Source organism: Pseudonaja textilis, chromosome 5, assembly GCF_049901715.1.
Source record: "Pseudonaja textilis isolate UNSWEBS1 chromosome 5, rPseTex1.2, whole genome shotgun sequence".
Taxonomy (NCBI): Eukaryota; Metazoa; Chordata; class Lepidosauria; order Squamata; family Elapidae; genus Pseudonaja; species Pseudonaja textilis.
The window spans coordinates 18,795,334-19,077,593 of record NC_141994.1 but is presented as its reverse complement, the minus strand read 5'-3'; the positions used below and the strand labels follow the sequence as shown (position 1 = coordinate 19,077,593).

General features: G+C 42.8%; 3 protein-coding genes across 4 annotated transcripts; 1 reads left to right on the top strand and 2 right to left on the bottom strand.

Annotated features, from left to right (window-relative positions):
* Positions 1–6,822: 6,822 nt before the first annotated feature.
* On the top strand, positions 6,823–79,602 carry LRP6 (LDL receptor related protein 6). The gene is made up of 23 exons (XM_026702188.2): positions 6,823–7,336; positions 15,915–16,308; positions 20,483–20,680; positions 32,102–32,298; positions 33,802–33,933; positions 37,620–38,016; positions 39,291–39,462; positions 51,528–51,744; positions 52,463–52,752; positions 53,534–53,760; positions 54,236–54,420; positions 57,388–57,714; positions 58,311–58,513; positions 60,322–60,533; positions 62,400–62,593; positions 65,728–65,937; positions 67,473–67,598; positions 68,508–68,744; positions 69,686–69,796; positions 71,263–71,493; positions 72,989–73,125; positions 74,265–74,362; positions 75,005–79,602. The coding sequence occupies exons 1-23, from the start codon at positions 7,282–7,284 to the stop codon at positions 75,294–75,296; spliced, it is 4,842 nt and encodes a 1,613-aa protein (XP_026557973.1). The 5' UTR covers positions 6,823–7,281; the 3' UTR covers positions 75,297–79,602.
* Positions 79,603–88,238: 8,636 nt separating this feature from the next.
* Positions 88,239–105,261, bottom strand: BCL2L14 (BCL2 like 14). The gene is made up of 6 exons (XM_026702270.2): positions 105,085–105,261; positions 96,918–97,396; positions 95,448–95,615; positions 93,285–93,355; positions 90,889–91,164; positions 88,239–89,099 (listed from the first exon to the last, which is right to left on the bottom strand). Exons 2-6 carry the CDS (start codon positions 97,366–97,368, stop codon positions 89,058–89,060), a joined length of 1,008 nt encoding a protein of 335 aa, XP_026558055.2. The 5' UTR covers positions 97,369–97,396; positions 105,085–105,261; the 3' UTR covers positions 88,239–89,057.
* Positions 105,262–134,084: 28,823 nt separating this feature from the next.
* Positions 134,085–259,818, bottom strand: ETV6 (ETS variant transcription factor 6). 2 transcript variants are annotated; one of them, XM_087934226.1, is made up of 9 exons: positions 259,163–259,818; positions 213,864–214,106; positions 213,610–213,739; positions 165,837–166,001; positions 163,207–163,341; positions 157,334–157,879; positions 144,390–144,532; positions 139,062–139,162; positions 134,085–137,789 (listed from the first exon to the last, which is right to left on the bottom strand). In XM_087934226.1, exons 3-9 carry the CDS (start codon positions 213,644–213,646, stop codon positions 137,684–137,686), a joined length of 1,233 nt encoding a protein of 410 aa, XP_087790352.1. In that variant the 5' UTR covers positions 213,647–213,739; positions 213,864–214,106; positions 259,163–259,818; the 3' UTR covers positions 134,085–137,683. The 2 variants fall into 2 exon arrangements, with proteins under 2 accessions (XP_087790352.1, XP_026558081.1); XM_026702296.2 differs by lacking the exon at positions 213,864–214,106.
* Between the last annotated feature and the right edge of the window lie 22,442 nt (positions 259,819–282,260).

The following is a 282,260-nucleotide window of genomic DNA, read 5'->3' as shown; positions in this document are numbered from 1 at the left end:
CTATACCATTTCAGACAAACGATTGTCCAGTCTCTTTTTAAAAACTTCCAGTTGGAGCATTTACAGTTAATTGTTCTCACTGCTAGGAGGTTTCTCCTTAATTCTAGGTTGGTTCTCTCCTTGATTAGTTTCCATCTGTGGTTTCTTGTCCTGCCTTCTAGTGCTATGGAAATGAAGATGACCCCTCCTTCTTTGTGGCAACCCCTCAAATATGGGAGCACTGCTATCATGTCACCCACCAGTCCTTCTTTTCATTAAATGTTTCATTAAAGTAATTTTTCAACCCAATTCCTGCAACCATTCATATTTTTTAGCCTTTGTTGACCTTCTCTGCACTCTTTCCAAAACCAAGTCCAAACCTATAACTTAAAATAATCTCTTTGTGCAGAGATTCTTGTTTTAAATAAAAGCCTTTATGAAAGGTGTTTTTCCCCTCCTTTCCTTCTGTTCCACCGTGTCCATTTCTCGGAGGCTGCCTGGACACGTCCCAGTAGTTTTCTCGGCAGGGTTTTTCAGAAGTGGTTTGCCATTGCCTCCTTCCTAGGGCTGAGATAAAGTGGCTAGCCCAAGATCACCCAGCAAGCTTTCGTGCCTAAAGCAGAACTAGAATTCAATTTATAAGACTGGTGCCTTAACCAAAACACCAGACTGGCTCTCACTTGTGAAAGTTAAAAGAGTTGGCAATCAGGATTCCCTTTAATTGTGAAATAGGTTTCCATTATTTTTGTTCCCCCTCATAAAAAGAAAATTAGCAGTTTTGATCTTCCAACCTGCTGTACTTCAGATTTTCAATCCCCTAAAAATGCAGTTACAAAATTGCTCGGGAAACTGGGAAAATGAGATAGAGACAGCAAGATAGCTGCCAAGATTCAGCCAGCATTTTCCTTGAATGAAAGGCTTGTGGACTTCAACTCCCAGAATTCCCCAGCCAGCATGGGAGTTGAAGTCCACAATCTTAGTTGTCAAGGTTTGATACTGCCACAGAGGGCTGCCACAGAGAGGAAAAGGAACAATGGATGGAAACTGAACAAGGAGATTCAACCTGGAAATAAGGAGAAATTTTCTGACAGTGAGAACAATCAACCAATGGAACAGAAGTTGCCCTCGGAAGTTGTGGGAGCACCATCACTTGAGACTTTCAAGAAGAGATTGGACTGCCATCTGTCAGAAATGGTGTAGGTCTCCCGCTTGGACGAAGGGTTGGACTAGATGACCTACAAGGTCCCTTCCAACTCTGATTATCTGTTATCTGATATGCTGGACATAGAACTCATTGGGTTTTTTTTTGTTTTTTGCTTTGCAGATTGGACCAGAACGTAAAAACAGAGAACAGTTTCCAGAATATCCAATATATCTTTTGACCTTTTCTGACCTTTTCAAAATAGTACATTTTTCTTCATTCCTGGGTACCAAATATTGAACTTCTGACCACGATGGGGGCCAGAATTTCCATCACTAAACAAGGCTAGTCGTTAAGCGAGTCGTGCCCATTTTACAACTTTTTGTTTCACCACAGTTGTTAAGTGAATAATTGCAGTTGTTAAATGAATCAGGTGGTCATTGAGAGAATCCAGTTTTGCCCATTGACTTTGCGAGGAACGTCTCCAACTGTAACTGAACAGTCACTAAATGAATGGCTGTAAGATGAGGACTACCTACAGTAAAAATACAGGTAAGTCCTCAACTTACAACAGTTTATTTAATGACCGTTCAAAGTTACAAAGGCACTGAAAAAAGTGATGTGTGAACCATTTTCACTGCTACAACCTTTACAGCACCCTTGTGACCATGTGATCAAAATTCAAATGCTTGGCCACTGGTTCATATTTATGACAATTAGAGTCCCAGGGTCATGTGATCCCCTTTTGCGACCTTCTGACAAGCAAAGTCAATGGGAAAGCACAGATTCACTTAACAACCAAGTTCCTAACTTAACAACTGCAGTGATTCACTTATGTGGGAAAAAATATCCATCTGGTTCAGTTCCAAGCAGGTAGAAAAACACTGGAAACATGGAGGCTGATTGGAAAGATGGTTTATTGATGAAGCAGAACCACGTGGGTTTGTGGTTCTGGGCAGCTGACCACATGGAGTTGGGAGTGGGTGGCTTTTATACCTTCTTTTGGGCTTTGCACTTGAGCTTCCTGTTCCTGTGCAAGAACATGTATTCTATTGGCTGTTGTCAGGTTTCTATGGGGTCAGGTAGGGGTCATAGCTGGCTCTATAGGCTAAAGAGGAAATGCAAATCCTAGATGCTTGTCTGAGCTAAGCCTGGTTGAAGTTTCCACTGCTCTGGAGGTAGTGCAATGTCCGAAATACCTTTAGGAGATTGCACAATGAAGAGAGCTCTGTGTCTTCTGCTAAGTGGGTTAATCCTATTATGATCTGAAGGGTCATATCCCGTTCTTAATCCCATCACCCTGAAGCTGAAGGTCTTTTATTTTGTAGATAGGCTGGCCCAGTCTTTCTTAATGGGCACAGGATATCTGCTGGGGCTCTTAAGAAAGACTGAGTCTGTTTTCTGCCTCTAAAAAAGACATGTTTCTCCATTTCTCATTTAGGGAAATATAACATTCTGTCTTTTTAATATTCTTCAAAATATTTCATTCTTCCAGGAGGGTTGGTGTTGACTTTCTACATTTAGCAACTGTGGCAAGAAAGGTTGTAAAATAGGGCAAAAATCATTTAACAAATGTCTTGCTTAGCAACATAAAACTTTGGGCTCAATTGGGGTTGCTAAGTCGAGGACTACCTGTATTCTGAAATGTTACTTATTTTTACTTTCATTCCAGTAGAAATAGACTTTTAATACATGACAAATTCCATTTGATTCTTCCGTTTTCAAAGGCACAATGTAATATTTTGGAACCTGCCCTGCAAAATCCCGGATTCCACTAGAGATTTTTGAGCAGAAAGACATTTATAACTGCTATGGTTTGAAAGACTCAGAGGGCACGCTAATGGGGTCCATCTGTGGAGTATTTTGCAAACTGAAAGAAAATAATGTTTCAGGGTATGGTGGTTAAAACCCGATCCCCTTACAACAACAAAAGCATGTTTTGTCAAGTAAGACTCAAGTACTCCCAAAAGGTAAAAAAGAAAGAAAAAGAAACGTTAAGTTTTCCAGATGTCTTGACATTTTAAATAAATAATTGAGCTGTTGAAGAACACTGGTCTGCTTTACAGATAACTCAGCATAAGCTTCTAGCCAAAATTTATCTTGTTTTTTCCAAGCTAATCTATCTTGGAGGGTCAGTTCTGCTACCCTTACATGATATCATACATAATGGAAATCGTTCAGATGGGAACAATTTGGAGGAGGAGAAAGGGGGAGGGGGAGATGATTAACTCTTCATCAGCCTGCACTTACTCCATCAAACTCTCACCTTTATCAGTTGTGAACTAAATTGTGGACTTGGCTCTAAAATCACATCATGAACTAGCCCCATTTTAGTCTAGCGGCATGGAAGAATCCAGCAAAAACAAACAAACCTGGAACTAATTGGAGGAAACCAGTCTTCATTGCAGTCATTAACCAGCATACCAAATTTACCGAATAAGCTGATTTGACTAGCCATGAGCTTGGCATGTGCAAAGCTTGTGTTAAGTAATTGAGAATCATCCCAATAAAGATGTTTCTTTAGCTTGTCCCACACCACGTAATGTTGGGTGAATGAAAAAAAATTACTTAATTGGTCCCCTTTTATGGGGTCCCCTGCCTGAACCATACATAATATCACTTGAATCTGCACAGCACTCTTGGTTAAAATGAGATTGGCTTGCTTAGGATTGTGCAAACATGCCCTGAGTGTACTACCCCAAAATCCAGAGGCCAACCTGCATTCATGGCTTATGCAGCCAGGGTCTCCTTAACCACTAGACCCATAATGGTGAAGCTATGGCACGTGTGCCAGAGGTGGCAAGAAGACCCCCTTTTGTGGGCTCGCCAGCTATTGCCCCAGCTCAGCTCAGCTCTGCATGTCTGCGCATCACCTGCCAGCCAGCTGGTCTTTGGGTCTCTGCTGCGCATGCGTGGGGGGTGCATGCATGCACACACACACATTGCATTTTTGGGGTGCGCATGCATGCACGCGCTTTGAGCGCTCACTGCCGAAAAAGTTAGCCATCATATACTAAACCAAACTGGCTCTCTTGATGTCCTTACACAACTGTATTAAGTCAAGTCACCGTCAAAGTGCCAAAGGCCGCCCCCTTCATGGTCATGTGACTACAATTCTGGCCCTGGGGGAACTGAGTCATATATACTGCCTTTTGCAATGTCCCATGGTCACTTGATCACGTTTTGCAGTGGTTTTGATAATTGGCATTTACTTCTGGTTTTCAGTCAAACTGCGCTCATAGCAAAACCATAGGTTCACCTAATGACCCTGGTGATTCACTTAACAGCCACAATAAAGGTCGTAACATTGGGTTGTCATATTATCAACTGCATTACAACCACATGACAATAGTGAAGGGCAGTCTCCATTATGGTAGTAACTCAAGACAAGTTTATAACTACTGACATCACCTGTACTGTTGTCTTATCATTGAGAGCCAGTTTGATGTAGTGATGAAGGTATCAAGCTAAAAACTGTTCTAATCCAATCTTAAGCACAAAGCCAGCTTAATAATTAATAATTTTGGGCCAGTTACTTTCTCTTAGCCCTAAGCAGGAAGCAATGGCAAATCGCTCCTGAAAACCTTGCCAAGCCAGTCTCTGAAAATTGGACACAATTGAACAAAAGGAGGGGAAAAAATCCTTAAAAATATGATTGGCATTCATAAAGGTTCAATTTTCCTGCAATTTGGTTTACAAATGCAAGATTGTTTTAGCTTTTGGGTGAGCAGACTCAACAGAAAGTGACTTGCTACTGAGAAAAAGTATGTTTTTAAATTTCATAAATACAACCAAGTTGTGTGTTCTGTGATAATACATTTTATCATAATACATAAAAAGTGCAAAATAATTTTAGGTTTATTGAAAGGTATTGTAGTCCCATGTTTATTACAAACTCTACATTGTACGGTAACTTCCTTTCTTTAAAATTCTCTTATGGGATAAAATGTTTCTTGGGAGATTTTTGTCAAGTCAGAGGACCCAACCTAGAAATATTATTTCCTTTGCTAAGATTCTCTACCTTCCTATCTCTAGCCCTCCGAGTATATTTTTTTTTCAGATTCTTTATCAGCTATGAAGGATTAAGAGCTTACAGATTGAAGATGAAATCCTAAATGCTTTTCTCCTGTAGATCCAGCCAAATTCAGCAACTCCCTGTCCAATTAAATTAGATTTAATCCTCCACTCAATAGTTCCGAGTGATGAAGAGATTCCCTCCCTGGGCAAGTACAGATAATCCTTGATTTACGACCACAATTGGGCCCCAAATTTATGTGCTCAGCAAGACATTTGTAAAATGAGTTTTGCCACGTTTTACGACTTTTCTTGCCAGAGTTGCTAACTGGAATCACTGCAGCTGTTAAGTTAGTACTAGATACCCATTTGTTAAGTGAATCTGGATTCCCCACTGACTTTGCTTGTGAGAAGGGTTGCAAAGGGTGATCATATGACCCAGCAACCGTGGTAAATATGAACCAGTTACCAAGCATCCCAATTTTGATCTGCTGCAACAGTCCCAAGTGTGAAAAAGTAACTTTTTTTCAGTGTCGTTGTAATTTCGAACAGTCACCAAAGGAACTGTTGTAAGTCAAGGACTACCTGTATTAGGGATCATCAGAGTTTTACACAAGGCGAGAAAAAATTGGTTGATTCTTAACGCTGCGCTACCACAGCCAGAAGCCCAGATTGGTTATAACTTGAACCAGCCGGGCTCGGCTCTTCTTTTCCTGGCCGAGTTCCCTCTTAAAGGTCCCTCGACTCCCGTTTTCTAGGTTCACACGACACACGAATCCCACTACCCGGATCTCAGCCTAGGTTCAATCGAGGGGCAGGTTAAGGAAGAATGGGGATCCACAGCGGCGCGGGAACACCCGCCCAGCACGCACCCTCCTTCGCACCCTCGCTTAGCCTAGCGCCCCGCGCGAAACCCGTGTAGTGGGGACGTGGGGACGCGCAAGCCGCGGGAGAATGAGCGGGCCCGAGTTTCCTGCGGGCGCGAACTCCTTCCAGGCACGGCGGCGTCCCTTGGAAAAGCAGGTCTGCCGAAAAGACAAAGGGAACAAAGCGCTCTGCGGCAGCCGATCCACATTCCTCGGGAAGAAAGGAGGCGTCTGGCTGGCTGGCGGGCGGGAGGGCAAGGCAGCTTCCCTCGGCCGCTGATCCCGCCTCGCTTCTCCTGCTTTTCCTTCCTTCGCCCGGCCGCCTTCGCCGAGCCCTCGCCGGCCCCGGCTCAAGAGAGCCAAACACGGGCTCTCCCCTCGGCGGCAGCCCCCACGCCCTCCAGGCCGGACCTTCCCCTCCTTCTTTCCCTCAGAGAGGGACGCTTCACCTGGCGCGAGCAGGGCCGCCTTTGTGCCTGCGCGCCCTACTCTCGGCCCGAAAGTAGTTCCGACCAGGCCGGTCCAAGAGACCACATCCCCGCTTTCCGTGTGTTTGTGTGTGTGTCTGTGTGTAAAAGTGGAAGGGGGGAGTAAAGGAGTCCCTCCGGAATGCGGCAGGGGCGGCTCCTGGCGCGTCCTCGGGAGGGGCGGCGTGAAGGGGCCGAGTTCTGCCGCGCCGTCGGAGCCTCTCTCGGCTGGCTGGCCGGGAGGGAGGAGGGAGGGAGAGACGCGTCTCCGCGCGCCTGTGGATGCGGCTGAGGGAAGGAGGAGGAGAAGGAGGAGGGGAAGAAGGCGGCGGCAGAAGGAAGGAAGGAGGAGGAAGAGGAGGAGGAGGAGGGCGCCTGCCTGAGCGAGCCCGGGAGCGGAGCCAGGGCGGAGACGGAATGCGCCCCTGCGCCGCCCCGGGTTCCCAGCCGGCTGAGGGGGGAGCGGCTCCCTGAGGAGGAAGGACCGAAGGGAGGAAGCCAGGAGGCGAGCCGGCGGGGCAGCCCTTCACTCCCCCCGCCCTCATCCCCGCCTTGGCTGCAGGAGGAGGAGGAGGAGGTGATGGAGGGCCGGGGCCGCGTCCCCTGCCCTCGCCGGGCTCCCTCGGCCAAGTAGCCGCCTGGCCCGCAGCGCAGTGCCCGCCTTCCGCGGCCCCCTTCGGAAGCATGAGCGGGCAGCCGAGGAGCCGCCGCCGCCGCCGCCGCCATCCTCGGCCGCCGCCGCCGCCGGCTCCCGAGTCTCCTCCGCCGCTGCCGCGCCGCCGCCGCCGGTGAGAGCCGGCCGAGCCGAGGGAAGATGGGCGCCGTCGTGCGGAGCCTCCTGGTCTTCGGCTTGTGCGCGCTGGCGAGAGGTGAGGCGGGAGGGGAAAGCGGGAAGAAAGAGGGAGCGAGGCCGGCCGAGCCGGGCTGTGGGACCTGCGGAGCGGAGACACAAAAGACGCGGCCGCCGAGCCGGGGTCGGTGGTTCCCCCACCCACCCACCGACCCACACCTGCGTGTCGGGTTCGCTTCCGTGGGCTTTTTCTTCCACCCACCCACCGACCCACGCCGCGGGGTCCCCCTCCCCGCCTTATCTTTACCTCACGAAGTTGGCCGCCTTCTTGGACAGGTTTCTCCGGAGCCAGAAGATGATGGGTTTGGGGAGGCTCGGGGTTCCTGGCAGCCGAAGAGGCTTCTCCGTGGGCGGCTTCGCGCGTGGGACCAGGGAGCGTGGCCGAGTTGGATCCCTGGCAGAAAAAAACAGCAAACAACCCCACGCAGGATTCCTCCGTGGAATTGGGGGGGGGTTGCTCTCGACTCTCTCTCTCTCTCTCTCCAGATTTAATCAAAAAAGGGCCTCGAAATCGAGGCAGCCCGGAAAACAACATGGACAGGGCACTAATTGCTTTTGCCAAGCACAAGAAGTGGGGGATCTTTTTTGCATACAGGTGGTCCTCGTCTTACAGCGGTTCGTTTAGTGACCCTTCAAAGTTAAGGCCTGTCCAGGGGGCGGGAAAAGTGACTTTAACAACCATTTTTCATGCTCTTGGGGAACACTGCTGTGTCTGGATCCAAATCCAGACACTTGGCGACTGACTCGTATTTGTGACGGTTGAGGTGTTTCTCGGTTGAGGTGTTTCCGGGGAATGGGGTGTCCCCGGGTCCCCTTCCTGACAGGCAAATTCAATGGGGAAGCCGGATTCGCTGAACCACGGTTTTGACTGATTTAACAACTGCAGTGGTTCGCTGCAAATTCACTGAACAAATGTTTCACTTAGCAGTGGAAGTTTTGGGCTCGATTGTGACCATAAGTCGAGGACTTACCTCTACGTTTCAAATCATTGAGTTTGGACAAGGGGAAAAAAGGGGCTCCTGTGACACCAAGAGAAAAACATGTTTAGTTTTTAGGGGCCTGCCTGGTTGGTTGGTTGGTTCTCCCCACTGATCCAAACTAACGAAGTAGTTTGCATGTTGCTTGATCAAAATGTAATAAAATGATTACTGTTATCAGTATCACCCAGTGTTTTGCATTAGTTCTCAGTGGCAAGCATCAGGTGTGTAAAGTAGTTCTAACTTCCTTACGCTATAATGGGAGGAAAATAACACAGCTGCTTTTTCTGTAAGGACCTGTATCAGTCTTGAAAAATTCTCCTTCCAGGGATGTTTTCTGCTCTTTTTTTCAGATGAACTTTCAGAGGTTGAACTAGGTTGGAGGGAGTCCCAGAAAATCAGTAATAATGGGGAAAATATGTTCCTATTCCAGGAATATTTGCCAGATAAGCTGTTTTCCTACAGAAATCATGTGTGTGATTAAATTCATGGGGGAGTATCACATTTTCCACTTGAAGAGTTAATCTGAGAGAGAGAGAAAATATGTTTGCATGAACATTTTCCTGCATAAAATCTACTTGTGCTGTGTTTTCTATAAATAATCAGATTAAGGAGCACCCAGAGCAGATATGGAAGATTCAACTGCGACGTTCTTTTTTTTAAAAAAACGAAAGTCCCGCTATGTATTTCCATATTTCTGTTAAGCTTTGTAAACCTTTGCCATTTATGAGGGGGGAAAGGTAGTGTGTAGTCCATGCTGCATTTTATTTTCCTTATCTTGATGCCAGAAATAGAATTTGGAACAATCATCAATAACTTTACATTTGAGATTTCATTGGAATTAATGGATATGGCGTAAAAGAAGGTGTTCCTTCTTGGAAAAGGAAACAGAATTGGGTTCTTGTTCAGAACTTATTGCAAAGAACACAGCTGTCCAAAAGCAAGGTGGTATCTTGTCTGTAGACCCAATTAAAAATTAATAGCAAGTCGCGGCAACAAATGGGAGAAGTGGATGATCGTCTTTATGGACGATTACTTAAATATGAGCTAACATTGTGTGGCAGCAGCCAAAAGAAGGTAATACAATCCTTGGTTGTATAAACAGAGGCATGCAATCAAAATCACATGAAGTATTAGTACCTCTCTATAAAACGTTAGTAAGTCCACACCTGGAATGCTGCATCCAGTTTTGTTAACTACATTACAAAAAAGATGTTGAGACTTTGGAAAAAGTGTAGAGAAGAGCAACTAAGATGATTAAGGGTCTGGAGACTAAAACATACGAAGAACGGTTGCAGGAATTGGGTTTGGCTAGTCTAGTGAAAAGGACTAAAGGTGACATGATAGCAGTAATCAAGTATTTGAGGGGCTGCCACAAAGAAGAGTGGCGGTCAATTTAGTCTCCAAAGCACCAGAAGGCAAGACAAGAAACAATGGATGGAAATTAATCAAGGAGAGAAGCAACCTGGAATGAAGGAGAAACTTTCTAACAGTGAGGACAATTAATCAGTGGAACAGCTTGGCCTTCAGAAGTTGTGGCTTCTCCATCACTGGAGCTCTTTAAGAAGAGACTGGCCAGCCACTTGTCTGAAATGGTATAGGGTTTCCTGCCTGAGCAGTGAGTTGGACTACAAGACTGCTGTTCCAGCTCTATTCTGATTGATTGATTGATTGAGGCCTAGAACTTATTAAATGAAGGAATGAAAAAATTCAGGTAGTAGCGTAACATTGTTTTGACCCCTTGCCTGTATTTTAAAAAATGCCAGCACATCCAAGATATGTGAACTATGTCCTCTGTTCTGCTGGATTCAGATGTAACACTCCACCCCTTAAAACGAATGGGACCAAAACAGCAAAAAATTATGCTAGTGAAGGTTGTACAGAAGAAATTGGTTTGAGATGCAGAAGGAATTAATGTCAGTATTTCTTCAGAGATCGTTTAGGGCAATGGCCCCCAACCTGTTGAACTCCAGGGATACTGGTTCTGTGGAGAGAGGTTTTTCCACAGACCAGTTGGGGACCCCTTATTTTAGGGTACAACCAAATGGCCACATTAAAATATCCATGAACTGGCAGGAAAGTGCTCGAATCCTGTCATATTTTACTGATGAAAAAGGGTGCTGACCTTCCTGTTTCAATGTAGAAAAAGGTCAAGAAAATGGCCCATGGTTTTCTTGGGCATCGCATTTCCTCTTATTACATGTTTCCCGCATCCAGCATCCCACCTAGCAACTCCTGGTTCAGAACTGCTACGTACCTGTGACCCTGCAGCCAAGCTATTTCTCAGCAGGGCTCTAGTGCTTTTCTAAAAGAGTGTTAAACCTATGCTAAATCTTCTCCCATTTGTTGTCATTAAGTCTAACTTTCTTGGTGTTATTTTCCCAACGTCTCTTGCATTCTTTTTGGCAGAAGGCGTGGAAACCCTGTATGTGTATGAGGATGACAGGACCACCCATGGACAGCTGGCAGAACCATAATTTCGACAGTTTAAATCAACTTTCTGTGCAACACAAAATAATTAATACTCTGTCAAGACCCATTTCTTTACAAATAGGCTTAGCCTCTTTCCAAGGAGTGTTCAATTTGTGTTCACAAGGAAACCATGGAGGTCTATAAGCATCATGGAAAGCATCAGTCAGGCTTTACACAGACAATGCCCACTTTAAGCTCTGTGCCCACAGCTTAAAGTGGGCAAGAGAAACTGGGCAGACCTCCTCCCTGACTGTGTTATCACTGATGAAGCACATTAAGTCATGTCCATAGCAAAATAAAAACAACTTTGTTCACAGAGAAAACATTGTCTGGGACACCTAATTATGACTTTAAGTTGCCTCAGCTGTTGGTCAGAGTTGAGATGAAGATAAGGTCATGAGGATATCAAATCTGGAAAAAAAGGGGTGATGTGTTTGCTGTTTGGCTTTGTGCCTGCAGAGTTGTGTTTTGTCCTCTTTGGTTGGAACTGGCTGTGGGCTAATGAAGAAGAGAAGTTGGATTGTGAAATGTTCCATTTTGTATGCCTTTGAAAGAATAATGACAAAGCTTGGCCCTGTAGATCAATGAAAATGTTTTCTAACAGGCAGCTCCTCTGATGTGGTTTAGAGCATAGAAGTCAAATAAATACTATATATATTTGGTTCCCAAGGATGGGGAGCCATTACCCCTCCCCCCAATAGGATACACATGAAGTGTCTTCCTTCTCTGAGCAATTTTTTTGCCAGCTCTCTCTCTCTGTTTGTGTGTGTGTGTGTGTGTGTGTGTGTGTGAGAGAGAGAGAGAGAAGCTGCACAGATATTTGGCTTCTTCATTGGTCTGGAGTTAAAGGGAAAAGATTGCTGTGATGCTCCTTGAAGCAGCAAGGGAAAAGGTTGAGTGCTCTGCATGCATTCATACATGCTCTGAAGCACCTTTCCCCTTTCAGTCCAAAATGCTGCACAGGAGTTATTTTTATTGCCTGGTTGGTAGTTGGTGTATTAATTCACAATAGTATAGCAGAGGGGCTACAGTACTATATTTTTGTTAGAGTGGAGAGACCTGGTTTCAATTTTTCACTAGATAAATACAAACCAGCTATTAGTGTTCCATCTGTATGGAGTATGTTCAGTCTAGCTAGGAAAGGATTCCTGATTCAATGATTCAGTTCCATATCTGGAGGGATTTACTTAACAGAATAACAGTTGGAAGGGTCCTTGGAGGTCTTCTAGTCCAACTCCCAGCTCAAGTGTACCCTTTCAGACAAATGGTTGAGCAATCTCTTCTTAAAAATTTCCAGTGTTGGAGCATCCACAACTTCTTGAGTCAAATTGTTCCACAGATTAATTGTCCTCACTCTCAGGAAATTTCTCCTTGGTTCTAGGTTGCTTCTCTCCTTGATTAGTTTCCACCCATTGCTTCTTGTCCTGCCCTCAGGTGCTTTGGAGAATAGCTTGACTCTCTCTTCTTTGTGGCAGCCCCTGAGATATTGGAACACTGTTATCATGCCACCCCTAATCCTTCTTTTCATTAAACTAGACAGACCCAGTTCCAGCAAAAGTAAATCTGATGCACTTACTTGAAAGTAAGTGCATCAAATTTCAGTGTGTCTTACTCAAAGCTTCATTCTTTAGTATTTCTTGTAGATTTTGGAAGACTTAATTTGTTTGGGTGTGGTAGCAAAAACAGTTGGCTGAGAGACTAACAATTCTATTGTTGAGACATCTGATGACATGGGCTTTGTTTGGGGAAAATGCTGTTAGCCTTTCTGAGTTCTCAAGAAAAGTTGCTTGTTATCCTTTGCATAAATATTAGCACTTAATGGGGTTATTTATATGAGAGCAGGCAAACTTTATTATTACTTGCTGGGTAATACATAAATGAAGTAATGTTGCCCAACCTTGATTGGTTGAAGTTGTATGGACTTCAACTCCAAGAATTTCCCAGCAAGCATTTTTCATGGTGGTTGTTAAATGAATCATGCAGTTGTTAAGCAAACTAATAAATGAACCCATTCTTCCAAATAGATATTTTTTTGCTGGAAACTGGCAGAAAATACTATAAACCAACAAAAAAATCACAAATTATAGTCACGTGACTATGGGACAATGCAACTGGCCATAGCCGTGGTCATAAATTTCCCCAGCCATTGTTGTTTAAAAAAATGAGTTATGATTTGGTGATGTATGTAAATCCAGCAAAGTTTGCTTGTACATCCAATCATGGCTAACAAAATCGTGGTTTGGTTCAGTGTTTTAATGTAATTGTCCTGCATTTTATGGAGAATTTTTTAAAAATAAACTTAAGATGCTCAAGTATTTCTTCCTAATAGCTCACAGCTAATATGATCAGAACCTTAATTTTTTTATGTGTTTGTTAAAACAAGTTACACTTTTCTTTTCCATTCCCCCAACTGCTGTCTCTTCCATAAGTCAAGGGTTGTACGTGCTTTTAATGCATAAAATTGAATTTCCTCAGACATCCCTTATTTTCATGGTGGTATCGCCTTCCATTTTGTTGATTTCTTCATATTAGAAATTTAGATATAAACCGTTTGGGACAAAAGCCTCTTTAATTTTGATCACTTTTGGAGTACACTTCAGTTTGTAGACTTGACTGAATAAATTACATTCAGAAGGGGAAAATAAGAGCAACCTGCAGCTAGAATACATAAATAAATCTTAGTTTTCCAGTTTTCCTTTGGAGAGCGATATAAACAGAAATTGAAATAGGGCAAACTATAGATGTTTTGCTGAAAATTTAGGCTAACAATTGTGTAACTTAAAGTTTTTCAGTGCTGTAGTCTTGCTTATATTCAGTAGAATTGCTGTAAGCAGATACTCTCAAGCTATTCTTCTGTATATATATTGTTGAATTTTTTTTTTTAAAAAAGGACTGATATTGAGGACCTGGCCTTGGCAATATTGATCTGCTGCTGTAAAGATCTCAGAGAGATTGAATCTGACTTGTCCATAACTTGAATGCTAAAGGGAAGAATTGTGGTTCTTTGGAATATTTTGCCAGTGGCTTTTTAAATTACAAAGAAATGTCTCCTAGAAATCTACCAGAGAAAACTAAAAGAGTTAACTGAATAAGTAATTAGTGAGGGAGATCGGATAAGTTGGTTTTGTATGTAGAACAAATGAATTGAAATGTTTTGGAAAGTTCTAAAACCTCCCCAAAATGTTCTGCTTCCATATTGGTTTGGTTTGTATTTGGTAGTAGTATATTGACATATGCTGCGTAAACTAAAATGTTCTTCAGGTATGGAGTTCTTGATGGTATCTGAGATTGGTTGTTTACTTGCAGATGTTTCATTACCCAATTTGGTAACAGCACCATTTGAGAGTGAGTGGGGGGGGTTGCTGCTTGTTTTCATATACCATAGTCATTTGTCCTTCCATACCTTGGTGGAGGTATAGTTATCTCCTGGTGTTTCCTTGATTAGTTATTATCTGTCTGATTGTTTGGCGTTGATCCCTGCTTATCTGAGTATTGGTAGCTGGAAGGCATGCTTTGAGTCTTTTTGTTCCCTTCCAAGGTTTTTTAATTGACTCTTTTGACTTGTAGTTGTGTATATATAGTTTATCTCTATCTATATTGATGGCTGATTTGCCTGAATGCTGAGCTTCCAGGAATTCCTTAACTGTTCTTTTATCTGGGATGCTGGCAGTTTTCCACTTGAAATAATGGCTGAGTCTGACTGTGTATTGTGAAATTGAGGAGTTTTCTTTGGGTTTTCTGACTTCTAGTTGGTATTCATGGATGTCCTCTCTGCTTCTCTATTTTACATAAGTAGACCTGGATATCTATGAGACAGCCTGCTCCCATTGGCTCTCTGGCCACCCACTTAAGGAAGAGCAAGATTATTCAAGATTCTCTCTCTTAAAATATATATAATTTACCAGATTCTGGGAGATGGGCTTTCTTGATTGCTGGAGCAGCATTCCCCAAAGCACCAATCTCAGCTGTTTTCACAGGCCTTGGAGATGATCTTAGAGATAGTCCTTTTGTGTAAGAATGTATGTGTATATGAGGTTATGATTCCTTGGCATAGGAATAGTTTATTGTTGATTATTTTAATCTTCTTTTTGCATGGTGGTAAATTGATTGGAGGTGATTATTTGAATGGCATGTAAGCTTAATATTCTATGATTGTTATTCCCAGTGGCTCAAGGAAACTCATATCCAGGTGACTCATATCCAGGTGATTAAATAATGCAAAAGCCATGCAAAAAAAATTGTCATTTGGGCCACAGGTAAGAGATATAGGAAGCGTATGTGAGATAGAGTCGTGGATGATGTATTTAAGGAACTACCTATTGTTGACTATAATTAAAGAAGAGTTGACATGCTGAGGAGAATTGATATGGTGTTCACATTATTGTATGCTAACCCACAACAGAATCTGGTTGCGTTTGGCCTAGTGTGATGCGCAGAAGGAATCACTGAACGAACCAAAGTGTAAAACCATAATTGGCTGATGGTTAAAATTGGATTCACACATTACGTTTTTCTTTTATCCATGGAATTTTGAACAAGTCCTGGTTCACACATGACATTATGGCATTCATGAAGGTTTGTACTCTAAAATTTCTGGACTTACATACTACTCTAGGCCATAAGTAAATAAACCACTTGCTGAGAATAGCCCATATCTCTACTTGTTGTGCAAATGCAGATTTAACTATTCTGAAGTTTTTTCACCTGAATAATAACGAGCAGAAAGTCCACACACATTCAGTCTCCAGGGAATTACTTTTTTTTTATTTTTTAGAAACGCTTTCTTCTACATTTGTCTCATCCTGTTTTAAGACCTTTTTTAAAGATGGTTATATATTCTACCAGAAAACTCTGAGTACTTCTTGAGTGAGACATTCTGTGTTACAACTGGTGCTGGTACACTGTTAAATGAATTACAACTTTACACTTTGGTTGTCCTTGGTGTCAAGTCAACTAAATCATATTCAGGGGGTTATTTTCAGACTTTTTGAAGTGCAAGAGTGAAACATTTAAGTTACAGTGTTTTTAGATAAATATTCACCAGGAAAGATTAATATTAGAAGTTAAACTTACTGATAGAGGTATTTTAAATGGTTGGAAGCTTTGCATCATGCGTGACTTATATAATGTGTTTCTCTTTCTCCAAAGCATCTCCACTGTTGCTTTATGCAAATCGGCGTGATCTTCAGCTGGTGGATGCTGCGGACGTGACCGAGAATGCTACGATTGTGGTGGGTGGCTTGGAAGATGCTGCTGCGCTGGACTTTGTCTTCATCCACGGCTTGATATACTGGAGCGACGTCAGCGAAGAAGCCATTAAACGTACAGAATTCAACCAATCCGGAAATGTGCAAAACATTGTCATTTCTGGGCTCTTGTCACCTGATGGGCTAGCTTGTGATTGGCTGGGTGAAAAACTGTACTGGACAGATTCTGAAACAAACCGGATCGAAGTTTCCAATTTGGATGGATCTTTGCGAAAGGTTTTATTCTGGCAAGAGCTGGATCAACCCAGAGCGATTGCATTAGATCCTGCAAGAGGGTAGGTCCATTTCTTTATGGGGTCAGAGCAATTTTTGCCAGCTCAGTAGAGGCCTCTGAGCAAAGAGGACATGTCCAAACTGATGCTCTGCTGTGTCATTGTTTCAAAACTTTAATTAAGCCATAATATAGGCTGTCTTCCCAGGAAACCCTGCTTGTATACCATGAGGGTTGTAGGCTAGGCTGGGAAGTTGAAGGAACGTACTGAAAGGAGATGGTGGCAATCCTTTTTCATCTGGGCCCCAGACAAGCCTAACATGAGGGAGGGACTTTATTTTTGTGAAGTATGCTTTAAAAAAAGTTCTTAATTTTCCAGCATCCAAGAATAAGAAGTTAAATGATTCAAGCTCAATTGCATTAGCGCTTTTATGCATAGATTCATGAATCACAATACCTGCAGCATGAGAAGCAAAAATTAGACAAACTAAAGGGTGAGGAGACCATGCAGATGAATAGGCAGAGCTTCCATCGCAATTGCCATCTTGGCTTTCGGACTGTGCTCTGTTGACAGTCCTGGAAGGATCCAAATCACTATAAATATTAACAGTAGGAAAAATAACAGGAGTAGGGTGTGCAAAACCCTCTTGTTTGGGGGAGGATGGAATGTTTTGAGCAATTCTGGAAATTCCATCTTTGTTGCAGACTGTACCTATCCCTGTCTTTTAGGGATGCTAAGTAAGAATAACTATAGTAAATACTCACGTTTTCACAAGTCTTGTTTTGGCCACCAACGGCAGTGGCCATGTCTTGTTATCCATGGACAAGGTGCTACCTTAAGCGTTTCAAAGAAGTAAGGCATCTATAATGCTCCTTAAAACCTTTGGTACGGGGGAAATCGGCCTTTGGAAGGCTTAATACACCAATGCTAGCCCCTCTAAAACAGGTAGCATTTTGGGGCTTCTCCCACTTGGGGTGCGGGGGGGGGGGAGAGCTCTTTAAATGGCTATGAAGTGGTCCACAGGTATGTTGTAAGTTTTTGTTTATCCTTGTATGTGGAATGACCTTGAAAGTCAACCAATGTATGTCAACTACCTGTTCTCTTTATCCCGGATGTCAAATGTCCTTGTGCTTGCAGAATGTGGATTTCTTTGCCAGAATGATCAAAACGTAAGTGTTCTGTACAGTGGTGGTTGGTGTCCTCTTCATTTTTTTAAAAGACATACCAGGTATACTATGTACTCTGTGAAGAGGTGCCTCCTTTTTTGAGAGAGAGAGACAGATGAACATTTTTCATTGCAAATACATTGTTTTGCTTCACGTCAAGGTTGGCTGTTCTCCTCTTGGTTTTAATCATAAAACCTAGTGTGAGCTATAGGATTTAAAGTCTTCCTTGAAAATGGTCATTTAAGTATTGCCAACAGCTCATTAGTAACAAGATTCTCAGCTTTCCCTAATTTCTTCTTCCTACATCTTCACCTTGTCCTCACTTTGACACTGAAGGTGAAATGTCAAGCTAATTAAATTCAAATGTATTTTGTGGATTTTTAAAAAAATAAATTGTGAGTTTCAATGTTGAATCATGATAATATAATCTGCTAACTCTATATGTCAGAATTATTACCTAAATCTCTTGCTTTGAGAGCAGATTCCTTAGGTATATGTTACTCAGAGAGTAAACACAAAGAACAATGAGAAGTTCTCTCACTGAATTTCATTTCAGTTTTGCAGGAGTTGTTGCAGGCAGTGCATCTGAATTAGAATCCAAATGATCATTCTCAGAAATTTAACAATACGTGAAAGCTCAATTATTTCCTGAAGAAATGCCTAACTGGCACACTAAATTGCCACCTCACTGGATATTCATTGACAGGAAATTGTTAACAGTATCTGCTCTCCATTCCAATTGTGCATAAAATGAGAGCTGATTTTTAAGTGATAGCTCATGGAAAAAAGGCATATTAAATAGAATTCTGTTTGCCTAGCTTGAAAAGCATGTCACAAAGAAAGAAAACAAAAAGTGTGTTTTTATAAATGCATGATCAAAATGAACAAATAAAAATTGAGTAAAGGTTAAAATTACACAAAAATGTTGAAATAAATTTACCTCAGATATATTTACAGAGGCAGTAAAAATAACTCTTTGCAGCTATAGAAGCATAATCCTGTAAACTCTTTACTAATTAGAGTTAGCAGCCAAGTTAGCAGCAACCATCTCAGTTTGTTCATTCTCACTCTTAGCACCAATTCACAGTTCCTCCCATGATTAAGAAGGCCTGCTATACTTGAGGCTTTTAGTTTGGAGGAAAGAGGAGACGTGATGGAAAACATCCTAAAAACTTTGCAGTATTATATATTACAGGTCATCCCCGACGTAACTACTATCTATTTATTGACCATTCAGAGTTACTGTGGCATAAAAAGGTGACTTGACCATTTTTCACCTTAATGACTGTTGCAACATCCCCATCATCATGTGATCAAAATTCATACACTTGGCAACTAACTCGTATTTATGATGGTTGCAGTGTCCCAGGGTCATACGGATTACATTTTGCCACTTTCTGACAAGCAAAGTCAGTGGGGAAGCCAGATTCATGTAACAACTGTGTTCCTAACTTAACAGCTGCAGTGATTCACCTAACAACTGTGGCAAGGAAGGTCTTAAAATGGGGCAAAATTCACTTAACAGATGTCTCGCTTGGCAGTAGAAATTGTGGGTCCAATTGTAACCTGTTTCCCCGAAAATATGACCTACCCTGAAAGTAAGTCCTAGGTTGATTTTTACCCGTGCGCCCAATATAAGCCCTACCCTCCAAAGAAGCCCTAATTAAGATCCCACCCACTCCAGAATGGATGGGTAAAAATTAAGCTAGGGTGGGGATGAGGGAGTGAAGTTGCCCTACTACTTGCCTTTGGATTGATCCAGAGCTCAGTTATTGGCTGCAGAGGCCTTCAGGAAAGCCTTGCCAGCCGCAGAAGAAGAAGTTCTTGAAGGCCTCTGACAGCGAAAAGGAGGCCGGGGTGATGTGCGCATGTGAGGTTAGTCAGTGGATGACTTCCCCCCAAAATAAGACCTGGTGCCTTTTGTGGCAGAAAAAATAAATAAGACAAGGTCTTATTTTCGGGGAAATATGATAGTCATAAATGGAGGACTGCCTGTAAGGATTACATATAACCTGCTTGGTAAATTCAGGCAACAGATTTTGGCATGTGTTTCTCTGCAGGCTGCATCCCAACATCAGCCAAGAAATAGAACCGAGATAAGTTTTGCATGTTGAAATGCAGTCTGAAGGATTCATAATCAGGGAGGCACGATGTTGGCACGGTCCCTCTGGGAGAGAGCTTTGGTCATAATGTTTGCAAGGTGCTTTTTTACATGAAGATGATTCCAGTCTTTGGTAGAAAGAACCAGGTTCAGAATTAGTGCTGGATTTAGCAGCTTCTGTAAATGGTGCCATCAGCACAAGGGAATTGGTCTTTAGAGGTCCTTTTTGCTTCTTTTGACCATGATTGAACGTTGTGGTCCATTTGGGCTTCCTGGGTGTGGAGTTTTGTTTTTTTTTCTTTTCAGAAATGGAAGAGGAACTTCCCCCATCCCTATTTTTCTAAATATATCAGAAATAATTAAAACAAACAAACAAGCCAGCCCTACCCAAGAGAGATGCAATCCAAAATGATGCCAGAAATTTACAGGGAACCCTCAATTTATGGACAGAATTTGCATTGCCAAGCAAGTTGATTGCTAAGTGAGCTACACTCAATTTTATGACCTTTTTGTCATGGTTGTTAAGAAAATGACTGCTGTTTTTAAGCAAATCATGCCATCGTTAAGCGTATCTGGCTTCTGTTGATTTGTTTGTTGGGAGCCAGTTGGGAAGGTTTGCAAATGGCGATTACAGGACCTGGGTTGCTGCAACTGTCATAAATAGCACGCCATTTGCCAAGTCCCCAAATTTTGATCATCCAATCATGGAGATGCTGCAATGGTCATCACTGTGAAGACGGGTCATAAATCACTTTTTCCAGTGCTGTTGTAAAGGAATGATTGTAAGTACAGGACTGCCTGAACCAGGATATGCCTACTTCACAGACTAACCCCATTATCCAACTCAGATCAAGAACAGAGGTAACAAGCAACGTACTTAATTGATATTTTGCTTCTGTTTGGAAGATGCTTACAGTGTATGGCGGGGGGGAGAAATGGACTTATTTTTTTATTTTTTTTTAAATCTCAGGTTCATGTACTGGACGGACTGGGGAGAAATGCCAAAGATAGAACGGGCTGGGATGGATGGTTCAAGCCGTTCAGTTATCATCAATGCAGATATTTATTGGCCAAACGGATTAACCTTGGATTATGAAGAACAGAAGCTGTACTGGGCAGATGCCAAACTGAACTTCATTCACAGATCAAACCTGGATGGGACACATAGGTAGGAATTAAGATGGTGATTTTATAGGAAACCTGCGTTTTTAATCCTAGACAAATGGAAAAGGAAGCCCTCGTCTTACAATATTGTAATTGAGCCGTGAATTACAATCTTAAGCCAGGATGGACAACTATAACTTCTTTATTGCCTATGGACCTCAATCCCCAGAATTCTGGGAGTTGAAGTCCACAGGTAGTAAAGAGGCCGCAGTGGCCCACTCCTGGTCCTAAGTCATGGTTGTCATTAAACAGGTCGCCATGTGTCTGTGACTAATTTTTTTGCAGTGGTTATTAAATGAATCCGTTATACCCAATGGACATTTTTTTTTTGCCAGACCCCTGAAGTCTAAACTGGTGAAAAATCACCAAAAATCATGTTCACCTGGCTACAGGACACTGCAAAAGACTATAAATGCAAGCTGGTTGTGCAAAATGTGGTCTTAGGTTGTGGTCGTTGGAACTCCAGCATCAGGTTCTAAGTACCTTTTTAAAAGTTTGGTACCATTGTAAATTTGAATAGTTGCTACGCAACAGATTGTTAAGCGAGGGCAGTCTGTAATAGAAGCCCATGATTTCTCTGCTTTTGTTTTATTTTGTTAAATTTCAGATATCTTGATTTAGAATCATACTTTGTTTTTATCTACAAAAGAAAGGTAAGGACAGTTAATTTTCTATGAATTTCCAAAGGAAGTTTCTTAAATTTGTTTGATTCAAGTAAAATCAAATGAGAATGAGATTATTCTCTCAAGAGTTCTCACTATTAGAATTACTGTCAAGATGTGTATTCTTATCTTTCTGAAAAGATGGTTCTATCTTGCAAAATGTTTCTGTGTATAGATAAATGTGAAGAGAGAAATGTCATTTTATACCCACTGATTGGGTTGAATTTTAGTATTGGGATATTCCTGCTTTTGAGAATGGCTTTTAACTACAAAAGCTGGCATTTGAAAAAAAAAAAAAAAAAGTGAATGAAACAGTGTGCTTAATGCTTACATTTAATTTTTTTTTGTTTATTTTGCATGCTATGTGGAATTCTTTCAACTGGGGGTAAATTACGATAGTGAATATTAAGTGTGGGAAAATTATGCAGCTATTCAAAACTTTAAAATATTTATGAAGTCATTTGTTTAAAGTGCACTGAAATATAGAAACATTTACAAGTATGGCATATCTTTGAATGGTATAATTTTCAGTCATTAATAGTCTGAATCAATAGCAGAAAGGAAAAAGAAGTGTTTGGCTTAACAATGGTCCCTATCAATATAGGTAGTCCTCAATTTACAAGTTTGTTTAATGACCGTTCAAAGCTATAATCTTATTGAAGAAAGTGACTTATGACCATTTTTCACACTTATAACTGTTGTAGCATCCTCATGGTCACATGATTTACATTTGGATGCTTGACAGCTGACTCATATTTATGACGGTTGCAGTGTCCTGAAGCCATGTGATCCCCTTTTGTGATCTTCTGACAAGCAAAGTCAATGGAGAAGCCAGATTCATTTAACAGCCATATTACTAATTTAACAACTGCAGTGATTCACTTAACATATGTAACAAGAGCAGTTGTAAAAGGGGGGCAAAACTCACTTAACAAATTTCTCACTTAACAACATAAATGTTGGGCTCAATTGTGGCTGTAACTTGAGAACTACCTATATTGTCCCTTCCCTAACATATAGCTGAGTAAGGATTACTCACAATGTGCTCTTCTAATTGGATCTGACCACATGTAGAAGAACACACAATAATAATGTACCCCATAACAAATTGCAAGCTGGGGAAGCTTTTTCTCATAATGATGAAATTGGTTTATCTGTAATTTTGTTCAGTTGGTTTGTGTTGCTGATTTTTTTTTTTAATTGTCAGTTGGAGTCACCCCTATACTTGCTGGATTCACTGTAGTTATTTATCTTTGTTTATTTTTTTTAAGTGAGCTCCAAAGAACCACTGGATGAATGTGGCCTGTTTTTTTCAGAATAATGATTAAAAAAAAACTTTTTTGAGGTCACTCTGGGCAATAGCCCAGGGTGTTTTTGTAATGATGTTCTAATGGCTTGAGTGTCTAAATTCAGTGCCAGGAAAAGTGCTCTTTTCCTCTACACCCAGTCCTTTTTAGGACCTGACTATAAATCTCACCCAGTCCTTTTTAGGACCTGACTATATTAAAAATATGTTACAGTCTTAATGTAAAAGACCATACTTAATGTAAAGACTGAATGTAAAGAATTATCTTTGAATGTAGTTATATTAAGAGATAATTATTTATTGAAGTGACTTTTGTGCATTTTTGCAACTGTGTGAATCATTTTTGGCTGATGTCTATGCCTCCTATTATTTATCTCAATTCCCACCCCCCCATTTTGATATTATTTGCCAATGATTTTCTCAATAAGACAAACCCAAAAGGATGGCAAATGAATGTCCAGTCATTCAGCAGTTATATCCAAGTTGCTTCATTGAAAATGTGATCAAAGAAATTGATCACATTTTATTAAATTTCAATAGAAATTTAAATGTAATCAAAGATGAATGAAAATTAAAATAGTGTGTTTTTGTTTCAAAAATTACTCATTTGAAATGGAAAGAATAAGGAAAAAAAAGTATTTACGTGTCACTTTTGTGAATTATTACTGTTTGCTTCCATAGTAATTATTGACTGGCATATAAAATAAGTTGTGACAAGGTGGTATTGCCCAAAGACACCCAGGTACGCACATCAGGAGTGTTATCATGTGTGTTTTGTTCCAAAATGCTGATGTGATGGCTAGGGCCCTATTTGTTTTTGTCTTTTGTTTTCTGTACAGTGGTGGTGAGTTCAGAAGCATGTTAATCCATTTCAATCTACTGTGGTAATCAGTTAACATTGTTTGCTCTTACATTAAGTGCTTCTATATATTAAGTAATGGTTGATTATGTGCCATGAAGTCATTGTCGATGCTTAGCAACCACATAGATTTTTTCTGTGGTTACCTAAGTGGTTCTTCAGCTTTGCCAACTGCATCCCCATCCACTGAATTGAATGTCACACACCTTCGTGCTGCTTGTCCTCTTCTTCTCATTCGCTCCACTTTTCCCAGCTTTAAAGCCTTTTCCAGAGAACATAAAGTGTCCACAATAGGGTAATTTTAACCTATCATTTATGCCTCAAGTGAGAACTCCGGGCCGATTTGTTCTAGCATCCATTTGTTTCCTTGGCTGTCCGTGAAATTTTTGGGATTGTCTTCCAACATCAAAGTTCAGAGTCTTCAAGTCCTATGTTCACTCCTGTAGATCAGGGGCATCAAAGGTAAGGCCCGTGGGCTGGATCCAGCCCGCAGGGTGCTTAGGTCTGGCCCGTGGGGCTGTCCTGGAAATAGCGAAGGACTGGCCCACGGTGCCTCTGCCAGTGAAAAAGGGAGCTTGGATGGGCCACGCGCAGCCCTCCCAGGCTCCGTTTTCAGCCATGATGGCATCATGTAGCCCTCTGAAAATATAGTTCCTTTTTCTTTGGTAGAGGCCTGCAGGAGGCCGTTGTATCTGAAAATGGAGCCTGGGAGGGCCACGCGCAGCTCTTCCAGGCTCAGTTTTTGCTGGCAGATGGCTGCAAGAGGATCCCCCCAGTCCTGCCCAGGCCACCATAGGTGACCCCAACGTTGAGCCGGCCATGCTCACCCTGGCCATATGCGCCGGGGCCCCCACGGTCAAACACAACCCTGATGCAGTCCTCAGTGATACTGAGTTTGATACCTCTGCGGTAGATTGTTAGAGAGAATATCATGGCTTGCATTGCTCTGATTTTTGTAGGTAGATACAGGTAGTCCTTGACTTACGACCACAACTGAGCCCAAAGTTCTGTTGCTAAGTAAGACATTTGTTAAGTGAGTTTTGCCCCATTTCATCACCATTTTTGCCACAATTGTTAAGTGAATCATTGCAGTTGATAATTTAATGATATGGTTGTTAAGTGAACCTGGCTTCCTCATTGATTTTGCTCACCAAAAAGTTGCCAAAAGGGATTGCATGACCTTGGGACTCAGCAAGAACGGTCATAAGTATGAACCAATTGCCAAGCAACTGAATTTTGATCACATGACCATGGGGATACTGCAAAGGTTGTAAGTGTGAAAAATGGTCGTACGTCACTTTCTTCAGTGCCGTTGTGACTTTGAACGGTCACTACACGAACTGTTGTAAGTCAAGGTCTACCTGTGCACATCTCAGCAACTGAATATTTTTCCAAAGTCTTCATGGCTGCTCTACAAGTGCTAGTCTCCAGCGTATTTCTTGACTGCTTTTTACTTCACTGTTGATGGTTGATCCTAAAAGGAAGATGCTGCCCGCCATTTCAATATCATCATTGACAATTCTTAGGCTGACTTACATAGTTGAACTCTCACATTTTATTATCTCCCCACAAAAGAAGTGAAACACTGAGCATCTCAAGATTGGTCTGAAAGAAATATTCTAATGCAATCCGAGCTTTGCTGAATTAATAGCCTTATCAAAAGTACAGATTAGTTATAATTAATGATTGTAATTGCCAGGGTTATAAAGAACCAGGATGATTCATTCTATAAATGGATAGTTACACATTTAATACAAAGAAGTTCCTAGGAGTTAATGGGAGAATGCTGAAAAACAGTGGAGTAAATTCTGTTAAGTTATAGGAAAAGGAAGAATTCTGATTTTAGAATCTTATTTCATCTTTTTTTTCCAGCTAAGCCCTTGATCAGTTGACAGATACCTGTTAAAGAGTGGCTTATGCACTTCACTAAGATACTCTGGAATTATTTCTTAGATCCCAGTCCAAATCTCTTTCAAATATTGGATTTTTGCCTGGTTAATATATGAGATTAAGGGCTTTATTACAAGCCTTTCAGACAGTAAAAGACAGGAAATACTGTCTCCAGAAATAGTCCTTTTTCTCATTAGTGGAGCAAAACAGTAGTTTAAACTTTCCTGACAAGTGGAAGAATCTGTTTAAGACACTATCTCTCAAAGCAGTGGTGACCAATCAATCGACTAATGGCTTGTACACCTTCTGGACATCTCTTCCAAGTTGCATATCTGAGCAAATCAAGATGCTTGGAAGAAATACATTTCAGTATAGTCTCAAATTAAGGTCGTTGTAGGATTAAGTAAAAATTCAGTAACGTGACTCTTGAGTTATCTTGCCAAGAAGGGGTTAATCATGCCAAGCCTGCAAATTTTATGAATCTGGTGATGGCATTTGACACAACAGATAGAAGTAGGCTGTAGCAAAAGTTCTACTGTCCTTGTTGTTTATCCTGATTTTTGTCAATTGTCATTTTATATATAGATATTTTCCCTTTCATTTGACTCTGATTATTTTGTATTCACCAACCCCTATGTTAGGGACAAAGGAAAGGACCTCTTCATTGGTTTGAGACAAAATCATGTTGACACAAGATGATGTGGTTCCTAAACTGTCCCAGACACAAACCGTTTAAGCTCTGAAGTTTCACCAAACTTGGAATAAAGTCCACAAAGAACCTGTTAACCAGCGTCATCCTTTTAACATGATCCTGCCTGTGTGCAATTCCAGCTTCCTTGTTCTTGCATTTTAAGTCAGTTGCACTTTCCCAAGATTGTTTTTCAGAGTGGTTGCCTCATATATAGAATGTTAATTTGGATTTAATTGAGTCATGCCTCTGCAGCCAAGTTGGTCGATAAGTTTGAACGTCATTAGGAACAGAAAGAATTGTTGCACTAGCTTAATCTGAGCCGCCACCTGAGTCTCCAGGTGCAAAGCTGAATCCAAATCTTACTCCAGCCTGTGAACCTTATAATTTTAAAATGTTGATTTTAAAGTAATTTTTATATTTTAATGGTAATTTTATACATGTGTATATGTTGATTAGAGAAATGAAATACAAAAAGACCCAAACTTGATACCACCACATCCAAAAGAGATTGAAATCTGATTCCAGAGGATACTTGATTTCTGATCAGGATCAGTTCTATCACCCGACCGGGCAGGAGGGGAGGCCTCAAGCTCAGAATTAGCCTTGATTCCTTGCACAGCCACGAGAAATCCAGAACTGACTCTCATTAAGCTCCATAGAGCCTTATCTGTCCGTTCCCAAGCTGAAGCTCGCTGGGGAACTTTCCTATATAACAGGCAGAATATAATAAAGCAGCAAGTTTGAATTCTATATGTGTGGGTCTGGGTGTTTGTGCCTGACAATTTTTGAACCTACCCTAACACATTGCTGGCCAAACATCAACCAAAGGAAGAGAAATCTCATCTGCATTTTGATGGCATATTGGTGAACTGCCTCATAGACTTTACATTCACGTTAAATAACATGAGATATAAGATCTTGTTCTCACAATGGCATCTCCTCCATTTTTGGGTAGTAGAAAAGGACCCCTCCATCAGGCCCATGAGAATCGCTAGTGTACAGGAACTAAATACATGAGATCCTTCTTTGACATCCCCTGAAACAGCCTTTGAGGAAGGAGCAGGACCATTATAAAACCATTTACAACACTGATTAGAGCAGTGGCCCTCAGCCTTTTGAACACCAGGGACCGGTTCCGTGGAGAGAGGTTTTTCCACAAACCAGAGGGGGTGTGGTTTCCCAGGCTGCCTGCATCCTGTGGATGAGGCTTCCCTTGTTTGCACGGCCTGGTTTCTTACGTGCCACGGACCATGCTGGTCCACGAACAAGGGTTGAGGACCCCTGGATTAGGGTATTCCTAGTTTTCTAAGTCATATACCACCAGTTAGTTGCTGCTGGGTTCTTCCTAGAGCAGGGGTGTGAAACTCGATTTCATTGAGGGCTACATCAGGGTTGTGTTTGGACTTCGGGGGGCTGGGGGTGGGCATGGCCAGCTCGACGTCACTTGTGTTGGGGGTGCATGTGGTAGCCCAAGCGTTCTGACAGCAAAAACAGGGTCCTGAGCTCCGTTTTTACTGGCAGAGGCACCAAGGGCTGATCCTTCACTGTTTCCAGGGTGGCCCCATGGACCGGGCTGGGCCATGGACCTTGAGTTTGATACCCTGTCTTAGAGCAATTACATGCAATTCAGTTAACATGAATGAATTAGTGTTGTCTTCTTTCAGAATGTTGTTTTTGAGTTCCCAGTCTACCTAATAATCCTACAATCCTCAAAGGAATCCTTTCTAAGTAAACCAGACCAGGAAGTCAGCAGCACAAGAGGACCAAAACTATTTCATTTGGCTATAGTAAGAGAATTTTGCAATGCACCTTCTCCAGTTAATTTGGAAGGCATTTCCTGAGCCATTTCTGAATATTATCTTGAGTCTCTGGACTTTAAAAAATGCTCCAGCTCTTTTGGGTAACAGTTCCTGTATATTTGTGGCAATGTCTCTTCAGGTCTGGATCCAAGTTCTGAACAATGACTAAGCAGGGTGCTACTTAACTAAGGCCATCTAGATATTGCCACACACTAGAGCAGGGGTCGCCAACCTTTTGGACCTCAGGGACCACCAAACTTATAATTTTAAATCCCAGGGACCACTAACCGATGCTGTGGGCATGGCCTGAATTTGTGGGTGTGGCTTGGTGGTCATGTGACTAGCTGGGCATGGCTTTTATGTAAATATTATGAATATTTATATAAATATTGAATTTTTATTAAAAAAGAGCAACTTTTACCCAAAATCAGGCAAAGCAGGCAGGCAGATTGAGTTTCTCACAGAATCACAGATTCATTCAGAGTTCTATCTATCTGCCATCGGCTAGCTCAGTCTGTCACATAAAATTTGCTTGCCATGAGTCTGCATTGAATAATAGAACCTTCAGTCCTAAGGGAGGTTCGGCTGTGCTTAAAAACAGAGCCAAAGATCTAAAGACTAGCTAGAAAGCAAGAAAGCAAGAAACCAATCATTTCCTGTTTCCTATCTAATCTAAGGCACAACAGAACAGATGATGGTTGGAAAAAAGAAAAATTTAGCAATTTAGCAGGCAAGTTTGCCGGGTAAGGAGTGAGTGGGCGGGGAGGGTTCCCGTGGGCCATGTGGGCGGTGCAGCCTTGTGTTTCTGCGCAGCCTGGATTAATTGCTGGGGGGGGGGGTTGCTCTGGGGGTGAGATTTCTCTGCAGCCTACCAAAATTTTCTCACGGCCCACCAGTTGGCGACCGCTGCACTAGAGGCAGTGTGATAGAAACATTGATGTACAAATTGCAGAATTTTAAGGAACAGTTTGAGGAAGAAGGAAAGGAGACTTGAGAGGACTGAGAAACAAAGGAAGAAAGGACTTCTTTGTTCCTGAAATATTGTTTGCAAATAAATCCCAGATTTTTTATTAGCTTTGTAATTCCAAAATGTAGGCTGCCATATTTTACTTATAACTCAATTTCTGCATAGGATATAACTGGCTGGGCAGTTGTGACTGATTTTGTGAGGTCTTCCCTGAAATACTTGTTTGTATTTCATTGTTTCAGCGAAATAGTATTCTCTTTTAATGTTTCTTTTCATTTCCTGGCTTTATGGAAAATTGTAAAATGACTTAAAAGTTCAGGCTGTGTGCATGAATGCATGGATTTATTTAATTTAATTTACTCAACCCCAAGGCCTGGGAGAGCAGCCAGGTCTTTATGGCTTTCTAGACTGGCAGGAGGGCAGTAGGCAAATGGGGGGAATCTCATTCCAGAGGGCGGGCCAACATGACAGAGAAGACATGTTTCTGGGCTCCCATTAGGAGACATTGCTTTATTGAATGGACCTGGAGTGACCCAACTCTCTTGGATCAAACTGGCTTGGCTGAAACCACAGGCGATAGGTGGTCCCTCAAGTAACCAGGCCACAGGGCAATCTAGAACTCCATAGGTCATTGATAGCATCTTGAAAAGCATCCAGAAGCATATTAATAACCAGTTCAACTTAGGAAGCAGAGATAGTACATCAACATACCAAGGCTCACCAATTACTGCCACACGCTTCATTTTGGACCAGCGGAAATTTCTCAGTGGTCTTAAAGTTGAAGCCCCCATACAGACCACATTGCAAAAGTCAAGTCTTGAAGTGACATAGGGCCTGTTGGCTCCTGATTTAGGAAGGGACGCAACTGATACACCGGACAAAGTTTTTACAAAGGTTTTCCTGGCCCTAGTTGCAACCTGCTCATTAAGCAGGAGCTGTAAGTTCAGCAATACAGCCAGATCGAGCACCATTCTTGAACGGGGAAGTGCACCCTGATGGCTAAATCTGCCCACAGTCTGGAATTCAGTCCTGTGGTTGCCTTAGCCCTCTATCCTTCCAAGGTCGGTAAAATGAGGACCCAGATTGTTAAGTTTGGTGACATTTGTCAACTGCCCAGAGTGTGTTGTAAAGGACTGTGGAGTGGTATATAAATCTTAAGTGCTGTTACTACTGCTATTCCATCCAAGGCTAAAGATGGAACCCAGGTTCTAGATGGCTGTAAATCTATAGCCACTAGGATTGAGTCAGAGATAGTTCTTCCCTATAGATAACTTACAATATCCAGACATTAAGATGGGACCTACTTATTTATTTTTTGCAATGGTGTCATAATTCAACAGTAATGATATGCAGCAATCTAATTTCCCAGAAGAGAAGAGAAATATCAGAATACCGACTGAAAAAGAAGTCATGAACTTCTGATATGGGTTTGCTTTGCCAAGGTTTTCTTTTTCTCAGAGAGAACAAGTGCATTTTTCAAATAGTTGTTTGACAATACTGAATTCCAAAAGGACTGAAATGCAGGGCTTATGTTTGCCTTCTACAGAAGAAGAATCAATTAATTCTCATTTCACCTTGCAGGAACAGCCCTAATGAATAGAATTTTTTAATTTGATTCTTATATTTTTATCTGGTGGAAATTCCAAATTTATCTTGTTATAGTCTCAGGAGTATATATTACCACGTTCTATCTTAAATCCCGTTCTGATAAGTGTTTTTACATTCTCTGTATTGTACGTTGGAGAACAGAATAAATTTTAGGAGCTACTCACCATTTACTGGTAAACTCTTTCTGAATATTTGCACTCAACTAGTTCTGATTAGAACAATTAGTGTTTGAGAGGAGAAAAGCAACCTAGAACTGAGGAGAAATTTCCTGATAGTTAGAACAGTTAATCAGTGGAACAACTTGCCTCTAGAAGTTGTGAATTCTCTAACCGTGGAAGTTTTAAGAAGAGATTGGACAGCCATTTGTCTGAAATGCTATAGCGTTTCCTGTCCAAGCAGTGGGTTGGACTAGAAGATCTCCAAGGTCCCTTCCAACTCTCCCCTCCTCTCCTCCTCTCCCCTCCCCTTCCATTCTGTTCTAAAACACAGCTGGCTTATAAATAGAAGAATGTAATAGGTTCTTAGCATTAGAATATGCCTGAAAGGAGGTTGTTAATACCGTCATTTCAGGCACATTGTTGCACAGACTTAAATTCAGAACCCAGCAAGGTTTATTTGCAAAAAAGCATCTGTACAATTTGTGCTGTTCCTAACATGGAAGGGAGGAGAAAGTGTTTGACTGGGTGAAATCTTTAATATTTATTGAAATCTAATTAAATAATCATGATCAGAATATTATTTCTAAACGTTGTTTAGAAATTATTTTCCGTTTTAAAACGCAACATCCCACACAGCATGATTTCTTTCTAGTACAATTGAGTATGACTGTTCTTGCAAAGGGGGTAAACAGGACTTGCTTAATGACAGCCTGACTTAACAACTGCAGTTATTCATTTAACAAAAAAAGGTCATAAGAGTGAGTGCAACTCACTTAACAACCTTCTTGCTTAGCGATGGAAATTCTGGTTGTTAGTTGAGGACAGCTTTATCTAATACAAACAGTCTGTTGAACGGAACTTGCTTTTGAGCAGTCTAGAAATCTGTTTTTTAAACCCATCCTGGGAAATCCTGTGGCATACGCAAGATGCTTTTGGAAATTAATTTATATGGTGGTGGAAAAATGTTTGTTGTCCTGATTAGGTTCTGCAGCCTTGGGGCATTGAAAACCAACAGATGCCCTCTCTGGTCCCGTTGAAGAATTATGTGCCTACTTGTACACCAATCTGTTTCTCCTTCACTACTGTACAAATTACATTAAACAAAATTTTAAGACTTAAATGGTGAAATGTTCCATCAGTCTCATGAATTTACTCCTTTAAGGTCATTCAGGCACTAATATTCTGAAAATAATTTTTCACATTTAATGGGAAAATAATATTTCACATTTAATGTTCCATCAGACTCACAGATTAACTCTTTGCATTCATTCAGGGGCTAATATTCTGCTTGAAAATGAATTAAAGGGAAGACAATCAGGCTTCTCAGCTGTTTCAAGGGAGAAAAGATACAGGCTGCAAATTTCTCAGTTCCATCTTGATTTTAAGAGGATGGGCAGGGAAGGTTAGAGAAGGATGTAAAATGCTGTCCTTTTCTAGATCCAGGGTGATAATTTATGGTGCAATACACTTTTTATTTATTACTAGGCAAGCTGTGATTAAAGGATCCTTGCCACATCCATTTGCTCTGACGTTATTTGGTGACACCCTATATTGGACGGATTGGACGACTCGCTCCATCCTGGCCTGCAACAAATACACTGGACAGAACCTGCGTGAAATACATTCCAACATCTTTTCTCCCATGGATATCCACGTCTTCAGCCAACAGAGGCAGCCCAGTGGTGAGTTGTTCTTGCTTTTCCCAGAATGCCCAATGTGGAAATTCTCATTTGTTTTGTAGGTTTTTCAGGCAGTCACGCGTACAGTTTATACAGCGTAGGCACTCAGCCACTATGCTTATTTTTGTGGGGTGGATGGGAATTAGGCAATATCTTTGTGGTTGAAAAAGTTGAATAGAAAACAGACTTTAAAAGAAAAAGAACAAAGGAAATATAGCTAAATTTAATGTATGCTAAGCGTAGTTCATTTTGTTTGTCAGACAGAAAGATCAAATGCCTTGGTCTTTAGTATATTGATTTTTAAATTTGCCAGTTTTATCTTTAAATTACAGAAAAAAATGCCCAAATTCACTGCTGTATATCAGTCATTTTGCTATCATATTTCAATTAGAGTTTGTCAGAGCCACAGATAGGTCTGTGGATGTCTTTTTCTCTATTATTGGATAAGGATAGATGTACAGGAAAAATTAAAATTCAGAAGTGCTGCATATATCTTCCCAGTCTCTGTTGAGCAAGAGCTTAGTTAGAACACTTTTTACCCTTCCTGTAAAACCTTGTAGTGAGGGAATGCAGGAAGATGAGTTGGGTATAATCACTTTTAAAATGATGCATGGAAAGACTTAAATATTGTGTACAGTCAGTACTCGATTTACAATCGTTCTTTTAGTGACAGTTCTAACTTACAACATAACTGAATAAAGTGACTTGCAATGGATCCTTGCAATTATGACTGTTGCAGCAATGCCACAGTCATGCAATCAAAATTCAGGTGCTTGGCAACTGGCATGTATTTATGATGGCTGTAGTGTCCTGGGGTCACGTAATTACTATTTGCCACTTTATTTGTTTGTTTAATTTGTTTGCTGCCCGTCTCCTAGTGAACGACTGGGCGGATTCTGATAAGTCATGGGGCAAAGCCAGATTAGCTTAATGGTGTTATTCACCCAGCAGCTGCAATGATTTGCTTAATGACTGTGGCAAAAAAAGATGATCAAATTAAGCATGATTTCTTTAACCATCTTGCTTAGCGACATACGTCCTGGTTCCAGTTGTGGTCATAAGTCAAGGATTATCTGAAAAATGGGTTTAGACAAAGCCTATAAAGAAATATGACCTTATAAGTTCTCCCTATTTATTTGAAAACTAAGAAGAACTTAAAAGTTTACCTCTGGCCTGTCTACAAATGGACAAGACACTCTTTCCAAGTGTGTCACTACTGACTGTTGAGTCCTTTCTGAAGGAACCCTTTCTGTTCTTTCTAAAGGCATCTTCTCTCTTAGTTGGTCTCCAAGAGTAGAAATGGCTGTGATCCGGTCTATATTTATAGGGAGCCATGTAGAGATCCACTGTACATAAATACCCACCCCTGCAGTTCAGAAACTGCAGGTAATGTGGTTTGGAGGGTGTTCAACACCCATATTCATTTTATCGTTCACACTTTCCCCTCTTGATATGGCAGGCTTGCTACTAACAGGGAGACCGTTCTGTGCTTTCTGTTTTTGACAGCTACGAACCCCTGCAGGAATAATAACGGTGGCTGTTCCCATCTGTGTTTGATGTCTCCCATCAAGCCCTTTTATCGGTGTGCCTGTCCCACAGGTGTGAAACTCCTTGAGAATAAGAAGACTTGCAAAGATGGTAAGTTGGGCATAAGCACTAAGCAGGGATGTCAAAACAATCAGGTTGTGACCACATGATGGAAGCCCCACCCCCTTTTTATATTCATCACAGTACACCTGCCACCAAAGTAATCCAACTGGAAGATTTAATATTTATTTAATTTATATTCCACCTTTATGTTCTATTGTAAGAAAACTCAAGGTGGCAAACGTACGTAATTGTGTTGAGCCACTCACTCATACATGCACATAACTGTGGTTTAGTGGGTTTATTAATACGCCCCAGCAGTTCCCTTCAGCAAAAAAAACAGAAATATCCCAATTAAGTCCGGCCACCAATAGATCGATGCTAGTCCACAGAGCAATGGCCAATGAGTCCACAAGTCACTTGAAAGTTTCCCAGTCAAAATAAACCCACCAGTCAAAATTAAATCCACAATACGAGAGGGTTCGTGAGGCACAAACCAAGTCACAGTGTCAGTCCAAATCACAACAACCAGAAAGCACACAGCTAGGAAATGAACACATTATTCCCAGCATCATCACCCGCCTTCTGTCTGCTATGCTAAATAGCTTCTGATGCAGAAGCTAAGAATTAAAAAACAAACAAACAAGAGACTTACAAAAAGGTTTGTCTCTGCTATAATTGAGAGGACTCCCTGCCTCCCTGAAAAATTAAGAAGGACGGGGCTGCCTCTTCGCAAGTAATCTGGCTGACCTTCTCTCCTCAGGCCTTTTCTCTGCCTCTATGTTCTTGGATCAGTGCAGAAGGCAGTTTCTCTTCCTCATCATGCCTCACCGGCTGCAGCTGCGTGCTTACCCCACCTGACACCTCAGGGCTGTCCTGCTGTAGCCAGAGTTGGTTACTTAGGGCCATTGACCAACTCCCCTCCTAGTGTGCCAGGAACTGGTTCATCATCCCTCCCCCCCACCCCACAAACACACACAGCTGACATCTGAAGAGGTATCTGAGGAAACATCCTGGGGAGCCATCACACTAATACTCCTGTCTCTTCCCATTTTCCCCACAACAACAACCTTGTGGGATGGGATGGGCTTGAGAGAGAATGACTAGCCCAAGGTCACCCAGTTGGCTTTCATGACAAAGGCAGGACTAGAACTCACACCCTTTTGATTTCTAGCTTGATGTTTTAAGCAGTAAACCAGATTGGTTCCTAATAGGTGTATGAATGCCCATGGTAATTTTCCCTGACTAGAAATGGCCATTGGTGTTGAATTGACCAAAATTAGTAAAAATAATAAATAAATCCTCTCTTAGTTTGATGGAGCAGGATTTGGAAAAGGCGTTTTCTCTGCATGGCATCTCCCATGTTATTCAGTTGCCCAAAGAACACAACTTTGAGAACTAAAACTGTGGTTCATTCAACTTTTCCCCTTTATACTACTTCCCAATCAAGTCAACAAACCTAATTTTTAAGTTGTTTAAAACAAAAAGAGGAAATGGAAGAAAGTAAGCCCAGCTGTGCAGTGCTGAATTTTAACTTTTTCCTCAGGGGGAAAAAAATACATGTCTGCTATCTATCAACCCCTTCGTTCCTGTCATTTTACCAACAAAATTTTTCTTTCCCAAACTGAATAAAAATAAAGGAAAAGATGTATTAGTGATAAATTACTTGGAACAAATATTAATTTTCTGCAAGGAATCGAACATGCCCATTTTAACATGGTAATTCAAACCATGCAGGCTCTCAGATAGTCAAACTTTTTTCTGCAACGTGTGTGGAATACTGTGTGGAATGTATAACATTTATACTACTTGGCCCTGATGGAGAATCGGCACAGCAAAGGTGAAATCTGGCTGACCTCACTAGCGTAGTTTCCATGACGACTAATTTTTCAGGGAGGCAGGGAGTCCTCTCAATTATAGCAGAGACAAACCTTTTTGTAAGTCTCTTGTTTTTTTTAATTCATTCCTTGAAGGCCCAGTTGCCTTTTGCTTCCTGTTTTCCAGCAATTCCAAAAATCTTTAGGGGAAAAAACCTTTTTTAGGAACTCGCATAAAATTAAATCTGTGGTTAAGTGATTTTTATGGCTGATAGCACCGTCAGGCCACTTAAGTTCAGTTGCTGCCTGCTTTCAAAACAAGCCTTAAGCATAAATATGGACCAGAAGTTCCGTTTGCTACTACTTAGAGCCAAAATAATCCTAGAGAACAAGAGCCAGCCAAGGTAAGAGACAGAAGGGGGGAAAAGGGCTGCTGCTAAGATGATCTTATGGTGGCTTACAGAGTTGTTTTAGAGGTGTTTGTGGTGTGTAAAACACTCCCTGATATTGGTCATGCCATTCATTTGGGGGGGGGGGGTCTTTTTTTTTGATACAAACTTAAGTGAAGAATCAGTCGGTTTCGCTTTTGAAGGAACAGCCGGAATGTTATGCACATCCTTGGCATAATCTGTATATGATTTCTTCCACTGCTAAACAAAAATACAGATAGGTAGTCCTCGGCTTACGACCACAATTGAGCCCCAAATATATATTACTAAGCAAGACAGTTGTTCAGTGAGTTTTGCCCAATTTTACAACCTTTCTTGCCGCTGGTTGTTAAGTGAATCGCTGCGATTGTTAAATCAATCAATCAGGGATGATCAGCATTTTCAGTTGAAAGCTGATGCGATCAGAAGGTCTGGGGGGGCCCACATCTGTGAATTCCCCGTGTTGCTGTTCACACAGATTTATTGCCTGCCTTGATCAGGGTCGCTGCACAGCAGAGCAAGCACAAACTCTGATGATATATCTGGGAGGAAGCAGAGGGAAAGCTCCCCCCTCCCAAGCGACTTGCAGTTTCAAATTGCTGATATTCCATCACAGAAAAAGTAGTTGTTCTGAGGGGGCCTGCAGGATGGGAGAGGGAGAAATGGCTCGCCGCCCCTTTCCTCCTAGGAATGTTTGCTTCACATTGTTGGCACCCCAGTGCCCTCAGCCTTGGGACCCCAGGCATCTGCTTCTACCAGCCAGTTGATCAGTTTGAGAAATGGCTGTGCCGGAACATCTGCCAGGCATTTCTTCCCATTTCTCAGCTGATCAAAGTGATGAGTTCAGAAGGCTGTTCTTAAGCGGTTAATGGCAAGGGGAGTCCAGAGTCTTGAGGTGGCCGCAAGGAGGAAATAGTGAGGAACCAGGCTAGGTCAGTCACCGGGACTAGAGGTTTAGTTTTCCGAGCTTTTGGACTCATGCTGGAGCCCATCGTCAGGGAACTTCTCTGTACTGAAATGTGTGCTGTGAGCTATTCTGTATGTTGTATTTATGTGGTTGGGCGGGGCTTCCTATTGATAGTTTGGTGTACTGATGGTTGGCTGTTGGCTGTCGTTTCCTAGGGCTGCCAGTCCTGGGCTCCTAAGTACTTGAGAAGCTTGTGATAAATCAGCACTCCTGTTAACTAACAAGAGGGCCATTTCCCAGGCTTCCATCACTTCCCTGGCTACCTTCAACAATTCAATTTGCCTTCATTCGTAGGAAATGTTGAGCTTTTTCTTCCACCACTTTGCAAAGGTTAATGGCTTCATTTCTTCCTTTGCTAACATTTCCCCACTGCTGGACTCATGGACTGACATTGGATCATCCATTGGCTACCCGTGATGTCACTGAGATCTGCATAACCATGACATTCCTGTACGTTTTCAACAAAGAGGTAGGCGGCTGCAGAAGTGACTTTTAATTCTAATTTGTTGGGATTTATCTATACAGGAGCCATGGAGTTGCTACTGCTGGCCCGAAGGACGGATTTGAGGCGGATCTCCTTGGACACTCCAGATTTCACGGATATTGTGCTGCAGTTGGAAGACATTCGTCACGCCATTGCCATTGACTATGACCCTGTGGAAGGGTACATTTATTGGACAGATGATGAAGTGAGAGCCATCAGACGTTCGTTCCTCGATGGGTCGGCTAGCCAGTTTGTTGTACAGGCACAAATTGCACACCCGGATGGCATTGCTGTGGATTGGGTGGCCCGAAATCTTTACTGGACGGATACGGGGACAGACCGCATCGAAATCACAAGGCTTAATGGGACTATGAGGAAGATCTTGATCTCAGAAAACCTAGAAGAGCCGAGAGCTATAGTTTTGGATCCTATGATTGGGTAAGGGCCCCCCCTTTTTATATTATGCGGGTTTTAAAAAATTAAGAATTACCATACTCTTCAAGTCAAATCTAATGTTCATTTCAAGATGCTTTCCCTGATTCAGAAATACGAATCTTCCTTTATTTCCTTACCATAAATAATTTCTGTTGACCGTTCTCAGTTTTAGAGTACCTAAGTTAAGATTATTTGGGACCAATAAAAGCTTTCTAGCTTGTTTTAGAGTCGCCATAATTCCAATGAACCTGTCCAGTTTATCTGCTCTCTTCCTCCAAAATGAGATTTGATTTACAGTGTGAAACTGATGAGAAATGTAGATGTTGAACTGAAGATCAGCCTGGAATATAAGGCCCCCTTTAAAAGCGCCTGAAATTTCGACGTGGATCTCCTAGGGTATTGACCAGGCTGCAGTAGATTGGTTGAAACCATAACAAAATCAAAAAAGGGCAGCCCACCTGCTTCATCTTCTGCATTGTTGCCCAAGGGATCCCCACAGTGCGTCATGACACATTTTCTGAGTTGCCTTTTGTAAGCTATTGTGAACCTGTTTGAACACTGATCTTTTCCCCCTTTCTTATAATAGTGAACTGAGGCAGTTTTAGGTTGCTTTCCATTTGCGTTAGCCTTTTTTTTTTTTTTTTTTAGCCCATGAAACATTTTAGCTCTGTCACAGATGTGCAACTTGAATGTAGTGTGGATTCACGTATTTAAAACATTAGCTTTTATGATGTCTTTGTAATCACCCCCTTACACTTTTAAGAAAAGGGGAGAAAAAAAATGATGGTCCTTAGGGAATTTTTTTTTCTAGCAAATCGAGATGCTGATCTAATGTTGGACAAGACCCAGCTTGGTGTAGTGGCTAGGAACCAGGAGACTGTAAGTTCTAGTCCCACCTTGGGCATGAGACCAGCTGGCTGACCTTGGGCCAGTCAGTCTCTCTCAGGCCTAGGAAGGAGGCAATGGCAAACCACTTCTGAACAACCTCGCCAAGAAAACTGCAGAGACTTGTCCAGGCAGTTTCTCAGAATCGTTCAGAATTGAACAAAAGCGGGGGGAAACGGCATATATTCCATGTACATTTATGAGAATTATACCGCAGATTGTCACGGGAATTCAACCAGACAGTTTTGCAGATATGTTTAAGACAAAATAATTTCAACTGCAGAAAGTACAGGCCACGTGCCAAAGTAAGCACAGTTTAGTCTCTCGTGAATACTACTACTGCACGGTTTTTCCAGCCCCTGTTTTATTCCATCTTACCCTTTTCCTTTTAGCTACATGTACTGGACCGACTGGGGAGAGATTCCAAAGATTGAGAGGGCTGCCTTAGATGGATCTGACCGAGTTGTACTGGTAAATACCTCACTTGGTTGGCCTAATGGATTGGCACTGGATTACATTGAAAACATGATATACTGGGGAGATGCCAAAACAGACAAAATTGAGGTTTGTTGTTTCCATTTCTCTTCCTTAGTCCAATATTCAAAGTACTTCCTTGAGATGTTGTATTTGTGTCAGTGGCTCAGCTTATGTTCCTGATGAGAAACGAATGGCTAGGATCAGTTACAAGAAAACAGATTTTAGAATCAGAATCAATAATTGTTGGATTTACATATTACCTGTGTTTCCCTGAAAATAAGACCCCATGTTATATATTTTTTTCCACCAAAAAAGGCACCAGGTCTTATTTTCGGGGGAGGGTTGGTGGTCCACTGACTCACCTCACTTGCATGCATTGCCCCCAGCCTCTTTTTCGCTATCAGGGACCTTCAGGGACTTCTTCATTTGGCAAGGCGAACAAGGCTTTCCTGAAGGCCTCTGCAGCCAATAACAGAGCTCCGGACTGATACAGAGCTCTGTTATCAGCTACAGAGGCTCCGGGAAAGCTTTTCCAGCTTCAGCAAAAGAAACGGAGATGTGCGGGGCCTGGCTGCAATTATCCAAAGGTAAGTCGTAGGGCGGTTCCACCACCCCCATCCCCACCCTAGCTTAATTTTTACCTGTTCATCCTGGAGTGGGTGGAATCTTAATTAGGATTCATTTGGGGGATAGGCCTAACTATAGGGATAGGGCTTATATTGGGCTCATGTGTAAAAATCAAGCTAGGACATACTTTCTGAGTAGGTCGTATTTTTGGAGAAACACAGTAATATGAGCTGCTGATGTTCTCCAGTCATGATCTAACTTTCCTGTTGCTGCCTGTTGAATCACCTGTGAAAGGCTGAATCATCTGAATGGTTTATGGACAGTACTGAGGAAACTGCCGTATGATGCCACCAATGTTGGAAGTCCTTAGTTTTCAGCTGCCGCCACAGCTGCACAGTATTTTAATAGGTTAGATTTCCAAGTTCTCAACTCAGCAGCTTCATAGTTGGTATTCCAGTCTTCCAAAACCAGCAGCCGAATCCCATATTGACTTGCCGATCTTTCCGGCAGATTTGGACAAGCTTCCCTGAAATAAATTGTATTATACATACAAACACATTTCTTCAGAAGGCTAAGAAAGAAAAAAAAAAGATCTCAAGAACATTGTTCCTGTCACTATATCAATGGATAATGCCATTCTTCTAGGGTAGGGATCTCAGACCTTGACAACTTTAAGACTTGTAGAGTTCAACTCCCAAAATTCTGGAAACTGAAGTCCATAAGTCTTAAAAGTTGTCAAGGTTGGAGATTCCTGTTATAGGGCAAAGAAAGTATGATAGTTTTCAAATCTAGAGTAGACCTTTAAGAATCCCTGAAACTTTTATCTGTCAGCTTCAGGAGTAGGAATTCTGAAGTCCACATTGCTTAAAGTTGCCAAGGTTGACAAACACTGCTCAGGAGATTTCCTCAAGGTCTGGTTCTTTCTTTCAGTAATTTGGAGAGTAGCTTTCTACAGATAATAAATAATCCTTAAATTGCAGCCATAGTTGGGAAGTAGAATTTCAGTTGTTAAGCAAGGCAATTAATTGTTAGGCAAATTGTGTCCACGTTTAAATCTTAGTTTCCATGGTTAAGTGAATCAGGTCACTAACCACATCCTGCTTGCCCCATTGACTTTGCTTATCAGAAACTGGCCAGAAAGATCGCAAATGGAGATTAGATCACCCTGGGGTGTAATCTCATATTGTAAACTGTAAAGTTGTAAATTCTGATTAAAAACTCGCTGGCTATCAAGTGCCCAAATGTTGATAATGTGTCCGTGGGGATGTTGTGATTATGAGATCACCATTTGCAAATTGATTTGGCAGCTTCTCCAGAAAGACAGTGAGAAAACTGGCAGGGAAGACTGTCAGGCTGCTGCCTACCAAAGGATTTTCCTTCCAGTCTGGGCACTGGTGGGGGGAGGGTAGAAATCCAGCTCAGACCTTTGTGATTGTGGTTCATTTCTCCAGCCCATCACAGAAGGGGAGAGAAACTCATGTGCTTCGCTGCAAAAAGGAAGCTTGGATCCTGAAGGCCCAAACTCTATTTCTGCAAACTGCCATGGGAGTTAGCAATAGCATTAGCACTTAGACTTGTATACCAGTTCCCAAGTGCTTGACAGCCCTCTCTATGCAGTTTATAGAGTGAGCATATTGACCCCAACAATCTAGATCCTCATTTTACCGACCTCAGAAGGATGGAAGGCTGAGTCAACCTTGAGCCAGTCAGGATCAAACTCTTGGCTGTGGGACAGAGTTAGCCTGCAACACTGCATCCTAACCACTGCACCACCACGGCTCTAAAAGTTCCCTTTCTTTTTCCCTTCCCACTTAACTATCAGCACTGTTGCTTAACATCCATAACTAGGATAGCCGTCATTGCGTGAAGCAGTCTTGTAGGCATCTTGCTTAGGGACTGCTTCACTCAAAGACTAAGATTGCAATCCCAATCGAGGTCATAAGACGAGGGCTACCTTTGTAAATTTCTTACTTTACTCTCTTTGGCTGATGTCATAATTCGTGAGCTATACCCCAATGGGGAAGGAAGCAATAGAAAATAAATAGGAATATTTAAAGTTCATTTTGCATTGTTTGTTTTTTAAAGATATGCATTCTAAACAATGGTGAGTGATCCCCATTGTCATGCCCCTGGTGGAGACTGACTCTGAGGGAGAGGAGGAATAGTTGACAGGGAGCGGAAGTGTGGCTCCAGAGGTTGTGGAGGAGGCTGGGGAAGGGCAGAGGCCGGCTGAGCAGTCAGGGGAGGGCCCAGGCCCATCCCCTCTCCATCCTAGGGCACGCAGGGAGGAGAGGATAAGGGGGAGATGTGGTCTACAAGGGAGGAGAGAGCCTTGATCCTCTTCATGGGCTGCAGGTGTCACAACTGAATAAGAGTTTGGACCTGCGTATTGTGGAAATATCTCTAGTTTATGGTTCCTCTCTGAGTTTGGTGTGTTTCCCAGTGTGTGTTCTGTTATCTGTGGACGTCCTCCAGCCCTTATCTTGCCTGGTTTGTGTTGCTTTTTTCCTTCTTCGTGTAACTGTGGGAGTTTTTTTGTCTTCTGTCAAAGATACTCAGAGCTTGGAAGCAAACTGAGGGAATAAAAGGGGCTTCACCTGTTTTTTGTGACTGTTTTGTATCCCACCCTGGGTCATCACACCCATTCACATAACAAATACAGGAAGTCCTCAACGTATGACCATAATTGAGCCCAAAATTTCTATTGCTAAGTGAGACATTTGTTAAGTGAGTTTTCCCCATTTTACAACCTTTAATTGCCAGCAGTTGTTAAGTTAGTAACATGGTTGTTAGGTGAATCTGGCTTCCCCGTTGTCTTCACTTGTCAAAAAGTCGCAAAAAATGTTTGCATGACTCTGGGTTACTGCAACCGTCATAAATATGAATCAGTTCCCAAGCATCTGGAAAAAATTTTTTTATCACGTGACCATGGGGATGCTGCAATGGTCATAAGTGAGAAAAAATGGCCATAAGTCACTGTTTTTCAGTGATGTGGTAACTTTGGAATGCCCACGAAACAAACTGTTTGTAAGTCAACCGCTACGTGTAGAACAAAATACACAAACATTTTGCGGTGCATAAAACGACACTCTTAAGACTTCCCATTTAAAATGTGTATGTGTGTATATTTTTTGTTTTCCTCAAGCAGCATTTCTCAGGTGACAATTTTGTAGAATAAAGGAAAGGAACTAGGGCTCTTGCAAAACCTGATCTTGAATCTTAGAATTTTTTTTTTTTTACGCCTCTTGTGTTTTCCACATGATTATGTGGTTTGGGTTTTTTTTCCAAGGTTGCTGATTCATGTTGCACTGTGACTGTTCCCCAGATAATAAAGCCTCCACAGGGACTAATGGATATTGGCAGGGGTCTCAGCAGGAACCTTTGTTCCCTATTTATCTGGCAGCCTGCAGCCTGCAGCTGAGGGGGGCGGAGAAGAAGGGGGAAGTCTGCGGTTTGGGGCTTCCTTCTTTATCTCAATCAATTTTTTCCACCTACAAAACCCGTCTGTTGAATCGGTTGGCTGTTTATGAACAGGGGCAATTCCTCACTGGCTTCCTTTTCTTTCCCTGTCATGCCATGAGGTTAAAAATGCATGATCTGCTTTGGTTGGTTGGGATTACATGTTTATTTTCTGCCTGGAGATGAAATTGGAGGAGGCGGGGCAGGCATGAAATCACCAACGCGGCCAGTCTTAAAATGAGGATTCCGTTCAAAGCATCCAGCACTGATGCATTCATTGGATCTGTCTGGCACCCCTTTTAAACAGCCTGCATCCTTGCAGCTGGGTCTCTGTGAGTTTTAATTTTGATCTTTGTGTTTTTTATTCTACGAAGGTTAAAAAACAACAACACACTCCAACAACCACCGTGATGAGCTTTGGAGCAGGCTTATCCCTCCTCCAAAACACTAACCATTATCTGATCAATTTTTCACGGTATGGAATATAATCATCTCCTCCTCCAACGTGAAGAGTCCAGAGCAGGAGAAGGTTCCAGATGTACTTTTTTGGAAAGCCCGCTTCATTCCTTTCCTGCAGAGGAATTTGGGGTGTGGGGAAACCAACCCATTATCCTAACCCTTGTGATTTGCTTTCTCTCTCCAAGGCAGCTTTATCACGGCTTTATCATGCTTTAGACTCGCTGCTCGGTTCTTACTTCCCTTTGCACCACTTTTGGTAAGAGAGAAATGAGACTGGGGAGGCTTGGAGAAATTGACCAAGTGCCAGGGTTTGTGCAATGAGGGAAGAATGCAGACGAAACAGATCTCGCCGACTTGCTGCTTTCTGTAATTCTACGCTGATCCAACCATTCCAACACAGCCTAATGAATTTTGATACGGCGTGTGTGCCTGAGGCCCTAATTACACAGCCCTTTCTAAAAACATTTTAAAGTCTGTTTCCAGGCAGAATAGAATGCTAATACCATAAATGTACATTTGCTTTATAGTCAGTCTAGTAAGATTGACTAAAAGTAGTAATGCCTATGACAATTGCTAAATATTAAAATTGTATAGGTCTTTAAAAGGTCTTCTTGGGACAGGGAAAGCAGATGCGAAAATATTTCCATCGTTTATGGAGAAAAGACAAACGTCACAATGTAGATAGTCCTCAACTTTTGACCGAATTTCTGTGGCGCTCTCCTTGAAGCCTTAAAAAATGCACAGAGGCAGAATGTCTAAGTTAAAGCGATTTCTGCGATCCATTCATGCAAAGATTTCTGAAGGAAGAAATGGAGATTGCTCTCCCTTGGAGATTGCTCTGCAGATCTTCAGTAGCTTCTGTCACCCCATTCACTAGCTGAAGTAGAACAGAGTAAAGTGTTAATCATAATACTGTTCAAAATGTTCTCTTTGGAACAGCCATACATGCAATATGAATTTGTTGCGGAACTACTTTCGTGTGGCAAATCTCAGGTCTTTTACAGAGATTCCATGTTTTTAGTGCCTCTATTTTTCAAGAATTTTCTATTCTATTGGACCTCTCTGTCACTTTTCCCTCTGCATATGGATAAGTGCAGTGGCCCTCTGGCACTTTTGTGTGCTGAGTTCAAAAATACTGACCGAATACAGCCCCAAATACCTGTATGTAGGTCTGACTTACACTACAGGTATCCAGAGGACACACAACTCTTGCAACTCTGCAAAAGTAGGTCACTTTGCAATTCAGATATCTATTCCAGAGTCAAATCTCTATTCTACTTTTCTTGGGTTGGTTTATCCTTAAAGCTAAACTTTTTTAATATTGAAGGAAGTTTGGTTTCCATTTTGTTTTGACTGTGTACTTTGCTGTTCTGGTTTGCGGTATTTTCTCTTAATAACTTGGTTGTTAGTTGTGAGCCGCCCAAAGTCATCTGGGCAGTAGGTAACTAAAATAAGTAAACCAATCAAAAAGGAAGTATAGATTGCCCCACAGGGACATCTGTAAAAGTCAAGATGGGTTTTAAAAAATCATGATGACAATCACACATAAAAAGTGCAGGGTTTTGGTCTTGGCTGCCATCGTGACTTCTTCGACCCCCTTCTGGGTCAGGTTTCCTGGTCATTGGGATTCACCATCAATCCCTGTCAATGCTTTATGGAGCTGAACCTTGCATGAGAGGCTGTGAGAAAAGAATAATTTCAGTGAAGCCATTCAGAAGCAGCCAAAAAAAAAAAAAAAAGATTGGTATTACTTGAAAATTGATTGGCAGTTTATTTATTTTTTAAAGGGACGTATGACTTCAAGAGCAATTCAACATTTCTGTACATCCCTTGCCCTGCAAATCTGAGTTGGCATATTTGCTTGCTGGTATCTTCTAGAGCAGGACATCTGTGCACCTGGAGCTTGGTCACTAGTGTGTGATATGGGAAGCCACATATGTTTTCTGTCGTTTTTATCTGTGTAGTGAAGAGCCATCTTAAATTATGAAATCCATCCACACTGTGGTTAAAAACAGCTCCAAAAGTTAAAGAGAATGGCTGAAATTTAGATGAGATTCTTGCCTGCAGACTTTCTGATTTCTTTGAGAAGAATCCTTACCATATAAAGCTATTGACTATGTAGAGTTTTGGCACCAATGTACTGAATTGCATTGAAATATTCTTCTCTGCCTTGTTTTCTCTTCTTCTCAAATACTCTTGTGAGGAGCCAGGAATTTTGCTAGACAGGACCTCTATTTAAGGAACATGAAATACAGTCTCAAGGGTCAGGAAAAGAACAAGCAGCTGTTACTTGTAGCTTGTTCTCACTTCCCTCCTTGGGAATTTATTTTATTTAAACTGTGTTTCCATCTAAAAAGGGGGGACTTTGTACTTGAGGCACTTACTGTAATAGGTATTTGGTCATCTTGAATGGGTGGAAAAGCTTGATCATCACTTCTGGTCTTACTACAAAGTTACTTCGCTGTAATAACCTGCAAACATATTACTTTCTCGGCAGCCATCTTGAAATACTGGCATTTCCTTCGCATTTTTCCTTGGGATTGATGCGTGCTAGGTGAGAAACAAATCCTTTTGCAGTAACTAAAGATGGAAGCTGGCCAAAGTAGAAGAGCTAATTGGCTTCCAAAGAACGGATCTGCTTCTGGGGTTGTTCCAGTGATGAGATTCAAAACTTTTTACTACCAGTTCTGTGGGTGTGACTTAGTGGACAGGGCTTGGCTTGGTGGGCGTGGCAAGGGAGGGATACTGTAAAATCTCCATTCCCTCCCTACCCTACTAACCTACTTTCCAGCTCTGTTCTCCTGTGCAGGGCAACCAAAGAAGACCCAGCGGATCAGCTGGAACTCAATGGGAGGCAGAGAATAGATGGGAGTGGGGCCACTCAGAGGTGGGATTTGCCAGTTGTCTGAACGACTCAAAATTTCCGCTACTGGTTCTCCAGAACTGGTCAGAACCTGCTGAATGCCACCTCTGGGTTGTTCCTAGGGGCCATCTTCCCTTCTAGGAAGGATAATAAAACTGTTATCTCCCACACACATCCTTGTATATTTAAATAAGAAAGATAGCTATAAATCCAATATATGCAAATTTTTAAAAGTGTAGTAAGTTCTGCATACGGTGAGAGAATCCAATAGAAGAGAATATCTGTGGCTCAGGGTTGAATTGTGGTAATCTCTGAGCCTGGCTGATTGCTTACAGATGCTTCATTATCCAACTAGGTTACATCATTAGTGCAAGAAAATTGGGGTTTGCTCCCTGTTATATACAGTTTGTAGCTTATATATAATAAATAACATGTGGTGTGGCTTATATACAGTAGTTACTATACATAAACAATATAGAAGCTACATATGCATGTAATCCTCAACTTACAAACATTTGTTTAACAATGGTTTGAAATTATGACAGCCTTAGAAAAAGTGGCTTCTTTCTTCTCATCCTTTGAAGTTATGATTATCCCGCCATACCCGAAATCACATGCTTGCAATTCAGGTGCTTTGGCGACCAGCCTGAATTCATGATGGTTGCAGCATCTTGTGATCAGATGATTGTGACTTGAGACAGTGTTCATTTTATTAGAGGAAATGTCCCTTGTCTGTCTGTTTACTCCATCTCTCTCTCTCTCTCTCTCTCTCTCTCTCCCCCAGCCTGTAGGCTGGGACCTGTTCACAGCTGGCCTAAGTGTGTGGTGGGCTGGCGCATGTGTGCACATACACAGCTCAATTTGCCTGCCCCTCTTTCCCTTCCTCCGGGCCGGGCCACAAACCCGCAAAGTTTGGGGAACGGTGTTTTAGCAGACAGCAGCAAAGGAAAGGATTTCCTGCTCCCTTCCCAGCCAGCCTCTATAAAACATACCAAGCCTGCACTTTCCTCCAAGAGGAAATCATAGATAATAAATGACAGAACAAGCCACTGAACTGGAGCAGGAACATCTGGCTGGAAGGTGGATCATCTCTGTCACCTCAACTTCCTTAGTTAGATGGCTCTCTGAAAGGAAGGAAGCCCAGCCACGACCTTCCTCCCTTTCTCTGCAGCAGAATCCCATCCCATCTCTCTTGGTTATAATGTTTGGTTCCACCCACTGTCTCTCCCTGACCCGTCCCAGAAGTTCAAAAGGAGGCAGCAGTTAAGCACCACAAAAAGAAACCATTCTACCACTGTGGGAGCTCAAGCCTGATTTGGGGTCACCTCTCCAGCAGCTCCTCTCCACACTTGAAGGGCAGTGGCTCTGCTACCTTGGAACAGGAAAATGGACTTGGATCAGCTCCCTAGTTTTGGTGAATTACTCATCCCACAACAAAAAAAGCTTGCTGGATGGAGAGAATTTCATTATTTTCCTTATAAAAATAAGTGAGTAAAATTGGGCAGGAGAGACTAAACTCTGCCTGGTTGCCCTCTGGAATAAGTTGTAGGAATTCTAATGTGGGCTGAAAAAGAGCTGACCTCCATTTTGGAGTTCTGTGCCTAGCATCCTTTCTCCAAAGACCCTTTTGGCCTGAGTGTTTTGCAAAAGAAGCAGTTGCTTTAAGGGGCAAGCCATAATAAAAGTGGCAAATCGTCATTTTTATGAGTTCAGTACAGTTTTAAATCCAGGTTAGTGATTGGTATCATTTTCGAAAAATAATTTGGAGTAATAGAATTTAGTGTAAACAAGTCTTCCTCGTTTTGTCATTGGGATATTTTTCTAAGTACCGTATATTGGAGTCACATTTCTCCATTTATCCTGCTTCTTTTTCTAAATATACCTGTAGTTTTTAATATTTTTTTTTTACTATTGCAACAGTAAAAACTAAACTCAGAGAAAGGGAATAGAAAAAGAAAGAATAAAAAGTGCAAGCCAAAAAAAGGAGAAAGGGATGAAAAAATAGCAGTATAAAGAAGTGACTTCCAACCTTCCTCATAAATATAAACAAACTGAATCATTCTTTACCCCCTGTATGGTTACAAACAGATCTCACCCCTTCTTTGTAAGCAAACCCCTAAAACATCAGCTTTTCGATCCTTGTATCGGCAAATAATCCATAAAGGCTTGTAGAACTTTAAAAAAAAATCTTAACCTCAATCCAACAAAACAAATTTATATTCCTCCCTTTTACTTCTAACAGTCTTAATCTTGAATTCAATCAAATATTGTCATAGTATTTGATTTTTCCCCAGTTCCCAGGAATGGAAGGCTGAGTCAACCTTGAGCCATTATTCAGGATCGAACTCCTGTCAGCAGGCAATGAGTTAACCTGCAGTGTTGCATTCTAACCATTGCGCCATCACGGTCGCCCCTCCCCCCCCCCTCTCCATGTCTAATATGAAGCCTAATAGTTTCCAATTAGGTGCCATGGAATTTGTAGCAGGAAATGTTATCAAAGAAGATTGTTTGGCAGATAAAGTTAATGCAGAAAGGCACATACCCGTGTTTCTCATAAAATAAGGCTAGGTCCTATTTTTTTTTGAGCCCCCAAAAAACGGCTAGGACATTTTTTCGGGGGTGACTTAATTTCTTCCCCCACACGCACCTCCACCTAGAGTGCCCCATGCCTGCTCACCTCTCCATGAGGCCGCCACTGGAAGCTCCCCAAAGGTAGAGTCACCAGCTGCTTTTATCGGCCGGTAGAAGCGGCCTTGGGGCAAGCACCCATGCGCACTCACCTCGCCACGAAGCTGTTTCTATCAGCCGATGGAAGCTCCCCAAAGGCAGAGTCACCAGCCGCTTTGGGGTGAGGCGTGGCTGCCCGCAGGGAACTCCTGAGAGGAACGCCCCACGCACACTCTCCTCAAGGCCGTTTCTATCGGCCGATGGAAGCTCCCAAAAGGCAGAGTCACCAGCCGCTTCCATCGGCCGATAGAAACTGCTTCATGGTGAGGGGAGTGCACGTGGGAGAGTAGCTGCAAACTTTCTTAGCAGAAGGGAAGCAAGCTGAGTGTCTCTCTCTCTCTCTCTCTCTCTCTCTCTCTCTCTCTCTCACACACACACACACACACACCACCCTTGCTAGCCCTTGTCCCTGCACCGGGCCAGCCAAGCCCTTCTGGCGAGGGAAGGTCTCAGCATCTGCGGGGTTCCCACCGCCATCCTCCCCTCCCCAGGCCAGACCTTTTCTGGGCACCCTGCCAAAGTCCCAGGGCAGCCGACCTCCCTTTACCTGCTGCCACCGCTGGTTTGGGGAGTGGGGGGGGCGCGGGCGAGGGAAGAGGAGGCAGCAGAGCTCGGTTACCCTTAGAAGGGAGATCGGGCGGGCTCCTGAAAGGAGACGCAGGAGCGGTCCTCGTGGGAATGTGGCGGGGAAGTGGGGTGAGTGTGAAAGTGTCGTCGCCACAGCACAGGAGGGCGGGAGGGAGCTGGAGCGAAGAAGGGCCGGGGAGAAGCTAAACCGTCCTTTCTATTGTTCTGGTGAAGGCCAAATATTTGCAGGGGCTGGTTGGAAAGGCCTAATTTCAGTATGAACCTTGAGTCGTGGGGCGGGGGAGTTGAATGGCAAAGGCACTCTGCACATGATCCGAGGCAACCTTGCCACAGCTCACGGGTGGCGCTGCTAACAGTTGGGGGAGTCTGAAAACTTCAGTGACGCCTCCTTCTCTCTCTCTCTCTCTCTCTCTCTCTCTCTCTCTCTCTCTCTCTCTCTCTCTCTCTCTCTCTGAGTGCCTGAAAGAGCGCCCATCATTAACTAATTAACCAACGCCAGCCTCGGAATCCCTTATTTTGGCATAATTCGGGATGAGAGAGGAGCCGTAAAACCAGGGACTTGGTGATGAGGTGCAGGTTCTTTTTTTTTCTTTTTTCTTTTTAGTTGAGTTCAATCACAAGACATTTCTGGATTTCATCGGACCTCCGAGGCATTCAGAAGAACTTTTGAAAAACTTGCGGGTCTAACTTTGAGAAGCAATGAGTTCGGTCCTCTCAAATGGCAGAGGTTAGGGATGGTCTTTGGAGACCTCCCCTCTCCTTTAGCTGAGGGAGACCTGGGCGATTTTAGGCCAAAAGCTGCCCCGGAGAGATTGATCAGAAAACGGACAGGAAAGCAAAACAAGAACACATTTGGGCTAAGGCCTTTTCTCCCATTCCCTCTGTTGCAATCTCACCATTTTTATCCAGACACAGATACGCGTGTGCTTTCTCTCCTGCCCCGCTGGTAGATTCAAAGACAACTAATGCGCGCTCCCCTCACCACGAGGCCGTTTCTATCGGCCGATGGAAGCTCCCCAAAGGCAGAGTCACCAGCCGCTTCTACTGGCCGATAGAAGCGGCTGGTGAGCCTGCCTTTGGGGGAGCTTCCATCGGCCAATGTTCTGTTGGTAGTAGATGAGAGTATTCTAGCCTAGGCTACCTGCATGGCGCTCCTAAAGGCAAGTTTTCTCCCCCCCCTCCCTTCCCCTCTTTTCTCTTCACCTCGAGTAGTTCTAACGAACGATGTGAGAAATGGCGGGGAAACGCATGGTTTAAATAGGCCTAAATTTTGGGGGGTGGGGCTTAATTTCACCTCATGCCTAGAAATCATGCTGGGCCTTCCTATTGGTGGGGGCCGTATTGTTGGAGAAACACGGCATTAATTTTCTGAGTTCCAGTTTGAGATTTATTGAACTGCATTGCCTGACGAGAACTGCATTGTTGCAAGCAGGTGAGTTAAAGCATTCAAACCCATCTTGTGTATGTATGTGTGTTTGTACTTGTGAAGGTCATGAAAACGGATGGAACCAGCAGAAGAGTCCTTGTGGAAGACAAGCTGCCCCACATCTTTGGTTTCACTCTGCTGGGGGAGTATATTTATTGGACAGACTGGCAAAGAAGAAGTATTGAGCGGGTTCATAAGCGGACAGCAGAAAGGGAGATCCTAATTGACCAGCTACCTGATCTCATGGGCCTCAAGGCTACCAACGTCCACAAGACCCTGGGTGAGTGTGTCTTAAACATCTAACTCCTCCCCTGTAAACCAAAGAAATTATTTTGTGGATACTTTTAAGTACCCTAACCACAAGAAAAAGGAATTTATGAGGCTTAGAAAATTCTCAATACAGACCCTTTCAATACCATCTAAAATTGGGAGGTTGGGGAGAGACCTTCTACTGATTGCAAAAGGTAATTACATGACCCCGGACGCTGCAATGGTCATAAGTATGAACTAGTTGCCAAGCATCTGGATTTTGATCACATGACCATGGGGATGCTGCAAAGGTCATAATTGGGACAAACTATCATAAGTCACTTTTTTCAATGCCATTGTAACTTTGAACAGTTGTTAAACGAACTGTTGTAAGTTGAGGACTACCTATATTTGTATTGGAGAAAGCAGTTTTGTCACATTTTCTGACAGGCTGTATTAGCTATTAGGATGGAATGTAGTCTGAAGTTGCAGGAGCAAGTGGCTCTTTCCCAGGAAACTAAGAGACAGCGGAGCTTGGAATGACTGGTGGGCAGAAGAGGGCAGGGATAGATCCTTCCACAAAGCGTATCTATAGTTATTGCAGATAATTGCTTTAGTCAGGCAAGATTCTATCCGTGGGCGAACAGCCATAAACAGTTCAGAAGTAACTCCATTCTTTGGACCTGACCAGCTATGGAGCAATGATAAAGATTTAGCACCGCTAAAGGCTTCGTTTCTGCTTTCTTCAGGTACAAATCCTTGTGCAGAATCCAACGGGGGCTGCAGCCACCTCTGCTTGTATAGGCCCCAAGGATTGCGCTGCGCCTGCCCCATCGGCCTGGAGCTCCTGAGTGACATGAAGACCTGCATTGTCCCAGAAGCCTTCCTGCTATTTTCCCGTAGAGCCGATATCAGGCGAATCTCTCTCGAGACAAACAACAATAATGTTGCTATTCCACTAACAGGAGTCAAGGAAGCCTCTGCCCTGGATTTTGATGTGACTGACAATCGCATATATTGGACAGACATCTCGTTGAAGGTAATGTGGTCACACCTTGACCATGGTTAGCATATCTCTAGTGTATTACTAAAATGGATTGAAGAACATTTTATCAAGCCGGACTCACCGGACCAAGTCTTTGTTCTTGTAGCAGATAAGTAAAGTCCAAATGCTGGAGATGTTAATACGTCTTCTCTTCTCTTCCCTCTTCTAAACAAGGTACAGGTAATCCTTGACTTACGATCACAATTGACACACAGCCCAAAATTACGTTGTTAAGTGAAACATTTGTTCAGTAGGTTATGCCCCATTTTACAACCTTTCTTGCCACAGTGGCTAAGTGAATCACCACAACTGATAAGTGAGTAACCCAGTTGTTAAGTGAATCTGGCTTCCCTGTTGGCTTTGCTTGCCCAACAGTCACAAAAGTGGATCACATGACCTTGGGATAAGCAATGGTCATAAGTGTGAACCAGTTGCCAAGCATCTGAATTTTGATCACAGGATCACGGGGATGCTACGAAGGTTGTAACTGAAAAACGGCCATACGTCACTTTTTTTTTCAGTGCCGTTGTAACTTTGAACAGTCACTAAATGAACCATTGTAGGTCAAGGACTATGAGTAGCCCCTTCTTTACTTTGCTCATGCTTGTTAGTAGTATCATGCCAACGAGGAGAGAGAAAAATGCACCTGCGTTCTATTAGAGATCAAGCTCTATTTGACAAATAGCTTTGTCTGCTTGGATCCTTTCTCAACTATACTGATAGGTAGCACAGGCACATAAATATTCATACCCCCCACCCTTTCTCTCCCTTGCAGACCATCAGTAGAGCGTTCATGAACGGAAGTGCTCTGGAACACGTGGTTGAGTTTGGATTGGATTATCCAGAAGGCATGGCTGTGGATTGGTTAGGGAAGAATCTTTACTGGGCAGATACGGGAACAAATCGTATCGAAGTGTCAAAATTGGACGGACAACATCGGCAAGTTCTAGTCTGGAAGGATCTTGACAGCCCCCGGGCTCTGGCTCTCGATCCTGCTGAAGGGTGAGCTGCTCAAATTCTTGGTATTTTAGCAACTAAACTGAAATTTTAATCTATTTCCTGACGTCCGAGAAATCAGCCCTAAAAAATTCCATCAGATATTGTAAGATACCCACCAGTTTAAGATAGTTTATGAAATTGGGCAGAAATACATATATAAATCAAAATAAGGATAAAAAACTGTGATACAATAATGCACTAGATTTTATAATTGGGTAATTCCATTTAGTCCCGTTTTTCTTAGCTATTTTATTATTTACATCTGCATAAAACTCTCCTGAATCGGCCAGCCAGGGCAATTGCGCCAAATTAGTTTAAAATTCAATTCAGAGTTTTACACAAATGAGCAGATACAGTGATAATCTTGTACTAAAGTTCCCTTCTGTAAACCAAAATTATATCATTCGGAATTATTTTCTACTCCTGATTGCTTGTGCATCTTTATGAAATAAACATGGAATATTTGTTATGCCTTCAGGTTTATGTACTGGACCGAATGGGGTGGGAAACCCAAGATTGACCGAGCAGCCATGGATGGTAGTGAACGCAGCACTTTAGTGCCAGACGTGGGCCGAGCAAATGGTCTGACAATCGATTACGTCAAAAGAAGATTATATTGGACTGACTTGGATACCAATTTGATTGAATCTTCAAATATGCTGGGTGAGTTTGGCTTGGCCGTAATTATCAACTAACAGTCTTCATTATGCCAGGATCGTGCAGGTTTGTGGGTGTGCTGTTTAACAAACGTGGCTCATGTAGATAGTGTGATTTCCACAGGTCAGTTGGATGATGGGGAATTCTCTCCTTCAGGTGTCTCTATTGCAAGGAGGATAGTCCCTGTATTGAAAACTCTGGTTGCCAGCTGCATAAGGGGTGGGGCACAAGGGATTCTGGGAGGGTATTTTTCCTTTGGAATTAAGATATGCAGGACAGGACTTTTTGGAGTGGAATTTCCCACTGCAAAGTCAAACGCTATCTGACATTTGGGAAGGAGCTTCCTCCTGCATCTCCCTCTCAGTCTTCTCCAAAGCCTTCTCAGGGCCTTCCATTGTTCCTCATACAATTTAATGACTTCTTGTAGTTCACGTTTTATTTAGTATTAGCCACCTCAAAATTACTAAGTTACACCTCAAAATTACTAAGAGACAGGGTGGCTCAGTGGCTAAGATGCTGAGCTTGTCAATCAGAAAGGTTGGCAGTTCGGCGGTTCGAATCCCTAGCACCACGTAACGGAGGGAGCTCCTGTTACTTGTCCCAGCTTCTGCCAACCTAGCAGTTTGAAAGCAGGTAAAAATGCAAGTAGAAAAATAGGGACCTCTTTGGTGGGAAGGTAACAGCGTTCTGTGCGCTTTCGGCATTTAGTCATGCCAGCCACATGTCCACGGAGACGCCTTCGACAGTGCTGGCTCTTCGGCTTTGTAACGGAGATGAGCACCGCCCCCTAGAGTCAGAAAAGACTAGCAAGTCGTATGTGCAGAGGGAACCTTTACCCTTTACCTCAAAATTAGTAGAAAGGCGAAAAGGTGAAAAAATATTGATACCAACTATGGAAAGTTCTAGACGTTGATTTATGACACAGTCAATTCACCAAGAACTGTCGTCTACAAGTTAAATTATATCCATTGATGTTTTAGTGCTGTTTGGATATGGAGCAAAATGTACACATTAACACCACAAAATAAAAGCAGGTTCAAATGGAACCCTTGCAAACTGTCTTCCGGAAGTGGGAAATGAAACTATTATCATCAGAAAAAATGTCCCATTTTGCGATTACGATTCCTGAAAGATAATGGAAATGTACCTTAAGCTAATCTTTTTTCAGACACGTATTGGACTCTGAACAGTGTCAAAAAATCACATTGAATTAAATTTAAAAACAGTTTGGGGCCACAGTATTCCCAAGAAGACACTCTCCATACTCCAATGTCTGAACTCTTCAGAACGAGCAAGGCCTTATGGGGCCCCATTTAAGAAATTCCTTCTCCCTGCAGGCACACCGGTTGTCAGCTTAATCTCTTTTTGGCACTAGCTAAATAAGACATTTTACAGATGATGGCCAAAAGATAGGGAAGATTAGGTCTGGGTAAGACTTGGATGGGAGCCCGCAAGGAACTCTTTAGGGCTTGGAAGTTCCAAAAGTATCTCAAAGGAAAGCAGTGCCAAACCATTTCAGTACTATTGCCAAGATGTGTCCTTCACCCTTGAATAAATTTCTTAATGACCACCTGGTGAAAGGGAAGCAGTGTTTTTCTGATACCACCAAGACTTGACAAGATGCTGCTACCTGAGCCAGACAGCCTAAGCTTTAGACTTCTTTTCTGAAGAAGAGAAACAGGCTTTTATACTTATGATTCAAAAAATAACATTTTTCCTACACCTGTATTCCAGCAGTGGAATATTATACACATAGCAATAGCACTTAGACTTAAATACCACTTCACAGTGCTTTTACAGCCCTCTCTAAGCGGTTTGCAGAGTCAGCCTGTTTCCCCCAATAATCTGGGTCCTCATTTTACCCACCTTGGAAGGATGGAAGGCTGAGTCAACCTTGAGCCAATCAGGATTGAATTTGAATTGAGCAGTGACTTAGCCTGCAGTACTGCATTCTAACCACTAGGCCACCATGGCTCTTAATATTATACACATTGTTTGTTTCTTTGATAAGTGCAATAGTTTGGGCCGTTTTGTATTTTATTTACAAGCTTCATAATATTTCAAGCGATACAGATTCTACTTTGTACATGAGGGATGAGCAATGTGTGTGAAGCAGGGCATTCATGGCAACGCACAGGTAATCCTCAACTTACGGTCTTAATAGAGCCTGCCCGCTTCAATTGTAAATTGTGATGGTGAAAAGCAGGTCATCCACACGACCGCCCCAATTTTACAGTTGCATCAGTCGAGCAAACCTATTGCTAATTATGAGTCATTTTCAGCAAAAAGTCATAAGTTGAGTCATGTGACCATGGAACGCTCTAAATTGTCATAAATTGGGGCCAGTTGCAAGTGCCCGATGTTTGATCACATGACCACGGGGAAGGAGGATGACTACTGGAATTTCAGAACCAGGGCATAAATAACATTCTGGGGAGGGTAACTGTTTGTAACTTCAAACAGTTGCTAGACAACCAGTCGTAAGTCAAGGGTAGGAAGTCCTCAACTTATGACCACAATTGAGCCCCAAATTTCTGTTGTTAAGTGAGACAATTGTTAAGTGAGTTTTCACCTTTCTTGGCCAGAGTTGTTAAGTGAATCACTGCAGTTAATAAATGAGTAACCCGGTTGTTAAGTGAATCTGATGTCCCCATTGCTTGTCAGATGGTCACAAAAGGGGATCATGTGACCTTGGGACACAGCAGTGGTCATAAACATGAACCAGTTGCCAAGTGTCTGGATTTTGATCCCATGATCATGGAGAATACTACAAAGGTTGCAAGTATGAAAAATGGTCATAAGTCGCTTTTTTCATTGCCATTGTAACTTTGAACGGTCACTAAATGAACTGTTATAAGTCAAGGACTACCTGTAGATAATTTCTTAGGGTGTTAGTGATAGGCTGCAGGGGTGATACCTCTAGTGATCTTCCACCTTTCTTTCATTTCATTTCATCCCCTTCCCCAAATCCAGGCCTTGACCGAGATGTTATAGCCGATGATTTACCGCATCCCTTTGGCCTGACTCAATACCAAGATTACATCTACTGGACAGACTGGAGCCGACGTAGCATCGAACGAGCCAACAAGACCAGCGGACAGAATCGGACCATCATCCAAAACCACCTGGATTATGTGATGGACATTCTCGTCTTCCATTCATCCCGGCAAGCTGGCTGGAATGAATGCGCTTCCAGCAATGGGCACTGCTCCCACCTCTGCCTGGCTGTGCCCGTAGGTGGCTTTGTCTGTGGATGTCCTGCTCATTACTCATTGAACCCCGACAACAGAACATGCAGTGGTAAGCCAGGAACACGGACTGGGGGTGTTAACTTGCATTCCTAAAGGTTCACTTGCCATAAACTGAGGCCAGTGTTTTTTCTGCTGATAACTCAGATAAGATTGTTGAATTAACCAAGGCTATTTTTTTATTCCTAATCACAAAGTTTTGCATCTTTTTGTCAAATCCGGAGAGGCTACAGAAGATGGAAAAATTTTGAGAGGCACACCTGTAGGATTATGGTTTTTCCCCACCACCACTTCTTAGAGGTGCATTGGTTACCCATTAATTGCTATTTTTAACAATATTGCCTGGGAACATTATTAACTAGATTTGCAAACCAGATTTGGATATTTTAACCTATGTGGCTAAAAAGTATTTTCTATTTTTAAAGATGGTGCTACAATTTCTCTACTCATCACCCCAAAGAACTTCCCTTTCTTCCTTTCTCCAATCTGTCTATTTGGGCTCAATTTTTTCTACAAAGGAAGGCCTTTCCTTTAATTGCTGCTATCTTTTCATTCAGTGGGACACTTCGGAATATTTTCAGAGTTTTGATCTTAACATCTTCAGCCTAACTTACACTTTTCCCTTCTGTGTTTGCATTTCTCTGTAAGCCCCTACAAGTTTCTTGCTCTTCAGTCAAAAGAATGCAATCAATCGTATGGTGATTGATGGGTTGAAGAGTCCAGAGATCATCCTTCCGATACACAGCCTCAGAAATGTTCGGGCAATCGACTATGATCCACTGGAGAAGCAGCTTTACTGGATTGACTCTCGCCAAAACATTATCAGGAGGTCACAAGAGGATGGCAGTCAGGTACCTAAATGAGGGCTGTTCAGTTTTCAAAGAGAGACAAGAGGCAAAACAATTCTTGTCTTACCGTATTTAATGTTTGCAACACTTTATAAATGCTGTTGCTTGTGCAATAGAATATGCTGGTTATTAAACTGTTAGATGGAAATCGACTGAAAAATAGAAATATCTTAATTTTGGGTAAAGGAGGGCAAATTCAGCATTGAGTTTAGTTAGACCTTAATTTTACAGTATGAATGTATTAAAGATACATGAATAAAGCCCATCACACCTCACCAAATACAATATTCAGAAGGTCTTTGTTTAAATGTGTCGTATATATCAATAATTCTCTATCTTCGTAGGCATGGGATTAGGCCAGTTTCTTAATTTTTAAGCCATGAGATCTGAATAGACACATTCAAATTTTTGATACTGAAAGGGCCAGAGATGAACTGAGTTAAAAAGACATGCTTTTTCAAGACAATTAACAAAAAAAAACCAGAGTTGGAAGGGGCCTTGGAGGTCTTCAACTTCCTGTTCAAGCAGGAGACTTTATACTATTTCAGAAAAATGGCTGTCTGGTCTCTTCTTAAAAGCCTCCAGTGTTGGAGCACCCACAAGTTCTATAGGCAAGCCATTCCACTGGTTAATTGTTCTGTCAGGAAATTTCTCCATAGTTCTAGGTTGGTTTTGTCTGTGATTAGCTTCTTTCCGTTGCTTCTTACTCTGCACTCAAATGCTTCAGAGAATAGGTCAATCCCTGTCTTCTTCGTGTCAACCCCTCAAATATTGGAACACTGCTATCATTCACCCCCTAGTCCAGGGGTGTCAAGCTCAAAACCCGTGGGTTGGATCTGGCCAGCGGGGTGCTTAGATCTGGCCCACAGGGCTGCCATGGAAACAGCAAAGGACCAGCCTGCGATGCCAGTGAAACACGACTTTTAAAATTTATCATCTTTTGAGTGTATCTCTCTTTCGAGTATTTGATGTTTTATCAGAATATCAAGATTCACAAATCCTCCCATTTGTGGAGGGTAGCCCAAAAAATGACACAGACCTAAAAGAATCTTCAGATGGGATTAACACATCTTCTGTTTCTCAACACATGAATTGATGTTTTTATTCTTTTGCAGTCAAAAGAATTTCCAACAAACCGTTCAACTTTTCTTGAGATTTATTTACGTATTATTTATAAGATTTATACATATGACAATCAATCTTAAATTCCATAACCTTTGGTAGCTTATAAAAACAATGATAAAAACATCAAACCAGTCTAATGTAGTGTTCACAGTTCTAGAGATATTTTTTTAATATAAAAAGTATGTATCACATACAGTATTTTTATACAGTTAATTGTAGGGTTTGTCAATATTTGCTTAACCAGGAAAGTTGAATTTGATTCTTTTTTTCACCATTTATGCTGCTATCATTCTTACAATCTCTTCTTCAGTGAAGAAGAACAAACAATAACAAACTTTATTGTCCTTTACCACTACTGATCATTGTGTATGCTAGCTGGTGGGACTGTCTAAATATAAATATAAATATAAATATATAAAATATAAATATAAATATAATATATATATATATATATATATATATATATATATATATATATATATATATATATATATATGGAGAGATACCAGGTTGGGAGAATGGCAGAGTTCTATAATATGTTTATAATTTATTATATAATTTATTATTCTATAATTTGTTTATAATTTATTATAATTTCTATAATAAACTAAGTAGGTCTGTGTCAAGTTCCAGTTTGTTTCTGATGGAGTCCTTGAAGCATCCTGTATCTTGCACCTTCATTCCAGAGTTCTACCATTGTGATGAGTCCTGTCCCCAACCAAAATCCAGATATCCAGCCATATGATCTGAGTATTGATATTTATAGCCGTTACATTTACTGGACTTGTGAAGCCACAAACGTTATCAACGTCACACGCCTGGATGGACGATTGATGGGCGTGGTGTTGAAAAACGAACAGGATCGGCCCAGAGCTATTGTTGTGAATCCAGAGAAGGGGTAAGCGGGTTGCAGGATGGGAAATGTTTATAGACATTCCAGCTCCAGATCCTTTTATCTCTTGATTTTATCTTTTCTCCTGGTCTTGTTTTCTGCTGTGCCATGTCAACCGATTTATGTTTGAATGTGTTAAAGAAAATCAATATCACAATATAAATCCTGAGGCGCTAACACTCACATTCTAAAATGTGCGTTATCTAAACGAATGAAATGCCTTTAATGGTTGTGCACATTTTAGTTCAGGTATGTAAATCATGAGGAAAAGCAAGGAACAACTCTTAGGAATTGGTACAATTTTTTTTAATTTTCACTTTTGATTTCTAGAAACTTCAAGGAGCACCAGCATTTAGGAAGCCATGAGAGAAAGAAGGGAAAATTGTGAACAAAAAAAAAAAGTTTTTTTATATCCCTTTTCAAATTTGTCAAACTTAAAAGAGTGGGAATATTTTTTTATTACTTTCCTAAATTCCTTAACAGTTCCATTCCCTCACCATGCTGTCTGGGAAATTCTGGGACTTGAAGTCCACACGTCTTAAAGTTGCTAAGTTCGAAAAACACTTGATTTAAACCAGGGTGTCAAACTGGATTTCTTTGAGGGCCAGATCAGCACTGTTGTACTCCTCTGCGGGCCAGCGGTGCATTGCTAGTTTTGGGCCTGGTTTTTGGACAGTTTTGGGCTCAGTTTACAGCCTGGTTTCGGTCGGCAGAGTGCCACAGGAGACCATGGAGGGTGAAAACGAGGCGCAGGGGGGCACATGCAGGCTGTTTTAGCCACCAGAGTCACCGCGGGCCGGTCCCTTGATATTTCCAGGCCAACCCCGTGGGACGGATTTTAGTACCCCACGGATCTGGAGTTTGACACCCCTGATTTAAACTATATTACACAAAATAAAAATAGGTCCAGGAAAACATGGAATAAACAAGTTAAAATCAGTGGTGCAATATTTGTAATAAAGAGAGCACATAATTGTAATAATAAATCAGTACAGAAATGTGAAATTGTTTTATAACATCTTAAGAATTTTAACGGTGTCTTCATCTATGAAACTAAAGGATTATATGTAGCAGAATTTTGTAAATAGTGTGTGCAATACAGATTAAAATAAATGAGTAGGAGAATCCTCCATAAATCAAGCAGCTTCCTAATCTTTATAGAAGCAGAAGGATAAAATAAAATGTTTAGGAACTATTTAGTCTCACATTTTTGTAAACTACAGAATATTTTAAAAATTTAAACATTCTTCCTGCTAGAAAGTGAAGGGGGAGAAAACCCAGAACAGTTGGTGGCGTTTTAAGCTCTAGTTAATGTACTGTATTTCGTTAATGAGAGCTTAAAATTATGTATGCAGTCATAATTAACAGATTAAGATATTAACTGCTTTTTAACATGCAGCTTTTCTGTTTATTTTTCAAATACAACAATACAATTATTTTTTAAAAAAAATATTGACATCAAAGATTATCTGCATTTCAGACTGTGAACACTAAGTAACCCTGATCCATCAAAACTTTGGAAAATTGGATGCAAACTTTCTTGGTTGTGTTTTTAATTAGTTTTAAATAACATAAAAAGTTGAATTCCATGTAACTCCAAGCAGCTTCTTTGGCAATAGTGTGGAATTGTCTTTTTCCAGAAGCTTTATTCAACCTTGAGCTTCTGATTTTCTTATAGCCTCCCACCCAATGTGCACCACATTCAATTATTTCAAAACCAGATGTTTGCTACCACCGCTTACGTCCTTTTTAGTTAATGTTCTCCTACCTGCATCCACAAGCAGTCCAACAATATCCAGTCTGCTGATTCAGTGGGGGGGACAGGAAACAAAGGCCACGCATGAAATAACTTGATTGTCTTTCGTTTTGCAGGTACATGTATTTCACCAATCTCCAAGAAAGATCTCCCCCTAAGATTGAGAGGGCAGCGTTAGACGGAACTGAACGGGAGGTCCTCTTTTCCAGCGGTCTGAGTAAACCCGTTGCCTTGGCCGTTGATAGCAACTTGGGGAAGTTATTCTGGGCAGACTCTGACCTGCGGAGAATCGAGAGCAGCGATCTTTCTGGTAAGATAAAGGTTTTTTAAATTTCAATTCATCCCTAATTAATAGCCTTCTTCATACCTTCCTTTTGAAAATCAAACCGTGTGGCAAAGATTAGCAGAGATTATACAACCTGAGGCTGCTCAGAAAACAGCAACTGAATTAAAACACTGCTGGTGACCTTCTACCGCTGCACCATAGAGAGCATTTTAACTTACTGCACCTCTGTATGGTTTGCCAATTGCACAGGGGAAAGAAAGGACAGCACTCCAGAGGGTCAAAGTCATTGCCCAGAAGATCATGGGTTGCCCTTTTCCCTCTTTGGAAGAGCTTTATAGCTCCTTCTGCCTTAAGAAAGTTCCAAACATTCTCAAAGATCCATCTCATCCTGGGCACCCTTTTTTTTTTTTAACTATTACCATCTGGCAGACAGTACAGAATAATAAAAACAAGGACAAATAGGCTGAAAAACAGCTTCTATCCCAGGACAGTAGCTCTTTTGAATTCTACTGTATGTGTTGGTGTAGTGTCGGGGGTTTCCGGTTCAATGTGTGAAGGGTGAAGGATGTGTGTTTGTGTTTATTTTCAAGGTCATGGTCATGATGTGCACTGAAGATGGTGTTTGATTTCACTGTTCAAGGTGCAATGACAATAAAGTGAAGTAAACTAAACTAAACTAAAACTGCTTGTTACAAAAGTTGTGCTCTAACCACATTCCTTTTATACTTGGGCTTGTAATGCAATGCTTTCCAGAATATGCCATGGTTTTACTGTGCTAATCTAAGAACCCAAATGCACGGCACTAGATCTAATACAGCCCAGCATTGTTCTCTCCCCTATTATGGTGTAATTGCAGCTTTTCCATGGATGATTCCTAGCTATCTTTGTAACAACTTGTGTATTCCTCTTGTGTTACCTTGGCTCAAATTTGGTGCACTGCCTATTACAGAGAAAATAGGGAAATTCACCAGTCTCATGTACAATAACCACATGCGTGTATGTATTCTGATACAGACATTAAAACAGTAACCCATGTGTTATTAAACTGACCGGAATAGTTAGTTGAGCTTTAGGCGTTACGGCATCCTTTTTCCAACTTGGGCAAGCAATTTTTAAAAAACAGCTATGGCTTGCAAAAATCCATTTTCTCCTTTTCATTATTAATTATTTCAGGTTTGGATTCTCCTATACAGGTAGTCCTCAACATACACCACAATTGAGCCCAAAATTTATGTTGTTAAATGAAACATTAGTTAAGTGAACTTTGCCTCATTTTACAACCATTCTTACCACAGATGTTAAGGGAATCACTGCAGTTGATAAGTTGGTAACATGGTTGTTAAGTGAATCTAGCTTCACCATTGTTTTGCTTGTCAAAAGGTGATGACATGACCTTGGGAAACGGTCGTAAGTCTGAATCAGTTGCCATGCATATGAATTTTGATCACGGGGACCCTACAAAGGTTGTAAGTGTGAAAAATGGTCATATGTCACTGTTTTGTAACTTTAAGCGGTCACTAAGTGAAATGTTGTAAGTCAAAGACTATCTGTATTCCCACCTCTGCTTTCCTTACAATAAACCGCAAGAGCATTTTTACTAAGGCTCTTGCTCTCTTTTTTTTCTTCTTCTCTTTCTGTATGATAGAACACACTGGCGAGTCATAATTGGGGTTTCTGGAAGGCTTATTCTGTGGTTAGAAAATTACTTCTTGTGGTTTGGTTGGATGAGATTTAGAGGGTGTTATTACTGCATTGGTGGGAGAGCTGGAACCACTGATTTTCCTTTAAAAAAAGTAAAACCTCCGCTTTCACCAATCCCTGTCAAGGACGATGAGTCAGGTTTACAAACCAGTGCAAACTTCTGAGTTAGGAGTGACCCCAGTGATTCTTCAGATGCCCCCAATTCTACCCAGAGTAGAAGATACCATAGAATAAAATCCCCGGAGTTTGGAGGGAGAATCTTTTGGGGAAGATCTTCTGAGGAAGAACAGGTATTGATTCAGTGCTTCCCCCAAAATAAGACCCTGTCTTATAAGACCCTGTCTTATTTTTATTTACACACACACACACACACACACACACACTGCCACCGAAAAAGGCACCAGGTCTTATTTTGGGGGGAAGCCATCCAGCTACAATTGTCCAAAGGTAAGTAGTAGGGCAGCTCCATTCCCCCATCCCCACCCTAGCTTAATTTTTACCTGTCCACTCTGGAGTGAGCAGGATCTTAATTAGGGCTCATTTTGAGGGTAGGGCCTATATTGATTGGGCACATGTGTAAAAATCAACCTAGGGCTTACTTTCAGGATAGGACGTATTTTGGGGGAAACGGTGTAGTAGCAAGAATTCCTTCCTCAGATTAGCAGGTGAGAGATACCTGGAGAAAGCAGACTCCCCCCCCACATATTCTTATAATGGCCTGGCTAGGACACTCTAGCATTTCATAGAGACTTTACCTGTTTCAGTTTTTTAGATTGTAATGTTAAACTTAGTTGATAACATTGTGATTTGTAATGCTCCAAAGCCGTATTTCCTGGAGGCAGGGTTTGCCTCTTCCCCTATGAGATTTGGCATCAGCCTTGCAACATCTGCTTTTGGATTCATCAGAATGACAGGCATCGCTAGGAAGATTATCCCCTCCCCCCCAGGGATGTTATCATATCTCAGAACAGGTGTGGTTCCATTCAGATCAATTTTAGATACATGTTAAATATACTTACCTTTCACTTTCTGTTGAAATGCATGCTAATCAACTTAAATCGGGAACTTTTTATTTGTTGCTGATATTGATGTTGTTGCACTAGATGTGGGTAGTCCACTTTTAAAATCATAGAAGTTATGCATTGCATCTTGTGACTGGATGCCCCATCAATTTAATATCTGTTATGCAAATTATATTGTCTTTATGTTGAAACTTCTGGCAATCAGCTTAGGAGATGTTGTATTATTAGAGTAGGAGGCAAATCTTTTGGTACCTTTCATTTCCAAACATAAACTTGAAGCGTATGAAATTTGTTTACAGCTGTTGTGCCTTTTATTGAGCTCATTCAGCATTATGGCTTAGTCATCTCACATTAAGAGACAGTCTCAGCGTATGTGAAGTTACAAAGATTTTGTTTTGGTTCAGTTTTCCCCCCCTTTTCCCCCCCATTTCAAAGGTGCAAATCGGATAGTACTAGAAGATTCCAACATACTGCAGCCTATAGGCCTGACCGTATTTGAAAAATGGCTTTACTGGATTGATCGTCATCAACAGATGATTGAGAAAATTGACATGACTCGCCAAGAGGGACGTACAAAGGTTCAGGCTCGAATTGCTCAGCTGAGCGACATCCATGCCGTAAAAGAACTCAACATGCAGGAATACCGTAAGTGTTTCACCACATTGAAGAAGAACTTACATGCTATCTCTCTCAAAACAGTTTCCCTATAATTTATTAGCTGGAGAATTCTGAGAGTGAAGATTACACATCTCCTATTTGCCAAGTTTGAGAAATACTGGTCTAAAAGCTCCTGATGTTTAATAGAAGATTTCCATTTACAGCAGATCCCATGCAAAATAATATATTTCTCAGATTAGCAGGTACCTGAGATACCTGGAGAAAGCAGCTCTTTCTTTACACCTATTCTTTTAATGGCCTGGCTAGGATACTATAGCACTTCTGCTTTTTCACAGCATAGAGACTTCACATGTTTCAGTTTTTTAGATTGTAGTTAACGTTTTTTAACGTTCTAAAACCATGGTGATTTGTTCCTTCCCGTATGAAATTTTGGCATCAGCCTAGCAACATCTGCCTTTGGCTGCATCAGAATGATAGGCATTGCTAGAAAGAATTTTTGCCCCAGGAAAATGTTAGATTTTGCAGCTTATTTCCCCCCAGGGATTTTAGATTTGCAGCTTATTTTTTATTGTTTAACTTTCTTTGGAAGGAAAGCGCATCAGTTAAGTTTGACAAGATGGCCATCTTACACATGTTGGGATACTGTACTGACTTTAGAACATCCCAGAAATGTCATCATGCAGAGATAGCTTCGCATTTACATTCCGAGATATTGAAAAGAAGTTTTGGTGCTAAAGTTTGCCTTTATGTTGGTTGCTTAAACTATTTTGTACTTTTCCAAAGAATTATTGATACCGGAGAGCTGCTCTTCGTGGAGATTTTGAGCCACTCTTGGTTTCCTAGGAGGCAGTCTGAAATCCATAATATATGTCATGCCCTCGTTGGAGTCTGACTCTGAGGAGGAGATTGAGGAGCTGACAGGGAGTGGGAGTGGGAGTGTGGCTCCGGTGGCTGTGGAAGAAACGGGGGAAGGGCACGGTCTGACTGGGCTTTCAGAGGAAGACCCAGGGCCACCCCCTCTTTATCCTAGGGGCACACAGAGAGGAACGGGGAAGGGAGCAACGTGGCTTATGGGAGAGGAAAAGGCCCTGATCCCTTTCATTAGTTTTACCTGGGAGAACAGGATATAAGTGGGGCATTTTAAATAAGCTCTTTGCTGGAAGCAAAACTTGCTTTATCTTGGTCGAGGCTTATCTGGGTTTTGTTGTCTTCCCAACTGTGGTTGCTGCGTTATCTTGTGGAAGTCTGCAATTTATTATCCTGGCTTGCTGTGTTAATGACTCCAGTGTGGTTTGTGTTGGGTTTTTTTTATTTCTAATAATTTTTACTTTTGGTTTGGACTGCATTTACTTTCTTCATAGACTGTTTGTTGGAAGAGTTTGATATCATGTCGAGGATAATTGGACATTGAGGCCCAAGTTGGAGGCATTAAAGGGAATTTATTCTACTTTTGTGACTGTTCTTTTTGTGTCACGCCCCATGTCATCACAGTATATAATAAAAAAAAGCCCAAGCAAACAGGTGGTTGAGATATAAAATACCATCTGTGAATGCTCTTTCAGGACAGCACCCCTGTTCCCAAGATAATGGTGGCTGTTCTCATATCTGCATTATAAAAAGTGATGGAACTACACGTTGCTCCTGTCCCATGCATCTAGTCCTGCTTGAAGATGAACTTTCCTGCGGAGGTAAGACTTTTTTTTTTTAAAGGTAGTCTTGATTTAGGTAGAAATAGGTGCAGTGGCTCCGTGGCTTAATGATGCTGGAGATGGTCTCAGCACCAGCGGTTCGAGCCCAAGCACTGCGTGGCAGGATGAGCTCCTGTCGACTCACCTCAGTTTCTGTCCAGCTAACAATTCGAAAACACCTTCTGTGCAAGTTGATAGATGGGTCCCACTTCAGTGGGGAGATGAGCTGGTGCTCTGTGTGGGCAGGCAAATCCCTGGCGGCTCTGAACCTTCCCACTTGCGAGGCAGCTCTGCAAAAGGTTGGAAGCCTTGGGTGATGCTGCAGGAAGAGCCACATGTCTCATCCTCCTGTGGCACCCTTTGGGAAGTGCGCAAGCGTGTCCTATAATAGGGCTGGTACCCTTAGCAAGCCCAGCTACTACTATGTAATAGCATTGTGGTCTCCTGGCTACTGTAACAATGCCATATGTTAATAGCAATAACACTGAGATTTATATACCGCTTCACAATGCCTTTTACAGCCTTCTCTAAGCGGTTTACAGAGTCAGCATATTGCTTTGACTCAGTCTTCCATCCTTCCAAGGTGGGTAAAATGAGGACTCAGATTGTTGGGGGCAATAGGCTGACAGTAACTGCTTAGAGCGGGCTGTAAAGCACCGTGAAGCGGTATATAAGTCTAAGCGCTATTGCTATTGTACGTTGATGTACAACTAGGGCTCCTAGAGTCATTGATCATGGGCAGAGAGAGTTCAATCCGTGCATGTTTCCAGCAAGTCCCAGTTTTCCAGATATGTAACTCCCGCTTGGGCAGAGATACTTTTTCACTGTATTCAGGCAGCTACTTCGCTTATTCTTTTGGTTGCATCTGAAAGTAGAGGGTTATTTCTCCCCCCCCCCTCTCCCCGCCAGAGCCTCCAACTTGCTCCCCGCAGCAGTTCACCTGTTACACAGGAGAGATTGACTGCATCCCTGTGGCCTGGCGTTGTGATGGGTTCACGGAGTGTGAAGATGCCAGTGATGAGAAGAACTGCCCCTTGTGCTCCGACTCTCAGTTCCAGTGTGAGAGCGGTCAGTGTATTGATGCCGCCCTGCTGTGCAACGGAGAACCAAATTGTCAGGATAACTCCGACGAAAAGAAATGTGAAGGTATCCCGCGTTCCTGAGCAAAGTAGGAATTGTTACAACTTTCGACCACAGTTGAGACCAAAATTCCCATGGCTAAGCAAGACAGCCATTAAGTCAGTTTTGCCCCCAACTTTGTTGCCACAGTTGTAAAGTGGATCACAGGAGTGTTAAATGAGTGACACAGTTGTTAAGTGAATCTGGCTTTCCCCTTTGATTTTGCTTGTCAGAAGGTCGCAAAAGGGGATCGCGTGACTCTGGGGTACTGCAACCATCATTAATGTGAGTCAGTTGCCAAGCATCCAAATATAAATCATGTGACCGTGGGGATGCTACAACAGTCGTAATTGGGAAAAATGGTCGTAAATCACTTTTTTCAGTGCTGTTGTAACTTGGAACGGCCACTAAGTGAACTGTTGTAAGTTGAGGACTGTCTGTAATTGCAGGGTTCAATTATGGTTGTAAGTTAAGGACTAGTTGTAGTTGGCAGTTTTGTCCACTGGGGGGAGTTGTTGTGCATTTGTGGCCAGCGACTCCGTTTTTCTTTTTATTTTTTGTTCCTTGGCAATGCAATTCCGGCATTGTTTGCAATGCTGGTGTTAGCCTAAGCCGTGTAACTTACTGTGAGGCCCAATTTCACCCTGAATAAGCCATCCGCCCCTTTTGAAATTCTTTGTTAATCTAGTTTACATGTTTAGTTTCTCCAGATCATGGCTTTGAAAGTGTACCTTTCATTATACACTTCCCTGGGAAAATTTTACCATAAAGAGCGAGCTGCAAATTTTAAAATAAGGTATATATAATAATAAAGGCGATCCAAGATAAGGAATGGTTGTTTCTGTTCAGTCTAAAACGTTCACTGATGCGGTTAGGTGTCTTATGTTTTTTTTTTTGTTGAATACCTAACTTGCCATTTTAAAGATTTTTCTTGTCCATTAATGACGGATTTGTTTTCCGTCCTCCAGCGCCTTGTTTAACTGACCAGTTCCGGTGTGCGAGTGGTCAGTGCATTGGGAAAAACAAGAAATGCGATCACAACCTAGATTGTAATGACAATTCAGATGAACAGGGCTGCTGTAAGTATACCCATATGTTTTCTTTATGTTTTTATTTTTTGTTGTGTTTCATTGTCTTTAATTTTGTTGTAATCTGCAGGGAATCAGAATTATTCAGCAGCATGCAAAAATAAGTAAATGATAAAATTTGCTGCTGTGTGCAACTAAACATGATTGTGTTTGGTTTGATTTGTACTGTTGATGTTACCTAATTTGGGTAATGACACACCTGCAAGAAAATAACCAAGGGAGAGTGAGAGCACCAAGGACCCCACAGTTTGATTTGTTCTCTGTAATTTTGCTTTAATTTGTATATCATGGGGAAGGCTGCTCATGTGTGAAGATACTCAGCTTTACAAAAATTCAGTTTTTCTGTCAAGTATCAATATAGTAAAATAGGCCAGTTATTTCATAATATTTCCCTCTTTCCATATAATTATAATTACAATCTATATTGACAGTTTCCTAGTATGATTTGATTGCTTATTGTACCCTATGACTATCATTAAGTGTTGTAACTTATGATTCTTGACTCCTGACGAATGTATCTTATCTTTTATGTACACTGAGAGGATTTGCACAAAGACAAATTGGCCAAGACAGAATTCTATTCTATTCCATTCTATTCAATTCTATTCTAATTGGGCAAATTTTAGAACACATTAGAATAGAAATAGAAATGATAGGGTAGGATAGGATAGGATAGCAATAGCACTTACATGCAGCTTCACAGTGCTTTACAAGCCCTCTCTAAGCAGTTTACAGAGTCAGCCTGTTGCCCCCAACAATTTGGATCCTTATTTTACCCACCTCGGAAGAATGGAAGGCTGAGTCAACCTTGAGCCGGTCAGGATCAAACTCCAAGCTGTGGGCAGAGTTAGCCTGCATTCTAACCACTGCGCCACCATGAATAGGACAGGACAGGACAGAATAGAATAATACTATACTAATATTAATACTAATATCATACTATACTGTACTAATGCTATACTATACTAATACTAAACTAATACTATGCTAATACTGTGCTGTGCTAAACTATACTTTATTTATTTTTTCTGGTACATAAACCGTCAGTGTACATAAAAATGACAGAATAATAACAATCATACTAATGATGCCCACTAGAGAAGATTGTAGAAAAGATGCAAAGGATAATAAGTTAAACAGCCATACTAATGGGTAAATATACATAGACATAAGACATTATGTGGCACAGTGGTTAGAGTGCAGTACTGCAGGCTACTTCTGCTGACTGACTGCAATTTGGCAGTTTGAATCTCACCAGGCGCAAGGTAGACTCAGCCTTCCTTCCGTCCGAGGTCGGTAAAATGAGGACCTAGATTGTTGAGGGGCAATTGACTCTGTAAACCACTTAGAGAGGGCTGTAAAGCAGTATAAAAGTAAGTGCTGTTGGTATTAAGGAATAGAGAAGTTTTACAGAGCTGTGATCTTGTCTTAAGTCTGATTTTTCTCCTTCCTTTTAGACACAACCGAAGAACCAGCCCCACCAGCCACCAATACAATCGGCTCCATCATAGGTGTGATCCTTACGGTTTTTGTCGTTGGTGCTATGTACTTCGTTTGTCAGAGAGTGCTGTGCCCACGCATGAAAGGAGATGGAGAAACAATGACCAATGACTACGTTGTCCACGGACCGTCTTCTGTGCCTCTGGGTTATGTGCCTCACCCAAGCTCCCTTTCCGGATCTCTTCCAGGTCAGATTTATACTTCCTCTCTTCTTCCTCGAGAGATAGGCCCGTGAACATGGGCTGACATGACTCAACCAGGTTTTTTTAACAACCTTTTTCACTGCTTGGAAAATGATTCAGAAAACAATAGTAGGCGCTTTAAAGTAGACTTGGCAACCTGGTGCACAGGTACTACACCAGGAAAGCAATGATGCGACAACTCACCCAGGAAATCGTAGAGCAAATAAATATTTCAAACATCTTGCAATGCTTGAGTTGAGCCGGACTCTTGATAACTTCATATGATGCATCCTTTTATTAATCTTTATCCTGCCTGAAGGGTTGCCTTTCTCCACTTATCTTTTTCCTGTTAAAAAAATACTAACACTCTTTTAGAGTGGTTTGACATACAAACCTCCACTTACAACAATAATAGAGCCTGGCATTTCTGTTCTATGTCATGACAGTCATTAGTTGAGACACACACATGCAACAACTCAATTTACAACATTTTTTGTGATGGTCATTAAGCAAACACATCAGCCGTTAAGCAAAGTCACTGTCCACGAAGGGCAGGGTGTGAGCTAACCATTGGAACTTCGAATCAAAATGGTCATAAGTACCTTTTGGGGGATCTGTTGTAACTTCCATTGCTAAGTGACCGGTCATAAGTTGAGGACTACCTTGTGGGTGCGCATCAAAAGATGTCCAAAATCTATCTGGGAGGAGTAGCAGTGCAAGTAGTAGCTGGTTATCTGCCAAATTTTTGCACAGATAATGTACACCTACTCCAGCCGTTTTCATTTTTGTTGAGAATTTATTATGGCCACTGATAGCATTGCAATAGCTGTAAGAGTTGATTCTAAGTTTTTCACCATCATTCTTCAAGCAATATGCAAAATTGTAAACAGTGACTAAAAGAGCTCAGGGATTATCTGTCCATCAATCTCTGGAATGGAGGGAAGGCCGATCCAACCGTGTCCACCCTGGTTTCAGGTGGAAATGAAATATTGGACCGAAGAAAAGAGGTAGGCAATCTCCTAGCGAAAGGGACCAACCACAACCATAGGCTACAGAGCCGTGATATAATCCTGATAATCATAATGCCAGGGCTGCCTTGGTTAACTGGAAAGGAAATTAAAGCAAGATCATTTTTGTGGAGAAATCCAACAGGCCTTTTGCTTGTTAAGAAAATGTCCAACGTGGCTGGGAATCTTGTAAAAAGGGTGCAGATTTGTGACTTGCATTTGGGAAGGCGAAAGTGTAATTGCATCTCTTCTTTAGTGTGTAAGATTAGAGGGGAGGGCAAACAGATTCTTCAGTCACATCTTTTTTGTGGTCTCAAGTTGTCTCCTTCCCCAGAATGCCCCCATTGGTCCTGGGAAATACATCTTCAGAATGGCCTCTGGGTCACTGTGATCATAAAGTAAACAGGACACCTGTTAAATTAGGTTGGACGTGAGGCTTAACTACGTATCTCTTCCTCTTAAGTCTTTAACTGAATTCCCTTGGTTTTCTTTAGGAATGTCCCGCGGTAAATCTGTGATCAGTTCACTTAGCATCATGGCAGGAAGCAGCGGCCCACCGTATGACCGAGCTCACGTCACTGGGGCGTCTTCCAGCAGCTCCTCCAGCATCAAAGGAACCTACTTCCCTCCAGTAAGAGGCTTTTTTAAAAATCTAAATCTGAAAGATTGATTATCAGCCCAAACTGAAGCAATTCAGTAAAGTTGATGGAACCATATAAATAACACGGGAGAAAATGTGAGCTTAAGTTTGCATGAAAAGTTGGGATTAACCATGTTGCCCTAGACCACTTCCCTTTATTGGCAGCATTTTATGATGAAGGGCACATTCTTCATTATTTATATTCTTTCTTTCCTTCCTTCTTCCTTCCTTCCTCCCTCCCTCCCTATTTCCTTCCTTCCTCCTCTCCCTTCCTTCCTTCCTTCCTATTTCCTTCTTCCCTTCCTCCTTCCTTATTTCCTTCCTCTCTCCCCTCCCTCCTCCCTTCTTCCTTCCCTATTTCTTTAGTCGCTTGCTTGCTTACTCTTCCCAGACCATTAGAATACACGGTCAAATTTTAGATTACAGAAATCCAAACCTGAACCAATTAACAATGAACAAAGGGCACCAATCAAAGATCTTAGCGGAAACTTAACAATTGTTTTTCCTGGCTTCCCAGTTCAGTCTTGCAGAAGGAAGACTGTGACCTCTTGGTCAGAAAAACCACTAAAAGGCCTTTTGGTACTTTCCACTTTGGTTTGGGTGGTTGTGCCGAGAAAGTTACCCCAAATGTGAAATCCAAAATATATCTTGTTTATATACTCTTTTCAAAAGTTCAAATCAGAGTATTTACTTAAAATTTCAGGAATAAGGGGAGAATTCTTAAGCATCCTTGTGGGAAGGACGCTGTGATACTGATTGTTATGGCATCTATTGATCATTGTGGGAACTCCAGGGTGATTGTGGAGATCCAGTGGAGTAATTGAATGGAATCCTGGCTAATCTAAAAGGTTTAATTTGTATATTGATGGAAGATTTTTGGCTGTGGTGAACAAAATACTCTACTGGTCAGTTTAAATTTTATTTATGAAGAATATGTGCTTCTCACATCTAGATTTAAATGTGATAAGCAAAAAGAAAATACCTCTCCAAAAGCAGCACTGTAGTATATATGAGTCAACTTCAGTTTGGTGTTCAGTGCGGATGCCTTCCTGGTGTGGAGAAAAATATTTCCTTGGAACAAATACGCTGCTTCTCTAGAAGCTGACACTCCTTCTATGCTCCCTTTAAAGATTTTGAACCCTCCTCCATCACCAGCAACAGAGGATTCCCGCTACACAATGGAATTTGGTTATTCGTCCAACAGTCCTTCGACGCACAGATCGTACAGGTAAGGCCGCATGTCCCCAGCCTGAATTTTGTGCTGCTTGCCCGATAGGTTCAGGACATTTTCTGCCAGCGATGTGTGTTGCATCTGGAGAAAAGAAGGAGCCAGGCTCTCTGTAGAAGGCACGAAATTCTTCTGTCTTGATTGCTGGTTCAGCAACCATGAAAATAGGAAGCAGTTTTTGGAAGCCTGCTTGATGGAGGACATACATGGAGCCACCTTCCATCTCATATAAGAGCCCCCCATTCTGTAAGAGGAAGTTGATCCAAAAATCATGTCCTCCTTGAATGTCTACAGAGATTCTCAGTCATCCGGGTCATGGTTGTCCCAAAGGTGCTTTTTTTTTTTTTTTTCAAGAGGTAGCCGGACTTTCTGGTTTTCCTCTGAAGACATTTCGCTTCTCCTCCAAGAAGCTTCTTTGGTTCCCCACCATCCAGTCAGAGCCGAAGAAGCTTCCTGGAGGAGAAGCGAAACGTCCTCAAAGAAAAACCAGAAAGTCCAGTTGCCTCTTGAGAAAAAAGCACCTTTGGGACATGTCCTACTTCCTTGGTGATGGCAACAGATGACAACGTCACATGGCTCGAGAAGACCTTTGGCTGTTTTCGGGTGTTGATGCTCACACGCCTCTTAATGTTTTCTCCCCAGTTACAGGCCGTACAGCTACCGCCATTTTGCCCCTCCCACAACCCCGTGCAGCACCGACGTCTGTGACAGCGACTACGCGCCCAGCCGTCGAGTGATGGTCATGGGGGGCAAAGGCTATGCCAGCGACCTCAACTACGATTCGGAGCCCACGCCACCACCACCAACCCCACGCAGCCAGTACTTGTCCGCCGAGGAGAACTATGAGAGCTGCCCGCCCTCCCCATACACAGAGCGGAGCTACACGCACCACCTCTACCCACCGCCACCTTCTCCTTGTACCGATTCCTCGTGAGGGAAGCCCCCCGCCCTTCAACCGCGTCCAGCTCAGCTGTGTAAATAGTGTCACTTGCCCTTGTTGAGGACATGGGGGGCAGAGTCTCTATGTACAGTTAAAATATTTGACCTGGGGAGGTTGCCTTTTGTAGAATGGGGAGAGGGAGGGAACAAAGAGGTTATTTATATATTTTTCCTAAAACAGAAATTGCTGCTTTGTGACATAAGAAAAAAATTTTTTTAAAGAAGTTTGTATACAAAGTTTTTTTTAATTATTATTTTTCCAAATGGAACCCAAGAAGATGCCTTAAATCCGTGAAGGGACTGAGCACGTAAGGAAACGGAAGGACCCAGAGACGATGATGTTCGATGAGCCAAATATCAAAAAAAAGAAAGACAAAGAAGAAGGAAGTGGGTTTTTTTTTTCAAAGAGGAAGGAAAAAAAACAAAGAAAAAAATGAAAGGACCTGCGCCACAAAGCATCATTTAAAAATATCTGCAAAGAGCTGAGTAACTTAATGTTTTTTATTCTGACAGGTGAGCAATTAAATTAAGCTTGAGGAAAGCCGTTGAGATAGCGCGGTACACCAAGAACTTGGTTTTCTACAAAAACGGAGCGGTCGGGGCACTCAATTCATGCTCACCCACGCTTCTGAGCACTACCTGGAACTCCCACCCCTGAAATTGGTCCCAGATGTTCTATGTTACCAGCTCTTTGTCCCTATTTTGAAGTTCCATCATTGTGTTGCATGTGGTTTTGTCCCCAGGCTGTAGAAACGTCTTGTAGTTGGATCCAAAGTAGACAAAGATGCTTGAGATCTGGACAGGGGGCACCTCCCCTACCTCCTAACAATTCCTTCAGGAAACGGTGCCTTTTCCTGGACTTGGGGAGCAGCCACCGAGTCCCAGAAAAACACACATTTGAGTTAAGGAGCCCTGGGAACAACCTGACTGCACCCTATTGGACTCAGCCGCGTGCTCCCCTGAGCCTGCGGGGACCCCGTTGCAAGCCCAGGAAAACGTGTGGCTTCTTATGAAGCAGCCATCCAGTGAGGAGAAAGTGCCCTAGCTAGGCCACGCACACACCCCTTCCCTGACACAAGATGCAAGATTGGGAAAGTCATCCATTTCAGTGAGGAGGGATTGGCGTGTTCTCTTCTTCTTCCAAAAATTGTGGGATTTTGCTTCTGTTGCCAATATTTTCCTTTTTGTTGCTAACAGGAGAGGGAGCAGATAATACCATTGGGGGTCTCTGCTTCTTCCTTACTTGCGTAGAATCCCAGGGTCTGAGTCCTTGGTGAACAGGCTCTTTGTGAGTGAGTGAGTGTGTGTGTGTGAGAGAGAGAGAGAGAGAAAGAGAGAAATGGGTGTATGCGAGAAATGATTTTCATTTCTTTCTGCCAGTACAATCGGATTAGTTCTCCTACCACGTCATTGGTGTTTTCAGACCAGAGACAAGGGTAATTACCTCTGAAAAACTTCCCTCCCAGCTTTTCAGTAGGCTTCAGTGCCCCAAAAGAGGAGCCCTATTTTTTTTTTATTTAAATCACACAAAGAGTAAAACACATAGGTGGCATATTTATGAAAGTGAACGTTGGCTTCTTAGTTTAATGTAAAAGAGAACATGTACTCTTGCAGTTCGTTCAGTGATTCTACATGCACTGAATCGCCACGTGCAGCTTTGTATTTTAAATCGTGCTATTATTTCCCACCATCCCCTTTAATCAAGAAACTTACAAACACTCCTTTTTTTTTGGTCGGTCTGGCTGCATCCTTGATTGGAAATGCTGCTTCTCACTTGGAGTTAGCCAGAGTTTGCAGCGTGTGACCTCAACCTGCCGCTTCCTGCTATCTGGCAGAACTTCCATCCTTAAGCCTGAACCACTGTGAATGCCCGTTTTTGAACCTCCTCTTTGTCAAAATATTTCTCAGCTCTTTTAATTTTTTTTTTTAACTTGGTAATATTAAAAAAAAAGGTTGCTCAGTTGTCTTCGTTTTACATTACTGAAAAAAATGTGAGAAACACTCCAATGTTACCGGTTTTCAGCTATTTTTGTAAAGCAGACAGGGAGCCGCTGAAACTTTTATTAAGGATGCTCTGAATTGCAAACTTTGGGACTGAAGAACATGCAGAGGTTTTAAACAGTCCCTGGAAGATAAGATTGACCTCACTTTGATAACCTTTATCAGATTTTGGGGCACAAGTCGTTTATAAATACAGAGTACTGTAACTAAGTGTTCTCATTGCTGTATTGATTAGGGATATGTGGACTTTCAAAAACCATATATATATAGAATTATATGACGTTGACTTGACTCGCATCAAGGATCTCCAAAACTTGTTTAATGGCTTTGTGACTCAGAAGTTGCCTCCGTTAGAGGCAAAGGATTCCCAAGGTTTACCTCCTGTTGGGATGGTGCCATGCAAATGTAACGAAACAGTATCTTCCTTAAAGGCTTGATTTGCCTGTAAATAGGCAAATAACTAGGTTTCCTCCTGTTCTCCGTAATTTCTTGTTTCTCGCAATAACAATTTCATCCCAGCAGGGAAACGTAAGCTGCAGAGCCCAATAACAGAACCATTCCAATACTAGAGATACAAATAGGTCAGACCTGAATTGTTGGGTTCTTGATGTTTTCCTCAGGCTGGGACATACCCTCAGCGGGCAGCCAAGCTCAGAAAACTTGGTAGATTAATCCTCAGACTTTTAAGAAAGGCAGGCATCAAGATGCACTGAAAAAGAGGCCTACTAACCCTTTGCGGCCACCATAATGAATTTGATTAGTCTGGTCATATCAAAGGCTATAAAAGTAGTATACTTTTGCAGCCACCTTTGCAGATAATGTGTCTTGGTGTGGCTGTGCGTGTGTCTCCTCATTTATTGCCACTCCTTGAAAATCTTCAATAGGCCACAATTTTAGTTGCGTATCAGATGTGTGATAGCTGCAGGTCCATAGGCAAGGAAAGTTGTGGTACCTTATTTCAACATTTTGCACCTCCTCATATTCTCTCGCATTCTAAAAAGTGATTAGTTTGCTTCGGTGAAGACATAAAGCGAGGACAACTAGTTTTAGGAAGCTTTGGTTGGTTTTAAAATGCTCTTTCTTAAAATCACACACACACACACACACACACACACACACACACACACGGGACACTTTCTGCAACAATTAACAAAAAAAACTAAATGTTTAAAAAAACACTTCGAATTATTATTTTTAATTGCTTTAAGTAAAAATGACCTGTAAAAATCCACGGAAGCATGCTTAACAACATTGCTGCATTTTACTTAAGGGGTTTAAATGTGTGAAATACTTTTAAAGTATAAAAGGAGTAATCAAAACAGCTTGACCAGTGGTTAAATCTTTATAAAGGAATGGATTTTATTTTTTTTTATAAATGGAAAATGGAATGTTTCAGCCCGTGTCCCAAACATAGGCAGGTTAGGAAGTTTAATTCATAATCAAATCTATTAAGAAATACCTCATAGGAATTATCAAGTGTGTTCTGATTCATCCAGTTTTGTGCTGAATGAGGCTACAAAGGAGGATTTGTGTTTTACATTGATAGATGAGTTAAAGGTCCTGGTTAATTTGATCCCAGGGCCCACTTTTTATATTGCAAATATTTTCAACCAAGGCTGTCCATGGAAAACGGCTGTTTAAAAAATTCCCTTTTTAACACCAAAATTAAACAAACTAAGAAAGGAAGACCAGACTCCTCCCTGTCCCCAACCCCAAATGAAAATGAAGTCTGGTCTTCCTGTTCAATTGTGCCATTTTTTAAAAAAAAAAAACAATTTGGGGGAAACGGTGAAAAAACTCTGAGCAAAGAGACTGCTGGGAGCTGAAGCAAAACTTGTCTTTAAATCAGGGTTGGGCAACTATGGCCCCTAAATAACTTGTGGACTTCAACTCCCAGAATTCTCCATGCTGGCTCAGGAATTCTGGGAGTTGAAGTCCAGAAAGGGACTACAGTTACCCACCCCTGCTCTATGTGAAGGATCCTGTGCTGCTTTTTAACCTTTGAATGTTCTTGCTTTGTTTTTGTAACTTTTAAACTTTGTCACTGTCGTCTTCTTTTTTTAAACCCAAATAATACGTTCATAAATGTCTGTATGATTGGTGCTTTGCAAGGATATATGATGACGACCAACATTTGGTCAGCCCAGTTCACTCGAATCGCTAATGTTTGTACTGTAAAATAAAAGAATGTTTTACTTGCAAGCTGTACATAACTCTTGTATAAAGATCCTCATCCTTTTTTTTCACTTATTATTACCATAAATGGAGTTGTAATAAATAAATTGATTTTTTTAATAATACATTTGGTCCGAAAATCTATTCAGTGCATCGATGGCTTAAGAGATCCAGGCTAATAAATGGAAAAAGTAAGGTATAGCAGTTAAATTAGGTCTCTGTGTAATGGCATTAAGGTAGTCCTCCTGTGATGACTGAAATTGAGTGGCAATTACGCTAATAGGTGGTGATAGCTGTAAAGCGTGACCAAATCTGATTTTACAACCTTTTACAGGTGACTCTTATTGTTGAAAAGGCCATTTTTATCCCTCTGGTTGTCTGATATAGGATATTTATTAATATGAAGCTTTATAACTTGTGTTTTTTTAAATAATTTTATTGTGTGCCACCCACTTTGGGCGAAGAGGCAACTCTATAAATTTGATAAATAAAACCAATAGCTCTAAGAAAAGCTAATATCAACCGACTTAAGTATCAGAGAAAAGGCAAACCTTTTGCTGGTTCGCTGTCCTATGTTTGTTAGAGACTTAAGATATTAAAGCCAGGTTGGTCCTAACAGGAAGTTTAACTCCCATCTATTACACAGCAGAATCCCAGAGGTCAGGATGGGCTGCTGGAGGATAGAAGTGAGTTCGGTTTGCTTGGTTCCACTAAGCAAAATCTTTGCCAAAGCTGTTTAAAGAACAGCACCTATGAATTATGACCTGGCTGTATGAGAAGATTCGAAAGCTTTCTGTTCCAAAATGTTACTCTGAATTTAGCAGCACATTTCCATGTGTGCTAAGTATGCGGAGAATTGCATCTCACATAAATTATACTTGGTGGGATCAGATTTTGTGGCAACCGGTCTTGTTCCTAGGTAATTATTGTAATCAAGTAATATTCTCTCCTCTATTACTCAGTTCATTCAGTGAAGGGGTCTGAGAGAGACAAAATCTCTTGAAATGATCAGTGGCGGAAAGACTAGAAATGTGGCGGAACAGACAAATGCATTTGAAATGCAAAACACGCACTCACTGAGCCAGTAGTTGATGTTGTAGTCTGGGTTATCTTTTAGACTCTTAAACATTTTGCTAAGTAACATCAGTGCGGGAGACAGAAAAATTAGGGTTGTGTATGACAAATTTCAAATGTATATGTCTATCATGTCAGTGATACATGGTTAATGGAAAGGACTCTGGATTGCAGTGGAAGTTGGATACATGCGAATAATCATGTGTATAATAATTATTAATTTTTATTACATTTTGTAATATAGCATAAAATGCAAATAAAAAGGAGGAAAGCAAAAAGGGTGGGTTAGGGGGGAAAAGAAGAAAAACACTGATTTCTAACTTTTTTCAGCACAATAGAATAAAAATGGCAAAGTACAAGTTTTTTTAAAACATAATTTTTTTATTTTTTTATTTTAAAAAACATCTCTTTTGGCAAACAGTGTGGTTCCAGATTTTTGTATTTCAATACAAACATGACCATAGTTACATATTCATCTTATTCAATTTCATATCACATTATTACTTACTCTATTTTCCTTTAAATATTCTCAAATATTAATTTCATTATACCTATTTTATCCAGTTCCAGTTCATATCTTCTTAACTTACTTCATTTTTCTTAACATATTCTCATGTCTTGTTTTACAATATTATCTAAGATTCTTATTTCGTTTCTATATTCATTACACATATTGCTTTTATCTGTCACGTGCAATTTTATCATGTTATTCCATCCATTATTCGATAAATTTCATCCTTATTCTAAGCAAAGTACAAGTTTTACAGTAGGTGGCAGCACCAAAGCCAACTTCAACTGATTGCCAGAATTTAAACCAGATTAATCCTGGCATGCAGCAGAGTCTGGGGAACCGGAGAGACTAGCCTGGAAAAAAGAAACAAAGCTATTCCCATCTGCTGCTAAGAAAGCTGGATGTGATCAAGGGCTGAGCTCAGCTAAACAGCCATTTGTCTCTTATTCAGAAACGAATAAGCTGACTTTGGGGTTATTTTAAGGAAGTAACAGCATGTACTAAAATAAGACAATTGAGTCCTGTTGCTTAAAACAGGAAGCTGCACATGCTCAGCGAATGCAAACTCTGCAGAAAAAAGGACGGAGTCAGATACGCTGAAAATCTTTGGCGGCCCATGATGGTTTTTTTAAAAAAAACAAGGCAGCATGGAAAAAGGAGGATGGGCTTCCACATAGGTTTTTCTGCTTGAGCAGAGGTTGGACTAGATGACCTACAAGATCCCTTCCAACTCTCTTGTTGTTTGTAGTTTAATAACCCTTGCGGGGTGGAGTCGAGGTAACGGAATGGAGCTGAGTATTTCCTGGCTGGATGCCCTTCTTGTTGCCAGTGTGGAGTTTTTGCAGTGGATATTTTCAGCCTCGGGAGAAAAGAGACACAAAGAAGAGCGGGGGGTGGGGGCAGGGGGAAGGTGTCAACCTATTTTCCAAAGGAAGGCAAGACAAGAAACAATGGATGGAAACTAATCAAGGAGAGAAGCTGATTGTGTAAACTCCTTAGAGAGGGCTGTAAAGCACTGAGTAAGCAGTGTGCAGCAGCAGCCAAAAAAGGCTAATACAATCCTGGGTTGTATATCACGTGAAGTGTTAGTGCCGCTTTACAAAAACCCTAGTAAGACAAACACCTGGGACACTGCAACCAATTTTGGTCACCACACTACAAAAAAGATGTTGAGGCTTTGGAAAAAGTTCAGAGAAGAGCAACTAAGATGCTCAAAGGCTTGGAGACTAAACCATATGAAGAACGGCTGCGGGTTTTTGGCTCTGGCTAGTCTAAAGAAAAGAAGAACTAGGGGGTGACATAATAATAGCAGTATTTGAGGGGCTGCCCCAAAGAACAGGGAGTCAAGCTATTCTCCAAGCACCTGAAGGGCAGGACAAGAAATAACAGTTGGAAACTAATCAAGGAGACAAGCAACCTGGAATTAAAGAGGAATTTTCTAACAGTGTGGACAATCAACCAGTCGAACAGCTTCCCTCCACAAGTTGTGGGGGCTCCATCACTGGCAGTTTTTAAGAAGAGACTAGATGGTCTGTTGTCTGTTGTATAGGGCAGTGGTGGCTAACCTTTTGGGGCTCCTTTGTCAAAAATTGTGCACACGGTTGCATGCTTGCACTTGCTGGCAATGCGCCAGCAAGGCAATGCGTGCCCCCCCATGTCCCCTACGCATGCACGCACAATCCCCACTCACCCAACCCCCGCCACCCTCTTAACTCACTGCGCATCACAGCTGATTTTCGGCTGGTTTGAGGCCTTTTTCGGCCTCCCAAAGGCTTGAGGAAGGCTTCTGCAGGCTTCTATAAGCTTTGTAGGCCGAAATCTAGCCCCATTTTGTCACTTCCGGTATTTTCACAAAAAACCGGAAGTGACGAAACGGGGCTAGATTTCGGCTTACAAAGCTTGTAGAAGCCTGCAGAAGCCTTCCTCAAGCCTTTGGGAGGCTGAAAAAGGCCTCAAACTGGGCGAAAATCAGCTGTGAGGCACGCACATGCACAGTGAGGTAAGTTTGCCTGCAGTTTGCGTGCCGGTACAAATGTCTCTGCATGCCATCTGTGGCACATGTGCCATAGGTTTGCCATCACGGGTATAGGGTCTCCTGCCGAAGCAGTGGGTTGGGCTAGAAGACCTCCAAGGTCCTTTCCAGCTCTGTTATTCTGTTAAGAATTCCCTGCCGTATCCCTTCCTTCATTCCTTCTCCAGTTACACCCAACATTGAGGCCCTCCTAGTTGCTCTCCATAACAACAGACTCCGTCTCCATGTCTACTTTGACATGATATGGGAACGAGAGGAAGCGTGGACCACAGGTTTGAAGGGGCAATGCCATCTAGGGAAAAAGCTGTCTGGGGAATTGTGGGGGAGAAGGGGAGAGATCGGAATGTGGGTGGTTAAAGGGGGTTGGGATTGAAACCGTGTCAGCCCTTGATTGTGAATCGCGCCAATCCAACGCAAGGTCAGCAAAAGGAACGCAGAGATGAGAAAGGCATGAATGCAGGGTCTCTCCTCAGGGGTAGGGTTCAAAAATTTTAGCAAGGGGTTCTCTGCCCGGTTGCTGGGTGGGCGTGGCCATGGTGGGTGTGGCCTAGCCAGCCTCCTGCACCACAGCGGAGGGGGGCATTTGTGCCTTCCCCGGGCTCCGGAGGCTCTCTGGAAGCCGGAAACGGGCCCATTTCCAGACTTCCCGAACTTCCGGCAGGCCTGTTTTTCACACTCTCCCTGAACCTCTACGTGTCCTGCACTTACATGCATCCAAAACAGGCTGCGTGGGGAGTCCTGGGAGGGGTGGGGGTGGGTGGGGCAGGGCCATCCAGGAATGGGGTTTGGGGGTTCTCTGAACTGCACAGAATCTTAGCTAGGGGGCTCTCCCGAACCCCCGCCAACCCCCAGCAGCCCACCCCTGGCTCTCTCCAGAACAACCTGAGAATTTTAATTGGAATTCAGTGTAGAGAAAAGTAAAGTCTTACACTTAGGCAAGAATAACCAAAAGTACACAAATAGACTGGGTGAAACCAGGCTCAATAGCAGTAACTGTGAGAGGCATCTTGGAGTCTTTGTGGACAACCAGCTAAATAGGAGCCAGCAGTGTGCAGCAGCAGCAGCCAAAAAAGCTAATGCAATCCTAAATTGTATTAACAGAGGGATACAGTCAAGATCAAGGGAAGTACTAATACCACTCTATAAAACCTTAGTAAGACCACAGCTAGAATACTGCACCCAGTTTTGGTCACCACACTATAAAAAAGATGTTGAAACTAGAAAAATACAAAGAGCAACCAGGATGATTAGGGGACTGGAGGCTAAAACATACAACGAACGGTTGCAGGAACAGGGCCTGGCTAGTCTAGTGAAGAGAAGGACCAGGGGAGACATGATAGCAGCCTTCCAATATTTGGAGGGCTGCCACAGAGAGGAAGAAGGGGTCAAGTTATTTTCTAAAACCCCTGTAAGCCAGACAAGGAATAATGGATGGAAACTGATCAAGGAGAGATTCAACCTGGAAATAAGGAGAAACTTTCTGACAGTGAGAACAATCAACCCATGGAACAGCTTTGCCTTCAGAAGTTGTGGGAGCGCCATCACTTGAGACTTTCAAGAAGAGATTGGACTGCCATCTGTCAAAAATGGTATAGGGTCTCCCGCTTGGACGGGGGGTTGGACTAGATGACCTACAAGGTCCCTTCCAACTCTGATTATCTGTTAATTGGACATTGAGTGAAAACTAGGCAATTGGCCAGGGAAAAAGGGGGAACTTATTGCATCCTTTTCATGCCATGCTAACAGATTCTGCCTTGCTCTCATCTGTAACCACTTTGTTCTCAGTAAAATATACTCTTGTAAAAAAAAAAGAAAGAAAGAAATGGACCAGGGGAGTCTGTCTTTGCTAATTAAACTAAGTGGGATGGATGACATCAAGAGCCAATGAAATACCTGGGTTTTGACCAACTCTTTCTCTTCAGCAATATTTTCCCTGAAGCTTCCCCCACCTTTTAAGTAAGGTTTAATCCACGAATTCTGTTTCTTCACAGATAAAAGGCTGCTTCCAACTAATCAGCTCCGACAAGATAGAGCCTTGCCAAGTTGTTTGTCAAGGCTGTCAAAAACCCAGAGATAAGAACTAGTTTACGAGAGTATTCAAATACTAACTATAATGTCCATGAGGCTGAGTTTCAGAACGTCTTTGCCTTCTGCAAAGAACGCTTCTTCAAACCTGGCTTTTATCCACTTGAGGGAGGGGCCATTACCTTGCAGCCTTACTCCCAGTCGCCCAGGCTGTTGTAACTGCTCTTTCCTGTGAGCAACCCTGCATGCATGCTCACTTGGCACAGGCTCCTCGGGAACCTCCTCATCACTGCTGCCAGCCCCCACAATCTCTGAAGGCAGCAGTCCACTCCCAAGTAGTCCTGGCCCCTCATCTGAGTCTTCGCTCTCCTCCACCGTCCACACCTGCTGCTGGCTAACCACAACAAAAGCTGAGTGAGCAATCCCTAAAAGCATTATAATACTTTCAGTGATGCTTCTCTTACTTTCTTAATACTACACCACTGAATTACTCTTTTTCCCCCCTGCCACTGCACACTGAATCAGCTTTTGTGGGGCTCTTCCATAATTTCATAACTGCAAGATTTACCACCTGTTCAAAAACCCCATTTTATGACGTTGAAAAAAAAATCACTTCTATCCACTCTGAGAAAACATTTCAGTCCTCAGGCGAATTAAACTGGGGCTAGGAATACAGTCTCTCCAATGCAATTACATTTTCTGTTTTTTTTTTTTTAATTTCATTTTATTTTGGTGGTTTCTGATAAAATCCCCCACAAGGGATTCCGACTTCAATGGACTCGTTTTGAAAGCTTGCATTAGTATTTTGTTTTTTTAATCTTAAAAATCTGATTGGTTTCTCATAGAAACCACACAATAATTTATCCAACTATTTACAGTCTACACTACTATTACTGTTAATCTTCTCATCCCTCATCACCCATCCCCTCCCACTTGTGACTGTAGGACTAACTTTGTCGCTTGTATCCTTACGATTTATATTGACTGTTTCAGAGGTGGTCTTCAGCAGGTTCTGACCAGTTCTGGAGAACCGATAGCAGAAATTTTGAATAGTTCAGAGAACCAGCAAATGCCACCTCTGACTGGCCCCGCTCCCATCTATTCTCTGCCTTCCAAGTCCCAGCTGATCGGCTGGGTCTTCTTTAGTTGCCCTGCACAGGAGAACTGAGCTGGAAAGCAGGTTAGTGGGGTGGGGAGGGAATGGGGATTTTGCAGTAATCTTCCTCCTGGAGTGGGGTGGGAATGGAGATATTATAGTATTCTTCCCCTGCCATGCCCACCAAGCTACACACCCATAGAACCGGTAGTAAAAAAAATTGAATCCCACCACTGGACTGTTTCCTAGTATGATTTGATTGCTTATTGTACCCTATGGCTATTATTAAATGTTGTACCTTATGATTCTTGATGAATGTATCTTTTATGTACACTGAGAGCATTTGCACCAAGACAAATTCCTTGTGTGTCCAATCACACTTGGCCAATAAAGAATTCAATTCTATTCTGTTCTGTTCTGTTCTGTTCTGTTCTGTTCTATTCTATTCTATAATGAAGGTAACTGTGAAAGCCAGCATGATGTAGTCCAGGGGTGTCAAACTCCATTTCATTGAGGGCCACATCGGGGCTGTGTTTGACCTCGGGGAGGCGGGGAGGCGGAGTAGGTGTGGCCAGGGTGGGCATGGCCAGCTCAAAGTTACTGGTGTTGGGGGCGCCTGTGGTGGCCTGCGCGCTCTGCTAGCGAAAACGGGCTTCTGAGCTCAGTTTTTGGCTGCAGTGGCTTCCTGCAACCTTCTGCCAGCAAAAACAGAACTAGGGAGGGCTGCCCATGGCCCCCGTAAGCTTTGTTTTTGGCTGTGATGGCCTCCTGCAACCCTATGCCAGCGAAAATGGAGCTCACGAGGGCTGCCCATGGCCCTCCCAAGCTCCATTTTCTCTGGCAGAGGCACAGCGGGCCAGTCCTTTGCTGTTTCCAGGGCAACCCCGTGGGGACAGATCTAAGCACCGTGTGGGCCTGATCTGCCCCCCCCCGGACCTTGAGTTTGACACCCCTGATGTAGTGATTATGGTGGTGAACTAGAACTGGATGGACATGGGTTCTAGTTCTCCCTCAGCCCCAGAGTCTTGGGGGGATTGGGGGCTGGCCCTTCCCTCTTAGTCCATGTGGTCTAGTGAAGAAGGTAAGGGCAGGAGATGCAGGTTCTAGTCCTCCCTTAGCATGACGTCAGCTGGGTGATTAGGGGTCAATGTTTTCCTCTCAGATGAGCATCAGGCCCTGGGACAACCTGGGGGAAAACAAAACATCTCAAAGTGGAGTGGGAGCGTTGTGGCCCACAGGCTTCCAGTAGAGACAGCTGCAGAATCAGACGAGAAGGAGGTTGGGGAGATTCTGGGCCGGCTTCGGAGCCTTTGGGAGGCTCTGATAAGGAAACAGCATCCAAGACAGAGGCAGAGCTGAGGCCTTCCATCCACCCCCAGGTGGAGAGGCCACTGTCTTCGGGGCCCGAGCTGAGTGAGGGGTAGGAACAGATGGGGTCCATCGCAGATGCACATATGCATAGAGAGGAGAGGAGAGGAGAGGAGGGCAACGGAAGGCAATAAGCCAGCTCTCAGAGAAAAGCAAATATAGATGCTAGTCCCTGTAGTGGGGGTTTGGGAGTGGCCGGTTATTGCAGAGAATCGTTCGCTTTTAGAATAGAGCAAGCAATTCAGATTTCTTGGCCTGGTCTGTTGGGACTAATTATGTTTGATTTGTGTTTATCCACATGAATAAAAGACTCTTCCTACCCTGTTCGAAAAGGGGTTGGTTTGTACTTGCAAGTAAGCAGCCTAGCATTATTTGCTAAGGCTGGGTCAGAACAGGTAGCTTTTGTTGGCGGTACTAGACAAGGACAAGGGGCTAGGTGCTGAGAAATACAACAGTGATAATAATTAATGTGTGACCCTTCCAAAACCTAAGACAACAATCTTAATTTAAAACCAAGAAAGCCGTCTGGGTCTCTTAAGAGAATTTGCAGAGAGGATCACCACGATTCCAGATTTGTTTGCTAGATTTTTAAGATGCCAAGGAAGGAAGAACAGAGCTCCCACCGCAGAGTAACTAAACAAGGAAATGCAGAAAAGAAGGGAAATCACTTGCTTTATTGTTCTCTTAATTATGTACATCTAAATCAATTTTTGTGACTTAAGCTAATTTTGCCTTTTAGGATTTTAATCACTTTCAGATCCAGATTCAGGTCTATCATCCCTAGTACACCTTCTTTGGCCAAAGCCATTGTGCAATTTACACTATTTACACTTGTGCCAAACCTTCCAAGGAAAGGGGGTGAGAAATCTATTCAATTAAAAAGGCAGTCATCTGGAGACTGGGACACCAAAGAGCTGGAAAGCAGGCAGCTGTTTGTGAGCAACACTGACAATGCCCCCCAGGGGAAAAGGGAGGGAGGGAAGGGAGCTCACAGAAAATCAAGTAGCAGCAGCCATTTTGTCCTTTTGCAACTCCACCCTTCAGACCCCTCGACCCCTCCAGAAAAAGGAGATCACAGCGGGCCAATGTTTTGTCTTCACATTCCTGGCTCAAGGCAGCCATCCTTCTTGCCCTAAAGCTCTCATCCAGACTGAAGAAGCAAGGGTGGGTTGCATGCTTATTTTAGACCCAGAAGCCAAATTTGCAAAATAAGTAGCTTCATTCCGCTGGAAGACTTCGGGTCCCTCCGATAATTAGGGCTCACGGCTCTTTCATCTCTTGCTCAGGTTGAGCAGGATTAAAACAGATATTGCAGACTCTGTCCTTGTCCCGTAACGTCTAGTGCTGCAGTTGTTGGCGTTCCAAAAGATCCCACGTCTTGGAGGCAATCATGAGAGTGACTAAGTTTTTCCTCTCACATCCCAATCACTTTTCTCCATATTAACCAACCAGTCTTGAAGATGATCTCCTTTCCTCATTCAACTTCTTCCTGGTCTGATAATCCTAAGGCTTTCAGCTGGATTAAAAAAAGAGGAGAAAGGGGATCAGTGGGATTTATAAGTGTTTCTGAAGATTCTCAGTCATCCAGGTCATGGAGGCAAATGGACTTTCTTGGTTTATTTTTTCTTTGAAGATGTTTCTGTCAGGATTCCAGCAGTTGCCCTAATTAAATCATGAGTCTCGAGCCAAGCTTCAAAAACTTCGAAGAATTTATTAGGAGCGACCATGTCGGCATGATCTGTATGAAACCGATTCTGAGACATGTAATTTACTCTCACCCTTGACCCTGGTTTTCCCCCCACCCCTCTGGGTATATCATATTTCATATTCTCCAACGAAACACATTCATAGCCAAGAGTCATCAATCACATTCTCCAATGAGAGAAATTCTCCAATTTCCTCGGCAGAAATTCTGGTAGCTTAATTATACTCTTTGGAAGATAAGAATGGAGTGTACTTTCGGTTCCAAACTGCTGCACTGCTTTTTCAAATTTCTCCTCCCCATTTTCTGTTCATGGCAACTCTAAGACAAGCCTAGAAATGTTTTATGAGTTGACAGTTTTGCTTCTCATCCCAGAAACGTCTTCAGCTCTGACTGGATGGTCCTTCCATTCCCCAACCATCCAGTCAGAGCGCAAGAAGATTCTTGGAGGACAAGCGAAAAGGTCTTCAAAGAAAAAAAAAACCCCAGAAAGTCCAGTTGCCTCTTGAAAAAGCACCTGTGGGATTTATAAGCGTTTCCAGATTTCTTGCAAGATGACAGCAAGTTCTGAGCCAGAAGCTTGAATACGTGCCAACCAATCAATGGTGGGTTTCCAATTTCCTATCAGTTCTATGCACATTTCTATGCACACATGCTTTGTGTGCACACAAACACTTTGCATGCATAAGGGTGGCTCAAAGACCGACCTCTGTCAACGCTGGTAAATTGAGCTGTTTTTTACCTCGGCTGAGGCATGGCAATCCACTCTGCCGTGCGATTCAGCTGAGCTAAAAAACAAGGGAATATAGGAGAGGAAAAAGTGGGGGGCAGGTGGGCGGGGCCAACCAGAGATGATATTTGCCAATTCTCCGAACTAGTCAAAATTTTCACTACCCATGCACTAGAACTGGTCCAAATCAGCTGAATACCACCTCTGCAACCAATGCTTCTCAATTGAGAAACAAATTATCATATAATGTTGAGAAGAGGGTGACTTCCCTTCAGCTAAGCCAGAGCTCCAGAAACTCTGCTGAGTAAATATGAAGCCACAAAGTGCTTACCTTTCTCCGTTTAAGTCTTGTAGCATAACTTTACTGCAGTATTGTGTTAAGATCAGTGGATTAACCAAAGTTTAATCCTTGGGATTCCCAGCGGTTGTCCTACTTATCATAGCTAAAAGTTCTTAAAATCTCCTCCTCCTTTGCTTCACGTTGCAGATCATGGAATTCTCTGAGAAGGTTTAACTTTTTCAATTCAATTACTATGTTCTTCTTGAAACAGCTTATGAAAACATATGCAGTTGCAGGAATAAGACTGATGAAAGCACCAATTTCCTTTATCATTGATACCTTTCACAGAGAACTCAAGTGTAATTATCTCTCTCAAAGTGGACAACAGACAGTAGCATCTAAGAACATGTGGCTCAAGTTCATTTAAATTTAAACCATAGGTTTTTGTTTACCCTAGCAACTTTAAGATGGGTGGTCTTCAACTCCAAGAATTCCCCAGACAGCATGTTGGCTGAGGAGTTCTGGGAGTTGAAGTCCACCCATCTTAAAGCTCCCCCAGCTGAAAAGAAAACCAGTTTTAGACTATCTCTTACCCATCCACCTTGGCTTTGGATCCAAGGGCTGAAGTTTTCCTGCAGGTATTTTGTTCCAAAGCCCAGCACAAGATTCATGGGATGGTTGTCCACTGCAGTGAGTTTGGTTGTGGCTTCCATAATCAATGCAACTTTCATGCTCTTAACTTCATCCTCTGAAACGACTGTGGAGTCTATGGGTATCTCCTCAAGGAACTGGTCTGTCACTCTCCTGAAGAAGGCATAGGAGGTCATCATATCCCAGATACACTGACAGAAGGTCTTATCCTTCTTCATCTGGAAGAGGAAAGAGGAGCTATTTTATTTTATTTTAATATTTATTTGTCTGTTTAGCCAAGTTCTTCTGTTTAGCCAAGCTCTTCACATTGTCTAGGTTGTTTTATTTTTTATTATTTTTTTCAAATTGTGTTATATGAAGATCTGCAAGAATTCCTCAAGAAATTGGTGGAATGGATTAATGGATGGAAACTTATCTAGGAGAAATCCACCAAGAACTAATCAGTGAAATCAGGGGTGGGATTTAGCAGGTTCTGGCTTGTTCTAGTGAACCGGATGTTAAATTTACATCTGGTTCACCGAACCAGTAGTTGAACTGACCGCATGGTCCCGCCCATCTCACCCCTTCCAGGAGTCTCCACATGGCCCGTTTTTGATGCAGGTAAATACAGGTTCCGTGCAGAGACTCTGGGAGGGCGAAAAATGGGCCTTCTGGAAGTCCAGAAATGGGCCTGTTTCTGGCTTCTGGAGGGCCTCCAGAACCCGGCGAAGGCCATTTTCACTATCCCATAGGCCCGAGGGAAGCCTTCGGACTCAGGAAGGTGAAAAACAGCCCTTCTGGAAGTTCTGGAAATGCAGAAATGGGCCTGTTTCTGGCTTCTGAGGGCCTCCAGAACCGGCGAAGGCCATTTCACTGTCCCATAGGCCGAGGAAGCCTCCGGACTCTGGGGAAGGTGAAAACAGCCCTTCTGGAAGTTCTGGAAGTGCAGAAATGGGCCTGTTTCTGGCTTCTGGAGGGCCTCCGGACCCCAGGGGAGGCAGGTTTTCCCTCCCAGAGGCCTGAGGGAAGCCTCCGGACTCTGAGGAAGATGAAAAATGCCCCTCCCAAAAGTTCTGATAGGCCACGCCCACCATGGCCATGCCCTCCCAGCAACTGGGCGGAGAATCGGTTGTTGGGATCTTTGAATCCCAGCCCTGAGTAAAATGGCTTGCATCGAGTGGGAGTTTTTAAAGAAGAGATTGGCAGCTATTTCTCCAGAATAGTATAGGATCTCCTGCATGAGTGAGAGTTGGACTAGAAGACCTGCAAGGTCCCTTCCATCTCTGTTATTCTGTATTGTATTCTGTATTTTCATGAGATTGTATGAGAAATTAAGGACCAAAAAAAAAACAAAAAACCCCACCAAAGATGCCCAATCACTCAAATGGTGCCTCTTGATAACGTTTATAAACCCTTGGCCTGGATGACTTTATGCCTGAGGACAATCTGAGCCTCATCATCTCAGATTCTAAGATAGTGTCAAATGTGTATCCTATTATATTTCTGTGGGAGCTCAGAATGGGTTACGTAGGACTCTCTCCATATTTTATCTCACCCTCACCCATAAACTAGCTTGTTTAATCTCACCCCTTATAATAATGGTGGGCTTTTTTGACAGTTCATTCCATTAAAGATAATGTGTCCCTATCCATGGTTTTTTCCAAAGACTTTTAATGAGATTTACTCCCAGGTAATGGCGTCTAGGATGAAAGACTCTGTGATTTTCTGAAATCACATTTCTAATGTATGTCTGTGAGAATACTTCCAGGTGCTCTAATAATTGAAAATCACAGACTTGATCTTTGGGGTGGGAGAAGTTGTGCTCAACATAGACAGGGGAACTAATAATGACATTTCAGAGTTGAGCAATTTCTGCTTTCTTGGGGGGGATTTTTCTCTTTGATAAACCAGGGTGGGGAATCTAATGTCTTCTTTTAACAACCCCATAATCCCGTGCCAGGTCGAGTCTGGGCAACTGTGTTTTAATGGCCAGATACCTTTCCTGTTGCAAATGAGGAGTTTTGTTCAGCAGATATATTCTCAGTGTGCCCAGAGAAATATCTGCCTCTACCTAGGATTGAACTCACAGCCTCCTGATTGTGAGGCGAGAGCTCTACCGCTAGGCCACTGCAACACTCCCAAGAATCAAATGAAGCTTCAAATTGCTCTGTGCTTTCTCTGAATTCAAGAGATCTTTTTTTCCTGTGCTGGAAGGAGGTTACACCTGGCTTTTAGGAGAGAGAAGACAGCACTGAAATCCATGCGCTAAATCGTAAAGGAAGAAAAACAAGGGAGTGAATGAAAGTTTCTTCAGTTAATTTGCAAATGGAGCTTTGGAGTCCATGCCACCTTAAGTTACCTTTTCCTCCAGCTCATCTCCTGACTTCCGTAACAAGGCAACTATTGCATCAACAACCTTTTCTTCATTGTCTGGTAAAAAGATAAAAAATAACTGGCTGGTTTTCTTTTCTTAACACAGCAAGTAAAATAACAAAGCTCTTGGATGCATGGTTGTGTGAGATGCTACTAGAAATGATTTATTGCTTAGGTGCCATCACGTGGTTTACAATTCCTTCTTTGACCACAATTTTTTTTTTCATTTTTGAAAAAGAATGATTATTGGATAAACAGTAAATAAGCCATTCAAATGCCTTGAGCTTCCTCTCATTTTCAAAAATTCTTGTTTGTTTCAACTACAAGCCTAACTAACCCTTATGGAAAACAAAAGTACGGTGGCTTATAGAAGCATTAGATTATTTTCCATTATGCTAAGGATTTTGTCCCTTGCAACCAGGGGTGATGTCTACTTCTGCTATCAAATGAAAAATCTGAAATGAGCTCAGATGTCTCCTCCAGAGAAAGAGATCTCTGTGTTCTGACCCAAACCCTTTTCCAATAAAACAAACACGAACCAAAGGGAACAGAAACCTTCTAATGATTCTTACGAATCCCCAGTTAAAAGGCTGCTACAAACTAATTAACTTTGATAAGCACAAGCCTTGCCAAAACTGTGCGAGGCTGCCAAGAATAACAGATAAGAAATATTTTACAACACAAGAGTCTTCAAATACCAACTTAAGATACTGCAATGTCCAGGAGGCTGGAGTTTCAAAATGTCTTTGCTTCCTGCAAAGAACGTTTGCTTCATAGCTGGCTTTTATCTTCTTGAAGGAGGGGCCATTACCTTACAGCCTTACTCCTGAGTCACCCATGCTGTTTCAGCTGCTCTTTCCTGCGAGCAATCCTGCACACACATGTACTTGGCACAGGCTCCTCGGGAACCTCCTCATCACTGCTGCCAGCCCCACAATCTCGAAAGGCAGCAGTCCACTCCCTAATAGTCCAGGCCCCTCATCTGAGTCCTCGCTCTCCTCAGCTGTCCGCACCTGCAGCCGGCTAACCACAACACTCTGTCATGATCCTGCTTCTCCAGGCTGGATCAGAGAGGCTCTATAGGGTAAGTTGACTACAGGGCCAACAGGAGGGAGAACTTGGGTTGGCTGCTCAAGGGGACCAATTCCACTGACTGAAGCAGAAAGCCAAAGTGGCTGGAAGAGGCTGTGATGCTCACAACAGCTCTCCTTGGCCAGCATGGGGCACTGAACCAGCCAGTTGCTTTGTATCGCTGGCTAGGGTTCCTGTTTTGGGGGGCAGTGGTGCTTCTTGCAAGAACTGATTTACTAAGCAGTTCCAGACTATGATACCTCTAATTATGTCACCATATAACAATGCTTCTCAACTTTGGCCGCTTGGGAGGTGTGGATTTCAACTCCTAGAATTCCCCAGCCAGCATAGTTGAAGTCCACACCTCTTCAAGTGGTTTTCAAGTGAAAACCTGTCGGAATTCATTGTTGGAATGTATTTTTATGGAACAACTACAGTAGTATTCAACCAATAGATGACAGTTTTTACACATTTGGGTCTATGGTACATACTCTATGCTCTTTTGTTCTAAGTAGAGTTTCCTATTACAGTTAAATAGATGAGCAGTAAAGCACATGGTGATTGTACCCTTTGTTTGCACTGTGGTGCTATATACAGTATAAACAAAATTTTTACTCTTTTTTACTAGAGGAGTTCAGTTCCCCTTCTTAGCTATCCCCAATGACAATGGGTGTACATTCTTGCCAACCCCTCCTTTCCAAGTCCTTTATTTTATTTGCTTTGACTAGCTAAGCAAGATGACCTCTCTGTAACAGTGCTGTTGAGTAGCCATGGTTTGGAAACAAGGATCTAGAAATCTCTCAATTACCAGTTGAACAACGGCCTGGGGAATCATTTGCCCTGTGCATGTCCTGTGAATACCTTCAAGACCCCTCAGTAAAATATTGTGGAGAATAGTTGAATTGAAATGGGTGGAACTGCTATGAGGCATACAGAAAGCAAGTTAGGATTTCATCTAGAACTTGTGCTAAAATGGAAACTTTCTTCACTGTCCGTGTGGGCAAGGGATTGCAAATATCCATGAACAGAAAATCATTAGCAAGAAATGCCCCCATGAAGAAGAAACAAAACACTTTACCAAGTCCATCAATCCCAATTGGTGGGATTGGCTTGCTGGTTGAGCCACCATCTTCTTCTAGAGTCAATGCACGTTCCACTAGCGGGCTGCTCTTCTTCCCATTGGGAAATCTGGAATGATCCACTATTTCAACAAGTTTCTCTGCCAAACGAGAGATGTCTGAGTCATCTAGGAAAGCAAGACAAAATAAGAGTGGAATTATTCCATTCAACCATCTCCCTTCAGCTAATGCATTATTCAGGAACATACAAATCTTCGCTGCATCATCCAAAGCAGAGGTGGTATTCAGCAGGTTCTGACCAGTTCTGGAGAACCAGTAGAGGAAATTTTGAGTATTTCAGAGAACCGGCAAATCCCACCTCTGACTGGACCCGCCCCCATCTCTTCTCTGCCTCCCATTGAGTCCCAGCTGGTTGGCTGGGTCTTCCTTGGTTGCCCTGCACAGGAGAATGGAGCTGAAAAGCAGGTTAGTGGGGTGGGGAGGGAATGGAGATTTTGCAGTAACCTTCCCCTGCCATGCCCATCAAGCCACACCACAACCACCAAGCCATGCCCTCAGAACCGGTAGTAAAAACTGATCCAAAGATGGGTTTAGTCATTAGGGGAGAAAAATGAACAGTGGCCATTTTGGAATCCAGTTTGGCTCCATCACCAGAGTGTTTTGGAGGGAAAGGAGAACAGCCCATGAAGATTACAAGTCATCCTTGGCTTATGACCACAATTGGGACTAAAGGTACCTTTCCTAAGCAGTTAAATGAGTCATGCCCAATTTTATGGCCTTGTTGAGTACCAAACAAATTTTCCCCATAAGGAATGATGTAGTGAGTCACAAGGCAGCCAACGCTGACAAGTTCTAGCTTGTGCGTTGAGTACCACGCACAATGAGGACCAGGACAAAATTTTCATATCAAAATGCATTGAGTACCAAATTTGATAAGTTTCAAAGCAGTTGAGTACCGAGGTATCACTGAACATAAAAGATGGACAAAGCTTCAAGCACCCATTCCAGCTGCCATCTTGACTTCTTCCATCGTGTCTTGTGGTCAACTGTTACTAGAAATAAGTTGTGGGAAGGTCACCTTGAAGAAAGGCTTCTATGCAATCAAAATTAATCCACCTGTCAGAGTATATTCATTAACTGGCAGAGACATGGTTAACAGAGTTAGCCAATTGGGGGCTGGCAGTCTGGGCATGGCTTAGCTCCCTGCTCTCAATTCTGAAAGAGAAACTATCTTGCTTGTTTGCTGAAACTGATGTCTGTTCTGAGCCCTCTGAGTTGCTGCTTATGTTACGTTGAAAGAATCTACAAATGGTATTGTAAACTTTACTCATCTTATTATGTTTATAAAGAAGTTAATAATCCTGCTGAATCAGTCATCTGTGTATTTTCTGGACTCAAATTTTTGCTGCAAACTCTATCACACCTTACTGTGTACAACCCAAGTTATAGGAAACCCACGGCATGCTCACTTGGTAAACCCTCCACTCTGGTGGTCAGCTTCATGGCATGGCCATTGATGGAGTCCTGCTTTAGGGATACTCGAAGGTTCCTGCCATCTCTTGCTTGTGGCCTTAGGCAAGAAGGAATGCAAAAGCATTTCCAGTTGGTTCTGGTCTTTGTCTTTGCTTTCTTCTTCTTCTTTGCCTTCTTCGGGTCCTTCTGCTTTGGTGGTTTATGATCTTCTGGAGAAATTTCTGGGAGAGTCACTTCTTCTTCCTTGGCTAGAGTATCCACTTGTACAGCCTCTTTCCTTTCTTCCTGGACTCTGGGTTCTCTTTCTAATAATTGCCCATATTTGCTCACAGACAGTCGCCGCTGTGCATAGACCATCAGAACTCTGAATTCTACGCTGGTTCTGTCTGTATCCTCCAAAGGGATTTCTTCCATGTTGGACAAGCTGTTCTTGTATTCGTTGTTCATCTTGCAGGTTCTATCAGGTCCCTCCACTCTGTAGCAAAAAGAAGAAAACCCATGTCACTTTTAAGTTTCTAACACTCTCCCTTCTTTTCTACCATTTTAATTCTCAACTGAGGAATGTAACAGATGTTTTGAGATGTCAAGTGTTACCTGGACAAAACTGTTTTACATCCAATACCCAAGTCCAAGGTTCAGAAACAGCTGAGATGGCATTTCCAAATGGTAAGACATTAATTAAAAAAAGAGGCGAGGCTTTGATATTTTTGACCCCTTCCCATCGACTCCCCAGACCCATCCCTGAAGAAGAACCATCTCAGATATGGTGGCCAAGAATCAGAAGGAGTTGAATAGCACCTTTTCTGATTATCAAAGCTCACAAAAGTTTCTGCCTTTTAATAAAGTGAGTTTTAAAAAGAGCCAGTGGTGGGATCAGCTTACATGGAGCTGCAACAAAGGGCCGAAAGAGCCACATATGGCTCCAGAGCTGCAGGCTGCAGACCCCTGGATTATACCGTTTGTTCTACAGCATTTTGTAACTTAAAGGCTTGCTTTGTGCATTTTGTTATTTGATTTTAATTAGTTTGTCTGGCAAAGGCCAGCAATGAGTTGGGGATTTTAATCTTGTTTTAAGAAATATAATTAATCCTAGATGCTGGGTTCCTTGGGGTTTTAATCCTGTCTTGAATGGATTACCAAATCTGCATTTCTGAAAGTTGGCCCCTTAGTTTCTACTTGGGGCAGAGAGCTGAGGCTCTGAGTTTCTGTCTTTAGAAACATGTTTTTCTTTTAGGGAAAATGTAATATTCTGCCTTTTAAATATTTCCTAGAATATTTCATTCTTTTAAGGGGGTGGGTGTTAACTTTCTTCACTAGTTTGGATAATGAAACATCTACAAGAAAACAAGCAAGCTCAGGGACTATCAAGGATGCCATAGTCTTCCTCCTCCTCCTCTTCCTCTTCTTCCTCTTCCTCCATTTCACAAACCCTACTCCCTTCCAGCACTGATGATGTTACCTAATTTGGGTAATAAAATGTCTGTAACTTGAAAACAAGATTTTTTTAAACGGTTTGAGCAGAGGAGCTAAAACTGGAGAGGGAAAAAAACCCCCAAGAAGTTATGGGGGGGGGGGGGGGGGGGGGGGGGGGGGGGGGGGGGGGGGGGGGGGGTGTCAACCCTGAGCTACAAATATTCTCCTTTATTAGAACCGTGACAGCTACTGCACATTGAGCAAGGGGGACATTTGTCTGGTTCAGCTCGCAGGGGCATTCTGGGACATCTTCAAATGACTATGGTTGAGCAACATTGGTCTTGTCTCAGCTGCCCATTCCTATGCGCTTCCCCCAAATCAAATCCCTCTGCATTTGCTAATTTGGATTTTCAAGAACTGAAACTGATGATCGCTGATATCCGAGGCATGCAAGGAGGGGAATCAAAGAAGTTAAGCAACTGAAGCTCCCATCTTGACATTTTGACTTTCTTCTCCTAGGCCACCGTGACTGAAGGACCTCCAACTGGTCAAACTGTTACTTCGATTATGATCCATTGTTTTTGGAATTATAGCAATAATTTTAAACTTTTAGTGGGAAGACGCTTCAAGAGTTGGCCTGGACAGTGGGTATAAAAACAATAGAATAAAAAGGTTTTAAAATGTACCCAAGAAGAAGCACATTTGGCCACTTATTGATGGTTCTAATAGCAAAAAGTGACAAACAGATGGTAGTAATTCCCACAATGGAACAATGGATGGTAAAAGGTGGTAGGAGTTGACAAATGGTAAAATGGTAAAAGGTGGTAGGAGTTAATTAACTATCTTAAAGAACTTATCTGGTTGTGTTTCTATTTGGAAACCACTTCTGGATTTTGTACTTGACACTGGAGGAGAAAATGAAATTGTAATGTAAGGTTTTGTTACTTAGCTTGATTTGGTGGTTATTGAAATGGCTTGAAATATTTATAAATGTAAAGCAAAAGGCTGGAACATTTAAAAAAAAATTCTACTGCAGTGAAAAAAGTCAGAACACATGATGTTTTCTTTCTTATCTCTCTTTGCTTCCTTCTTTCTCTTTTTTTCTTTTTAATTTTTGTCTGTATTTCTATTTAATTCTCCAATAAACTTTAATGACATTTTTTTTAAAAAAAGATTCAGCCTTGAAGTATAGCACGCTGCTTGTGTTACCCCTATGTCTGAATTCTCCTGTTGAGAATACCTGAGAAAAACAAGCTGGGTCATATTAAATAAGACCCTAAACACGTAGCTTTTAAATGAAACAAGTTGTTGCTATCTCCCTTGTACTCCAGGATAAACTAGATTCAATTTTGAACCTGCCAGGCATCCCTAAAGATTTGATTAGTTTGTAACTCCTGAAGTTACCGTAATCTTTTAAAATGTATTGCTCAGCAACAGAAGACACACTCTTGACAAATGATGATAAATTCTCTCCTCTCACACAGCACGGTGTTTTTCAAACTCTGATTCAGGTTTGAGCTATGCTTCCAAAACGCACCTGTGGTCAGGGGTGGGATTCAATTTTTTTAACAACTGGTTCTGTGGGTGTGGCTTAGTTGGTGGGCGTGGCTTGGTGGTCATGTTATTGGCTGGGTGTGGCCAACTCAATATCACTCACATCAAGGCATGCATCTCCTTGCCTGGCCTCTCATGACTGTGGGCATGCTGCAACAGTCCTAAGTGTGAAAAATGGTCATAAGTCACTTTTTTCAGTGCCATTGTAATTTTGAATGGTCACTCCACATGAGGAAAGTACCAGCAAAGGAGGGGAAAAAAACTCCAGAGATATTCCTGAGACAGAAAGTCTAGTCCTGCCCAAGAATGTAATAAGGGTTACCGGAGAGGCACTTTCTGTAAGCAACACCAGAATGTTTCCTTCCTCCCTTCCTTACAGGATTAGGCCAGTAATTTCTTCTAACAACCGGTTCTCCGAACTGTTTAGAACGTTAACAACCAGTTCTAGCGAACAGGTGAGAACCTGTAGAATCCCACCCCTGCCTGTGTTCCCCTAAGAAAAAAACGGGTCTTATAGGTCAATGATGGCTAACCTTTTCAGTACTGAGTGTCCAAAGCACGTGTGCATCCCCAAAATGCAATGCACACACATCCCCCGTGCTTGCACCCCTGCCCTGTGCGTGCGTGCATCCCCATGCACATGCCCCCTGTATATGCATGTGTGCATATCTCCCATGCAATGCACCCCACCCCCTGTGCATGCATGACAGAGACCCAAAGACCAGCTGGCCATTGGGAGGCGCAAGCGCATGGACGGCAGAGCTGAGCTGATGTGACGGCTCGCGTGCTCACAGAGAGGGCTCTGCATGCCACCTCTGGCACGCATGCCATAGGTTCATCATCACGGTTATAGGTGATGTCAAAACATCCAACCTCTCACTGTTGAGAGCCACGCCTTTCTTTCAAGAAGAAATTCAACGACTCCTTATATGTTCTTCTTATATTCACCCGATTCCATTAGATTCAGGATGGGAAGCTCTTTAACATTCTTCTCTTTGAAAACAGCAACAATAAGGGCCACCAGAAATCAAATGTTCAACTTCTCTAAAATTTAGTACAGGGTTTCCCCACCAGCAAGGGGTGACTAATGCTACTGATTTCAACACGTTCTGGGCCCAATCAATTAATGGCAGTTGAATGAAACCAACAAGTTAATCTTTTGTGTGTGATTTTACATGGAAATAAGGGTTTGATTTGCCCAACAGCCCACCTTAATTGAGCTCACCTGGCCTAATCCTAAACTCTTCCAGATCCTGCCGGTGTTATAAAGCAAGCCCTGGTAAATTAATTCACTGATGTAGCCAGGTCTGATATCTCCATACCTCCATTCTCAGTGATGACCTGGGCACCAAGTTAAAAAAAAACTGCTTTGTTTAGTATGCTCATTGTATGGATAAAACAGGTGCCACACCTGAAAAGTCTAGGAAATTCCAGGTTTCACACAAGTCCAAAGGTGCCTGTTTTCTTTCTTCCTTTCCTCCTTTCTTTCTTTCCTCCTTTCTCTCTCTCTCTCTTTCTTTCTTTCTTTCTTTCTTTCTTTCTTTCTTTCTTTCTTTCTTTCTTTCTTTCTTTTGGTAGTAAATAGTATTTATTTGAAATGAAAAACAAAAAAGGGTACCTGAACTATTGCATTTAATCATGTATTGTATTTGTGTTACTCTACCTTTTTGCATTGGAGACAAATATACAATAAAACATTCAGATATCACAGATTGCACACTAGATAGTAATTCTTCAGGCCTTTTACATAACCACCAAAAACAGATATTGGATTCTTCAATATAGTACAAAAATCCACCCCTCCAGTCCTAGCCAGTTATCTTCAATTTACTCCTGTTTGCTGTACAGATCAATGGCCATTTACCCCAAAGGCTTACAAATTAATAACAGGACAAAAAAATATACATTATACTGACACAAAAAGCCAGTTGTGTTAAGTCATGTAGCAAGTAACCAAACTTGCTGAAATTAAAAATATTTTCTAAAAACAGTTTTAACTGCATAAATATTTTTTTTTTTAATACACAGTTCATTTACCAAAACCAAAGGAGTCTGGAACGAAGCAAAACAAAAAAAATCCCTACTAATTTTTATACATAAGAAAGTGCAAAATAATGTCTCTGCAAAATCTTTTGCTCTTGGACTGGCAGATAATGGATGGGGCTGCCACCCTGACTTTCTTCTTAAGCACGAACTCTACAGTCACACGTTACAAACAAAGAGTGTATGGACCAAAGGTGCTTGTTTTCTATCTCCTTGCTTCCTTCATTTTACAGAAGCTAACATGAAATGGCTAGGAAACTATTCCTAGAGCAGATGGTTTCATTTAGGGATATCAGCAGGGGTGGGATTCTACTGGTTCGGACCAGTTCTATAGAACTGGTTGTTATGATTCTGCGCAGTTTGGAGAACCGGCAAATCGTGCCCCTGGCTGGCCCCACCCCTCCCCTCCCAGTCAGGCCTTATTGCGCATGTGCAACCTCGTGCGCATGCCTGACATCACTGACGGCAATCTCCCCCTCCCAGTCACTCCTTAAGATATATCTTGTTTCCCCCCCTCCTGACGATCAGCTGTTCTGACGATCAGCTGTGCTGGGATTCCCCTCACTGTCTTATTGCTTCGCCCAAGAGGCTTCCCTGAAGCCCAGGAGGCTCAAAAACGGAGTGCGGGGAGGTGCTCCATTTTTTGCCTTCCTGGGCCCCAGAGAAGCCTTCTGGGAGCAAAAATGCTGACCCGAGAGGCTTCCCTGAGGCCCAGGAGGCTCAAAAATGGAGTGCGGGGGGGGGCCTGCCAAAAAATAAGAAGAAGAAGCCACGCCCACCCGATCACATGACCATGCCCACCTAGCCATGCCCACAGAACTGGTTGTTAAAAATTTTAACTCCCACCCCTGGATATCAGCCGTTGCCCTAGCTCTGACGTGATCTTTCTTCTAGACACTGTTCAAAGTACAAAAACAATCTTGTGCCAGTTTTACGCGAGTGATGCGATCGCCTTGCTTCATTTCTCGTTTCTGAGAAATGAAAGCACTTCTTCTGCATGGAATTGCCCACTCCTTTTCTGGCAGTGCTCCACTGGCTTTAAGAAGCTCTTCTCAACAAATAAGCTTATATCGTTTCAATAACCATCAAGGAGGCATTTTGTGTTACTTATCCTTCCCGTGCAAACATACACGGAGACCAGAGGTTGGTCTTCAGCAGGTTCTGACCAGTTCTGGAAAACCGGTAGCAGAAATTTTGAGTAGTTCAGAGAACCGGCAAATACCACCTCTGACTGGGCCTGCCCATATCTATTCTCTGCCTCCCACTGAGTCCCAGTTGATTGTCTGGGTCTTCTTTGGTTGCCCTGCACAGGAGAACGGAGCTGGAAAGCAGGTTAGTGGGGTGAGGAGGGAATGGGGATTTTGCAGTATCCTTCCCCTGCCACGCCCACCAAGCCACACTCACCAAGCCACACCATGCCCACCAAGCCACGCTTACAGAACAGGTAGTTAAAAAAATTGAATCCCACCACTGATGGAGACCCTGTTTGGTATACTGGTGAAGGCATCAGGGTAGGGACCAGCGGACTATGAGTTCCAATCCCACATTAAGCACAAAGACAACTGGGTGATCTTGGGCCAGCCATTTTCTCTCAACCCTAAGAAGGAAACAGTGACATACCACTTCTGAAAAACCTTGCCAAGAAAACGGCAGGGACTTGCACAATCAGACACAATCGAACTGATTTAAAAAAAAAAAAAGATTAGTGACTCCGACAGAATTCTGAACTTCAGTATATTTCTTCCTCCTTGCCTGCATTCAGACTGGTTGTCTCAAAGATGCTTTTTCATGAGGCACCTGGACTGTCTTGTTTTTTTTTTTTTTTTGAAGACGTTTCGCTTCTCATCCCAGAAGCTTCTTCAGCTCTGACAAGATAGTGGGGAATGGAAGGATTTATATTCCTTGCAGACAGCTGGTCATTTGCATCCTTTTAGAGATGTCCTCAAGATCACCAGAGTAGTGCAAATGGTTCCTGTCGTCTGCAATTTTTCCTCTGGAAATCTCACAACATTCCAAGGGTGTCCATCCCAAATTGTGTAACTAAAAGTCTGTAGAGATTCTCAGCCATTCAGGTCATGGTTGTCCCAAAGGTGCTTTTTCATGGGGCAACTGGACTTCCTTGTCCCGCTTCCCCGGGACTTTTCCCCACAATGGGAGCTGATACTACAAAAAATTCTTCCTTAGGGGAAAAAACAGCTGCTAGGAGAAGTTTATTTTTCATGAAAATAAAAATAGTCCACTGGCTCACACTGAAACAGTGGTAATCTGTTTGTGGGGAAAGTTGCAAAGGAGGAAATCAATAAGAACATCCCCAAAGAAATTTGAACTGCCTATTAAATTGGGAGGGGGGGGGCATGTAAATTAAGAAGGCAAAAAGTATTGATATTGTGTAGCAATCTAATCATCTTCTCCCAGGTGCCTACAAGTAAGGTTCTCCTGTAAGGATGCCGACCTCCTTCTTAGAGATATTTTCCACCAGCCCAATAACCCAAGTTCTCCAGAAAGACTCCATCAAAAACATTACAAGCGCAAAAAGGATCCAAAACTTGAGTAAATGCCACAGGGAAAGGATATGCAACCCAAAGGATAAATCGATGGAGAATCAACTCAGAAACGCAGCCTCCTTTGAAGCAATCGATTTCTTCAGAAACATTTGAGAAGTCAAAGGGGTGAAGAAGCTTCCAGGAGTGCCAAAACTTTACAATGGACCTTGATGTCTTCTCTTTCTTTTGGCTTCCCAGAGAAAATGGCAAAGCGTTGGTACTTCATCCCTTTCCACTGCCAAGAACATCAACCCCGAGGGTGTGGGCAGGGGGTTGGACTAGATGACCTGCAAGGTCCCTTCCAACTCTGTTAATCTATTAAATATGTTAAACCTTTCAGCCTCATTTTAACCCATTTTGCCACTTTCTTTGAGCAAGGAAAAGTCAGAACTAAAACATGCAGCAAATGTACGTCTGGCTACAATATATATTGCAGGATCATTTTGAAACCCCGTCAAGATTCCCCACCCCACTCCTCAACAGGGCTCGAAGTTGCTTCCCTTGGTAACATCAATGTAACAAAACTCCCAAAGAGGATATCTACCATCCGGGTTTAAACAAACCCAACATTTACATTTTGCTCATTCTTATGAACAATTTGAAGCAATACCTTTGAGTGTTAGTGCCCAAACGGTCCTGAAGAAGTCTCTTTCTTGATCTTCCTTACTAGTTTTGCCTACAAAATTACTAAATAGTTGAGAAGAGTCGATAAAGTGGAATGTTTCCCCATTTCAGTCCAACAGCAAACGTGAGGAATTCAAATGAGGAGTTCAAATGAAAGAGTAGAAAAGCTTTCACTTCCTCATTAGGCGGCCGAAGGTTAAAGGGTGGAGTTACCCAAACAAGCTCAAACAGAAATTAAACATCACCCAAGATGAAGTCACTCTGACTTCATTTGAACTCAAAGGCACCCTACACGAGATACAAAAACAACTGGAAAAGATATGGGTGAGGGACATCTAGGCAATCCCCTATCTCTCAGCACAGCTTCTATTGTTTTGGAGGCAAAGCTCCTGGGATATTCCTCAGGCGTAGACATCTAGAGTAGGAGAAGAACATAAATCAAATAAACAAAGAATCAAACAAATTCTAGCAAAGCAGAACGTAGGTTTTGTTCCTCCCACAACTCCAAAGTCTCGATATTTTCTAGAGCAGGGGTCACCAACCTTTTGGATCTCAGGGACCACCAAACTCATAATTTTAAATCCCGTGGATCACAGACTCTGGGAAAATCCCCCCAAAAGTCTGCAGGAAAATTCCCCACCCCGTTTTCCTACCAATCCATCATTCTTTATTTGGGATCGCAGGATATGGTCTCCAGCTCCGTTTTCAGGGGGAGAGAGACAGAAACTTCGGGCTTCATGCAAGGAAAGCAGCAGAAGCAGCAGAAGTCTTTCTTTCTCTCCCCCCAAACTCCACCAGAAAAGAGTCTTTGTGAGACTTGTCATGCCGGCGGAGCCTCTTGGAGCAGGAGGCCTTGCGGGGTCTCAAAGACTCATTTCTAGCGGAGTTCGAGAGAGAGAAAGAAAGACTTTTGCTGCTTTCCGTGCATGCAGCCAAAAGCAGAAGAAGAAAGAAGCGGAAAGAAGCAGCCTGGTGGCCAGGCGAGATGCGTGGGGTGCGTGGGGCAGGTTTCCCCCTCCGCCCTTTTCCCCCTCCCCTCACTACCTCGTGTTATCCAAAAATGCAAACAATGCAAGTCTTGTGTTCTCGTGGGCCATGTGGGCAGTGCAGCCTTGTGTTCCCACACAGCCTGGATTAATTGCTTTGGGGGGTGCTTTGGGAGGTCTCTGCGGACCACCAAAATGTTCTTGCAGACCACCAGTGGTCCACGACCCACTGATTGGCAACCCCTGTTCTAGAGAAATAGTATCCACAGTCTCTTCTCCTTTCAATGTAGTTGCTCCTTGGTTGAGCACCTGAAATCTATACCTTCAACTGACCTTGTTAGAAGGTATTCCACTCCTTGATCTAGAACCCATTCCCTCTCTAGTGGCTGACCACTAAGTTCTCCATCTCCACTTCCAAAGTCAACCCTCAAAAGAAGAGTTGAGTCTTTTTTACATGAAAATCCTCTCTGTGGGAGGGAGAAAGGTTGCATTGAAAGACAGCTGAGACAATAAAATAAGCTATACTTGAATAAGTTAAGTTCTATACGTTAAGGAGGAAGGAGCTGCTGTTTTTAGGATCAGCTCCATTTTCTTCAAATGGGCAACAGCAGTGGGGAAGCCACTGTGGTCAGAAGGAAGCACTTTCTCAAAGAAGAGAGATTCAAATCTGATCTTTTAGGATTTGCAGCCCAGTCTCCCTGTATTCATTTCAGACTTGGGCTATCTGTTCTTCTCCCCCTAGACTACGATAATCCTTTAAGGGTGCACAAGGTTCTGAAATTAATCTGCCAAAAGAAGAGAGATCCATAAACCCTGTTCAGACCAGTTCCATTTCAGAAGGAAAAACCACTCCATTGAGTTCCTGATATTATAGCCCAAGCCCCTGTAAATGCAGACCTTGGTCAATTACAGAGGCAATAAGCCAATCTTTGACTTCTGTTTTTTCCAAAGTGTGTTGGTTCAGTGGCACAGCCCTGACTTCTAGTGGACAAAAAAATATATGAAACATGGCTTTGCGGAAAGCACTCGGTCCAGTTTAGAGGTCTGAACTGGGAATTATGGAAGTAACCAGTCTAGTTTGGGCCTATCTAGGGGGGGAATCCAGTCTGATTTGATCCCCCGATCTGGGTGAAGTTCAGAGAAACAGACTTTGTAGCATGAGAAATCAGAAATGCTTCTAGCTTTGTTGTTCTTCATCAGAACAGGGAAACATTTTCAGGAATGGTAAACCAAGAAATCTACCAAATGTTTACCATTCCTGTTGCACAGATTTTGAAGCGATCTTTCTTTTCCGTGTACCTCTTTTATGAGCTTTTTTCATTCTTGCAATAGAATGCTGTGACTTTTGCAACATCAGGGCCTGGAATAAGAAGATAACAAGAAGGTTGACTTATTATCAGTAAGTCTGAAGCTACAACAGAGCTCCCAAAGCTACTTACAGTTGCTAACGTTGCTTCTCCCCAGAGTAAAGGGATCACATTTGGGGTGCTAGGCAGTTGGCCCACATTAATGCTGTTTGCAGCACCCCATGGTCACATGGTCATGTTTTGCAATGTTTTTGCTGGAAATCAGTGTTTTTCTTCTAGTTTCCAGAAAAAAAAGCACACCATAGTGAACGATGGGTTCCCTTAATGACCACGGTGTCCAGGGGAGGTTTTCTACCAATTCGGGCTGGTTTGATAGAACTGGTTGTTATGATTCTGTGCAGTTCAGAGAACCAGCAAATGGCTGGCCCCTCCCCTCTCTGCTCTCCCCTCCTCTCCCTGCCCAGTCAATCCTTATCTCACATGCGCAACATTGCGCACATGCCGACATCGCTTACTGCGTTCTTCCCCACCCAGTCACTCCTTAAGGTATTTCTTTTTTCCCCGCTCTCCTGACGATCAGCTGTTCCTATGATCAGCTGTGCTGGGATTCCCCTCACTTACTTACTGCTTCGCCAAGGAGGTTTCCCTGAGGCCCAGAAGGCCCCAAAATTTGGGGAGGGGGGTGTTTCTGCAAAAAAAAAAAAAAAAAAGAGCCACACCCACCCAGTCACATGGCCACACCCACCTACCCGTGTCCTCTTAGCCACGCCCACAGAACCAATTGCTACACAATTTGAATCCCACCCCTGACAGTGTCACCTGAGTGGTGCTAATGGTTCCTGTAGTCTGCAATCTTTCTGGAAATCCGTTCATACTCCCACCCCATTCGAAAGGTGTCCATCCCAAACTGCATAGCTAAAAGTCTAAAGAGACTCTCAGTCATCCAGATCGTGGTTGTCCCAAAGGTGCTTTTTCAAGAGGCCGCTGGACTTTCTTTGGTCCATCTCCATAGACCTGTGGCGCAGAAACATCTGAACTCCTGTTCTTATCACCCAGAGAGAGACGGGGCGGGGGGGGGGGAATCTAAAGGCGATCGATCCAAAGCCATCAGGGAGTTGGGGAGCTTCTTCACGAAAAGTTGGAGCCTTGTCTGTAATTAATATGCTTTTAAAATTAGTCTCACTGGGCGAAGAGCTTTGGTACGTACACACAACACTGATGCAAGATGTTGATAACTCACTGGGCAGTGATTTCCCTGAGACCTTGCTCTTTGATGCAGAAGAAGCCAACTCCTGACGTTCTGGGTGCCTGCTGAGAAGCTACAACGGCGGGAGCAAACTTCCACAGGACCCTTATCTCCTCCCTCCTCCATTTAGTCATTTCTTCATAATTGATACCCCGACTTTCAGCCCACAACTGAGACCTAAAGAGGCTGTGTTCTTCTTTAAACATTGGAGACACTTCCTGCCACCAGATGGCAGTCCCTTTCAACATCTCATTTCTCTGATCCTATTCAGGCTGCGGTTTATCAAACTTTTAAATAATAGTATAGCAGAGTTGGAAGGGACTTTGGAAGTCTTCTTCAAGCAGAGGACCGTATACCATTCCAGACAAATAGCTGTCCGATCTTTTCTTAAAAACTTCCAGTGATGGTGCACCCACAACTTCTCGAGGCAAGCCGTTTGGCTGATAGTTTTCACTGACAAGGAAATTTCTCAGGTTGGATCTCTCTTTGATAAGCTGCCATTCACTGCTTCTTGTCCTACCTTCAGGTGCTTTAGAGAAGAGGTTAATCCCCTTTTCTCTGTGGCAGCCCCTCAGCGAGTAGTTAGGAGAACTGGCAAATCCCACCTCTGACTGGCCCCGCCCCCATCTCTTCTCTGCTTCCCATTGAGTCCCAGTTGATTGACTGTGTCTTCTTTGGTTGCCCTGCACAGGAGAACAGAGCTGGAAAGCAGGTTAGTGGGAATGGGGATTTTGCATTATCCTTCCCCCAGGAGTGGGGAGGGAATGGGGACTTTACAGTATTCTTCCCCTGCCACACCCATCAAGCCACACCCACCAAGCTACACCACGCCCACCAAGCCACGCCCATAGAACTGGTAGTAAAAAAAATTGAATCCCGCCACTGGAACTAAGGCCTGTTACAGTGAATCAGACGATGGGATTTTTCCAAATGTTGCCTGAACTCATGGCTCATTTTAAAGAAGCTGGATTGTTTCCTACTCAACAGTGTCCTCAGGAGTCAAAATAGTTAAGATGGTGTCCACATTCATAAAGTGAAATCCTACCTTCCTTTTTTACATGCCTCACGTGTTCCACACATGTAAAAAAGAAACAAGGCTTTGTGGACATAGCCCTGGCTACTCCCATGAGTCTTTTAAAAAAAAAAACCCTTGGAAGATATCCAATAAAGATGCACCTGTCTTTGGTTAAACTTAGAAGAGAAGAAGGAGAGGAACGAAGAATTTAGCTCATTGGCTTGCACACAACAACATGTTGGGAAGTCCTCCCTTAATTAGTCCCTTGAGAGACGCACCTCTAATAATCCATTTTAGGATTTGTCCCCTCACTTTTGATGTTTGTCATTTTTCCATAATTTTGAAATCTTTTAAAACCGTAATTTAATTTTTAATTGCTAAGCAATACCTAAAATGAACGATGGTTCATTTTATGTTACCCTATATGCTATCAATGGTATGATAAAGTTAAAGTGAATGTTGATTTCAACGATCACTTTGCTAGAGGTGCCATCCTCAGAGTTTGGAATAAATAGAAAACAAGGTTCTCCACAAAGTTGCCTCTTTGGGTAGGAAAGCCTTTTTGTAAAAAAAGAAAAGAAAAAGAAATGGTGGTGAAGCCAGACTGGTGGGCGTATGGTAAAATAATATCTTTCAACTTCTCTACCATTTCAGAGAAATGGCTGTCCAGTCTTTTCTTTAAAATGTCCAATGATTGATCACACAGAACTTCTGGAGGCAGGCAGTTCCACTGGTTATTTGTTCTCACTGTCAGGAAGTTTCCCCTTAGTTTTAGGTTGCTTCTCTCTTTGTTCAGTTTCCAACCATTGCTTCTTTTTTGCCTTCTGGTGCTTTGCAAAATACATTGCCCCCCTTCTTTTTGGCATCCCCTTAAAAGCCTGTTGCCTATCACCCTCTTGGGCAAAGCGTGTGAGCCATTTCCTCCTTTCAGTGGTCCATGAAAGTACATCTATAGTATGCAGATAATAAAGTCAAAATATGGTGAACAACATTTTTACAGAACTATAGATACATTGATGTTATGTCTCACCTGTACAAACGAGGTGAGAAGTCCAAATTTCCAACTAAATACAAACAAGCAAGCAAGTCCAGTAATTATGGAGTTAACTCTTTTGAGCCGATAACGTTCTTGGCAGTCTCACACACACTGTCTGCTAAGTCCGACCAGAAAGCAGGAATATAAATCACACAAGCCGTCACCACACACAAGGATACTCCGAAGCTTCTCTCCATAAGTAACACGTTGTCCCGAACAAGTTCCCAGAGCGAACACACCTACTTTTATTCCCTGTGGGGGCGTGTCAGTCCCTCATCTCAGTCTCTGATTCGTCCCTTCTTTCTGCATTGCAGCTCGCACTTTTACCTCGCCGCTGCCTTGCATCAAGCCAGCATTCCTCTGCTGGATTCTCAGTCAGAGACTCTGATACGCCCTCCTCCTTTTCCTGATTAGCCTCAGGTCTTCCCTCTCGGTTATCTGCCGACACCTGAGGCACAATCAGGGAGGAAGGCATTGCCGAAGAGGAAGGTCCTGGGGAGGAAGGCATTTCCAAAACCTCCTCTTCCCTACTGTCCGAGACTTCGTCCTCTAATAAAGCAGGCTCAAACCTCAGAGCCACAACACGTTGAGGCTGGGTATGACAAGGAATGGCTGGGAGCAGGGGTGGGTTTCTACCGGTTCTGTCCACCTCTGTAGAACCGGTAGCTCTGAAGAGCAGCAGACATAGAACCGGTTCTATGTCTGCTGCTGTTTTTGCATGCCCACCTATCTGGGCTCTTACCTGATCTTTATTTCCTGATTTTTCAACTTCAGCTGTCGAACGAGGCACAGCTGCAGTTAGAAAAGCAAGAAAAGAGGGCTGTTTCAAAGGCTGCTACTCTGCATGCAGCATGATGATGACGATTTACAGGCACGCAGCTCACAGCATGCAGGGAAGCTCGTAAATCCCGAACCGGTAGTTAACCTTGCCATATCCCACCCCTGGCTGGGAGGGGAGGGGCCAGGCGAGGCATCCCTTGATGTGAGTGATATTGAGTTGGCCATGCCCACCCAGTCACATGACCACCAAGCCATGCCCACCAAATAAGCCACGCCCACAGAACCAGTAGTAAAATTTTTTGAATCCCACCACTGTCCGTGACCCTACACTAAAGTCACGGGAAGAACATGAATTTGAATGTTTGCCATTGGTTTACATATCAACAATTGAAAGAAAGAATTTAAACTAGATACAAAGAGTTATGGGTTTGATTTGGTTAAAAATGAATTGGAAATCTTACTGTGTGGTAGTGATGAACAGTTTATTATTGCTAAGATTTATAAAATGTTGTTGAAATTGAATTTGGAAGGTAAATTTTTTGATTCAATGGGCAAAGAACTTTGGATATCATGTGATGTTTGAACAATTAGAAAATATGTGGACAAAAAGTTTAAAATTCCCACTAAACTATAATTTTAAAGAAAATGTATATATGATGATATATTGCTGAAGAAAATTTATATAAGATGATGTATCAGTGATGTATTTAACATTGGATAAGTTTTATAGAATGTATAAAGGTATTTCAAATGAATGTTGGAAATGTAAAAGCAAAGAAGGGGCTTTTTATCATTAATGGTGGTCATGTGATAAAGCAAATAAATTTTGGAGTAAGATTCATACTTTAATATGGAAAATTCTTAAAATGAAGATAAAGATGAAGCCAGAAACTTTTCTTTGGGGGTTTAATGGGAAAAGACTTGGAGGGGAAAAAATGGAACTTTGATCTTTTGAATTCCTCAGCCACGCTCATTCTCAACATGGCTTCCCATGTTGTCTGAGGAATTCTGGGAGTTGAAGTCCACAAGTCTTAAAGTTGCCAAGTTTGGAGACCCCTATTCTAAGGAAACCTAGTGTGACCAATATGCTTCTTAACAGCTTCTTGAGTCTCAGTTCAGCCCATTTCACAGTCAGTGCTGTAGTTTATGATACTTAAATGATTTATGTAATTGTTTATGGAGGAAGGCTGGATTTTAGCCTGGTCTTATTCTTGAAAACAAAGTTTTCTCCACCAACATCCGGTTTTGAAGGAAGCTTGACAAACCAGCCCTGCATGGGACAGCTGCAAGTTTAAAGACTCTGCCATTTGGATTTGATATGGATTTTTACATTAATCTCCAGGGAGATGAGATGCCCTCAAATAGCTGGCAAGAGGCAGATGGGGGTGGCAGCAGGAAGATTTTGGGGGGAGGTTGGGTACAGCTGCTGTGAATGTCATTTCACACCTCTGTCATGTGGGTGGGTGAGAAGAAAGGAGGGAGGAACATTAGAGTGTCTGTACCCTTTGGAACAGAAGATTAAGGAGCCCCCACCTCTCTTCCATTCCACATTCGAAGCTTGTGGAATTGTTGACATCCACAATAAGTAATATATTAATCCAAACTTTATTCTTCCAGCAGGTGGCAGAACATAGCTGGAACTGACCTTAGCAGATCTCAAAAAACCTATTTATTTATTTATTCATTTATTTAATCTTGTCAAGTGATTATAAGATTACAGGTATAAGTATAGACATAGTTATGAGTACATGAAATGGATACATATAAGAAAAATAAAAAGAAACAATAGGACAAGGATGGTAGGCACATTGGTGCACTTATGCACGCCTCCTACAGGCCTCTTAGGAAAAGGGGTGAGGTCAGTAGTAGACAGTCTAAGGTTAAAGTTTTTGGGGTTTGGGGAAGAAACCACAGAGTCAGGCAGAGTATTCCAGACATTGACCACTCTGTTGCTGAAGTCGTATTTCCTGCAATCAAGTTTGGTGTGATTAACCTTGAGTTTGTATCTATTGTTTGCTCTAGTGTTGTTATGGTTGAAGCTGAGGTATTCACTGACAGGTAGGACATTGCAATATATAATTTTATATACTATACTTAGATCAAACCGAAGGCAGCATAGTTCTAGGTTTTCTAGGTCTAGAATTTCAAGTCTGGTGGCATAAGGTAAACTAAGCAAGGCTGAACTTGGTTAATTGCTTGGGTGGAATTCCACCAGGGTTAGAGGATAGACTGTTGAAGAAAGAGCTCATAAGTTTGCCTTGACAAGTCCTTTTCACACAATAGTCATGAAATTGTGTGGATGTATCTAGGGTGTAACAAGGAGCTGAGCTTGATTCGAGAGAAATGTTGCTTTTATTTATTACATTTTTAAGAGAGTTCAGGATTTGTCCAGGTGGGACTTGGAGGAAGCACTACCAGGACTCTTAAAACAGAACAAATGCCCACTACAATTACGGGATATATGAGTTTGGTTTTAATTGTCTTCCTCAATTGCATTTGGAGGAGGGGGGGAGGATGGAGGCGAACGGTAAAAATGGACGGTGTGGATTGAACGCACACTTTGGAATACATTTTTAGGGAAGGTAATAAGATTTCAGAATTCTTCCACTCAGAGCTGGTATTCAGCAAGTTCTGACCAGCTCTGGAGAACCAGTAGTGGAAATTTTGAGTAATTTGGAGAACCAGTAAATACCACCTCTCACTGGCCCCACCCCCTCTATTCTCTGTCTCCCATTGAGTCCCAGCTGATTGACTGGGTCTTCTTTGGTTGCCTTGCACAGGAGAACGGAGCTGGAAAGCAGGTTAGTGGGGTGGGGAGGGAATGGAGATTTTGCAGTAACCTTCCCCTGCCAGCCCACCAAGCCACGCCCACAGAACCAGTAGTCAAAAAATTTGAATCCCACCCCTGCTTCCACCCCATTAAAGCTACATTAGATGTCCCCCCCTGAAAGCCATTCAGTGAGTCTATGAATGAACCGAAATAGATTCTCAGCTCACAACAAATTACTTGCAAGCCACTTTCTGAGTTGACACTACTGCTGGAATACTTTTGTTTCATTGCATCATTATATTTGTGTAATTCCCATTGAATTCAAGGGAGACTAAAGTCATTTTGGTATTTTGGCCTTGCCATGCAAGAGAATTCACTGGAGAAAGTAATTGTGTTGGGAAGAATTAGCGATAAAAGGAAACCAGGCGACCAAACATAGTGGCTGGATACCGTCAAAGCTGACACCAGCCAGAGCATTATTTCCAGGTTGAACCTCTCCTTGTTTAGTTTCCATCCACTATTCCTTGTCTGCCTTCGGTTTCTCATAGCTCTAACATTTTCAGCTGAAACCAACTTTTGAATACTTCCCTCTTCTACTGTAGCTGAGCTAGAAGTAAATTGCAAGGCCAACTCATAATTGCATCATATGTGGCCTCTGATATCATCATGGAACTAAGATAAAAATCAAATCATTTGCACAAAGCTATTACGACATATCTGGTGTTGCTGGCTCTCCTGCAGAGATTCCTGGGACTCTTTTTACTATGGGTTTGTGCAGAGGTGGTATTCAGCAGGTTCTGACCAGTTCTGGAGAACTGGTAGCGGAAATGTTGAGTAGTTAGGAGAACCGGCAAATATCACCTTTGACTGGAGATTTTACAGTATCCTTCCCCTGCCATGCCCACCAAGCCACGCCCACAGAATCGGTAGTAAAAAACTTTGAATCCCACCACTGATCTACTCCTTTTGTGGATGCTCCTGAACCAGGAGGAAATGTGAGGTCATGGTAAGATGGAGCAACTACAAGATCTACAAGTTTGCAGGGAGTGGTGATTCCAAGACGAATGCCAGCTCTGAAGTGGTTTTGGGCACATCAGATCAAGTACAAGCAGGGATGTGGAAATTTCTGTTATTACCTTCTCTTTCAGGGAGATACCAGGGCAATTTGCTAATATGGGCCATGGCATCCTTGGGAATTCATGAAATAGAGGTGGTTACACATTACTTAAATGAACGTTAAATTTAATATCAGTTTATTGCGGAAATATAGTCAGATGAAATGTTAAGGCCCTATTGCAGAATCTTTATTATGTGGCATGACCATCTTTTATCCTTGACCCTCTTCTTCAGTCCAAACTATTTCTCATTGCTTTGTCCTGTAGTTATCTTCTCAAAGACAGGTTCCAAGGGACAGTCACATCCTTATTGCAGATCTGTTTCAAAGGTCATCTCTCTATGGCGTCTCCACCTTCCATCCAGGGTGTTCTGTGTATGTTCTGACATCAGACATCATTACATGAGATAATCACAGTTCTTGTTTATGCTTATTGCTCATCTAGCACTGGAATGTCATCTCTAAGACAATTGTGCCAACCCTTCCTAAAATCAGAAACAGCTGAGTTGCAATCTGCAAAAGATAAATCAAATAGAAGCATTTGAGGGACATCTAGAAGCATTTGAAGGATACTTCATTTTATAATTAGTTTATCTACTTAGTTGGCTGAAGAATTGCATGAATGTTTAGAATTCCAACTTTCTACCATCATCACTGCCACCTGCATTTGATGTATTCACTGTTTTGTTTTATTCTCTTTCTAGTGCAAATTTGAACAAAACATAGGTGTATCAATTCATATTTCTTTGACAAATGTGCTTGCCTATCATTGTTTTCTTTTGATTGCTCTTTCTCAAGTAATTCTATTCTTTATATTGCATTGTGACTATTCGCAGCTTTAGAATTTGCCATATTCATATATTATGTTATGTTATGCTATGCTATGCTATGCTATGCTATGCTATGCTATGCTATGCTATGCTATGCTATACTATACTATACTATACTATATTATTATTATATTGGAGGTGGAGACTCTTTGAGAGCTGTATGCAACACAATTTCATTTTAATGTATGCTGATTAATGTACATTCAAAGGGACAATAAAGTTATTCTAAGTCATTCTATTTTTTCTGGCTGTGTCCTTAAAACAACTGTATTGAGAAAATGAGAGAAAACAATTAGCTTAAAGTCAACCAATGGTCAAGAGAGTCATGGAAATCATTGTATCTTCAAGTGATTCCAGGTTGAGTTTGCAGTTATTGTCAAAACAAGTCAAGATGGTTGACTTGGTTTTTAAATATGTTGACAAGGATTATTATAAGAGATCCTTGGTCAGGAATTACTCTCAAAGGGATCCAATTGTGCACATCTGACCCCTTCCAGGGGACACAGATCAACTGTATCATGTTGCCCTTGTAGTGTTTTCACATCTTCATACATGGTTGCTATGAGATGTTTTACACATTTAGGTCCAGTGTCAACAGCCTGATACTTCGGCATTTGTCTGTAGGAGGCAGAGGACTGGCATTTTAACTGCACCCAACCCCAAATTTAGAATATGGAAATATTTGAGGAGGATATTTATACTTGCTATAGGGATGCTATTTAGATTCGTTGGTCTCCCAGTTCCACCTACTCTCCACTCGCCTTTGTTTTATAGTTTTGGGAATTCTGGGCTAGATCAAGATGAGTAGGAAAAAATGGCTCAGCACACTCAGATGAGATCTGTCACCTGCACCTCTATAATTGTCTAGTTTGGTTCTGCAACCCAACAGGACAGACACAGACTTCAGAGGATAATTAGGAGTCCAGAAAAAAAAATTACTACCAACCTGCCTTCCATCAAGTCCTGTATACTACACAAGACAAAAAGAGGGCTATGAAAATATTTACAGACCCCTCACATTCCGAACACAAACTGTTTCAACTCCTTCCCTCAAAACGACGCTATAGAGCCCAGCACACCAGAATACTTAGACACAAGGGCAGTTTTTCCCGAAGGCCATCACTCTGCTAAACAACTAATTCCCTCAACACTGTCAAATTAACTACTAAAACTGAATTACTATTTTCTTCTCATTCTTCCTAGTACCTATCTCTTCCCACTTATGACGATAACCATGTTGCCTGTATCTACTGCCTATTACAACTTATATTGTTTTATTTGTTTCCTAGTATGATTTGATTGCGTATTAGTATCCTATGACTATCACTAAATGTTATATCTTATGACTCTTGATGAATACATTTATTTTTTCTTATGTACACTAAGAGCCTATGCACCAAAGACAAATACCTTATGTGTCAATAAAGAATTCTTGGCCAATAAAGAATTCTATTCTATTCTATTCTATTCTATTCTATTCTATTCTATTCTATTCTATTCTATCTTTAACTAATGCAGCTTGTGGTCGTTTAGTCCTCAAATTCCAAAAAGGAATGTAGTATAAAGAATGGATTAAATTTTCACTTCATATTGGCCATTTTCTACAATCAGTTATAGTGAGTGGTGAAATGTTTCCATTACTATAGAACTTTATTCAATTATGAGCATTGTAGGAAGACCCGTTTGCAGAACAAAGAGTTACTTGAAGAATGGCTGTCCTCCTTTGCATGAGAGGTCTTTTGGAGTCACTAAAATAACACAAATAGATTCTTCTTGTTTGTATACCTCTGGAACTGAAGATGGACTCTGAATCTTTAGACCGTTCTGCGTGATTTGGAGATACTTACATGGGAGCCGCCATTCTTACGAGTTTTGGGGTTCTTCTACCACCACTACCAAACAAAATATAATTCATGGCTATTTCATGTCTATTCCATTGTGGAGGAGAAAAAAAGAAAGTGCTAGAAAAATATAATGAGAGTAGCAGACCTCAGAAGAAGATGGCTATGACATCTGGAATTTCAGCAATCTTTTGTGGATGAGGGTAGGGATTTTTGAACATTAAAAACCTCCGGTGAAAACTCTTTGGAAATGTTCCACTGAATTGGGATTATAGGTGTGAGGTGCTGGTTAATGGAGAAGAATTATTTGTATATAAAGAAGCCTATTGAGGGGGAAGGGAATTTGAGCTGATTTCCTGTGTAAGAAATCACGGATGAGATATAGGAGAGGACTCCACATATCCATCTATTTCCTATTCATGCACAAATCTGCTTCTAGTCTGGTGACTTCCCATAATAGCAATCATTCTCTTAAACCTCATAAATGATGACCATGAGCTGCAGGGTAACATTTAAATTATGTTGGCCACTAAAAGAAGGAAGGGAAGAAATGATCTACCAGACTGTACGTTCCTCATGTCTTATTTTATGACCTTAGAAACCAGATGCCTGTTTGGATGGCTTCCATGGACCTATCAGCCCATAGCTGATAGATTGACTTGTTCCTAGTCTAATTTCTCTCCGAACGAACGGATCATTATTATTTCTCCTTAACGTCACCTTCAAACATTGCTCCAGATGACAGCGGAAAGAGAACACTATGCCTGTTAATAACCTTATCGGTCATGAATGCGGATGATTTGCAGCTTCCTGGTTAGGTACATTTAGCGTTGGCCCATGTGAAAAAATAATCAGGAACCTGAACAGAATGGTTTCCCTCAGGCTTTACGGTAAAAATGAATCCTGCCATATTAAACTGGGCGCCTGTTTTGGCCTCTGCTTTCAGGAGGGCCCCAAAGTCAAGGAAGTCAAGATGGCAGCAGGGTTGGGTTTTTTTTTGATGATGTGGTTGTGAAAGTCATGCTTCGTTACTCCCAATTAAGAGAGGTGAGATCTTAAAGGGGTTTTGGCTAAATAGCTCTCATTTTCATCTGGAAACTCTTTGCATACCAAAACTGATTCTAGAAGAGAGTTCTCTTCCCTGAAAGGTCCTGGGTTTTATTCTGTCAGAGACAGCGGTGGGATTCAAAAACTTTTATTATTGGTTCTGTGGGCGTGGCTTGGTGGGTGTGGCAGGGGAAGGATACTGTAAAATCTCCATTCCCTCCTGGGGGAAGGTTACTGCAAAATCCCTCCCCACCCCATTAACCTGCTTTCCAGCCCCGTTTTCTTGTGTCGATCAACTGGGACTCAATGGGAGGCAGAGAATAGATGGGGGGGGGCACTCAGAGGAAGTATTTGCCAGTTCTCCGAACTACTCAAAATTTCTGCTACTGGTTCTCCAGAACTGGTCAGAACCTGCTGAAGACCACCTCTGCTCAAAGACCTCTGAAAATATTGGATGGAGAATCACAGGAGGATTTTGTTGACATATTAAGTGGTAGAGTTATCAATCCAGAGATGCCATGCTTGGCTGAAACACACCTGCCATTACGGCAATGTTTCCTTTCTCCCACACCCCTTCCTGATTCAGAAGCATAGGTATTTTGGAGCAGAGACTCATACAGGTGATCTCACATGGTATTCACAATCCAAACAAAGATCTTATTTTAAAATATGATTTCTTATATTGTGGTTACTGTTGGAAGATCACAAGGAATTGAGAATACTATCAAAACTTATTCCGGGTTTGTTATCCCATTTTGTTGCTAGTTTTATCTTCTCAAGCCTGTCGTGGACTATTTTGGTAATGCAAAGTTTGAGGATGTTATGATATGTAGATTAAAATATAATTATGGGAGGTAGGCAATATATTTAATTCACATCCAATCATTTCCTCTACAGGAAGAGTATCCTGATTGGTTGCCGTCAGAGGTCATAGCTAGCTTTGTAGGTTGTCTGTGTGCTAAGTTTGGTTGAAACTTGGTGGGTTGTGCGATGAAGGGCAGTTAAATAGCTCTGCCTGGAAGGAGGTAGAACTTTGTTATGTAGAATAGACTGGCCCAGGCCTTAAAGGCCCATTAACAAAGATGGGAAGGTGGGGCTGAGTTTCTGCCTCTTGGAGTTTCTACTTCTCTTTTAGGGGAAATATTCTGCCTTTTTAATATATCCTAAAATATTTCATTTTTCTAGGAGAGGGGTGGGTTTTAATTTCCAGCAAGATGATGGAACTGCAAAATTGGAGAATCCCTCTTTTAGGAATACCTTGAACAGTCACGCCGAGTTGACCGTGTATGGGTTAATTCTTCCACAATGATCTTTCCAAATTAATTAATTTGGGACTTCGGTTAAATCAAAGTCAGTCATTCTCTCCAAGGTAAGCAGGAACTACTGAATTGCCATTGACCTTGCCAACAGTCGCTGGCAACCAGCCTGGAGATATTTCTGTTGGCTTTGGCAAGAGGTTGGCAGAGAAGTATGAGGTGGGAGAACTTTTGGTCTGACAACTGAAGCAACAGGCAAGATGGACCAACAGGCTCAGTATCCCATTAGACCTTTTCATGCCCCCTTCCCTGACTGAAGGCCTGTCTCGTGATGTTTTCACTTTGGAGGTACTTAATATGACTATAAGGTGGTCAAGAGTTTCATAAAACACACGGATACAATGTTAGAAATGTAGAACTAGGATTTGGGAAGGCCATGTTCAAACCCAGCCTCCATTATTGGAAGCTCCCTGAGTGGCTTTGCCGTCCCCTCTTAGTCAATTTACACCACAGCAGAGGCGGTCTTCAACAGGTTCTGACCAGTTCTGGAGAACCGGTAATGGAAATTTTGAGTAGTTCGGAGAACCGGCAAATACCATCTCTGACTGGCCCCGCCCCCATCTATTCTCTGCCTCCTGAGTCCCAGTTGAGGGAAGGGGAGGGGCCAGCCAAGGGCATGATTTGCCGGTTTTCTGAACTGGGCAGAATCATAACAACCAGTTCTATAGAACCGGTCCGACCAGGTAGAATTCCACCCCTTCTTGTCATGTCCTAGATCTTATTATGAAAAGTCCAACTTCTCAAAGGGATATCAGTCTTATAACTGTGTGGAAGTTTTAACCTGCCCACCTCCAAGCATATTATTTGGTGCATATTAAGTTTGTGGTGGGAACTTGAGAACTTAACCAAAGTACCAGGTTGGTTCAGGTGTTATTTAGGACTTGCCAGCAATATTCTGGTGTCTCTCAGTGATTGCAGCCCTTTGAAAGAAATGGAAAAATCCAACAACATGGAAATGTATCAGGCGGTTTACAGTCCAGAACAGCAAACTTTTAAAATGTCACTATATACCTTGATGAAGTCTGTCAGGTAGGGAAGATCCCCGACTCTTCAAAGAAAGCAATAGAATCAGATTTTGTGGGAGATGGACCAACTTTATTCTCCCAAACACTCAACATGAAATTGGATTGGTTATTGTTTCAATCTAAATTCTCCTAAAGAGAAAATAAGAGAAAACTCTGAAGAAATTCCAGTTTGGAAGCTGTTGACCCATCTGAGAACTTGCAAAGATCTGATGGACCACAATAGTACATTTTTATTTTTCAATGACGTTATACTCTCTTGCACAGGGGAAAAATGAAGGTAGCTCTGTTTATGTCAACTGTTGAAAATCTTGGTTTTCAGCCAATTGAGCAGATGTATCAGTTTGTTGAAAGAGTAATGTCTTTCTAAAACCTTGACCCTAAGGAGAATTAATGAGGCCCTGTTCCAATCTCTATCACATTTACAATGGCCAAAAATCAGATGTTACATGATCTCAATAAAGGGTCCTTAGGGAGAATGAATAGATATTTATCTATCTCCATTTGTATGATCTGTTATGGACTTACTAAGAGTTTATAGATTCATTCTACATTTGGGGATATCTTTGCCAACTTGTTTGATTAAGAGCTGAGCAACTGCTTCAAGATGAACTCTTCCTTGATTTAATGTCATCAGAATGTAACAAAGCAATGTCTTTAATAAAAGTTTGTCTAAAACAGTGTAAGTTCTTTCTCGATGCTAGCAATCTTATCCAAGAAACTGGTGACTGCTAGAATATTTGTTTTCATGTCTTCCTGGTGTTTAGGAAGTCCTGTTTTTACTTTGAGGAAATGGGCATTGGATGCATTTAAATGCACAGGGTTCAAGATTATATCTCAATTCTTGAAACCTTAATGGTAGCAAACAGAAAAGGGGGAACACAGCTGGGTGGGTGTAGAGGAATAGGTGGATAGATAGATGACTTTAGCATCTAAAGGAAAGTTGTGTTATGCCCATCACCTAAGTATTCCTCAAGACATCAGGCAGGACTGGATTTAGACTTGGTGTGGTCTTAAGTACAGATAGTCTTCAACATATAGCAGTTCATTTACTGACCATTCCAACAGAGGTGGTATTCAGCAGGTTCTGACCAGTTCTGGAGAACGGGTAGCAGAAATTTTGAGTAGTTAATAGAACTGGCAAATGCCACCTCTGACTGGCCCCACCAACCCCATCTATTCTCCGCCTCCCATTGAGTCCCAGCTGATTGGCTGGGTCTTCTTTGGTTGCCCTGCACAGGAGAATGGAGCTGGAAAGCAGGTTAGTGGGGTGGGGAGGGAATGTAGATTTGGCAGTAACCTTCCCCTGCCATGCCCACCAAGCCATGCCCACAGAACCACCAGTAAAAAAAAAAATTTGAATCCCACCACTGCATTCCAAGTTACAATGGCACTGGAAAACGTGACCTGACCATTTTTCACAGTTGCGACCTTTGCAACACCCTGTGGTCACGTGATCAAAAAGCACCTTTGGGTCCCTTAGTTTGGTTTTTGCTACTGTATTTTACTGATGATATTAATTATTTTTATCACTGGGTTTGTTGCAATGTAATTGTGAGCCACCTAGAATTTGTGCTTAGAGGAGTGTTGCCCTATCAACTAGTCAACCACTCCATCAATTCCCTTGAGCCACGCTTTTTCTAGTTTTTAACAGACAGAGTAGTTTCTAAAATGAAAATCAAGAACACCAACGAACTACAGGCGAAAACAGGCTGTGGGGCTGCCAACCCTCCTTTTCCTGCCGCTTGGCTCCTTCCATTCAGATCCATATCTTTTCCCAAGCGTTTTCCCAGCCCCAAGAGAGGTCTGAGCATCCTTCCATTCACAGGAAGGAAGTGAGTGGCTTTGAATTTACCCTAACAATCGGAAGGAAACAAAAGGGGCAAGGAAGTCCCCTCCCACCACTCTGTTTAGATAATCAAAACCACTTTGGATAGAAAATGATTGTCCCACTGGCTGGAGCTTCAGTCTTTTATTCCAGGGGTCCCCAACCACCGGGCCGCGGACCGGGACCGGTCTGTGGAACATTTCCTACCGGTTTGCTGGGTGCCGCCATCTTGTTTGATGAGAAAGTGCTTCCGGGTGAGCTTTTCCGGTTGGAAAGCGGCGTTTGGGTCCTGAAGAAATCCTCGCGCCTTAGTTTCATTGAAGGGGGGCGGGGCTTCAAACGAAACTAAGGCGCAAGGATTCTTTCAGCACCCAAGGCAAGGCGAGCCGAGTGACCGTCCGGAAGCCGTCCCGAAGCAAAGCCCATCGACAAAGGTACAAAGGAGGAGTTGAAGGTAGCGGGGAGAAGCGGGGGACGGCTGGCTGGCTGGTTGCTTGGCTCGCCTTGCCTTATCATGCGTGCTGATGCTGGTACCGGGCCGCGGATCATTTTGTGATGCCGGTACCGGGCCGTGGCACAAAAAAGGTTGGGGACCACTGTTTTATTCCATCAACAAGAAAGCACATTTTCCTAGGTTTAAAGCGGCACTTGCCAACCTTGTTAGCTTTAAGATGGGTGGATTTCAATGCTCAGTGAATCTAGTTTCCCTTGAGATGAAGGACACCAAAAGTGATCACATGATCTTGTGGACACTGCAACCATCATGAATACATGCCAGTTGCCAAGCCTCTGAATTTTGATCATGTGTCCACATGAATGTTGCAAAAAGCCTGTTTTTTTTTTGGGATACAACTAGGCAAGACATGTTTTGGACATACTTCTGTGAACTAAAGAGAAAATGCCAACCAGTTAGAGCAATCAATCAATGGAACAGCCTTCAGAAGTTGTGGGTGCTTCATCACTGGAGGCATTCAAGAAGAGACTGGACAGCCATTTGCCTGAAATGGTATATTCTCTCTTGCTTGAGAAGGGGGTTGGACTAGAAGTCTCCAAGATGTCAGGGCTCCAACAAATCCACCCCCTTCAAATCGTAAATCTCTAGCCACATCCCTCAGAGTAAAAAAAAAAATGATTTATTAGGAGTGGCCATGTTGGTGTTGACCCTGGTCTTCCCCCCCACCCCCTGGATGTATATTCTCCAATGGGACACATCCATAGCCAAAAATCATCAATCAGGCTCTCCAGTAATATTCTTGCGTTCCGACAGCTTTGGGCCGTCAAGGCGATTATCTAAGGCATTTAAGGAATGCACAGCTTTACCCCACTCTCTTTCTTCTGGCAACTAAAAAGACCAAAGGAGTATTATTATTTTTAGTTGACACAAGGTCCCTTCCAACTCTACTGTTCTATGTTCTATTATTCTCTGTTGTATATACTTCCTGTATGTATGGGGGCTTTGATAAAGTTCAGGTCACCTGCAGGAACCTGACCACACGTTTTCAGGACAATCAATTTTATTACCAAAGAAAAGCCTTGATGAGACTTCGTACCGTACAATGGAGAGTTAGATCTGTGTAGGGTGGATACATAGGGATGAAGCAATGAAAGAAAAGGAAGGAGGAGGCACGGTGGTTGTGTGGATGGAGCTCTCTGTGGAAGCAATTACAAGTCCCTTCTCGGTTAATGTGTAAAAAACCAGTTGGGTTTGTTTTGGGGAAACCTTTTTATTGATTCATCCTATTTATAGAGCTACCCGCCCCACAGATTCTAGGTGGCACACGATACAATCAGAACATCAAAATATTAAAGCCCGGACAATTAAAAACAATATTGTTAATGGCAAGACACTTAGAGAAGATTGATATTAAAAGCAATGCAGCCACCTCGCTCGATCACTGTTTCCGTGAGAGTCCCAAGCTTGCTGCTGATGCAACCATGTTTTGAAGCCTTCTGATGGATATCAAGGGTAGGACCAATCTCACCTCTGGGAGAGGGATGGATGCCCTCACCACAAAAAAACACAAAATCCTTGCCTCCTTGATCCCACCAGACCTCAGGTTGTCTCTTCTGCCAGATCTAATAAGTGGGATGAACCATAATGTGACCACGTGAAGATGATCCTTCAAATAACCTAGTGCAGTGGTGGCAAACCTTTTTCGGCTCCTGTAACGATAATTGCACTCGTGCTCACGTGCCAGCATCCAGAAGGCAATGCGTGCTGGGGCCCCACACTCCCCTGCACATGTGCACACGATCCCACCGCCATGCACCATGCGCCTGCAAATGCTCTCAGTATACATAAAAGAAAAGATACATTCTCCAAGAGTCAAGAATCATAAGGTACAACTCTTAGTTATAGGGTACAATAAGCAATCAAATCATACTAGGAAACAGTCAATATAGATTGTAAGGATACAAGCGACAAAGGTACAGTTACAAGTGGGAGGGGATGGGTGAGAAGGAGTGATGAGAAGATTAACAGTAATAGTAGGGCAGACTTTGTAATATTTGAACAGTGTTGAGCTATTACAAAGTCTGCACCACTATTACTGTTAAAGGGAAACCCACCCCCAACCTTTCCCCAGTTTTAGATAATTTACCCAGGTTTGGGAAATACTATTCTAAAGCAGAGGTGGTCTTCAGCAGGTTCTGACCAGTTCTGGAGAACTGGTAGCAGAAATTTTGAGTAGTTTGGAGAATCGGCAAATACCACTTCTGACTGGCCCCGCCCCCATCTATTCCCTGCCTCCTTATTCCCAGCTGATTGGCTGGGTCTTCTTTTGTTGCCCTGCACAGGAGAACAGAGCTGGAAAGCAGGTTAGTGGGGTGGGGAGGGAATGGAGATGTTGCAGTATCCTTCCCCTGCCATGCCTACCAAGCCTCATCAGAACAGGTAGTAAATTTTTTTGAATCCCACCACTGTTCTAAAGGGTAGACCTGGAACATCCTATCCCTAAGGGAAGTCAGTATTTTGCACAGTCCTTTCTTTGTTAGAAAGACTTGTCTGTCAACTTCTTCTTCCATCCTCCAAGATGGAAGAGAACAATTAGGAAACTTTGTGCCGTGAACAGATTTGGCTACCGATCAATGACTTCAGGCTAACCACCTAGCCTTGTAACCTTTTGGGGAATCACCTTAACACCTGTCTTCCTGTTGTTCACGGAAAGTACCTTCTTGCCTCAGCATTGTGAAAAACAGCGACTTTCGCAAGCACCGATAGTACTTAAATATATATATTTTTCCTGCATCGTTTCCAAGCGATAGTATGGGCAGGAATAAAAGGGTTGTATTGTGCTTTATTTTATTTTGTAAAAGAAAGAAAAGAATAATTGTTTCCGTCTTCTCTCTTGAGAAGGGCAGGTGCCACTCCAGTCATTTAGCAATTACCTGTATTCTGTGCCTAAGTTCTCCTGGGCCATTTTTACAATGATTCCAAGAGGCATCTTATTCTTTTTTGATGGTATTTTACCACAAGTTATTGCAAAGCAGCATTTAAGAGTAGAAGGGACCCATAAAATGTGCAGATGGAGCTTCATTCTTCTCAGAGTTGGTCCGAGGATCCCATACTACTACCCAGTGTTATCCCTTGGGTTTTGCCATCACCAGATAATGGCAAGAAGACAACCATACTCTGTAGGGCAAAATTATCATTGGAAGATATTTTTTTTTTTTAAAATTCTCCTTTGGGAAACTGAATGAAATGACTTGCTAAGGCCACACTTGGAATCCTGCATCCAGTTTTGGTCACCATGATGTAAAAAAGATGTTGAGACTCTAGAAAAAGTGCAGAGAAGAGCAACAAAGAGGATTAGGGGACTGGAGACTAAAACATATAAAGAATGGTTGCTGGAATTGGGTATGTCTAGTTTCATGAAAAGAAGGAATACGGGCGACATGATAGCAGGGTTCCAATATCTAGGGGATTGCCCACAGGTGATATTCAGCAGGTTCTGACCAGTTCTGGAGAACCGGCAGCTGAAATTTCGAGTAGTTTGTAATACCACCTCTGACTGGCCCCACCCTCATCTATTCTCTGCCTCCTAAGTTCCAGCTGATCGGCTGGCTCTTCTCTTGTTGCCCTGCATAGGAGAATGGAGCTGGAAAGCAGGTTAGTGGGGTGGGGAGGGAATGGGAATTTTACAGTATTTTCCCCTGGAATGGGGTGGGAATGGAGATTTTACAGTATCCTTCCCCTGCCACATCCACCAAGACACACCTCTCCCACCAAGCCACGGCCACAGAACCAGTAGTAAAAAAATTGGAATCCCACCACTGGGGTTGCCCCAAAGAAGAGGAAGTCCAGCTATTCTCCAAAGCACCTGAGGGCAGGACAAGAAGCAATGGGTGGAAACTAATCAAGGAGAGAAGCAACCTAGAAGTAAGGAGAAATTTCCTGAGAGTGAGGACAATTAATCAGTGGAACAATTTGCCTCCAGAAGTTGTGAATGCTCCAACACTGGATATTTTAAAGAAGAGATTGGACAACCATTTATCTGAAGTGGTGTAGGGTTTCCTACCAAAGCAGGGGGTTGGACTAGAAGACCTCCAAGGTCCCTTCCAACTCTGTTATTCTATTCTATTCTATTCTATTCTATTCTATTCTATTCTATTCTATTCTATTCCATTTTATTCCATTTCATATTTTCTATTCTATTCTATTCTATTCTATTCTATTCTATTCTATTCTATTCTATTCTATTCTATTCTATTCTATTCTCTGTAGAAGAAATGCAGAGCAGTGTTCCTACTTGGAAGCCATTGCTACAGGTGACCCTCAATATACAACCATTCATTTTAGAGTCCATTCAAAAGTTATGACGACACTGAAAAAAGTGACTTGTGACCACTTTTCACATTTACTGACCATTGCATCACTCCCATGGTCACATGATCCAAATGTGGACACTTGGCAACTGGCATGTACTGTATTTATGACGGTTGCAGCATCCCTGGGCCATGGGATCCCCTTTGGGGAACCTTCCGACAAGCCAAGTCTATGAGAAAGACAAATTCAATTAACAACCGTGTTACGAACTGAGCAAGTGCAATGATTCACTTAACAACTGTGGCAAGAGAGATGCTAAAATGGGGCTGTGACAACCTGGGGCGGGGCACAAAGGCAACACAGTCAGATTAAACTATAAGCGTTCCTTTAATAGCTCCAACTTTGCCCGCAATGTCCTGGTTACCTTCAGGCTGGAGAAAAACTCTCCCAGGAACAACCTTTGGCTGCAGAGAATCAAGTCCAAAACATGGTCAACAAAAACTGTATAAGTCCAAACAAGGCAAAATGAGGTAATTAGTCCAGCAGGGCAGGAGAAGGAATTCCAGACGTGAAGGCACGGCAATAACTCAGCATGGTTGGGAGGATGCCAGGAACACAGATAACTAAAGTCAACACAAGATAAACTCACATTTGTTCCCAGCAGACGCCGCACTCAGCATGCATCTCTTTTAAACTCTCTTCCCAGGTGTGGCTAATCAAGGGAATCAGAGCCCTTTCCTCCCCGATAAGCCACGCAACCCACATTGCTCCCTTCTCTGTTCCTCCCTGCATGCCCTAGGATGAAGAAGGGGTGGGCCTGGGTCTTCCTCTGAATTCTTCTGTGGAAGAGGGCTGTTCAATTTTAACCTAGACGGCCCCTTTGACTGCTCTTTCAAACCCTCTCTGTCCAAAAGGTGGACTTTACTATCTTCAAAAGAGAGGCCTGTGTCTTTTAAATGCAGATGGACTGCCGAATCTAGTCTTGTTGGTTTTGTTCTCCTATGTTGTGCCATGCGTTTATTCCAGAGGGGATCTTCAGCAGGTTCTGACCAGTTCTGGAAAACTGGTAGCGGAAATCTTGAGTAGTTTGGAGTACTGTCAAATGCCACCTCTGACTGGCCCCGCCCCCCTCTATTCTCTGCCTCCCGAGTCCCAGCTGATTGGCTGGGTCTTCTTTTGTTGCCCCGCAGGAGAAAACGGAGCTGGAAAGCAGGTTAGTGGGGTGGGGAGGGAATAGGGGATTTTGCAGTAATCTTCTCCTGCCACGCCCACCAATCCAAGCCATGCCCACTAAGCCACACCTATAAAACCGGTAGTAAAAGAAATTGAATCCCACCACTGGTTATTCCTTCCATTCCCCACCATCCAGTCAGAGCTGAAGAAGCTTCTTGGATGAGAAGCGAAACATCTTCAAGGAAAAACAAAGAAAATCCAGCTGCCTCTTGAAAAAGCACTGTTGGGACAACCATGATCTGGATGACTGAGAACATCCATAGGCATCGCTCTCCAAAGCAGCATTATGGAACACGATACCATCATGCTTTGGAAATATAATTTACCTGATAATCTTTGGGAATTTGAGGGCTGCAGTGTATGTTGATTTATCAATGACACTCCCATCAATATCTATCAATATTTGCACCACCGTGTGAAGGAAACAGAAGGTGTGATAGAAGCCATGCTATTCAATGATTTATGGAACCTCTTTTTGCATAGGATGGGGAGAATGATGCCTTCTTAAGGTTTTTTGATGTTTTTATTAATGTCAGTGTTAATATTAAAAAAATGTTAAATACCAAAATATTAAATGTTTCAGTGATTAACCTGACCTGGGGATTCCCAGGAAAAGTGGATTGGTTGACTTTGAGTCCAGTAGCATCTTGCAACCGAAGACAACATAAATACAGGTGGTCTTTGACTTAGAACCCTTTGTTGAGTAGCCATTCAAAGTTACAACCGCACTGAAAAAGTGATGGACCACTGGTCCTGACAGTTGGATTCTTGCAACCTCCCCATGGTCATGTGATCAAAATTTGGGTGTTTGGCAACCGGCCTATATTTAGAAAACAGTTGCAGAATTTGAGTGTCCTGTCAATACCTTTTATAACCTTCCCAGCCAGTTTCTGGCAAACAAAGACAACAAGAGAAGGTGGATTCATTCAAGGAGCGCATGGTTCATTTAGCAACTGTGGTGATTCATTAAACTGTTGCAGCAAAGGTGATAAAATTGGGTGTGACTCAGTTAAGAAGTGCCTTGATTAGCAGTGGAAATTCTAGTCCCAATTGTGATCTTCAGTGAAGGACTACCTTATATCTCAGCATTGGAGTGGTGAGTTCTGGTTTCTCTAAGCTTGGATTTTTGTAACATTGGGTGTTTATTTAGGCAGAATAATAGAATAAAAAGAGTTTGGAGAGACAGAGGTCTTCTAGTTCAGCCCTCCCTGCCCAAGCAGGAGACCCTACCCCATTTCAGACAAATGGCTGACTAGTCTCTTCCTAAAAGCCTCCCGTGATGAAGCGCCCACAACTTCTGGTGGCAAGCTGTTCCACTGGTTAATTGTCCTCACTGTTAGGAAGTGTCTCTTCAATTCTACGTTGCTTCTCTCCTTGGTTAGTTTCCACCCATTGCTTCAGGTGCTTTGCAAAATGTTCCCTGTACTGGAACACTGCCTTCCTATCTTCCCTAGTCCTTCTTTCCATTTGGTTAGACATACCCAGTTCCTGCAACTGTTCTTCCTATGTTTTAGCCTCTAGTCCCCTAATCATCTCTGTTGATCTTCTCAGAACTCTTTCTAAGGTCTCAACATCTTTTGTATCATGGTGACCAAAACTGGATGCAGTATTCCAGGTGTGGTCTTACCAAGACTTTGTAGAGCAGTACTAGTACTGTACTAGCACTATACTAGTACTGTACCAGTACTATACTAGTACTGTACTAGAACTATACTACTACTAAACTAGTACTACTAGTAGTAAAATGGACATGGTGGCTCAGTGGCTAAGACGCAGAGCTTGTCGATCAGAAATGTCATCAGTTCGGCGGTTCAAATCCCTAGCGCCACATAACGGAGTGAGCTCCCGTTACTTGTCCCAGCTTCTGCCAACCTAGCAGTTCGAAAGCATGTAAAAATGTAAGTAGAGAAATAGGGACCCCTTTGGTGGGAAGGGAACAGCGTTCCGTGCACCTTTGGCATTTAGTCATGCCGGCCACATGACCACAGAGACGTCTTTGGACAGCGCTGGCTCTTCAGCTTTGTAACGGAGATGAGCAGGGCCCCCTAGAGCCAGAAACAACTAGCATGTATGTGTGAGGGAACCTTTACCTTATCTTTACCAGTACTTCGTGTGATTTTGAGTTTATCTCTCTGTTGATGCAGCTCAGGACTGTGGCAGTTATGAAACTTGGCAAATGGGTGAGGGTGTTTAGAGCAATCCCTCTTCAACCCTTAATGCTGCTCACACCAGCAGTTCTTCCGGGATCGTGACAATACAAATGACAATGAACAAATGAGCCCACACATTCACTGCTTTTTTGTTCCTTGGTATACAAACACAATGAAACTAAAACAAACGTTGCTGTTCAAATCAAAGTTTCAAATCTATCCAGAAAATTTTAAAACAAAAACAAAACCGGAGTATTTCTCAATCTAACATTCCTAGACTGTTTCTTCTTTGGGCAAGCTTTTTTTTTAAAGATTAGTCATATTTTAAAACCCTAGATTCCACTAAGAGAATAAAATCCAGTTCATGTAAGAGACTAAAACAAAATTAATTGCAGATTAAAAGTTCCAGTAGAGCCATGATGGAGAACCTATGGCATGCATGTCACAGGTGGCATGCAGAGCCATTTGTGCCAGTACGCGAGCCGCAGGCAAACTTACCTCAGTGCGCATGCACATCTCACAGCTGATTTTTGGCTGGTTTGAGGCCTTTTTCGGCCTCCCAAAGGCTTGAAAAAAACCTCTGCAGGCTCAATAGGCGCATTTCTCAACTTCCTGTAATACCAGAAGTGATGAAACGGGCCTATTTGGCCTGCAGAGGCTTTTTTCAAGCCACTGGGAGGCCGAAAAAGGCCTCAAACCATCTGAAAATCAGCTGTGAGGTACAGTGCAGGTAAAGGGGGCGTGGCAGCGGGGGGCAGTAGCGGTGGGGCAGGCATGCATGCACATGTGCAGGGATGTGAGTGGGCGCGTTGCCTTCTGGGTACTGGCATGCGAGCGCCCAAGCGCCAGCATGCACACAATTTTTGGCACAGAAGCCTAAAAAGGTTAGCCGCCACTGCAGTAGAGTGTTCAATTTGTGACTATTCTAACTTTGTGTATTCTAAGACTGATGTCTTACAAAGTTGAAGGTCGTCCGCCATTTATGACTTACGAAGAGCTTAGCAACTCTTCAAACTTATGATTCCATTCTGAAGTTCCTGCAGCCGCCCTTCCCCAGTCACGGCCACCCAATGATAACCGGCCTTCATTTACTGCCGTTTGCAGCATCCCATGGTCACACAGCTGAATTTTACAATATTTCCCGCCCCCTGAAAACCATCATTTTTACCCATAGCGCACCGTTGGTTCAATTAAAGTGGCAGCATTTGCTTAACCAACATTCCCCCCCCGCCAAAGGTTTTAAAACTGGGTTAGTCCTGTGGACCCTCACAACTTACAACCCCGATGAGTAGACTCCACTGTAATTAGAATTGAGCTGAAAAGGACCTTTGGAGGACTTCTAGTCCAGCCCCTTGCTCAAGCAGAAGCTATACTAGGAGCATCAAACTCAATTTCATTGAGGACCACATCGGGGCTGTGGTTGACCTTGGGCGGCCGGGTGGGTGTGGCCATTTGGGTGGGTGTGGCTGACTGAGTGGGCATGGCCAGCTTGACACCACTCCCCAAACTGCTGGCATGTTTCCTCTTCGCCTTGGATATACCGGGCCGAACCGACGAGGGCCGTCCCCTGATATTTTCCAGGACGGCTCCACAGGCCAGCTCCAACCCTGGGGCCTTGTGTTTGACACCCCTGCCCTATACCATTTCAGACAAGTGACTATCCAATCTCTTCTTAAAAGCCTCCAGTGACGAAGCACCCACATCTTCTGAGGGCAAAGCTGTTCCACTGATTAACTGTCCTCACTGTTGGGACGTTTCTCCTTAATTCCAGGTTGAATCTTTCCATCATTTCTTGTCTTGTCCTTTGGTGCTTTGGAAAATAAATTGACACCCCCTCCTCTTTGAGGCAGCCTCTCAAATACTGGAATACTGCTATCATGACCCCCACAAGTCCTTGCGGTCCTAAGTAAAAGACTACTTGTAATCCTATGCATGGCTGTCCAATTAAAAATTAAAACAACGCAGGCATGTCACTTTAGCCATAGAACCCACTTCCTAGAAAGACTCCAACCCTTTCTCCTGGAACTACCCTACCCCTGAAAATCGACATTGTGGCTTTCACCATGCAATTGAAATCCTACCGTTTTGCAGATGTTACAGATATGACACAGGTTGCGTGGTGTGTCTTGGTGGGCATGGCAGGGGAAGGATAATGCAAAGTCCTCCTCTCCCCGCCCCACTAACCTGCTTTCCAGCTCCGTTCTCCTGTGCAGGGCAACCAAAGAAGACCCAGCCGATCAGCTGGGACTCAATGGGAGGCAGAGGAGAGATGGGGGCAGGGCCAGTCAGAGGTGGGATTTGCCGGTTCTCTGAACTACTCAAAATTTCCACTACTGGTTTTCCAGAACTGGTTTTCAGAACCTGCTGAAGACCACCTGTTTGAAACCCTTCCTAGATACGCCTCTCCAGGCGGCTATATAAAAGCAGCACTACTGGTTCCCTTTCTCTGAGGATACATTTAAAACAGCCCCAGTATAATGTTCTTTTTTTTTAACGTAATATTTTATTCTGTATTTGCACATCCATCTTTGTCTCCAGGGAACCTGCCTTGCATAAAATCTTCTTTGTTGGCTAAGGCAAAACGATGCCTTCGGTTAAAGGTCTGTTAGAAAGAAGACAGATGAGAATGAAAAAAAACAACAACCAAATAAACGCTGAATTTCCGCCTGAGGCATATCGAAAGACAAATGCCATCTCTGCTTTTTTATATTAAAAAAATTTATTGAGATGATGTAATTACAAGCATTTAAAAATTATTTGCAACTCACTGGCCCTGAGTAAAGGCATTCTTGTTTTGCTTTGTTACATTCATTCAGTTCACTCCCTTAAACCCCACACCTCGAAGAAAATAGGAAGCGCCATCTTCAACAGATTATAATTTACTTAAGAAAATAATAAGAGATTTTTTTTTCCTTTAAAAAAACAACGCGACAGCACGATTTCCTTTCGACTTTGCATATGACTGCAGCTAATTCCACAGAAAACAGTAAAGAGGTTTCATTCCTAGTTCTCTTCCGAACTCTTGAGCTGCCAGCAATTCTCAGTATACATGGGGAATTTTTTTTTTTTTACATTGATTTAGCAGACTTTCTGTTCCTTTTACCGCTGGCTAAAAGAGCAGGGAGATGCAAAACGTGACAACAGGAAAAATTCTTTCTTTTTCTACCAAATAGACCCACGGCTGTCCTTTTGAAGGGCAGCCATGCGTTAATTGTAATATGTACTTTGGCTTCAAAGAAACAAACATTGTGATTCGGTTCTCGAATATGGAAAACACGCTGTTCCAGTTTCAATTTCTCTCGCTCTTTGATATCATAAGCCAGACTCTTTTTTTCCCCCTCCCCAGATACCGTATTTTTATAAATTGCGTTGGCCAGATGCCTGCAGTTTGGATGATGGCCTTTGTGGGTGAAGGACAAACACCACCACAAACACACATCCGCCCCATCTAACCCCGATATCCCGGACACGATCCTGTTCTCGGATTTCTTGCCTTCTCAAGAGTGTAGCTTTTCTCTCGGCAGCAGTGATGGTTCCTTTGGGACGGAGTTAGACTTGACTGCTTCTTATCTATTGGCTAATGTATGGTAACACGGATGAAGCTGACGTCGTTTTTGAAGCTTTGCTGGGAAAGGAGGAGAAGCAGTTGTAGGAAAGAGACAACACCCCTTTCCCCCCATTTTTTTTTTTGTGTGTGTGTATTATAATTTTCATTTGCTGCATTTTTAATGGAAGGTATACATTTCTATCAAGGGCGAATTTCGTTTCGCTTTGGGAAGAAATGAAAAGCAAAGGATTTGTGCCTCCATATGTGTGCACATCGATGTGTCCACAATCCGACCGCTTTAAAAACACCCCTTCCCGGAAGTCTCTATGGCTAGTTCTTTTTAAGGAAGACTCCTGCAACATGTAATTAAGAAGTCACCTAGCCTATATCTTGGATTGGGCGTACTCGCCATCTTGAGACCCTCAAATGTAACACTCCCTTTTCAAAAAGTAAGCTTCTAGCCCTTAACAATTCAGAAAATAGGCTTTCAAAAAAAGCTGCAATGAAATTTCCAAAACAAGAAGCAGGTTTCCGATGATGGGAAAGTGAAAATGAAATTCAAGACAAGTCTTGGTGTGCTCCTCAACTCGGAGAAGCAGGCAATGTTACACAAAGTAAAGGAAAACAGATACAAATATACTTCATTTGCCCAAAAGAACCTAGTGAAGCAGTCCATTACTTTTTCTGACGCTGTTTAAATTACTGTGGAAAAAGAATTTCGACTTCTTTCATGTATGATTTACATAATCTTGTCCATGGCTGTTATTAAAAAAAAACCCGAACACTCTTATATAGCCAGCATTTTGTCATGACAAACGAACCTCTGAACTTAAGGAGGAAATAACTTCATTTGTGGTATAGAAAGAGGGATGACTTCCACCTAGGAGTTTTACAGAATACAGTCTTCCTACCAACCAAAGGCACATACAAATTTCCTCTTAAGGCTACGAAGCTCATCTGTCATTGCAAGAATCCAGAACACTGCAACGTGATAAAAATAGTAGTCTTCAGTATTCACATCCACCTAAGAAATGAGGAAGATGACTTAGAAAACATTTTTTTGGGGGCGTGGGAAGAGCAGAAGCAAAGGGAACGAGACGAAGGTCAGCCCCAGAGATTCAATTTCACCTCTCTGAGCTGTGAAGGCCACTTCCTGGGAAAAATTATAGCCACCATTTTGGAAATCCTAAACCAGGGGTGTCAAACTCAGAGCCCGGGGACCAGATCCGGCCTGCAGGATACTTAGATCTGGCCAGCGGAGCTGCCCAGGAAACAGCAGACCAGCCTGCAGTGCTTTTGCCAGCCAAAACGGGCTCCCAAACTCCGTTTTTGGCTGCCACAGCCTCCTGTAACCCTCTGCCAGAGAAAACGGAGCTCGGGAGGCAGGGGTGGGATCTGACCGGTGTAACCACCGGTTCGGTGATTTTACATTTCAGCTATGGGCGGGTGGGTGGGCCAAAACAGAAGGAGACATAGAACGGGTTCTATGTATGCTCTCGGTTTGCTGCTTTTCAGAGCAACCGATTCTACAGAAGTGGACAGAACCGGCAGAATCCCACTCCTGTCGGAAGGACCGCATGTGGGAGGGAGCCTGTTTTCACTGCCTGACCACTAGCAGCCTGCTCTGGCCTCCACAGGTGCCCCTAGTGTGGAGCTGGCCACGCCTACCCTGGCCCAGAGGTCGAACACAACCGCCATGTGGACCTCAGTGTAAATGAGTTTGACACCCCTGTCCTAAACCCTTCCTTCCCTTTGGAGGACCAACTTATTTGCTTCGCAGATCAGAGCCTTGCCCCAACCCAAAGAAGGAGAGGGAGAGACACCGAAAAACCATCTCACATTCTTCAGCCTTGCAGTTGGAAATACCTTTTAGTAACCATCCAGCAAAATATCCCACACCCCGGCTGCATGGTTTCTGCTTAACCCTTTCTCGAAGCTGGGCCATCATCCTGCAGAAATATATCCTGCCTTTTACTGGTTTCTGGAATAGTTTCTCCTACTCAATTCAAGAGTGCTCAGGTGCCTGGATTCGGTCCATGTGCCTTTGAGGAGTCAACGCTGGCTAACAACACTCCCCAAACGACGGCACACGCTTTCCCCACAGCCACCAATGAGGCGCTTTTTTTTTTTTTTTTGGTATTTCTCATGCTCTAAACCATGGATTGCAGTCCACGTTCTTCGATCTTTGTGCCGACGGAGGCTGACTTGCAAGCAGGTCTTGGCCTCTGTAGATTCTCCCCGATGCCTCTTGCCCTTGATTTTTTCTCTCTCTCTCTCTCTCTCTTTCCTTCAGAGGCTCCCGCGAGAATCTGCACTGACCCACAGTTGTGCTAATTTCCATAGGAAAGCATTCGGAGTACGCAGCCCCCTGACGTTCTGCTCTACAAAAGGAATTATTTTAAAAGCCCAAAGATTACTTGGACGGGTTAATTAGAAAAAAATAATAATATATATATATATTTATATATATATATATATCCAAACTGACCAATTGAAAACAAAACAAAAAAAATCAAGCCCAAGGTGAGACAGGTCCTAAAAGTTAGCCAGGTGAGAGCTCTAGGCTCCCACTCTTCTCGACCAAATGCTGTTGCCACACCACCCTTGCCAATCTTGTTTCTTCGCTAAGGTGCTTGGCGGGGTCCTGCCAGTCCAAGATAAATGCCAAGTCCTGGAGCCCTGTTTTCCCAGCCCAATGGATCTCCAGAGACGGTTTCTCCATAAACCACAGTGAAGGAAGTAGATCAAATCCTCAGCACTCGTCTTCCTGGTAGATCTGCTCATCTAGTTCCTGAGATTCCAGATGCTCTAGGCGGTCAGTGCGGCCGCTCATAATTTCATCTGGCGTCTTCATGAACCTGCAGAAACAAAGAGTGTGTAAGTGTGGGGAGCAGAGTTTAATTCTTTTCTTTTCTTTTTACTGGCATTGGTGCTTCTTCACTGCTTCTGCGAACTTTGGACAAGGGGCTCTGTGAGCTGCAGCCAATTTGCTGGCGACCACTCGGTGGTAAACGGTTACAATGCCCACTACGTTGCAAATGGTTTTAATTATTTTTTTACCAATCCGAAACGGGGAAGTCCATTTTCAAACTATCTGTTGTGGTTCGCCAGCAGCCTCTGCAGATGGCGGTGGAGTCAGACAGTGGGGAAGAACAGGGACCAGTCCGGGAGTCTGGAGAGGACACGGATGAGGGTCCTCCATCTGATGCAGAGATGGGGCCAGGACCATCTGGGAGTGGGGTGCTGACTCCGGAGCCTGCGGAGTCTGGCAGCAGCGAGGACCCAGGGGAGCCTGTTCCCAGTGCACGTGTGAGCAGAGCTGCTAGAAGGCAAGAGCAGCTGAGACAAAAGGGGCGACTCGGGAGTAAGGCTGAGCGGTGATTGCCCCTCCCATAAGGTATAAAGGACAGGCAAAGGTGAAGAAACCTTTGCAAGAAGCAAAGTCATTCGTTCAGTTCAGATTAAACCTTGAAGCTCTGTGTGGACTTTGTACTTCGGTTGGTTTTTTTACAGTTCATTTGGCACTTTAGTTATTGGCAGCCATTCAAAGGAGAGAAAGGTGGGTGCTTATCTCGAGGGACTGTTTGGGACTCATTACAGGCCGGGAATGAACATAATTCCCAGCGTTGAAATAAAACAAGAATTGTTTTAACTTTGGGACATCCAATCAGAGCTGAAAAAGCTTCTTGGATGAGAAGCGAAACATCTTCAAAAGGGAAAAACAAGAAAATCCAGTTGTCTCCTGAGAAAAGCACCTTTGGGAACAACCATGACCCTGGATGATTGAGGATCTCTACAGACTTTTATATATTCTGTCAATCAGAAAATGTTACATTATCTTTCCCCCCTGGAAAAAAATATTCTTGGGCAGGGCTTGATGAATACTAACAACTTAATTCCCTTTTTTTGATGACTTGTACAATCAAATGAACTTGGACATTTTGGATTTTGTCTATGTTTTTGTTTGTTGTTGTTTTCAGGGTTTTTTTTGAGTGGTGACTTGTTACACACACACACAGACACACACACAGACACACAAAGAGTTTGCCTTGAATAACATAAGTAAAAACAAAAATTCTTTCACAAAATTTGGAATGCACAAAAGCACACACACAAAAAATCACAATTACCTGAACAAAAGTCTTTGTCCTGGCTCCTTTCTGATAATATTTAGTTTGTAGTAGTGGCGCAGGGCACGGGACATTTTCTCGTAGGTCATATTTGTTCGGTTCTGTTCCATTTAAGACAAAGAAAAGCCAGAATTAAAACAAGTTACCAAAATGATAAAGAAAGAAGAGATGGCTAAATCCCAGTTCACATTCCCTTTTCCTCGTCTTTGGTTGTCTTCGCTTACGTCATGCTAGATAACACTGAGCCCGTTAAATTGTATAGTCCACAACTTGGGAGGAAATTAATAAATCAACATATGAAATTGTTGAAGAGAAAATTAAGAAGATATTAGATTGTGCAGAATGGACAGACTTACGCTGAAAATCAAACAGAAAGAAGATACAGAATATTAACAAACATGGAACTTATTTTACCAGTGGCTGGAAAAAAAGGGATGGAGAGTAAGAATGGCAATTGTATTGTTAGGCCATTTAAATACCCAGACAAGATGTTTATTAAGCACTAAGAAATGTAACAAATAGAAAATTAATAACATAAAATAAAAAATATGAGATTGGGTAGCCTTGATTCTTAAGGGCTCCAACCTCTTTTGTTTATCCAAAATATGTAAACAGATGGGCTATTGTAATGCACTCTAGATGGGGCTGCCCTTGAGGGTGATTTGGAAGCTACAGTTGGTGCAGAATGTGGTGGGGCATAGGACAGAACTGGACAGACCTTGGCATGCCCATGAAATGCCACTCATCTATGCATTCACTAGATGCTAGTAAGCTTCTGGGTATAATTCAGGGTGCCGATCATCATCTATAAAGCTCTTGATGGCTTAGAACCAGGAGTCAGCCTTCCCGGGTAAACGAAAGAAACACATCCAGGTAGCTAATTCTACTTTATTGCAAAGCTACATTAGCAAAATCTTGCAAGTCTAAAAGTACAAATTTCCCACCGACACTTTTAACCTAAGTACAAACTTCCCACCAATCTGACCTGGAGTGCTGACATTGCAGCCCTGGCCAAAAGGGCCCAGCAGAGATTATACTACCTGAGACTTCTCAGAAAACAACAACTGAATTAAAACACGGCTGGTGACCTTCTACCGCTGCACCATAGAGAGCATTTTAACTTACTGCACCTGTGTATGGTTTGCCAATTGCACAGGGGCAGATAGGAAAGCACTCCAGAGGGTTAATGTCATTGCCCAGAAGATCATTGGTTGCCCTCTCCCCTCTTTGGAAGAGCTTTACAGCTCCCGCTGCCTTAAGAAAGTTCAAAACATTCTTATAAAGATCCATCTCATCCTGGGAACCCTTTTTTTTGAACTATTACCATCTGGCAGATAGTACAGGGTAATAAAAACAAGGACAAATAGGCTGAAAAACAGCATCTATCCCACAGCAATAACTCTACTGAATTCTATTGGTATAGTGCCATATTAATGCAATATCAGGGATTTTCAATTCAATTGTATAGAATGTGAAGGAGGTGTGTTTGTGTTTTTAATTTTTTTTATGTATAATGTACATTGAAGATGGAATTTTGTTGTAGGAGGTGCAATGTCAATAAAGTAAACTAAAAAATTAATAAAAATAACAGCTTGACCTATTAGATTGGGTCTTTTAAAAGCTTCTTCCTCTGACCATTAAGTGATTGGGGGCTCCTGTTTCTCTTGCCTACTTGTTTCCAAGGTAGCATCTCTTCCCCTTCTCCTTCAAGGTCATCCACATGGTCCATTACACCAAGTTTCTGCCCATCTGGTACACACAGACAAAGCTGGCCTGCTACGAGACCCTTCAGACGTACAAGACATCAATTGAGACCCCAAGAAGCATGGCTTCTTCTCTGCCACCTTCTGGAACGGCGTCTCCCCACCGATCTGTCTAGACTCTAGCTCCCACCCTGACAAGGTTCTGGAACGCTTTAGAGCAAAGGCCTTCAAACTTGGCAAGTTTAAGACTTGTGGACTTCAACTCCCAGAATTCCTGAGCTAACATGACTGGAGGAGGAATTCTGGGGGTTGAAGTCCACAAGTCTTAAAGCTGTCAAGTTTGAAGGCCCCTGATCTATCTATCTATCTATCTATCTATCTATCTATCTATCTATCTATCTATCTATCTATCTATCTATCTATCTATCTATCTATATCAAGGGTCTTCAAACTTGGCAAGTTTAAATCTTGTGGACTTCAACTCCCAGAATTCTTTAGCTAACATGACTGGAGGAGGAATTCTGGGAGTTGAAGTCCACAAGTCTTAAAGCTGTCAAGTTTGAAGACCCCTGCTTTAAAGACTGAAGAAACTAGTTGGACAAGCGGTAAAATGTTTCACACAAAAGAAAAAGAAAAGAAGTCCAGCCACCATGACTCAACTTCCAGACTTTAAGGGCTGTTCAACCAGGGCTTGGGTGTTTGTTGAGCTTTGTTGGTTGTGTTTTCTATCTGAGGGAGGTGTGTTTGTCCGGATGTACGGGATTTCATCTCTAGTGTTGTTTTTAATTGTTTCCTATTTTTAGTGTAAGCTGCCCAGAGACACTTTGGAGTCTGGTAGCCTCTGAATTTCATAAGCAAATGAACAAACAAAAAGGTTGCTCTTGAGCGGAAGTTCAAAGGGCCCAGCTGGATAGGGCTGGAGGCCTGTCTAGACATAGCCATCTACCAGAGAGGAGGAAAGCCAAAATAAAAAATTAAGATGGAGGTGGTGATACCTGCATGACGGAAACCCCACCCTTTTAAACATGTCTTGCACATGTGATGGAGGATACTTCTATTGCGAGAGCAAAATCTGCCTCCAAAACTGCCTCACTTCCGGGCATCCTGCATACTACTACCACTATTGCTAGGTACTATTACTGCATGCTGCCAATCCTGCCAGCAAAATGTAATAAAGCGACCCAATTCTCACCTGCAAACAGCATAAAATTCATTTTTAAAAAAATCAATAAATAGCAATGATAACACAGGCCAAAAAAAATAAAGGAAAAAGGAAGAAAGGAAGGAGAAGGAGGGAGGGAAGGGAAGGAAGGAGAGGGAGGGGGAGGGAAGGAAGGAGGGAGAGGGGGAGGAAAGGAAGGAAGGGAAGGGGAAGGGAAGGAAGGAGAGGGAGGGAAGGAAGGCAGGAGAAGGGGAGGGGAGGAAGGCAGGAGAGGGAGGGGAGGAAGGCAGGAGAGGGAGGAAGGAGATGGAGGGAATGGAAGGGAAAAAAGGAAGGAAGGAAAAGAAAGGAAAGGAAAAAGAAAGAAAGAAAGAAAGAAAGAAAGAAAGAAAGAAAGAAAGAAAGAAAGAAAGAAAGAAAGAAAGAAAGAAATCGATCATATATGACCCTTCCATTGGTTTTCACCAACTTCCAAACATCTGTGATTCCCCTCCCCTCCAAGGGAGGGGGGGGAGATAGTCTGAGAAGCTTTTCCTATGAATTGTCACAATGAAGGAGGAATTGTGCTATTAAGTCAATTGCCTACCATCAAAATTAGGAGCAGATGCAATCTGCCCATGTCATTTTAGCCTTCTCCCCATCAACGTAAGACCAGGGAGCAGAGAAAGGAGTTTGCTGCTGGAAGAGTCTACATAAGCAGACGTCACTTGAAAGGAATGGAAGACTTTACTAGAATTCCTAACCTCCTACTCATCAAGAGACACGAGCTTTTGTTCCTTGTGCTGCACTGGACCCTGCCTAAGTGTAGACTTTCCTGCTAGAAATTTGAGAAGGAAAAGTCCTCACACCAACAACGGTCCAAAGTAGTCAAAAGAACCCTGCCCTCTTCTTTCCTCGGATATTTTGCAATAAGCACACCCCAAATAAGGACAGGTCAGATGGCCCCTCCCACAAGATTCCCAGAGTGCACTCATGATGGGAAAACCATGCCCCAAATGGTTCACGTTTTCTGGAAGCAAATCTTCCAGAATGACAAATGGCCCCCAGAGTTCCCGGTGTGAATGGGACGGTGGGTTTTGCATAGCCCTAGAGAGCCACCCTGAATATTTTTGCTTGTCTAAGTGTGGGAAATTCCCACGTGTTCAGTTAGTAATGGAGAAGAAATGAAATAGGGGAGAGACACATCTTCTTCTCTAAAGCAGTATTTTATTCTTATTTTTATTATCTCTCTCTCCCCCCCGCACCCTCCCTCCCTCTCCCTTCTATCTGAACATACCTATCATCCATCTATTTATCTGATCTTGTCTGTCTGTCTGTATCTGAACATATCCAGAGGTGGGGCTACTGGGGGTTTGCAGGGGTCCGGGAGAGCCCTTAGCTAAGATTCTGTGCAGTTTGGAGAACCCCCAAATCCCACTCCTGGCTGGCCCCGCCCACCCCTTCCCTCCCCTGAGCCCCCACGAGGCTCATTTTGGATGCAGATAAGTGCAGGGCGCACACGGAGGCTCAGGGAGGGCGAAAAACGGGCTTCCCAGAAGTTCAGGAAACTGGAAATGGGCCTGTTTCTAACTTCCAGAGAGCCTCCGGAGCCCTGGGAGGCCGTTTTCACCCTCCTGGAGGCTTGAGGAAAGCCTCCGGAGCCCGGGGAGGGCAAAAACATTCTCTCTGCGGTGATGCAGGAGGCTGACTAGGCCATGCCCACCCAGCAACTGGGCAGAGAACCCTTTGCTAAAATTTTTGAAGCCCACCCCTGAACATATCTATCTATCTATCTATCTATCTATCTATCTATCTATCTATCTATCTATCTATCTATCTATCTATCTATCTATCTATCTATCTATCTATCTATCTATCTATCTATCTATCTATCATCTACCTACCTACTTATCTGATCCTATCTATGTATCGATGTATGTATCTACTGTATCTACCTACCTACCTACCTACCAATCCACCCTACTTATGCTGACAGAGGAGGCATACCGTGGGCCGTGTGACCAGGGTATTCTGGCTGGCAGAGTCCAGGAAGACGGCCTTCTCTACCATTGTTCCAGCTCTTTGGAACATCTGCCCCACCCCTTCACATTAAGGGTGGTGGGTAGATTAACGACGGATCCTACTTCTCCCCCATTCCTGCTCCTGCCCTCCTCCTCTTTTAATCAGACCACAGAATTTGGATCTTCACCAAAAAATTTTATTTAGGTCTTTTAGTTTTTGTATAGTTTTTCTCTTTTTAAGATTGTAAGCCAGCCAGAATTACCCTGTGGTAAGATGGGCAGCCAATATAATTTTGCAAAACAAACAAGTGTCATCGATGATTATAGATGATTACAGAATTTCTCTTTTGGTCTACATTTAACTCCTTTTTTTTCTTTTAGTAGAATCGTATTTATTCTTTCTCTACTCCTCCCCGATCATTTAATTCACAGTCTCTGCAAGACCATCATGGATCCTTTGTACCTTATGATTTCCCCATAGCCGGGCCAGCCCATTGGGGTCCACTATCCGAAATATTTTGGATTCTCTGTCCTCCCATCGGATGAAATTTTCGTACCGGCTGTCGGAGAGCAATTGATAGACGTAATCCCAGAGGAGTCTGCAGTCTGGAAAGAGAACGACAGAAAAGTCTTCAAAAGGTTCCTGACGGAAATGAAATTAGTTAATTGGCCAACACTGACTCACCTCCAGGAAAAACACCACGAACTGTCAGACATTAACTCTATTTCTCTGATAAAGTATTGAGATACTACTGCTGTTTGTGAAGAATCCCAAAGCAATTGACACTCGTTATACGGTGATATTTTAGAATAAAACCGATCCATTATAAAGACAGGTGCCAGGAGGTGTTCAGAGCGGAGATGTGCCACGAGAAAAAGGAGCTGTGATGGCACAGTGGTTAGAATGCAGTATTGCAAGCTACTCTGCCAACGGCCAGCAGTTCGATCCTGACTGGCTCTAGGTTGACTCATCCTTCCGAGGTGGGTAAAATGAGGAGCCATATTGTTGAGGGGGCAATAGGCTGACTCTGCAAACCGCTTAGAGAGGGCTGTAAAAGCACTGTGAAGCGGTATATAAGTCTAAGTGCTATTGCTACTGCTTTTTAAGAGGAAACTGAAAACATGTTGGACAAGGTTGTTGTGGTTCACTGGCAGCAGAATCGGTCAGTGGGGAAGAACATGGACCAGTCTGGGAGTCTGGGGAGGACTCAGACGAGGTTCCTTCGTCTGATACAGAGATGGGGCCAGGACCATCTGGGAGTTATGTGCTGACTCCGGAGCCTCCAGAATCTGGCAGCAGCGAGGCAGAGGAATAAGGGGAGCCTGTTCCCAGTGTGTGTGTGCACAGAGCTGCCAGAAGGCAAGAGCAGCTAAGACGAAAGAGGCGACTCGGGAGTAAGGCTTGGAGGTGTTTGCCCCTCCCATAAGATATAAAGGAAGTGCAAAGGTAGGGAAACCTTTGCAGGAAGCAAAGTCATTCGCTCCAATCGGTTTGGACTCTGACAGCTTCGTGGTGAATTTATTCTGTTTGATTTTGGAAAGACTAATTGGGACTTTGGTCGTTGGCAGCACTTCAAGTAAGATAAGGTGTGTTCTTATCAGACGTCTTACAAAGAACTTTGGCAGACGTCCCTGGGACTAATTATAACCGGTAAAGACTCATTCCGGGCCGTGAATGATGATAATTCACAGCCATTGAACTAAAATAAAAGAGTTTTGGATTTTATATGTGTTTGTTGGTATCTCAGGAAGCCTTGGTCAGAATAAACGTCAGCTGCAGATGGTAGGTCCCTCCAAAGAAGAGGAGGATGTCCCCACAGAGAAGGTGTCCTTCCGTGGTGCCACAAAGGGCCAACCTACAAGATATGGCGAAGACAGGAAGACCGTCTTCCATGAAGAACCTCAGTGTGTTGGTGGCCCAACTAATTGAAGATGTTCAACACCTACAAGGCTGAAGTCCATCCAGACTAGCCTTCTTCAAGCTGATAAGTCTCCAAGGGTATTGAAGAATGCCTCCTTTCCATTCTCACCAACAGTCAGCATTCTAATACAGGTAGTCCTCAATTTACAACATTGAGTGACCGTTTAAAGTTACCATGGCAGTGAAGCGACTTATGACCGTTTTTCACAGTTACAACCTTCGTAGCATCCCCATGATCGTGAGTTTTGTGTCAACTTAAAAATATTGCTTTAGTCTTTTTAGTTGCCAGCAGAAAGGGAGTGGGGGAAAGTAGTGCATTCCTTAAATGTTTCAGATAATTGCTAGGCAACCGAAGCTGCTGGCGGGCAAGATTATTACTAGAGAGCATGATTGATGACTCTTGGCTATGGATGTGTCCCATTGGAGAATATACATCCAGGGGATGGGGGGAAGACCGGGGTCAAGGGTGAAATGAATGAGGTGTCATAAGAGTCAGCTGCACCCAGGTAACACTGACATTGTCACTCCTAATAAATCAGTTTTTTTACTCTGAGAGATGTGGCTAGAGACTTATGATTTGAATAAGGGTGATTTGTCGGAACCCTGACATTTTGCCCCATTTTACGGTTTTTCTTACCACACTTGCTAAGTGAACCATCGCAGTCGTTAAATCAGTAACCCGGTTGTTAAGTAAACCTGGCTTCCCCACTGACTTTCCTTGTCGGAACCGGTCACAAAAAAAGGATCCCATGAGCTTGGAATTCATTCATAAAAGTGAGTCGAATGTAAATCACCTAACCCTGGGGATGCTGCTATGGTCATCAGTGTGAAAAAAACTTTTTTCAGTGCCGTTGTAACTTTGAACAGTCACAAAAGAACAGTTGTAAGTTGAGGACTACCTGTATAGATTAGCAGAATCGTGCATCATATATCTAATATGAATGTAGCACTATTTCACTTGCCTGTATTTAACACAGTTTTTCCACAAAAACATTAAAATCAGAGCAATTATTCTGGAGGTATTACAACTTCTCTTGATAGTTGGATTGAGTTTTTCCCATTATAGTCCCAAAAGGCCAATGAATTATCTAGACCAGATGAGTAGGCTGGCTGGGGAATAGTGAGAACTGAAGGCCACACATCTCAAAAGTTGCCAGATTTGAGAAGCGCTGTCCTAAAATACTATTTAGCTGCAGAAATGCAGGGATTCTGGAAGAATAACATTTTATTTTATTTTCCTGCTCTTTTCCTTTCTTTCCCAAGCTATTTTTATATGTTTCCTTCCTTGTCAAGAGAAATGGCAGTTTGCATGTATGGTTATATGTTTAAAACATAATAATCCCAGAACAAAAAGCAGATGGAAAGGCAAGAATTGTGTTTCCTTCTCTTTCCTTGTTGCCAATTCCGGCCCAGTTCCACCCTATCCTGCTTATGGTTAGGATCAACGGAAAAAAGAATTTCTCCTCACAAACCTCTCAAGAGGTTTTTTTTAAAAAACAAACAAACCCAAGGGTTGTATTACAAAGAGAATCCATGAGGAGAAATAATTTGAGTTCTGCTCTCCTGATGTGCTATTAGGGAAAACTACCGCCTTCTCCTAGTTTCTAGTTTCCTTCTTAGCTGATAAAAGAAATCAACCAACTTTGCAGTAAATATTGGAATACTTTCAAATTGGGAAGAAAACAAAAGAGTAAGAAGAAAAATTGTGAACACACACACACAAAAAAACCCCGTGTTAAATTTAACAAGACGAAGAAAACAAGCAGAAAATCAGAAGGTGGCTCTTTGTGGAGATTATAGGTAGCCCTCAACTTATGACCACAATTACTAAGTGAGGCAGTTGTGAAATTAACTGAATCGTGAGATTCAATTCAGTGAATCTGATGTGGTTAGCCAGCAGCAGGTGTGGACGGCTGAGGAGAGTGAGGACTCAGATGAGGGGGCAGGACCACTAAGGAGTGGACTGCTGCCTTCAGAGATTGTGGGGGCTGGCAGCAGCGATGAGGAAATTCCCTAGGAGCCTGTGCCAAGTGCGTGCGCGCATAGGAAAGAGCAGCTACAACAGCACGAGCGACTCGGGAGTAAGGCTGCAAGGTAATGGCCCCTCCTTCAAGAAGATAAAAGCCAGTTGTGAAGTGAACGTTCTTTGCAGGAAGCAAAGACGTTTTGAAACTCAGCCTCGTGGACATTACAGTTGGTATTTGAAGACTCTTGTGTTGTAAATTATTTCTTATCTGTTGTTTTTTGGTAGCCTTGCAAAAACTTGGCAAGGTTCTTTCTTGTCGGAGCTAATTAGTTGGAAGCAGCCTTTTATCTGTGAAGAAAAAAGAATCCATAGATGAAACATTAAAAGGTTGTGCTGCTGCCTTTGTCTTGGGTTTGCTCTCTTGGAACCAGGTTTGGGTCAGAACAGAATCAGCAGAACGACTTGGATCCAGAAGTTGTGAATGCTCAGACACTGGAAGTTTTAAAGAAGAGGCTGTGCAACCATTTGTCTGAAATCGTATATGGGGCTTCCTGCCTAAGCAAGGGGTTGGACTAGAAGACCTCCAAGGTCCCTTCCAACTTTGTTATTCTATGCTAATCCATCTTCCCCCATCGACTTGGCTTGTCGGAAGCTGGCTGGAAAGGTTACAGATGGTGATCACATAACTCTGGGACAGCACAACTGTCATAAATATTATATGTCAGTTGTCAAGTCCCTGAATTCTGATCACATGACCACGGAAATGCTGCAATGGTCGTTAAGTGTGAAAAATGGTCATAAGTCACTTTTTAAAGTGCTGTTGTAACTTCAAATGGTCACTAAAAATGGTTGTAAGTCAAGGACTGCCTATATGGGTTTAATTACTTACTTACTGACACATATTTTAAATTTATGTACAGGTAGTCCTCCACTTACGACCGCAATGAAGTCCAGAATTATTTTGCTAAGTAAACCAGCTGCTAAATGAATTCTGCCCCATTTTATGACCTTCCTTGCCACCGTTGTTAAATGAATCTCTGCAGTTTTAAAATTACTCACACAGTTGTTAAGCAAATCGGTCTTCCTCACTGACTTTGCTTGTCAGAAGGTCGCAAAAGGGGATCCCTTGAACCCCAGGACATTGCAACCGTCATAAATACGAATCAGTTGCCAAGTGTCTGAATTTTGATCCCATGACCAGGGAGATTCTGCAATGGTCGAGTGAAAAACAGTCGTAAGTCATTTTTTTCAGTGCCTTGGTAACTTTGGTCACTAAATGAACTGTTATAAGTCAAGGACTACCTGGAAAGATTTTTCCAATCTTCGACTATCCTCTCTGTGCAACTGAGGAGGCCCTTGTTGATGTATGGTTTGCATACCGCTGTTCCAGACAAAGGCCTTAGACTTTGGAAAATTAAGCAAATTTGAGGGGTCACCATTCTATTCCTTGAATCTCTCATACAGAAGCAGCTGCAGTGGTGGGATTCAATTTTTTTTTTACTACCAGTTCTGTGGGCGTGGCTTTGTGGGTGTAGCAAGGGAAGGATACTGCAAAATCCCCATTCCCTCCCCACCCCACTAACCTGCTTTCCAGCTCCGTTCTCTTGTGCAGGGCAACCAAAGAAGACCCAGCCAATCAGCTGGGGCTCAGGAGGCGGAGAAGAGATGGGGGCGGGGCCAGTCAGAGGCGGTATTCTGAACTACTCAAAATTTCCGCTACCAGTTCTCCGGAACTGGTCAAAACCTGCTGAATACCACCTCTGAGTAGCTGACTTTCCAATTTACACACATACACACATGGGGGGGGGGAAGAGGGAGAGAGCGAGCACTTGATTAGCAGGAAAAGAGCTATTTTGATTAGAGAACTTTGCCAACAGCTAATTCTGCCACTTGCTTTTGCACTTATCAGCTCTAAATAAGAGAGACAATTTGTCATTCTGAATGCAAAGGTCACTAAAAATAATAATGCAAGTTCCCCCAGGTGACCGGGGTGTGTGTGTGTGTGTGTGTGTTTGTAATTCCTTCTCACTGTGCATCCCCACAAATGCTAGAGGCTGAAGAATGCCCTAAAATCGTTTCGGCTAGACGAAGCCTGGAAACTAAAGCTAAGAGTTTGATTTGGGGGGAAAAACCCAAAATCAAAACGCATTCAAACCGTGCCTTTAGACCGGGTTGTTTCTGCAGCCTTTCAAGGGAGCAGCGCCATGCTGGGGGTGCAAATTTAGATGTGGGGCAGAGGTAGGCTGCTGCAGGTTCGGATGAGTTCGCCTGAACCCCTTGTTCTGATTCTGCGTGGTTCGGAGAACCGGCAAATCAGACCACCGGTTGGCTCCGCCCCCGCCTGTTTCTTGGACTGTTTTTGGCCAGTTTTTGCCCCGTCAAAAAAAACGCCTGAAAAATGCCCCCAAAATGGCCTAAAAACGGCCTCAAAATAACCCCCGAAAGGCCCCAAAACAGGTGGGATAGCCCCAACCGGCTGAATCCTACCTGATTCTAGATTCTACCACCTCTAGATCATAAAAGGACTGAATAAGAAAACCTAGATGTCAGTATCCAAATCACTCTTCCCAGGCTTAGATGCTGACTATTCTCTACAGACCACTGGTTTTCTATGAAAATATGAGTTGTCGTATCTGGGCTGCACAAATTTGGGGTGGCCAACAGATGGCAACAAAGAGTAGTGGATTTCTCCATCTTCATCTACTGGTTGCTTATCATATTGCAGCCTGATGCAAAAAAAAAAAAAATGCCAAGGAATCCATCAACAGGTTGCTACCCCGATAGACCATGCAAACTACAACAGGTGCTTTGATGGGTCTCTCCATTTTGCTCACCTGGCTCCTTTGCACCTTGACATCTTTGAAACCATCCAACAGTTGTCAACGGTGCTACCAGCCATGGTGAGCATGTCTGATACTTTCTTGAGGATTGGACCTAAATCCAAAAACAATGGACAGCCAGTTTGGTCAAGTGGTTAAGGCACCAGGCCTGAATGCAGGAGACTGTGAGTTCAAATCCCATCTTAGGGATGAAATCCAACTGGATAACCTTCAGCCAGTCTCTCTCTCTCTCTCTCTCTCTCTCTCTCAGCCTGACAGATCTCATAGGGTTGTTGTTGTGTGAAGTAGAGCAAGAGGAAGTTGTGTTAGATATTTTTGCTGCCTTGAGTTATTTGTAAAACTAATGCAGGTAGTTCTTGACTTACCAACAGTTCACTTAGGGAATGTTCAAAGTTACAAATGTCACTGAAAAAAGTGACTTAGGATCGCTTTTCACACTTACAACTGTTGCAGATCCTAATGGTCACGTGATCAAAATTCACATGCTTGGCAACTGACTCGTATTTATGACAAGTTTCAGTGTCCTGGGATTGTGTGATCCCCTTTTGTGACCATCTGACAAGCAAAGTCAATGGGGAAGCCAGATTCACTTAAAAATTGTCTTCCTAACTTAAGAACTGCAGCGATTCACTTAACAACTCTGGCAAGAAAGGTTGTAAAACAGGGCAAAATCCACTTCCCTAAATGTTTCACTTAGCAATAGAAATTTTAAGCTCAATTCTGGTCGTAAGTCGAGGATGACCTATAAAGGCGAGGTACAAATAAAGCAATAAAATGTAATGAATGGGAGGCAGTTCTCAGATTTGCACAGCTGCTCTCTCTCTCTCACACACACACACGTAGCATCCTCTGTGTCACATCTGAGTCTCCTGACCTTCAGCAGTGCCTTATGGATCCTGTGGCAAGCCTGAAAGGCCAATGTCATCCTCGGATGCAGACGTGTAACTCCTGATGTGGGTTTGGCAATCAAACCAACTTCTAAACTTGCCTATCTTGGAACCAGAGATGTAATTTACCAGAAAGTACATCCAATATATACAGTGAATTCCTGCCTATCAAGTTCATTGGAACAGGTAATGAGTTTCCTGGTGCCCTCTGATTAATGGTACAGCAAGTTCTCAATTGCAAGGTCTAATTTTAATCAAAGGTGATGAAAGTTAAGAGTTGATCTGTTTATTTTTCTAAGGCTAATTTAATTCATATGTTTGGCAAACTGGGAGGTAAAATTGCATCTAAAAGGCATCTTTCTCTCTTGCACGGAGTGGCAAGCTTTATTAAACTGAAAAATATGCCACACTTGCTTCAATAATTCAAGTAAAAAAACACTCTAATTCAAGGTTTCCCAATCTTGGCAACTTTAAGACCCGTGGACTTCAACTCCCAGAATTCCCCAATCAACATGGCTGGCTGTGGAATGGGATACCTTGCTCTAATTCATTTAGATACAGAGCTTCTATCTTCTCTTGCTCTTTCTTTCTTTTGTTTGAACTGGCCTCATCAAGTTGCTGGAACAAGATGAATGAAAACAAAATTAACTGGGAAAGATGGTGGCCACATTTCTAGGGGTGCCTCTGGCTGCCATCTTGTCAAAAAAAGACAAGATGGCAGCCATGCTGAAATGACAGTTCCCTTTTCTTTAATGTGTTACAAGTGTAGTACAGTGGTGGTATGCTACCGGTTCGGATGAATGATCAGCTGAGAGGAAGACGAGAAAGGCGAAATATTGTCCTCTCAGCTGATTGTTGCTGCAGGTCTCAGTTGGTGTGGGGAAAGCTGCACGCCAGCGTTAAGACAAAGCATGCCCACCAACTCACGCCTACCGAACCAATGGTAAACAATTTGAATCCCACCACTGGTGTAGTATGGTTTTGACTCTGCAGGTGTGGGCCCCCTCTTTGCTTGACTTTTTTGACCTTCTGTGAGCCACACCTGATCTCCATCGTCACAAATCTGAGAATGGTGTCTACAAAGGCATAAAGGGGAACATTCAGCTATGGAGAAAGCCTTATGCTCTTGGTATTTCCAGCCTGTATCTATTCTACAGGCAGAAAATTCTCCATTCATTCTCCATTTCTGCTGAAGCCAGGAGGCCATGCAAGGCAGTGTCCTCAACTGCTTTTCACTCCTTACATTCACATACTGCGACATTTAATAATGTGACATTTAATGTGAAACTGGAGGAACAAGCACATCTCCAGAAGCCACAACCTGGTCTCTTTTTCAAAAGACTCCCACCTTCTTTTGACGCTAAGAATCATCTTCTCATCAGGAAGCCAACCCCTGTGTGGAATCTGTCATGGGACTGATTTATATCTCAGGGTTTAGTGGGTTTTTTCTTTACAGTTGACTGAGTGGTCTCCAAATGGCTCCCAGGCTAATTTGCTGTGTCGAATTCACCTAATAAATCAACTGAGAGGAACACAGATTTTTACAGTGGGGCCTAGTATAAAAACCTTCTCATGGGGGTTTGGATTTTTGCACCCTGCCAACTGCTTTGCTTCAAAATTTCCCTAATATTTCTTTTGATTAGAGCAAGGGTCTTCAAACTTGGCAAGTTTAAGACTTGTGGACTTCAACTCCCAGAATTCCTGAGCTAACATGACTGGAGGAGGAATTCTGGGAGTTGAAATCCCCAAGTCTTAAAGCTGTCAAGTTTGAAGATATCTGGATTAGAGAGACGTCCTAGGAGCGGTAACAAGAAATCATTAGCAAATTGATCTGGAAGGCTTAGATGTTGGGTTGTCAGTGGGGGCAAGTCACATAAGTCAAGATGCAGGTTGCAAGCACATGGCTTTATATGTTTTAGATAAGGAATGGTTGCTGGAATTGGGTAGCAATAGCACTTAGACTTATATACCGCTTCACAGTTCTTTACAGCCCTCTCTAAGCGGTTTACAGAGTCAGCCTATTGCCTCCAACTATTTGGTCCTCATTTTACTGACCTCAGAAGGATGGAAGGCTGAGTCAACTTTGAGCCTGGTGAGATTCGAACTGCCAAATTACAGGCAGCCGGCAGTCAGAAGTACCCTGCAATACTTTCATTCTAACCACTGCAACATGCAGCAGGTATGTCTAGTTTGATAAAAAGGAGGACTAGAAGTGACATGTGTTCCAATATCTCAGGGGCTGCCCCAAAGAAAAAGGAGTCAAGCTATTTTCCAAAGCGCCTGAGGGCAGGACAAGAAGCAATGGGTGGTAACTAATCAAGGAAAGAAGCAACCTAGAACTAAGGAGAAATTTCCTGAGAGTTAGAACAATTAATCAGTGGAACAACTTGCCTCCAGAAATTGTGAATGCTCCAACACTGGAAATTTTTAAGAAGAGACTGGACAACGATTTGTTTGAAATGGTATAGGGTTTCTTGCCTAGGCAGAGGGTTGGGCTAGAAGACCTCCAAGGTCCCTTCCAACTGTTATTCTATTCTATTCTATTCTATTCTATTCTATTCTATTCTATTCTATTCTATTCTATTCTATTCTATTCTATTCTATTCTGTGATAGAAGCCCTGAGCCATCTTGTCTTTTTTATCCAGCTCTGGAGAAAGCTGAGATATTTCTTGCAACGTCTGGTACTCAACTTTTTCACAAAGCTAAGGAACGATCCACCTGAACTCCAGTTCTGATCGTTTTGGGTCCCAGTTGAGCACAACTGTAGGTCAGACAGCCTGCTGAGTTGTAGTTGATGCAAGGGAGACCCTGGCCAAGTCTTGGGACCGACAGGTTGATCCCTGTTCTTGGTTCTTCCTTGTGGCAGGGAGTTCACAAGAAAACAGGCAAAGCTACTTCAAACCATCCTGGGTTAAATCCACCACTCCCTAACAGACTGCTTTTCAACCTTGGCCACTTTAAAACATGTGGATTTCAACTCCCAGAATTCCCCCAGCCAACACTGCCCCAACATATTATCCTACCCAACCTGCCTTTTTATTGGGCAAAGAGAGCTCTTTTCATCTTCTGGACTCTGCTCCCCAAACTGTTTACATTCCAGACGCTTGTAATAAAGACAGTCATGAAACTGTATGAATGTCTGAGATTGCTGGCTTGGTTTTTTTCCCCGCTTCCATTCCAGGCACGTCGCATCTATTACAGATGCATGTGGACTGTGTTACTTCTTATTTGCATGCAGAATTTTGGAAACTGTGCTTGTTTTAGAAAAAGGAGTCCCCAAAAGGGCTAATTGATATGCTACAGATAAACTAAAGGCCTTCTCCGCTTTAGCAGAAGAGTGCAATTTAGAATCTACATGAAACAGAATCTACATGAAATTGGGTGGGAGACATTGAAATCCATCTTAAAACTTTTGTATTCAAGCTGACTGAGAATGACAACCCTTAATTTTTGTAGGCTGGTCTATTTCTCCTTCTCCTTTCCCTAACCACAATGGGAGATTTATTCCTCCTAAACCACAGCAGTTTTATCAGTCACAAAATAAATGTGGCGTTTTTTTTGGAGAAACGTTATGAGTGGGAAAGATTTAACGAGAAGGCGAAGGCTATTTATTCTTTCCGAAAAATTGTCCCCAGTTTTATTAACGTAAGTTTCCTAAAACCGCAGCTGGCCAAAATAAATAAACTGTTTTCCCTTCTTAAAAGAAGTATAAATATATATTTTATTCTGAGAGGAGATCAGAATTGGAAAAGTTCTTCGGAAGACCACAAGTTGTAGGGAGGAGTGAGTCAAAGCCAGATTCGCTTAATAACATGTGAGTCAGAAGTGGTTATTCAGCCGGTTCTGACCAGTTCTGGAGAACCGGTAGCGGAAATTTTGAGTAGTTCGGAGAACCGGCAAATGCCGGCTCTGACTGGCCCCGCCCCCATCTCTTCTCCGCCTCCCACTGAGTCCCAGCTGATGGGCTGGGTCTTCTTATGTTGCCCTGCACAGGAGAACAGAGCTGGAAAGCAGGTTAGTGGGGTGGGAATGGGGTTTTTGCAGTATCCTTCCCCTGCCACGCCCACCAAGCCACACCATGTCCACCAAGCCACGCGCACCGAAACTGGTAGTAAAAAAAAATTGAATCCCACCACTGATGTGAGTCACTTAAAAACTGATATGCTAAGCCAGAGTTCTTCAACCTTTCCAGCTTTGTGGACCGGAGCGGTGGGGAACAGGGGCAGAGAATGGATGGGTCCCCAGGAGTGGCGGGGCAAGCGCACAGGCAGCTCCATTTGAGTGAGCGGCAGGCATGCACACTTGCCACAATCCACGCGTGCAAATGGAGCCTGCACACGTGTGCTTGTGCACTGCTCATGCAAGTGGAGACGCATGCACATGCTCGGCCACCACTTCCGCGGCCCAGTTCTGAATGGCTCAAGACCCAGTACTGGTCCACAGTACTGGGGACCTCCGTGCTAAACAACCACGCAAAAAATGGCTAGCAAAATTGGGTGAGATTCGCTTTGCTTAGCAATGGAAAATTGAGTCCTAATTGCGTCTGTTAGTTGAGGAGCGTGTAATGCGCCCATGCCTTCCCAATTCCCTGGCATCATCCTGGTTCACCTCAGCTTGTGGCTCCATCCTGCACTTTCAGGAGAAATCTGGGACATGGGAGTATCTAGCTACGGCACAGAAGTGCGCAAATGCATCCCTGTTAGTGAAAGCTGTGGGGTTTGTTCTAAAGCAGAAGTGGGGAATTATGCCCCTTTTATGACTTGTGGACTTCAACTCCCAGAATTCCTGGCTGGCTCAGGAATTCTGGGAGTTAAAGTCCACAAGTCATGAAAGGGCCAGAGTGCCCCACTCCTGTTCTAAAGAGGCAGCCATGATTGGGAACGCTTACACTTGGTGGGACCCAGAAGAAGGGCCTTCTCCATGGTGGCTCCCTCTCTCTGGAACATCATTCCTCCAGAGATCAGAATGGCCCCCTCTCCTGATACTCTTCCAGAAGGCTCTGAAGGCCTGGTTCTGCCAGTGGGCCTGGGGAACCCAGAGCGAGATGGAGCCCATCAAATTGCTCGTGTGAGGTGCTGTTGCCAGGGTGTGCAGGGATTTTAGTATATTAATTTATTATATGACTCTTATTAGTTTTATAGTTTTTATAGGAGGCTTTATATTCCCAAAGCTGCCTTTCCTGGGGAGGAAATCTATGGCAAATCTAGACAGCATCCTAAAAAGCAGAGAAATCCCCCTGCCAACAAAAGTGCGTAGAGTCAAGGCTATGGTTTTCCCAGTTGCAATGTATGGCTGAAAGTTGGACCATAAGGAAAGCTGAGCACCAAAGAATGGAGACCTTTGAACCATGGTGCTGCAGGAGATTCCTGCAAGTCCTTTGAACTGCAAGGCGATTCAACCGGTCAGTCCTAGAAGAGATCAACCCTGACTGCTCTTTAGAAGGCCAGATCCTGAAGATGAAACTCAAAGACTTTGGCCACCTCATGAGAAGGAAGGACTCCCTGGAGAAGAGCCTAATGCTGGCAACGATTGAGGGCAATAGAAGAAGAAGGGGACGGCGGAGAATGAGGTGGCTGGATGGAGTCCCTGAAGCAGTCGCCGTGAGCTTAAATGGACTCCAGAAGATGGTAGAGAACAGGAAGGTCTGCAGGAACGTTGTCCATGAGGTCATGATGGGTCAGACATGACTTTACAACTAACAACAACAAAGCCGCCCTGAGTCGCCATGTCTGAATAGGCGGCAATATAAATTCCGTAAATAAATAAAATAAAATAAACTATATTGTACCGACCTGCGATTCTCCCAATTGGCATTGCGTGCTCTTCAGGGGGAGAGACGGATACCATGATGTGGTTCATGAATGCTAGCTCTTCACGGTGGGACAAGTTGATGGGCTTCACCTCCCTGTGCAGCCCATCTTCAGACAACCTCGAAGCTTTGAAGTCAACGGAGTGCCGAGGATTCAGTATTAAGGGGTGCATTATCGGACTGGGCATCAACTGGATGACCCTAGTATTGTCCTGGCGAGGACTGGAAGGCTTCTGAGCTACTTCCGACGGGGTTGGGCAATGGTTGCTCTCAGCCGGAGACACCGAGAGAGGGTAAGACTCCTGGTGGTTGTTCTCCTGGTGTTGTCGCGTGCCCAAGAGCCGGTCAGCTGGCGAGAGGCGACGAATAGTGTTCTCCAGGGGGGATTTCAAGGACCGCTGCTCAGACTCTGGGGAAGGCCTGTGATTGGTGCTGAGGGGTGATCTGGAGCGGTGTAAGAGTTCAATGGTAGGTGGATTGTGATGCATCGAGTCTGATGACTGTCTTGCAGCTCTTGAGATAAAGTTGTCTGTGAAACAAAGGGGGGGAAAAAAGATAAGAAATTAAAAAATAAAATCAGGTGCCATCAAATGGCCCAATAAAACTATATCCAACCCTTACAGCCAGCAGTGCAGCCTGTAGGACTGAAATGAAATAATTAAATTTAAAAAAAAGAAAATTTTACTTCAATAATAGCTACCCCGCGTTTGGTCTCTGGTGTGGGAAAATGTTGGGAAAAGTCTGAGACAGAATGATTGCCTGCTGCCAGCCTGCATATGAAAGTCTGAATGAAGCCTATATAATATACAACACACACACACACACAAATTATCAGGAAACACTGTCAAAATTAGGCAAAAATATACTTGTTGCATAAAAATAATTAGGGTATAGGGTTTGTTCATCCACCAACTAGCTCTCAGAAGATAGGGTGAGCACTCCATCTTACAACATATGGACAGGCTAAGCCAAACTTTCACCTGGGAAACTATTAGCATCTTACATCAAGCCAAGTCCAAAAATGTTAGGCAATTCCCAGAAGCTGCTCTTTCAGACAAATCAGCTATCAACAAACCCCTAGAGATAAACTATATTTACATACCAGTCAAAAGAGACAATTAAAAAAAACTTTGGGGCGGGGGGGGAGAGAGACTAGAACATTAATACCAGACAAAAAAAATCAGGCAAAAAGTAACACGCTAATCAAGGAACCACGAAGGAAGTCAATACACCTTCACTAAATATGGTAGGCAGGCAAACTACCAAGTATAAACAGGCAGCAAAGCCCCAGACTCACTCAGGCTGATGCTGTTACCAAGTTGGGTAAGGAAACAACTGCAGGAACCAAGTTAGTACCAAGTTCACAATTCTACCCTGAGCTACAGATACACTCTTTTCAATCTGGAAAGTCCTGACTGTAAATCAACAAGACTCATGGGAAGTCTTGAGAACTATTATCCAAATACAAGTAGGGAAACAGGTTGAAGAAGGTGTAAACCATATTAGCATGAGAACTGATCTCATTTTCATCCACCGCTTTCAGCAAACCCTTTCCTAAATGCTTTTTGTGGCCCCTACCATTCCCAATGAAATAATGGGAATGAAATTAATATTGCACAAAAATGGAAAGACTCTGAAATACCCACAATGGAGGGGTGATTGATGAAGATGATAGAATTTGCAGAACTGACTTGTTTAATTAGAGAAAACACAACAACTACATTTGTTAGTGACTGGAAATCCTTTGTGGCCTTTTTTTTTTGCTGATAGTTGAAAAATATATACGTGATTTATAGGTTTACTGATTACAAGGGTAGATTATGGAAAGGAAAGAAGTCATAATGTAATCTTAGAGAGAGAGATGATAAAATTGAAATGCATTTATTGCTGCAAAGAAGGTTGGAAGTAATTTCTTCATATTTTGCCTTTCTTTTCTCTTTTTGCCTTTCACTTCTTCTTACCACTTTCCTTTGAGTTTATTTCCTTTTTCCATTGCTTTTATCTGGTAATGATTTATTCAGTAAGAATCAATTGAAAATATATATATCTATAAAACAGCTCATATATTATTTGCCCCACATTGTGAGATGTGGAAAAATGGGGAAAACTCACTATCTGTTGCTGTTGCCAGGGGTGTGTGACTGGGAAAGATTGCACTCTTTTGCAAAGCCAAGACAGGGCTTTATACACCCATGTAAATCTTTGAATTTAGTGGGACCGTAATTAGTTCCAGACCGTTTGTGTGACTCCCTAAGCCTGCCTCTTCAACAGGGAGCATTTTTGCTTTCCCATTTTCCCCACTGGTTGTTCTGGGAGTGTTTGGAAGATTTTACAAAGCCCCCAAGTCACATTTCAGACCCCTCCCCTGCTGCAATCCCAAGAGGGCCTTTGCTGAAGACCCCCAGGGGTCACATCCGGCTCGGATTCTTCCAGTGCCTCGCACTGACCTTTGCCTGACTCCAGCCCCCTCAGACGCTCCTCGTGTCCAAAGGCAGCACCCACCCATTTCCTGGCTGAAGCTGGAGAGGAAACGGTCCTGGTGTGGATTTTATGATTCACACAGCCAAAGTCATAAACAAGAAAGGTCTCTCTTTGTTTCGCTATTTAGGTCAACCTTACCCAAACCGGGCACAAGGAAGTGAAAACTCGGGTGCCAAGCCATGCCCCTGTCTGCGGCGACCCAAAGAATGTTTGGAAAGGAGAGAGCCAATGACAAGGGAGACATTTTAGGCCCGTGTGTGGCACCGGGTTGAGGCTGTTTGTGGGGGGAACAGAGCAAATCAAGGCTACTGAACAACAGGCTTCTGGGTTCTGACGTCGCACGGAATCAGATCCCAACCCTGGCAAATTTTTAGCCCTCTGGACTTCAACTCCCAGAATTCCCCAACCAGTATGCTGGCTGGGGAATTCTGGGAGTTGAAGTCCACACATCTTTAAACGCTGACCAAATTTGAAAAACACCTTGTTAGAACCTTCATAACTCCTAGAAGCTTGTGTGTGTGTGTGTGTGTGTGTGTGTGTGTGTGTGTGTGTGTGTTTTATGAAGACTATAGAAGGACTCAGTTCTTGATTTTGGAGTTAACTTTTAGGGGAACAAAAGAATAAAAATCCTTGAGAGTCCAGACAAGGCACTGCTAGGCATAACTCAAATATAAAACAGCTGACTCCATCTCTCTCTCTCTCTCTTTTTTTTACATGCCCATTCACCACAGCCAGGATAACCAAAAGAGCAGGATAACCCAGCTCTGTGTCCCAGAAGACACAAGGATTGAACTGTGGGTTCAACCAGAATAAAGCTGGAAGAGACCTTGGAGGTCTTCTAGTCCAGCCCCTGCTGCACAAGGCAGGAGACCTTATACCATTTCAAGACAGATGGCTGTCCAGTCTCTTCTTAAAAACCTCCAGTGATGGAGCATCCACAACTTCTGAAGGCAAAGCTCTTCCACTGGTTAATTGTTCTTACTGTCAGGAAATTTCTCCTTCGTTCCTTCCAGATTGTTTCTTGCCTTCCCTTCTGGCGCTTTCGAAAATAACTGACTGGAAACAGAGGAGTCCAGATCAGGAAATCACACAGATGTGCAACTATCAGCCTCTTCCGTGGCTGGGGGAGTTGCCTTCTTAAATTTCAATTTCCAGGACTCTGTTTGTGGAGGACATTCGCCTTCCAGCTACAGACTCTAAGCCACCCTGTAGTTTAGGAGGGATGTTCAACTTAAAAGTTGTTGGCAAGCGGATATCGCATTTCAGAGTGATTGGCGCAGCTGACCTTAAGACTTAAAGCCAAACCTTTGGATGTGCCTGAGCTCTTCTCTTGCCTGCCTGTGTCCATTGTGAGCTGGATGGAGCGAACGTGGGGTACAGACAGAACCTCAAATAAAAGCAAGTCCAAAGGAAAAAAATTTCCCCAAAGGGGAAACACAGCTATATTTAGCTGTTCCAGTTCCTCCACCGAACACCAGAGATGCAAGTCAAAAGTATTAGGGAGGGATGGGATTATCTACCTGTGAACCTTTGGTAGTAAGGGTTTCTCTCTCAGTCCACTATTAGAACAGGCTTGATCACATTTTCTCCAACCCGTATTAAAAGGCACAAGCTTTTGTGAGGGGCAGCTGCACAGTGCTAAAACGATGCAGGATGAAAGAAGGTGCAACTGACACACCAGCCTTTGCCTTTTAGCAATGTGTGAGGGTTATTTTGGGGGGTGGGTGGGGGGTGGGGGTGTGCTACCAGCCACCCCCCAAATTTGGGCTACCATAGACTGACCCAACTTTCCTTCTACAATTCTTCTCACTGACTAGAAGAATCTGCGGCTGCAAGTAAAACCCGTAATACCAATGAAACGCTTTTCCTCAGCTTTTCATTTCTTCCAGAGGAGGCCCTTAAAAAACGCAAACGTACAGCTTTAATTGTAGGAGCCGTAAATGGAAAAAAAAAAAAGATCAAAGAGATTTTGGAGCGTTGGAGAAGGCGTTGGAGAAGGCGGCAGCTAGTGAAGTACAGGGCATGATGTCTTCAGATGATTGGAAGGGTGAAAAACAGCTCTGGTTTACAACAAAGCAGTATTTCTGGGCCACAAACTTCATCGGAGTATGCTCATCTTTCAAAGGCATTTGGCCAACAGACATCCATCATAGGAGCCAACCAAGTCAAGATAGAAGCTACAGTTGTGCTCCTGAAGTCCCCACTCCTTTCTAGCTACCTGTCCACTGCAAGGATTAAACCCCCGGGTTATTTGGGATTAAACTCCCCATCAGCAATGTTGTCTGAAAAAGGACGAGAGCCTTCTTAGCTACCTAACTCCTTGCCAATTGAGCAGAAATGTCCATTCTGTCAGGCACATGCATCCAGATCAACTCATGAAGAAGCAGAGTCAGTAAATTTATTATGTTCTACCTATAGTATAAAAATCTCCCCAGGCTGTTTTGCTTCCCCTGGGAACAGGTAAAGATTCAAGGAATTTAGGCAGGGATCAGTCCTATGGGGTCTTTTGCAGCTACAAAAGGACTCAAGTCTAGTTCCCCATTTGACCCCTCTTTTCTGCTTGGCTGGGAATTTCCCAACATTACCAAACTATGATTCTCTAAAAACTTCATGGGTACCTGTGTTTGTTGATCCAATATTACCCTGGAGGGAGGGTGATGTAAGACGAAAGGGGACTGATTTTGGTATCCTGGATGCAGTGAATGGGAACATAAAAAAAAACAACCGATTGTGTCTGCAAACCACACAATTAAAACTCTACCCTTTTATATTTGAGTTATGCATGCCAATTGTCCTGGACACAAACCCTGACTGAACTCTCATAGATTTTTATTATTTTTCCCCCTAAACGTTAACCAAAAACTTAAGGAATCAACAGCCCCTTCACCTATCCCCTTCCTATGTCCACAAGCAGCTGGAAATCATTAATCACTATGTTTTTCAAACCTGGCAATTTTAAGATGTGCAGACTTCAATTCCCAGAATTCCCCAGCCAGCATACTGCCTGGGAAATTCTGGGACTTGAAGTCTGCACATCTTAAAGTTGCCAGGTTTGAAAAAAAATATGGTTCTAACTTTACAGACATACTTAGGATTCAAAATCAGGGTTATAGGAGTGATCTAAATCGGAAGCCAAACGCATTCCCATGCTTCACACTGATGATGTTACCTAGCTGTGTAATGAAACACCTGCAAGAAAACAGCCAAGCCCAGAGAGCACCAAGGACCCTTCATTTCAACCCTGAGTTGCAAACATAAACATTCTCCTTGATCAGTATGCTTCCCTCCAACCCCATTGTCCTCTTTCTTTCGACAGCATTGCTGAACTGTTTAGGTAATTTTGCTCCTCATAAACAAAGGGATCCTTGCCGTTACCTTCATCGTGGTTCTGATGCAGCATAACATCTGGAGGAGCATGAACAGAATTCCCAGGGTGGAAGAAGGGAGAAAACAACATATGAGAATTTCTTTGCTTCAAGATGTGCTGAAGCAGCTCATATAATACATCACCTGGAAGAAGAAGAAGATAATGATTCATTAAAATTACATAGGTAAATTTTGGAAACAAAGAAAAAAATATGAAATGATTATACGAATATCTCTGGAGTAGATATATTGTAGATGGCGGGGTATATACCATGTGGATCCTAAATGTATTAATCTTACTTTACTTTTACTCATTTTTCCTTTCATTGTCTGTCTAATTATATGTTGGTCTTGAGAAAGTTATAGATGTTAACAATACATAAGGTAACATAAAATAGGTGGTAAGCTGAAAATAGAAATAATAGGGGATAAAGAATTGAAAATGTATGTGAGGATGAAATGATTTTGATATTGAATTAATGGATTGAAATATGAAAGGGGAATTTATCTAAAGATTAGTCGAATGGATAATAATTTGAAGTGATATTAATTTAAAATGTTGAAAGTGTAACTATGACTATGTATAAATATTGTAATCTGGAATCTGAAGTTGTTCACGTGAAGAGATGTGTAAAAAATAAATAAATAAAAGCTTTTGGGAAAAAAAAAAGAAGGAACGCCAACTCAGGAAAATGAATTTTTAAAGACTTTGAGTTCCCTAAAGATAGAAAGGAAGGTTATATTTAATTCACATATTTATCTGCATTTATTCTGATACTGCCCAGCTCCCAGGATAATAAAACATAAAAGTCTATAGCTCCTTCCTTTCAAAGCACAAAACTTTTTCCTTCGGGCTTGAGTTGCAGAACAATGGAGCCCAAAAATTCTGTTGCTAAATGAGACAGTTAAGTGAGTTTTTGTCCCATTTTGTAATCTTTTTTTTTTTTTTTTGGCCACAGTTGTTAGCTGAATTGCTCTGCAGTTGCTAAGTTAGTAATACTGTGTTAAGTGAATCTGTCTTCCCTGTTTACTTTGCTCATCAGAAGGTGGGCAAAAGGTGATTTCAGGACACTGCATCTGTCATAAATATGAGTCAGTTGCCAAGTATCCAAATTGTGATCACATGAGCATGGAGATACTGCAATGGTCTTAAGTCTGAAAAACGGTCATAAGTCCCTTTTTCCAGTGCTGTTGTAACTTTGAACGAACACTAAATGAAAAGTTGTAAGTTAAGGATTACCTCACATCTGATGGACGGTGAGATCTATCAAATCAGTTTTTTAAGGAAAGATGGAGGGAATGGGGCCTTGAGGAAAATCGACTGATTTTTTTTTTAAAAAAAAGCCCCCATGGGCCGCTAAAAGGCTACCACACAGGAAAAGGTCCAGAACTTTCTTTTCTCATTTCAGAATAAGAAACTGAAGTCACATGAAGGTAGATTCTGACTTAATTTTGGAAATGTAGCAAACTAGGAGCCGGATCGCTTCTCTTACATGATCATGTCCATCTACTCTGTATTTGCTCAGTATCCCGGCCTTTAGAACAAGGGTCTTCAAACTTGACAGCTTTGTGGACTTCAACTCCCAGAATTCCTGAGCTAACGTGACCAGAGGAAGAATTCTGGGAGTTGAAGTCCACAAATCTTAAAGCGGTCAAGTTTGAAGACTCTCTGCTTCAGAAAATAGCCTTCTCTGCTAGCCTCATAGACTGACTTTCAGAGGTTCAGATAACAAGCCAAAGCATTTTGTGTGGTTGCAGGTCTTTTTAATGCTACAACTTGTCTATTATTACTCTTTAAAACATTTTTCATGTTTGCTATATGCTCTTTTCAATAACATTATTTGCTGCTCTGAATATCTTGCATTAAGGTATGAATATTTTCAATACATGCACTTTTCACACCATACCAGCAATTATCCTTGCAACAATATAGCAATTACCAGAAGTCCAAAGAATTAGTCAAGAATTAATCCTCCAGACTAGCTTTATCTCATTTTTTAAAAATTGGCTAATTTGTATGAAAAGGTTGTAAGAATGCTCTAATCATAATGTATCCTAAACATTCACAAAATATTCGGTGACATTCTAATTTGCTATCTAGTTAACTGGATAATAAAATGGATGCACGATTAGCTGCAAAATTGTACGCAAAAACTAATCTCCAGATATTCCTTTTCAAATCTGTGGCATGCTACAATATTCATTTTGTACCCTCTCTCCCACAACATTTTTTTTTTATTACTGACTTGGATGAGTTGGGGGAGGTTTGCAGATGACAAAAATGAATGAGATAGCTAATAAATACTCTGGAAAATGGAAATAAAGTTTGTATGATGAGAATGAATCAAATGCCCATTGTCTTGTATTTTTAAAATAATGATCAAGATGGGATTAATATTAAATGGAATTTGTTTGCTGTTAGGGTCCCCCCCCCACACACATCTAAACTAAATTGGGTAACATAACCCATTTCTGCAGCAAGTAAAAATGTGTAACAAAAATAAGAATGCAATAAAGTTTGATTAAAAATACTGCAGATGTTGATTTTCCCCCACATCTAATCTCGGACAGATTTGTATTTGCTGCTCACTAATGCAGTAAGAGATCTCCTTCTTTAATTAGTTCTTAAAATTACTTACCAGAATGTGGAGATCTGTATCGGAAGTCCTCTTTGGTTAGTAGCAAGAGAGCTTTCCCATTCATCTCAAAGGTATTGCTGTCAATGGTTCTCAGGGAGAACTCCTTCTCCGCCCACTTTAGCCATTGACCCACATCGTCTCTGCTCCAGTAGATGGGTTGCAAACCTGTGGAGAAAACAGCAGAAGGGTGTCAACAACAAGACACTTTAACAATCCCTTGGTGGAGGCCAGCAAGATGCATCAGTGTGGAGACGAGTGGGTAATGAAATCAGTGTCAACTCGTAAAATATTCCTATGCTTGTTTCTGAGTTGCCATTAAGTGAGGGGGGGGTGGGGGGCGGGGAGGAGAGAGAAGGGAAGGGAACCTGAAGGAGCAGATCGGCAACTAAAACCAGAAGTGCATTCCATGCTTATTTTAAAAAGATCGTAGCCTAGGCACCAGACCTTCTGCCCATGAAAATCCTTCATTGAAGAACGTGATTGATGACACCCAGACCTGAATGTGCTTTGTTGGAGAATATGATTGATGACACGTCCAGGGGGGAGGGGGGAAACAGAGTCACAGGTGACCGTAAATTACATGTGTCAGAGTTGACTTCATACAGGTTAATGCCGGACGTGCTGCTCCTAATAAATCTTCTGGATTCTTTTGAATCTGGTGATTTAATTAGGGCAATCACAGGAATCCTGACAATTAGCATTTCAAAAGCGCAAGTGTGCAGGTATGTGCATTCAGTTAGAGAAGCTAGAATTCATGGGTAGGAGATATCTTGGTCTTCTGATACTGACTGCAACACAGATACTGTAGATCAGGGCTGCCCCACCCCTGGTCTGCAGCATGCCAGCAACTGGGCCTTTGCAAACAAGCGAAGCCCCCTCCAGTCCGTGGAAAAACCTTTCTCGACAGAATCGGTCAATGGTGCCCAAAGGATTATCTATCTATCTATCTATCTATCTATCTATCTATCTATCTATCTATCTATCTATCTATCTATCTATCTATCTATCTATCCCTCCCTCTCTCTCTCCTCCGTATTTCTGCAAATGCTACCCTCCACCTGATTAGACAAAGAGCAAGAACATCAGGGGTGTCAAACTCGATTTCATTGAGGGCTGCATCAGGATTGTGTTTGATCTTGGGGGGAGCTGAAGGGCATGGCCAGGGTGGGCGTGGCCACCTCGACGTCACTCGTGTGATCAAATGCCACTTCCGCTAGTAGTTTGCTTTGCTAGCCCTCTGCCGGCAAAAAGGAGCTTCGGGAGGTCCGCGCTCCGTTTTTGCTGGCAGAAGGCTGCAGGAGGCTGTCACAGGCAAAAACGGAGCCTGGGAGGGCTGCTCGCGGCCCTCACAAGTTCCCTTTTTACTGGCAGAGGCACCGCTGGCCGGTCCTTCACTGTTTCCAGGGCAGCCCTGCCGGCCAGATCTAAACACCCCGCAGGATGGATCTGGCCCGTGGCCCTCGAATTTTGACACTCCTGAGCAAGATCAAGCAAGACATCCCATAACCTCATAATCTGTCAGGAGAAAATGAACTCTGTCCATAGATTTAATCTATGGACTCTGCCTTTAGACTTAGCGTTGGACTCACAGGCAACCCTCAGAGAATCAAGGGGAGAGCACCTTGCTTTCACCTGAGAAAATAAAGGAGCCACAATCTGCCATAGGGAGGAAAGAGAAGCTCCACCCCCATCTTCCAGGAAACGCCACTGCAGTACAGAACAACATGCCACCATGGAGTCCTTTCCAGTAAAGGAGAAATTCAAAACATAAACTTACTGTAACATAACAACAGAAAATATTACAGTGTACAAAGATCAGAGCAAAGACACTGTCTTACTTTGAAAGTCCCATATCTGCAAGGCTACAAAACTGAACTTTGCCATGTGTGGTACGATTTTAGTGTCTACACCTGCATGCCGACAGAAGACTCTGCCACTTCCTGATTCTATCATTTCAAGAGATGCAAAGCTAATTGCGTTTGTGTCCAGATATATTACATTTTGGGGATCAGGTAGAAAGAATATCAACACACACACACACAAAATAGAATTTGCACAAACTGCTGCGTTTGGAGAACTTCTATGAATTGCTATATTCAATATGGGAGACGGACAAAAGGAGACTGTAATGAATCTGTAGGTAGGTTGAATTAGATGGATATGTGTTTTGATAAAGCTGATTTTCTATGTACTCAAATTCAATTATCAGGAGTCTACAAATACAGCCAACAGGGACATCCATACGTTTAAGTTGGATATATTGAGAAATTCTCCAATATCACTAAAACTTTCTTTTTAAAAAAATTGCCAAGACAAAGGGCAACATTTGACCATCTGAAATGACATCACGCACTGGAAGACAGATTGCTAAAAATACCGAAGATTGCCCTTTGCTTTTTCTCTTCAAAACCTTTCTGTTACGAAACAGGTACATAATTGCATTTCCTTTTTCCTCTTTGAAGTAAAATAAATCAAAAGGCTGAACTTTGCTCGCTACAAATTGGTTTAAAATCAGTGTATGTTTCAAGATGTGGAGATGCAACCTACTGAAGAACTGCTGAGGGCCTTCAAATTAGTACATGGCTACAAACGGATCCATCTTGACTCAAATCAACCATGGCTTGTTCTGACCTAGGCTTCACAAAATCACGAAGCAGACTCCTTATCCCAACAAAACCCCTTTTTATTTGGCTAACGTGAATTCCTATATTTCACATCCAGCAAAGTCCTGGCAAACAGTCTTTTCCAGGGTGAATTGCAAGCACAAACCTTATCAGGCTTGGAGAGCTGCCAGGCCAATAGGTTCCAAGCGCAACGCTGTACAAGAAAATATTTGGCAAGAAGGGAGTCACAAACAAATCTTCACACTAATTAAATGAACTAATTATCTCCTGCAAACACCACTCCCCTTTCACTCCTCTTTATTCCCTATGGGAGGGCCCATTCACCATCCATCTGTGCCTTTACTCCCGAGTCGGCTCTGGTTCCTTAACTGTTTGCTTCTTCTGGCAGCTCTGTGCATGTGCACAGAGCGGAACAGGCTCCAGCTGTTCTTCTGCCCCACTGATCTCCAACTCTGAAGGCAGCTGATAACTGTTGGATGGCCTTGGCCCTATCTTGGCCTCCCGATGCAGAGCACTCATGAGCCTTCCCCAGACTCCAGGACTGGCCCATGTTCCTCCCCAACCTTCTCACTGTCAGAGTCTGCTGCCAGCTCGGCTGGCCAGTGGCAGGCCGCAACATGACTGTTCTTTGGAAGGCCAGGTACCGATGCTGAAGTTCAAATACATTGACCACCCAATGAGAAGGGAGGACTCACTGGAGAAGACTCACCTGAAGTTGAGAAAGATGGAAGGCAAAAGAGAGAGAAGGGGACAGCAAAGGAGGAGATGGCTAGGTAGTGTCACTGATGCAATGGTCATGAATTTAGGCAAACTCTGAGAGACAATGGAATACACAGGGGCCTGGCATGCTATGGTCCATGGGATCACAGAGTCAGACACAACTTAGTGACTGAATAACAACGATCACATCATGAGAAGAAAACTATTTTTTGTCTGACTTTCTGAGCACAGGTAAGATGTTGCTTCTGTTAACATAATAACTTGCTGCTTTCTAACCAACCAGGATCCTATGCTGGCATTTTAAGCACCACTGGAGCACTTGATCAAAGAGAATGAAGGATGTGCTTCTGAAAGACATGAGCCCAGAGTGCCTGAACCAGAAAAGCACCTTCGTCTTTTTTAGCATCTTCTAACAAACAGGCAAGATAAATGGATGTGTGCTCTATGGGTGATAATTAAGATAGCTGCATATGTTACCTGCAATGATCATCTTTTCTCACGTTCTCTTATGAATTTGCTGCAAATCAATACTATGGACCTTGATTCCAAGCAACTAGTGAGCCTGAGTGACATCGAGCACGGAGTTTGCAAGATGCTTTCACACTTTTTCAGCCAACTATTGTGATACTTGTGCCAAGGGGGCAAATTCTTTGGTTTGGTTGCAAACCCGGTGGAAGGTCTGTATAAAACACTCTGCAAGAAGGCTGCTCAAGAGATTCGGTACAATTATTTGTCCTGGAAATGCTTCACTATTCCAGGGCCAAAGGAACTTATCATCACAATTCCTCTTGTTGAATCTTTTCATAAACTGAGCATCTTAACAGGAGCCTCTTAAATTTTAAAGTTTGCAGTAAGCTGTACAACTCTCACCACCGATTTTGGTGTTGATGTCCCTCAGGTCTTTATTTCTTCCCATCCCATTGCTATGCCTCAGGCAAAAAAACCAAAATAATTTCTTATTGAATTGGCAGAGCTCAGCTATGAATAGATTGAGAATAGACGCTAGTTTGAGGCTGCAGTTCTTCTTCTAACTACTAGATCAGGCAAAGATTGAAAGTGTAAAGAGAAGGAAGGCAACCATGGGGTGGGCATCAAAAAAAAGTCAATATGGCAGCCACAATTGTGCCATTAAATCTCCCCCCATTTTCACACACATTGGAACCAACATCCTGACTTTTTGCATGGCCCTTGAAGATGTCCTTGCTTAAATGCACACTGCATTGTGTCGTTCCCATTTCATTTTATTTCAAGCAGGACCAAAACTGCAGCTCATGAACCACAATGAACGGTTGGGTTGCAACGTTATGTTCAGAGTATTGCAGCGTAAATTCAGCGCCAGAAAAGTAAACACAGAGGGTTGAGGCTTCATTAACTTCTTTATAAACACATAAAGTAAATTTTACAATTCCAGTTGTAGATTTCTCCAACATGGAGCAAGTAGGTTCAGAGCAGAACTCTAGTTTGCAACAAGTAAGCTAGTTTCTCTTTTACTTTAGAGCTGAGCACAGAAGAGAGATAAACTATGCCCAGATTCTCTGTTTAAGTTTCAGCCCTTAATTCAGATCTCATTGGCTGAACTTGTTACTAAGCTCTATTCCAGTTCATGAATATACTCTGACACAGTATTTGTTCACCCCCAATTTCTCTTCCTTCCTTGGGACATATCATAAAACAAGTGTGGAAGGGGGAGAGAGAAAGGATAAAGGAAGGAAGGAAGGAAGGAAGGAAGGGAGGGAGGGAGGGAGGGAGGAAGGAAGGAAGGAAGGAAGGAAGGAAGGAAGGTTTGAAGTGGATGGCAGAAAGGAGACATTGGATGGGAAAGTAAACACACATACACACATATCAAATGTGTGTGGGGACAAATCCTGCACATCACGGGCAAAAGAGGGGGGAACATTTTGATGCTAATTATAACCTACAAACTCTTGTTGAGCCACACAATCTTGGCAAAAACATGCCGGCTTTTGAAATCAAACGAGAAAGGATAGCCACAGGGGCATTTCAGAACAGAAGATTGGAATAAAGGAAAGTGGGCTATTTTGGCAGCCTGGTATTTCAAAACTACGAATCAACTGTCAACTTTTGGAAAGCTATTCCTGCTAACAGAAATAGAGATGCGGCTGTTGGTACTCTGTTGTTTCCAAGCATTTGGATCTACAATGCCAGGGTTATATTTTCTTCAACACCACGAGGGCTAAGAACTTATTTTTAAAAATGCATCGCATTCCAATGTTTCAGTTAAGGTTGTATTTATTTTGGGGGGATGCTCAGAATTCCTCTTCTCAACTGAAGTCTTTTTTTTAAAAAAATATACAAGTAGTCTTTGTCTTACAACAGTTCATTTAGTGACCATTCAAAGTTACAACGGGCCTGAAAAAAGTGACTTATGACTATTTTTCACACTTAATGCAGCATCCCCATGGCCACGTGATCAAAATTCAGACGCTTGGCAACAGATTCATATATTTATGATGGTTTCAGGGCCTTGGGGTCATGCAATCCCTTTTTGTGACCTTCTGACAAGTGAACGGGGAAGATTCACTTAACAACCGTGGCAAGGAAGGTCTTAAAATGGGGCAAAACCCACTTAATGAATGTTTCACTTAGGAACAGAAATGTTAAGCTCAATTGTGGTCTTTAGGTCGAGGACCATATCGATTAGAAACATGCAAAGAGGACTTCCATCCTGCAGTGGATAGGCAATGGCTAAAATGATGATGATGATATATGTATATAATATCAACCATAAAAGATGAAAAGCATATAAAAAGAAATAAGGAATAAAATACAATTAGTAGGGTGAAAATAAAAAAAGCATGGAGGTCTCCAATGTCAGGAAGATTACAGTTTTTCCAACACGTAAGTTATAAATAGTTTATTTTACATTTAGAAGGGGAAAAAAAGAGTCAGTATTATAGTTGAACTCATTGATCCACATTCTGGACCTGGCTCTGACTTTTGACACTGTACAATTTCCATTTCCATGCCCTGTTTTCAATTTTACATTTTCTGGTATGTGCACACATCTTAAAACTGCTGCCAACGAGACAGGTATCTGCCGGTGACATCTGTCTGTCAAAAATGTCAAGATGGAGGCCTCTGACCTGAAATTAAAGTCCCACACTCCTTTTTTATATGCATGTGTGAAAAAGGGCTTGGGTCAGTGGTGGGATTCAAATTTTTTTTACTAACGATTCTGTGGGCATGGCTTTCTGGGCGTGGCAGGGAAAGGATAGTGTAAAATCCCCATTCCCACCCCACTCCTGAGGGAGGTTACTTCAAAATCCCCATTCCCTCCCCACCCCACTAACCTGCTTTCCAGCTCCGTTCTCCTATGCAGGGCAACAAAACAAGACCCAGCCAATCAGCTGGGACTCAATGGGTGATGGAACATAGATGGGGGCGGGGCCAGTCAGAGGTGGTATTTGCCGGTTCTCCAAACTACTCAAAATTTCCGCTTCCGGTTCTCCAGAACTGGTCAGAACCTGAAGACCCACCTCTGCTTTGGGTGGGTTTTCAATCCAGGTGCTGGATGCTATCTTGACTTTTTTTGAGCTTTCCCACAGATACTCCCGAGTCTTTTCTTTTTCTTTTTCTCTAAATTTAGACGCCCTGAAATCTGAATTATGATCTTCCTGTTGAGATGCACAAGATGATGTCATACTAAATCTAATCAACAAGAAGCGAGTAATTTTTTTATCTGTTTCTTTTTCGGAAAGGGCCTCATTTAAAAGACCTGAGAGAGAAAAACTATTGATTTTGGTTTTTTTTAAGCCCTGGAGCCCTTTGAGATGATGAGCAAATAAATCTTTCCTAACTTCTGGCCAGAGCTTCCTGAAAGGAGTCTATGTTGGCCCCCTTCTGGAACTAGGCCGGGAATCCAGCTCCATCAACCACCCAGCTGCTGATATAAACCCAGGGAACCTGCTGGAAATTTTCCAGCTTTCTTCCTGAAACAACGAAAATAAATTGGGACCTGTTTGTGGGGGGCTTTATCGCCTCCTCCACTGAACGATTAAATAAAGGGGAATGTGCTTTATTTCTTGCAATAAGTAAAGATCCCTTAAAATACGGGTGTCAAACACAAGGCCCATGTGGTGATCAGATCTGGTTCGCGGGGCTGTCCTAGAAGATATAAGGGGTCAGCCCGCATCGCTCCGGCCTGCTCTATCCAGTGTGAAGAAGAAACATCAGGCCAGCAGTTTGGGGAATGGCGTCAAGCTGGCCATACCCACCCAGTTGGCCACACCCACCCAGCTGGCCACGCTCAGTGAGTGGCAGCAAGCTGGCCACGCCCCCCCCCAGTTGCCCTCCCCCAGCCCCCGCAAGGTCAACCACATCCCTGATGCGACCCTCAATGAAACTGAGTTTAATACCCCTGCCTAAAAAGGATCAGTATTTCCGAAAATTCACAGCGTAATATATACAAGTCCCAGGTCTGCAGGAGAAACCTGCCTCAGATTCTACAGGTAGTCCTCAACTTACGATTGCAATTGAGCCCAAATTTTATGTTGCAAAGCAAGACAGCTGCTGAGTTTCGTCTAGTGGTAGGATTCAAATTTTTTTTACTATGGGTTCTGTGGGCGTGGCATGGCTTGGTGGGCGTGGCAGGGGAAGGATACTGTAAAATCTCCCTTCCCTCCCCACTCCTGAGGGAAGATTACTGCAAAATCCCCTTCCCTCCCCATCCCACTAACCTGCTTTCCAGCTCCATTCTCCAATGCAGGCCAACAAAACAAGACCCAGCCAATCAGCTGGGATTCAGGAGGCAGAGAATAGACGGGGGCAGGGCTAGCCAGAGGTGGTATTTGCCAGTTCTCCGAACTACTCAAAATTTCTGCTACCGGTTCTCCAGAACTGGTCAGAACCGACTGAATACCACCTCTGGTTTTGTTCCATTTTACGACCTGCCTTGCCACATTTGTTAAGTGAATCACTGCAGTTGTTAGTAACATGGTCTCTAAGCCAATCTGGCTTCTCCATTGGAAGGTCACAAAAGGGTATTGCATGATCCCGGGACAGTGCAACCTACATGCCAGTTGCCAAGCATCTGAATTTTGATCACATGACCATGGGAAGTCTGCAACGATTGTCATTTTCTCCAGGCTGAATGTCCCATGTCCCTTCAGCCATGTCCCCCCTACATGATTTCTCTCATCTTCCCCTGGCCTTGTTTTCTAATTTGTCAGCCTCACTCTAGAGCTGTGATATTCAGAAATGTCCAGAATAGATGGGAAGGAGCATCTAATATCGATTCTAGAACTGGGGTGTCAAACTCGCAGTCCATGGGCCCGATGTGTCACGCTTTGGCCACACCCACCCCCCATTTTAGTGAAGGGGGAACACATCATGTGACGACAACGTGATGATGCGAGCCCTATTCAAGAGGGCAGTAGTTGTTACATATTGGCATGCCCAGATAGATGTAAGCAAATCCAAACTTGGTTATTCTTGAAAAGGTAAGCAAGGTCAGAAGAGCCAAGTATAGCGACTGGAAATGATCAGGAAATATTAGAGTTTCAGTCTAGAGATGGATAAGTCAAAAGACATTCTAAGGAACACAGATTGCAAAACACCTCCTTAACGGCTGCTAAGAGAACTGACTGGCAAAGTCCAACTAAGACGTCATCATTCAAATTGGAGAATTTACTTTTAAAATCAATTAGGAAGTTGACCACTGGGACGGAGGTCCTTTATGGCTTTTCTTCCTCAAGTGTAAAAATATTTAGAATTTCATGTATTTGGGAAAGCTCTGGACTTGAGTTCTTTCAACAATATTACTTTCTTGTGGTCTCTGTCATAAAAATCAAATGAGTAGGGTAGGGTAGAATAGAGAGTAGAGTAGAGTAGAGTAGAGTAGAGTAGAGTAGAGCAGAGCAGAGCAGAGCAGAGCAGAGTAGAGTAGAATAACAAAAGAGAATAGAATAACAGAACAGAACAGAAAAACAGAATAGAATTAGAACTGAATAGAATAACAAAAGAGAACAGAATAACAGAACAGAACCAAATAGGTTTAATTTTAACAGTCATGATATTTTCTTAATGACCGCCACATAAAAAGTGATAAAATGGCAGGATGGTTAGAGTCTTACATCATGACTTCTTGTAATCAATGAAACACACCAGCATCTGGAGGAGGGTGCTTAATCCTCATCTGAATTTCTGCAGCCTAGATATAATAGTGATCTTCAATATCAGGATTTCCATAAATTGCTTTTGCACCTGGTAATGCTTCTTGGCACGGATACAAAACCCAAAAGGTGGGAGTAAAGAAGCCAAAAAAATAATAATATAAAAATCCCAATCCTGAATCTTAAAAATAATGTTCAACTGCCTGCAAACAGTTCACTTAATATTCCTGTTTTTCCAACTTCCCCTTTTCAGTAAACGAAATGGAGAAGAGGATTGACACTGCAATGCTAAGCTTGATACTAAGCTAGATAACTGTAGGCTAAATCTAGATCTAAAGGAGTTTGGATCAAAAGCCTTGCCTTGACCTACTTTGGTGTAACTGCGTTGCTAACCTTGCCCCCATGAAGTAGGCCAGTCCCACTAAGACCGAGAAAACGGTTGCTTCCTTGCTTTTGAAAAGATGATATTTGAGACTCGGGACTTCCCGCTCTCGCCCTTAGCCAGAAAAGAAAAGAAGAAACAAATAACAGTGGAATGGGGAAATGAAAACGATAACAAAAATAAGGAAGAAGGAAATACGATAAAGGCATTCACTGCAAGAGGGAGAATGGAAAAAAACTTAAGTTAGCAACATCAAGGCCAAGTTAGAAGATCAGGAAGAAAGTTTGTTAGGTGGGGCCTAACAGCAATGCAGAAATACAGAGAGTCCTCAGCTTACAACAAGGGACCGTACGAAGTTGTAACTTCGCTGAAAAAAGTGACTTATCACTTTTTTTTCACAGTTACTCCCTTTGCAGCATCCCTATGACCCTTTGATCAAAATTCGGATGTTTGGAACAGGTTCATATTTTATGATGGTTGCAGTGTCCTGGAGTGTCACGTGATCAATTTTTGTGACCTTCCGTCACAAAAGCAAGTCAATGGGCAATCCAGATTCACTTAACAACCGTGTTACTAGTTTTGCAACGGCAGTGATTCACTTAACAAGCTTCTCACTTAGCAACATAAATTTGGGGGCTCAATTGTTATCGTAAGTCGAGGACTACCTGTACCTTTGGGCCAGTCCAGTGGGAAGGGACCCGACTGGAAAAAAAATAGCAGGAAAAGGCTCCTTCAACTGAAGAGCAACTCCTGATGCTGTTTTCCTGGCAATAGCCCCCTTCTTCTGGGGCTATTATTCTGACCACTGGGATTTCCTGGTGGTCTCCCATCCCATTATTATTCAGTTCTAACTCAGCTTTTTCAAGCTGAAGGAAATGCTGCTTTCTTTCCCCCCACTCGGTTTTGCAGAGCTCAATCTATCTGTACTGAGTTACAGGAAGTTGGTCAGCGTTCCAGCAAACCTCCATTCCAACCAATAACTCCAAGACAGACATCTTCTCAAAGGTTCCTCTTTATTTGGATCGTAACCAGCACAACTGGGGAATCCTGAATCTGAAAGTTCCAGGCTTCCTTGCAAAAAGTAAAAACTACAAATCTATCATGCCCTCGTTAGAGTCAGACTCTGAGGGAGAGGAGGAACAGCCACAGAGCTGTGGCTCTGGAGGTTGTGGAGGAGGCTGGGGAGGGGCAGAGGCCAGCTGGGCAGTCAGAGGAAGAACTAGGCCCATCCCCTCTTCATCCTAGGACACGCAGGGAGGAATGGAGAAGGAAACAACTTGGCTTACGAGAGAGGAAGCGGCCATGATCCCCCTCATTGGTGGCAGCTGGGGAGACTAGTATATAAGAGAGACGTTAAAACAAGGCGTTGCCAGAAGCAAAGCATGTTTTATTTTGGGCTGAAGTTATCGTGGCTGGGGTCCTGCCAACAGACTGTGCCTTGTTATTGCAGTTGGTAATTACATATCTTGGTCCATTGTGGAATTTCCTTCATTGTAGTTTGTTTTGGGTTTTTTATTTCACCTCTATCTGCTCATTAAGTTCAGACTGTATTGCTTTCTTTTGAAGACTATTTTTGAATAAGTTTTATCTCCAATTGAGAATTATTGAACAGTGGGGCCAAGTTAGAGGCATTAAAGGACATTTATTTACGTTTTGGATTTTGTTATGTTTGTCATCACAAAATCCATCCCCTGCACCCATCATCACATCACATGGCCCAATCACCATCCGTCCCAACTTGAGACTTCCCCTCACTTAGGCGCAAAATAACATGTCCTTGAATGAGAAAAAGAATGTTATTATGTCTAACCCCATACACTCCAAGAAATTCCCCCCTCCCACTTTCCCAGGCTCAAATGTGGCAGCGTGGGAGCACCTGGTCTCAATATGGCTTCCAAAGCTGACATAGTCCTTAACTTGCAACCACTACTGAGCCCAACATTTGTGGCTAAGCGAGACATTTGTTAAATGATTTTTGCGATCTCTCTCGCCACTGTTCTTTAGTGAATCATGGCAGTTGTTAAGTGAACTTGCATTCCCCATTGACTTTGCTTGACAGAAGGCCGTGAAAGGGGATCCTATGATCCTGGGACACTGCAACTGTCATAAATAGGGGTCAGTGGTCAAGCATCTGATCTCATGACCACGGGGATGTTGCAACTGTCTGAAGTGTGAAAAATGGTTCATAATTCACTTTTTTGGCATCGTAACTTCAAACAGTCACTAAACAAACTGTTGTCAAGTCAAGGACTCAAAAAGGAATTTATGGCTGGTCTGAATGGCATGTCTGTGAGCCTCCCAGAGGGATTCTGACAAGCCAAGTCAAATGGGGAAAGCTGGATTCGCTTAAAGATCGTGTGATTCCCTTAACAAGCTCAATGATTCACTCTGTGAACCAGCACAACAAAACAAGACTGTAAAATTGGCTGCAACTCAACTCAATGAGCTCCTTGCTTATTGATACAGTGGTCATAATTTGAGGACTACCTGTAATGAAGGAAGAAAGGTTGGGAAGCACAGTCCTAGGAGTAAGAGAGTCAGGAAGATGACCCTGACAGAGGTATGCAGGAGTCATTACCTAGGTCAGGGATGGCGAACCTTTTTGTTGTGGTGTGCCAAAAGCGGCATACACATGCCAGCACCCACAATGCAATGAACCCCGCCCCCCCTGCGCATGTGCGCGCAACACCTCTGTCCTGCCCCTTTGCCTGCACTGCGCATGCACGTGCCTCCCAGCTGATTTCAGCCCATTTGAGGATGTTTTCGCCCTCCTGGAGGCTCAAAGGAAGCCTCTGTAGCCTGAAAAATGGGCCTTACGGAAATACCGGAAGTGCCTGTTTTCAGCCTCTGGAGAGCCCCTGGAGCCTGGGGGAGGCAATTTCTGCCCCTCCCAGAGACTCGAGGGAAGCCTCTGAAGCCTCAGGAGGCTGAAAAACGGGCCTTTTTTGACACTTTCGGTATTTCCGGGTTTTTTTAGCCTCCTGAAGGCGCAGGGGCTTCCTTCAAGCCTCCAGGAGGGCAAAAACTGCCTCAAAATCAGCTGGGGGGCTTGCATGCCCGCACAAATGGCTCTGGGTGCCACCTGTAGCACGCGTGTCACAGGTTCACCATCACAGACCTAGGTAAAAGGGGTTCAGACATTTCTAAGTCAAGGACAACTCCCAGGGTTCCGACGATTGCCCTAATTATAAATCATGAGCTTGGAGCCAACCTTCAAAAGAATCCAAAAGATTTATTAGGATCAACATGTCGGCATTAATCTAAATGAAGCCAACTCTGGCATACCTGATTTACAGTAACCTGTGACCCTGTTTTCCCCCTGGGTGTTTCATAAATCAGATTCTCCAATGAAGCACAGTTCAATGGGTATCATCCATCACATTCTCCAAAGAAAGATTTTCGCAGGCAGGAAGATCCGATAGCCTAGCTACAATCTTTGTAAGCTAAGTGTGGAATGTCCTTCTGGTTTTAAACGGCCGTACTGCTCCTTCAGATTTTCCCCACCCTCGTTTGTGGCAACTCGAAAACAGGCATAGGAATGTTTTACGAGTTTTACAACATTTGAGGGCAGCTCAAACTCTAATTCACTGAGGTGTAAGGAGGTGGGACAACTCAATCTCATTATAGTTGAGATCTCAATCAAATTGCTTTCAGCTTTCCTTTGGAGTTGATTTCCTGATCCGGTGAACTGGGTAGGACTCAGGCCAAGATCTGTAGTGAGTTTGTTCCCAACTACAATGACTCTGACACGATGTCATTCCCTGGCAAATTTTCAATATTAATTCTGCCGGTTGGTCTCTTGGATGTCCCAATGCACCTTTCATCGTTTGTCCCTTGGGACAGACAGAACTATCAATTTCAGAGTGAAAGCTGAAACCACAGTGGGAAGAAGAACTGAAAACGGCCTGTGAACCCAGTAGAGCGAAGGAGCAAAGGACCAGTTTTAAGGCCCCATTGGCCAGGATCAACCATGGTTAGGGTACACACTGAAGGCAGTGGCTTTTGAGAGTCGCGTTCCTTTAGTCCCAGTGGTCCTGTCTACATAACGGTTCCTTCCCCCTGAGCTTAGATGCAACTTTCTGCACATTTCTCAGACAACCGGAGGTAGGGGAACACCCTCAAGGCCCTAGCAAGTTCCTCTCTGGATACTGAAAATCTAAATTAAGCTGTGTAGAAAGTATCAGAAGCTTCTGCTAGGGATCCACAAAGGATCTTTTCTCTAGCTGTGTTTTGTAAGTTTTTTGGCTACAAAACTGAACTTTGCCATGGTTGGTACGATTTTAGTGTCTTCACCTGCATGCCAACAGATGAGTCTGCAGCTCCCTGATTCTATCATTTTAAGAGATGCAAAGCTAATTGTATTTGTGTCCAGATATATTACATTTTGGGGATCAGGTAGAAAGAATAAAAGTCAACACACACAAAATAGAACTTGCACAAACTGCTGCACTTGGAGAACTTCTATAAATTGCTATATTCAATATGGAAAGTGCATCTGCAAGGGATCTAGATTGCATGTCCCCCCCGCCAGTCTGTGGAAAAATTGTCCTCCACAAAACCAGTCCCTGGGGCCCAAAAGATTGAGGACCACTGCTGTACATGACAGACATAGAATATTAATTATTCTTTTTACAAATCAATAACTAGCCTTACAAATTGCTTTGCAATTCTTGCTGTTGTGGAATGAGGCCAAGCATTCTAATTAATTAAATCAATGAGTCCAATCCCTACAGAAAAAGTACAAAAATGTGACTTTTGTCAATAGATCCAGTCCCATAACTGCTCACAAGGAGCTCCCTAGCCTACTTTCAAAGGTCTCTCAGCATCTCAATCAACTCACCAACCTGGACCACCGATATCACCAACCGAGGCCACCTGAGGGATCCAGAAGAAGCCCCAACAATATTATGTGCATCACAACTGTGCAAGGCACCAATTGTACAATATGTGCAAATGAGGCCAACCATCTCACATCTCTCCCACTTCCAACCCTCATGGATGCCCACGCTGTACACTTTTCCTACAGCAGCAACGAGCAAGAAAAACATTGGCGGGTCAAGGGTGGCAGTTCTCAAGGAAGGATACCTTGAAGCCAACATCTACCAAAATCCAGGACTTCTCTAGAGGTTAGGGCTAGGCCTTAGGAGTAGCAGCTCTCCACATTTGTGGTTTCAGAGCCTGGCTGGGGGTGAGGGAAACCGGGCCACATGAGTGGCAGGCCAGGGCGCACGTGTATGCAGATGTAGGTCAACTTGCACAAATTGAGTTGCATGTGTGCATCTGCGTCAGTGGCCCGATTCTGAATAGGCATTGGAGACCCCTGCCTAAGAGAGTAGGTGTTATGGTTAGCGGGCAGTAGGTGCAGATGGCTGAGGAGAGCGATGACTCTGATGAGGGGCCAGGACCATCAGGGAGTGGACTGCTGCCTTCAGGGATTATGGGGGCTGGCAGCAGTGACAAGGAGGTTCCCGAGGAGCCTGTGCCAACTGCACGTGAGCACAGGATGATTCATAGAAGAGAACTGCGGGAGCAGCACAGGTGACTCGGGAGTAAGAATGCAACATAATGGCCCCTCCCTCCAGGGAATATAAGCCTGGTTTCAAAAGGTTTTTGCTTTTGCAGAAAGCAAAAACGTTTGAAGGATCCAGCATCATGTGTAGAGACTCCGGCTTATCTGAAGAATTCTGTCGAGACTATTCTGGTTGGACTAATTGGCTGCAAGACATCTTTTATCTACAAAGAAGTTTCTTTGTAGATTAAAGCTGTGAAGGTTTGAGTTACTGAGTTTGTTTGAGATTTTCTTGCTGGTAACCGGGTTGGGTCAGAACAGTAGGGCATTTATCCCATGCAGACTGTCACCATCTTTACTTTTTTGACTTTCCTCTGTATATGTCCTTGAAGAGCTGTGGTGGTGCGGTGGTTAGAGTGAGTGCTGCAGGCTACTTCTGCTGACTGCTGATTGCCAGCAGTTCAGCAGTTCAAGTCTGACCAGCTCAAGGTTGACTCAGCCTTCCATCCTTCCGAGGTGGGTAAAATGAGGACCCAGATTGTTGGGGGCAAGAGGCTGACTCTGAAAACCGCTTAGAGAGGGCTGTAAAAGCACTGTGAAGCGGTATATGAGTCTTAAGTGCTATTGCTACCATGGAAGTATGGTTCAAAACAGAGAAGTCCAGTCTTCAAGGAAGAATCATGCAGGCCGTTCCACGCTCCTTCTAACAAACCCTTCAAGTTTCATGACTGACAGGCTGTAAGGAAGTCGGCCAGTCCTCTGCAGCTGCTGCAACCTGAGATTTGAACCACTGCTATTATCTGGCCTTTCCAGCATCTGGCTTTCGACAGGAAGCTTCCCCTGCCTTTTCCGTCACAGGAAATTTCCTGTGGAGGAAGCACTTATCAGGCAAACAAAGAGGTTTGGGGTATAACGAAAACAGTCAGTGACAAGCTGAAATAGCATTTAGGTCATTCTGGTAAGGCGGCTGAATTTATTATTCAGTTCCAGGAACAGAATGAGGAAGTCGAGTTGGAGGTGATCTGTCTTGATAGAAGGGGAAACATGCGAGTGAATTCCTGGCTCTGGACTATATCTCATTCCAACTTCCATTTGTATCCCTTATGATTCAGGCAATCTGACAGCTATTCGTTAATTTTTAATTCTCCAGAAAAAAACAGAACCACCATTGGTAACTCTAAACATTCAGAAGAATAATTTCCAAAATATCTCTCTCTCTCTCTCTCTCTCTCTCTCTCTCTCTCTCTCTCTCTGCACACCCTCTTTAACTGCTGTGACACACTTCAAGGTGAATTCTATGTAAGTCAATCCCAAAGTAAGAATGAAATTAATTCAACTGCCTTCCTCTTCATAATGAGAAGAGAAATTCCACTAAGCCTGCTTGCAACAATTGAGGGATAAGGTGGAATTATGGATCTATTTCCAGCTAAAGCAAGAATAAAATATTCTAGAGTTAACAGCCAGCAAAAATTCAGGATGTTGGACATGGACGAGGCAGGTGCTTCAAAAATTCAGATTTTATTACTCAAAAAGATGTCAGCCTTATGGATCATTGGCTGATGGGTTTAAAATATTTATTAGCTCATTTTTTTGTATGAAAATGCCTCCAGGTTAGCTTCCAAAGAACACATCTAACATCAAGGGGCAAAAAAGAAAATATAATGAAGCTAAACATCAACAGCAGAGATTTATATACTCTTTTTATGATGGATGCTCTGCAGTGGATTAAGATGCTCCAGAGAGTTATAAACACAGCACAAAAAATCATTGATTGTTCTCTTTCTTCTTTGGAAGAGATTGCAAAGACCAGACTCCTCTCTAGAACACTAAAAATCTCCACAGACCATTCTCATCCTGGACATTCATATTTCGAACTTACATCAAGGAAACGCTTTAGGTGTCTTAAAATGAGGACTAATAGATTGAGAAATAGGTTTCTTTTCCAAGGCAGTAATTGTCTTGAATCAAACAGTGCATTTGTGATTTAGTCCTATTATTATAATTATTTTAATTTTTAAATACTCTGTAGTGTGGTTGTGATGTGGTATTTGGGGCACTGTGCTGGAGTAGCTTTCAAATTTCATTGTAATCGTGGAATGCAATGACAATAAAGGTATTCTATTCTATTCTATTCTATTCTATTCTATTCTATTCTATTCTATTCATCTTCTCATCACTCATCACCCATCCCCTCCCACTTGTGACTGTATGACTGTAACTTTGTCACACTTGTATCCTTGAAATTTGCATGAACTGTTTCCTAGTATGATTTGATTGTTGATTGTACCCTACGACTACTAAGTGTTGTACCTGATGATTCCTGACTCTTGATGAATGTATCTTTTCTTTTACATACACTGAGAGCATTTGCACCAAGACAAATTCCTTATGTGCCCAATCACACTTGGCCAATAACGAATTCTATTCTATTCTATTCTATTCTATTCTATTCTATTCTATTCTATTCTATTCTATTCTATTCCATTCCATTCCATTCCATTCCATATTTTCCATTCTATTCTATTCCATTCCATCCCATTCCATATTTTCTTTTCTTTTCTATTCTATTCCATTCCATATTTTCTGTTCTGTTCTGTTCTATTCTATATTCTGTATTCTATTCTATGCTATTCTATTCCATTCCATTCCATTCTATTCCATTCCATATTTTCCATTCTATTCTATTATTTTTGTCATGACCTTTAACTGGTGAGACACTGCATCATAGGGTAACAACTTTTGAACCCAAGTATCTCAAACGGGTTAGCTTACAGAACGTGTCCAATTTCTGGGAGTTGAGGTCCAAACATCTTAAAGAGGCTGATGCTGAGAAATAGAATCCATCATTGTTTCTGCTCTAAAACCAGGCTACAACTGAGATGGGGCAGATCTGTAAGTGTGCAGCTTTTGGCCTGCACACTACTGAAGTTCTCCATGTCTTTGACTTGTGTGTGTCTAACCACCTTAACTGACCCCTAAAACATAACTTTGGTTAGATCTGGTTCATACCTCTACTATTCAATCCCTCCATTAGTTTACTTATATGCTCATGGTTGAGAGGTTGAAAAACAACCATAATTAACCGAGTACCATAGTCACATAGTGACAGATTTTATTTCCTTGGGCTCCAAGATCACCACAGATGGGGACTACAGCCAAGAAATTAAAAAACGCTTGCTCCTGGGGAGGAAAGCTATGGCAGATCTAGGCAGCATCCTAAAAAGCAGAGACATCCCCCTGCCAACAAAAGTGCGTAGAGTCAAGGCTATGGTTTTCCCAGTTGCAATGTATGGCTGTGAAAGTTGGACCACAAGGAAGGCTGAACGCCAAAGAATTGAGGCCTTTGAACTCTGGTGCTGGAGACGACTCCTGCGAGTCCTTTGGACTGCAAGGCAATCAAACCAGTCAGTCCTTGAAGAGATCCAACCCTGACTGCTCTTTAGAAGGTCAGATCCTGAAGATGAAAGTCAAATAATTTGGCCACCTCATGAGAAGGAAGGACTCCCTGGAGAAGAGTCTGATGCTGGGAATGATTGAGGGCAAAAGAAGAAGGGGACGGCAGAGAATGAGGTGGCTGGATGGAGTCCATGAACCAGTCGCCGTGAGCTTAAATGGACTCCGGGGGATAGTAGAGGACAGGAAGGCCTGGAGAAACATTGTCCATGGGGTCACGATGGGTCGGACACGATTTTGCGACTAACAACAACCATGGTCACAAACTTCCCTGTTGCTAAAGCATTTAGCACAAAATAAGAACAATCAATATTATGAGGGGTTGAGGCTCAAATTGTTACAACTTGGAGCCTTCTGGAAAGTCCTTCAGCTTCGGTTGGACGACACTGAATAATTGAAATGGTGACACTGCTGGGTCTTCCTTTACAATTCTTACTTTGAAAGGACAGAAGCCAAAATGGAATCTTAGCAGCATTTCATCATTTTTGTTCCTCTGACTTATCATCACCACCCCATTCATTGTTCTCAGCTCTTCAGAATATCAAGGATTTGATACGGCTTGAGAACTAATCACAGGGCAAAGAGTGAAACAAGATTATTCCTTGAAGCAGTCAATCCCCTAAATACATTTTTCAACCTTGGTAGCTAGAAGGCCTGTGGACTTCAACTCCTACAATTCTCTAGGTCTGCTGGCTGGGGAATTCTGGGAATTGAAGTCCACATATCTTTTAAGTTGCCATGGCCGCAAAACAGTGCTCTAAATCTACTCACGTACAGTAAAAAAGCCAAATTAACCAAAGAAACATGCTCAAGAAGAGCAGACAGGAATGAAATAATGGTTTTAAAAGATTGTCTGGAGCAACATGGCTTATGGGTTTTAAGCTACAATTAGTGGATTACTGAATTCTCCACACATTTGATAAGCAGTAAAAAAAAAAAAAAGAATGTATGTTTATGAATGCTGAAGACGGAACAAGGAAGGGATCTCTGTGGAATATGGGTGTGTGTCAAAGGTGGATGTAGAGACTGAGCTGCTTTTACTGGGCTTCAAAACTCTTCCCCAATTATTTGCATCCATAGTATTGAAATAACTGACAAAGGTGCATACAGCAGCAAGAGTTTCTATTGTATTGATTCCAACAAGTTGGCAAACTGTCCTTCTGGGAAAGTTTCCCAGGAAATTCGCAACCTGACTTGAAGAAGGCTGGAAAATATATTCCCTAAGAGTTAGGGGATTTTTCAAGTCTTTACCAGGTGACCATAGGGGTCTGAAGTCCTGTTTAAAGTATCTCTCATAAAAACAAACCTATTTAGTTATGTCTTCCTTGAGCTCTGTTCTGTTGGTGAGCGACCAACGGAGCAGAGATGGTATTCAGCAGGTTCTGACCAGTTCTGGAGAACCGGTAGTGGAAATTTTGAGTAGTTTGGAGATCTGGCAAATCCCACCTCTGACTGGCCCCGCCCCCATCTCTTCTCTGCCTCTCATTGAGTCCCAGCTGATTGGCTGGGTCTTCTTTGGTTGCCCTGCACAGGAGAACAGAGCTGGAAAGCAGGTTAGTGGGTTGGGGAGGGAATGGGGATTTTGCAGTATCCTTCCCCTGCTGCGCCCAAAAAGCCACACCCACTGAACTGGTAGTAAAAAAATTTGAATCCCACCACTGCAATAGAGGCATGAAGTCCTGCAGCTTTATTTATTCAACAATTTCAGCCTCCTTCCATCTTCCCTGGATCCAGACTTTCTCAGAAACCTGGTCAGGTGCACGAGCCGGAGTGAGTTTGAACGGCCCGTAACTTTTAATGCACCAAATATCTGGAGTGCAACGAATTCTTCTGTCCTTCTTCAGCTGCTAGGAAGAAGTTCCTTTCTTGGAGGAAGAACGCAGCCAGAGTTTTTCTGGATTCCTGGCTGTCAGCAACATCTACCACAAATCCACAACTTTGATTGAAAGCTTATCCGTGAAAAAAAAAATTGGGGGGGTGGGGGTGAGAAAGCTGCATTTCAAACTCTTTATTTCTGAACCGTCCCCGGATAGGCTTCTGATAATGCTCATCAGCCCTTTTTTTTCTGTCCCTGGCCTGGCGTGCTCCAACTTCCCTTCACCCACCAAGCTGCAGCTGTGGTCAAGAGCCTCCTGCCAACAAGCCGACCATGCCCCCCTCCACAGGAAGTTCCAAAGATCTCTTCCTGTACAGGAAATTTCCTGTGGTCCAACAGACATTCCTGTTTGCTTTTATCACCCCCCTGCATTTGTTTTGGCACAGGGCAGGTCTTCGGCATGAAAGGAGCCCAGAATAAAAAGCACCCATAACTGGGAAAGGAATGGGGGTTTTTTGGGGTTTTTTTTTTTTTTTGCTGGCTTCTCTTCTCCCCAGAGAGAGAGAGGTTTTGACACAAGGGTCACTCCCCTTTGGTATTTTTAGCCAGCAGGGTTGTGGATTAGGTCTGCTTGAGCAACCTGTGGAAAATGGAGAGGAAGAATAAGAAATGGCTAAGGGAGGAAAATAAACCGAAACCTGACCCCGTGAGGGGCACCGTGATTCTACCGAATCAAGAGCTGGTGTTGAATTGCTGAATGAATATTTTTATTTATTTCTATTTGCTATTTTTATTTATTTCTATTTACTATTAAATTTTTATCCTAGCTTCATTATTTTAGAAGTAACTTGAGGCAGTGAACATATCTAATATTTCTTCCTCTTCTTATTTTGTGCGCAGCAATAACCCTGTGAAGTGGATTAGGCTGAGAGAGGGACTGGCCAAAAAAAAAAAAAAAAGGTCACTTAGCCAGTTTTATGCCTAAGGTAGGACTAATATTCAGAGTTTTCTAGTTTCTAGGCCAGCAAATATCATTACAAATAACTGGCTCTCTGTTCTATACTTTTCAAGCACCAGGTTTGCAGCCCCAAAGTATTGGGGAGCCCAGAACTGACTTTGGATTTTTTTTGGGGAACATGGTTGCATTCCCCACAACTTGGATCAATGCATCAATTATGGATTGTGCTGGATAGTCTTTCCAGATCTCCTGCCACCGATAATGTCCAAGCTAAATCACTGTCAGGTGCTTCTCACAGAAATCTATTTGAAGGCCAGAACGTGAGTGAGGGCTTCCTGGTCAGAGCACATTTTTAATTTTCTTTTGGATCCAACTGATCTCTGAGTTCAAAACAGTTCAAGGGAGACTCAAAGACCTGCTGCCCTCCGAAAGAGCCACACTCCGAACAAGTACAGGATGCATATCATAAAATTGCCTATCAAAATAGTCAAAAACTCTCTTTACGAAAATGCAAGAGTTATTGACAAGAAAAAAAAAATTACAGAGGAAAACAAGTGCCAACTGATTAGCCAGAATCTGCTGCAGGGCCTCATGGAGTTGAGTTCAACTACTGTAGAAGTCATTGCTATGAGGTCTGCTAAAAGAAGGGAGAGAGGGAGAGAAAGAGAGGGAGATATCCAAAGTCATCCAGCTGGCATTTCGCGCCTCAGGTGGGACTTGAATTCAGAGTCTCCTGGCTTCCAGCCTGCCTTACCTTTCAATCTCTGGGATTCAATGTTTGCTTGCCATGTAGCATCTCTTGCTAGGCCACCTTCAAGCCACTCTAAATATCCCCTGGCTATTTTTTTCCTGGCTTCTTTATCAGACTTCCTTGTTTATTCTAAAGCTCTTTCTCCCAAGCTCTAATTATTACCTTCCTTATTCAGCCTGAATGCAGAACATCAGCAGGCTTAGAAAGCCCTGCCCTAATTTATAGAGGGAAGTTGGAGCCGGTTCTGCCTTTTGCTTCTGAAATCTTTACAGATATTTAATTTTCCGACAGGACTTTTGTGTCTTTTGACCTGCCCCCACCTCCTTTCCCATTCCTTAGGATTTTTTTTTTGTCAGCAGTTATTTCCTTGTTTTTGTCAATTCTCTCCATCTTCCTCTTATTCTCAAGTCAAGCACCATGAAATAGTTCCCATTTCAACAGCCAACAAACACACCTTTGCAGGGTTGTCTGACAGAAAGAAAGAAAGAAAGAAAGAAAGAAAGAAAGAAAGAAAGAAAGAAAGAAAGAAAGAAAGAAAGAAAGAAAGAAAGAAAGAAAGAAAGAAAGTAAGAAGGAGGAGGGAGGGAGGGAGGGAGGGAAGGAAAGGAAAGGAAAGGAAAGAAAGAAAGAAAGAAAGAAAGAAAGAAAGAAAGAAAGAAAGAAAGAAAGAAAGAAAGAAAGAAAGTAAGAAAGAAGGGAGGGAGGGAGGGAGGGAGGGAAAGGAAAGGAAAGGAAAGGAAAGGAAAGAAAGAAAGAAAGAAAGAAAGAAAGAAAGAAAGAAAGAAAGAAAGAAAGAAAGAAAGAAAGAAAGAAAGAAAGAAAGTAAGTAAGAAAGAAGGGAGGGAGGGAGGGAGGGAGGGAAAGGAAAGGAAAGGAAAGGAAAGGAAAGAAAGAAAGAAAGAAAGAAAGAAAGAAAGAAAGAAAGAAAGAAAGAAAGAAAGAAAGAAAGAAAGAAAGTCAGTCAGCCAAGGGAGTGACCACACAAAGTCCCTTCTAGTCGACATTTTGACTTTTTTAATAAAAAAAACATTGCTTCACTTCTTGTGGAAATCTTTCACTTTCTGGACAATCATTTCTGCTAAAGTATATCCCGACAGGGAGGAAGGCCCTGGAAATGCAAATAAAAATAAAAAATTCTGGCCTGCTCAGTTTGTTTGTGTGTGTCTGTCTATCTGTCTGTCTATGTATGGAGGTAGAGATGAAGAGGAAGGAGCCAATTTTCATAAATGGTGTTTACTTTGGGATGTAAACATCTGATTTTCACTCTGTGAACAATCTAATCCTAGATCAGTGTTTCCCAACCTTGACAACGTTAAGATGTGTGGACTTCAACTCCCAGAATTCTCCAGTCAGCAAGCTGGGCTACAGACATCCACACTTCCGTTTTTTTAAGGATATCGACAGGATGGGATGAGTTCACGGCACATTTTTTGGACTAGAAATAAATATCACTTATGCTATCCTTTGCAGCTAGCAATGACAGAGGGTGAGATATTTCTTTTATTTATTCTAAGAAAGTATCTATGCTGCCTTAACGTAATTCCTCTCCGGAGGTTCACAGCAGTTAGAAACAGCAGAATAAAAGCCATCCGTCACAATAATAAAAACATAGAACAAAATAATAAACACAGCTGGTAACACAACTTAGTAAGTATCTCTTGAAAGTCCAATTACTTTACAACGTCCTAGCCTAGGTTGTTGCCATTAGCCCTGAAACAGAAAATTCTAACAAGTTGCATGCAAATTGTTAATAAACACATTTACTATAGTGAACATTTCTTCTAAGCCTGTTCAGTTCTAAGAGACAGTAAGAATTACTTCTATCGTACTTCCCTTTTCCAAATTTTCAGCTGGTGTTGTCTATATATCGCACGGGTAATCTTTGGCTTACAACTATTTGTTTACTGGCAATTCAAAGTTGCAGAGGCATTGAAAACAAATGGCAAATTATGACCATTGTTAGCATGCCCACAGCACATGATCAAAATTTGGATGCTTTGCGACCAGCATGTTATTACAATGGTTGCAGCATCCTGCAGTCATGTGAGAGGAGGAGGAGGAGGAGGAAGGGAGGGAGGGCGAGCTAGACTGCTTCAGATCATGGGTCTGTACTTCCCAGGAAAACACATTAATGTCAGCTACATAACTTGTTTCGCAGAACTGGTCATAAGAAATTTTTACAGGACTTCTGTCATACCAAGATTCAGCTCAGTTTATTGATTCTGGTAAAATTCTTCCTTGCTTGCAGGCACTCGTTTAAAACCAGTTCAACTTCTTCTGATACAGATACTACTTCAAGTGGCCCTTAACATTCTACTAAGTGCTCAATAAAACAAGCATTATGTAATTTATTTATTTATTAGAATTTGTCAAACAAAAATAAAAACAAGGATAAAAGAATAAAAATACAATGACAGGGATGATAGGCACGCTAGTGCACTTATGCACGCCTCCTCTACTCACCACTTAAGTATGATGTAAGGCCCAGGGAAGCCAATTTGTGACTGAAACTGTGAAAATGTGTAGCTGAAACAACTGAATCAGATAGGGCATTCCAGACTGACAACTCTTATGACAGAAATCGTATTTTTTACAGTCAAGTTTAAAACGATTTACATTGAGTTTAAAGCAGTTGTTCGTGCCCATATTATTGCGATTAAAACAAAAAAAGTCATTTACAGGTAAAACATTATTACGTATAATTTTGTATGTAATACCTAGGTCTGACTGCAACATTTTCATGTTGTCTAGAAGAACAGAGCCTTCCCAGGTAAACCAGACAGGAAGTAAGACCAGATGAACTAATTCTACTTTATTGTAAGGCTACATTAACAGAATCTTGCAAGTACAAATCTCCTACAATCTCTTTTACAGTCTTTTACATTCCTTTTCCGTCTCTTATCTGATTGTTTCTAGGCAGCATCCTCCCTTCCATCTCAGGGTCATTCCCATATATATCATTACAGAGAAGAAGAATTCTAGTTTCAAAAATATTTCTGAAGATTTAATAAAATCTGAGTGTATTTAAGTGAAAAAAAAATTTGGGGGGGGGGGAGGTGGGTAGAGAGGATGACTCTACTAGCACAACTGGGAAATTTTGTTCCAAACCAGTGTATGCTAGGAAATCAGGCAGAAAATATCCTAAATTATTATTCTCAACTAGAAAACGCAAGGTTAGAAACATCCATTTTTAAATTTTTGGACTTTGTACTCTTTCAGTAATAATGAAGCTTTGGGTCACCCAACCAACTGAAAAAAGATTCAAATTACTTTTGCAGAGAAAGAATGTGGAAAAGAATACAGGAGATATCACACACACACACACACACACACACACACACACACACACACACACACGAAAATAGTTGCAGCCCAAGTGGAGTAAATAAGATTAGATATTTGGAACTGAAAGCATAAGAGAATAGGATCACCCGATTTGGATTCTGGTTTGTGATATCCCATGTATGCAGGGGAGTTGTGCATATGTCTAACTTCCAAAGGAAGAGGTGATTGGAACACTGGACATTACAGCATACATTGGTTTAGTGACCATTCGAAGTTACAACTGAACTGAAAGAAGAGACATTACTACTATCATTCTCATATTTTATACTACCTTCTCTTATTGGCAACATTATGATGGTTATTACTTTGTTGTTTGTATGTACACTGAGAGCCTATGTACCGGAGACAAATTCCTTTTAAGACTTGTGGACTTCAACTCCCAGAATTCCTCAATAGGGACTGGGGGCAGGGCTTGAGCTGCCCAGGACAAAGAAGTGCAAAATAGGCCCAATGCATGCAGGAACTAGCTGGAGTTCCAACTTCGACCACGCTATTGAGGCTTTTTGAACTTTTGTTCCTGCAAGTGAATAATTGTCATCCACCCCTATGGATACAATTCAAGCGTTTGCAGGAAGGCAAGAAAGTGAGATGCCAAGCCTCTGTGTGAGTCAGTGGCTGAGTATCACAACAGTCAATACACAGACTTGAAAGCATCTCGTTTATCTATACATCACCTTTTCCAACTAACAAATGTAATTACAAAGAATACTTACGCCTTGTAAATGAAAGGCTTCTGATTTTGGACTATAATAGAGACAACATGGCTCTCCTCCTACAAAAACAAATGTTACACAGCCTTTTGTACTGTATTGCTGTATTGTGTTTGTATTGATCGTGGTATTCACAATTGAGCCCAGCATTTCTTTGCTAAGCAAGACAGTTAAAGTGAGTTTTGCCCCATTTTGCAACCTGTGTTGCCACGATTGTTCGGTGAATCACTGCAGCTGTTAAGTTAGTAACACGGTTCAGTGAATTTGGCTTCCCCACTGAATTTGCTTTCCACAAAAGAGAAAATCATGACCCCGGGATACTGCAAACGTCACAAACTTTGGTTCCATTCTGAAACCCAACAGGACAGACACAGACTCCAGAGGACAATTAGGACTTCAAAACAAAAAAACAAAACAAAAAAACAATTACTACCAACCTGCCTTCAATTGAGGACCTGTATACTGCACGAGTCAAAAAGAGGGCTGTGAAAATATCTACAGAACCCTCACATCCCGGACATAAACTGTTTCAACTCCTTCCCTCAAAACGACGCTATAGAGCACTGCACACCACAACAACTGGACACAAGCAGTTTTTTCCCAAACGCCATCACTCTGCTAAATAAATGATTCTCTCAACACGGTCCAACAATTTACAGTCTGCACTACCTTCTTATCACTCCTTATCACCCATCCCTTCCCACTTGTGACTGTGACTATAACTTTGTCGCTTGTATCCTTGCAACTTATATAGACTGTTTCCTAGTATGATTTGATTGTTTCTTGTACCCCGACTATTATTAAGTGTTGTACCTTATGATTCTTGACTCTTGACGAATGTATCTTTTCTTTTATGTATACTAAGAGCATATGCACCAAGACGAATTCCTTGTGTGTCCCCCCTGCCCCCTTGCTTTCTCTACTGTGGCCTGGAGATTGCAGGGTCCGTGGGAGATGACGGCAACTCTACTTGTCCAGCATGTATCCATCAGAATAATTATTGTATGGATTATAAAACCATCACAACTCCAGGAAAAAAAAGGAAAGAAAATGTATCCTTTCCCTGTTTAAAACTCCCAAGGTGGAAGAGAAATATCTGCTGGAGTTACTCAACACCTGCAGAAATATGCAGCGATTCAACAAACGGCATCAAAATAGTTTGTCCTTCCTCCGTCTGGTCATTTATGCAGCCTTGCGCAAGCACCTCCGTGGAAAAATTCCCCCTTTGCACAATTTATCTCTGTCTTGTAGTTGAAACAGAAAACATGCATTTTCCGCTGCTTTCCTATAAGATCTCAAATGCTAAGTTCTCAAGAGTAACTAATAAAATCAGCATTAAATGTCGCAGCCAAGGATCTTCTCTTTGTTGTTCATGTATTTATGAACATGGTCAATTTATGCTGATAGTCCTTGACTTACAGCCATTTGTTGAGTGCCTGCTTGAAACAAAATGAAATTCAATGTAGAGAATAAGTCCTACACTTAGGCAAGAAAAACCAAAGGTACACATATAGACTGGGTGAAACCAGGCTCAATAGCAGTGTGAGAGGGATCTTGGAGTCTTAGTGGACAACCAGCTAAATATGAGCCAGCAGTGTGCAGCGGCAGTCAAAAAAGCCAATGCAATCTTAAGTTGCATTAACAGACGGATACAATCAAGATCAAGTGAGGTACTAATATCACTCTAAAAAGCCTTAGTAAGACCACACCTAGAGTACTGCATCCAGTTTTGGTCACCACACTATAAAAAAGATGTTGAGACTCTAGAAAAAGTGCAGAGAAGAGCAACGAGGACGATTAGGGGACTGGAGACTAAAAAACATGAAGAACGGTTACAGGAAGTGGGCCTGGCTAGTCTAGTGAAGAGAAGGACCAGGGGAGACATGATAGCAGTCTTCCAATATTTGAGGGGCTGCCACAGAGAGGAGGAGGGGGTCAAGCCATTTTCCAAAGCACCTGAAGGCCAGACAAGGAATAATGGATGGAAACTGATCAAGGAGAGATTCAACCTGGAAATAAGGAGAAACTTTCTGACGATGAGAACAATCAACCAATGGAACAGAAGTTGCCCTCGAAAGTTGTGGGAGTGTCTTCACTTGAGACTTTCAAGAAGAGATTGGAACTGTCAGAAACAGTGTAGGGTCTCCTGCTTGGGTAGGGTTATACTAGACGACCTCCTTCCAATTCTGTTTATCTGTTATCTGTTAAGTTGCAATGGCACTGATAAAAGGTGACTTACAGCCAATCCTCGCACTTACAACCTTTGCAGCATTCCCCAGTATCACGTGATCAAAAGTTGGGCACTTGGCAACCAACACCTGTTTACAGTGGCTGCTGCATCCCGGGGTCATTTTGTGATCTTCCAAGCTAGCTTCCAACAAGCAAAGTCAACGGGGAATCCAGATTCATTTAACAACTACATGATTCACTTAACAACTGTGGCAAGAAAGGCAATAAAATCGGGTGCAACTGCCTTGCTTAGCAACAGAACTTCTGGCCCCAATTGTGGTTGTAAACCGAGGACAATCTGCATCTGTCCATCATCTTTGAATGCCACCTGGAGAAACGATTTATCTCCTTCAGGAAGATGGCAACCAGCCTTCTAAAATAAGCCCCTTGAGAGACTTTTTTCCATCTAACTTCTAACTACAGGTAGTCCTCGAGTTACGACCCCAGAGGAGCCCAAAATTGCTAAATGAAACATTTGTCAGAAGGTCGCAAAAGGGGATCGCATTACCTCGGGATACAACAAGAAGTCATAAATACGAACCAGTTGCCAAACATCTGGATCTTGATCCCGTGATAATGGAGATGCTGAAAAAGTCGTAACTCTGGAAAAACGGTCATAAGTCACTTTTTTCCAGTGCCATTGTAACTCTCATCGGTCACTAAACGAACTGTTGTAAGTCAAGGACTACCTGTAAATCAGTGGTAGGATTCAAAAATCTTTACTACCTGTTCTGTAGGCATGGTTTGGTGGCGTGGCAGGGAAAAGATACTGCAAAATCCCCATTCCCTCCCCACCTCACCAACCTGCTTTCCAGCTCCATTCTCCTGTGCAGGGCAACCAAAGAAGACCCAGCCAATCAGCTGGGACTCGGCAGGCAGAGAAGAGATGGGGGTGGGGCCAGTCAGAGGTGGGATTTGCCGGTTCTCCGAACTACTTGAAATTTCCACTACTGGTTCTCCAGAACTGGTCAGAACCTGCTGAATACCACCTCTGCTGTTAATCCTCCTTACTTTTATAAGGCGCGGCCCCTGAAAAAAACACTAAGCTATATATTCGTATCATTTCTATGGTCCCAGAAACCTGGGAGACCCCAACGGTAATCTTGGAACTAAAGACGAAGTGAAGTTTCATCATCTGTTTTACAGCATGCCGATTTTCTATTTTTAAATAAAAGGGATTTTTGATGTACAAAGACTCAGGGAATGTCCTTAGGACTGTGTAAACTTTATTTTTTTTCCTCACGAATTTGTTGGCCAATATTATGGGGGAATTCCATATATTAATTCCATACAAGTTATCATTGTTTTGTATGGCATACTTGGACAGGAGCCAAGGAGCTTCCCTATACATATTGTGACTAAAAACCACACTTAATCGTATAGTTCGAAGAAGGCGACTAGGTTTCACCAAGCAAACTACAAATAGTCAGCTAAGGGCTCTTCTCAAATTGGTAGCCATCACTGGGGCCTTTTTTGATTTCAAAGCTGTTTGTAAGAAAGAGTTGATTCATACATAAGGCAGCCTCATTAAGTGATCTCTGTTTGGCTAAACTTAGTCAATGAATGAATTTCTTCTTTTTATCGGTTCCAAATTTAGTACAGTAAAATAGCATTTGGCCTTCCCATACTCAACTCAAAGGAACTGAAGAAAAAGAATACAGTATGTAGCTCACATCTGCTTCTCTGAACAATGCACAGCTATGATTATCAGTCATTAATTTTAATTAGTGTTGATACAGGAAAAAGGCAAAAGTACACAAGCTAGTTTAATCACCAAATCATAGTTATAGAGTTTGAAAACATCTGCCTTTTAATGTCCCTTTAAGGAAGGGTGTCCAACCTTGTCCATGAGAAGACTTGTGGACTTCAACTCCCAGAATTCTCTAGCCAGACATGCTGGCTGGGGAATCCTGGGAGTTGAAGTCCATAAGACTTCTCATGGACAAGGTTGGACACCCTTGCTTTAGGCCTACCAACTGGAAATTTTTTTCTCGGGTTCCCTAGATCTGTTTTTCTCTCCATCCCATTTGCGTTGTTCCCGCTGCAGATGAATTTCCTGTGAAGTTTTAAAGCTGGATAAGAAAATGATTTTCTTAATCTCCCTAATAATCTGGATTCACATTTGAGGAAGTGCTAATTATGAAATGCAAATTCTTTCCAGACAGAAAATTTATTTAGATCCTGAACAGCAAGGGTCCAGATATTTCCCCAGTTGCCATCTGGAGCCTCCATGGTGGCTCTGACAAACTCACATGGAGACAGATTTACATTTCAAAGGCACAATTTGCAGGGGGCTCAGATTCCAAAGTTTTGTCTAATTCTCAGATTTGGGACAAATAACATTTCTGATGAAACAATTAACTCTTGAATACTCTCTGGTTTACACATCTCTTGCTTCCCTGAGCTTTCACACTCTGATATAGTAATAATTTCCTTAATTATTGGGGTTTGGGTTGGGTTTCTGGAATTGAACATAACCATCATGGGTTTGTAAAACATGCTACATGCACAAGCTGGGGTTCTAACCTAGGTTTCTTAATCAACAAGCTATGATTAGAAGAAAACCAAAGCTTTGCATGATATACGAAGCCAGCCTTGGAGTTCATCCAGAAATTTGTCTTCCTGCGAGTTGCATTAATACCCCAAGATATGTACCTCAAAAGAACATGTCACCATTCCAAGCTTTAGAAGGGGACTTCTTTAACTACTGCAAGCCAAAAAAGGAAATTATTAAATGCAAGGTGAGTAAAAAGGTTGTTTATTAATGGAACTTTTCATCTGGTGCTCTGACGATGAGAGGGATGTTGCTGGCCTTGCCGAAGGCCATTGCTGGTTCCCACAGGCAACCATAGGAGGCCTTGTACTCTAAACTGTAGTTAGTACCAATTCCAGTACAGTATGTTGTTTGAAACTGAGCTTGTATTTATGTGACTAAGTAAGGATGATTTGCCATGGCAAGTGTTTATAAGGAAATGTCATGCTAAGGTGAGACATATCTCTTAGATTTATCGCGGTCGCACACGTTACCTGCAAAACTGACTTTGCAAACTAACCAAAACAGTCTGCACTCAACGTTTCTCCTTATTTATTTGGTGGTTAATCATATTTTTCCTTTTTTATTTGGAAGTTAGTCAGGTTTCTCCTTATTTATTTGGAAGTTAATCATGCTGACCTTGTATCCGATTCCTCATTGAAAGTACGTAATGATTGCAAAAGGTTCTCAGGGCAAACATCATGAAAATGTCATAGCCTTTGGGATAACGACACTCCTAAGTGATCAAGATGAGCATTCACAACTTCTGGAGGCAAGTTGTTCCACTGATTAATTGTTCTAGCTGTCAGGAAATGTCTCCTTAGTTCTAGGTTGCTTCTCTCCTTGATTAGTTTCCACCCGTTGCTTCTTCTCCTGCCGTCAAGTGCTTTGGAGAATAGACTGACTCCCTCTTTTGGGGGGCAGCCCCTGAGATATTGGAACACTGCTATCACATCACCCCTAGTAATTCTTTTCATCAAACTAGTCATACCCAATTCTACCACCGTTCTAGCCTCCAGTCCCCTAATCAACTTTGATGCACTCTAGTAGCTTGAACCCAAGCATGAATTTTCAAGATGCTACAACATGCTAAAAGGGCATCTGGAACAGGGGTCCCCAACCTTGGCAACTTTAAGCCTGGAGGACTTCAACTCCCAGAATTCCCCTACCAACTGCTGGCTGGAGAATTCTGGGAGTTGAAGTCCTCCAAGCTTAAAGTTGCCAAGGTTGGAGACCCCTGATCGGGAGGGTCCACTGAGCTACAATATCTCTTACTTGCTGAGTAAGCTTGGACGCAGTTAACACAAAGAGGTTGTGTTAAGACTCTATGGTATTTTGAATGGGTGCAGAGAATGATATTTTGGATTTCTTGCACGGGGACCACGTAGCCTGCTCTGCAATCAACAATGTCCACCACCCATTTTTGGATGGAGATGACAGAAAAAGGGGCTGCCTTCTGAGAGCCAAACTCAGCATTAGTCAATAATATGTCAACAGCTGTTTTTTCCAGGAAATGTGCAACCAGGACACTCCCTCAACCCACATTCAAGTCTTCTTTCACATTTCTGCATGACTAATTTCCTCAGAAAGGAAATTTCCCTGAAGCCAAATACCCGTTGTGCCTCTGAATTGTTCGTCTGCTCTTAGCAAGGCAAGAAATGCCCCCAGATCCCATTACAAATGTGGCTTCTGCAGGAACGCCTGTAGCAAACCTGACTCCAGGCACTGAAACCACTTAAACCTATAGATGTTTCCGGCTGGCTTAGCAGCAGCCGAAACAAATACCAATTTCTAGGCATGGAAGTCTTGTAGATTTTTTCCAGATCGCACTTTTATTAGATCACACTTTTGAGTATTCACACCCAAGGCATTGTACATCAGTATTTTTCCAACTGGGCTTCAACATGGCAGGCTGAGGAATTCTGGGAATTTAAGCAAATCTGTTGTTGTTTTTTTGCAAGAAAGTAGAAATAAATGCCGGTTTCTGGCAAAAACTTTGGTTAAATGACCAGTGGGTGTTGCAAACGAGCACCCAAAATCTGGTCATGTGACCATTGTAGTGTGTAGGTGTGTGTGTGCATGCGTACGCGCGTGTGTGGTGTGTACCTCAGAACTTCAAAGCCGGGTGTCGCAGATAACCTTGGGTTATCTGTAAAAATAATAAAGGTGGGATACAAATAAAACGCGTACATGAAACAAAATGTTTAAAAGTTGCACATCTAAATGATATTAAAGTAACCAAAATATCCTTGCGATCTATATGGACTGTTTCCTGGTATGATTTGACTGCTAATTGTACCTTATGACCATTATTAAGTGTTGTACCTTATGATTCTTGACTCTTGACGAATGTATCTTTTCTTTTATGTACACTGAGAGCATTTGCACCAAGACAAATTCCTTGTATGTCCAATCACGCTTGGCCAATAAAGAATTCTATTCTATTCTATTCTATTCTATTCTATTCTATTCTATTCTATTCTATTCTATTCTATTCTATTCTATTTCTTTACAATCCCTAAGGCATGTCACAACTTTTGAGCACCCCTAATGTTTGGAAATTGAAAGCTGAAAAATTTGACGCACTCTAATGTGTAAGGGACATGGTGGCTCAGTGGCTAAGAAGCTGAGCTTGTCGATCAGAAAGGTTGGCAGTTCGAATCCCTAGCGCCACGTAATGGGAGTTAGCTCCCCTTACTCGTCCCAGCTTCTGCCAACCTAGCAGTTCAAAAGCATGTCAAAAATGCAAGTAGAAAAATAGGGGCCCCTTTGGTGGGAAGGTAATAGCGTTACGTGCGCCTTCGGCGTTTAGTCATGCCGGCCACATGACCACGGAGACGTCTTCGGACAGCGCTGGCTCTTCGGCTTGTGACAGAGATGAGCACCGCTCCCTAGAGCCAGAAATGACTAGCACATATATGTGAGGGGAACCTTTACCTTATCTTTACTAGTATTTCATGTGATTTCCACAGCCCAGGACTGTGGCAGTTATGAAACTCGGCAAATGAGAGAGGATGTTTAGAGCAATCCCACCCCTCCACAACCCTTGAATGGTCATATACTGAGGACTACCTGTATTAGACCCTCTGTTTTTTTTGTTTTGTTTTGGGGGACTCTTAGGAAAGACCTTTTCTTAAGGGGAAACTGATCCATCTCGTGGAAGAGAATGCAAAGTCGAGCGCGAAGGGCTTTTCCATCACTGCAAAGAGCTTCAGAAAAGACAGAGCAACTCCAACCTTGGCAACAACCTATTTAAGGAGAATAACAAGCTAGCAAGGGCTAACAAATGGGAAACCGAAGCCCACTTGAGAAGTGCCCCCCAAGGCAGTGTGGTCTCAACCTCAACTACTTTTAAGATGTCCGGACTTCAACTCCCAGAATTCCCCAGCCAGAATTCTGGGAGTTGAAGACATCTTAAAGGGGCCAAGGTTGAGAAACATTGCCCCAAGGGAAGAGTTTATTCTCATTGTCCAGTGAACGGAGCCGCTCAAGCTCCTCCGAGAGCTGTTTGGAAGAGCTCTGGGCTGTATGTCTTTAATTTGCCATTCTATTATGAATTCTCTTCCCATCCAAAGAAGCCTGTTCAGCTCAGGAAGCTGCGTCTGCCCACACAGGAAATTCTTTCACAGCAGCTTCCCCAAAAAGGAAATTTCCCTCTGATGTGTGGCCTCCCGAGCGGAGGCTGTTTGAAGACAAGGGTGTTGTTTTTTTTTCTTCCCCTCCTTTCTTTCTTTTTGGCAACCTCCTCCTTTGCCTCTGCAGGCACAGAATTTGGGGCATGGGGAGGGGGCTGCCAGCAGGACATACATCCTCTCCCCTCACCCACCCTTGTCCCAGTGATACTCCACAGGTTTGAAGCTGAGCTCTCTGCTCCTGGAATGAAAAGTTTTTTTGGGGGGGTGAATTTTTCCTAGGGAGAGGAGTACAGCTAGGAGGCTGGGGGAAATGGTCTGTTTGGAAGTCAAGAATAAGCCAAAATGGGATCACCCCATCGCTTACATCTGGGCTGATGTGTTTATGATTAAGGGCAGCTTTTTCCATAACACCTCGTTGGAACTGGCTTTGCTATTCCCCCCCCCATGTCTCCCAAGTGCTGCCCACTGCAGTTTTTTTATTTTAAATAAACTTTCACACAGATGAGCTTCGTTTTGGGTTTTTTTTTCCACAAAGAGAAGGCCATGCAAGAGGACCCGGGGAACCTACGAAATCTAATCCTGATTCACAGAGAGGGAAAGATGGAGCGAAAAACAGAATTTTCTCAAGCCTCTTGGCCTGAAGAGATTCAAGAATTCGCTCCTGGGTTTGCAACGGATCGGCCATCATCGCGGATCACAAGTTGTGTGTGGTTTGTGTGTCTCCACACGCTTGCATGGGATATAAAAATAAGGAAATTATCTGTGATGCTGTACAGATGTTGTTTGTTTCCTAAATGGGTTGGCAAGTCCTGATTACAAATCCTCCACATGATTATAAAGTTAGCTCTTGGGCCGTTTGAGCCCTAAAGGAAGTCAATCTGACAGAACATGATACTTGTATAAATATAGCAGACTCTTTTTAAAAAAAATAAATATAGAAGCCTCTAACAATTGGACTCTCACTATCCATGATTAAAGAGCTAAGAAAGTATGGAACATTCACTAGTTTGCCAACTAATTTTAGTGTTTTACACCCGACTCTATTCCTGGAGATTCCGATTTCCATGCCATTATTCACAAAGTCCTCTAATTTCACAATCTCCTTAATGCCAATTTGCTCTGGATGAAACAGGGTTCCCTTTAACCAATACAGGTAGTCCTCAACTTATGACCACAATTAAGCCCAGAATGAGTCAGTTTCCAAGTGTCTGAACTATTGATTCTGTGTTTGAAGCAACAGTCATAAGTGTGAAAAATGGGGAAAAACCACTGTATTCAGTGCAGTTGTAACTTCAAACAGTCACTAAATGAACTGTTGTAAATAAAGGACTACCTCTACATCAAATTCTACCACCCTCCTAGTTTTTTTTAATACAGTAGTGTTTTACGGTTTTCCTTTTGCAAAAAAAAAAAAAAAACACCCTTATTTTATACACACATCTCTGCAGCAGACACAGTCTATTTATCATTCTCTTTCTACACGTCCTACCAATTAAGGAAAGGTTTACAGAGGTAGATCCAAACTTGAAATAAGGAATTTCCTGGCCAGGAAATCTATTGAGCAGCGGGGGTGGAAATGGGTTCAAAGAAAGACTAGATACTAGGATCCCTGCATTGGACAGAGGGGTTAGACTACAAGATCTCCCAAGATCCCTTCCAAGCCTATGAATCTAGGATCATCTAGGAGCAGTCTGGAGGATTTGGGTACGATTCTTTTTCTGAACACACAAAACACCACAGCTGATTCTCAGCACAACATACAATTAATAATTGCTTGGGATCAATCTGAAAAGAGTACATAGAAGAGCAACATAAGGGGCCTGAAGTCTAAACTATATAATGAATGATTAAGGGAACTGGGTATGTCTAGCCGGGCGAAGAGAAGGGGAGCCACGATAGCTTTCTTCCGGTACTTGAGGGGCTGTCATAGAGAAGAGGGGGTTGATTCATCCTCCAAAGCAGTTGAGGGGGCAAGACGAGAAGTAATGGATGGAAGATCATTAAAGAGACATCCAACCTGGAACTAAGGAGGACTTTCTTGACAGTGAGAACAATTAACCAGTGGAAAAGCTGGCCTCCCAGAGTTGTGGGTGGCTCCATTGTTGGAAGTTTTCAAGAAAAGATTGGATAGCCACTTGTCTGGAATGGCATAGGGCAAGGGGTCTTCAAACTCAGCAAGTTTAAGACGTGTGGACTTCAACTCCCAGAATTCCTGAGCTAACATGACTGCGGGAGGAGTTCTGGGAGTTGGGAGTCCACAAGTCTGAAAGCTGTCAAGTTTGAAGGCCCCCGGTATAGGGTCTTCTTGGCTTGGGCAGAGGGCTGGACTAGAAGACCTTGCTTCCTCCAACCCTATGGTTCTAACTCATTTTCCCTGAAAGATACCTTATTAATTTGTTTTTCTACTTATGAGGTACTTCAGGTCGCTGAATTCTGCTCCCCATGGTAGAAACTTGATTGTGTAGAATTAAGGCCCTGAAGAGGTCTTCCTCCTCCTCCAATGGAAGTATTATTTCCTTCCTATTGTGGTAATTGAGCGATAAAATCCGAAGCCCTGTCTATTACAATTGGGAAAAGGCGTCTGAAAAGAAGCCTGCTTGCTGTTCTAAAGAGGGAGGGAAAAGAGGGAACAAAAAGTAATGGCATGAAGGGGGATTTTGAAAAGATGTATCTGCTGAGTCACGAAGAAGGAAGTGAAAGCCAGAAAACCTGAATAAATAAATACATGGTGAAAGCGGTAGTTGGCTTCCAGGAAAAGAGAAGAGAGGGGGAGGGAAGGAAGGAGGAGGGAAGGAGGAGGAGATCTTTATGAATCCAGAAAGGCATTTACAGTTATCAGAACAAGACACTGCAACTTCGTACGTTCCTTTGATAAATCCCTCAATTTAGATTTTCTTCTTTTTAACCCTCTATTCCAGGGGTAGGAAAACTTGGCTCTTTTTATCACTTATGGACTTCAACTCCCAGAATTCCCGAGTGAGCCATAAAAGGTTCCCCACAACTGAACAACCAGTAGGCCAGGGATGGGGAACCTTTGATGGCTCACTCAGGAATTCTGGGAGTTGAAGTCCATAAGTGATAAAAGAGCCAAGTTTCCCTACCCCTGCTCTAGACCAGTGGTGGCTAACCTTTTTGGGCTCCCGTGCCAATAATTGTGCGCACGCTTGCCTGCTTGTCCTCACGTGCCATCGCCCAAAAAGCAATGCGTGTGCACCCCATGCCTCCTGTGCATGCATGCGCAACCCGAGCTGCGTGCTTCTGAGCATTGCGTGCACAACCCACGCAACCATGCTTCTGTGCGTGCATGCGGCCCATGCACGCCACGTGCTTCTGCGCATGTGCGAGTGTCTCCTCTGAGCCCCCATGCATGCATGCCAGGTACCCGACAATCAGCGGGCAGGAGCCGTGGGCACATGTGCAGTAGACCTTTTCTGGGTGCTTGCATGCCGGTAGTAATGGCTCTACGTGCCACTTCCATAGGTTCGCCATCATGACTCAGTGCTAATGGCCACATGAAGGAAGGGCATGAAAGCTAAGCTTCTCAGGAGCTCCTATCCCACTGCCTTCCACAGATCCCCTTTTCCCTGGATCTTTACAAGGGAGGTCAACATCTGCGTTCTCACAATCCTAAGTGTGCCTTTTCATCTTCTAATCTTCCAGACCGTGCTACCAATTTGATAGCCATGCCCTGTGGCTCCATCTCAGGGCAAACTGGCCAGTCATTCTCTGAAAGACTGTGAACCCATGTCTGTACCCAGAAATGCCAATATTCACAAAGCCCTGACTGAATTCCCTACTGCTTTCCCACTCACGCTAGTAATACTGTTGCTAAATTTGCAGATGATACAACAGTCGTGGGACTTATCTCCTGGTGGGGGGGGTATGAGTCTGCCTACCGAGATGAGGTGGACCGGTTGTTTTCGTGGTGTGGAGACAATAACTTGGTCCTCAACACCAGTAAGACCAAGGAGCTTAGAGTGGATTATAGAAGGAACAGATCAGACATCCAGCCCTTGCTTATCCATGGAGACCGAGTGGAGCAAGTGGCCAGTTTTAAGTTTCTGGGTGTTACCATAAAAGTGGACCTGACCTGGGGTGCCCACATTGCAGCCCTGGTCAAAAGGGCCCAGCAGAGATTATACAACCTGAGTCTTCTCAGAAAACAACAACTGAATGGAAAACTGCTGGTGACCTTCTACCGCTGCACCACAGAGAGTATCTTAACTTACTGCACCTGTGTCTGGTTTGCCAATTGCACAGTGGCAGATAGGACAGCACTCCAGAGGGTTAATGTCATTGTCCAGAAGATCATTGGTTGCCCTTTTCCCAATTTGGAAGAGCTTTATAGCTCCTGCTGCCTTAAGAAAGTTCAAAACATTCTTATTGAAGATCCATCTCATCCAGGGAACCCTTTTTTTTTGAACTATTACCATCTGGCTGACGGTACAGGATTATAAAACAAGGACAAACAGGCTGAAAAATTGCTTCTATCCCAGGGCAGTAGCTCTTTTGAATTCCGCTGTATAGTGCAGTGTTGGTGTGGTGTCGGGGGTTTCCGGTTCAATGTGTGAAGGATGAAGGATGTGTGTTGGTGTTTATTTTCATGGTCATGATGTGCACTGAAGATGGTGTTTAAGATTTTGTTGTACGAGGCGCAATGACAATAAAGAATGCTTTCAGGTTCAGAATAGAGCAGGGGTGTCAAAGTCAAGGTCTGGGGACCGGATCCAGCCTGCGGGGTGCTTAGATCTGGCCCACGGGGTCACCCTAGAAACAGCAAAGGACTGGCCCAAGATGCCTCTCTGCCCACTGAAAGCAGAGCTCGCGAGGGCCACACGTGTCGGTGTCCCCCAAGCTCCATTTTCGCTGGCAGAGGGTTGCAGGAGGCCATTACAGCCAAAAATGGAACTTGGGAACCTGTTTGCTCCAGCAGAGCACTCGGCCCACCACAGGTGCCCCTCAACACAAGTTATGTCATGCTGGCCACGCACACCCCGGCCATGCCCAGCCGCTGTCCCCCGAAGTCAAACACAACCTTGACGCTTGGGCCACCACAGGTGCCCCTCAACACAAGTTATGTCGTGCTGGCCACGCACACCCCGGCCATGCCCAGCCGCGGCCCCCCGAAGTCAACCATAACCCTGATGCAGCCCTCAGTGAAATTGAGTTTGATACTTCTGACTTAGAGGAATCTCTAGGCGAGCATCTTTGAACACAAGGATTAGAAGTCCTATTTCACTGCAGACGGAAGAACCAAAACGTTGCTGAAATCCTTAGCAAATTCAATTTCCTAGAGACTAAAAGATAAAGCACTGTATTCTCCCTGCATGCATTAATTAATTTGCCAGCCGAAGAATATCCATGTCATATCTAACAATTATTTCATCAGCAGACAATGTCAAGAAGATTTCGCTCTGACTTCATCCTTTATTATTCCCCTTTCTGTACAACCATCTATACAAGCAGGTTTGTGTCTTAATGTGTGTGTGTGTGTGTGTGTGTACACAAACACAAACCCTTCTATTTCAGAGTAATACCCCTGACAACCAAAGAAGTGCATTAATACCCATTAAAATTATATCATCATAAATAAGCATAGCCCAGCTACGTTTTTTTGCCTCCAGTCAGGTCTCCGTCTAGTTATCAAAGTGTGAATCCAACAGACTAGAATAACTCTTCTTTTTTGGCCTCAGTTTCAAAGAATATGAAATGTTAGTAGATTCAGCCATGGGAACTGAAACCGAAAGGAGTTCAAACTAATAACCTTACTGCTTTATCTTTACCGATATAAACATTTCTGATTTCCTTCACAGTACATTATCTTGGCAGTTTATCAACTCACGTAAGGTCAACTATGAACTTTCTCTCTTTAGAACCGAAAACCTTCCCTTCCCCTCCTCCTTTTCACTAGTTATGGCAAAAATGGAGTAACTGGAAAACCACAGAACCACAAGATGAGTTCTTCACGCATTCTGCAGCCCAGATGCACGTTTTCTCCTCATGGGTTGTTCTGATGAGGGTTTCCATGGTCATCCAACTTCCCACAATGAAGACTTTTTTTTATCCCTCCTGCTTAGATGCGCTTTCCATCAGTGCCGTGCTGAATCCTGACCAGCAATTCTGAAGAATGTTTCTCTTCAAAATGCTTTTTGCTGCCTCTTTGTGGCAGGTGGAATTATCTTGAAGGATTTTAAAATAGAATAGAACAGTGATGCCTAACCTTTTAGTACTTGCGTGCCCAAAGTGTGTGCACACAAGTGTGCCAGCACCCATAATGCACTGCGCGCACAACCCCCGCCCTCTGCGTGCGCAACCCCTGCACGCCACTTGCCTCTGTGCATGCGCGCATGTCTCCCACGTGCCCCCATGCGTGGCAGATCCTGACAATCAGCTGGCTGGTGGGAGGCACGAGCGCATGCACTGTGCACCCGATCTGCGGCGACGGCTCGTGTGCTGGCAGAAATGGCTCTGCATGCCACTTCCGGCACACATGCCAGAGGTTTGCCATCACGGGAATAGAATAGGGAAGGGACCTTGGAGGTCTTCTAGTCCAACCCCCTGCTTGGACAGGAAATCCTGCACCAATTCAGACAAATGGCTGTCCAATCTCTTCTTAAAACCTTCCAGTGTTGGAGCATCCACAACTTCTGGAGGCAAGTTGTTCCAGTGGTTGTTGGTTTTGTTGCTGGACTGGAACATCTGATGACATATACAGGTAGTCCTCAACTTATTAGTTTGTTTAGTAACCGTTCAAAGTTATAACAGCAGTGAAAAAAGTGACTGATGGTCGTTTTTCACACTTACGACCGTTGTAGCTTTCCCCAGGGTCATGTGATCAAAATTAGGATGCTTGGCAACTGGTTCATATTTATGACAATTACAGTGTCCCAGCAAAGACAATGGAGGAAGTGAGATTCACTTACTAACTTAAATCACTTCAGTGATCCACTTACTAACTTAAATCACTTCAGTGATTCACTTACTAACTTAATAACTGCAGTGATTCACTGCAGTGTGGGACAATTAAGATCATAAAATGGGGCAAAATTCACTTAGCAAATGTCTCACTTAGTAAAATTATTTTGGGCTCAACTGCGGTTGCAAGCCAAGGACTGCTTGTACATTACCTCACAGCTTCCATAGAAGCCACAACAGCATCACACACGCCACGAGTTCTTTGTGCAGACGGCATAATTCTTGTTGTGTGTCTGATGATGTAATGTCCCCTGCCCTTCTTGAACACGTACGACATTGCCAAGGTTAAGCGATGTCTGGGTCACAACAGATGTTGATGCACTTCTTTCAGGCCTGCATTTCAGCAATCCTTCCTGGAATGCCCATATATTCCAATGATGCTGGCTAGTCACTGGAAGTGCTCCAGATCAGCACAAAAGTGTGCTAATTATAAAGATAAGTGGATATAATTTCTTCTGAACCTGGGAATTTTTCAAAAGCTCTCCAAGTTTTAATCACCGGGAATTATTATTTTGACTAAATATTAATTTTATGTCTTGCATTTAGGTCTGGAGAATTAAGGCATCTTCTCTGTCCTCAGAATAGTTGAGTGACAACAAGAACTTAAAATGTTTCCCTAAGGTTTCAAGCGTGTAGGAAAAATACCTGGAATTTCCGAGTTGCAGATCTACAGGTAGCCCTTGACTTGTGACCACAAATAGGGCCCAAAATTTCTGTTGCTAAGTGAGACATTTGCCCCATTTTACGACCTTTCTTGCCACAGCTGTTAAGTGAATCACTGAAGTTGTTAAGTTAGTAACATGGTTATTAAGTGAATCTGGCTTCACCCATTGACTTGGTTTATCCGAAGGTCGCAAAAGGTGATCACATTACCCCAGTAAACTTGAACTGTCATAAATATGAGACAGTTGCCAAATATCTGGATTTTGATCATGTGATCATGGAGATGCTTCAAAGATCATGTGAAGATAGAATAGAACAGAACAGAATAGAATTCTTTATTGGCCAAGTGCAATTGGACACACAAGGAATTTGTCTTGGTGCATATGCTCTCAGTATATATAAAAGAAAAGATACATTCGTCAAGAGTCAAGAATCATAAGGAACAACACTTAATAATAGTCATAGGCTATAAATAAGCAGTCAAATCATACTAGGAAACAGTCAATATAAATCGTAAGGATACAAGCGACAAGGTTACAGTCGTACAGTCACAAGTGGGAAGAGATGGGTGAAAGGAAGGATGGGAGGATTAACAGTAATAGTATTCCAGACTTTGTAAACAGTTGCACAGTGTTGAGGGAAATATTTGTTTAGCAGAGTGATGGCGTTTGGGAAAAAACTGTCCTTGTGTCTAGCTGTTCTGGCGTGCAAAACGGTCATAAGTCACTTTTTTCAGTGCCGTTGTAGATTTCAACGGTCACTAAATAACCTGTTGCAAGTCAAGAACTATTTGCATAAGGCTTTCCACTTTAAGAGAGGCTGTTCAAATAGGAAATTATGTTCAGCCTACTTGCTAACTGGCTTCCCACCCTAAAGGCACAACGCAAAACAGAAAAATGGTTTCTAAAGGTTTTCTGAAGTTTTTCGCCCCACTAAGTGGGTGGGTAAAATGAGGACCCAAATTGTTGGGGGCAAGAGGCTGACTCTGTAAAACCGCTTAGAGAGGGCTGTAAAGCACTATAAAGTGGTATATAAGTCTAAGGGCTATTGCTATATTCAGTGGTGGGATTCAAACATTTTTACTACCAGTTCTGTAGGCGTGGCTTGGTGGGCGTGGCAGGGGAAGGATACTGTAAAATCCCCATTCTTTCCCCACCCTACTAACCTGCTTTCCAGCTCCGTTCTCCTGTGCAGGGCAACCAAAGAAGACCCAGCCGATCAGCTGGGACTCAATGGGAGGCAGACAATGGATGGAGAATAGCCAGTCACAGGTAGTATTTGCCGGTTCTCCAGTCTAATCAAAATTTCTGCTCACGGTTCTCCAAAACTGGTCAGAACCTGCTGAATACCACCCCCTGATTCTCTTTCTCTTTCTATTCCATTCTATTTTCCATTCCCATTCCCTGTCTAATTCTATTCTATCTATCCTATCCTATCCCCATGCCATGCCATGCCATTCTATTCTGGTTCGGACTCCCTACCATTGGCCGTGTGTGTGTGTGTGTGTGTGTGTGTGTGTGTGTGAAAAAACAGGTAGGAAGATGACCAAACCTATACAATAGGGGTACAGGTAGCTGTCAACATAGAACCATTCATTTAATGACCAAAATTACAACAGCAGTAAAAAACAGTGACTTATGACCGTTTTCACACTTATGACTGTTGCAGCATTCCCCAGGGTCACGTGATCAAAATTTGGAGACTTGGGAACTGGCTCATATGTATGACGGATGCAGGGTCACGTGTTCACCTTTCGTGACCACCTTCGGGTCAGCGAAGTAAATGGGGGAAATGTTACTAACTTTACAAGTGTAGTGATTCGCTTGATAACCATGGCAGGAAAGGATGTAAAATGGGGCCAAACTCGCTTAACAACGCAGAGCAACGAAAATTTTGGGCTCAATTGTGGCCATAAGTCGAAGACTACCTATATATATAACTTTGGGGTCCTGGAATCACTTGATGGGCCCTGTGGAAGAGGTGCCATGGCCTGTGGAAAAAGAAAGTTTCTTGTCCTTTTACTAAATATAGTATTGTGTTTCTGGAAAAGTTAGATTTGTAGTCATAGCTGGCCTGGATTTGGAGCTCCCAGGGGAGGTTCCTCAAACCTCAGGAGTGACCCTTGGCCAGGAAAAGCTTCTGCCTTTCTCTAGTGGACTCAGAGCTGTCCCCACGCAACAGCTGTCTAAATCGTGACTTAATGTCCTACCTGGCCTCTTCATTTCCTCCCTTCTCCATTACTGGAGATGTTTTTTTTTTAAAAAAAAAACCCCAGCATCCAATAGGTTTTAACCCAGAATGAAAACATTTGTATAGCTTAAAGGGGTTGCTTTTCTTTGCTTGTCTCTTTCTTGTGTTCTTGAATTTCTGGGGGAAACCAGAAACCTCTTAATGGCTCCTGACATGACTTAAATCAGAGGTCTCCAAACTTGGCAACTTTAAGATTTGTGGACTTTCAGACTTTTAAGAGTTGAAGTCCGCAAGTCTTAAAAGTTGCCATGTTTGAGGGCCCCTGACTTAAACAAACATCTTCATGGTTGTGTGCAGCATCTCTGCTTGTCGCATTGCTTCGGCCCAGAGAAGGGCTCAACGTCAGAAATGAGTCAGGCAAGGAAAAAAAAATAGCACCTGAAGCCACAAACTCAGCTCTTTACCCACAGAGTATACATCCGGGAAGCCCTTAATGCAGGGGAAGGCCTTTTATCTTAGGCAACATCCTCAAGAATTCGAAACTTGGCCTTTGGGCTGATTGGGGAGAAGGTCTGGGGTGGAAGGAACAAGCTTCTGAATTTCGTCTGACCAACTGAGCATCGATTAAAAAAAGAAATTCTTGGGATAATATAAAAGAGAAACAAGAGGAAGTCGAACGATCAAAAGCACCGGATTAAAGAAGGTGATTACATCTGTTGAAGGCTGACTGGTACACACGCTCCCCTGCTCGGATCTTCTTTCCCTGTGTTCTCAAGAAGGATCAATGGTTAGCCCTGCCAAAACCTCTAATTTCACACACTACTTGGAAATTGCTTCCTTTAAACGGATTCTAAACCAAGCAAAGCAATCCCGTCATATTTAACCCATCGTATTCGCTTATTACCTATTATCAGAAATACAGTATAGGAACCTTAACTATTTTTGCAGGACACCAAAGGCCAAACAGTTTACTTTTGATCTATTCTATACAAATGAGATGGAATTAAACAGGTTTCTTTTGAATCCACAAAATATTTCAGAGACCATCCCCTGCTACCCCAACACCCATACGTGGCCCCCAAATCTGGGAAAGGCCTGGTTTTAGGGACAGTTTAAGTTTTTTGCTGAGAAACTGTCTTGTAGAGTAAATTAGGTGCTTGTTTCTGTTGTTAAGTGAGGCGTTGGTTGAGTGTGTTTTGCCCCATTTACAACCTTTGTTGCCTCTGTTGTTAAGTGAATCACTGCAGCTGGTAAGTCAGTAACGTGGTTGTTAAGTGAATCTGGCTTCCCCATTGCTTGTCAGAAGGTCACAAAAGGGGATCACATATCACTGCAACGTTCGTAAGTATGAACCAGCCGCCAAGCATCTGAATTTTGATCCCATGAGCAAAGATCGTAACTGTGAAAAACAGTCCCAAGTCACTTTTTTCAGTGAACGGTCACTAAATGAACTGTCGTAAGTCAAGGACTACCTGTAGTGCAGTGTTAGGAATACAGATAATTTATTCAGAGGGGCATCCTTAAAAATAACACAGAAAATCTAATTATTGTCATCATGGTCCAGAAAGAATATTTGGGCTGCACCCACACAATATCTCTAGAAGTTTCTACTAGAAGAGAGATGTCAAACTCAAGGCCTGTGGGCTGGATCCCACCCGTGGGGTGCTTAGATCTGGCCCACAGGGCCACCCTGGAAACAGTAAGGGACCGGCCTGCGGTACCTCCGCCAGTGAAAACAGAGCCCGGGCTGGCAGAGTCCTCGCACCACCACTTATTGGCACTTCTACGGAAAAAAATCCGTATTAATTTCTATTAATGCATGTTAGTATTAATAAAAAAGGCAGTAAAATGTGATAAATATGTTGCTGTACTTATATGATACAAGGAGCATTGAAGGGTTAACATACACAGATTAGTGGGCCCCCTATGCTTGTGGGGCCCACAGGCAAGTGCCCATCAGGACCATGCAATTAAGACAACCCTGAAAACATACCAGCAGTTTGGGGAGTGGCATCAAGCTGGCCACACCCACCCACTCAGCCACACCCACACACCCTGAGGTCAAACACAACCCTGATGTGGCCCTCAATGAAATCGCATTTGACACTCCTGTACTAGAATATGAAGACAAAGCATTGTGATAGTGTCATGCCCCTGTTGGAATCTGATTCTGAGGGGGAGGTTGAGCAGCTGACAGGGGGTGGGAGTGTGGCTCTGGTGGCTGTGGAGGGAACTGGGGAAGGGCACAGGCCAACAAGGCATTCAGAGGAAGACCCAGGGCCACCCCCTCTGCATCCTAGGGCACGCAGAGAGGAATGGATAAGGGAGCAACGTGGGATACAGGGGAGAAAAAGGCCCTGATTCCCTTCATTAACTGCAGCTGGGGAAACAGGATAAAGAGGGTGTTTGTGCACAGAACCTTGCTGGAAGCAAAGCATGCATTATCTTTGTTTGTCAAGTCCTTTCTGTGTTCTGGGTTCCTCCCAACTGTATGTGTTTCGTTATCTTTTGAAGTCTGCAATTCCTTATCCTGCCCTGTCTCGTTAATTGCTGCGGTGTGGTTTGTGTTGGTTTTTATTTATAATTTATACATACTTTTGGTTTGGACTAAATTTCTTCCCTTTGAAAACTGTTTTTGGGAGAGTTTTTTTCTCCAGCAGATGATAACTGGGCATTGGAGGCCAAGTTGGAGGAATTAAAGGGACTTTACCTACTTTTGTGACTTTGTTGCTTTTGTGCCACACCCCTGGGCCATCACAGATAGCGGTAAGAGAAAGACAATGTTGTGTGGCTGGTTCTGAAAGCATGCTGTGATCTTTTCAGTAAACACATTAAGGCCATCATGAAACACTGCGATGCCCATAAAGACCTTAGCCTCCTCAATACAGGCCTGTTCTAAGTCCAACCACTCCTGGACCACACAGAGCAACTCATGGAAATGGGAGTTTTCTAGGATGAAACATTTTGCAAATCCTGATACACATCTTCCCCACCATGCATATCGACTGGAGATCTGCAACACACCTTCCCCACAGGTTTCGATGGCACGGGCAAGGATCTGCATTTTAAAAAGTAGGACCTGGAACCACACACCCCTGTACCCCTTTCCCCCCGCACCATCTCAAAAAGCCACGCCTGAAACAACTCACGCAAATGGGCTGGAAGTCTGAGGGCTTCTTCCTCCATTCTGATGGTTCGGTGCAATGGGACATGGAGAGGTGATGAGGAAGGATAATCATCTACCGGGCTCACAGGCGGCGTATACGAAATCCTTTCCTGCTGTAAAAGGGAAGAGAAAACTATGTGAATTTGGGGTAGCAACTAGGAGAAATGAAACAAATCCTATATGAAAAAGTAAAAACATCTGCATCTCCAACGAAAGGAAAAATCATATTTGGAGCACCTTCCAGAAAGAAATATTGAGTCAGCCTTCAAAACCTTCCCTTTCTCTCTTTTGACTATGTCTCCTTTCAAAGTCATCTCGGTTCCTCTTAAACGGGCTCCACAGCAGAAGCCACTTCTGATTTGAGTTAGGCGGTAGGAAGCTGAGCATTGGTTTTCAGATAGCATTCCAATCAGCTTACAAATAAGTTCTGTTCGCCATTGGTGATCAGATATGACGATTGACAAGCCTGCTGTTAAGTTTCTGATAGAAAGGTGCATGTAAAAGAGACAAGTAGATTATTATCAGTTGACCGCATATAAAGAAAACCAATACAATATGTTTCACCTTTGTCATTTAGCCCCAACAAGCCTTGCAAAAATATATCCTAACTTAAACCCTAACTGCTGTAATTGCAAACAGGCACAAGGTACCTTTTTCCATGTATGGTGGCTTTGCCCGCAAATTAAAAAATACTGGATTAAAATACAAAAATGGTTAAATGAAATTACTCACTGTCAAGTAGAACTGAAGCCTGAACTGTTTCTTTTGGGGATTATTAAAGGAAAGTACCCCCAAAAGATTAAGTATTTGATCATACGTATGATCACGGCAGCGAGAATTGCACTAGCACAATCTTGGAAAATGGCCACTATACCGGCAGATTGTTTAATAATCTGGCAAATTTTTGAGTGTGCAGAGTCAGAGTCAAAGTCATCTCGGTTCCTCTGGATAAACTCACTATAGAATTAAATAATAAGACTTGGAATATTACTCAATTTGGAGAAAACTAATATCAATGGATACAATAGTAGGAATATGAAATGTATAGGTTAGAATAAGATATAAATTCTATATATATATGTATACGATTAACTAGAAATATTTGAAATGTATGAATATTTGAAATGTATGAGTATAGCTAAGATTTTTGTACTGTCAAATAATGATGGTGAATTGTACAAACTTATTTTTTCTTCTTTAGATGTATTTGTATTTTAATATTTTAATTTCAATAAAAGTTTTTTTTTAATTAAAAAAAGATTATTATCAGCTGGAAAGCAGGAAGGAAGGCAAACAGAAAGGCAGGAAAACAGGAAAACAGACAGGAAAAGCAGAAAGGCAGGAAAACAGGAAGGCAGGAAGGAAGGCAAGGAAACAGAAGGGCAGGAGAACAGGAAGAACGACAGGAAGGCAGGAAAATAGGAAGGCAGGAAGGAAGGGAGGGAGGCTGACCTATGTGTTTATGAAACAGAACATATTCCTTCCTAAAATGACTTATTTAAATTGATCCAGATTTTATAACCCAAAATTAAAACTTAACTATAACTGAAGCAACATAACTCATTGTTTGCGGACCATTCACATCAGGATAACTTATTGTTTAGTGCAGAAATATGTAGCTTGCAGCCCTTGGAGATTTCTAAAAAATGTCTATCAAAATGTACTACTTAAAGAACAGAAGAAAAACCGTTAAATAAGTAACTGGTGAACTGTATTATTCACATTTATTTTTGATCCATTCTATACAAAGGAGATGGAATTAAACTGAGGTTTCTTCTGAATCCACCAAATATTTCAGAGACTATCCCCTGCTACCCCAACAACCATTATGTGGCCCCCAAATCTGGAAGAGGCCTGGTTTTAGGGACAGTTTAAGTCAGGGGTCTTCAAACTTGACAGCTTTGGACTTTGAAAGACTTGTGGACTTCAACTCCCAGAATTCCCCCTCCAGTCATGTTAGCTCAGTCATGTTCAACTTGGTTTCTTTTTTGCTGAGAAATTGTCCTGTAGAGTAAATTAGGTGCCTGTTTCTTTAATCACAATTGGACAAGTTCACACATTAGTTTCGTAGCGAAGCACAGGTATTGAGCTAGTGTGTCATATTTGGACAAGCAGTTTGCCACACCAGTCACTAAGATATGGTCGTAAGTTTTCTGTATGAACTTTTCTTAGAAGACCAGCAGTTGATCCCTAGCTGGACACAAACAAATGCATACAACGAGAAGTAAATCCTCTATATTGTCCTTCCTTCTGTACTGGGGACCTGCTGTTAAACACACCATCAAATCAAAAATCACAAGAGCACCCCAAAAGCCATTCTGTCCCATTCAAGACAGTGCCTCTAAGTTTATCTTCCACCACTGAGATACCAGCATCTGGAGAAGACCCTCCAGAGATGGTCCCATCAGACACAGGCATTTGGGGAAACAGGCCTTTCAAGTTAAATGCGATTCTCCACCTTCACACTTTGGCCTCCCAGACCCCAAAGTGTTGGAGAGCAAGACCAGCAAAGTAAAAGATCTTCATGAAGTAAGAACACCACGGAACCTTTCCCAAAATTCAATGTCTCTTTCACCACTGGCATAGGTCCTTAGGAATTGTTGTTGTTAGCTGGCAGCAGGTGCGGATGGCTGAGGAGAACAAGGACACAGATCAGGGGCCAGGACCATTAGGGAGTGGACTGCTGCCTTCAGAGATTGTGGGGGCTGGCAGCAGCAATGAGGAGGTTCCCGAGGAGCCTGTGCCAAGTGTGCATGCGCGTACAATTGCTCTTAGGAAAGAGCAACTGCAGCAGCACGGGCGACTCAGGAGTAAGGCTGCAAGGTAATGGCCCCTCCTTCAAGAAGACAAAAGCTAGCTATGAAAGGAACATACTTTGCAGAAGGCAAAGACATTTTGAAACTCCAGCCTCATGGACATTCCAGTATCCAGAGTTTGTATTTGAAGATTTTTGTGTTGCAAATCATTTCTTGTCTGTTATCTTTTGGCAAGTCTTGCAGTTTGGCAAGGCTTGTGCTAATTATTTTGTAAAAGCATTACAAGGTTTCTGTTCCTTTTGGATTGTGTTTGATTTGTTGGAAAAGGGCTTAGGTCAGAACAAGTATGCTCTGCAAAAGCCTTCTTGCAGATTAAGTTTGAGCACCAGTCACTTCCACCTGAAACAGCTAAATCTCCTATGGTCGATTAAACAAAATCAATCCATCAGAGAATAGAAGAGCTGACTCTATCACTGCATTTGGAGAAAGAAGACCTAGGTATACGCAGGACCTTCTGGCTCAGTGATGGCTGATCTTTTTGGCATCGAGTGCCCAAAGCATCTGCAAGCGTGCACCCCCAAAATGCAATGCACATGCACCCCCTGCACGCATGCATCCCCTGCACGCATGTGTTCACAGACCCCATGAATATGCCCGACTTGCCGCACATGAGCCCCACTGCCACGCATGCATGGCAGAGACCCGAAGACCAACTGGCTGGCGGGAGGCACACTTGCATGCGTGATGGAGCTGAGCTGGGGAGATGGCTCACATACCCTGTTTCTCCAACAATAAGGCCTCCCCCAATAGGAAGTCCCAGCATGTTTTATAGGCATTAAGCCCCTCCCCCAAATTAAGGCCTAGATTAAAACATGCGAAATGGGCGGGAATGGGGGGAGGGCTTGCCGTTAGGAAGTACTTTTGTTGCACACCCGGATATGGTGCTGCCTGCGTTGACCCCGACACGAAGTGCCCCACCAACGCCGAGGTCAACATCCAAGCTGTCGCTGCCCATCTGCCCAAAGATGCGGGGGGGGGGGGAATTAAGTCACCCCCGAAAAGACGGCCTAGCCATTTTTTCGGGGCTCAAAAAGAAAATAAGACCCGGCCTTATTATATGAGAAACACAGTACCACCTCTGGCCCGTTTGTGCCATAGGTTCACCACCACAGTCCTAGGTGCTGAAACAAGTTTTAAATCAACCTGCTTGTAGATCCTGCAAGAGGCTAGTTTGCTAAAAGGAAGCATGATACGGAGATGAAACTTGAGCGAAATTTTCTCCCCTGCAATTTTCCTTGATGCTCTTCATGTCACAGATCTATTACAGGTCCAATAAACATATTCACAGTAAATAAAGCATTATAAACAACAAGAAGTGCTTTGGAACAAACCTACGTAAAGCAGCGTTTAGAAAAGGTGAACATCTCATTTCCTCAGGAAGCCATGATTCTTGATCGACCTCGATGAAGTCTCGAATCTGAGTTGCTTCCCTACCTCTTTTCAGACCAAACCTAAAGGTTCAACCCCTCCTGCTAATTTCTCACAGCTTGTTTTCCACTAAGAAAAATTCCTGCCAGCAAGGGACAAGATCTGAGCAGACTCACCAGCTCATTACAAGGAATAATAATTGTGCTACATCATCCGCTCTTTTAAAATTCTATTAAAATTCTACCAACAGTTGTATTAACTTGATAGGGTTGAAACCCTTGATTCAAATGATTAATTAAACCAAAAATAAAATAAAATTTTGACAGAAATTTGAACCTTTGAACCTCCACTAGTCCTTGTCTGTCATTATAACTACTACACCATATCGGCATCCTGTTACGTCAGTGGTCGCCAACCAGTGGGCCGGGGACCACTGGTGCTCCGCGAGAAAATTTTTGGTGGTCCACAGAGAAATGTCTCCTGCCCAAGCAGCCCCCAAAGCAATTAATCCAGGCTGCATGGGAACACAGAGCTGTGCTGCCCACATGGCCTGTGGGAACACAAGGCTTGCGTCACTTGCATTGCAAACAACATGAGGTAGTGAGGGGAGAGGGGAAAGGGCGGAGGGGGGGAACTTGCCTCACGTGCCCCATGTGCCTGGCTTGGCCACCAGGCTGCTTCTTTTCGCTTCTTTCTTCTTCTGCTTTTGGCTGCACACAAGGAAAGCAGTGAAAGTCTTTCTTTCTCTCCCCCAAACTCTGCCAGAAATGAGTCTTTGGGACCCTGCAAGGCCTCCTGCTCTAAGAGGCTGCGCTGGCAAAGACTCATTTCTGGCAGAGTTTGAGGGAGAGAAAGAAAGGTTTCTGCTGCTTTCCTTGCATGAAGCCAAAAGTCTCTCTCTCCCCGAGAAGGGAGCTGGAGACAGTATCCTGCGTTCCCAAATAAAGAATGATTGATCGGTAGGAAAACGGGGTGGGGAATTTTCCTGCAGCCTTTTGGGGGGATTTTCCAAGGGTCTCTTGGTCCTGGGATTTCAAATTATGAGTTTGGTAGTCCCTGAGGTCCAACAGGTTGGCGACCCCTGTGTTATGTGACAGAAAGGAGAAAATAATTAATGCATGTTTTCGTGCATACATGTTTGCTTCAATGAATTAAATTTTAATTAAAACTCTTATCTGACCAGACCCTGCTTCCTTTTTGAAATGCAGCTCCTGTCATGCCTCCAAAATCACCTAAAAGAGTTCTGCACCCTTGGGAAACAGAGGGTGGGAAAGCCTTGAACATCAGAAGTAGCGAAAAATGCTAAAATGCCCTCAACGTTTTTGGAGCATCAAACTCCATGGAACTGGATGTGCCAATCCTCAGCTGTTAACAATTTCCACTGGAAATTTCTGTAGGATATGTTCTCCCAGAATGATGGGTCACCAGCCTGTTAAGATCTTCCACTACATTTTTCTACAATACTAGCTCTATACCCGTGCTTCGCTTACGAAACTATGTGGTCAGGCTTAGTTTTGGGGGAGGAAAATAAGGGGTGGGAACCTGCCTCTGCCTACCAGCATCCATCAGAATTCATCTGGCTAGCATCCTGTCAGTATGTGAGAGAGTTGGGGGCTGTTTGGAAACTGAAAGAGTATTTGCTGTGTGAGCAAGGAGCCTGGGCGTGGCTTAGCTCAACTATTCGGTACTAAAGCTGCTTGGTGCTGTGAAACTGAAACTGAAAAAAACTCCTCTGCTTGTGTTTTGCATTTGGAACAGATTTCTTTTCAAGTGGGGAGGGGGAGTAGAACTCCTTACCATCAGAGCATGTTAATAATAATAATATACAAAATACTAATGCTCTGATAGTCATTTTGAAAAATCCTTTCTTAGTGAGCCCCTAGAAGCTTAGAGGAACATACGTGCCAAATTTCAAGTTTGTAGGCTTTATGGTTCTGGAGATTTTGTAATGATGCCTGAGTGGTATTTTGCTTTTATATATATATATTTACTTTAGAGCATTGGAGAGGAAGGAAAATGGCTGGGTTTCAAATACAGGTAGTCCTTGACTTACAATCATTCTTTTAGTGACCGTCTGAAGTTACAACAGCACTGAAAAATGTGACTGATGGTGGTTTTTCACACTTATGACTGTCACAGCATCGCCATGTGATCAAAAGCTGGATGTTTGGCAAATGGCATGTATTTATATGACAGTTGCCATGTCCCGGAGTCATGTGATCAACTTTTGCGACTTTCCGACCAGCGAAGTCAGTGTGCAATGTCTTGCTCAGCAATGGAATTTTGAGGTGCGGTTGTGGTCATAAGTTGAGGACTAATTGTACCTGAAATGTTACTCCTGGAAGGATCATCCAACTGCTTCTTCTCTGAGGAATTAAAACAGGGGGTTTTTTTTTCCCTGCCTTAGGAAAGCATCCATATCATTGCCACATCAGCAGCTATTAGTCAACCAAGTCGCTTTTTAAAGCAACGTAACACAAACATATTTCAATACTCACTAAGTGTGCAAACACTCCCATGCATAGAAAGCATAAGAAGGAAAAGGCAGCTGGGGCTCCCATAACACTCTTACAACCTGGAAGGTATTGCGTGGTACAAATCTAAATACAAACTAGATATTCATTCAAGATTTTTTTTAGCAATCGTTATTCAGAATTGCAACACTGGGTATTTTTTAAATAAACTGATGTTATAAAGTTTGTGCTTTATAAATTGATGCTATAAAGCTTGGGGAAAACTCCTAACAAGCTGAGAAACTGGAATGGTGAGATGCTGGTTTAATTCAGGACATGATGCTTATGCTAGAAGGGTTATTATCACTTCCCGTAACGTTTTCTGCGTGAGCTTACCACGAGACTACTCCACAAAGGAGTTTCAGTGAAGAAGTTTGTAGCCCAATCTTTAAAATGGCACCTTCTCTTTTAAAAGCCAGCCCACAGTTTAGGGGAAAAGCACATGCCCCAAATAGCAGATTTTCACGTAAACCACGCTGATTCCAGTAAAAGAACTTCCAGTAGTGGGACTGGGAAATTTTTTTGCCCCAGATTCTAGCAAACCACCATCCACCTTCTTCCTCTTGGTGATTCTGTTTTTAAACAGGAAAGGCCATGCTAGGAATTTAGATCACTTGATTACCTCTTAATTGCTACCTTCTCTGAGGGCTAGATAAAATTCTTGCTCATTCCCTACTTCCAGGGAACTGGTCTTAAATGGATACTTTCTTCTTCTGTTATTAATAATGGAGTGTAAAATATGGATATGTTTTGCCAGCATTAGTTGAATACACTGGACTAGAAAGACCACTTGGAGTGAAGTTTCCACTGGAGAGCAGCAATAAAGGTGAGATAAAATGCCTACTAAATGTGTGGTAACAGCTACGACACTTGTGTAGGACAAGTCGTGGCTAAGATGGCAAATCGCACAAAAACTACATAGCATTGTGTTTGTCTGTGTGTGTAAAACTCCCATATATTTAATTTTGTCTGTATGTTTTCAAGATTATTTCGTCCCCATTTTATATTTTACTTAGTTTTGCATTACTAGTAGAGAAAAAAAAAAAGAGATTACCCTTTCAGCTTTTTGCTGCGGATTTCCAACCTGACCTCTATTTGCATTTCCTGCTTCCTGTGAACTGTTTCGTTGGGTTGTTAATTTGGGCCAGTGACAACAAAAATAGCAGAGGACATCAATAGTTTTTCAAGTATTTAGCGAAGCCTAAGGCACGCTTTGTATCTTTTCCAAAAAGCTCCTTTGTGGAAAGGAAGGAAGGAAGAAAAGGAGGGAGGGAGGGAAGGAGGGAGGAAGAAAGAAAAAGAAAGAGAGAGAGAGAGAGAGAGAAGAAAAAGGAAGGAAGGAAGGAAGGAAGGAAGGAAGGAAGGAAGGAAGGGAGGAAGGAAGGAAGGGAGGAAGGAAGGAAGGAAGGAAGGAAGGAAAGCATCTCAGTGTCAATTGTCAAGGAAGGGAGGTAGCATCCTGGAATAACCATTTCTAGTCTGTCTTCTAGGGCAGACATCCCCAACCTTTCCAGTTTGGCGGCTCAGCCAGAGGGGGAGAGCGTGGGAATGGCACATGCACGCACACACACAGAGCTCCATTTGTGCAAACAGCACAAGTGCGCACCCTCCATTCACATGAATGGAGCTTTGTGCACAAAGGTAGGGTGCTTGTGTGCAAAGCTCCACTCATGGAAGGGGAGGGGCGCTCGCACATGAAGCTCCATTCATTTGAATGGAGCTTCACCAGGGGTGGGATTCTACCAGTTCGCACCTATTCTCTAGAACCGGTTGTTAACATTCTAAACAGTTCGGAGAACCAGTTGTTAGAAGAAATTACTGGCCTAATCCTGTAAGGAAGGCAGGAAGGAAACATTCTGGGGTTGCTTACAGAAACTGCCTCTCCGTTAACCCTTATTACATTCTTCGCAGGACTAGACCTCCTGTCTCAGGAACTTCTCTGGAGTTTTTTTCCCCTCCTTTGCTGGTACTTTGCTTGTGTGGAGTGACCATTCAAAGTTACAATGGCACTGAAAAAAGTGAGTTATGACCATTTTTCATGCTTATGACTGTTGCAGCATCCCGTCATGAGAGGCCAGGCGAGGAGATGCGTGCCTCGGTGTGAGTGATATTGAGTTGGCCACACCCAGCCAATAACATGACCACCAAGCCATGTCCACCAAAAAAGCCATGCCCACAGAACCAGTTGTTAAAAAAATTGAATCCCACCCCCTGAGCTTCACACATGAGTGAAAGCATCTTCTGCTCACATGAGATTCGTATGCGTGCCCGCTTGCCTATTTCTCCCATGGTGTGGTTTTGAACAGGACACAGCCCGGTAGTGGGCTGTGGCCCATGGGGATCCCTGTTCCAGGAAACTACATGGCTGCTTCTTACTCTTTTATTATCTCATTAAGGATGTGCTGTCTTTGGAAAAGACAGGGTGTCCTTCATGAGAGATAATAAACCTTTCCTGCTGTGCTCCCCACTCCGTGGCCGCCCCGCCGACTCATGGAGTCAGCCCAGTTCCGTTTACTCACAGTTCCTTGATCTGCCTTATTTTCTGAGTTTTCATAGAATCCAAAGCATGTTTAAATTCCCTTGCTCCTGCATCCTTTCTCCGTGTGTCTTTCTTGCATGAAGACTGAGTCAAAACTGGGCAAATTCAATAGGAACAGGCGGGACTAAACATTTGATTGACTCAGTCTTTAAGCAAGGAAGAAGAGCCAACCCATGCTTTGGCTTCTCTGACCAGCACAACGGAGAACACACCAACTTTCTTCAAGGTCACCTTGCCCACGAATGACTGATTTCTCACTGCAAATACATGGCGAATAAAATTCTAGGGTTTATTCTCTAACCCAGGGGTGTCCAACCTTGGCAGCCTTAAGACTTGTCGACTTCAAAACTCCCATGGCTGGCTGGGGGAATTCTGGGAACAGAAGTCCACAAGTCTTAAAGTTGCCAAGGTTAGACACCCCTGCTCTAGCCCCAAAGAGTGAGCTTGGGTAGGGTTTGCAGATAATTAATGCGTCTATACATCTTATCCAAAATATTTTGCTAGGCCCTGGTGATTCCTTCTCAGCGAAGCCAAGGAGCGTTAAAGAACCAGAGGAACAAATCAGAAAAGTGTCTTATCTCCAATTTTTATTCTGCAGAGAGTCCCGTTTCTTTGTTGAGGTCAATTTTGATTTATGCCCAGATGCTATCACTATATGCTTCATCTCTTCTATTCTTGAACGCTACTGAAAGAAGAGTTTCACACCATGAAGCAACAACATCCAGAACTCTTCAAAAGCTAACCATGTTGATTCTAGGATTAGGAGACAATCCTCAATGCCCCAAATTGAGCAGAATGCAGACTTAATAGAATTCCATCTTTCCTTGGAACTCAGGGGTCTTCAAACTTGGCGACTTTAAGACTTGTGGACTTCAACTCCCAGAATTCTGGGAGTTGAAGTCCACAAGTCTTAAAGTCGCCAAGTTTGGAGATCCCTCTTATAACCGTTTCACTTTGCATAAGGAAAAGTCCCTATGCAAAATGGACACCATTCATAATCTCTCATTCCAGATAGCAGAATATTTCTTCACCAAAAAAACAGATTTAATGCAAGGCAGCTGGTTTTTATGTAAGTGGCTGAGCTAGGATAACATATAAGTTCCACTTTTCTTTTCTTTTTTGCTATTTCCAAGAAGTTCCGTAACCCTGTCAAAAATGGATCCATCCCTGGAAAAAGTTGGGTGGTAATCCTCAGTCTACTTTGGTGGGATGGGAGTCAATGAGAAACACCCAACTTGGAAGGGACTTTAGTTTTTTTTGAAGAGGTCAAGGATACAGTGGATTGTCCAGTCCACTAATTCTTACTCTGTCTGCAGGGCACCCAGACCTCATTTAAATGCCTTTTCTTTATATCTTAACTAGCTCGATACCTGTGCTTCACTACAAAACTATGTGATTGAGCGTAGTTTTGGGGGAGGAAAATAAGCGGGGGATTGTGCCTCTGCCTACCAGCATCCATCGGTATTTATCAGGCTAGCATGCTGTCAGTGTGTGAGAGAGTTGAGGGCTGTTTGGAAGCTGAAACAGTATTTGCTGTGTGAGCAAGGAGACAGCAAGGAGCCTGGGCGTGGCTTAGCTCAACTGTTCTGTATTGAAGCTGCTTGATACTGTGAAACTGAAACTGAAACTCCTCTCCTCTGCTTGTGTTTTGCATTTGGACCAGATTTCTTTTCAGGTGGGGAGGGGGAGTAGAATTCTTTAGCATCAGAGCGCGTTAATAATAATATAGGAAATACTAATGCTCTGATGGTTGTTTCTAAAAACCCTTTCTTAGTGAACACCTAGAAGTCAAGAGGAACATACGTGCCAAATTTCAAGTTTGTAGACTTTATAGTTCTGGAGATTTTTTTTGAGAATGTGTGAGCGGTATTTCGCTTTTATATAGAGAGATTCATTTGGGAGAGAATGGAGAACTTCATACACGTTATGAGACTTTAAAGTCTACAAGAATATTTGTAGCTCAGGGGTTCAAATGAGGGGTCCTTGATGCTCTCTGAGCTTGGCTGTTTCCTTGCAGACGTTTCATCACCCAAACCAGGCAACATCGTCAGTGCACACGTTTCCTTGTTTAGGTAACAAAATACCTGCATGCATACAACCAAAAGTTCAGAGAGCACCAGGGATCCTTCAAGACTCAGTGTTCCTAAAAGGAAAAGCAAGGAAGTGATGGTATATGGTGTTCCACTTCCTTGCTCCAAGAAAGATCTTCTGGTAAGAAGAAAGCCAGAAAGACATCTATGAGCTAAAAAAAGCCCTGCAGGGTTAGCTGCTGAAGGCATAGAAAAACAGCATAGAAAGAAACCTACACCAGAGACAAATTCCTTGTGTGTCTAATCCCGGGGTATCAAACACGATTTCATTGAGCACCACAGCAGGGTTGTGTTTGACCTCAGAGGCCTGGGATGGGTGTGGCCAGCATGACGTCACTTGTGTTGGGGGGGCACCTGTGGTGGCCCAAGCACTCGGCCAGTGAAAACAGGCTCCCGAGCTGTTTTCAGCTGCAATGGCCTCCTGCAACCTTCTGCCAGCAAAAACGGAGCTCAGGAGGACAACGCATGGCCCTTGCAAGCTCCATTTTTGGCTGGGACGACAACCTGCAACCCTCTGCCAGCAAAAACGGAGCTTGTGAGGGCCGTGTGTGGCCCCACCAAGCTCCATTTTGGCTGGCAAAGGGTTGCAGGAGGCCATCCCAGCCGAAAACAGAGCTCGGGAGCCTGTTTTTAATGAAAGAATGCTCAGGCCACCACAGGTGCCCCCCAACACAAGTGACGTCATGCTGGCCATGCCCATCCCAGCCCTCCGAAGTCAAACAACAACCCCGATGTGTGGCCCTCCCGAGCTCCATTTTCGCTGGCAGAGACACCGCAGGCTGGTCCTTCACTGTTTCCAGGATGGCCCCGCAAGCCAGATCTAAGCACCCAGCAGGCTGGATCCAGCCACCCGGGCCTTGAGTTTGACACCCCTGGTCTAATCACACTTGGCCAAATAAAGTATTCAATTTAATTCAGTTCAACCTAGGAAAGATCAACCCAACGACAGACACCAATAAAGTTACATCTTGGAAGACCACAATTCTGCATGCAATGGCCCCACTGGGGAGAGAAAGGCACACACCAGCTAATGCTCTCCTTCTGAAGAAGGCATGGGGAAGCATCCAGGCATCCCAATGGACAGGTCAAGATCCCTCTCCAAGTCCTGGGAGAGGAAGAGGAAGAAGGGGCATCAACTGAATGTGGAGTGTTAGCGATGCTGACCTTCTCCGAATGTGTTGCATTACCCTTATTCTATCGTAGGAAGCTATCACCCACCCCGCTCCTAGAAAAATGAAATATCCTAGGAAATATTAAAAAGGCAGAATATTTCCCCTAAAAAGAGTAGAAACTCAGAAGCAGAAACTCAGCCCCCACCCCCCCTTTGCTAATGGGCCATTATTCTGGCCTAGGGTAGCTTATTTTACGTAACAAAGATCTCCCGGTAGAGTTATAGGAATTGCCCAAAGCCCTTTCATTACATCATCATCCAGCAAAGCTCAACCAAGACTGGGACTCAGGACAGCCTACAGAGTTGCCCCTGCATGGCCCCATGGGAGTCTGACAACCAATCAGAATACAAGCTCAAATTCAAATCCCAACTGAGGGTATAAAACCCAGGGACTCTCAGCATATCAGCCCTTCCTTCCTTCTCTTCCTTCATCTTGAAGCATGTGATCGGCCTTCCTTCTTTGGAGCTCCAAGCCATGTGGTCCTGCTGTCCACCATTAAATCATCTTTCCAAGCAGCCACCATGTTTGTGTCTTTCTTCCCACTTGGAACTGAACCCAGAAGGATAATTCTTCCAGCACTATTATTTTAAATTTGCCGAAGGCAGGAAGTACTAAAAAAACGGACCTTTGTTTCTTTTGAAGCAAAAAAAATAAAATAAAAGTGAAGATGTATTTAGTGGGTCTTTCTCTTCCCCCTGAGCTGCAGGTATTTGCCCAAAGATTAATTTCCTTAAAGATTTGGAGACACTGATCATCGGCATTGTTTCAAACTTTAGCTTTCAACTGATTTTGCTCCAGAATAAAGTACCCAACCAATTTTCTATAGGATTCCACTATGTTCCTTCTCCCTGAATAACTTAGAGCCCGCCATTCTCTTTCAACTCAGCCTAATGAAGAACACCGTGTACACCACTTTGTGTTCTTGAATGAAAAACAGAATATTGTATAAACATAATAAATAAATACAACTGTACCATATCTAGGGACCAGAATAACTGGATCTAGGCAATCTCTTGCAACATCTTACTACATTAACCCACAGCACAAACAGTCCGAAGTAAAACAAAGTTAAGCTCACACAGCATCCCAAAAAGCGTTTGTGTGTGTGTGTGTTTATTATGAGTTAAAACTGCAAGGATTCAGAGATGTTTTCCAGCTCAAATCCACTCAAGATTCACTCATCCTGTGAATCTTTGCAGCGTTGTGCAATACCAACAGAACCTGCTGAATTGCTTTTCAGCAGCTCCCTCAATACTTAAAGACTCTCATCTAGTACGTCAGAACAACCAAAAAGCAAATAAGCCTCAGTGTTTCTTAATGCCAATAGGAAATTACTGTCTAAAATAAAATGCGATTCAGTATCAACCAGGCCAGGAATCAATTGCTTGGCTTCCTCTCTATTTTGCCTACCTATTTGCTAAACTCAACGGTGGCCAACTCCATTGTTCAAATGAAGTTTTCAGATGGAAACACGCTAAGACTTGCTCTCTTTTATTAACATACGCAGAACATGGAAATCCACGTCCATTCAAAACGAGTATTTGAAGTCTGGTGGCTGTTTCTGGAGGTATTTTGCAAATCAAAAACTGAAACTGAAATTTTTATGTTGCAAATGAGATGTTCACCTCAATACGTCTGTGCTTTTGACTTGTAGTTTTTCCTAAACGTTCCTCAAAGAACAAATAGGTCCATTACCAAATGTTTTGATTTAATCATTGACAATCTCACACTTTCAAGATATTCTTGGGGGGGAAACCCAGCCGTTTATTTTGCAAGGATCAGGAAATAAAAGTATCACTTTAAAAAATAATAATAATCAGATTTGTATTTTCAATTTTGCAAGCTGCAAAAGGCTTGATGTTCTCGTTTTATAACTTCATCATCATGACCATCAAGCTACCTTCCACAATGTACCTACTATCATATTCTAGTCAGTACCCTTGTTTACCATAAAGAAGATGGCTGAGTGCTACATTATGGAACTGTACCCTTAAAAAGTCATCATCTTCTTGCAATGTATAGAATAGAGGTGTCAAACTCAAGGCCCAGGGGCCACATCCAGACTGTGGGGTGCTTAGATCTGGTCTATGGGCCCAACCTGGACCGGCCCGCAGTGTCCCTGTCAGCGAAAATGGAACTTGCCATCACGGCTCTGTGCCATTTCAGACAAAAAATGGTTGTGTGGATGCAGGCTACAGTTGCCAACTACCTGTATAATGTGTTACCAATCTGCTGTTTGTCAAGAACATCTGAGAATGCCTGGAAAGATCTCATAAGCACACATTCTGCAGTCGTTTGCTCTTGTGCCTGTATTAATTTTGCTACCTTGTAAATCGAGGGTCTTCCGTGCATCTGATTAAGCGGGTTACAGATCACAAACCCTTGTGCCTTTTTCATCACACCGATTCCCTGTAAAGGTGCTATCAAACTCCTCCTGCAGTTTCTTTAAAGAAATTCCCCGGGTTACCCAGGTAACAGTGTATTAGGCAAAGAGGTCGTCTAAAAAACTTCAATTAGGACATTTACTCCAGACGATTTTCTTGACTATGTATGTACACAACACGCTTTTTATTTGGAGATAAGCAATATTACGCAGAGTAGAAAGAGAGAGAAGCAGAGCAAGCAGAAAGGAAAGGAAAAGGAAGAAGTAACAAAAAGGAAGAAAATCTAATTAAATATAGTTTACACCAGCAACCTTTTCACTGTATCTCACTATATCTGTCTATCTTTAAAAACCATCTTTGTTGTCGTATGCCATTTCTGGTAATTATATTTTTATATTGTCCTTTGTATTTTTATGTTTGCTTTTTTTGCAAGCTGCAAACCAGCTGCAAGCCAGAAAATGCAAGTTATTCCCTTTGTTTGCACATAGGAGAGGATATTAGCTGCTGCTCATGAAAGCTTCTTTTAATAAAATGTGTTACTCAGAAAAAGTGTTACCAGAATCCTGATTATTATTATTTTTGCAAACATCAGACTAACAAAGCTGTTCTCCCACTAGGATGGATATTAATAATCTAACTTGCCTGTTTGATAAATGAAAAAAGTGAAGCTTTAGAAGAGGCCATTCAAAAGGTTTTCGAAAAGAGTGGCTTTCAAAATCAGATGACCAAAGAATTAAGACACCACTGATCTCAATACATTTCAAAAAGGATTGATGGAAATGTACCACCAAAATACAGTGCATCCTTCTTGTTTATTAGACATGCATATTTTCCCTGCCTTTAAGTAAGATCTCCTTCACAGCTGTCTGGACCAACGCCATTATCTGAACCACTAAAAATGAAAAGACATGTGGCATTAAATATAGGATAATGTTCCATTAATTTAAAACAGTCAACCCGCAGTTCAATTTCTCACAGTGAAATACTCCCTTGCCACGCCAAGTGTACATCTTAATTCTCCTGGCACTTGCCAAGTAAAGTGTGAGGGATTCATCACTCTTTGGACATTAGCCATGTTTCATAAATTGCATAACGCTTGTGGGACTCTTTTAAGACACCTGAATAATTACTGTGAATAAGGAATATGTTGCATCTGTAAAAGAAACATCTGAAGCACTGAATGCAGGTAGGAGCATTCAGCAGCATTGCTTTATTCAAAGCAAACCAACCTTTTGGCAAAACTTAAGGGAGTCTCTGTTGCTTTAATAACTAAAAATGTCTAATAATTGCTTAGGCAACACTGCTATCAGTTATAGCGATATCACCGAAGCAAAGATTATGAACATTGTCAGTCCACTTAGTAACAGGATTCTTGTAGGTTTTGTTCAATTAACAGGATTCATTTTAGAAGATCTCCTCGTTAAATGAATTAACTAGAACTTGCAGGAGGGCTATTAGACAATAAAACCATCATTCTGAGTTTTCTTTTTATTGCATTGTTGAAGATATTCTCTTTTTTTGTTTGTTTAGGCTTCAGGTCCACTTAATTTCATTCCGGATTCTTCTAAGAATAATAGTAAAAGAGAATTCTAGACTTCTCTTTTGCGATTTACTAACCTTCATTTTTCTTTTCTTCTCACGGCTTTCAGAAATTTCCTTTTTAAAAAACCAAACAGGTTTCACAAACGGAAATATCTGAACATTCTGATCTAGCCATGAACTGGGAAATACATGTACTCCTTTGTACTCTGTTTGTAGAGGCAATTTATGACAACTCGAGCTCAAAATTTATGCTGCTAAGTGAGATATTTGTTAAGTGATTTTTGCCCCGTTTTACATCCTTTCTTGCCATCGTTAAGTGAATCTGGCTTCCCCATTAACTTTGCTTGTCAGAAGGCCGCAAAAGCTAATCACATGACCTTGGGACCTGCAACCGTCATAAATATGAACCAGTTGCCAAGTGTCTGAATTTTGATCAGGTGACCATGGGGGTGCTACAACAGTCACAAGTGTGAAAAATGGTCATAAATCTGTTTTTCCAGTGCCGTTGTAACTTTGACAACTAAAAGAACTGTTGTGAGACGAGAATTCCCTGTGTGTCACTTTCCATGCACAATTGAGTGGGATGTGAGTGGTTTGCATCACAAGCATTTCAGATGTTTGAATCCTGTTGGTTTGATTCTACCTATAGATCAAAAAGATGGGTATTTCCACAACAGGAGAAGAAAGGTTGAGGATTTCTTGGATGATGATATGGGTAAAGGCATAGAGGGAGAAGGGAAGGCAATGATAAGGTTGACGATAACAGACCAATGGAATATATAGTGCTGGAGCATCGTTGGAACATCATTGATGAAGGTGGATGAGGAAAGGAGAATGGAGGGAAGAAAGCACGGGAAAGATGCATGTGCAGGATGTGAGGGGTCTGTAGATATTTTCACAGCCCTCTTTTTGACTCGTTCAGTATAAAGGTCCTCAATGGACGGCAGGTTGGTAGCAATTGTTTTTTCTGCAGTTCTAACCATCATGTAGATCACCTTTGCACAATCTGCCTGTCAGGCACAATCCATCAGATCCACACATGAAGAGTTCAGGTTAGTTATTTTATTGCACATGCCTACACCACAGGAATCTTCTCCGACTGGCGGTGTGTACTTGGACCAGAGCAGATAAGGTTCAACAGCATTGGGGGAAGGAGGGTCAGACCTTTGCCCACTTGTGTCTTCAATAAGCATTCCAGGCTAATTGCCCGCTTGATTCCTCCTGCTAGTCTCTCTCAGACATCATCTTATAAAATCACTCCAAAATCTCCAAGGATTTAGTTGCAGCCCAAACCTGTAACAACCAAAATATTCCTGGCTTTCTTTTTGCTGAACCATCTCTAATTAAAATCTACCAAATCCTTTTGTAGGATGCTTTGGCTTGGGGTTCAAAGCAAATGTAGCTTCCACTTTCTGCATGTGTTCTGTTAAGATATCCATTAACCGTTTCTGGATTTTGAAACGCAAAGCTTCATTTCACTTGCTGAGTGCAGAATTCAGAATCGGTTTCACCTGTCTTTTAGGAAGCTTTTCATAGAATAAAAGGCAGAATGAAATGAAATAGCCTTCAGTTCATAGTATCAACATCATACTTTGAACACCAAATGGACGTTTTCACCATTCTCCACTTAGCAGGTAGGGCATCCTGTAGCCTAAGTCAGAAAACATCTCTACTTCCAATCAGGCTGTTCTGAAGTCATGGCAAACATCTGAATGCTTGTTAACTCTTATTTCTGGACTCCCAAATGTATGACCCCAAAGCATAAGGCAACACTGGAAAACTGGCAAGTAGAGAACATCCACTTCTGAATCCAAAGCATCCATTTTGAGCTTGAAATGGGGCATTTGAAGCTAAAATGAGCTTTAAAAGATTTATACCTTAGATAACTGGTTATTCGTTTATTTGTTCTACTTGCAATATTACAGATTCTAATGTAAAACCAGCAACAAATCCAGCGATACAAAAATCCGAGTTACAGTCAAGGTTTCAGACGTCAACAATGAAAAATCTCTTTAAAGTCAATTTATCTCTTAATTGCTGGCATTCACGAAACCAATAAAAAAGAAAGTGTGCCAAAATCTTTAGTTCAATCAATGCTGCTAGGTCCAAATTGTTACTGGGAGAAGATGAAAGCCTGTCCGCTTCAGAGGCAGGGTGATGTCTGCATAATGCTTTTTCCTCATTTTTCTCAGAAAATTAGCACTTATGTCATCAATATAAAAAGAGGATGGTAGTGCCAAATTCCATCAGAGAGACTTATTATTCTGAGTGCAAGCTATTGTGCTGGAGCCTGGATGAACAAAACACCATAGAAAAAAGGAGAAAAGTCTTAATATTCCTAACAACTAAAACTTAATGAAATTGGGCCAGAATTTTATTATTTAGTCAATGAATACTCTCTCTCTCACCCTGCCCCCCCCCTCTCTCTCACACACACAAAACTATTTCATACTTTGTCTTCATATTTTGTTCAAACATTCTCATATAAATAATAATTTATTAAACTCGATGCCACCTGGTTCTCAATTATGCTGGGCAATTCGCAATAAAGAAATTAAATTAAAATACAATTAATTAAATGAGATGTGTTCCATTATTACAGTTATTAAATTAATAAAAGTTGGCTAAAATGAAATTGTAATTAAACTTTTTCTGCAATAATTACAACAGTTAGATACAATAGTATCTAAGCAAGAAAAACACATTAGCATTTCTATTTCTGCACAATTCATTTTTATGAGGTCAAAATAGTTGGACCTATTCTATTATATGGTTATTATCATAGGAAGTTGCTATAAATTTAAACATTGATTTTAAAAGAATTATTAGGGGTTGAATCTGCTAAATCTCAGATTATATCATTGGTGGCCATTTCCATCATCCACACCATGATATAAGGGGATATAAATATCACAACATGCATCATTTGTCTAATAACTTCACGATGAAAATCTTGTAAATTGTCTCAAAAGGCATAAAAATTACTGTAAATGTAATTGCTCTGTCCAGAGTCCCTTGGATGTAACAGCCTTGTCTATTTCATGTCTTGCATGTCTTGGCAGGAATTTGGTATTTGAGTCCTAAGACCACTGAACTGGAGATTTGTTAATGTGAGATTTTACCATGTAGGAAGCTATCACCCACCCCGCTCCTAGAAAAATGAAATATCCTAGGAAATATTAAAAAGGCAGAATATTTCCCCTAAAAAGAGAAGTAGAAACTCAGCAGCAGAAACTCACCTCAGAAGCAGAACCTCACCCCCACCTTTGTTAATGGGCAGGCCATTAAGACCTAGGCCAGAGTATTCTACATAACAAAGGCCTCTGCCCATCTCACCACACGGCCTGGGAAGATTGCATCAGTCAGCATTCAAGTGAAGCCATGTGTCCAGACAAAGCCTACAAAGTTAGCTAAGACCCCCGGGAGTCTGACAGCCAATGGGATACATTTCTTACACAGGAACAGGAAACACTAAGATGGAACCCAACAGAGGATAAATAACTAAGGGTCTCTCAGCATCTTGGCCCGCCCTTCCTTTCCTTCACTCAACATCTTGAAGCACGTGAACATCCTTTTCACTTTGGAGCTCCAAGCCATGTGGTTCTGTCCACCATTAAACCATCTTTCCAAACAGCCTCCATGTTTCCAGTGTCTTTTTCCCCACTTGGAACTGAACCCAGAAGGATAATTCTTCCAACACCCAGAAATATATTCTAGCAAATCCTCCTGTCTCCCCTAAATGAATTATTTTTGCTATTTGCAGACAGACAGCTTAGTACAATCTTCTACTACACCAATCTGTCTCAAATGCTTGAAGATCTGAGAATTCAATTCCCAGAATTCCCCAGCCAAAATGGCTGACTAGGGAATTCTGGGAGTTGAAGTCCACGCATCTTCAAGCAGCCAAGTTGAGGAACACTGACCTACACACTAGCAAAATTTTGCAGAACAGCTTATGTGACAGCAAGAAATTAGGAGTTATCATCAAAGTCATCATCCAGGTCTCTCATTCTCTCTCTCAATCATTTCCCACTCTTATTACCTACTTCATTAAGTTTAAAATCAGGAAGAGTCTGGTTGCCCATTTTCCGACAAACAAGTTTTATTAAAAGGCAAAAGTTTTTTGTCTTTTAATAAAATGCATTAGTCAGAAAAGGGGTAACCACACTACTCCTGACTTCCAGCTCTCCTACACTAAGGCCGCTTCTCCTCCTACAGTTTCATTAAGTTAATAACTGTTTTAGAATTTTTTGTTTATTGGGTGGACTTTTTAATGTTTGTGGGCTATTTTAAGTGGTTGTCTTTTTGCCCTAATAAAGAATTACTTCATTCATTCATTAGGTTAGCATCCATTCTTGCATAATTGTAGCTGCTTCCAGCATTTGACAATGTGAATTGGCAAATCATGTTATTACTGCTGGAACAGATGGGCTTTGCTAGAAAATTTATTCAAGCAATAGAAGCTATATACTATAAGCAAATGGCAAAGGTAATGATAGAGGGAAAACTGACAGACTATCGATATAAGAAAAGGAACAAGACAAGGATGCCCACTATCACCTCTGTTGTTTGTGTTAACTTTGGAAGTGCTAAATAGAAATATTAGAGATGAAAAGAATATAAAAGGGATGAAAATTAAAAAGGAAGAATTTAAGTTGCAAGCATTGGCAGATGATTTGGTTTTTATCTTAGAAGACCCACTAGAAACAGCATCAAAATTGATAGAAAAGATAGAGACATATGGAAAGGTGGCTGGTTTGAAAATAAATAAAGATAAGACAAAGATCAAGTACTTGGGGATATACTTGACAGCAAGATGCAGTGCACTAAAAGAGAACAATTATATCAAACTTAAATAGCAGATAGCGCTAGATTTGGCGAAATGGGAAAATTTACAACTGTCATTAATAGGGAGAATATCAACAATCAAGATGAATATATTACCCAGAATTTTATATTTGTTTCAAACAATTCCAATTAGGCTTGGAAAAGACTACTTTGAAGATTTAAATAAAATTGTGTTGAAATATATATGGCAAGGTAAGAAAGCGAGAATAAAGTTAAAACTTTTGCAGGATGCTAGAATAAGAGGAGGATTTGGTTTGCCTAATTGGGAGTTGTATTACCAAGCTACAAATTTGATGTGGGTTAAGGAATGGATAACATTAAGAAATACTAGATTGTTGACATTAGAAGGACATGATCTGTTGTTGGGGTGGCATGCTTTTCTATGGTATAAAGGAACTAAAACACAGGGGTACTTTAGAAGACATTATATATGGGAGTCTCTATGGTTAAACTGGAAGAAGACAATGTTAAAACAATGTTATCTGAAAATTCCAGTTTGGCTATCGACTATTGAAGCATTTTCTTATCCTATAATATACAAAAAGGAACAAACAGATAGATATGGTGAAATATTGAATGAAAAGGGTGAACTTAAATCTATACAAAAACTAGAGGAATAAGGTATAAAGATGAATTGGTTTTCATATGCGCAAATACATTCAAGGTATGATAAAGACTCTAAAACAGAAGGTTTCTATGATAAATTGACTGACTTAGGTAAGATTTTGACAGGTACTGATGAAAAGGTGATTAAAAAATTGTATGGATATTTATTAGAAATTAAACTAGAAGCAGAACAAGTTAAAGAAACTATGATTGCTTGGGGGAAGAATTTTGGATATGGGATTGATTTAGAGAAATGGCAAAAATTGTGGTCTCAAAATTATAAAATGACAATGTCAACAGCATATAAAGAAAATTTGTATAAGATGTTTTATAGGTGGAATTTTTCCCGACAAGAATAGCAAGTATGTTCAAGAATAAATCCGAAAAATGTTGGAAATGTCATCAGACACCTGGCTCATATTACCATATGTGGTGGACTTGTGCGGATGCTAAAAAATACTGGACTAAAATCTACACGCGGTTGGAAAAAATGACAAAAAAACATATAGATTTGAAACCAGAGATATTATTATTGGGAATTTTACCTGAAATATATAGTAAAGACTTGAAATACCTGACTGTAAATGTATTAACAGTGGCTAGGATTGTATTTGCTAAAAACTGGAAAAATGAGAAAACACCATCACAGGAGGAAATCATTAAGAAAATATTAGAATGTGCTGAAATGAGTATATTGACATTTGAAATTAGAGAACAAGATAATAAACAATTTTATAAAATTTGGGATCTATTCTATCAATGGTTAGACAATAAAATATAGTAATGAAATATATAGACTTTTAGAAAATACTAAGTATATAAAGATGTATTCTTTTCTTATTATATCTACAAAATGATTCTAGGATAGATTTGGGATGATAATATGAACTGTCATAAAACAAATTAAGTAAAATGATTATTTTGTAAAGCATGAATGAATAAAAGTATAGTCAAATGATTGATTAATAATGATACTAAGGTATTTAATTTTTGATTGAAAATACGAGATTATATGCAGTGTAATTGTAATTGAAGACTACGAAATGGAAGCACAAAACAATTTGTACACCAACCGGCACACTGTATGTATATATATGGGAGATGGCTTGATGTTTTTATGTTTTGTTTGTTTATGTTTTGTTTTAAAAACCAATAAAAAATTTTTTAAAAAATTGTAGCCGCTTCCTGCAATATTTAGCCAAAAGGCATTCAAATGTAATATAATTAAATTATTATTTACATGCCTTTTGTAAGGTTCTCTCACTGCAATATGCCAAAATTAACTTAGCTAGAAAAAGTTAAATCCTCCCCATATGGGCTCCACTATCTTTTTCTCAATGGGACAGGCAGTTGGAAAGTGACATTTTTCATTTACTTACAATAAACTACATGACATTCAGACTCTGAGAACAATTTACTATACCGTGTTTCCCCGAAAATAAGACCGTCTTATAATTTTTGTCACCAAAAACGGGCACCAGGTCTTATTTTGGGGGAATGTCATCCACTGACTAACCTCACTGGTGTGCGTCGCCCCCGGCCTCTGTCAGCGGCCTTCAGGAACTTCTTTTGCGGCTGGCAAGGCTTTCCTGAAGGTCTCTGCAGCCAGTAACAGTGCTCTGGATCGATCCTGAGCTTTGTTATCAGTTTTAGAGGCCTTCAGGATAGATAGCCTTGCCGGCAAGGCAGGTGTCGGGATGTGCGAGGGCTGGCTACAACTGTCTAAAGGTTAGTAGTAGGGCAGCTTCACCCCCATATCCCCACCCTAGCTTAATTTTTACCCATCCACTCTGGAGTAGACGGGATCTTAATAGGGGCTTATTGGGGGGGTAATCTTCCCAGCCAGCTTCCAACACGCTCTGAGTTGGGTTGTTTTCATTAACCAACTGGTACAGGGGTGTCAAACTTGCATCATCACATTGTTGTGTGTCATGTCACAACTTTTTCCCTTCGCTAAAATGGGGATGGGCGTGGCCAGCGCATGACGCATCCGGCCAGGGTTGAGATTCCATTTTTTTAACAACCGGTTTTGTGGGCGTGGCTAATGGCCATGGCCACGTGACTGGGTGGGCATGGCTTCTTTTTTGCAGCCCCCCACCCATTTTTTAGGCCTTCTGGGCCTCAAGGAAGCCTCCGGGGGGGGACAGCATTTTTGGTCCCAGGAGGCTTCCAGGAAGCCCAGGAAGGCAAAAAATGGAGGGGGGCTCCATTTTCTGCCTTCCTGGGCCTCAGGGAAGCCTCCTGGGTGACTGCGAGGGGAATCCCAGCACAGCTGATCATAGGAACAGCTGATTGTCGGGAAGAAATACCTTAAGGAGTGACTGGGCAGGGAAGAATGCATTCAGCAATGTCGGGCATGTGCACGATGTTGCGCATGCTCAATAAGGTCCGACTGGGCGGAGGGACAGGTGGGGAGGTGCATGGCCAGCCAGGGGCACAATTTGCCGGTTCTCCGAACTGCACAGAATCGTAACAACCAGTTCTATAGAACCGGTCCGAACTGGTAGAATCCCATCCCTGCATCCGGCCCGCGAACCGTGAGTTTGACACCCCTGAACTAGGTAATATCGTCAGTGCTAATGAGTGTGGCTTGCTCCCCGTTTATATACAGTAGCTCTGAGTTTATGCAAAATGCAGGATAACAAGAGTTGGAAGGGATCCTTGGAGGCCTTCTAATCCAACCCGCTACTCAAGCAGGAGACCCTAGCGCAGTGATGGCTAACCTTTTTGTTGTCACCTGCCGAAAGTGCGCATGAGCATGCGTCTGCGTGCGTGTGCGACCCTCCTGCGCTCCCCCAGCCCCCTGCGCATGCACACGCATCTCCCACATGCACCCACCTCTCACACATGTGCGGCAGATACCAGAAAGTCAGCTGGCTGGCAGGAGGCATGCATGCACGCACAATGGAACTGAGCTGGGGCAACGGCTCATGTGCCCTCAGAGATGGCTCTTGCGTGCCTTAGGTTTGCCAACACGGCCCTGGGGCCTATACCATTTCAGACAAATACCTGTCCAGCCTCTTGTCAAAAACCTCCAGTGATGGAGCATTCACAACTTCTGGAGGCATGCTGTTCCGCTGGTTAATTGATTTCACCGTCTGTAAATTTCTATAAATTGGTTCTAGGTTGGTTCTCTCCTTGATTAGTTTCAATCTATGGCTTTCCATCCAATCCATAGTCATCATTGCAAAGTCAATGGGGAAGCCAGATTCACTTAACGACTATGGCAAAAAGGGTCGTAAAATGAGGTGCAGCTTACTAAACAACTGCTTCACTTAACGACAGAAATGTTGGTATTAATTGGGTCCTGAGTTGAAGACTACCTGTGTAATTAGATTCATTCACTAAAATGAATCAGGATTCGGTCTACCTGTTTCCATATGTATATATAGGCTATGCAGCTTTTACCTAGTCTTACCTAGATTTTTTTTTTTTAAAAATAATGTTGCTAGGTGATGTGAGCCATCTGAAGTTACTTTGGTCAAACTCCAGACCCGAAATCAGAGCAGCAGTACTTTGGAATTTTCCAAATCATTAGATATTTTCTCCAGAAGAAAACAGAAATTCTTTGAGAAAATGAAATATGTCTGCTTGTATGGCACCCATCATGGATCTGAATTCCACCTGCAACTTTAAGAAGATGAAATGCTTGGAGTTTAGCTAAATCATCAGGTCTGGTATATGTATTTTGATGTGAAAGGGCAATTTACTTCCAAAAGTAATTACATTTGCTAACTGAATTTACTTTTAAAGACCTTTTAATTCTTACTACAGATGGAATTGTGCAGGCTGTAGGTTCCAGGACATCAAAAACTTTTCACATTTTGTTCATTTCATGAGAGAACAAAATAAAAGTGGACCAAAAAAAGGAAAAAGTCCATTAATATAATAAAAATCAGAGTGATGACTTATGGTTTTAAGACCCTTCCATATGTTCATACAAGGAAGGCAGGAAAACAACAACAAGGAGATTCACTGCATAAACGTTTGTCTTCCCAAGATTGTTTGTTTGGCCTCAATTTCCTAAATTATCATTACTCAACAGTTTCTGCCTTTTCCCAAGAATGAGATTTAATCCTGGAGATTTTTCATTGAATTGAACAAATTAAATCTTTGTTCAACTTAAGACAAAAGTTTTCTCTACTCTTTGACGTTAGCCCACGGGCACAAGAAATAAATAACATTTTTGTATTAAAAAGCGATTGTTATTTTGTAATAAAATTATTACAGTGTTACGCATAGGAAGAATAAAGGACAACAATTTAAAAAATAAAATAAAATTGTTGGGGTTCTGGTTCAGGGTGTGGACAGTCATTTCATCCTGCAAGGAAAATGTTTGGAATATTTGGGGCAAGGTAAAGAGTAAAATAGGTGCCTTCACTCAGTTGCAAAACTTACCCTACAGCTTTTCTGTACAACATGCCAGCACCTGTTTGTTCTGATAATGCCTGGGTAGCTTCCTGGAAACAAATCTTCTAAAAAGAGGAAATGTAAACGCTGAAGTTTGCACCTTGGCTACCTTAAACCTTGCAGAAGTTTAAAAGTTTACACATTTTATCCCTTCCACTGGAATTCTCCAAATAATGCTATTCTTCCCACTCACTTTTAGGAGATAGTTATTGAGTGGATACTCCAAAACTTACACAGGCCTTTCGAACAAAGGAGGCTCCCCAATTCAACAATATTGAACTTTTGTAAATAAAAAATAAAAAAATTCACTATTTTGAAAAACGGAGGTTGACCGCTGCCTCTCTAACATGAGCCACAGTTCTGGGGTTGCTGATTCAGCATGGGGTGCACCCAAATTAGTCACCTAAACAGAATATGGTTTGATGGTCATTTTTTCCACATTGTAAAGGCCGGAATATTTTATTTTATTACACTTTATTTTACTTATATACTGCCTTTTGTTATTTTTACAAACAATTTGAAGTATCAAATATATCTAATGCTCCTTCCTCCTGTTTCCCCCACAGCAACAACCGACCTGTGGGGTGGGGTGATAAGAGAGGCCAGGGGTCAGCAACCTCAAACACTCAAAGAGCCATTTGGACCCATTTCCCGCAGCAGAAGTAGAGTTAGAAGAACTTTATTGGACAAGTACAATGAAACTGTGGATGCATCCCAGCAACTGTTCGCAGTACAATAAAACCAAAGTACTTAAAAATGAAGATAAGAAAGATGGAGTACCCACGTCTCCATTTGCAATTTGAGAGTACAATATCTACAAATATACACAAAATATACATCCAACACTGACTGTAACGCTTAGCCCAGTATAATACACAAGAGATGGATTGTACTGTAATATGTTATTATACATCTGAGATTTCACATCTTAATGAGGTAGTGACTTTGTGTTTATTTGCGGTTCGGATGGCCCAGGAAAAGAAACTATTTGTTAGTCTAGTGGTGTGGGATTTTATTGACCTAAAACGCCGTCCAGACGGTAGCAGGTCAAAAAGATAATTGCCAGGGTGTGAGGGGTCTTCTATAATGGCCTTGATTCTGCTTTGGCAGTGGAATCTGGCTGAGTCTTCCAGGGAGGGCAGAGGACAACCACTGGAAAAAGAAACACTGGGAGCCACAAAACCTGGGTGGGAGTGGCGTTCAGTCACATGACCCACCATGCCTACCCAGGTTTTGTGGTTCCCAGTGTTTCCTGTGGGAAACGAGTCTCTCTCTCTCTCTCTCTGTCCTCCCTCCCTCCCTCTCATTTCTGTTTTTTGTGTTTTACCTTCTCAGGCCAGGCAAGGAGTGACTGGGAGGGGAGGGGAGGGGTGGGACCAGTCAGTGGTAGGATCAGCCAACAGGGAGCCACAGCAGAGGCGCAAAGAGCCGCATGTGGCTCCAGAGCCTCAGATTGCTGATACCCAGACTAGCCCAAAGTTACCTAGTGGGATTTCATAGCTAAGGCAGAACTTGAGCTCACGGTCTCCTGGTCTCCAGCCTGGTGCCTTAACCACGAGATCAAATTTGTTCTGGAAATGTCATTTTACTTCTAATTCAGAAAAGAAATTTCTTGTAAAATGTTAGAAGTCTAGGAAACTTTGCAATAAAAGTTCAAAAGGGGGTCATTCCCAAACCTTCTTTCAGTGGTTCCAAATCTGAAAATCTCAAGTGACCACCACAAGATGGGAAATGGATCGAGTACTCTGCCTGCCTTCATTTAGAAAGGCTTCACACTATAATACAATAGAGATCAGAGGTTTCCAAAGTTCAAAGATCAAATTCAGTAAATTCTATTCAAGATCTATTCTGATTTAACAATTATTTCATAACTTGAATATTATGTTAAGACAAACTGAAATTTTGGATGTGGTACTGGCTTCTGTATATAGAATTATAATCCAAAAATGCTTTCCAAGCCAAGCCAATTCTGGGCCCAATTAAGTAAATTTTGGACTGAAAGGCACTTCTTTAACGTAATAAGCTGTTCTTCTACAGACAGAATTGTATATATTTTCCAGTAGAAAGCATGGGGTAACCTTGAAAAAGACAATGCTAGCACAGTATACTTTGTGGGAAATCAGGACTTAGTAATATTTAATTTAAAAACCACATTTTGGAAAGCAAATATAGCTTTTAGAATTTATTTTACTTTAGTATAAATCACTTTCTGAAACTGTAGTTTTGAAACCACTACCAAATGGGGAAAAAGAAAATATTCCAATCCTATTCAGGAAATAGTCCTTAATTCAGTGTTAAAATATTAGTTATTAAGTTTTAGGAGATTAACAATGCACTCCTGTATTAACATTACAGTCAAAATTCATTTTAAACTAGATTCCCTCTTCAAAGGTAAAGGTTCCCTTCACACATACATGTTAATCGTTTCCGGCTCTAGGGGGCGGTGCTCATCTCCGTTACAAAGCCGAAGAGCCAGCGCTGTCCAAAGACGTCTCTGTGGTCATGTGACCGGCATGACTAAATGCCGAAGGTGCATAGATTGCTGTTACTTTCCCACCAAAGGGGTCCTTATTTTTTCTACTTGCATTTTTACATGCTTTCGAACTGCTAGGTTGGCAGAAGCTGGGACAAGTAATGGGAGCTCACTCCGTTACGCGGCGCCAGGGATTCGAACCACCGACCTTTCTGTTTGGAAAGCTCAGCGCCTCAGCTGCTGAGCCACTGCGTCCCTTTCACTCTTCAAAAGAGGCTGACAAAGGAACTGAAATCTAACTCAAGTTTCCAAACTTGTTTTACATATCCTAAGCAACACCAGGAAGGGTTTCCATCAGATTACAGAGTTCAGGTTTGCCAAGATCTCCAATTAGCCATTGGCTGGGTCATTTAAAGAATGACCCATCTAGGCATTCAAGATGAACGAGAGGAAGGGAGGAAGTGAATAATCTTGCCACACAAGCTGTCACCTCTTTATTCTATTCACATTTTGCATGCTTTTATCTCCCTCGGGGAGCTACCATAAAAACCTACCCAACAGAGGTAAACAGGTAAAACCAAGCTTTCCAATTTCATACACCACCTATGTTTAAACACACACCTCCATGTGGCAAGCAACCTTGTGTGGCGGCAGCAAACAACCAGTTGAGTTCCAAAACAGCAAAGGCGTGTGCCTTAAAATGAGATAATGAAACATACTCCTTGATACGATGCTACCAGCATGTGAGTAGTTATCTTACCCAAAGATAAGTTTCCTTTCAAGTAAAGAGAGGCCTTCTTCTAAACAAACAATTGCAATTTAATTACTTTTAAGAGATACATTTAAATTTACAGAGTGAGCAGACTTTTTCCTAGTCAATGAGAAACAGCCCTCCTTGTAAACAAGTTTTTTTTTAGAATAAAATAGAATTCTTTATTGGCCAAGTGTGTTTGGACATACAAGGAATTTGTCTTGGTGCAAATACTCTTAGTATACATAAAAGACACATTCGTCAAGAATCATAAGGTACCTTAATGATAGTCATAGGGTACAATAGGGTACAATTGACTCAGGTTGACTCAGCCTTCCATCCTTCCAAGGTTGGTAAAATCAGGAACCCAGGTTATTGGGAACAATAGGCTGATTCTGTAAACTGCTTACAGAAGGCTATAAAGCACTGTGAAGCAGAGGTGGTATTCAGCAGGTTCTGACCAGTTCTGGGGAACCGGTAGCAGAAAGTTTGAGTAGTTTGGAGAACTGGTAGTGGAATTTTTTAGTAGTTTGGAGAACTGATAGCAGAAATTTTGAGTAGTTCGGAATACCACCTCTGACTGGCCCCACCAACCCCATCTATTCTCTGCCTCCCATTGAGTCCCAGCTGATTGGCTGGGTCTTCTTTGGTTGCCCTACACAGGAGAACGGATCTGGAAAGCAAGTTAGTGGGGAGGGGAAAGAATGGAGATTTTGCAGTATCCTTCCCCTGCCATGCCCATAGAACTGGTAGTAAATCCCACCACCGCTGAATCCCACCACTGCTGTGAAGTGGTATATAAGTGCTATTATCCAGCCGGTTCCATAATTGACCTCAATCCCAGAACATTACATTATCCACACCATGAAGTAGCAAATTCTACAGAACATATCCAGTCGTGGTCTTATCTGGGCAAGTGCCATTACGGCACCATAGGCAGAGAAAGGAACTATGTCTTAGATATACCACCAACTCAGTTCCAGGTCAAAAGGTTTAGATCCTGAGAGGTCCATCAACCCCAATGTTCAGAACCAAACCAATCCGCAACCAGCTCTATAATGTGATTCGGGTTCTAGGTTCCAGCCCTTGATTCGCCAGTAGTCAGCTTATGCATTGTTGAGGTGATGTTAGGCTTCTAATCTGCTCATACAAAACTTCTCTTTACCGCATTTTACTATTACTAGCATTTTTCCTGCAATTGCAGTGTCCACTTTTTTCGCATCAACCGAATGTTGATCCATTGGTTGTGACAAGAACTGACCAACTGCCATGTCATCCAAACCGAACATTGTGGTCTAAGGTCACTGGCCCAAGGTCATCCAGTCAGCTTTCATGCATAAGGGGGGACTAGAACTCACATTCTCCTGGCTTCTAATCTGGTGCCTTCACCACCAGACCAAAGTTGGTTCTCAAGCCCTATATCATGATCAATCTTGCATTTCCAGTTGACTTAAACAGCAATCGAACCACAGCGAATGGCCATCTGAAGATATTTATAATTTATATATGCTAACTGAAATCTCACCATTTCCTTCAGCAATTTGCCATTCGAAGAGCAGGAAGAGTGAAAGAATAGAGGAAAAATCTGTTTTCCTCACTCATGGCTGTCCCCAACCCAAACACCATTTCCAGTTCAATCCTATCTACCAACCCTCTGAAGAAATGGAATTACATTAAAAGGCAACCCTTGTCCTAGATCAGTGGTAGTCAACCGGGTCCCTACCACCCACTAGTGGGCGTTCCAGCTTTCATGGTGGGCGGTAGGGGTTGTGTCCCCTACTTTATAAATCACTATTACTGTAGGCGGTTAGAGAAAAGGTGGGCGGTTAGAGAAAATTTTACTACTAACAGAGATACAAAAGTGGGTGGTAGGTATAAAAAGGTTGACTGCCCCTGTGTCCTAGGTCCTCAGATAACTTTCCCTGGGCAGTCCAAGAACATACTGCTGAAATATAGCAACAAATGGCCAAACTCTGGTGGAACCATTTCAGGTCATTGGAAGGAAGATGATCTCCCTACCACAACCTACTTAGAAAATGGCAAAAACAGACTTATTGACTGCAGTAGTAGCATTGAGTTCTGGTAATCTTCCAGAAGCTCACAAGGTCTCATTCCTCCATGACTGTCCATCCTAGAAACTGATCAAAGATTTAGGAAACCATTCAAGTCACAATAGGGGCTATGACCTTGATCTCAGGAGTTTCCTATGCTTGGTTGAAGGGGCCTCTGACATGTGCTATGCATCTACCAAGAAATGTTTCCCAAATCTTGTTTACTACATGTATTAATATTAATTATTTATTGTTGAAAAAATGGATCATGATTATCATTGGAAGTTGGAATTTAATGCTAAAAAATTAATCCTGTTGGGTTTAAAAGAAACTGTAATTTGACATTACATGGCAGAGGTGGTTAACCTTTTGGGCACATGTGCTTGCATGCCAGTACCCAGAAGGCAATGCATGAGGGGCTCCCAAAGCCCTCTGCGCATGTGTGACTCCCCCAGCACGCCATGCATCTGTGTATGCGTGCATGATCCCTGTGCATCTCTGCACATACACACGAGACCCCCGTGCCGCCCCGCACCCCGTGCATGCACACCAGATACCTGATAATCAGCTGGCAGGCGGGCAGCATGTTCGCATGTGCAGTGGGGCTCTTCCAGGCAACCTCTTGTGTGCTGGCAGAAGTGGCTCTGTGTGCCACTTCCGGCATGCATGCCATAGGTTCGCCATCATGGCTATATGGGAATCTAAAATAATACAATGATCCAAGCAGTGGTGGGCTGCTGCTGGTTCAGACTAGTTTGAACGAACTGGTAGTTCCAACGATCAGCTGGCCCCACCCACCTGCCCCTGCCCTATCCTGTCCATTATTTCCTGCTTTCTAGCTCAGGAGTGGGATTCTACCTATTCACACCTATTGGCTAGAACCGTTTGTTAATATTCTAAGCAGTTCGGAGAGCCAGTTGTTAGAAGAAATTACTGGGCTAATCCTGTCAGGAAGGCAGGAAGGAAACATTCTGGTGTTGCTTACAGAAACTGCCTCTCCGTTAACCCTTATTACATTCTTGGCAGGACTAGACTTCCTGTCTCAGGAACTTTTCTGGAGTTTTTTCCCCCTCCTTTGCTGGTACTTTGCTTGTGTGGAGTGACCATTCAAAGTTACAATGGCACTGAAAAAAGTGACTTATGACCATTTTTCACACTTACAACTGTTGCAGCATCCCCACACTCACGAGAGGCCAGGAGAGGAGATGCGTACCTCGATGTGAGTGATATTAAGTTGGCCACATCCAGCCAATAATAACATGATCACCAAGCCATGTCCACCCAATCACATGACCACCAAGCCACGCGCATCACCTAAGCCACACCCACAGAACTGGTTGTTAAAAAATTTGAATCCCACCCCTGTTCTAGCTCATCTCAATCGCGGGGCACAGCTGATTTCCCCCCCCCCTCGCTGTTCTACTTACTGTTGCTGGCTTGGAAGGTAAGCAGCTGGGCTTCTAAATGCTCCACTTTCAGCGCTGCGCGCAAGTGCCTAAGCCACGCGCTCACCAAACCCGTTGTTAAACCAGTTGCAGCCCACCACTGGACCCAAACCGTGGTTGGTTCACAAATCATGCAATTGAAACTATCTGCTTTCCTATCTTTTTCATTCATGATAAGGAAGAGATAAAGTTTCTGTTTTATTTAATTTTAATACTTCATTTTGTACAATCCTACACAAACTGGTTAGGAACCTTGGTTATTGGAACAAGTAAACCAGTGAACAAGCCTGACTTGTTGCAATGAGTCCCAATTAGCACCAATCATAATTCCTAACTTGAATGCAATAACGTGATCATAAAATACTGTATAATATGGATTATGTATTTCTGGCTTGACATGATGAACACAACTGCCCTGTTCAACAATCATGGGTTTAGGGATTATGCAAGAACTTGGCTATGGTTACTGGACAATGATGGAAGTAAAAGCTCCTGACTATCTCAAAACCATATTGGAGCAGAAAAACAGTAAGTGTTCAAGCTTGAGTTTTTCTAAACTTCTCTAAACCAGGTTTGCTCTAAGAAGGGAAAGCACTACAAAATAAACTCTGTTCTGCATTGAACTTAAGTTTGTTACCTGCCTAGATTTTAGGGACAAGTCAGAATTCAGCAGACATTCTCTTGGACTGAGAGGGTTCTAAAGCACTATAAAGCGGTATATACCGTATTTTTTGCACGTTAAGACACACTTTCCTCTCCCCCCCCCCCAAAAAAAAGTGGGTGGAAATGTCTATGAATCCTATAGAGCAAATGTTGACGAAGCTCCACCCACCCGCCAGCCCCCATCCTTTAGCAGTTTTCACCCTCCGTGTGCCCCATTTTTGGCTTCTGTGCATCCAGCTTTGACCTCTGCACATCCCGTTTTTGTTCCGAAAAGCGGTAGTGATGGCGACCCCCGCCACCTGGAACAGGCTAAAATGGAGGTGTGAGGAGGCCGAAAACAGGACATGCCAAGGCTGAAAATGGGACACATGGAGGTGGCAACAGGTGGCGGTAGCGATAGGCGGTGATCCCCACAGTGTGAAACAGCCAATCAGCGGTATTCGGAGAGGCCGATCCAACTGCCAATCAGCTGCTCATGCTAAATCAGGCTGCGATAACGTGCTGAAGCTGACCAGGCTGTTTGCCATTTGCTGCAAAGACACTAACCAGATGAATACTGATGGATGCTGGGATGGGAGACAGAGGCAGCTTTTTTTTCTTATTTTCCTCCTAGATGCATCTTATGGGTCTGGAGTGTCTTATAGTACAAAAATTACCGTAAGTCTACGTGCTATTGCTATATGCAAATGATCCAACCAATACCCACAAATCTCCTTGGAGCTGGTCTTGTCTTTGAGTGACTTCACAGATACATCCCTTTTTGATAATATATTCTTTAAAATCTCCAGCTAATTTTAGCCACTCTTTTTTTTTAAAAAAAAAAGTAAACTCATTTAAGGGAGGATAGGAAAATGGGCACATCCTCCAATAAATAATGTTTTGGAGGTTCACCAAAATATTCTTCTCTTCTACCTATTAGGCAAAGCATATTCCAAGGACTGGTGAGCAATCAGAAATTGAACCTTTCTTGAGATTCACCTCAACTGTAAGCTGCCATTTTCATCGTCCAACGTTGATCATCTTTCAAGGCATAGAGAAAAAGCCACATTGAAGTCTTGTCATTAGGCAAGGACCTAACGAAAAGGATTTGCGGGTTACACATTCAAATGTCTTGGATTATATTGTTAAATTATATAACAAATATAAGGAAGATGTGAGTTATTTAAAAAAAATCAAACAGTAAACATTAGAAGTAAACCCGCATTGCAAAAAGGGGAGGAAATAGACAAAGTTTATGTTTTCCTGAGAAAAAAACTACCATATTTTGAGTTTAAACTCCGCATCTTTGGATACAATCTGCAAATTGTGGCCCTGGTGAGTTTACAAGTGTGTCTGGGAAAATTTGGCATCCAGGGACTTGTACATATTTGGTCTGATAAAACCCTTGTGAAAATAAAAAATATTTGAGTGAGTGTGAGAGGGGAAAAAAACATCCTGTGATTGAATTGCTTGGCTATAATCCATGTTTTAGTGTTACCAGGACAGCCTGATTCAACTTGTGATTTATCAACAGTTTAAGAATCGGCTAGGTATAGTGATTTTATTTTCAAAAATTCAAAATAGCTCAGGCTACAAGTCTTCCGAAGTACAGGAAGATGGTACAAGAAGCTGAATCCCCAAGAAAGAAGATGGAAAGTTATGGTTTCGCCTCCATTGTTATTTGTATTTAAACAAGAAAATTATTCTGTGGAAATCCTGTTTGGAATCATTCTTATGTGAAAGTGTCAGTTGTGGTTAATCATAGTTTAGCTTACGTCTTTTTTTTAATTTAACAATTCTGGAATGGGAGCAAGCAATTAAAGCACCTTTTCCAAATTTACAATTCTCTCTCTTTCTCACACACACACCATATGTCAGGACTACAAGTCCCAGAATTCCCTTTTATTATGCTGGCAGGGAACTCTGGAATTTACCATTCCAACATATATGAAGGACATCAAGTTGGAAAAAAATGAAGAGGTTTCTTCCGATCTCCAAGACAATCAATTTCCAATCAATATTTGGATTCAAGCAATATTTTGAGTCATAATGTGGTTTGTCTGGTTTTAGCATTTCAGACATTAGGAATCAGGATAACATGTTAATTCTAGTGAAGATGATTTATTGTTCATGCCTATACACAAGAATCTAGTCAACTATTGGTCAGCGCTAAATTGGCATAATGAAATTCAAGAGGAGTTGGACTTTGAACTTAACACTTCTAGGCTTATTACTTTCTTGACTCCACCTCCTTGCTATGCCTGGCCTTCTGCTACATCAGTTCAATGAATGAGCAATATATGAATTGTAATCTTAATGCACTATATAAATCATCCTTTATGGATGGCTTAACCATCCATGATTAATTCTGGGCTAACCTACTTCACAGGTCACCTTTACATCTCAGAAGCATATGAATTTGGACTACGGAAGTGCTTAGGATTCTTGAAAATAATGAGAACTTCAAATGTTCACCCCCAGCCCTCCTGCCCAAAATTAGACAAAGGAAACAACTTTAAACCATTTCCGTTTGGACTTCTGCAATCTTAACTCTGCAGGTCGGATCAATCAACCTTCAGATAGACTGACTAGTTCAAGCCAATTTTTTTCAGAGCAAATTCACAGCAGTCTTGTTTCCTTTTCGAACAAGTAAACATTGGTTCCAGCATACAACCATAATAGGAAGTGGAAAAAAGAAAATATTACACAGCACAGTTCAGGCTGCCATTCTAAACATACATTATTCCTCACTTCGATCCTATCCAGATGGGTTCGATTATCACTTTCATGGTGAGCATCACCAACTAGTAAAAGCTGGTTTTTGCAGCGGTATAAACCTGGAGAGGATTACATTATCACAAGGCAAGCTGAAGGACACTCAATGATTAAAAGGCAATGATTATCAACCGTCCCCACTCATATGCACAAAAGAAAATGCAATATTTAAGATGATATTGGAGAAAAAAGGGTCTACTTTTTAAATTTAGAAAATGCTAGGTGACTTACGCATTTAATATTGATATTGGGCTTTAGCTAGCAATGCTAAATGTTAATTTATCGATGGATGTAAATGCTTTTCTTTCTCCAAATAGTATTTACATCCTTCCCAGCAAGGTCTTTGCATAATTTCACTGAGCATTTTCACACTGAGGAATTCAGGCCAACCCCCTTCTTGAAATAAGACTTTTTTTGGTCTTCAGGCATAACACAACAGCATGATCGTAACTGACAGCAGTGACTTTAAGTTTTTATACACTAGTATTTACAGTGATGGGAATGCTGAACATTAAATTTTGCATTTGACGGTGGGGAGGCTGCAACAATTGTTAAGTGTGAAAAATGGTCATAAGTCATTTTCTTCCAGTGTCGCAACTTTGAACAGCTACTAAATGAACTGTTGTATATGGAGGACTATCTGTACAGGTTTTCCTTTTTTCCTTACTCTTAGAAGTAAAGCAGCTTTCAATTCTGCTTATTTCTAAGAGTCTGTTGTTCAAAGCTATGGCCTTTGAAACTAACTATGTTCTAATAAACCATCTTATTCCATAAAAAAATTAAGAGTGATGTCTTTTCATCAAGAGAAGCTGTTCTTTTTAACAGGGTCGGAGAAGGTAGAGAAGCAATGCAATTCTCTTAAGTGTGTGTTTACTATGCCATCAAATGACAGATGGAGTTTGAGATCAGGATGCTGCCGAAAAATTAATTAATTAATTAATTAAACAGGCAGGCGGGCAGGCAGGCAGGCAAGCAAGATGAAAACTGTCCAAGCATACATTTTATCGAAGGACCAAAATAAGAGTTGTGATGGCTCCATAACATTAGAATGTTTGTTGATAAAGATGTGTAATGTTACATTACTGAGTTAATATACAGTAGCTGCGCAACTTCATTACAATCACAGACCAGCAGAGCTGCTCATCTCAAACACTAAGACATTGGACGGCTTACGATAACAGATTTTATTTTATTTATTTATATCTGACCTTTATTATTTTTAATAAACAACTCAAGGTGGTTGAACATATCTAATGCTCCTTCTTCCTCCTGTTTTCCCCATAACAGCAACACTGAGATAAACACACAATGCATTAAAACAAAACCAGACTTATGGCTGTTCTTCCAGAAATGGAAAAGGCTAACCATTGAAGTTTGGTGAGGATGAAAGGGAGGGGAGGTGGCCACACTGACCAAAATGCTGAATGTCCAAGAACGCTCCCCGTGTCCTTCTACCAGCCAAAAGCCATGCAGAAAACAAGTCGGCTGATTCAGCCAGTTGACCCCTAGATCTGACTTCTTCCTGGAGGAAGCAGTGAAATCCAGTAATTTCAGAGGTTCTGGAGAAATTCAGAGATGATGAAAAAAATTGTTTCCATACTTCCAGGACCATCAGAGACGCGGACACCAAAACTGGTTTATATGGCCATTTTAGGGAAAGGGTCTGTAGTCTAGGTAAGTGCCCAATGGTCAAAAATCTTACTGATTGAGCTAGACCAGTGTTTCTCAGACTTGACCAATTTAAGATGTAGGGACTTCATCTCCCAGAGTTCCCCAGACAGCCTGAGTTAGACCAAAAACACAAAACGTGTGAACTCAATCTGCAGCTACCTTCTAGGGCAGGGGTGTCAAACACAAGGCCTGCGAGCAGTCCTGGAAAATGTAAGGGGCTGGCCCGCATCGTTTCGGCCCGGTCTACTCACTGCAAAGAGGAAACATTGAGCCGGTATGGCTTCAGCCCAGTCTACCCAATACAAAGTGGAAACACGCAGGGCTGTCTTAACAGCGTTATAGGCCCCGGGCAAAGCAGTGTACTGGGGCCCCTACGACAACTACTCACAGGAATGAAAAATGTAAGTGGTCAATAAAATTAAACATATATTTATTTTATTGGCACTTCTACGGAAAGAAATCAGTGTTAATTTCTACTCATGCATGTTAGTATTAATAAAAAATGCAGTAAAATGTAATAAATATGTTGCTGTATTTATATGACACAAGATGCATTGAAGGGTTAACAGACACAGATTAGTACGGAGCCCCTATGCTCGTGGGGCCCACAGGCAAGTGCCCATCAGGCCCATGCACTAAGACAGCCCTGGAAACATGCCAGCAGTTTGGGGAGTGGCATCAAGCTGGCCCACCCAGTTGGCCACACCCACCTGTCCCCCCGAGGTGAACCATAGTCCTGATGCGGCCCTCAGTGAAATTGAGTTTGACACCCTTGTTCTAGGGTTTTGACATGAAAAACTTTAAATGGGGAGACGGTAAAAGGCATCAAAATAGAAATTGCATGATAGGGTTCTCCCTTATCCTACACCAAGGATTTTCAAACTTGACAACTTTAAGACTTGTGGAATTCAACTCCCAGAATTCCTCAACCAGCCATGCTGGCTGGGGAATTCTGAGAGCTGAATCCACAAGTGTTAAGGTGCCAATTTTGGAGACCTCTGTCCTACAGGGGTGAAACACTTAAAATTGATAAATGGCATTTATTACATTGAATTAAAACATGCTTCATTAGGGAAACTTCTGGGGGAAAAAAAGTATTCTAATGCAGGATTGAAAATTTCCATTTAATAGAAATACACTGGATTTCTATTGCTACTAGATTAAATTCTTTCCCAGAAAGCTATTAAGTAAAAAAAAAAATCCAATAAACCAATTCACTTCAGCCAAAGAGAAAGAATTAATCTGTTCTATGACAAAATGCAGAATAAGGCTTATTCTTAGACCTTTAGACTGACTTACTTTTTTATTAACTTCTTGTATCTGAAGGAAACATCCTGGATTTTAAATGACGCTTTCTAATTTTAAAATACATTTAATTAAAATCGCTATTTCACTCTATCATTTATTCTAATCTTTTAGCTTTATCCTTAGGCCCCCTTGTTTCATAAGTGCTTTGAGAAGAAAAATATGATTTGATTAGGCAAAAGAAATACAAATATGTAGGTGGGGGAGGGGATGCTGCTGTATGCATTGTGTGTTGTCACTGCACAAATGGATGTAAGTTATGACAATAGTCTCCTTCTGTGTTGACATCACGTTGCATTGAGAGCATCAAGGTTGCTGCAACTATGAATGCAATTCATAAGATCCCAAGACTATATATAGATGGGGATGGATGAGTTCACACAATGTTACTGATAAGCCTCAACATGGTTTGGTTTTGGCTAAACTGTTTTGAGTGTAGCTCATTGTGGTTTATTCGATCAAACATGTTTTAATCAGACCATGGCTTAAAATAATGTGGCAGCCACCCTTAAGAATCAGATCTCAATTTAGTAAATAAGAACAATGGCATATGCATTTGGATCATCACAACTCAGTAACTGGAATAGTCAGATTTTAAAAAATCTGATTAGAGGGAAGAAAAAACAGCACATGGGTAATTATCATAAAACTTATAATCTAGAAGCAAATGTCCATAAATAAATTCCTATTGAGAAGCCATCTTTCTGGGAAGCGTTTATGAATACAATGTTTAATGGAGTCTGAATGCCAAACCCGATGTTTATTTTATTTGTATACTGGCTTTATTGTTTTTATAAATAACTCAAGGTGGCAAACGTAATACTCTTTCCTCGTCCTATTTTCCCCACAACTACCATCCTATGTGGTGGGTTGGGCCAAGCGGGAGAGACTGGCACAAAGTCACCCACATCCAGCTTTCATACCTAAGGCAGGACTAGAATTCATGGTCACCCTAGTTTCTATAGCCTGCTGCCTTCACTGCTAGACCAAACTGAGGTCTCCTGCTTTTTGTTTTTTTTAACTAGGTTTAAGTTTAATGAGGAAAGTTACATTACTGGAATAATGTAGTGGAAGAAAATCTATTTCCTTTATCCAGATGTTCCGAAACATTTAAAATGGATATAAAAAGAGAAAACACAACTTCCTACAACTCTCCAGGTTAGCTGGTTTGGATCCTTTCATTCTCATTCTAAATTATTAGATGGAAAGTCTCCCAGCTTCTGTAACAGAGTCTAAAATAAGACTGTGATGGCCATGCAAAGCCAAAGATGTAGAAGGCAGACTTCTGCAAGAATCTACAAACTATGGTCAAATCCATCAGGATGGTGTCCACAACGATGAGATAGAAACGACAGATAACAGGTGTAGCTTTGTTCACACACTGTGGCCACCATCTTGACTTTTGTCGCACTTTATGGACAACCTGCTCCCTTCTACCTAATGTTTGGATGAAGCAGGACCAGGAGGGGTTCATATCTTCTCCAGCTGGCCAGTGGAACCTCGCTGACACTTGTGCTGATCCTGAAAAGCGATTCAGGTACTTGGAAAGAAACCCAAATGTGTAAGCTAGACCTGGGAGGTTAAAGGGAAGAAAATTATGCTCACAACAGCAAACCACTTCAATACTGCTAAGGAAGGTGAATTCAACTCAAAGGCACCTGTACCTTTTTAGAGTCCGTGACAACATGCTGATGATGGCGTTCTCAAAAAAATTTAAGTAGGTTAGATCAAGATAGAACCCGAATGAGAGACACTAGTATCTCAACGTTGCAACTTAAAGACATGGGGACTTTAACTCCCAGAATTCTCCAGCCAGTCTAGCTGGCTGAGGAATTCTGGGAATTGAAGTCCCCATATCTTAAAGTTGCCAAGGTTGATTGAGATAGACTGCACTAGGGTATCCCTTGGATAAAGACAAAACAGGAAATTTGAGACCTCATTTTTTTCCTCCTCCCTTTTCCTTAGAGGCAGGAAAGTGGAAATGTGGTGGCAAAAATTGTGAAATAAGATCCTTCAGCATAACCCCACTGAATTACAGGAACTGACAGATCAGATTAAGTCCACTGGTTTAGGATAATCCAGGAGTTTGGCCCAGGCAAGGCAACTCCCATTTGTTTTTCAACAGGGTGAATCAACCAAACCTGGGAACAGAAATGTCAGGAAATTTAAAAGCACCTCATTAGCCACCCTGGCCTGCTTCTCCCTACCTTCAGGGCTCCGATGAAGGATCCATAATCCCTGCCCCTAGAATACATATTTATTTCACTTATCTTAGAAAAGACCATCCTAACATTGGGGGTGAATAGAAGGCGGGATTCCACCAGGAAATAAACTTTGTTCATTTCCTCCTTTGTTTGTTTGATAAACTCCTTTGAGGAACAGTTGGATTTCATTCACTCCTCTTTCCTGTTCCTGATTTCTGTTTAATTAAAAAAAAACCTGAGTTCCTGACTGGAAGTGGCTGGGTAGAGAGACCATGTATGGACCACAGAGGAGGCCCAAATTTCCCTTGCTGTACGCAAGACAGTTGTTAAGTGAGTTTTACCCCACTTTATGACCATTCTTGACACAGTTGTTTATCAGTAAACCACGGCAAATTGTGAAATTAATAACAAGGTTAAGTGAATCCAGCTTCCCCATTGACTTGGCTTGTCAGAAGTTTGCAAAAAACTATTTAAATGACCCTGGAACCGTCATAAATATGAGTCAGTTGCCAAGTGCCTGAAGGATACTGCAACGGTTGTAAGTATGAAAAATGGTCATAAGTCACTTTTTCAATGCCATTATAAATTCAAACTAAACAAATGGTTCTAAGTTAAGAACTACCTGAAGACGAAACTAAATAGAACTGGACTCCCAATTTTTCAAGGTACCAAATTATACTTGGAAATCCCATTTAAAGTTTCACCTTATTTTTAAAAAAGCTTCCCACACAAAGACTTTCCTTTCTTCCCTAGACTTTTTGAGAAAATATTGTGATATTGTTTTAAATACCCCAAAAAAAAACCCTTACAGAGGTGCCTGTGTTAAGGCTCAGGAGAAATCATGAAAGAAAGATTTTTTAAAAGATTATGCTTCTTTACTGCAAGAGAAGAGATTGCTAAAGCAAAGGCTACCCTCCCCGCTTTGTGGAAACTTTGTGAACAGCAAAACCCAAACAGAAACCTGAAGGAATATCACTAGATTAAATGCTGCCAGGATATAATGTGCAACTTAGATATTCACTTTTTATTTCTGAGCAAAGAAGAGCATGCAGCCTGGATTTTTAAAATGGGATTTCTTTTTGCCTTGGAACTCTTCCCATTGAATATGAGTGATGATGTCATTTCCCCAAAAAAGGGGGGGATTTTGGTACAGCTCAGAAGCATCTTATCCTGTGAAAAACAGATTGAGCAAAAAGCATGTTGGAACTGGAGTAGAGGCACCCTGTTATTCTACAAGCTAATGAGGATACACAGCCTTCTAAACATGAGAGGAAGGGCTCTTCCAAGTAGAACTACAAAAACAACACGGCTCCAATTTGGGGAGCAAAACATTAGAAATCTCTACTACAGTATTCAGAAAAAGAGCCACTGACTCTCAGACTAGAAAAATCCTGCTTTGATAAGGATTTCCTTTCCTTCAAACAGAGCCTGCACTCAGAAAGCAACCCAAACTAAACAAAACAATGGTTTTCTCACTCTTGACTACATATGGGCAGCCCACAAATTTATTGAAAGGGGGAAAAAATCCCCAGTCACTACAGATGTTGTGCAATCATAACTGTATAAAAAAAGGTATTTATGTGATCGTTCATGACATATATAGAGAGCATTTCTGGTAAACTCTGGGCTGCATTGCCCAGAACCACACAAAAAAAGAAGGCAGTTGGAAATGACTTAAAAGTGGAGCCTTCAAACTACACTTAATATTGAAAAAATATTGAATTCAATTCTATTACGGAATTGAAAAATGGTCAGTTTGGTTTAGTACTGAGGACATCAGGTTAAAAAGCAGGAAACGGTGAGGAGTAAAAAAAAAAAAAAAACCAGCTGGGTGACTCTGGGCCAGTTGCTTTCTCTCAGACCAGCCCACCTCACAGGGTTGTTGTTTTGAGGAAAATAAGAGGAAGGGGTACTAGGTATGTTGGATTTTTATTTATGAAAATAATAAAGGTGAAAAATAAATAAATACATTTTAGCAATCCCATTAACTGTTTTTGTCCCTCACGAATGACACCAAAATTTACAGGTAACCACTTCTCCTTAATATCTTTCTAAGAATGGGAATCTCACGCTACATGTTACTATATTTCAGCGAAACAAATTATGGGCATGTTGAAATCAAGTTCTTTGGGCGTGAAAGAACACAAGCTATCCTCAAGGGAAATGCAAATTAAAACATACATCATAGGATTTTTTAAAAAAATAAAATGTTCACTGCTTGTAGATATGGGCCTTAATGGTTACAGAAGATTAAAGAGTGAAGCACAAGTAAAACAGATTTTCAGATGGAGACAGCTGCCAGTTTAAAAGATCCAAAAATGTCTTTTCTAGTGTTTCATTTGTCTTCCACTACATTTCTAAACCAGCTTAATTCAGATTCAATTCAGATTAATTTTTAGTTGAAGGTAACTCTGAAGTAACTCTGACCGAATAATAGCTATATCCCCACTCCTATCAATTTTGGATAGATTTTATGATTACCTCCATAGCAACAGACAAGTTGGAAGGGACCTTGGAGATCTTCTAGTCCAGCCCTCTGCTTGGGCAGGAAACCCTATACCATTTCAGACAAATACTTGTCCAATCTCTTCTTAAAAGCTTCCAATGCTTTAATGAACGTGTAACATGTATGGTTACTTTTAGAAAAAAATTTTTTTTTGCATTTTGTGTATCCTTTTTTTCTCTTATGCATCTTGCATTTGTGTTAATCTGGTTAGATAACCACGTTTCAAGAAGATGGGGGGAGGGCGGAGAGCAACTAAACATACCGCATTTACCCCATACATCCGAGTCAGGTGAGCATGCAACAAGGCCACCAAATAAATACAAGATTTACATTCGGTTGCATTTTCTTTTTCCTCAAAACTAGCAAAGGGCGACTGAAGAGGCGGCAGCTGGGCTTGAAAGCCGGGGAAGAGGGGAAACTCCACGCAGGTTCAGAACAATTGTTATGTGAGGGGGAGGGGGTCCCCAAGAAGCACCCCACCCCAACAGAACTCCCTTCCTGGTTTGAAGGAAAAGCACCTTCGCCTATTTCTTTAAAGCTCGTCACGAGGGGTTTTTGTGTGTGTGTGTATGTGTCTGAGGGGGCTCCACTTCCTGGCGGCCGAAAACGCCAACAACCTGTTTCATTTCTTTCTTCCAACTGCCCAGAAAGTCGGAGCTACAAAGGGAGGAGCGGGGGGAAACCGTGGGGATCGCTGGTCCCTCGGCTTTCCAAATCAGGGCCGGCCGACTCAAAAGGATCAATGGCCTCGAGGGACCTACCAGACCCGGCAACCGGGCGCCCCTCCAAGGGAAAGCAGCTTTTGCGCGTAAAACCCCGCCGGGCGCGCGGGGAATCTCGCTTGCAAAGCGCAGCGCCCCGTGCCAAAAACTCCTCACGCCGGGGGGTCGCCTTTCCGCCCCGGGGCCCTCGCCAAGCCCACGGATCGGGGTGGGGGTGGGGTGGGCGGCACAGCGGAGGGATCGGGCGATCCCACCGGAGCAAGTTGGGAAACTTCTCCGAAGAGGTTTTTTTTTCTTCCAGCCGGGGGTGGTGGTGAGGGGGGAAGAAGGTTGGGGAGGTTTGCTTTTCGGCCCTCCAGGCGCTTCTTCGCAATGTCTGGAAACAACCAGTCCCCCTCCTCGCCTCCTCCAGGACCTGCAAGCCAGCTTCGGGGGTGTAGGGAGAGGAAAGGGGGGTCCGCCGATCTCGCGCCCGCCAAAGGCAGTCCGGGCCAAAAAGCGCCTTTCCGCCCAAGCAAGCAACCCCCCCCCCGTGCGTGCGCGCGCCCCCAGGACTGACCTCCCGTTTGCAAGGCGAGGAACCGGAGTGTGTGTTTGTAAGAAAGAGGAGCTGAAAGCCCCCACCACCACCCGACTTCCGCCCGAGCCCCCCACCCGCCTGCCCAGCCCCGAGGCCCGACGGCAGCCGGCCTCTTGCTTTTACCTTGATGCAGACCAGATCGGGACCTTCCGACATGTCTCCAACGGAGAGAAGGCGAGCAACCTCCCAAATGCAGGAAGTTGGCCGCGCAACGCACCGTACGCCTTGGCTCTGGGTTGGGTTTTTTTCTTTTTTTCAAACACCCCCCTTCTTCTTCTTCTTCTTCCCGGCTGCTGGGCTGCGCCTTTCCGCCCGCTGCTTTGGCTGGCTTGGCTCGGCTTCCTTCCCCGCAGCAGCACCTCGGCCGGCCGGGCGAAGGCGCTCTCTCTCTCTCTCTCTTGTCTCAACGGCGCGGCGCCTCCGCTGATCACCGGCGAGCCGCCCGCGCGCCCCGCAGCCAACCCGGAGGGGACCCTCCTCGCATGGCTCGGAGAAGGGAGGCGAGGCGAGGCGGTGCCGCCTCTCTTCTTTCTCTGGCTCGCTCGCGCGCGCGCGTGGAGGGGACGGCGAGGGTGGGGGGTGGTTTTCCTTCTTCCTCCTCCTCTTCCTCTTCCTCCTCCTCCTCGGCTAGCCTCCCCCGCTCGGCCCGGGCCCGCCGCGCAACGATGCCCGGCAGGAGAGGGAGCGCGCGGCGGCTCCTCCGGCTCATGGACCTGGAGAGTTTCCTAGGCTGAAAAAGTGACGCGAGTTCCCGGCATCGGCTCTGCCCTCTTAAAGGAGCCCGGCCCGGCAGGAAATGGGAAAGCAGCGAGCTCCGGTTGCCGGAAAAGAAACCAGAGCGGGGTGGGGATGGGGGGGAGGAGGAGAAGGGGAGGGATGGAAGGAAGGAAGCGGGAAGGGGCGCGGAGGGGCTTTGCAAGCAAGCGCAGCCTTGCGAGCAAGGAGGTGCCTCGCTGCGCTTGCAAATCCTGTGTGTATCTCCCCCCCCCCACTCCTCATATACCAACCAGGCGATGGCCTCTCCGTGCAGGGGGAGGGGAAGGGAAGGGAGACTCGGGAAGAACCCAGGAAATTCGGGGGAGGGGTGTAGGATCGCTGCGCCTTGAGCGCGCAACGGTGGTAGGATCGCGCCCCCCCGCTCAATCCCGGCGCATCGGGGTGCAGGATCGGAGCGCATCTAGGTCGGCAGGCCGTGGAAGGGGGGTTCAACCGCCCAGAATGCAAAACTCTGGTGGAAGTGGGTGGGTGTGAAAAATGGAGAGACATTTGCAGAAATGAAAACAAAGCGATCCAAGCAAGGATCGATCTCTTTCTCTCTTTTTGTTTTAATCTTTTCCCCTCGCTCAGATCCGATCCAGTAGGGACCACAAGGAGTTTTAGGGTTTTTTGGGGGGAGTGGGGGGTTTGTCCTCCGGCCCTGCCTGTTTAAGAGCCTTTGCAAGGAAACGAAGAGAGCTTTCTTCGGTTACACAAACGGAGCCCGGGGAGGGGAGGAGAAAGAGAGGGCTTAACCCACTTGCCGTGGAGACAAAAGACCCGACGGAAAAGAGATTTATTTATTTTTTCATCTGCTTCCCAAGCTTGGATCAAAACTGGAGCCCTGTCTCGCTCCTGGCTTTCCAAAATAAACATTCCACTCCCCTTTTTCCCATCACCCTTCCAGCCCTTCATTTTCCTCCTTTTCCACCAGCTGGGCCTAGGAAATGGATTTCTCTGCTGGAAAGATGCGTGGAAGCCCTGGGTCCTCCCAAAAAGCCGCTTTCAAATTATACTGACTGCTTCCTAGTATGATTTGACTGCTTACTGTACCCTATGACTATCATTAAGTGTTGTTCCTTATGATTCTTGACTCTTGACGAATGTATCTTTTATGTACACTGAGAGCATTTGCACCAAGACAGATTCCTTGTGTGTCCAATCACACTTGGCCAATAAAGAATTCTATATTTCTATTTCTATATTTCTTCCTGCAACAACCTATTTGATCAAAGGACAAAATGCTGGATGAGGTTGGACGGGTTTTCAGGCGTGAGAAGCCCTTCACCTGAACAGTTCCAGAAGTCCTGTTTACTTTACTCCTTTTAGTCCGAGCTTCAGATTTGCTTGAAAGTCAAGGCAAACTGTAACAGTCACTTTGTAGGGGGAGATGGGTGGCATAAAAAATAATAAAAATATAAATAAAACCGATCTGAGGAGACAATTCCTGTAAGAATTGCAAAGTCCTAGCTCAAGCTAGGTAGTTACAGGTAATCCTCAAGTTACAATTGGGACCAAATTTCCATTGCTAAGTGATGCAGTCATAAAACAAGAAGTGCAAGAGATGCTGGTCAGGAAGGGAACTCTGAAGACCAGTTGTAACCAACATTCATTTGGTGTCATAACTGAATAGTTGCTGAATGAGTGGTTGTACATTGACTGAAATGAAATTATCAGGAAATTTTATTTGTTCTGATAGATGATTCCCCAACAGTCAGGCCTGTATGTTACCCAGGGTGAAGGCACAGGAAAAATGAAGCATGCCTCCAAAAAATAAACTAGCCAATCTGGTGGCACCATCTATTTGGAATAAATATATCTCCAAATGGTTATCACAGCCCACTTTCCTCAGAGTTGATCCCCATCAGCAAATTACTGTTGAATCTGCAAAGAGATATATCCCAAAAGGCAAAAAATTGGCTTAGATGCCTTAAAACTTGGAAAAGTTTAATTTTTTTTAGAGCATCTGCTCAACCCCACTTGGTTGCGATTTTTGGAACAAGAACTCTTAAGATTTAACTGAGTGCTCAGAATGTGGTACGTGCATGTTTAATGGAGGCCTAGGCTCCAGAATTAATGCCATGATTTATAGCGTCCTTGAGGTCACCCAACACCTCATCTTAGTTGGACTTACAGAAGGAAAATAGAAGACTGCATTGAAAATATCCAAAAATGTGTAGAACTTTAAATGTACGGGCAGGACCTCAAACTAGGTCCAAAACCTAGGGTATATAAGCAGTCCAAATTGTTTCAAACTTGATGAAAGTAGGAAGTTGGGATTGAATTGAATTGAATTCTTTATTGGCCAAGTGTGATTGGACACAAGGAATTTGTCTTGGTGCAAATGCTTCCAGTGTACATAAAAGAAAGCTGCCCTGCCAGTAGTTCCATGTGGCCTTTTACAACAAGGGAAGGGACTAGATCCAATCTCTGAGAAACTCTGAGGTTGGCAAAAGTATGTATGAACTCTTTAGCACCACCTGTGGTCCAGCAAGTATGAGACCTATCTCAGTTGTTTCATCTCAGCACAGACTGCCTTGGCCACAGCTCCATCTGCCTGTGCAATAGAGAGTTTGGACTGATCAAAAGCCATAGAGCGTGGAGAAGCACCTCACCACACCTCCATTTCCTAACACAAGTCGTCCGCTTCTTCCTTCTTCAAATCACTTGAAAGGGGATGGATTTGGAAAGCATGATTGCCATCACTTAGAGCTGAAATCTTAATGTTGACCTTTCTGGGAATCTTCTCCATGAAACTCAGCACAGGTTTACACTATTCTCATACAACTGTTGGGTATGTTTTTCCATTGTATAATTTTTCCATTTTTTTACCCTTATGTTACTGTATAGGAGTACTGTAAACAGGGTTTTTCCCCTAATTAATATGGGCAGGTATTCTTTTATTTTTTAAGCCATTTTTCAGTTTAGAAATCATTTTGTAGCAGATTAAGGTTGATGATTCAGTTAAAGTTGAAAACACACCAACTGCAGCTACAATACTTTGTTCATTGCAGAGTGGAAAAAAAGAGACTTAAAACATAAAGAAGGCCAAAGTAATGACAGTAAGTCGAACAACCACTCTTAGAATTGCCAATGAAAATATCACTTGTGGAGAGCGTCTACCTTTTAGCATCAACTGTCATCAGTAAAGGAACAAGAAACCAAGAAATACACTGCAGACTAGTACTTTAGAAGGCCTTCCTAGAGTAGCTATGAAAGTCTTGGAAAAGATATTCAAATAGAGTGGTACCTAGGTACTCATCGTTAATTGGCTCCAGGAGGCATGATCAGTACCAAAAAACTATTGAGTACCAAGCAAATTTTCCCCATAAGAAATAATGTAGTGAGTCAGAAGGCAGCTACCAAAAGCAAGTTATAGCTTGTGCGTTGAATATCAAACAGACGAAGAGTACCAAGACAAATTTTTCATGCCAAAATGCATTGAGTACCAAATTTGGTTACTTTCAAAGCAGCTGAGTACTAGGTACCACTATACTAGAATATGTCTACACTAAAGGTGATATTCAGCAGGTTCTGACCAGTTCTGGAGAACCGGTAGCGGAAATTTTGAGTAGTTCGGAGAACTAGCAAATACCACCTCTTGACTGGATATTCCCCAGTATCCTTCCCCTGCCATGCCCACCAAGCCATGCCCACAGAACCGGTAGTAAAAAACTTTTAATTCCACCACTGGTCTACACCTACAAAGATCAGATTCACGCAAGCTATGCTGTTCCCTGTGGCGCTCTGTACAAGTGAAAGTTGGATTTTGAAGAAGCAGGAAGAGTATTGATGATTTTGACTTTTGATGTCAGAGAAGACTCCTGAAGAGCCAAGAAAATAAACCAATGGATTATTGAACAAATCAACCCAAAATTTTCACTCAAGGTCCAAATGACCAGGCTCAAATTATCTCCCCTCAAACAACGTGAAAATCCAGCTTTGGAGAAAGCTCTAATGCGGCGAAAGATGGAAGGAAAAAGAAGACAACCAGCAACAAGATGGATGGACTTAGAATAGATATGGAGGTGCCAGGGGCTAGGAATCGATTGTCGTGGAGAAAAACTACTTTATAGGAGTCAAAAACAACTTGATGGCATATGATCAATCACTAAATCCATTGGCTTCTTATGTTGCTATAAGATGAAAAGAAAACTATGATATTTAAGCACACAATGCAATTAAAACTGCTCTGTGTCATACATAACATTTGGATGTCGTAAAGTCCATATGTATGATCATCATAGATCATCATAATGTCTTTTTTTAAAGTAGATAAAATGGTTTAGCAAGATTTTATAATGCATTTGAAACTGTGAAATGTTCTTATTAAAATAGCCTCAATATATTTTAGTTTCTAATGGCAAATATGGAATCCATTTCCTCCTTAAATCAAAATACAGGAAATCCAATAAAATAACAAACGCTTAATGGAGCATTTTAGATTTAACCTCTAAAAGGCCCTTTGGAGATGAAGAGGGTATAAGCATGCCTTTGTCTTCAAATCTTGGAAGCAGCCATCTCTTTTATTGGAATCACTGGAGGAAAATTTATTCTAACATGAAGCCGACATAAACAATATCAAACAACACCCAACGTATGTTTTTTTCCATAGAGCTGTTCCGAGTGTCCAGGTTGGGAGGAGCTCCAGTCTCGGCTCTCACAGGCTGAGCTTGAAATTGAGGAACGCCTCTCACCATCACGTGGTCCTCTGGGCGCTCCCCAGTTTTTAGCTCAGCCTCGTGGCAGTCAGGCTGTTTATCTCTCGCTCCTGGTCGTTCAGCACCCTAGAGTTTTTGTCGCTTCAAATTGGACCCTTCCATCAGTCAGCGCAGGAATTGAGGTTGGAACTCCCTAGGGAGTGTTTCTATTGCAAGGGGGACCGTTTAGACCGTTTTCTTCAGGGGAAAACCTAGCGCTTCGAGCGCTGCTCCCCCCCTCCTTTGTTTGCCGCCTACTCGCTCCGTGCGAAGCCGCTTCGTTCCTTCCTGCCTTACACTTTAGCCGCTGTTTTCCCCCCGCGAACGCCCTTTAGCCCAGGGAAACGCTTCCCTGTTCCTCCCAAAGGTTTTTTTCTATTAGTCTGGGAGTTAGCTGCCGCTGGGGTTGCCTCCGTTATTCGCGGCCTCCATTTCGGGCTCCCTGTGGCGTCCGCCATCTTGGGTGTGCCCAGGAGCAGCCGCCATCTTGCGAGTGGCCGCATGGCCGTCCGCCATTGCCAGAGGCCCTTTACAGGCTGCGTTCTTTAATTTGATCACTAGGCAGTTTTCGGACTGCCTATATCTCAGCCTGCTCTTCATTCTCTCTGTCAGGCTCTTCTGCAGAAATAAGGGTCCGTTGGCTCCGCAGCCCTTCCCCCAGCAGGCGAGGTAGCAGCTCTGCCATCCCCCTTCCCCGGTCCGCCCGGCAGGGGTAGCTGCCTGGCGTTCACCTTCCGGCTGATTGGTTTCTGGGCTAGGCCCTGCTCCGCAACAAATTTCTATTTTAAACAAAAAAAAAATTTTGATCAAAAGGGGGGTGCGAAACATGCGCTGGGATCCCCGGCCTCTACGTAGGCCGCATCCAGACGTGCCAACCGTCTTGCACTACTTCTAAATCCATCTTGTTTGTGGCCGCATGGCCGTCCGCCATTGCTAGAGGCCTACCTGCAGGCTGCGTTGTTTTTGATTACTGGGCAGATCCTCGGACTGCCCAAATCCTTGCTTGTACCTTGAAAACCCTGCCTTGGTACTCCTCTAGACATAAGGGCCCGTTGGCTCCGCAGCCTCTCCCCAGCAAGGCGAGGTAGCAGCTCTGCCATCCCCCTTCCCCGGTCCACCCGGCAAGGGTAGCTGCTTGGCGTTCATTTCCGGCTGATTGGCTTCTGGGCTAGGCCCTACTTCTCAACAACTTTCTAAAAAATTTATTTTTTTGTTTGATCAAAGCGGGGTGCGAAACGAGCGCTGGGATCCCCGGCCTCTGCGTAGGCCGTATCCAGACGTGCCAACCATCTCGCATTAATCAAAAACTTTCCTTTTTTCTTCTCTCCAGATGGCAGATGACAATACATCTCGTGGCACTTCCTTGAAGGCCAAGTCAAAATCTCATCACCTGCGCAAACAGGCACAGGAGGTATCCAAAGCCTCCCAAAGGGATGCCCTTAGGCGGCACAGGGCCCTTGAGAAGGAGATTGACAGGCGCTCTAAAGAGTCAAGCTCTGTGCCCCTGGATCCTTCCACTCCCACTCCCTCAACCTCCACCCATCCTCCTCTCCCCTCCTCCCCTGCTTCTTCCTCTTCCTCACAGCCTGGACAGGACCCTGAGGCCACCTTTACCCCCACTGCTGCAGGACTGCGCCCGGAGGAGCCTCACCCACCCCCCACGGTGGAGATCCCCGAAAACCTGAAACAATGGATGGAGCTGGCCATCCGGCAAGGGATAGCGCAAGAGCTTCAGCAGCTGGCCGGACTGGCCCCTCAGCCTGCGGCCCCTGAGGCTCAAGGATCAGCGGCCTCGCATGGTCAGGTAGCATTCCACGGGGATTTGACCTTGCCCTTGGGGATGGAGGAGGTGGAGACCCAGGAACCCGGGGGCCCTACCCTCTTTGGGGACGAGGAAGACCTCGAATTGGGGTCCATCATAGACAGTGAGCTCCTCTCAGGAGCAGGCCCCCTGGAGGGGGACATGTCGGAGGACGAGGGCCTCACTCCAGACCAGCCCGCGTTTTTGGGGCTGTTTAAACCGCACCTGTTTAGGCCTCTCCTGTTCAAGGCCAGGAATACCTCTGGCCTGAACCCTCCCGCTCCACCCAAGCCAGCGGCCTCGGGGGAACCTCCCGACTCTATCTTTTCCCAGCCCGTGGTGGAAACTGAGGTGATTCCTGTTCCACCCATCTTTTCCGACATGGTCTCAAGGCAGCTAGCCTCCTCGGGGGCCCCTCCCCCCCCAATGCCCAGGACAAGCGGTTTTTCAACCTTGAACCGCAGTTCTCTACCTTGCTCGATCCCCCTCCTGTGGACGAGCCCGTAGTAGGTCTAGCTTCCCGTTCAACTCCCAGCAAGTCACTCGAGGCACTCCAGCCCGAGGACAAACGAGCTGAGCTGGCCCTGCGCCGCACTCACCTTTCTGACGCCTGGGCAGTCAGGGCTTCCACTGCCGCGTCCTTTTTCATTAGATCTTCCATCAAGTGGCTCCAGCAGCCCAAACAGCATGTTCCCGCAACTAACCTCAGAGCGCAGCAGGACATCGCTAAGATCACGGCCGCGGCCGAGTTCTCGGCGGACGCCACCTTTCAGGCTGCAAAATTCTCTACCAGGGCCATTTCGTCCCAGGTCACCGCCCGTCGCCTGCTTTGGCTCCGCCACTGGCAAGCGGACGTAAAAAACAAGGCTAAGCTAGCATCAGCCCCCATCTCTGGGGGAAACTATTTGGACCGGTTCTCGATCCATTCCTGGCCGAGACCCGTAACAAACGCAAGTATCTCCCCTCTCTTTCTCGGAGGTCTGACTTCAGAGGTTCCTCTCCCTCTTTTGCCAAGGCTCTTCCCGTTCCTCCTCCTTCCCCAGGTACTACCAATCCTCTCCCTACAGGCCTCCCGACCGGTCGGAGCCAGACAGGTCCAGAGGCACCTCTTCCAGGAAGCCCTCCCGGGATCCGGGAGCGGACCGCTCCGTCGTTCCCGATAATGCAGTCGCCCCCAGGTGGCTGCCCCCCAAAAAAAAGGGGGAGAAGGAGAAAGCCAAATCCTCTTCAGGTTTTCGCCTAGTCAGTCACTACTCTGATACTCAACCCCTGCAAAACCATTTCTCTCTTCAGCCTTGCCCAAACTGTTGGGGAAGCTTAATCCTCATATCTGCATTACCTCTCTATCTCAAGGTTCCCGGTAGGTCATACGGCACCACGGATGCAGGCTTCTCGGCTGGGGCACTCTCGCCCTCCTCATCTTGCCCCAGGGCAACTGGTCGGCAACACATCTACCCCCATCCCATGCTAGCTGGGGATCCTCGCTGCACTCCCGGCCTTCCACAGCTTCATAACCCAGGTACGCGGACCTCTCGCTCTGGTCCTCACTACAACTCATATCCCCAGCCAAGGCGGCCCTCTGCCAGCAAGGCTCTTGAACGAGGCCGATCACCTTGCTGTTGGGCGGAACCGAACCTGGCCTCCACCAGGACAGGCCACAGTTCGGGAACACTGTGCATCTATGCAATTTGGCTCACCAGGGCCATCCTGATCCTAGCAGAGGGGCCCCTTCCTCCCCTCCCATGTCAAGGAGGTAGTCCATTGTCGGGTTCCCCACGGCGTATTCCTGCGCACCCTTCTCAGCGCCCATCCCTAGGTTCCCCCCCCCCCAAGGGGCGGGGAATCCCAATGATCCCCGGCCCTTGGATCCTAGGGCTCCTCCATGCCTCCCCTTCCATCGCTCTGATTCTGGAGTTCTCTCAGGGGGGCCCTTAACAAGGGTCTGTCTCGCAAAATCCCTAAGGCGTCAGATCGCTATCCTCGCAACGGTGGTTCTCCGGTCATTGAGGGTTCATCCCCTCAACCCCGTCTGGGTCTTCCTCAGGGGAGCTTCCCATCCTCGCCCCTGCCCATGCACCGTTTCGACCCAGGTCCTTAACAGGGCTCTGGCCGCTCTTACCTAGCCCCCCCCGGAACTCGCTAGGGAGGTTCCCTTACAGGGCCTCTCCCTCCGACCGGGTCTTCCTCGTGGCCTTCTCATCCGCTCGAACTCGGAGATGGCAGTCTCTCCTTTAGACAGGATCTTGCGTTTCTCATCCTAAGCTCACCTAGCCTCCTTCGTAGTCAGGGGCTCATTGTGCCCTCTGATCTGCATCTCTCGGTCTCATTGTGGTGCCCACATCCGTGGGCTACTGGATTAGGGCCGCCTCTGCCACCTGCAGGGCTACCATCTGGACAGCCCTATCTCCTTCATTAGGCCTTTTCAGTTGAGGCGTTGCACCCGCCGAGGGGTTCTCCTGACAGGCGGGTCCTCGGGGTTCCAGGAGAGGTTCCATCCCAGACGGGAGCCCGCCCTCAGGACTAGCCAAGCTTTGGTATGTCCCAACCTGGACACTCGGAACAGCTCTATGGAAAAGGGGCGTTGGTTCTTACCTGATACGCTTCTTTTCGTAGAGCTGTGGAGAGTGTCCAGCCCCACCCATAGGCCATCTGGTGGGGAACCTTGCTGTTCGACCGAGCAAACTAATATTTTTTTAGTAAGATGAGAATAGGGCCTTCCTTCTCGTCTTCGCAAAACTGGGGAGCGCCCAGAGGACCACGTGATGGTGAGAGGCGTTCCTCAATTTCAAGCTCAGCCTGTGAGAGCCGAGACTGGAGCTCCTCCCAACCTGGACACTCTCCACAGCTCTACGAAAAGAAGCGTATCAGGTAAGAACCAACGCCCCTTTTCATACAACAGCCAGATTGGTTTAGTGGTTAAGGCACCCGGATGGAAACCAGGGGGCAAGTGCTGACTGAGATAAGAAAGCCTCTGGGTGACTTTGGGCCAGTCACTTTCTCTCAGTCCAATCCTCTTCACAGGATTGTTGTTATGAGGGAAATACAGTGGAACCTCAGGTCGCAGACGCTTCTGTTTGCAGCCAAATCGGGTAACGACCAAAAAATCCACCCAATTTTTGAATTGGGTTACAATTCAAAAATCGGGTGGCTAACAAAACTGGCACCATTTTGTTTTTGTCTGCACATGCGCAGATGGTCGTGCTTCTGGTCAGGACCAAATCAGGTTGTGGCTGAAATCCTGGAATGGATTACGGTCGTAACCCAAGGTTCCACTATAGAAGAAAGGAGGTATAATGGATATGCTTACAAATAACTCAAGTCAGCAAACATATCCATCAGACCGCCTTCCTTCTATTTAAGTTATTTGCAAAATAACTCCATTCTAACTCACTGCATCTGTGTCTGGTTTGCCAATTGCACAATGGCAGATAGGACAGCGCTCCAGAGGGTTAATGTCATTGCCCAGAGGATTATTGGTTGCCCTCTCCCCTCTTTGGAAGAGCTTTATAGCTCCCACTGCCTAAAAAAAGTTCAAAACATTCTTAAAGATCCATCTCATCCTGGGCACTTTTTTTTTAACTATTACCATCTAGCAGACAGTACAGGACAATAAAAACAAGGACACTTAGGCTGAAAAATAGCTATCTCAGGGCAGTAACTATATTGAATTCTGTATAATGCAATATTAATGCAATATCAGGGGTTTTCAATTCAATTGTATAGAATGTGAAGGAGGTGTGTGTTGTGTTTTATTTTTATAGTTATAATGTACATTGGAGATGGCATTTTGTTGTATAAGGTGCAATGACAATAAAGTAAACAAATAAAATACATAAATAAATAATGGCAAGGTACAAATAACTAAGAAAAATAAACAAAAATATTAAAAACATAAAAAGTATTTTCTCATTTTTTCCTTCAAACTCAGGCCATTTTAGTTATGTTGTTTTTTTCACACCCTATATTACGCCCTGAATAATGTTAACTCTTCCTTCTTGTTCAGTTTATTCTAAACTGGGGGATCCTGGGAGTTGAAATCCACCCATCTTCAAGTTACCAAGATTTGAGAAAGCCTTATTAAAGTCTCCGGCTCTTTCTTCACAAGGAAATTAATCCATAAAAGATTGCCCTTCAAACCTGTTAACGCTAAATAGCTAAGTTGAATAAACATTGTGGCCCACAACAATGCAGATGTTTCATGTGGCATATTTCTTATTTATTGCACCCTTGGTATCTTTCCAAACCCACACTTAAGATCTTTATCATAAAGCTATCATATTTTATACCTGCCTAGCCCATTTTTACCCAGCCTTTTCTCTCTATCTTGCACAGCTTAATTTAGGACATTTGCTTAGTTTCTGCTTTGAATACATTAACAGAACCTATTATGTTTTCATGTCAAATCAAGGAATTTTTGCTAATCATAAGAATCGGTTACTGCTCCTTGTGTTGGCAAGGACTAACAATTCTGCACTGCAGAAGTCCAATGGATGACAGAAAGAGTTAGTATTTTTACAACTTTTTGTTGACATCCTACAACCCTCTGGAGCACTAGTATTTGTGCTCAGGTATGTGCAGTTAAAAAAAACCCCTCAGATGCCTGATTATTGCTGGAATCTTTTTAAGAGATCTGTGTCTAAGAAAGAAAGAAAGAAATTGCAATTTGTAAAGAGCCAATTATCTTGGGTTTAGGACAACTTGGCACGGCCAGGTCAGCACCGCAAGCTCGCCACCCACCACCTGTGATGACTCCCCTGGATGTGTCCCTGGATATCTCTCCAGATGTCAGCTTGGAGGAGTATGAACCAGTTCCAGGCACATCAGGATGGGAGTTGGTCAATGGCTCTGAGCATCTGGTTGAGAGGAATTTGGCTGCAGCAGGTCAGCCCTGAAGCTTCAGGTGGGGAAAGCACGCAGCTGCAGTCAATCAGTGATGAGGAAGAGGAACTGCCTTCTGCACCTGATCCAAGAACATGTAGGGCAGAGAAAAGGCAGGAGCAGAGAAGATCAGCCCAATTATTTGCGAAGAGGCAGCCTCATCCCTCTGGATGGGTTGTACCAGAAGCTGGCTATTTAGCACAGGAGGCAGATGAAGACGATGCTGGGAACGTGTTCATTTCCTAGCTGTGTTATTGTGATTCCAGCCTTGACTTTGGATTGTGCCTTATGAGCTCTGGATTTTTCTTGCCTCATGAGTCCTCTTGTGGATTTAATTTTGCCTGGTGGATTTGTCTTGTATGGGAAATTTTCAAGGGCCTGGACTCATTGGCCATAGCTGTTTGGACCAGCATTGGTCTATTTTGGGCTGGACTTAATTGGGACAGTTCTGGGGTTTGGGTGAAGGGAATTGCTGAGGAATACTAATAAACCTATTAAACCACTATTATATGTGTGTGCAAGTGACCAGGGCAGAACTCCACCAAGTCGATTTGGCCAACTCACCACCAAGTCACCACAGGAGAATTCCCCATGGCCAACTTGCTGTGGGGACAGTTTACTAAGGCAGTCGAAGGAAGAGCCGGGTGGGTGAACTGGGTGCAGAGCAGAAGCAGTGGCCAGGGGCGTCCCATTTTCATACTCGCTGCTACCACCATCCCTGGCTTCTTCAGCCCAGAGCTCACCATGGCAGCAACAGTGACAGCAGGTGTGTGTGTGTGAAAATGGAACACATCCGGTCACTGCTTCTTCCCTGCTGCCTGCCCTGCCCATCACTGCCACCGTCCCCAGCCTCTTTGGTCCAGAGTTTAGTGATGGTGGCAGGAGGGGTGTGAAAATTAGAAGTCCCCGGCCATCGCCATTACTCGGCACTCTGGCCACCTGCTTGCTCACTCGCCCACCCTGCTCCCACTCCAGCCGCCTGCGGTGAATTGTCCCCATGGCAAGTTGGCTGCGTGCAGTTGTCCTGCGGCAACTTGGTGGCAGTGAGTTGGCAGAGGTGACTTGATGGTAGTGGCGGCAGTGAGCTGGCCAAATAGAGTTGTCCAATTCCAAATTATCTTTGCTCTACTGACTGATCATGAGCTGAATGCTTTATGTGGGGCTTGACTGACTCCCAAGCGTCCATCTGGAATTTAGCTAAAGTTAAACAGCAAATGTTGAGGTGTTTGCTATACTACAATCTATAAACAAATGGTTCTGAAAAATATATTTTAGGTAGATATCTTAGATCAAGCATTTAATGATACTTGAATCTTATCAAAACTGTCATACCCCTATCGGAATCTGATTCAGAGGGGGAGGCTGAGCAGCTGACAGAGAGTGGGAATGTGGCTATGTTGGCTGTGGAAAAACGGGAAGGCCACAGTCTGGCTGGGCAGAGGAGAGGTAGAGCAAGGGAGAGGGAGTTTGGAGGAAGACCCAGACCCACCCCCTCTTCATACTAGGGCACACAGGGAGGAACAGAGAAGGGAGCAACATGAGTTGCGTGGCTTACGGGAGAGGAAAGGGCCCTGATTCCCTTCATTAGCTGAAGCTGGGAACACAGTGTTTAAAAAGGGAAGCTGCGCACAGCAACTTGTTGGAAGCAAATCGTGAGTTATCTGTTATTGTCGAGGCTTATCTGGGTTCCTGGTGTCTTCCTAACTGTGTGTGTTTTGTTGGCCTTTCAAGTCTGCAGTTCCTTATCCTGCCCTGTTAGGTTAATTGCTACAGCATGGGTTGTGTGGATTTTTATTTACAGTTTGTATATACATTGTTTTCAGACTGAATTTCCTCCTCTTAAAGACTGCTCTTGGAAGAATTTTTTCTCCAGCCGAAGATAATCTGGACATTGTGGGCAAAGTTAGAGGTATTAAAGGGACTCTTCTTACTTATGTGACTGTGTTGCCTTTGTGCCACACCGCGGGTCATCACAAAAACAGAATCCAAACACAATCAAAAGAGATGGCAACGACGTGTCAGAATGAACCCACTGAAATCCAAGGTCATTTATGCAGGAGAACATCCAGAATTTTGAATCATCTCTATAAGGTTGGACACTCTGGTGGTTGTTATGAAGAAAAGGTCTACATGAGCTATTTTCCTTAAAAAGCTGCTTGGTCAAAATTGAATCAATTTACTGGGTTTTTTTCCAACTTATGTTCACCAAATTAAGAAACCAATTTACAATAAATTAAATCGCAATCTTATGGGAGCCCCCAAAACATTGGACCTCCGTGCTTGGAAACATATCCAGGTCTTCAAGGATTTTCTAAAAACTGGCAGAGTCAGGCCAATCTACTTTGGGGTTTAGGTATGATGTAACTGAACTAAGTGAGAATGGATTTCCTCAGGCTTTCCATTATGAAACAATATACTTATCGTTGTTTCATGAGACGTTAGCCATCTGAAATGAGAATTTTTTTTTACAAATATATCAAAAATGAAACCTGACAGGTGTGTGTGTAGATGTAGGTGGGGGGGGAAAGTGCAATCCTCACTAATTTTAGGTTCACTGTGGAACTTGTCAAGGATGTCCATGTATGTGTGTGTGTGTGTGTGTGTGTATAAAACCATTCTGGCACAGCAATAGGCTAGCCCCAAATTTAAAACAGAAACGGCAGTGAAAGTCTGACTCACAGACGAACACAATACAGAAGCCTGATGATGGCAGATGAGATTCTGCCAAAACGTTGCTACAACTTTAAAAGTAGAACTATAATGACATGGGAAAATACCCGAACAAAGCTGAAGAACATACATGTAAGTACCTGCGAAAACTTAAGAATATATATATTTATATATTTATATTTCATTCATTCATTCATTTGGTTTGTGAACTGTTTACTTGTTGTATCAGACAATCCAGAGATATTCAATTCAGACAGATAACTGACAAATACAAGTTGTTAAAATATGAATATACAAATATATTACACGCCCTATTAATTATTATCAAAGCACTTTACTGAATTTTCTGGAGCTTCTTCAGCAATACAGCCCATTTCAAATAATTGGAACAAAACTATTATGCTGCCTATCGATGGTAAGATTTCTATGGAAACTAAAAAAAATGGGACTTTTTTGTGAGTAACAAATTTAAAAAATAAATGCTTTAAGCTGTATAACAGATTAATTATGCCAACAGATGGTTGAGAAGATCCATGAATGTTAATTATATACTTTTAGATGGATGTCTATATTAATTCCATTTAAATTAATTAGACTAATAAAACTTTTTATGGAATGTCAGTCTTCTTGTCTTTTCAGATATGAACCTCTTCCTGCAATGAAAACATTCAAAACTTAATCGCATTGCTGAATGTGATTGCTGTATAGCTTGACACACATGCACTTTTTAGAAACAAAAATATACTATTATGGATAAAATTGGAGCATTATTCACATCTTTGAAATCCTGGCAAGTATTTCATTCCAATTACAGTCTGAATTTAGTTGTAATTCCAATGTTAAACACAACATTTGAGTGTTACTAGGAAAAATATGTGAATCTAATCGCTTGCTGTCTCTGTGGAACAGTTCTTATTTTAAAATGATTGGAAAGCTTTTGTTTTCTTAAGGAAAAAAAGAAAGGAACTGAAAATGAAATTAGCGCCCTAGACAGTTTATTGCTAATTCTACCAAAAGAATGGAGCTTGCCTAAAACTGCCCAAAATACAAATTCCTTTCAAACGTGTCTGATGTTCTTAACGGCCGGAACAAAGTCTACAATTCTAGAGGTTATTATATTAGCCAAAGTATTTTTAAGAGGCTAAACCAACTATTCCGTTTAACTGACATTTGAAGAATCTTACGAAGATAAATATAGACAATTTTATTTTATTTATTTATTTGATTTGTCAATCGCTTACAAGGTAATAAGTATAAGTGTAAACATAGTTATGAATAGATGAAATGGATACATATAAGAAAAATAAAAATCAATGGGACAGGGACGGTAGGCACGTTGGTGCGCTTATGCACGCCCCCTACAGACAGACCTCTTAGGAAAGGGGTGAGGTCAATAGTAGACAGTCTAAGGTTAAAGTTTTGGGGGTTTGGGGAAGAAACCACAGAGTCAGGTAGAATATTCCAGACATTGACCACTCTGTTGCTGAAGTCGTATTTCCTGCAATCAAGTCTGGTGCGATTAATTTAGAAGAAAGAACTGAAGTAGACCAGTTCAGGCAAGTAATTTAACTCAGGTTTTTAAAAGTGTCTGTTTCTTACAATCATAAGATAAATGTCTATTGAACACTCCAGAAAAGGTTAAAGACCTTTTTGTGTTGCAAATTCAATCAGTTCAAAAGTGTGCTAATAACTTTTCAATCAGGTCAAAAGTATGCTAACATGCACAGTCTGTTTACATTGAATAGCACCATTAATATTTTAATAAGGGACATAAGATTTCAAGATGTTAAAACTATATTGCTAACATTGACATTCATCAGGTTTTGGAGAACTTTGGATTTATCATATTTAGATTATTGCAAAAATAGTGTTCTTGGAAAGAAACTTGTACGCCATATAACAAAAGTGGCTGGATCAAATTCAGGTAGCCCTCAACTTATTATCATAATGGATTGTGAAGTTACAACCGTAAGTTGTGTACTGGTCACTAAACAGGTTGTTCACATAACCCTGCCAATTTTTTTTGGTGACAGTTGTTAAGTGACCATTACAGTCACTAAGCGAACCCCATTGACTGCAGTGGGTTGTTGTTGTTGTTTTGCTGGAAATTGAAAGTAAATGTTGTTTGTGTGTACGTGTGTGTGTGTGTACCAGCCTACTGCTCATGTGACTGGGTTGCAAATAGGTTAGGTCAGGGCCAGTGGTGGGATTCACATTTTTTTACTACCGGTTCTGTGGGCGTGTCTTGGTGGTGTGGCAGGGGAGGGATACTGTAAAATCTCCATTCCCTCCCCACTCCTGGAGGAAGGTTACTTCAAAATCCCCATTCCCTCCCCACCCCACTAGCCTACTTTCCAGCTCCGTTCTCCTGTTCAGGGCAACAAAAGAAGATCTAGCCGATCAGCTGGGACTCAATGGGAGGCAGAAAATAGATAGGGGTGGGGCCACTCAGAGGTGGTATTTGCCGGTTCTCCAAATTACTCAAAATTTCCGCTACCGGTTCTCCAGAACTGGTCAGAACTTGCTGAAGACCACCTCTGTTCAGGGCCCAGTACTGGACTGTGGCCTGTGGGTTGGGGATCCCTGTCCTGCTTGTGCCTGAACCCAATATCAAAATCAGCGTATGGCAAAATAAGATTTTTTTAAAAAATCAAGTTACAAAATTAGAGTAAGGAAAAAGCAAAATTTCTAGTATTCTAAACCACAAGAACAATTCTTAAGAGATCTTCCCCAGAATTATAAAGTAGGCTATAAGATTGGCCCTGATGAGATCTCTGGAACCATATTAAAGAGATAGGAAGCCATGATTGGAATGGTAGTTTCCCTTTTTACTTCTCATCTTAACTTCCTCATAAGAGCAGAACTTGAGGTAAAGATCTTGGGTATCAATGTAGAGATATTCCCTAACCCCAAACCATTTTGGGCTTATAGGTAGATATCTATGCCACCTACGGTTGGACTTAAACGTAGTACACAAAATTATCGGCTACAGTGTCCTACCAGCCAATGACTACTTCAGCTTCAACCGCAACAATACAAGAGCGCACAACAGATACAAACTCAATGTAAACTGCTCCAAACTTGATTGCAGAAAGTACGACTTCAGCAACAGAGCAGTCAATGCCTGGAATGCACTACCTGACTCTATTGTTTCATCCTCTAACCCCCACTCCTTTAACCTTAAACTATCCACTATTGACCTCACCCCATTCCTAAGAGGTCTGTAAGGGGCGTGTCCTATTGTCCCCATTTATTTGTATCTATTTCCTGTATTCTTACTCAGGTTTATACTTATACCTATTATCTTGTAAGCGATTGACAAATCAAATCAAATAAATAAATAAATCAGTTAAAAGTCCACAGATCTTAAAGTTGCTGAGGTTTAGAAACAATGGTTGAAAAGAACAGCCAAACACAGCCAGGCAAAAAATTCCACAACAAAATCAGAAAGGCCAGCTTCACCAATTTGTGACACCACCCTGTTCACACAGTATCGCTGCCACTCTCCGCCTTCCCTGAAATGATTGTTTGATCCTTTGCTTAATCCTCCTTTAAAGACAATGCCATCTCTTCCAGAGCAGGATTAACATAAGTTAATTGCAGATTAATCCTTGGCAAACAAATCTCTTCCTCATCTCTCCAAGCCTGGTATATATTATAGTCTTCATTTCATTTCCTTGTCCTCTAAACAGGTTTAGAACATCAGGGGCCCACCTCATATTAGAAGGATCTCCAATTCGAATGGAAGTTGCTCTTCGGCCTCTGTGGACGCATAACAAACAACCAGACTTGCAATTCACCCTTAAAGTTACCACCAAAATAACAAAGATCATCACAGTAAGAAAAGTGAAAGCAGCATAAATGTCACCCCAAAGATCCGGTTCCTATTTCCAGAGAATGTCAATAGAGAAGTTACACAGAAAGGTTCCCACAACTTTGAATCAGGTTCTCCTCTCAATCTGAACTTATTCACTTGCCAATTTGCTTGGTTCCATGGAGCACCCAACCTAGTCGTGATCAGAGAAAGAAACAAGGAGATACAGAAAGGCAGAGAAATTTCTCACCATTCATGCTCCCTTCACCATTCATTGCATGTTGGATGGATGTCTTCAGAGAAGGTTCACATAAGGTTCTTGCCTGGGTCTCTTGAAGAGAAAACGAACTTTGGGTCCCTCGAAGTTCTCTGAACAACCATGGCTTATCAACCTCCCTTCTCCAGCGGCGATTGCACTGCCGATCTTGAGTTGTTCTTAATTTCTATCTGAACTCGTGCCAGAGTTTTGGGTGTCTCATTCTCTAGTCTATGCCATGGAGGCATGTGCCAAGAAGAGAAATGGGAGGGAAACCTTGTGGATGATTAAGCCCGAATAAAACCAAAACAAGATTTTATCAGTTGTCCCACTTTTTAGCCCTGGCAATTATGAAAAAAGCCCAACTTGCTTGAGACAACCTTAGCAAAAGTTGCAGGAAAGCACCAGCTCAGCAAAACATATTCCCAAGCAAACAAGACTAACTTTGCTTTGCTGAGATTATTCTGGATAATATTTCTGCAATACTTCCAGGGGTTTTTGAGATGTTGTAGACACATTGAAGGGAAGTGACAAGCGGTAACCTTGCTAATCTGGACTGATGTATTGGAGCAAGGGTGGAAAAAAAACTCCACAGGGAGAATGGGAAGAAACACAAGTGTCTTAAGATGACACTGGAAGGTTAGAAATGACAAAACTGCCAGAGGGAAGGAAGAGGAAGGCGAGCATTCTTGGCGGGAATCGTCAAGTGACCTACTTAGGCTCCTGCATACGCAATCCATATTTTTCTTTTGTGGCAATTACTACCATCATCGTAATCATTACCTCATGATTAATCAATCAGTTTGTGTTATGAGCTAATCGTGGCTCATCGCTTGAGTGGTTTGAGAATGAAACCAACCGGTAGAGTCCTTCTTTATTGTGCTTCTAATTCTGACAATTAAAAGCAGTGTTTTCTCAGGGCCGAAGTACACAACGTCCAGAAAAATCACTCTTTCGCATAGATTCAAAGCCGGTGCACGATTCCGCTTGTTGGATGAGGAGATTGGGTTTGTAAACATTTGTTGTTTTCTCACAGCTGCCCTCCCCTTTTTTTGCATTTAGGGGGACCAGAGGTGCTTTAAGGGGAAAATACCAAAGTGTCAGCCCCAGATTGATTCGCTTATAACATGCTGGGCGCTGCCTGAAGCCAATGGAACCTGTGCACTTTGAGAAACAACACAAGCTACACTATTCACCCAGAGCAGATTGATAACGGCATTGCCAAACAAGCTGTGATGCTTGAAGCAGGACCATGAAAAAAAGAAGTGGGACTTTGATTGCACAGTTGTGGTTGCCATCTTGAGTCTTTCTGAGACCCCCTCTTCTGCCGATGGCCCTAGTTTGCAAGGGGGGTGGGCTTCCAAACTCTGCAGAAAGTAGCATTAGAATCTCATCACAGAAACGCTGCTACAGAAGGGATCTGAGAACCAATTTTAAGGCCATAAATTCTTCTCTGAACCTTGACCAGGGATTGGAATTTAGGTGTGAATCTTAGTGTAATGGAAAAGCAAGGCTGTTGCTCACAGATTCCAGGAGGAGGAGGAGGAAAAGAATGGGAGAAGAAAGAAGAAGGGGAGAAGGAAAGGCGGGAAGATTCCCTCTGATGAGAAAAGGTCAAGCAATGGACTATATGTCACTACAAGCTCCAACTGTAGAAGATAACGCGCAAGATTTAATCCATGTAGGTGGCATCACTTGCAGGCAGTAGCGCTTAGTGAATAAGGCAGGGTGGCATCCATCACACAAACAAACATTGCAGGAGAGACAATTGCTTTCTTTAGTGAGCTCCCACACCCAGGATGTGTTGAGACCAATTTCCACAATGTTCAATTTGCTAATTTATTCCAATGCCGTGGCTTCGTGTTGCAATCTCTCTTGGAAAATTTTGAGCAACTTTCGAGGGTTCTTGGTGAATGCTAACTCTTGGGAGTGTTGCACCCATAATAAGGCAGCACCTGGTTGACTTATTCCCTCTTAGTCCTTAGAGGGAAGACACCAGGAAGTCCCAAGGCTTTTAGGCTAACTAAAACATTCCAGAACAAATAACTTCTGGGCAAATCTGCGCAAGAAAATGCATGGGTAGGGTCTGTGTGGTCCCTCAAAGGTCCAGTTTATCTCCAGGAGGGGAAGCTTTTTGTGATAACAAAATCTGTATAGCTATAACTGTCTGGTTTGGTTCTGCAACCCAACAGGACAGACACAGACTTCAGAGGATAATTAGAACTGCAGAAAAAGCAATTGCTACCCACCTGCCTTCCATCGAGGACCTGTATGCTGCACGAGTCAAAAAGTGGGCTGTGAAAATATTGACAGACCCCTCACATCCTGGACATAAATTGTTTCAACTTCTACCCCCAAAATTACAGAGCACTGCACACCAGAACAATTAGACACAAGGACAATTTTCCCAAACGCCATCACTCTGCTAAACAAATAATTCCCTCAACACTGTCAAACTATTTACTAAGTCTGCATTACTATTACTATTAATCCTCCCATCCTTCCTTTCACCCATCCCCTCCCACTTATGACTGTATGACTGTAACTTGGTTGCTTGTATCTTTACGATTTTATTGACTGTTTCTAATTCCTAGTATGATTAGATTGCTTATTTGTATCCTATGACTATTATTAAATGTTGTATCTTATGACTCTTGATGAATGTATCTTTTATGTACACTGAGAGTATTTGCACTGAGACAAATTCCTTGTGTGTCTAATCACATTTGGCTAATAAAAGAATTCTATTCTATAATGTAGAAGTTTTGACCCACAGACAGTCCGTCAGGGTTCATACTTTCTTCCATGTTTGACACAGCCTTTCCTGCAAAGCCAGTCTGGCTGAGCTTGGTCTGAGCAGCCCTTGGAGACCTCATGCTTAGAACATCTTAGATCACGCTTAAATACACAGTGTCCTTTTCTCCAGGGTGGAAGTGTAGGATGGGAAGGGAGTGGCTCCATAAACACCACTGTTTTTCTCCTGTAGAAAGAGCGACCTCTCATCTCCCTGTGTGCAAAGAAAAGCTCACAAGGAAAGAGCTTTTGAAAGGCCCATCTCTTCAAGTATCAAACACACCAAGGGAAGGATCTGCTCTGCACTGAATTCTGTTCCCATCCTTGATAAACTGGTCAAGAGATCCCTGGTTGTGTGGAGTGACTAATATGGTCCAAATAGGTTTGCCTCAGAGATGGTATTCAGCAGGTTCTGACCAGTTCTGGAAAACTGGTAGCAGAAATTTTGAGTAGTTTGGAGAACCGGCAAATCCCACCTCTGACTGGCTCTGCCCCCATCTATTCTCCGCCCCCCATTGAGTCCCAGCTGATCGGCTGGGTCTTCTTTGGTTGCCCTGCACAGGAGAACAGAGCTGAAAAGCAGGTTAGTGGGGTGGGGAGGGAATGGGGATTTTGCAGTATCCTTCCCCTGCCACGCCCACCAAGACACGCCTACCGAAACGGTAGTAAAAATGTTTGAATCCCACCTATTCTAGCCAAAGTAGATGCAATAGAGATATGTCATCCTTGTTTTCTTCATACAAAAAGCCCTCAGCTTCCAACTATTTGTTTAGCAACTTCTCAAACTTACAACAGCCCTCCAAAAAGCAACTCATGACTGGTCCCAGCATACTCCAGTCATGTGATCAGAATTTGAGCTCTTGGAAACATGGATTTATGTCAGGTGCAGTGTCTTGGGGTCGTGTGATTGCCATCTGAGACCTTCCCGGAAAGCTTCTGACAAGCTGTTGGTGGGGGAAACTGGGATCACTTAACAACCATGGGATTCACTTAACAACTGAAGCAAGGAAGGTAAAATCAGGTGCAACCTGCTTAACAACCACCTTGTTTAGGCACCAGAAATTCTGGTTGTGGTCATAACTCATAACTGTGGTCATAAGTCAAGGACTAACTGTACACTCTCAAGCTAGAGAGTCGACAGCTGTTAATCTTGCCCGGGTCTCATAATAGAGGCTCCATGACCTACCTAAAGAGGAGTTTATACTTTTTCTTATAAGTTGCTATATCCCTAGTAAAAAAACCAAACAATTGAAGATATATACTGGATGTAATTATGGAATCTACCTATGACTGCCAGTTCCTACCTGAAGGATGAAAACTGTCCTATGGCGCATCCTAGTGGTCACTAGCAAGTACAACAGCTTTTAAAATGGGCTTTCTAGACATAGGAGACCCCGGACTGCTTAGACCAAGTATCCAAATCAAACCATTTTACGTGCCGCACACACACACACACACATATATATATGTATACAAGATAATATTACTTATAGGAGAGAATATTGGTAACTTGGGGTTGAAGTGTGGCACCCTTGGGTGCTCTCTGAGCTTGG

Excerpts from the sequence above, each read along its gene's own strand:
- LRP6 (XM_026702188.2), top strand. The coding sequence starts at position 7,282 with ATGGGCGCCGTCGTGCGGAGCCTCCTGGTCTTCGGCTTGTGCGCGCTG. Across the intron at positions 58,514-60,321 it reads CACAAGAGGATGGCAGTCAG|AGTTCTACCATTGTGATGAG; the intron begins GTACCTAAATGA and ends CCTTCATTCCAG. Across the intron at positions 73,126-74,264 it reads AAGGAACCTACTTCCCTCCA|ATTTTGAACCCTCCTCCATC; the intron begins GTAAGAGGCTTT and ends CTCCCTTTAAAG.
- BCL2L14 (XM_026702270.2), bottom strand. The coding sequence starts at position 97,368 with ATGAACAACGAATACAAGAACAGCTTGTCCAACATGGAAGAAATCCCT. Across the intron at positions 95,616-96,917 it reads CAGAGTGGAGGGTTTACCAA|ATGACTCAGACATCTCTCGT; the intron begins GTGAGCATGCCG and ends TTGCTTTCCTAG. Across the intron at positions 91,165-93,284 it reads GAGATGAGCTGGAGGAAAAG|ATGAAGAAGGATAAGACCTT; the intron begins GTAACTTAAGGT and ends TTCCTCTTCCAG.
- ETV6 (XM_026702296.2), bottom strand. The coding sequence starts at position 259,195 with ATGTCGGAAGGTCCCGATCTGGTCTGCATCAAG. Across the intron at positions 163,342-165,836 it reads ATACAGATCTCCACATTCTG|GTGATGTATTATATGAGCTG; the intron begins GTAAGTAATTTT and ends TTCTTCTTCCAG. Across the intron at positions 139,163-144,389 it reads GGCTATGGGGAAATCATAAG|AACCGAACAAATATGACCTA; the intron begins GTACAAAGGATC and ends TAAATGGAACAG.